Source organism: Falco peregrinus, chromosome 14 (genome assembly GCF_023634155.1).
Source record: "Falco peregrinus isolate bFalPer1 chromosome 14, bFalPer1.pri, whole genome shotgun sequence".
Classification (NCBI taxonomy): domain Eukaryota; kingdom Metazoa; phylum Chordata; class Aves; order Falconiformes; family Falconidae; genus Falco; species Falco peregrinus.
Genome location: NC_073734.1, coordinates 13,582,157 through 13,823,049, shown reverse-complemented (window position 1 = coordinate 13,823,049; position 240,893 = coordinate 13,582,157). Strand labels below are relative to the sequence as shown.

General features: G+C 40.7%; 1 protein-coding gene across 2 annotated transcripts; it reads left to right on the top strand.

Annotated features, from left to right (window-relative positions):
* Window positions 1-53,556: 53,556 nt before the first annotated feature.
* On the top strand, window positions 53,557-239,319 carry CHST8 (carbohydrate sulfotransferase 8). Of its 2 annotated transcripts, none has more exons than XM_055819166.1 (4): window positions 53,557-53,882; window positions 96,142-96,365; window positions 235,457-235,494; window positions 237,920-239,319. In XM_055819166.1, exons 2-4 carry the CDS (start codon window positions 96,257-96,259, stop codon window positions 239,063-239,065), a joined length of 1,293 nt encoding a protein of 430 aa, XP_055675141.1. In that variant the 5' UTR covers window positions 53,557-53,882; window positions 96,142-96,256; the 3' UTR covers window positions 239,066-239,319. The 2 variants fall into 2 exon arrangements, with proteins under 2 accessions (XP_055675141.1, XP_055675139.1); XM_055819164.1 differs by lacking the exon at window positions 53,557-53,882 and adding an exon at window positions 53,931-54,124.
* The last annotated feature ends 1,574 nt before the right edge of the window (window positions 239,320-240,893 follow it).

The following is a 240,893-nucleotide window of genomic DNA, read 5'->3' as shown; positions in this document are numbered from 1 at the left end:
AACATGCTGCTTAAACAGGGAAAAATCAAATCTGCAGAATGAGTCAAAGCAAAACAAAAAAGCACTTGAACACAAGAATCCCCTGGCCTGTTGTGTCCTTGCATTGGAGAGGAAGGAGAAACTGCAGTCCTGCAGTTGTTCTGAATCCAGCCAGTGTCTTTCTGAATTACATCCAGCTGTAGACAGTCCCTGAGGGTCCCTAGGAAAATTTCCTTTCCTTCACCTGTGAGATTCAGCTGTGCATCTCTGCCTAGCTCCTACACAGTTTGTACTCCTGCTCCTTGTAGGACCTTCTGTCTCTCCTCAGACTGTACTAGTTAGCTAAAAGTAACTAAATTGCACAAGAAGCTTTTTTTATTCTTATTATAAAGATTTAAAACAACTCATATTTTCTCACACAGACATTAATTCACCTGGCAGTAAAACACTTTGGAAGGATTTACAGAACAGCTACTGTAACAATTGGTCACTTTACACCCAGATAAGAAACCAGCACTGATAAATTGGAACCAGTACTTTCCTATTGCTGTTTGTCCCTCCATATTTTAAGTGGTTATACTGCTGTCCAGGCAGGATCTTAGAGTTCCGCGCTGTCAGTGAGAGCATTTACAGCTTCTGTTATCCTAGCTGAAAAGCAATAGTTAGGTTAATAAACCTTCCTTTTATTATATGAAAATTACCTGAATACAGGTAAAGATATTTTCAAGATATTTTCCCCTGGTTTCACAGTACAACAGATGAAAATCCAAAGTTAGCAGGAGCAGATGCAGGCCAAATATGAACTGGGGGAAAAGGAAGGGCACTGCAGCTGTGATGGCAGCACGTGCTAGGGGAACATCACCTCTCTTCTGCCCACCAGCCCAGGCTAGGTGTCAAAAGAAGAGCTAAATACTCTCTGACTGCTGCATAGTGCTTGAGCTTCTCTCCTGCTTTGGGAAAATGCAGTTGGTGAGAGACCTGATGATCGGGGGTGGCCATGAGGGGTCATAGAGCCACACCAATAACATGGTACCCCACTAAGAAATCCTGAGCTGCCAGCATCATGACATAAAGTGGGGAACAGGGTCTAATGCTGTGTGACTAGGTTACCATGGGTCCTCCTTAGTAAATCTTACCTGGGTATAGGTTTTTCACTACAAGTTTCAGCTGATTTCCTAAATATCTAGAAAGCTTCCGTATTACACATGCCATCAGAAAACCAGGAAAAACAGGAAATGCTGTTCATCAGCATGTTTATCAGCACAGAAATTTTTCTAAGTTCAGCTTGACCTGTTGTCCTGCTGATTATTCCCCCAAATTTCTGGAAGCTAGAACATTGCTGTCTGAGACGTTCTGTGACCATCTTCACTTGGATGGGAGAGCACTGGCTGGGCAAATAACAAGAGACAGAGTTTGAAGTTATATGAGTGAGAGTATTACACACATTGTAGAATCAGCTGTTACCCCAAAGTAATTATAGTTTCCTATGTTAAAATGCGTTAATGCTGGGGTGGGGGGGGGTGGGGGTGTAATCAGCTGTTAGCCCAAAATAATTATAGTTTCCTATGTTAAAATGCGTTAATACTGGGTGGTGGTGGTGGTGGTGGTGGTGGGGTGTTCATTGAATTACTATATATAGATCCTTAGCTTTTCATCACTGAAAGATATATGTGCAGCCTTTGATACAATGGCCACAAGTCTTTAACTTGGAATTAAGATTACAAGGTCCCTTCAAAGTAACAGATTGAACAAAAGAATCTGCCTTTGGCATTTTCATCATGAAACAATTTTGAGTAAATTTTCCCTCAAGCACTAAATGTATACTGCTGTATTGATCTTTTGGTCTTGAAATAAAAGTGTGATTTTCCCAAAGCCTGTTTGAACTAAATTATTATAAAAGGCAAGAAAGGTAAAGCATTACATTGCTTCATTACTCTCCCCATTGACTTTCACTTCAGAGTAAGAAAATCTAGTACAGCCAGAATGTGCCCATCAAGGATCGGACAGTCTAAGGTAGCTTCTCTAGCTATTGATTGATCTTTACAAATTATTATAATTTTTGGGGGGGTGTGTGGGTTTTTTGCAGTTCCTTAGCATTGACTGTCATCGTTTCAATTAAATCAATCTCCCCATCTGTATTTATAAGTTGCTGCCACAGGAACTATTATCTCATAAAAATGTATTTAAACAGCACTATAGCACTATTAAAACTGCTTGGAAGACTTCTTTTTAGTGGAGGTTTGGGTTTGTTAGTTTTTTTAAAGAATTAGTGGCCAATGTGATGATCTCTGTAATGTTTCTCTAATGTCTCTGGCAGCTTGAAAGAATCAGTTTTTTATATTGCAACATATTGTTTTGCTTCAGCAAAAGGAGACTTCTCAATGATTATCGCTCTGTTTGCTCGTATGTATTGGTTTCTTCGCTAACCCATGGCCATGAAAGCAGTTTACACTTGTCTGTGTGTCCTTTGCATAGCGTCCAGCACCATGACTCCTTTTTTGTTTCTCTAAGAGTTGTGTGCTACCTAAAAAAACAACCATGCTGCATGATGTGAGTGTAGTTCAGTCATGGCTAACTGCCAGGCATAAGAGATAAGCCACTATCTTGTATTTTCTTTTATAACTGTTACTAGTTAGTATGATAGATGGATGCTTTTGTTTATTCTAAGTAAGTTTTATGGAAAATGCTGTAGTGAATTTTTACAACAGTGGGTTTATGACACGAATGCAGTAAGTATCACTTCAGCCTTTACCTGAACAGCATTACCAATGTTACTGTGGGCATATCTGAGAACAAAATTCCTTTGCATTACTCATGATTTATTTCCTCAGCATTTCTCATCTTCAAATGCACAGCCTTTTTCTACACAGAGTGGTGGCACACTGGCTATATTTTGAAGGGCAAAACCAAAGGTGCTTTACACCACGTTCTAGAGCAGAAGCGTGGGAAGAAGCACATGAAGTTCCTGTACCATGTCAGAGAAAATTTTGTCTTGCCTGCATGTATGAACATATGACCCATAGTACAATGACAAAGCATCACTTCACATGCAAGTTCCCTGTGGTACTAGAAATGTGCTTGAACCCTTTCAATATACTGTACTGTTATAATGCAGAACATGTTTACAAATCTTAATTTTTCTTTCATTACTGTCTGCATAATATACTCTCCACGCAGTGCATAACAAATCCCCAAACAAGCTTGTAATATGCTTATGTAAAAATTTTCTCAAAAGATTAATGTCCTCAGGTTTTTGCAGATTATGATTCATACCTCCACACCAATTTAAAATCAGATCTCCACTTTTTTGGTAGGAAAATCCTCTTTAATTATTTACTGTTTATATGGAAAGTGTTTTCCACTCCGAGATCTTGTATTAAAATTTTAAGCCACTGGTTTATCAATATCTGAATTTTGTTGATGATGAAAAGATTGCTTTCTCTTAACACAGACATATTAGAGTTACTTGAAATCAGTTCTTTCAGGGTTTGCATGAGCAACGTTTCCTTTTTCTGCCTGAAACTGCCCTACCCTCCTTGCCAGGAAAGAAAGATCTGCCGCTTCTGATGCTGCCCTCTAATGATAGAAACCACTGCTTCTTCAGCTTTTGCTTTCTTACGCCGCTCTGTTGTGTGGCAACAGTCAGTCTAAGAGGGCCCAGTGACAGCAAGGTTGCCATGGAGCCATGCCTGTCACTGCTGTGAAATCAGTGGTGTGGCTGTGCCTGGCCAAAAGTCATCAATGTTCCTGACCCAAAGTGACTCCCAGGGTTAGCCCTCAGCACCAACTGCAGAAGATGAGATACATAACTTCCTATTTGTACAAACCACTCATCTAATCTCCTTTGCGTCTGACTGGAAATTTAACTCAGCCGGCTCCTGGCTTCGATTTTCAAAGGACAGTGATAAGCAACTGGCCATCAGATTATCTAATTGCAGTTTATGTCCTGTGACTGTAGCACCGTTTCAGTTTGGTCAGGCCACTTACACTACCCAGTGTCCAAAGCCCACCCCCACAAGCAAGCTCCGATCTGGGAGCTTAGGAAGGAACAGAGGGGATTGTGCAATAACATGCTAGAAGAGGACAGAGAAGATAAAAACCAAGAGCTTGTGAATCGGGGAATTCAATTATCTTTTGAACTGTAAAAATTGGCTATTTCACACAACTGCACTCTCCCCTTAAGACAAAATGCAGCCTTTCTCCCAGGTGGTGGAAACTGTGCCAAAATTACAAAGTGCACTAAGGATGTTATACACCTCTTCATCTTTTAATGAATCAAACATTCATTTTTAAAATGGGTCATATTTACAGGTATTTTTGGAAGACTACCAGTTTGATAAGAGCGAGACTCGTTTTATTGCAGAGACACTCAGAGCTCGTTTCCAGAGTGTGTACCTGTCTGCCCTGTGCACAGCTGCCTTGTGCTGGCAGCCCCCCTGCAGAAGTTACGCTGAGCACGGGTTCTGCAGAGTGACTTGGATGCATCCATGAAAATTAGGCACAATGACATTCAACTTGGGCAACAAAAGTAATATCCACGATCACCATCCTCTACTGCCTAGCCTCTAAATTGAAGTATCATTGTCTGTTTTTAGCTTTACAGTCAAGAATGTAGACACTATTTCTAAGAAATTGTTATCTGTCATCTCAAAAAACTGTTTTGCTAAACTACCCTTTGGTTCTGTACAAGTTTAAACTATTGTGAGGACAGCTTCACTTGGTTTCCATCAGCATTAGCAGTGTTAATATAATTCGTGCTAACGAGATACAGAAAAGAACCTCAAAGAACCTGTGTGGTTTAATCTGTGTGTGTGCGTGGTATTTCCAAGCATCCTGTGTTTCAGGTGGCATCTGTCTGCATCCTTGAAAATAAAAAGGCTCATACAATTCCACTAATGTGGTGCTACAGCTGTGCCATTTTTCCCCCTTAAGCCCTGACAGGCGTCTTTGTTTGTTTGTATGCAGGGGCTCTGTTTGAGCTGTTGCCTGGTGTCCTTGCTTTGTATGCTGGCAGGAGAGGCGATTGTTTTGTTTTGTTTTTATTTTCAGAAGATGTGGTAACTTTTTTGCTATTACTGTTGACAGCAACAACTCTTCTAGTCTAGCCTGGCATCACATGACAGCCAGAGATAAAGAATTCAGCTTCAGAAAATAATGTGGGCTCTTACTGAGTTCCAGAACTGGGGAGATGCCAAGCAACAGCAAAGTGCAGGCTTCACCCTGGGATGCCGTCAAGTTGTAGCAGGCAGCCTGCTCTCCTCCAGCCCCAGCTTCCTTTACAATGGAAATATTTAGGGGGTTATACTGAGTATCAGGAGGTATAAAATAGGTATAAACCAGAACAGTTCCAGTATTAAGCATGACACAGCCATGCTCATTTGGACCTGACTTCGTGTGTTGTTTTCCTACTAATTACATGTGCAGCACCCCTTTCGTGATACTGCCCTTCCCCTTTTCCATTGTATGGAGTAGGAGCAGAAAAGCAGTAACATTTGCTGCTTTCCCAAGACTGAAAAGAGGTAATATCCACTTGTTTCCAGAGATACAAAGAACAGAGGAGAAACCTCTTTAGGCTCAAGCTTCTTTCTGAAATCACATCTTCAGGCATTTTGGTACCGTCCACCAGCTCATCAGCGGCTCTGGGCTGCACGCAGCTCCCTCGCAGTGTGAGGTTTTCCCAGTTTCACTTTTCTGCAGTAAGTATGGGAAAGCAAATCTCTGAGTCACACCGCAAAGCGGGCCCGATGACAGGCTGACTAATGGTGCTTTGACAACATCCAATAGATTTTTACAGACATTAAGGTCTCATCAGAAATTTGTCAGCAGTAGTTTAGGAAATACTTACTGATGATTTGCAGAGTTAACAACTCTGTGGGTGTTTGCTGTTTGGCTATCTACATAAACAAACCACTGGCGCAGCTGGAAGAAAATCCACAAAGTTGTTACTAATTTAGACTCTTTGGGCATGTCTCTGCTCCAGGCACAGAAATGACTGTGCTGCAGCATACTGGTACCCCAGCTATTTTTAAAACACCTAGCTTGGTACCAGAGGAAGCCAGCTACAGCAGCATAGAGCTCATCATGGATTCATTTACCCAGCTTTTTGGCTCAAATATTAGTGCCAACAGGATTAGCTAAACCCTTTTAAAATCAGAAAAAGGAGATACAAAGGACTTGATTCAGCAACAGTCTGATTCAAAGAGTAAACTCACAGTTCCTCACACTAGGAGCTGTGACAGGCTACACAGATGAAGACAAGAAGCTTAAATTTGCTGTAGTAGACAACGGGGAGGCAGGGAGCCAGTAAACACAGTGGCTGCTGTGGGGAAGGGTCTGGCCTTCACTGTGAATCCTTTATGTCATTGCAAATGGAAAATGTCACATGGAAAAGAAGGAGACTCCTATTAATAAAGAGTCACTGGGGTAATGTGCAGTAGAAGAGGAGGAGGGATTGTGTCTGGACTTGTTTATCCGCAAAGAGCTTTACATGCTGCGACAGCTCTGACTTATTGCTTCTGGAAGACGTTTCTAACGTCAGTGTCAAAGTTCAGGGACCTTTCCCACATCCCCAGTACTAGCTGGCATAACTACCCCTTTGTAATAATTTCTTATCAACAGTGACTTGCTCTATGCATGTCACTCTGGCTCATTAGGGGCTGGTCGGACAAGAAGGACAGGCAATTGCCCAAGGCAGTAAAATGCTCACTGTGTAATAACTTCTGGCTAAGAGGAAGGACATAGTCCCAGTTACCTAATAACCTATTGACCTATCCCTAATCTTAGATTTATTCTTCTCACTAGCTTGAGAGTCAGTAAAATTAAAAAGTGCAATGAAGAAAAATGTAAAATATAAAATTAAAACACCCAGTAAACTTAAAACCTTCACCACAAGCCGCACCGCTTGCTGAGATCACAATCTGTCAGGACAGGACTTGCTGAGAAAAGCAGTTCCTTGTAGAAGATTGCCTTCTTGTTTAGAATATTTAGTGCCACGGCTAAGGCATGGATTGGGGCGAGGTCCTCAGAAAACTAAAGTGAAGGCTAAAGAGCTGCACATTAAGAAGCCTCCTAAAGCTATGCCAGCCGAGCCCAGAGGGGATGACAGTAGAAAACGTACCCAACTGTTATCTGGAGAGAACAGTCCCTACAGTGCACTGAAGAAAGAGTGAGGAATGTCATTGCTACGGCACAGTGCAAGTCTGCCAGGCTCTAATGAGACAGGCTGAGTAACGGGGGAAGGATGGGAGATGTTCAGCAGGAGCAGGCCTTGACCTTGGAACTGAGCCCAAATTCTGTAGCAGAGAGTAATAATGAGAAAGGCAAGATCAAAGGAGACAGCTCTAACAAAGAGGTGAAAGAGATAGGTAGAGACACACGAGCGCTTACCAAGTACTTGACTTCTCAGTCCTTTGCTTTGGGCTTGACCTCATGTTCTCCCGACTCTCTCCCCCCCATTGTCTTTGTAAGCCTGAGCCCGGTGAGCAGGGACATCCTATAGCTGAGCTGCTGCAGCACGCTGTATACAGTACGTCTGGTTGATACATTCACAGCCATTATGCATGGGTAATTTTTATTACCCAGGGGCATTTCTCTTTTACATATCCCTAGCTACACTTTTACTGAAATAATTTTCTTTTTTATTGGCCTCTTACATTGTTAGAGTGCCCGTGATTTCCCCAAGGTTAGATGATGAATGACAACACATCATATAAAGACAAAATACAGGCATTTGCCAACTATAAAACGGATTTTTTTCATTTGATATGTTTCCTTTTCTTGTGCAACAATGATAAGCAACCTTGATGGGATGAACTGTACAAACAGAAGTTTAACAAGCTTTTGTCTGAATCCAGGATCACACAAGAAATAGATTCAGTAAAGGTACTAGATTTCTACTAACATGATGGACCTTCAGAAAACGTATTTACCATTTTAAAGACTATTTCAAATATAATCAGCTGGGTTAAATCCTTCCATTAGTTGTGCCAGCTGAGTCCTTGAGAGATTCCAGTGACTTCAGGAAAATCTGTGGGAATGTAGAGACACATAATCTTCAATCTCTACACTATCAAATGCAGGCTCAACTCTTCAGTGGCTTAAGCATCTCCTTTCTCCCCTTCCTTCTCCTCAGACCTCTCTCTCTTCGCTTTGTCAGCAAAGACACGCTTCCAGTCACCCACAAGCAGGCGATGTCATCTTTCCTTCCCACCCTCCCCTCTTTTTGTGAGAATTTGATAGCAGCAATAGCTCCCGCCAACCGCATGCAGGAGGCAACTTTTGAACAAACAGTATTTTCTGTTCAAACAGGCATTCCCAGCTGCTCCCGAGGCACAGAACATGAATATCATTGCTTTTCTGGCTGAAGCTACATGATCTTAGCCAAGCTTCAATCTGACCGATAGATCTTTCCTTAAAAAGCCAGGGAAGATGTAGCAAGCCATGTGTGGCTGCCCACAGGCGGGCACCTGGCGTGACAGCGCTGCCGTACCAAGGGATGAAAAGGGCTCAGGGACATTCCACAGAAAGACAGGATTGATCCAAACATGTGAACAGACTTTTCCTCTCAAACACACGTAGACTGTAAGGGCAGCAGTGATTTGGCCTTAAAATAAGAAACTTAAATACAGATTAGAAAAATAAAAGAGGGACAATTGACACTATTTTGATGTGTTGAATACTTCACCAACATCCAGTTATTAAAATCTCCAAATGAACATCGTTAGGCTCACTAGCATGAAGGTCAATATTTTGGAGGCAGAATGGTAGAATATAGGAACACCAAGTGCCCCAAACACTACAGAAACACTTCAAATCAAGTATTACACATCTATACATCTACCTATCCGCACAACACTGGAAGGAACGCAGCTAGCCAATTTTAACTTGTTTTCCTCAGTCCTGGCTTGTTGTCCAAACAGGCATGCCAAAGGTTATGAGCTGCCACCTTAGTTACTTCTGTCCCCCCTTTTCAAGACCTGATCCAAAACTCACCGAAAGACTCCAACTGACCCAAAGCTTCGGTTGACTCTTGTACCCTAATTTCTTCTATTACCAGGATAGAAAAAAAGAGATTTATTCTTAAAAAAAGTTACCAGAAGAGAAAAAAACCAGCATAATAGAATTTCAAAGCATCAAATGGAACTAACAGGGTTTTAAAGAGAAAGACTAAGCAGAAAGTACATATAACATGTAACCCAAAAATGAGCTTAGAAGCAAGCTACACACCTGACCTTTTGAACCCAATCTTTCCACTGTACTATTTATATAAAAATACATGACTGATGGGCTTGAAAGCTACATTTCAAATTTTGCAGATGAGATTAAATTAGAGAAAACATCCAAACCATTTCTAATACAATGGAGGTGTTAGTTTGATTATAATTTTGGATTAACAGATGGTAATTGCAGATACACAAAGACTTTTAAGTCTTCGAGCAAAGAACCTGCGGAAGAAATAGCTATTATTTGGAAAGGCACTGCAGCAATCTACCTCATAAAACAGATAAAACTTACAGTCTAATATTGTTAAGGTTTTCAGCCAATGTACATATGAAATGAAAAATAGAGAATCAGATTGCTTAAGGAATAATGGAGAGATAAAAGGACTGACAGTTTTATTGTGTGAGGCACTGGTTAGATGTCAGAGAGACTTCAATCACCGAAATGGAAAAATATTCTCACTATACCAATAGCGAGCAGAGAAAGAGTAATGTAATTAAGGGTGTACTCAGACATGCAGTGTCAAACCTCTGCTATCACTTGGAAGCACCAACACTAAATCAGGCTGTTCCACACACTGTATTGAGATTAAGGTGTATGACACCCCATGTACAGCCAGCTCAAAGAGCATGCGCAACCAGTCACTGCACAACTCACCAAGGAGTAGTAACTCAGGTGTTTGCATCCACGTTGCAAATACAGGATTCATGGCTATGCATCTTGCAGTGTTCGTTTTCATAAAGACCACACGTGACCACACATGGTATCAGGTAGCACAAAACATACAGCAAAGTATGCAAATACTGTGTAACTTTTGCTAAGTTTTTTTAGAGGAATTGCAAATGGGAATCCCCAGCGTTTCAGCATTACGTGGCAAGTGAAAAGGATCCAAATGCAGTAGCTATAAAATCTCATGATTGGTCTAATGCTTCTGTGCTTGAAATAGGCTTTTATGTCCAAAGTTCTGTCAATCATATATAAATTGCTGACAAAACTACGAAAATCAAAACTAAGCGTTTAAAACTAGAGTTTTTCTTGAGTGATCATAATATTGATAAACAGATGGGCTGGGTGATACAAACGCACAAGCCTCCCCATATCAGGTGCAAGATTTCTGTTCTCGCCTACACATCCATAACCACAGTTGACTCTCTCTCACCCATGTTCCTTACTTAAACTTATTTATTTGGGATTTTATGAAATCTTCATAAAAGCAGCATGTGTGCTGTGGAGAAGTGAAATGATCAAAGTATTTGCAACAGCTACTACCTTGTGTAGTCCTGGGACAATCAACATCGGTCATAGTATGATCCAGTGTTACTGTGACAGACCTACGCTGTGAAAGCTTAAAGAAAGGCAATGTTGGATCAGTTCTCAGAGCCCACAAGAAACAGATGCCACTCACCAGGTATTTTTAATCTACAAAATAGTGTACTTTTGTTCACATACAGCAATGATTAAGAAGTATTAAACCTTGTCTGTCACAAAGATGCTATGTGATTTCCCAAACCCTCCCCAGCCCTGGCATTTGCAAGAGAGGAAATGATCCTGCTCTTCAACAGCTTCCACTTATACTGGGAATCCTCCTGACAAACTGGTAGCACAGTGGTGCAGGAGCACATACCAAGGGCTTGTGTAGAAGTAAGCGCAGCTTCTCTCCCACATACAAACTTCAGGAGTTTGAATTCAAGTATGGTATTTATTTGTTCACGTGTGGACAAACGTGGAACCTGCTAAGAGAAAGCTAACTGGAAAAAAACAGCTTAAAATAAGATCCTAATCTTGCGTGCCTCAGGCAAACCGCTTGAACATGGGAGATGAGGGTTCAAACCCTTTTTGGGATGAAGAAATCCCTTGCCTCCTGGCCAACACCACTTCCTAAGAAGAAAATTCAAGTAGACAGCATTTTCCTGGGGACAACCTGTGGTAGCAGATGAGACCCATGCAGACCTCACCTCCTGCTCTGTGCCTTGCCTATCCCTGCAGTAAGAAACCAGGCCTGAGGGTGAGAAAATCTGCCTGAAAATCCTAAATGCCCGTCTCTCCTGAAATCACTCCAATCTCCTAAAATATTTTAGCAATATCTCAACTGGAAATGATTTATTGTGTTGTTTTCTAAGCACCAAGATGACACACCTGTGTTAAAGACTAAGCTGTAGGCATTCATCAGGGAAACTTTCTGCTAATGTAACCATGTCAAGACTGCCAGATCACACTAACACCACAAATTTCTTCACACTAGCTAACAGAGGCATGTGTACACACAGCATTACTTTATTTATTTCCAAGGTCCAGTAGCTGGAGCTCTGTGAGGCCCTCATCAGAAGAGAGCTCTGGATCACCCCTGTGCAGCTGGCACCACAGAAGCCTCCTGGGGAACACCTAATCCACCCAGTGCTGAGACCACCTCTCGTGACGACGGTCATGACATACCACTCAGGACTATGAAAAAAGCAATCAGAAGACCTCCTGCTTGAAATTAACTGTCTCAATTCACTTTAGGGCCTGAAAACACTTTGGAGATAGAGTTGAAAAAATGTAACTTATTTTTACAAAAACTGCACATTTTTAGTTCCAGCAGATTTACCACCAAGGTCTTATGATAAAAAGCAAAAAAAAACCACCCCCAAAAAATCTTAGATTATTGAAACATGCTTATTTTCAGTCTGTTTTCCTGCTGAGTTTCTGCTTAAATGTAGGCTTAATACAATTTTCCCCTCTAAAACAAACTCACAGTCTGGAAAATAGGGAATCTCCTCATCCTGCTTTATTGCTTAAACCAGACCTTCTGGAGACAGTTCTTTGCAAGAAAAAAACATGTTAACAGTGACAAATAAGACTAAGATCAATGTTTTATTAAGGACAGACTCCTGTTACAACCTGCACAGATTATATTAAATCATGCCTTTGTGTCTAAATTACAATTTTCATTTGAATAGTATTTTTGGATAAAGAAAGGGATTTATTCTCGGTGTCTGGAAACCCTGTCGGGGTAACAAAAATATAGCAAAAGCCCTCAAGAAAGTATGCATTCTTATATTAAAGCTATTATTCTGACCAGAGCTCACATACGTGGCACAGTACATATACTTGTAGCTATCTTTATTTCCATTTAGACATATTCTGTAGCAAAAGCAGCTTTGTCCTTCTAGGCACTGCAGTGGCATTGAAGAACTTTTAAAACAGAAGCAGACATAAAGGATGTAATTATTCTTACCTTGGCTGCACATTCACACATTTCTCTCTTGAGAACACAAAAATTCTGCACAGAGTTGTTGGCAAACTAATGCTTTGATATATTTCTGAGCTAATTTCCTTGCACATTTACAGTAAATTTACAGCCAAACCTAAGTTTGGATGTCTCTGAACAAAGCAGGACATTTGAGACACCTGTATCTGAAATGATAGCAAATATTAGATTGTGTGCACTTAGGCCGTATCAGAGGGCTAGTTGTTACGGGACTCTGCTCAGTAAGAAGCCATTTAAGATAACATTGTACTGAAAAGCTGCGTAGATTTCAGTGTAAAACCAATAGATATTTACACTGTGACTTATTTATAAAATGCATCTAGACTACATCCAAAATATTAAGCATATCTAACTGCTCATACAATTACTAATACGAAGCCTCTGGTATCCTGCCATAGCTGTGGGAGCTGCCTGAATGGGACAGCTGAAGCAGCCCTGCCCACAGATCAGCTCATGATTTATTTTGCGAGCTGGACAAAAAACTGGGCTCTGCAAAAAAATTTATCATCCCTGGGGACAGTTTGCTTCACGTTGTATGTGGTACTGCTGCACAGGCACCAAAACAATGGAAAAGGCACAAATAAGGGAGACAAAATGACCCGTGGGGTTTGGGGATGACTGCTTTGAAGTGAAACTGGGGCGGTTGCTTGGGGCTGTGTAGGGCCATAACCCCTTCCTCGGCTGCAGCAGGACAGCATTGGAGCAGATGACCAACCTGGAGCATCTCCTGCGCTGAACTCCTCCTTCCATCAGTGACACAAGAAGACTTCTGTTCAAAACATGCACAAAACACTAGGGAGCAAAGCTGCGGAGGGCCGCTTTGTCTGTGTGTGGGTGATTCAGCCACACCGTCCTGCTAAACTACCTAGTGCATGCACAGAACTTGACTGGAACTTGGAAGTGCTGAAACACCACTTTGGATTTTAGGACTACAGTTTTAAAAGCCTGGTCGAGAATTCTATCAAAATATGGAAATTACATGCATAAACTTAGCTTATCTGCAAAAGTGACACATGCTCAAAAAGCCTCCTATTGACATGTTTTCTGTGCTGAATTCTCTCTGGAACTTGGAAAAATTAGAGTTCCCAACTACAAGTTTCTGACTTCCATTCTGCTACACATACCGTATTTGTGCAGATTATCATAAAAAAAAAATAACATTTTCATAAACCAGAAAGACTGTATTAAGGTCATGCAATGGATATTTATGGTTATATTACTCTTTAGTCCCTGGTAAATAACACGGTGTAACCACCACCAAAAATAATCACATAATGTGACATTCTCACACTGCTACTAGTTACAGTGTAGAAAGTGAATAACAACATGGTTAAATTTTTTTCTGTGGAAGCTCTGAAGAGGGGCCAGAAGAAGGACAGAGGAGGAGGAGGAGGAGGATGAAACACAGATCTGAAGCACATCCCATCCCGCTGTCTCCCTGCGTGAAGATTAGTGGCCCACCATGCCCCAGCAGAATTGCTTCACAGCTTTATGCTGCACTAGCAGGAAGAGAGCAAAGAAAATTAGGAAAGAAAGTGACATTTCAATTTGTATAGCAGCAAATAACATACCTCAAAAAGTTCATGAATTCAGCCTGTAATTCTGCCTTAGATTATGATCATGTAAATAAACAGTTCCTTCTCGTCTCTCACGGATTTAAGATACCTCCAGTCAGACTCTCAGAGGAATGAGATGCTCGCTGTGGGCAGCGAGGGGGTGTAACCAGCTCTGCTAGTTATATTCTTCATGAGCTGCTGCTTCTTCCTTCCACAGCACCCCCCGCCCCCATTTTCTCTCCTCCTTTGCACATATGCATACAAGACGACAAACTCGCTTCATCCCCCCCTCCACAACACCACATCATTTTGCTACTTATGTGGAAAGACGGAGCCAAGAGGCCAAAAGTTTAGCTTCATTCCATGGCAGAGGTGGGGGGAAATGATAAATTTATGGCAAATCATGAAGCGTTATCCTGCAAACTGAAGAAGGTGCAAAGCAGAGCCATCTGGCAGTCTCTCCTTCCTCCCTCTGAATTGCTGTCACATTTCAAGATCAGCCTGTATTTTCCATCAGAAATTGGGAACCCATAGGCCACAGGCTGGGAAATATCTACAGAGTAGGTGGAAGGGGGGAGGGGGCAGGAAGCTTGAATCTTTACTTGATACTTTATTTTGTGTTGTTTTACTTCCAATCTGCTGCTTCCACTTCTCCTAGGAGAGAGAGAGGAGCCGGCAGTCGGTGGGTAGGCAGTCAGCTGGTCCTTCGGCTACAACTGTGAATCCTGGAGTAGTTCGGAGGCAGGACCAAACCTGGAAATATCCCGAGGGTCCTTCATTTTTCCAAGGTCATGAGACCAATACAGTCGGTCTATTACAGAAGGCCTCTCCTCTGGGGAAAATCACAGAATGATTTGGATTGGAAGGGACCTTAAAGACCATCTAGTTCCAGCCCCCCCACCACGGGCAGGGACACCTTCCACTGGAGCAGGTTCCTCAAAGCCCCATCCAGCCTGGCCTTGGACACTGCCAGGGACGGGGCATCCACAGCTCCTCCGGGCAGCCTCTTCCAGTGTCTCACCACCCTCACAGTGAAGAATTTCTTCCTAATATCTAATCCAAATCTACACTCTTTCAGTTCAAAGCCATTACCCCTTGTCCTAGCGCTACGTGCTCTCGTAAAGTGCCCCTCTCCTGCTTTCTTGTCAGCCCCTTTAGGTGCTGGAAGCTGCTCTAAGGTGCCCCCGGAGCCTTCTCTTCCCCAGGCTGAACAACCCCAACTCTCTCAGCCTGTCTGCACAGGAGAGCTGCTCCAGCCCTCCGGTCATCTTTGTGGCCTCCTCTGGACTCGCTCCAACAGGCCCGTGTCCTTCTGATGTTGGGGGCCCCAGAGCTGAACCCAGCACTGCAGGTGGGGTCTCATGAGAGCAGAGCAGAGGGGGACAATGAATCCCCTCCCTCGACCTGCTGACCACGCTTCTCTTGCTGCAGCCCAGGGTGCTGTTGGCTTTCTGGGCTGCAAATGTACGTTGCTGGGCCATGCTGAGCTTCTCCTCAGCCAGCACCCCCAAGCCTGTCTCCTCAGGGCTGCTCTCAGCCCATTCTCCGCCCAGCCTGTGTTGATGCTGGGGGTTCCCCCAACCCAGGTGCAGGACCTTGCCCTTGGCCTTGTTGAACATCATGAGGTGTGCACAGCCCTGCCTCTCCAGCCTGTCAAGGTCCCTCTGGACGGCATCCCTGCCCTCCAGCATGTCGACTGCACCAGGCAGCTTGGTGCTGTCATCAAACAAGGGTGCGCTTGATCCCACTGTCCATGTCACCAACAAAGGTGGTAAAGGGTGCTAGACCCAATACTGACCCCTGAGGAATGACACCCATCACCACCAGTTTCCATGGGGACATCAAGCTGCAACCATGCAGCCAATTCCTTATCCACTGAGTGGTCCATCCATCAGATCCATGTTTCTCCAATTTAGAGACAAGAATGTCACACAGGACAGCATCACATGCTTTGCACATGTCCAGGTAGACGACGTCAGTTACTTTTCGCTTATCCACCAACACTGTAACCCTGTCACAGAAGGCCACCAAAGCATCCTCCCCCCACCCCCCAAGTTGCAGCTGTGCTCATATCTGGCTCCATATTACTGTGTTTGAGCAAACAAGCTTCTACAGAGAGATGGAGAGAAGCGTGAGCACAAATTCATCTCTTAATGAAAAGAGAATTTTTCTCTGTGTGTGTATGTGGTTGTTTAGGCTCCCTCTGAATGGAGTTCATGGATAAGCACAGGTACCCATGACAACGCAGCGCACAGAGGCCTGGATGTTCTGCATGGGAATGGATGGGTTAGGACATCCACAATGAGGAGGATCTTCCAAATGAGGGATGACAGCAAATCACTTCCATCTATGATGTAAAAGAAAACCTTGCCATTTCACTCTACATACTTGATTCCTCTAAGAACTTTCCCATTTGTCCTATGAATAAATAATAGTTTTACTTTGAGTATACTGTTCTCGCAGGTAAGTGGAAAAGGTTTTTTCCTTACCAAGCCAGAAAAACATGCTGCCTATAGGAATGCCAACAAGGCAGCATTTGTACAGCCCGGCAAACCCTGGGAAAGAAAACAGAAAAATGATACAGAGTGGCTCCAAGTTTACTTTGGTTGCTGTCCTTATTCTGTCTGTTCCTTTCTGTTACAAATCCAACATTCCTGAATCTTTAGGGGTAAAACACTGACGACTAACAAAGAAAAACTACACTATAATCACAGTCCTAATTAATTATTTCACTCTGCTTGGCAACCATTCTCTTCCATAGGTGAGGACTGCAATGTAAAACAGTACTTTGGAGCAAAACACCTACATTAGGACAGCCTACATTATGTCCCCCTCCCTTTTGATTTTTTCCCTTTTCCTGTACATGCAACCACCAGAACTGTCATGATCATCCTTTGGACATGTTATGAGGACACAGTACATGGAACTGTGTACTTCCATGCACTGGCTTACAAGTCTCAGAGGACTTAATTTATATCTTAGTTCCACATCTCTTCCATAGAAGGAAGGACCACTTTTTTTTTTTCTTTTCTTTTTTAAATACGAGCCATAAATTCTTGATCCAAGCACTATGCTTAAGTGGGACTTGCTTTCATGTCGAAGACTGCATCACAACATAAAAAGACAGAATGTGTCCTTTAAATGCTATGGAAATATTGCCCCTTACAAAGATGCACAAAATGCCACAGAATGCAAAATACACTTATATCTCTTTTACTCATGCTTAGATCTTTGAACAGTTTCACTATTACCTTTTATTTGATTGGGGCAGTATTCACTGCAACATATTCATGCTAATTTTCAGGCAACTGCCTCAGTCTGATTTATGATGCAAGCTCTTTCTTTTTTTAAGCCATTCATGCAGGCTTTTCATTAAAGTAGAAGAGAATCTATAATGGATTCAATATGTAATGCAAAGATTAGCTTTGAAAATAGACTTATTTCTGCCTAAGTCATCAAATATTACATGTACATGAGTCTAAGTTCTGAGAAAGCCAAATGAAATGAGAAGTTGCCTCTGAAGATGATACTGTGGGTGCTGGGTATCAGAGAGATTTTTCCAGTTGTTCAAAGTCTCCTTTCTACTTCTGTACTCATATCTTCCCCCAAAATGTATATCCTCCCTTTTCATACCCTGCAGCCTCTCTGCCACCTCTGCTCCCTGACAACTCTTCCTTTTGGTGATCTTGTGTCCTCCATCATGCTTGTCTAAGGCACGGGAGATAAAGTGTATGGCCTTCCAATATTTCTGCAGCATCAAAACTGGTAAATAGCCAAAACCTTCTATCTTTATTCAGCAAAGCTTCTGCTGGAGTTAACAGTTAAGGAGTCAATGAGTGATTTTGCCTGATTTGTTCTTAAATGCTGTATATACTAAAACGGAAAGAAAAGCAAGGAGATGCTGTCAGTTAGCATCCCAGTATTTGGGTACAAAATTAAGAATCAAAGTCTTTTCTCAAATTAGAGCAGTCAGGAACTCTTAAGAATAGGGCAGAACATACCAGCAAAACATACAAATGAGTTCTGAAAAGCTATTTCTAGTAATAACGAGCCATCAGTCCATGTGGACAAGATTTTTAAGGTCTCAGGGACGTTTACAGGCTAATAACTAGATTAAGTTGGGTAACAAGGAGATGAAGGAACAGAAATCTTCAAGGCATCAGCTACAGTAAATGGAAGCAAATGGGAAGATATTCACAGAAATTATTTTTCAGCAAACAGTTTGCTATGAAGGATCTGCCAAGGGCATGAGGTAAAATTGAACACTTCAGGAGTAAATCCAACAATGAGATACATCTGTTTGGATGTCTTGCAATACCTAGCCAAAACGAGCAAACAAATCCATGAAGAATCTGAGCAGCTTAATAATTTGGCCTACAGAATTTCAAGGTCAAGACAACATGCACTGGTGAGCCAAGCTGACACTAATTAAGTGTAGTTCTCTGACACACTATTACAGAGGACCAAAAAATTGTTCAATTCATACTTTACAAGTAGATGATCTGACAACATTTTTTATTTATTTGGAATAAGGTATATAACGATGCACCTTCCTCCTTCCCATCTTTATTTGCAGCTTATAGAGCTGCATAAATGACTAGCAAATGTATTCATCGAACATTTTGTTGGATTGATTTTTCAAAAATGCTTATAGACATCCAATGGTTTCTCCTTTTCGTTTTCTTGCTCATGTAATGCCGCTACACTGAGAGTTACGGATGGCCAGGAGCACAGGAATCAGAGCCTTGGGGAGCCCTCAGTCTTCTTGGTTACAAACAACAGCAGCAAGCACCTCTTTGCCGATACATAGAAGAGGACTTACAACACACCAGTGGCAATCATGGCTCCATCCATCAAGACCATTCCCCTTTTACCCTAGGAATACCCAAGCCACTGCAATAGTCTTATGAACAAAAGAAAGTATATTTGCATACCACCAGAACCTGAAGTATTCCCGTGATTGAAATTTTAGGATGCTTACCACTTTGCATTTATCTTTACTGTTACTCTGTGTAAAATCAGAACCAGTCAAATTCTTACTGTAAAGATATTTCAGTAAAAGCTTTGCTGGTAAAATGAGAAGATGCCTGTTGTTTAATCCCACACATATTTCCTATATTTTCCCTGCTGTTCTTGTTGCATTCAGTTCCTTTGCTACTGGCTTAGTAAAGCAGAACATCATGCTACTAGTTGTTTAAATATATTTTTTGGGGAAAAAAGCAAACCCCCTACAAAACCCTAACTAACAGGACTACTATAAGTCCTGAGGAGCTGCAGAATTGCCTCTGCATGTAGGTGGCCTGAGCAAATGGCAGACACAGCAGAGCACCAGAAATCTAAATACTGCTGCTGAGCTGGGGATCAAACTCAGTTCAAGTGTAAGCGAGTGTGACTACATCCAGATCAGTAACTGCGCCTGCTTTTCCCAGCATGGTTTTCTGCCAAATGCGTGTACCAGCAGCAAGTCCCTGCAGCCAAGGCTGGCCAGACTTCCAGAAGGCCCTGCTGGCCAACAAGGAGGGACAGCGCTGAGAAGCTTGGTTAGCCAAAACCTGCCATTTTACAAACATTATTGTTTAGCAGTACAGTTATTGCTTCTGTTCTATTGTGGGCGAGGAGCTCTGTATGGCTTAGGCAAGGCTCAGAATGGTGAATTCCTATGCAAGTGATATGTTTTCATGGCATGCTTGCATGTCACCTTTCCTCTGCAGGGAGCGAGGCAAGGACCAGATCAGAAGCTGGAACTTCAGTAGTGGGCAAGGTCCCCAAGATTCCCCTCTGAAGCCCTAGCACAGCAGGTACTACACATGGAAGCTTGCAGGATGTGGAAAAATCAAACAGCAGCACAAACCTTATCAAAGTCCAGTTCAAAACTGGTGGAGATCACGCCATGCTCTTTTTTAAAGCCTTCTGTTCTGCATGGTGGAGATTACAGTGACATTGGGTCAAATCCTGAAGCAGATCAAAGCTCTGAGTGACTGTTCTCACACATAGACCCTACTTCAAATAGAGAAATCAGAGAAGGGGAACAAGTGATAAAGCATACTCTAAATGCCAAATTTCATCCCCCAGCTACTGCTGAGCCAGAGGCGCAGATTAACTTGCTAAGACACGCAGGGAGCAACAGCATCACCAGAACAAGCAATCCAACTTCAGCGTTTGATATTGCTTAATCATAATGAAAGATGTTTGGCCTGTCTACCATGTGTCCCCCAATCAGAGATTCTTCATACTTTTACAGCAGGCCTACTCATCTTTCTTCCTAAAACAAATAATCTCTCAGTCTCATTGTAAACCACCAGTGACACTTAGTATTCTGATCACTCCATGCAAGTCCACCTGGTATATAGTGTTTTAAATCCAAGCGCTGTTATGGCTATGCATTTTCACTAGCTCCATGGTACAACACAATAGCTCTATTCAGTAAGAAGTAAATCTAAATTCCAGTTCTCAACTGATGAGGTTTATATAGGTTTCAGTTTTTTTTCCCCAGACTTTTATGCATCTTGAAACCTCATCTGTCAAAACATGTTAACTAAACAATGGGATACTTAAACACTCGCTGCAATATCAAGAAGCTTTTTCTTCCTCTCATTTTACTGGTTACAAACCTTTTTGATCTTAAACAGTGACAAAGGATCATTGAAAAAGTCCCCACTGTCTGGTAATGTCTGGAAAACACTATTTATCCTAGACAGTTTATCAATGTGCCGTTTAGCTCAAGAAGATTATAAAAAGGGATGAAACACACCAGCTCCAGAGGGGCTTTCAGAAATCCTGACAACACCCCCACTTGGCTTGTGGCTTGCTGGCTCCCACATCCCTGCAAAAAAATGATCCCACCAAGATTTCTATTCTGCTGCCACACGGATGGAGCTGTGCAATGCACCCTTTTGCTTGGCAGCAGATGAAATCCCTGACTTCGCTCTCCCTGAGGGTGTGAAGTGTGGTCACAGACCAAGAGGGACCAAGAAGCACATGGTACTTAAATGCCAAAGGGAAGCAAAACACAGGGTCTGCTCCAAGGACCGCTAACATCACCTGGAGTTTCTGCGGGGACCTCAAATCCTTTGTGAACGTTTTTGTTGTTCTTTAAACTGAAGTCATTGACAGAAGTGAAAGGATAGCTGCCAGGTCTAAATGGTGTAATGATAAAACAGTAATAATTTCCTGTAATCCTGGAGGCTCTCCTTACATCTCACTTCTCTCATTTACTATTGTCCAGCTCTCCCGCTCGTAGGTACTGCCCATACTTCCCCATTAGCCTCTATAGCAAAGAGCAAACTTGTGCGTCACAGAACTCCTTGCTGTGATTTATAAAGCTATCTAACTTGTTTTCTTCCTAGCGTATCTCACGTAACCTATTTGTCTTTTTATCACAGCATCTTATCTGCCCCTTATTTGCTGTAGCTATTTATCAAAGACTTACAATAATACCTATTCTTTTAACATTATTGATGTGGATGCCTCCATGGTCAAAACCTAGGCTTCGTCACGGGCTGGCCATACTGCTGCAACGCTGACAAAGTGTGGGCTGCGGAGCGGTGGCACCCGGACCAACAATCCCACAGAGTAACCTCACACGCTTCCCACCTCCACCTTCTCAGTTTGTACACACATGCCTCAGGCAAAATGTCTCTGGTTTGCTCTGTGTAACAGCGAGCACAGGGAGATGCCCCACCACGCTTGTGTACCAGATTAGCAAGGCAACAAGCGCACACCCACCATCAGCCGTGTTCCGCAGCTGATGAGAGTATGCTTTGACTTTTGGAGACTGACTCACACTCTCTACCTTGTTGTCTAGCGTAAATGAGTTATTCTGGTATTTTGCTGCATGACAGAAGATTTACAAGGCTTAGATCATTCAGTATGTAGAGCCTTCTAAAGATGTGTTTAGTTTTATTGCTCTATTGCCAATACTATTGCTGCAATATTGTGGTTATTTCCAATCAAATACCACGTTGTTCTGCATCAGTCAGCAGCAGGTTTTTTGTGATTGGTTTTGGGTCTAATTTGTCAGTTAATCTCATCTTTACAGAGGGAATGAAAAGCAAAATAGTGAGAAAAATAACAATGTTTAATATTCAAAAAAGGTAACAGGAGAAAATGCTTCTTCGGGTGCATGTATATTTATATACGTGCACACATGTGGGGGCAGAGAGATGTTTCAAGGTGTATGGTTGGTAAAGAATCTTCCAGGTAACAGCTCTGCCAGACAGCACGTTGTGGTGTGTGCTGGGAAGACAAAGCACAAACTCCTTCAAAGCCTCATTCTGTGTGTTTAATAGTGAAAGTGGTATAAAATTAAAACCCATCTAGCTGCGTGTTCTCATTAAGAGATCTCTTGAAGCTTCTCTGAAACAGAGATGCCAGTTTTACTGTCCTGAAAAAAGCCAACAAGCACGTCCAGCTAGGCTGCCTAAAATGCCCTATTTCACCAGCCAGGAGATGCTCCACTGAGCGTCTTGCGTGCTGGGAGCTGCTGCAGGCAGAGTGGTGGCCCCCAGGCAGTGCCTGCTACCACACAATGCCCAGCTACGTATTCCATAACAAAACTCTCTCCTGTCAGTGGCTGCTTCATGCCCAAGTGTTTATTTCCAAAGGGACACATGCACTTTTATAAGTATACCTTAAGCATACATCTTAGAAATTTCTTCTATTAAATCTTCCCTAATGGTATGAATTCTCATTAACAATATAAACAACCCCTTTTCCCCAGGAGCATCACTTATACATCGATACCAAAAATAGCGAGTTCCATGCACTCACAATTTAATGTGTTAAAAAATTACTAGTTTTTACACTGTTGTCTTTCAATGCAGTTTAGTATTTCCATGGCCTTTTATTTTTTAAAACAGCAAGTAGGAAGAAATTTGACTTCAAATTCCGATATATACATTAACTCCTACTAGCTTTCTTCAGAACCAGCTAGTCTTGACCTTCTAACCCTGTCTTCACACAGAAACTTATTTAATTATTAGCAATCCAATTCTCATTACCAGATCTATCAAGTGCAGAAAAAAATCTTAAAATGGGCAAGTGACAAGCAGGAGAGGAGTAATAAGAAAGAAAATGAAGTGGAGGGGTTATGAGTAAAGAAAGATACAACAGAGACACAGGGAAAAAAACCACAGGGTCAGAGTAGCAGTGCTTTGTTACTTGTAAAGGTTTTATTGGTTTTTTCCAGCTCGGGTATTGAGTAGCAGAAAGGAGGCAATGAAAGTAAAATAAAACCCAAGATTTGGGAATGGATCCTGGTCAGAAGAGCTGGGAAGTCCAGAGGGGAAGAGAACAATATTTCCTAAAGAGAGGAGAATATATTGTACCCCAGAGAAGGCTCCTGTCCAGCAAGGCAGACTAAGGTCCTACCAAGGACATAGTCACTGCAGGCAAGCACTCCCCGAGGATGCTGCCCTTGGCAAAGGCAACGTTCAAACCACCTCCCCTCTCTTCAGCTCATACATCAAGGGTCACCTGTGGCCTAATGTTGAGCCCTGGTTATCCCATGAAGAGAAGCGCTCCTATATAAGATCATAGAGTCATTTTAAGTTGGAAAAGACCTATAAGATCATCAAGTCCAACTGTTAACCCAGGACCATCAAGTCCATCACTAAACCATGTCCCTAAGCACTGCATCTACACATCTTTTAAAAACCTCGAGGGATGGTGATTCCACTACCTCCCTGGACAGCCTGTTCCAATGCTTGACCACCCCTTCTGTGAAGAAATTTTTCCTACTATCCAATTTAAAGCTCCCCTGATGCAACTTGAGGGCATTTCCTCTCGTCCTATCGCAAGATACCTGGGAGAAGAGACCGACCCCCACCTGCCTGCAGCCCCTTTCAGGCAATTGTAGAGAGCAATAAGGTCCCCCCGAGTCTCCTTTTCTCCAGGCTAAACACCCCCAGTTCCCTCAGCCGCTCCTCATAAGACTTGTGCTCCAGACCCCTCACCAGCCTCGTTGCCCGTCTCTGGACACGCTCCAGCCCCTCAGTGTCCCTCTTGGAGTGAGGGTCCCAAAACCTAACACAGCATTCGAGGTGCAGCCTCACCAGTGCCAAGCACAGGGGGACAATTGCTTCCCTTGTTCTGCCAGCTGCTTGTAGAATGTTTCATCTGTGTCATCATCCTGGCTGGGTGGTCTACAACAGACTCCCACCAGGATACCTGCCTTGCCGGCCCTCCCCCTGATGCCCATAAACACTCAACCCCATCACCACCATCATTCAGCTCTCGACAACCAAATCACTCCCCGACATACAGGGCTACCCCACTGCCGCACCCTCCTTGCCTGCCCCTTCTGAAGGGTTTGTAGCCACCCACTGCAGCGCTCCAGTGGTGCGAGCCTCCCACCGTGTCTCCATGATGGCAACTTTGTCACAGTTTTGCTGCTGCACGATGGCTTCCAGCTCCTCCTGTTTGTTGCCCATGCTACGTGCATCGGTGCAGATGCACTTCACCGGGGCTGTTGATCCCACACCTTTTTGGGAGGAGAAGACCTAATCCCTACACGACCATTCTCGGCTGGTTCCATGCTTTCTAACACATCAATAACCCTTGTATCTTTGCTGCTGCATGGATCTCTGTTCCCTGCCTCCACAAGACCAAAGGACCTTGCTAGCACACCATCCCTCAAATACTGGCGTGCTGCCCCCAGGCTTATCTCTGGTGAGCCTGGTTTTATCCCTTTCCCCTCTCACATTAGTTTAAAGCCCTTTCAGTCAGACCTGCTAACTCCTGTGCAAAGATCCTTTCCCCCCTTTGAGGCAGGTGTACCCCACCTGTCACCAGCAGGCCTGGTGTCATGCAAACCAGCCCATGATCAAAACCCCCAAAATTCAGCTGGTGACACCAGGCTTAGAGCCAGATTGATCTGCTGGCTCCTCTGGTTTCTTCCCTCATCACTTCTTTCAGCTGGAAGGGTAGAGGAGAACGCTGCTTGTGCTCCTGATCCCTTAACCAGTCATCCCAAGGCCCTGATGTTTCTCTCAGTTGTCTTCAGACTTCTTGTTGCAACTTCATCATGAATATACTGAACTTCTGCTGTCAATGCATCTTGACCAAATGGCCTAACACAGGCAGCACATGCAAGCAGAGCTATTCCAGTGCACCCAACAAGGCCCACGGAATTTTGGTACATGTAAGAAGAGTAGTGCAAATAAAAATCCCCCCATTACTTCCCATTCTATGCCTATAACCCCTCATGGGTCACAGGATCATTGCAATCTTGGGATATAAAAGGACTGACTCCTGTGGGAATTTGCTGCAAAGCTGAGGATGACTCAAATATCGTCCAAGCTGAACTTCCCCGAGAAGCAGCAGTCAGCTGGGGAAGCTGGGGACTGGGCCATCATTAGCACGCGTGCCCTCTGGGGAATGCAATTTCCCCACACAGATGGCGAGAGGGCTCTCACGGCAGATTTGCTGGAAGGAAGATGAATCAGACTGAATTGAAACACTGGAAGAAGGCTCCTGCTGCAGTCGTGAAAGGCCAAGGGCTGAAACAAGGAGGGGGGTGTCAGGACCTGAGAGATTGTCTCCTTTAAATCCTCCACAAAGGCCTCCTCATGCACCAGCTGAGCCCACAAAAATGGAAACGTCAGAGATGTGGATGGCAGGGTAAGAGGAGAGGTCAGGCCTGCACAAGGGGAAACAAAAGGCACTATTTTATCTGTGGCAGAAAAGCAGTGGGATGCTTCAGGTATCGAGTGACCTGACTGAATACAAAAAACCCGTTATGATGTCTGCAGGAAGGAGGGAGAATAATTTCTTCTTTTCAAAATCAAATTTAAGTAGAAGCAGCCTTAGAAAAAGCCACTTTATATAAATTAACACAATTCTTCCATATATCACAATGACCGGTTAGGCCAGAGGACTTTCATTGTCTGCAATTTCCTCCCAGCTGCGGTCCTTTGGCTGCACCGCACACAGCCGCGCGCGACACAAACGCAATAGAGTGGCTCGGCGTGAGGACAAGGGCTGTCTGTGATATTTACCAGTTGCCTTCTGCCTCCTAAATGGTAAAATGAGGGCCAGATCATCTAATTAGTTGACACTGACTTAGCATAGACCTAGAACAAGAGATGGAAGCGACTTTAAGGCACGCTTATTTCGGTGTGATTGCTGAGCAGCTCTGGGCGAGCTGGAGGGAAAGGCAGCGCAAACCCTGGCAAGGCCCACCACAGGGTCTTGCTGCTGCTCTCCCTGCCCATCTGCCTGATGTGGCTTTACAAAGTGCCTGACCCTACCAGGGCAGGCATTAACAAATTGCAAAGCAGGCTGGAACAAGGTCAGTAAAATCATAAACCACGGTACAACTAAAAAAATTGATAAGCAACTGAATTATCGGAGGAAAACCAGGAGTGTCACGCTGCCGTGTAGCAGAGGCGAATGCTGATGACTGAGGCTTTCTTTTGAGCAATAACCGCTATTGAAAGGTCAACACCACGTAGATGGTTAACAGTTAAGGCCTAAGATGGAAGTAACTATGACATTCTACATTAAGGGAAATTAAAAAAACAAACAAACAACCTCAACCCAGACTTAGAGATACCTGAATAAGTTAGATTTTTCTGATCACTTCAGCCAATTAGCACCTACCAGTCAGGGACATCATTAGAAGTTCACCTTCCAGATATCATGGAGGTGGCACAGGACAACTGGAAAATAGCAGTGCCCGTGCTGCACACAGGGGAGGATGGCGGAGTGAGGAATGAAAGGGCAGTCAGAATGCTGGAACAAATAAACAAGTGATTTGTAAGGCCATGGAGGACATGAAGGAGATGTACAGCACTGCACATGAATCTGTCACATAAAAATAATGTCAAAACAATATCATTTAATTTTGCAGCAAGGTAGCAGACCTTGTGGTGAAGGGAGAAGGGTAAATGTCATACTTCACCTAGTAAGTCTCTGACACTGTTTCCACATGATATTTTTATATAAGCTATGGACACAGAACGTAGATTAAACTACCATAGGTGGATGCAAGAAAGACATGGTGACTTAAGCCAGGGAGGAGTTATTGATTGTTTACTGTCAAAACGGAAGGATGCACAAAACAAAGGTATTCTTTGGGGATTTTTTCCTGAGCCAGCTCTGTTCAATGCCATAGTATAGTGACCTGGAAGGTAGGGTATAGAGTATTCTCAGTACATTTGCAAGTGACCCTCAGCCAGAAGGGACTGCAAATGTGTGGGAGGACAGGATCAGAATTGCAAATAGTCCCAGCAAGCTGGGGAACTAGCACAAACAATAGGTGCATTTCAATTAGAGCAGGCAAAAATACTCCACTGCAGAAATACAGGAGAGAGGAAAATTGATTAGTTGGAAGTTCTTTAGAAAAGGATCTAGCAATTACAGTAAATTATACTGAGTGGGAATCAAGAACACCACAATTCTGAAAGAAACAAACATGCATGCATAAATAAGGGGATAGTCTGCAGGTTGTGCAGGGTAACAGGGCTTTTGCTGGGAAAGTTTAGCCAGCGTGGGGCATTCCCCCTCAGGAGAGACCTGGACCGCTTGATAAGAGTCTGAAGGAGAGCAGTGGGAAAGGTCAAAGTCCAGGAAATGGGCCTACATGGAAACTGTGAATGAATATTTTTGTTTAGGCTAATGTCCTGGTGCAAAGACACAGGGAATCAAATGCTTTCTTTGTCCACAGCTGACAGAATAGGAAGCAGTGGGAGCCCAGCATCCTCAGCCCACACAGAGAGGCAGCAGAGCTGGTTAATCCAGACACTGCGGAGGGGGGCTTTTCTTACAAGATGAAAGAAAAACAAAACAAAAAAAAACCCCCATGAAACACCAAAAAAAAACCAAACCCACCACTCAGATAATCTGAAGCCAGTTTAGCAGGTGCTCACACAACTACTTCAAACTTGAAATAATCAACCCTGTGATGAGAAAGGCATAGCCAAGATCAGCATACAGTGATCAGGGAGTGTTAACTACTGAGTAGTTGAGTTCAAGGTGTGCCAGTCAATCAAGGAGAAAAATTAATGAAAAACACATCCTACTTCAAGGATTTAAGAAGTGCCATGATTTGTATGTTCAGGTGATTGCAATATTATCAGAGAGGTCATCACACTGAATATTCATAGACTGCCCTAGGCAAGGGCTTAAAGTGGTCAGAGAAGTCTCTGACTGCCCAGCAATATAATTTTATTTGTTCTTAATCAAATTTTAGGATCAGACAAGCTTGTGTAACCACACTTAAAATGCTCCCTTGCTGGATATCTACCCTGTTCAACCTCAGCTCTTATTCTCTAGCCTTGTTTCTTAGGGACTGCTTTTGCATTAGTTGCACAGAGCCTACTCCAAGGGCTACAGAAGACAGCTTCTTAAAATGCAGGCACCAGCAAGGAGCCCTTCATCGCCATCCCCAAACCCTCAAAAGTCCTGCAAACCAACCAAAGGGACAAGCGCTTTGATAGCCGTGGCTCTTTAGCCGAAGCACACCAGCACACTACCACAGCCACCAGGACCCGTCTCCAGATCCAGCAAAGTGCAGCACCCTGGCCCACGGCAGCCTGCTCAGAGCCAGCACAGGCATCACCAGCCTGGTGCTGCATTGAACCGTGTAGACACAACCATAACGAGTCAAACTCGCTTACAGCAACCCCCCGCAGAGCCTGATTCACAGCCACCTTGGTTTTTGCTGCTTATGGCCGTAACGACAATATTCACCCTGAGAAACTCCCACATCTTACTCTGATAGTAATATACAGTAACATTAATGAATTAGCAGTAGGAGAAAACTACTCATTCGGAAGAAGGCTTCTGGAGCAATATAAAGCTGCGGGAAACCTGCCTGATTTGTCTTTTGGCAGGTTCTGCTCCTAGCTTTAAATTAACACCGCAAGCTTCTCAAGTGATTCGCTGTAGGAACTAGTTGAGTTAACCTGAGCACACCAGTTAACATTGCATGTTAAAGTTACAGAGACCTCAGTTTTCTGTCTTAGAACAAATTAGGTTTATTTTTAGGTTTTTTGTCTCCACCTGAATCCAAAACTCCAGCCACAGCATTGTTAAAGGTCAAAATCAGAAGAAGGTTACTGCAGCAGCCATTATGAAGTGAAGCAGGCGTTTCACGGAGCTCTGTTGGTAGCGTTTTGTTCTGCTTCTCTGTTCTTCCACAATTCTCTGTGCAAAGAGACCATTTTGACATTGGCATTGTATTCTGTGTGTATTCTGAGTGCTAGCTAGGAACAACTTGTCACTCACATAAGCTTTTTAAAACTAAGATTATTTTTTTTTTTAGTATGATCTTCATCCCTCCCATGTCAACTTAGCAGTGACCGAGAAAAGCTAATGGGGTTCTTTGCGTTTTCCTTACATGTTGAATGCAACAATGGGTAATTATTTGTTTTGCCAGATTAAGATGATTTAAGAAACTTGTAAAAGCAAACTAAATTTTAAAATTATTACAGCTTCTATATTCTTAGTAACATACGATGAACGTAAGGAAACTTCAAAATGTGGTAAAAGCTTATGGAAATCTGAGAACTTTTAAAACTAAAATTAATAACTCATCCAACATACTTGGTACCATTGCCAAGAGTGACCTCAAAGTCAAAGTTAACAAAAACTCTCACCCCAAGTTATCCATGTCTCACTCTCTGTCAAAACCTCTAAAGTATATCAGATTTTCCAGTCAGCTTTAATTAAAAGTATTTTGGAGACAGAATTTAATTCCTCCTAATCTTGCTCGCACAGAACCTGCATTCTCTTTTAGCTTTTCTTTAGACATCAAACTTTGCCATTTCACCTACCAGATTTACGGTTCCCATTCCCAGGCCCTGCTGTTCTTTATGGTACTCTTCTGGAGGCTGGCATTCGCCAGAGACATTCAGAGCAGCCTCCAAACTGTTTTTACTCCCACTGAGAGACCTACCCAGTGCTAAAGAAGCAGAAAATTGGGCAGCCATGTGGATTGTTTCAGCCGTGTCTCCATTAGCAGGTAATTTGATTCAGCTGGAGTGGGTTCAGGAGACCAAAGCAGCAGGTGCCAAGAACTTTTACATCTCCAGCATGAGTGGATCATGGGTTTAATTTGGATTAGATTTAGCTTGATCACCTAGAACAAATCCTCCCCTTGCTCAGGGGATCAAAGCTTCTGAAGAGAAAAAGCATTAGGTACGCTCTAAAATAATCTTATGGTCCACGGCACAGTTCAGTCCCAGCGTCCCATTAAATACTAGAGACCATCCGATGGCTCACCTCGCAGCACGCCACTGCCCCTATCTACACCACCGTGTTAAATTCCTACATTCCTCACTTCTCCTCTGTCCCAAATCGTTGGTAAGTTTCTTAAGGTAATTAGGTTCATCTTGGGAGGAATGTTGCAGATGCCTTGAAAATGGGGGTATCATGCAAATGTAACAATCTTAGTTATGAAGCGCCTTAATTATGCACCACTGCTCTGCATTACACAGGTCTAATTCACATTGGAAATGCATTCAGCTTCCAGCACAAACATTAGATTCAATTACCATATGATTTTTAAGAAACGGTAATGTTGTTCACTAGCAGAAGTCTACCTGAGCTGGTTCAGCTGGTTTTGATTAAAGCAGTAGTTCATGTTTCCCTTCTCTATGCATTACAAACTTAACCTGGTTCCTCTTAGTTACAAAGTTGAGATCTAAAAAGGCAAACACCCCACAGTTTACATAGAAAACTACCGTGCCTTATAATCTCAAGATATGAAGAAGTAAATTTCAGCATAGCAAGTCACCCACCCAGCTGCAGTTATTATGTGTTAAAACTCCCTGTGCATCAAGCAGAAAATTTGCCCCTAAGCGGTTTGGGTTTTTTATTTTTTTTTTCCCCATCCTGCAAACTGCCAGAATACTAAACAGATTTTTAGGAAATTGCTCTCAGTGGTAAAAATTCACCATCTGATCTCCAAACAGAATTATAAGCCTGAAACATGGGGGCCAGAAACAACCCTCTAATTATCAGTAGGTAGGGTAGGGATTTTCTGGCAAAAACATGTTTTGTCAGAAAACATCAATTAATCACCTTCCTCCCATATCCCTCCCCCTGTGCACAGCCCCCCCCCCCCCAAAAAAAAAAAAAAAGAAAAAAAGAAAAAAAAAAAAAGGAGAATGTATCTATTTCATTGAAACGTTCCCTGAGAAGAACCTGGGTGCCAGCATGGATGAAGCGGGCTCCTGGAATCCTGCCTGACTCCCAGCAGCAATTGGACCAGGAGGTGCTGGGACACCAGGATGGGACCCTCCTGGCCCACAGCCCTCCCAGGCTTATTTAATAATTAACCATTTAGTGGCCCCAAGAGCCTAGGGGGGCAGCCCAGCAGTTCTGCCACTCTTGGGGGAGCAGTAAATTAGAAGGTTGTCTCCCCTCCTGCTCTAATTATAAACCATTGGGACTGGGTGCTTAATACTGGTGTACTGGTATGTGGCTGAGTCCCAATGTTCTCAGTTTGAATTGCTAACTCAGTGACATTATTGTAAGTCACCACAAGCTTTGGCTAAGTACAGAGGGGAACTTTGGACTACGGCAAGTTATTTAAGGATAGTAAATAATACAGATTTGTCATTTCTTCTGCAAAATGTGAGAAAGGCGATCTGCCAATCTCTCCCCTGCTTGCAGCGCTATCAATATCCCACTCTCATGACTAGACTTTGGCCAATACATCACAAACTGATGCTTGTGGTTGAAATTCATTAAAAGAGATATGTCTGGGTTGCTTCTTCTGCAGGAATGAGATTTTCTTCTGCAAACTGAGAGCTGATAAAAATTCCCTTTGTAAATATCAAGGTTGCTTGAATTTTTTTCCTTCTAATTTTCTTTCATGAGTGCACTGGGGAATTTTGGTGAGAAAGGTCCAAGTTGTCTGGGATGTCCGGGTTACAGAACAGGGAACGGCAGAAATGTTTAGGTTTTTTCTTCCTGAACCAGTCTGCTTTTAATGGGAAAGCTGAAAACATTTTTATTTTCTCCAGTTCTGAACTAAAAATATTAATTTCTGCAGCTTCTTAAGGCTTCTATGAGAAATCAAAATTTTTCTTCAAAAAAATAGTAATTCTACCAAAGCAGGCCAGTGTCTCCCAGAGGAATGAATAGCAGCCTGTTACTCACAGCTGCATCTCAGTCACAGCTCAGCCCTGCTCAGCACATTCTGCAAACCAGAAAGACAGAAAGATGTGAAGAGCTATTGATCACTGCTGCTTAAATGCACTGAAATTCTGAATTTAACAAGAGCACAGGCCTGAAACTGGAAACTTCTGTATGTTCCCAAGACAAGCGCATTGTAAGCACGGTGTGTGGAGACTTGGTCAGGGTGCCCCAAGTTTAGTTATTTTCCCCAGAAACAAACCTGCCCTGGTCCTGTTGCAGGTTATAATCAGAGCCATCCAAACAGGCTGTCTATTAATGTTCAGCTTGGAAGATTTTTATTATGTCCATAAAGAATTAGATTGTGGCCACTGCACTTGCACGCTGAATCAAATGGGAATGATATACAGCCAGAGCAAGCCTGAAAGAATGCCTTGCTAGTAACCTAGCCATACTCTTTTAATTCTCTCTAAATCTCTGTGCTCATGGAAGTCCCACAAGAGAAAATCTAAATAAATGAATCATAATTATAAATGCTGTTTATGTAATTGGTAAATGATAGAGATAAGTGAGCGCTGCTTACTCCTACACAAACAGAAATTAAATATGGACACTGCACCGAAGATGCACCCTCCAGTACTCCAAATTTAACAAGGTTCAAAGATTAAAATCACAGCCCACTCCTATGGTTTGCATTTCTGCCATACCAACCCTTCCCACCTAAGCACCCCCATATACCAAGGGTCCCAAACCAGAACTTTGGATCAGGTATTTTTCAAGAAAATATAAGCAGGACATTTTTCACATTTCAAGTAAAAAAGGAAAGGGCAAGATAATCCGTCAGCACACTGACCCCTTATTGGGATCATAGGCAGTCCCATTACTGCTATGACAACTAGCTCAGCTGCAAGCCAAATGCCTGGAAAAGGCCAGCCAAAAATCCATCAGTAAAAACTCATTTATCACTGCTAAAGGAAAAACCAGCGCTGCCATCTGAGGCTGGCATCCGTGGAGCCGGCCAGCCCCCCCCTGCAAAGGCCAGGCACCAGACCACGGCTCCGCGCCACAGAGCGAGCCTTCGGGGCTCGTCAAGGAGCTGCTCCTGATTGGAAACAGCCATGTGTCTATTCAAAACAAAATCTATTAAAGCAGAAATAATAGTGCAGAGCATAGTAATTTGCAAAGCTCAGAGGTTAGCGTGCTGTCGCTGAGTCACTCTGAGCCTGCTACACAGTGAGGACCCGCAGTGCATTGATTCTAAGATTTTACCAAATGAACTTCAGAAATTCGGGAGACGGATTATTTGGTGGAGCAAAGAAGCCTATAAATAGCAGCAAGTGGGTTTTCTGAGCACATCCTAGCTTTTTTTTTTTTTTTTTTTCCCCAACGGTGTACTCCAAGGAAACGCGATGCATCTGTACTTTTCTTTAAAAACATCTTTTTTAGGGACTTCAGTGCTGGTGGAGGCACTGGACTGACAGATTCATTCTGCTGTTTACCCACTGAACAGGCGTAACGCGGGCAGCACAAACTTCGCAGAGCCTGCCCTACCAGCGTGCCTTTGGCACTTATTAAAAAATTTAACACCCTCAAACACATTGTATGCATTGCCAAGGGAAGCCAGCTAGAGCACCCCGTGCCTCAGCTGGCAGCAGCGACCCACTTTATGGCAGCGCTAATCACACACAGACTGACACTGCACGGGCCTCCAACGCCCCAGCGTTTTCACGTGAGCTCGCAGGCAGCGGGAGAGATGCAGATATGCTACTGCTTGGTATTGCTGGTGTGTTCATGCCAACGCACCACCGAGCCCCAGGGAGGGTTCTGGAGCGGCTCTCTGCATCAGACTAAGAGGACTGCAAGCCCCTCTCTCCCCACAGACAAGGCCGGGGCAATATTCCTGCCCCCGGGAGGAGAGGCAATGGCATTTCTTCCCCATTTACCCAGACACAGAGCACCAAGGCGGCAGGGGAGAAGCGGTGGGATGTGGCCTCCCAGGGCTGGGGCCACATCCCTGCCCCTCGTCCCCTTCAGAAATGCAGTGCTGCCCAGACTGCAGCCCTCCTCCCTCCTCGCACTGCTCAGGCTGCTTCCAGGCTGTATCCCAGGGCAGAGCATGACAGAAGGGGCACAAAAGCCACACGACTTCAGAAGTCTTCATTTTCAGCAAGATCCCCATCTAGCCTCTTAAAATTGGTGCCAGGCAATTTGCCTGAGGGACCTCATACACAGCAAATTCTCACATCCACCGTTTCTTATTTCAGCAGAAGACTGGCAGTCATTACAAAAGCAAGACAGTGATGTAGGAGTCGGCAGACAGGAGCAGGAGATGGAAGTCTGCTGTTTAAATATCTTCTGTACACTGTGTAAGCAGATACAAGCTCAGCTTTCTCAAATTGCTTTACTAACCACATTAACCTCCGGGACTCCCCTTTGTTTCCTGGGGTGAGTGAGTAATAACTCAGGGATACAACAGTAATGGCTGAGCTCACTTTCCAGTGAGTATCATACGAGACGACTGGTACAACATGCCCTACATCTGAAGCTGTCGTTTTCAGAAATGATGTATTATTAGCCCTGCATCTGAAATAACCCAGTAATTGCTTAATGTTTTATATTTACATGGGCTGTACATTATGTTTGCTCTGAGAGAGGGAAGGAGAACTAAGCAGGAAAGGAGTTTGCAATAAACCTACAGTAAGCAATAAAGAGCTATAAATGGTAATCCGTCAATAGCATCAGCTTCACTAAGGGCTTGGTTCAGGAAGAGAGGAGCATCCTCAGCTCCCAACAGATCTAAACCAGCCCAAATTGGATGTAGTACCTAGCAGGATTGAGCCTTTCCTGAAGGATGAGCTATTAAATTTAAACATACATAAAACCTTATTTGAAAGATCATATTCATTATTAATAAGAGGAAAGATGATCTTTCAGATAAGGCACTGCTGCGCTGGGACTCTGCAGTGAGCTCCAGCTCTGCCACAAATTCCTTGCTTCATCCTGAGTAACTTCCTCAAGGTCCCTGTTACTCACATCTTTACCCTCGCAATGGGGATAATTCCTTTCCTTCCCTCCCCAGACTAGGCTGTGTTGTCTTTCCATTAGCATGGGCAGTTCCCAAGTAAAAGCAGGCCCTCCAGTTCAGCTGTAAAGTCAATAATGACTGGTAGTAATAATTTTTGAGTATTTCTTCTTCTTTCCATCTCAGTAATTGCTTCCTACAATACCATACATCATAGTAATATTCTCACAGAGGATGGGATTTATGTGGTGGGAGAAAGGGGCAAGGACCCATTTTAGTTCATTTGTGTAGTAAATGAGTAATTCTATGGAGTTCACCATATTCCCGAAGAAACCAAGACTAAATCAGCTCCTTTGCTAGGTCATCATTTTGATCACAAAGATGTTTGGTCTCTTCTGAGTTTGCTGGCTGCATTTAAACTTCTGTCACTGGGAAATGGAGAAGAACAGTCACACACAGTAACTTGCCGTGCTCACCTGCTTTTGAAAACAAGAACTTCTGCAGATTTTAATAGCAAAACTGTCTGCCCTAAGAAATAAAAAACAAAACCTAGTGAGTAAGTAAGCAAGTACGTGTACATGTGAGTGCAGCACAGCGTGAACACAAACTCGAAGTGGCAGTGGGTAACCAACGTTTGCAATCTACTTGTTTTCCAGGTCTTCAGTCTTCAATTTATGTCACGTTGAATGCAAACTGAAACAGCTCTTAGCTGTATAGAATGAAGAACGCCTCTGAAGTCAGCTATAATAGCTAAAAGCTATTAGGTCAGGAATTTTTAATGCATGTGCAGTGTGGGAAATACCCACCGGAGAGAGCACTCTGCACGAACCGGCAGCTGTGGTGGAGAGTGGAAAGGTAGGTAAGATGAGGAGCATTACCCAACCTCCCACCAACTACACACTGCCATATGGTGTATGCATAGAGAAACTGGCAGGTATAAGGGTATAGGGAAACAGGGAGCTATAAAAACTGTGAGGATATTACACAAAGATTACCATGTTATACATATTGTTACTGGGGGGTGGTGGGGTGGTGGGCAAGGGGAGAGAAAGAAAGAAAAAACCCAGCCAAAGCTAATGCCCTTAATTTACATACAGTTGTGTCTTGCAAGTAAAATACAAGGTTCAGCCATTCCCAGCTTCTTGATTCCAAGAGAAAAGCTGCTTGAGTGGTAAAAAGGTTGCACAGGGGTAAGCAGCAACCAGAGCAGGAGAAGCCATGATGAAAAGAGGAGTCTGGGGTAGGAGGGAGCAAAGGGCACTGATTATAAAACCCAGGCAGATCTTGTATTAACATGACAATTGCCTCCGCAAGGGCCTGCTGCCTGTATAAACTGGCTGGGCTCAGCCGCCGGTGCTGGGACGAGAGGGGTCTGTAGCTCACAGCTTCCCCACGCCCACGGGGCCAGTGTGGGCAGCACCCAAAATACATGAGCAATGAGCACAGCGCCAGGGCGCAGTCGTGTAGCTCATGTCTGATTCCTTGGCACTGGCTCACCTACGCAGAGATTCTCTCAAGGTACAAACATCCATGCAAAGTAAGTTATAAAACAAAATCAGTTCGGTTTTGGTCTTTGCAGGGCATCACCCACTGACACGCTCTCCCCTGCTCTCTGCGCCCCACATCCACTGGAGCTGGCTAGCAGGATGGCTGGCAGCCATCTCACACTGCTCCACTGCTGTCCAAGGTTGCCCATGGGGACGAGCCACCAGTGACAGCAGCCCACCAGGCCGTAGCCAGCCCAGCCGTCGTGCACTCAGGCAGTCTCTAGGCTGAAATCCAGCATGAGATACACAGAACTTTGGTAGTACCACATGGGAATCACAGCCCTGACTTCCCTGACATCAGAGGTTGGGATAAAGGTGACAACCTAACTGTGAAGCAGAGCTCTCCCCAGTGCCACCTCAGTGCCATCTCTGCTCTACACCTTTTCAATAATTCACACATATGATGATGTCTACAGAATAGCCAGGGGAGGTGACAGGACCCCCATCTATGCGATCATGCAAAGGGCTTCCACATCAACAGCGCTGCACAGTGCAGAAGTTAAGAAACCCTGTAGGAGATGCCACCATACCTGGTTACTGAGAGCACTTTATCAAAGTTATGGGAAGAAAGAACTAATTAGCAGCAAGTGGTAGGAGCAGATGAACTTTTTAAAAGGGAAGACCTTAGTTTTATGCCTATGGCACCTTAGTAACAAGCAGAAGGGAAAAGAAATATAGAAAGTACGTGAGACTGATGAGAAATCATTTGAAAATTCATAGAGCAGGACTGGGCATTTAGTTACAAGCACTGAACAAGAAATGTGTCAGCCGCTCCATCCTAGGAGTCACTGCACAGAGAGAAGCCTCCTGGGCTCCAGCATGCCTTTGCTGGGGCAGGGATTTCCTGCAGGTCTGCAGACAAAAAAGGGGACGTTTCAATGTGTAGCACCCCAGAGAAGGGTGACTGTACCTCTCCTTACCAAATTGGCAGTAGCTGCAAATACCATCCAATGCTCCAGGCACGAAAGAGAGATTGTATTTGCCTGACCAATTGACCAAAATCAATCTAAGCCCTAATAAAATGTATCCTGTTACAGACTAACCCAACCCGCACTGAACACAAAGCAAAGACCTCACTGATGTCAGTGGGGAAATCGCTGAGTCCCAGGTGGCATTTGCCAGAGGCAAACGGAGGAATATTTGCTCAAAGCACCTATTAGCGGGACAATCAACACTGAAATAGCGATACTGAAAAGCTGCCTTCCCAGTGGGCTTCGGACCCGTTCCTGAGGCTTCCTGCCAGGGGTCTGTCCATGGACAGCACTATAAAGACTGAAGAATCTGGCTTAACAAAGAGAAAAAAAACCTCAAGCCAACCCCACACATAAAAGCCGTGCAACAAGACACTATTAAAATAGCTTGTGGGAAAATCTTCCAGCTGGTCAGCCCAACCCATGGATCTGAGTAGCTTGAAAACTCTGAATATATTTAATTTATTATTATCACCATGGAAACGCTCAACAAAACTGACCTTTTCAGTTTCAATAAAACTGGATTTTCCCGTAGGTCCCCTGTCAGCCACTGCAATAATAAGTGGAAGTGCTAAAACCTGGAGTTATTAAAAAACAAAAAAGAGTAAAATGGCACCCAGCCCTGCCGCTCCTGGGCTACATCCGACCGCGCTTGCTCTGCCAGGAGACGTGTACTCTCCTTCAAACATTTCAGAAAACCCAGTTCCATCTGCAGCTTTGCTGATACAATTCTGGAGCATCTGTTAACTTCCATGAAGTTAATCCTGGCTTGCTGGGTCCCACTCGGAGCAGGATATGGCCACTGCATCTCTGCTGGCACGCTGTAGCTACCTTCATCTAAGGCATGCCATTTATAGGGTACCTTTTGCACTGCTGACTGTTCTGGTGTATTTATCCTTCCCCATCAAGGTCTCAATTTGCCTGTTCCTACACAGAGCACTAATGCACAGTCTGCAGGCACTGGGGAAGACACATCTTTGCTCTCCAAGATGCTGCTTCCCTCTGGCTGACCAGAGCAATGATGGATAAGGGTACAGGTGGGGGAATGGCACAGGATGGGGGAGATGGAGAGGGGCGTGGGCAGACATTCACAGAATTATTTCAACCCCCAAAGTTTCTTGTGTTTTTTTACCAAGGAATTTTGTCATGCCTGTCCCTCAGACTAGAACCAGTCTCAAGAGCCATAGCTGTAAAATACGGCTAGAAAAATATTGAAGATGTTTGTTTAGAAATGTGCTTTGTTAAGTATCTGTCATTTAGCAGCAGTTGAACTCAGAAATTATTTCTCCCTTGTGTTTAACTTCCTTCAGTGGCTGGGCAGCCTGTCTTTGCTCAGGAATATATCCTCAAACCTGACGAAATTCAGGTGTTCACGTCTAAGTCAATGCTCCTGGAACCAGGTGGTTTCGAAGTATCCTAATCTACATTTCACATGTCATGTTTTTAGTAAAATATAGATACGGGTGGACAAAACATAAAACACATCAGCTTTTAATGAAGCTCTCAGATCCTGGGCAACCCCCATTGCTACCAACAGCTACAACCACCTTCCAGCACGTCACCCTCCTCCCGGCACCGCCTGCTATATTAGTGCAAAAGGCTGTACTTTCTCTCGAGACCCAGGTGAGCTGTTAGCACACCAGGTGTACTTGATTCAATTATTTCACGTCGGGCAGAGAACACCTGACTCCAAGCAGGAGCCACCAAACACAAGCCTGTGAGCGGGGCGAGGAGTCACCGCGTGGCCGCGGGTGGCACAGGGAGCCCTGAGGACACGGCCCCACTCTGGCTGGCTCACGGGGTGCTGCACTGCCACTCGCCATCCCTCCCTTCCCCATCCATAACACACGTGAGGCTGCATTGAATCAGGGCTGCATTTTGCTATGCTTTCAGTAAAATACTGCCTGCCTGTGAATGCAGTATAATACAGGGACAAGATACGGCAATTACCGAATATTAGCGATGACAATTCCGTTTGAAATGTGCTTCAAAGCAGGCTTCCATGCACGCTGCCTGGTTGCCTAGAAGAAAGATGCAGAACCAGGCCAAAGCTTTTTTCTCAGCAGCTTTACCATCCCTTTGGACTTTCCAAAATGCAAGATCATGCAAGTATCTGTTCTCACATCATTTTCTTTCCTTTTGCTTTTATAACAGAAGTTTTGGCTCTCCTCGTTCCTGCAGTGGGTTTAATCCCCAGAGGCTCAGCCTCAGCTGAACCTTATTCACTATCTGTTGGCTGGGGCAGCAATAGCAGAACACGCTGCTCCTTAGCAAGGCCACAGCTTTCAATGGTGCCACACTGCTCCCCCTTGTACAGAGGCATGAAAGAAGAAATGCTCACCTTCTGCTCCCAGGTGCCACGGACTAGACTCTGATGGAGCACCACTTCATCCAGGTTCCTCTTGTCTCTTCCCCCTGCCTCCTGATGTCCAGGTATCCCAGCCCTCTTCTGGTCAGGCATCCCCAGCTCCCGGACAAAACCTGGCCGGAGCAGCCAGCCGGTGGAGGCAAGAGCCCCAGCAGGCGCTTGCACGTGGGGAGCCGCTCTTTCAGCTCCTGCTCCACCTGAGTTGTCTTGAGCTCAGCCTCTGCCTCAGTGTGATATTTTTCCCCTGACAGCTTGAGTAAAAATAACTTCCATTGTTCTGAAGACTATCAAAAGCAAAACCCAACAAAAATAAAAACCTTTTCCTATTTCCCACTGTCATTTTTGGAAGATCTTTACAGCAAAATGGCTGAGGTGGTCGGCGTGGGAATAGCTTTCAGTGATACGATTGCCTGAATGACGTTATCATGTCACTTATTGCGGTTACATACTGCACATGCTGCAACATCTCCTAGAGCTGTGTGTAGGGCCCGGGTTATTGGGCAAGACACAGCTCCACGGGATGAGACGGCCCATGCCCTGGAGAACTTACAGCCTAATGGCACCCTTGGGGCTGCTGGGATGTCTTCAGGGAGGTCTGGGTTCAATTTCAGAAGAGTTAATTCAAAGTTTTAGGTTCACCAGAATGAGTAGCTTTACATTCCCAGCCAAGAGCCCCATCTCTGCCAGCCACGTCTGCACTGGAGAGCCGGCAGTGCCTTCAGCAGGGAAGCTATCAGGCTGTGTCAATACAGGGCAAATTACAGAGGTGAGGATTTTAATTATTGATTTCATACCCCCTAAACATAAGGAACGTTACTGAACCCCCACAGCAAAGCCAGCTGAAGAATGAAGGCAATAAAGGGAGCAAGTGCTAGCAAGAGCTAGTCTTGAAGTAGGGACAAGGATGAGCCCATCTGCGAGCTCTGAGTTAGAACATTTTATTTTAGACCTTTTATCTGTTGTTTTGTTCTATTCACTGGAGCTTTAGACCTTTGATCTTACCATTGCATTTGGTAAAGGCAGTACAGATGATTGCACCTGACACATTTCCTCTACCGGTGACATTCAGATGCCTCTTGGCCATACGACCCGCGCAGCTGCAGAGCAGGATGCTGGATGGGAAGTGCATTAGGAGATTGCTCATCTTCTCGGAAAGTCCACCTGGGACAGCTGTGTGTCACTAAACCTCGCGTCAGATGGAGAGACCAGGGCATTTTGCACAAATCAGCAATTTGGTTTAATTGTTGCAGTTCACAGCTTAGGCAGGCAACCCAAGGCATGAGGCTGGTGACTCACACTGACAAGAAACACAAGAAAACCACCCAGAGGTTTTTAAAACAGGCATGACACCCCAGGCAAAGTCCATGGCAGCGAGAGGGAAGATCCCAGCGCATCTACGTCCCAACTCTGTGCCAGGCTGCGTGCACTGCACTCAGAGAAAGGCTCGTCAAACAGCGCCAGCCTCTCCCCCCAGCAGAGGTGTTAGCTCTGAACTACCTACCAGCAATCTGGCAAGTGAGTCAGAGCTAATTTTAAGCCAAGTGCTTGTGAGATGGGGAGGGGGGAGAAGGGAAAACTCTCCACAGTTTATTCTGCAGAAATTAAAGGGCTGACATGGCTCTTCATTTTGGCCCTGCTTGGTAAACACAGCATCTTCAGAAACAGGTTTCTTCACTTACAGGGCCAAAGGCAGTGCTGCTGCCACCCCACCGTCCCTGCTGTATGCAGAATTAGACTTGGCCCCTCTCCCCCTTCGGAAATGTGATGCCCATTGCCTTCCCAAGTCAACTTTATATGAGGCTGGGCTCAAAGGAACTACGCAAAATCAAAGACTGCCTGGGGGAAATTAAGCAAGTCCCTTTTTGCACGTCATTAAAGCCCAGATTTTAAGGAAATAACCTTGTGCATTTCAGACAGTTTGTTTCACTGCTAGTTCTTCAAATGACTTTAAATTACACATGCTCAAATAAAAAAGGATGGCAGTAAATAGGATGCTGTAACTAACATTGTTCCTTAACAGGTAGCTGATGAGATGCCAGCCATACCATACAATGGCACAAAACCTAAACAAATTTTCCTCATATTTCTCCTGCACTTTGATTCAAGAAAAAGAGGGCTTCTATTTGCAGCCTGGCATGGAGAGCTCTGAACACTGCTGGGTTTTTCCTTTGGGTTCCTTGTTATTAATCATATTTTCTAAGCACATTTCTCAAGAATCAGCCATGAACATTTCTAGGTTTTAGTATTTTTACCCGTTTTTCTCAGTCCCAGTATTCCCACAGGAATTAAACCAGCTGAACACAGAATCCTTGCCCTTGTTGATCTTGTTTTGTTTTTGAAGAGACACAGCTCTTAGTGCAGACAAAAACGACAACTCCAGCCATTTGCTCTACACCACAACACATCCTTCTCACTCTGTGTAGTCGTTAGCTCTGCTCATCTGTTACCCACTCCCCGGGTAAGCCTACCACACCGCGTGGCAGCGTGGATACTGGACGACGTGGGCAGGGCAGTCTGGTTCACCTGGGCTAAGAGGAGCCCTAGGTGAGGAAGTCAGAGTCCTCGATAAATCGAATTACAGACACCTGCTGGTGAGAAGACCCACACAAAGAGGCTCTTTGTTAGCGTTACAGTGTACTATGTGTTAGTTTCATGTCTTCTTGCCCGTGCAGGGGCTGCAGGGAGGGTCTTCCCAAAACCCATTGCCGCTGGGAGGACAGCTAACCACGTTCTGGCGTTTCAGTGCCAGCAGCCCCTGTTTCTGCAGGCACGTGATTTCAAACAGATTTCAAAAGTGCCCCTAAATAAATGCTAATAGCTGCTGGGTCTAACTATTTGCTGGCCCAGTGGCCACTGCTTTCCCGTGCCAGACATGTGGGGCTGCCTTCTGCCGCCTTCTCTGCTTTAGCTCGACTCCCTCATTAAGCATGCTGAGGAAAAGATGCTTTCTTTTATAAATTAGGCTATTAGCTCAGATTCACTTTCTCTTTTCACTTAATGAAAAGCAAGTTTCTACAGCATGTCAAATAAATAGCCCATAAGTACAAAGTAGTCAAGTTCTTTTAACGTATTTCTTTGAAAATGGGGAGTTCTTGTGGTAGATCCAGCCTCGCATTTGTATCAGTCACAACCTTCAGCAAAAGAACGATGAGCACCTTTGCACCCCAGCAGAAAGCAGCACCACCTCCCTTTTGATACCAGCTGTACCTGCTTTCAAAAGCACTCTCTTTTCCCCCTTCAATTTCCTTTTAGGCTTTCCTTCTCACTCCTGCCGTTGCTCAGCCCATAAGGCAATGCTCTAGCACCATGTCTTGCTCTGGTTCCCAAAGAGTCTCATTTTTTGGAAGGATGAGTTTTCTCAGCATCCTCAAGCCACTTCATGTTTTCCCTTCCTTTTTCTAACATAGGCTCTATCCCTTTGTTCTTGCTCACCACTCTTACCCTCTTTACTGCTTTTTTCTCATTTTTCTATGGATCCATTTTTCTTTTCTCCCTTTTTCCTTCACCTCTTTGCTTCTCTTTTTTCTTCCTGCCCTACCCCACTGAAGCTTTCTGGCTAGATGTATTACCTACCGTGGCGAGGGGAAGCAGTGCATCTGAATTCAAGTTGTGCTACACCACAAAAGCAATACTATATATACCTACAGAAACAGCAATACGTAATCTTAGTGTTCTCCCCTCCCTGTGCTAAATTCCCAGATCCAGAAGCCTCCCATTATCAAAACAGTTTTAAATAAATCCAAGGAGAAAATTAAATAGAAAATAAATTGGGAATTTATTGCCTGATTCCAGAGCACGCAGCTCCTCTCACTTCAACAGCTCTACCACACACCCTTCACCAGGCTCCGGCTCTGCAGAGGTGTCTCTATTCACCTGCATGTTCCCCATTCTTCCAGAGATGATATGGACACCCTGTATTGCCAGATAAGCAATATTCCACTCTTCCTTGCCTAAGATTAAAATGAGTATGTTAATTTATTTTCTATTACAGGCTACGGCACGAATGAGAGAGGGAGCGGGAGTGGTTCAGCTCTCGGCTTTCTGCTTAGAGCCACGCGTCGCCCCACAGACGGAATGTGCCTTCCTGCACACACCTGGCCGACCGGTCCCTCGCTTTCATGGTAAACCTTAGATACTTCTGCACAAAGTGGGTGTCAGTAAATAGCTACTACTCTGACATCATATGACTTTGTGCTTTTTACACCTCAAGCAAGTGAATCCTAACCTACCTTCTACCCATATCCTTTCAGGACAGACCCTCCCTAGCAGAGTGCATCTGGGTGACATGCAGTCCCATCATAATCAATACAACGTCATCAGTGAAATAAAAGTGCTTTAATTGAAAGCCATGTCAGAAAAATCAAGAGTGATGCCAAGAGATGATTTTTTCAGCCCTAAAGATGATAAGAATAAAAATGTAAAAAGTATTTGTTCAGAGGGTGGAGAACTAGCTAGAAGGAGATAATACTACAAGTTTATACATTCTGTGTTATTTTCTTTCCATTTTACAGAGAATAATTTCTAAAGTGCCTGTCACCCATGTATGAATTATTACATCAGGCTTGGGAGGTTGTAGACACAGAGAGAGACTAAACACACGTATACTGCACCTATACATGCTGACACATAACTCTTTCTTGCACTGCTAAATGGATACAGAGGAAGTAACAAAGAAATGGGCCTCTCACATTTAAATTAAAAGCCAGAAAAGTAAAGTCTTCTTGCCAATGAAAAATAATGGAATATTTATATATGTGTTCATATACGTACATACACATAGCTACACATATACCTGTACACACACTGCAGGAGGGTAGGAGGGAGAATGAGACACGGGAAAAAACATTAAGATCTTCCTGCTGCCTCCAAAACACGGTAGTTAAGAGGAAAAGATCCAGTCCTTGCATACAAGCAAATCTCCCAAGATGCGGTCTAACATGTATCTTTTGCTTTCTACTTAGATGTACTCTCTGACTACTGAATTACAGATTTAAAATATGCAGAATCGGTGCAGGAAACTGTGGGGAAAAGCAGAAATAGATTCCTTCTGAAGACTCAATTGAATTACTCTGAAAAGATTAATTAAAATTGAATTCTCTTTTGACACAAAATCTCCTGTTTGCTAGTTCTTGGTATGTCTATTACCTAGCTTCCATTAGGAGATATTATACTCTGTAATGAAATAAACTTCAAGGACCCTGTGGGATCAAACAAAAAGTTTACTGTATTCTGGCAGCAGCAGCAAGGTTACAACACAAGCTGGCATGCTTAATGAAAAAGGGCTGACATATTATCATGGAGTTCCTATCAGTAATCTCTATCATTGCTTTTTAAGGTACAGAAGGGCAAATAATTGAGTGTTTGGTTGATTAGAAAACAGCTTGATTTGCAGAGTGACAACCTAGAGTCAAGTCTTCATTCGGTCTTTTCAAAAATCTAGGGAGCGGGGAGGGGAAGGAGGGGAGCTTCGTAGCTAGAAAAGGAATTACTAGAAAAGAAAAGCCATCGGCATCTCCAGCATACACATGTGGTTTTGCCATCAGTATTTGGGGAAGCGATCCAGAGGATCACTTGTATTAGGGACCAGTGCGAATGAATTAGATACAAGAGGGAGAGCATTTACATTGCAATTGGTGCTTCAGGTCTGCCACGCCATAAAATATTGCTTTGTGCTTTACCATATCACACTGGGAGGCTAACGAGATGTTTGACATACTAAGAAACCATCCAAAGTGAATGTGAGGGCAGAGTCCGGCCCTAGATGATATTACGGAGAATTTCAATGCAGCACTGAATTAACAGAAGCACAGAGTTGCTGACCACTTTCACTGTACGAGGAAAATCAGCTCGAGAGCACGAGAGCAAACCTTTGTGTCTCTTTTATTTCTGCATGTTCTCCTTTTCTGGAGAGACTTACAAAGACAAAATGAAATCCCCAGTGCCATAAGCCTTTGCCTCGGAAGCTGACACTCATGTGTAAAAGAGTAAAAGTGTAAAAAGGTTGGTTGGGGCACCATAACAGGGCCCACAAAACATGTACTCACCACATCCCAAATCTGTGCTTCCAGCCATGCAGCCAGCAGCCTCGTCATGGAAAGTTAAAATGTAAACACAAGCTGCTGTTTTAGTGCAATCACACAAATGCAGCAGCTTGTGTTCTCTCTTCCTTTATTTCCAGAATGGACAGAATGCTTGAATCAAGCTAAAGGTACTCCTTTTTCTTTTTCCTCCTTTTTTCTTCTCTGTAAGTGCCCAGTCAATTATATCTTGCTCACACAAGTAATTCTTACTCACCTTATTGCTACAGTGACAGTTGACAGCGTTCAGACTAAAGGGTGCCAAAATCTGTCTTTCCCTAGATATTAAAAATACAAACAGAAATCAAAACCAAGCAGACTAATAAAGGATTATAAGAGCTGACAATGCTTTGTGAATTTAAAGGTTACGTTGCTTGGTTCAAAATAAAACTGAAATCCTGATTCCACCCTGAGCTTTTGCCTCCCCTTTTTGCGCTGTGTAAAGGCATCCTTCCCTTTGTCATATGGATAGTTGTTCACAAAGGAGTTCACTGATATCACCTTGCTCATCTAGTCCAGATGGCCCAAAGTGATGAAAATCCAAAGGTATTCCAGGAAGTGACCTTGGAGTTGCTTTTGTGATTCAAAATTCAGGGAAGACTGGAAGCCTGATTCTGGAAGCATCACTGCTTTAGCTCTACAGAAAGCCAGTGCACCTAGGCAGCAGCTGATTTTTAAAGGACAACAGCAGACTTTCCCCAGTTGACATCTGCTACAATACTCCACAATCCCCGATTTACAAAGGAAATAAGAGCTAGTTTGCATCACATGTGTCAATAGCCAGGATTTTTGCCGTCTTACCCTTCAGATTCTGTTACCTCTAATGAGACGAGATGACAATGCCTGTTCAGAAATGAAAACCGAGAGGGAAGAAACAAGAAAAAATCTACAGGCCAAAGATAGTTTACTTTTTTTTTTTTTCTAAACTGATCTGCTAGCTTTCCTCAGAGAAGTTGGCCAAACTAAAAATCACACATCTGTGCTGCCCTCACTTTCTGCGTGTTAAGATAGATAGTACCACTGCCCAAGCCACGCCCGGCTCTGCGAAATAAAAATTAAATCAACAGGGTTTTTGCAACACAAAAGCCACCCTCTCCCTTTTACGGAGTACTATTTGAAATAAAGATGGATCATAATGTGAGTCATTTATCTCTCCTCTCTGATGCATTCACACACACGCCTACCACTGCAGGGGGATTGAGAGAAGTGACCTGAATCTCAAGCACCCTTGGGTTTGCAAACAAACCCCAACCAATGAGGTTATGCAAAGCCAGTCCTAAACCTACGGCATCCCCTTTACCCCATTTTTTTTCTCCTCTCTGTATTTCAGTCAGTGAAAGTACAGGAGAAACAAGATAAAATATCATATAATGAAACCATGTCTAACATAGCAGTTCCAGAGCAAGGCATTCCCATTTCACAGGAGCGATATTTAAGCAAGCAGACTAGGTGAAATCCCAGTTGACTTAAATACATGTACTTAATTTAATTGTTTATTGAAAACAGCATGACAGATGCAAAAGAACAGTAGAAGGAAGAACAAGGAACACCAGCTTTGTCTGCAGGCTCAGCCCCCCTCCGCAAGAACCATGCGCAAAATCTATTCTTTACATTATATGTTGGGGAGGGGGGGAAATGTAGAACTGGTAGTAGTAACATGAGAGGGAAAAGACAGCAGCAGTGAAGGAAAAAAAGACGTGGAAGGGAGATGTGGTCAGAAGTGGTTTTATTTGGGCAATGTGTGTGGGGGATGGACGATGCAGAGGCGTGCGTCCTAGGGTAAAGGAGCAGAAGGCAGGAGAGGCTGAAGGGAGAGGAGGTCCATGGTAGGGGAGCAGGAGCCAGGTCTAACCTGAGGCTAGGAAAAGCGTTGTTTGTTACACTTTGTAGTTATTTTGTTTTGGATGGTCCTCAGAACAGTTCTTCCTCAGGAGCAGGCTTACATGCCTGCACTGTGCTCCCTCTCTGCTGAGTCATACCAGCAACTTACAAAGCACATAAACTCCAGAAGAATGAATGCAAGTGTCAGGAGATCTGCCCCTGTTCCTGGCAGCCTAAAAAGGAACTTGTTTATGTCACCTATGAAAGGGCTATGACACATTTCTTCAGTGATGGAGTGATCCCACCAGGATCAGTTTTGCTGGCCAGCATTAAGCATATTTTTCTCCGATTCATCTTTCCAGTATGATTCATTCCACTCATCCACTTGGAAAAACAGGCTCAGGGTCATCCCAAACGCTGCACAGCGAAGTCCATCTCTATACTGATAGATCAAGGTTCCATTTCTTGCCCAAACCCAGACAATAAGGAGCTGCACAGGAGGTGCATATGAATTCTGTCCCTGAGTTTTACTGTCTCTGGAAATGACAAAGTGAATCCGTCCAGGAAAGCCAAACCATTCCAAGAGAGCCCAAGCCTCAAATGCCAGAACTGGATGGGACCTGAGTACATCTCTAGCGGAGAACCAAAGTTAGCACAGCACATTGTTTTACTCACAACAAATTACATCTTAGAGAGCAACATGACCTGGCAGAACCAAGCCCTCCAAGTTCCATCCTTCAAAGGGCCATGGGCAATCACTCCATCTCAACCACACTCCTCTAGGATGAACAAAACAGGAGCAGTAAAATACTCCAAACATCTGCGCCCTTGTATGTTATGTGGGGAGTATCTCAACATACATCTTGGTATGTCCTACTGAAAGAATCTCTTCCAGCACCTACTCAGTGTAATGAGGACAAAACCAGCTCCTGGTTACTCCAGATTGTCAGCCGGGTTTCCAAAGAGTACTTTCAAGGGCAGTTTTTGGGTTCTGAGCCTGGTAGGTCTTGCTGTTCTCACTTAAGACTAAATCAAACGCTTCTCAGGCTTCCCTGTCTAAACGACATTGTTCCTTCTGGGCCTTTTGGCTATATTTTATGAAATAACTGATGTCCTCTGTCTCTAGGGGACAATTTGCTACTGCTACCAAAGGATGAACCATATGATCTAATACATCTCTTCCAACTCTGTCTTTTGAGGTTTCTATAATTTTTCTGGAGGTTTTTATTTTTCTCCCAAAGAATGGTTTGTGTACCCAACAATTTGTCCCATTGATATTCCTTGGTCTGATAAAGATACTCCTTCTCCATACAAACCTTGCCACTTCTACCTTCCAGATACTACCCACGCAGAAGCATTGCTCCAGGGGCAGGGTGCACGGAATCATTTCGTACTTTCTTATTCTTTGTTAACTCCCAGAAAATTCACTTTTATTCTGCTTTCTTCTATCCCGAGCATTGCCCACCATTGTGCTTTTCCATGACCCTAGCTGACACTGCCCCATTCCCCAGCCTGCTGAGCTCACCCTCTCTGGCTGGCTGCAATGTAAGCAATTTTTAGAAAACCATCTTCAGAGGAAAGCTCTGCTTCCACAGTCAGGTATGGCTATACTAGACTGGTCATAGAAGACATTTAACTCAAGTCCAAGTGTCTACATGGTTCCAGGCAGCTGTCTGAACCATAGTTTTACCAGACATCCTTTACGTACCCAGTTCAGATGGGCATCAAAACGAAAGGAGCTTACAAATGAGCTTGCTTCCCCTTGTAGTTTACATATGGGGCTCAATTCCAGGTGCATTAGCATCCCTTATGAGCTGCTTTTTGATGGAAGGATCCAAAGGGAATGAAGGATTAGAGATCTGGGAGACAATCTGGCCTAGATTTGCTTTAGAATTTCCTATGAGGCTCTTAATTTGCTGCTTTGTTGCACTACTCTGGATGTACCACTCCAGGAGCTTTATTCACAGGGTCTGCCTTTGGGTCTCTGCGGTATTTCAGCAACACTGGAGGGAAGGGGAGGGGAGAAAGGTAGAAGGAAAAAATGAATACTCTGTCCTGAGGTTTTGCCTGATCTCAGGAAATCTACCAGGTTGCAGACAAATGTATACACATACACATCTTTCCCCGCCCCCCCCCCCCCCCCAAACCTCAACTGCTTTTGCTGCTTCTATAGGAGGTTGATTTTGAAATATCCCTTCCAAAGCTGGGATGGATGTTTCCAGTGTTGGGGTTTATTAAGTTCCTATGGCAGCTATTGCCAAGGCTGCTTTGTCATATATTTCTTTGCAAGAGAGTTTAAGAATGGCAGAGAGGCTTTGCAGATAAGGATTTGAATTGCAACCTTTACACTAGAAGTGTAATAGGAACATTGGGGAATTAAATAAAATTATATTTTTCCTAGATGTCTGCTTAAAAAGGAAATTCAGGATTTTATGGATGCCCCAGAGACAAACTATTACATTACATTCCTCGCAGTTCTTATTTGAGTACTGTCTGTTTGAGCACCTCAAATAGCACAGAATCATTCATAAAGAATGGGCAAGAGAGACTGTGTCCCATCAATATTTCAAGCTTGGTTATCAAATCAAGAGAAATACATGAGTTCTGCTCCAGCTCAACGTTTGCAGGTTTGATACTATTGTTTGACAGTTTAGGGGGTTTTCCCTCTGCATTCTCTGTCTTTAATATTTTATATAATCTTCCCGTTTATGCTACTGTGATATTTATTAATTTATTTTTTTACTTGGCTGCACTAACCAGTTTTCTCTTTTCTCTTTCAGCAGGGAGAAATTCACACTCATTTGCTATTTGTGGGGTGATGACATAGTGTGAAGAAGCAGTAATGATGACTGACTGATAGAAGACACCATATGTTCTCTTCATTTTTCTCTGTGCTATTTTCTGAGACATGAATAAAGACGGAATACAAGATGAATTTTCCTATAATATAAAATTTTAAAAATTTTAACTTCTTTTTTTCCTCCAAATAATTGGCAGGATGGGGGAAATAACCTTTTTTCTAAAGGATTCAGATAGCATTGGTATAAATATCAGGCTCCAGATCACTGAGATAAATAACTTCCAGTCCTTTCCACCAGAAATATTTTGCATGTGTCTAAGCACCAAAACCATCTTTACAATTAATTTCGTACTCCCCCAAATGTTTTCCAGCCTTCCATAGCAAACATTCTGCAAAGATGAGTTGCATTTGCTTATGACTAAACAAAGGTAAACAATTCCTTCCAATTTTGAAAGAAGTGAGATTATATCTAGGATTCTAAGTGACAATTTGTAATGTACATAACCAGCAATCCTGATTGCAAGCATGGTACTAGTATCACTAGATCACAACAACAATACTAGATTATAGGCTGGGATATTTCTTTGCACTCTGAGTGTATGAGTCCGTACAACTAATAATGCAAAAGATCCCCCTCAGTAAATATTGCATTTGCTTTAGCATGTTTTAATCTCAACATAATTAGAAATCTCATTTCATACAAATACCCGAATAAAAATTCCTTATTGTTAAAGCATACGCATTTACCAAGTATATTCTTTTCTTATATATATATTTTTTCCCATTCTGTCCTCTTATTTCATTCTACCCTCTCAAAACCAAAGCTTTTTGATTGTTGCTCTTCCTCCTAACTTTGCAATAGTCACTATCTAGCACCAGACTACAGGCAGAGCCATAAGCATATCTGCTCATGTTATTAAGCAGTCAGGAGCAGAAACAAAGAGGTAAACAAAAGGGATTCACATTGCCTTCTGTTCCATTGGAGACAGAGAGGGAAAAAAGTAAAAATAAATCCTCCCAAATACAAAAATAAATCCCAGAAATCATTGTTTTGAAATACCTTATTTTTCAAATTTCCAAGAATGTTTTGCAAGTAATGGAGACGAAATTGAAGAAAAACGTAATTGTGAGTCCTGCAGGGAGGGAGACAGAGAACTCACTGTAACTGGACCTAATGCCAGGGCCCTTATCTGGGCTTTGTTTTCAAGGTCATTCATTGAAAGCATTTTTCATAACACAACCTGAAAAAAGAACACAGAGCCACACTCTGCTCACCCTGCTTGCGAAAGCAGCCACCATGATATAGCAGGAAAGTTTCCTTACGCCGCACGAACAGGAGTTGGCCCTCAGAGGACAGTATTGTCCCCAGTCACCTGCCATAGCAACAGACATCAAGGAATGTTTTACATCTATAGTATGTAACTCAATGCATTTTCCCCAGTTAGACTTATTTATTTTTGCTGTTAAAGCCTATGCACACTGCATCACAAAGAAAATGACAGAAGGCACTCAAGTAAAGCAATGATTGCAGTTTTCATGTAAGGAATGTGTGTTATTCTTCTTTTGAACTCCAAGTGGTATGAATGCATCTCCCCCGGAAAGCTGTACCACATGCACTTTTTTTCCCTGTGACAAAAGAATTATATACAGTCTGATCTCAAAACTCTCAATCAAATATTCCATTCATCAGCAAAGAACTGGCTTGCCTAAAGACCACGGGATTGGGTCCCTAATCAATACTTTAATAAATAACACCTACTTAGTTGCAACAATTGATTGCTAGGGAGCAGACTAAGTATAATGTATTCCTGTTAATCGAGTCAAAGGATAAATGTCATAGTTTATTTATAAGACACACCTGGAACTATTCAGAGGGTTGTAGATACGATCCATCTTGGCACACATTTAATACTGCATGCTCACAATGCCTTATTAAGGATGGATGGAGGGTACACCAACGTAACACGGCTGGCTCTGTCTGCCGGCAAGCCCCGCCGCCGCTCCCTCCGGGCTGCCAGCGCTCAGCTCCACGAGTCCCTGGCAGAATGGGCAGCTCCTGGGACCCACCGCTCTCCAAGCTGAGGAGGGGGTGCAGAGCACAGCGTACCCCCCTTGATACACGGGCTCTGAGGCTACTGTTTTGTCTAGCTCTGATGTTCCTTAATTTCTTCCAGCGGCCACTTCATTACACCTAGCAATAGCCAGGCATGCCACAGAGCCCATTCTTGGGGACCCTTGACATGACCTGGTTTTGCTCTTAGTAGACTGTTTGTTCCACTGCACAGTTGTGCGGGAAAGTCCTCTCGGTATTTTAGGGTGGGAAATAGCCAGCAAAGAGTGCAAGAGGCACCTTCTGTGCAGTTACTCCACAGTTCACATCCCAGGCTCTTGAGAAGGCACCTTGGTCCCCGCTGTGCCCCGGCCACAGCACACCTGCTGTGATTTATTGTTTGAGGGCACCATCACCACTTCAGTTCTCCTCCAACTACTTCTACTGTTCCTCCCCTTGGGGTCTGTGCTCACAACCACCTTCTCTGGGAACTAAGTGCGCGACACCGACCGATCTTCCCAGCTGGTCTCAAAATACACCTCCTTCCCACACCGCTGTTAAATTGCAAACCGGAGGAGGACATGCCCGGCAGGATGCTCGTACCCACACCGAGGGGATGACAGGAACCTCCCTGCCCCGTTCCTCCCCACAGAGCCGGCAGCAGGACCGCAGGGCTTCCCCCAGCGCCCTGCCTGGGACCACCCCGCCGCCGCTGCCCCCCCGGGGGCTGCAATGCCTCGGGCAGGCGCCCAGGCACAAGCTCCCGGCGCCGCTCCCCAGCAGGAGCCGTGTGCGCGCCTGTGCGCTCACACACACGGCGACACACGGCGACACACAGCCACGCTCCTCTCGGCAGCCCCCGTTCCGCACGCCGGCATTTGCCCTTCAGACAATGCATAATTCAGCAGCCTTGAAGGCGGCCGGGGGGGCGGCCGGCGCCGCCACAACGTGTCAAACTTGAGAAGCGAACGGCACCCCTGGAAAGGCGGCAGCGGCTGCACCGGCACCGGCACCGCCACCACCACCGGCACCGGCACCGCCCGCGCTCTCCCCGTGCGGCGGCGAGGGACGATGCGCCGAGGGCGCAGCAGGGCCGGGCCGCGCTCCCCGCCGGAGGCCGCCGCACCTGCTCCCGGAGGTGCGCAGCGGGGCGCGGGGCGGGGGCGCGGAGGCGGCCGGGGCGCGGCGGCGCGGGGGGGCGCGGAGGCGGGGAGGGGGCGGCGGCCTCTGCCTCCTCCGGGCGGGCTGTCCCGCTCCGCTCCCCCCTCCCCGCCGAGGATCGCCGGCGCGGAGCCGCGGCTGCGGCGCGCAGAGCGGCGGCGGGCGGGCGCGGCGCGGAGGATGCGCTGAGCGCGGCGAGGCGGCGCGGCCGCGGCGCAGGTCAGTGGCGAGTCCCCCGTCCCCGGGCCGGGCCGCGCCCCGCCGGTACCCCCCCGCCCCGCCCGGCCGCTCCCCAACTTTTCCCCGCACCACTTCGGGAAAGTGCCCAAACTTGCGGCGGCGCCGCGCTGGGGCCCCTCGTCCCGCGTCCGTCCCCGCGGCGGCGCGACCCCTCCCCGCGGGGCTGCCCCCGGCCGGCGGCGCCGGTACCGGCGGGCTGGAGGGGCAGGTGCGGCGCGGGGGTGCCCGGGGCTGCGGCGCGTCGGGCGGGGCCGGCCCGGCCCCTCGGACACGGGGCTCCGCGGGGCGCCGGTGGCCCGGCTGCGGGTGAGGGACGGAGCCGGCGGCCCGGTGCGGGTGAGGGACGGAGCCGGCGGCCCGGTGCGGGTGAGGGACGGAGCCGGCGGCCCGGTGCGGGTGAGGGATGGAGCCGCGGGTGCGGCTCTGCCCCGGGCTTCGGTAACGCCGGTGCCAGGATCCGAAGCAAACTAGTTGCTAAATGCCGGCACCTCCCCGGGCTGGAAACCCCGTTCCCGGGGGCTCGGGCTGCGCGGTGTTAAGGCACTTTCCCGTGGCTGGAGCCGGTCCGCGGGGCGCCGGGGGCTCGCTGTAGCCTCCGGCCGCGGTAAGCCCCGCACCCCCCGCCCTGCCCGGTGGCACGGCCAGCCCGGACCTCGCACTGCCCCCGCACCTCGGGCCCGAGGAGCGCACGTACCCGGACCGCGGCAACAGACAACGAAGGGCAGCTCCGTACGGGGGTGTCTGCACGGGGTGCTGTGCCCCCCGGCCCGCGCCTGGCTGCCTGGTCGGGTTTTTAAGCTTTCTGAGGGGTTCGGCGAGCCCCTCCTTATCACGGCATCACAGCGCTGCTTTCCCTCTGTAGCCGACTTGCGTTGTGTGCGGGCAAAGAGGTTTAAAAACACCCAGAGTTGCTCTTTTTTTTTTTTTTTTTTTTTTTTTTTTCGCGTTGGACACTTACCCTGAAATGCTTGTCCTTTACTGCAAGATTTAAAAGTTGCAGCTCCTCAGAGAATAGGCTGTATCTACCAGTACCAGCCAGGGAGGATGGATGGTAAACCTGAATGGTCTCCGAAGTGAAAATCATGAATGCAGTCGCTAAGTCCATTTTGTTTATTAATGATGCTCATCATTTGATGAAAAAGCGATCACCAGTTTAGCCCGAGAAGATTTCATTTTGTCAGGTGCCTGGCGTCTCATCAATTCCTTTCATGTCCCCGGGATTTTCTCTTTTCCAGGAGCAGGCCAGAACAGCTCTCTGTGTTGGGGATAACCGTTAAGCTCTCCTTTTGAATTCATGAGCTTCCAAATTAAACTTTTGCTGACACCTGCTACCTAGCCTGGTTGAGCAGAATGACAGTGTCACCCGGGCTGCTGGAGCTCTGCCACCAAGCCAAGTAAACAGCAAACAAAAATGGGTATAAAGTGCCTGGGCTAGGTCACACCGCGATTTGGGGGAGCTCTGGGAAACTGCGTCTACTGGAAATCTAATCAAAGTCTGCTCCTAATGGAGCAAACTTTCCGACAGCAATCACAGGCAGGAATTAAATCCATAGAGTAGATGGCAACGGAGATTAATAATCATCATCCCAATTAGCTGATGGAATCAAACAAAACAAAATGAGAGTAAACAGAAAGCTGCCTCTCCCTCCCCCTCAAATCTTGTCCCACCTTTATTTATCCGGTGTCACGGATCTCTCCTCAGCGTTGGTTTCAAGTGCCAAAAAATTTAGCAGGTGTCATAACATAAGGTCAAGACTTAATTATTTATATGGAGACATCAATCATCGTGTGGGGATGATTTATTTATAAATCACCAGAGCTGTAAAACGAGACAGTGAATTCCGATTTCCTCCTGCTCATTCCTGAATGGGACCAGGAAGGTCCAAGCTGCCGCCGAGCGACCTTTGGAGCCTGCGGAAGTTTCTGCTGGGCCCCACACGGAGGAGAGTTTTCTACACCTTTTAAATCATGTAACCAAAATGTCACCAGGGAAATCTCATGCATATTTGCTACATCTCAGTAATGAACACTTACTGATTATGGATTATCTGGAGAATTTAGCTTTTTAAACATTATTCAAATTTTTATGTTTATGTAAGCTAATAAGACTGAGGAGATTCAGTAACTACTCTTTGCCTTATGGCATTTGAAAAGTATGTCCATTGGGCTTAGCTCAGCATCTTCCAGAATCACTTTTAAAATACTAAAATAGAATTTTTCTGCCTGAAAAAACCCACCCTATCTGTACTCAGTATAATGCTCTTTGCTCACAATTAATGCCAAAAAATCAATTTGCTAACATGCTTTTTATGTTTCTGCTGATCACAAACAGGATGGCACAGTAAAAGCTTTTATTGCCATCTGATTAGTCCACAGTGGTGCTAAGTAAATAGCTTGGGCTAGTACGGCTGCAAGACTCCTGTGCTGAAAGCAGCAGATTCAGAGGAGCGTGGGGTGCTGAGCACCAACCACAATCCTGCTCCAAGTCATTCAAATACATTTGTCAATTGTATGAGCAGAAGCAGGATCATCCCCGATAGCTGGACAAAGTACACTTTAGGGCGTTCATGAACCTCCTCCTCTGGACTTCTGAGGAAGGGTTAACTACAGCCAGAGTTTCTCAGAGATTTGTCCGTTTATTTATCTGTCAATTGAAATGGTGCTGCTGATCTAATTTACATGATTGTGCTTCAGACAGGGAGGTGATTAACACAGACTGAGTGAAACTGGTAAAAAAAAAAGGCAGAATACAGAAAGAGTGAGATGGAAAGTTATGGTGAAAAGGAGCAGAGCTAGGAGGGAAGGTTTCCTTTGCTCTCCTATCATTATCTCGTAAAACTCTGTGTAGCACAAACCCATAAGCTTTAACATTAAAAAGGATGAGTTGAAGCATGAGGAGTATCCAGGGCAGCTTGTGATCCTTCTGAACTTCATGGCAGGACTGTATTTTGGCAAGAGCAAGTCAATAAGCTGTCCTGCACATCCATTACACTGTTCCCACTGATCTTAAAAGAAAACCATTTATCACTGTATTTCAGCGACAGAAACACTAAAATAATATTTCACTGGGTTTGTAAGAGGATGTAAATTATGGTAAAACGATGGATGAGCTGGCAACATCTTCAAGAAACAATTAAGACATTAAGAGTGTGGGAAAATATTTTTAGGCATTAACCAATCAGGGAGAAAATCAGAATTTAGGACCTGATTCAGTTACAAGATGTTCCTTGAACACCCTCTGGATCTTGCCCAGAGCGTGTGAAAAATATGAAAGATTAATAGTATTTCTTGTAGGCAAGACCAGTCAGCTGCTTGTGTATTTTTATGTTATACTGGGTACATTTATAGCATTTAGTAATGCCAGCACTGTTCAATATAAAGAGTAACAGATGAATGTATCATGAAAGAAGGCACTGGCAAGGCAGGTGGGAAATGATTTCCAAAATATTGTAGCAACCAGGCTGGGAGAAACGTAGTGAGATGGTAAACATAATATACTAGACCTAAGTGGCTTTATCGAAAGCTAGGGTTAAAGCCTTAGGCTGAGGGCCACCGATGCAAGACTGAGCCCTACTCACACACCACATAGAGGAGGAAAGCCAGGACTCACTGTGTGCAAACCCCGGCAAAGACGGTTTCCACACCACTCTGTCCCCACTGCATCAGAAGGCAAAAGTGACGATGAAATCCCAGTTGAGTGCAAAGAGGAGAAAGGAGGGGAATGAAATTGTCATGGCTCAACTGCAAGGAACAAATCGCAGATTTCCCTAATCAGACAGATGATGCCTAACTAGGGCACAAAGCGAACCACGAAAGAAGGTGGCAGATTTCACAAATTAGTCATGGCAAAAATGGTGAATTTCACAGCTTGAAGTGAATTCATGTTATAGGATGAAACAGCACAAAGTGATTAAGAGCTCTAACTGATAGAAGTAATAAGCATGTGAGCCTTAGTCATCACGCAGCAGCCGACATTTCTCCTTGACTTCAGCTGAACCACTGGAGCAACACCTTCAGCCGCCTCCTGTTTACGGTGCAGAGTGGGAGTTGGTGGGGACAGCCACAACAAACAAGGTCCCATGGATGTTTCCGGGAGTTTTACGTCTCAGAGAGGTGCAACCACAGCAGTCCAACAGGAACTGGAGCAGCCACTCCACTCCACAGGGAGACGTTCTGCAGGCACGGTCTCTACTCCCAGTGCCACCACTGAAACCCGGAGCTGTGGCTTCAGCGGTGGAGCACATGCTGCGAGAAGAGCAACTCAGGGGATGGCAGGGCCCCCTCCTCACAGCACGAGCCCACGGGTGAAAAGCAGAGCAGGAGGACGCCTGAAAAAGGTTGGAGCAAGGTGGGGACACTGTTGCAGCACACTCCCTGCCATGCTGGGGACAACCTTCCAGGGCTGGCAATACTGCTTTTGGAGCCATTAGGTGCTGGCACGTGCCGCCTCACGGTAACCATGCCACAGCATGCATCCCGAATAGTAACCGAACATTAAGCAGCTCATTCAATGGCTTTCTTCTGAAAGCCACCCAATTTCCATTCTTTCAGGGGATAAAAACCAATGTCACAGCCTCTCTCACAGGTGCTGTTACATGACTCTTGCTGGCAAAACATTTCAATAGCTGTTACAGTGTGTTTTCAAGGAAAGCTGTGTTAATAGATATTGGAACCTTACCCTACCATTTGTACCCCTGCTTAGACAAAGATAAAAATTCTGGAGAAAAATGTCACTATTATGTCTTAATTATTTTGTTTGAATGTATGCTCTTCTATCATAGTTATTGAAAATCCATAGAGCAAAATGGAAGCAAAGTGAGCTAATACCAACCAGGACGAGGCTGCCCGGCAGATTTCCTCCTCCAGCAGCATAAGCCTCCTTCGAACCCTTTCCCCTTCGTGGCAGACTGCTGCCCAGCCTCTGCCAGCCCCCCGGCAGCACGCCCCAGAGCAGCGTGGCTTTGCAGGCTGCCAGGAAGGTTAACAAACCCCGGCACTGGCAGACGGAGCTGAAACTGCGGCGGAGTCATGAACCCTTCAGAGAGCAGAGCCTGCCAGCTTTCCTCTGTTTATTGAGGGTGTTCCAGCATAGCCAGGTCCACTAAGCGCAGCTGTATTAACATCACACAGGGAGAGGGGAAGCTGTTGAAGCTGCCAGGACAGAAGCCATAGAGGAATGTGATGGGGCAGTGCCAGTTCCTTCAGATCCCACCTGGAAGTTATTAGCCATCCGCTGGAGGCGGCGGAGCACCTGCATCCCAGAATATCAACTGCGCATCATTTGCACAGAGCCCAGCTGAACCTCGGCTGGCCACTGCGTGGTCACAGCTCTGCTCCTCTGACCCAGAGTGAGCGGGAGAGGATTTTAAATTGCACACCAAAGAAACACCCTAAGAGGAATTGATCGCTCTTGAATGGGAAAACAAAGTTTGAAAAGAATTAACATTTCTAAAGCATTTCTGAAGGAATGCCCTTAGACTACTAGTAGGGAACTAGAAAGGACTTCAAAAAAGGGAGGGTGGGGAGAGGGGCCCTCTTCTGAATTGATTTTAAAACTTGGCAGATTTAAGAAACCTTCCAGTAACATTTTGCGGATCGATGCTAATTTGATGCATCGGAGCTCAGTGCTGTGCCAATTCACTGTCAAACTGATATTAACTAGGTATTTTTGGAGCATGTTTACAGCTCAAGGTCCATTAAATATGCAGACCTGACAATTATTGCACCTCCCTTAAAATACTTAATTTGAAATGTGTATCATAGCGTCCATAAACCGTCTTTCACTTTTCATCAGAAAGAAGCCTCACTCACTCGGAGGTGCACGTCCTGGCTCCTGGAGAAGGGGCTGGAGGTTGTGCCGGCGCAGAAGGCAGGCAGAGAGGCTGACTTCTGTCTTCAGTGCTGCCAAAGAGCAGCACGACCACGACAAAACCTCCTAGGGCCTGACCTGCCAACCTCCATTCTTACAGTAACCAACCTCATGAAAGTCAGCTCATGTCAGTAAATGACACTCGTTGAGAGAGCAGTAATTACCTATGTTGGGAAAGGTGGCGGGATCAGTTACATCAACTTTCTGAGCGGTTTTTGAACCTGAATGCCTGCAATCTGACATCCACTTATAGCCAGGAGCTAAATGAAAGTCGCTTTGTTTTTTAACAGTTGCCACTTTGAGCCAAAGCCGCAGAAGATCCTGGTTTTTAAATCTGGGTCCCTTTAATACCTGCATAGAAATGGTTTGAGAAATGTTGGTTTCTCATTCTGTTCAGCGTGACCCTCAAATGCAAAAATTACCCCCTTCTGAGCTGGGAGATTCAAAGCAGTAGTTTTGAAGCTGGTGACATGTATACTTAGATGAGTAACTTTAGGCACCTATGTTTGAATATTTGATTTAATATGCTTTCATTTTTGTACCCAGCAACGGGGATACTACTTAGCTCAAAGATCAATTAATTTTTCTGTTGCTTTTAAGTTCTTTAATGAAAGATGTTACATCAGTAATTATTTAATATACTTTAACTTTCTTGCATGAGCTGCTTGATCTGCTTAAAGCATATAAAGCAGTATGAGCTGAATTAGTAAAATAAATTCAGAAATCTAACGGGTGAATCAGAAGTTAGACTAGTGCATAAGAAGGGATAAAAACTATGTTGCTCTTTCACTTGGCAAAAAAACCACACAGATTGTTGCTTTGTGAACCTTTGGATATCTCATTTCTTAGGGATCACAAAATCTCTTTGTGAAAAGATCTATGAAATAAAGGAAGAAATTGTAAAAGTAGCATCCTGGTCGATAAAACATATGAATCTGCAGGCACATACACAGGAGGATGCCGTGAATCTTCTCTTTGTGTTGCAGTTCAGAAAAGCAGTTATTTTCTTCATTTTAGCAGATACCAAAGGCTCAGAGAAAGCAGTACTTACAGAATGCAGCCTGCCCTTTCTTGCAGCAGAAATGTATTTGCCTGGTTTCTCAAGTAAAAGAAGAGATAATCCTGTCCTAATCTGCCCTGACTGAAACTTGTTCATCTGGAGGTTATCACAGCACTGGGGTGTAAGGCGGAGCGTGCCCAACTGTTATTTCATCCTTGCATCTTCCACTCCAGAACCTGGGCTATCCAACACAGACTTCTACACCTGCTAGTTCGAGGGAAAGTTCCTTCCCTGCCATCTCTAAGATTTTAACAAATACTCAAGACATTTTTTTCTAGCTTTCCCTGAAAGTATACTTTATCACATTTGCATCCAAAAAACCCAACTCTACAGCTATGGAAGCCAATTTATTACTTTTCTGACTTTTCTTCACAACAGCTATTCAGATCACAGTGTTAGTGTTTCTTGCTAATAATAGTCCCTTCCCTGGCTGCAAAGCTCTGAGTGTTTTAAAGAATCAGTTATAGAATAACTGATATAGAATAGCAAAAACCTCCTAGTTCTGGCTCTATGGTCCATCTGACGAAGCTGCTGCCCAATAAACTACGACTCTCGTCTGCCTCCCCAAGCCCGCCCCAGACTCTCCAGCATCTCTTCACCACTTTCCATCACCTAGCTTAGTGCCAAGATGGAAGGATGGCAGCTGTCTCAGCACTTAATGCCAGTATTCCTCCTTTGCAGACAAGGGGGGAGGGGATTTGCTTTCAAGCTTCCCCTTTTCCCACCGAGACTGACAATAACATTATCTCACATCTTTAAATATAGGTCTCAGAGTTAACAGTGCAACAGCCAGAGGCAGAGATTTTACGTTTACGATACAAATAATTTACATGGATCATTTCTTTTTTCTATTTTTTCAACATTTAAAATCTAAAGTAACTTTTGCATCCTTAAAATAATTAATTCATCCTTTTCTCATAAAAGCTATATTGTTTTAATGCTTTTGAATAGCACTGCCCATATTGTGTATGCTACAACTTCTGGAGGACTCAGCATATCCCCACAGCATTAGATACTGCATATGCACGTAACATACATGGGGGCCACTGCCCAAGGTGCCTATAGCTCACGTAAAGCTCTTCTAGTTCTGCACCTTACACAGAAGGTCTACAGCACTGATGGCAGTCTGTATGTAGTATCTGCGAGTAATAAATCGTCACACTTACCTGCGCTGTATTGTTCTAACTACATTGCTATTAACCTCCACTGCAGCATTTTTACTTCAGAATACTAGAATCAGCTTGTTGTTTCAACCTTTGGTTTACACTGGGAGAAACTTGAGCTTAGGTTAATGTCAAGAGTTTATCTGAGGTCTCTGCTATAATATCAGCATGTTGCTAGCACAGAAATTCATCTGGTTTTCATAAATATTAGATAGGGCTCTATCATCATCCTCATCGTTATTTTGGGCCGGTTGGAAGAGGATCCCCCCACGATTGCAACCCATTTCTGAGTTGTCATGGAAAGTCAGTTGGTGATATTTCAATCAGTGTTCTTATAACAAATTCCATTCAAATTCTGTCTGAAAAGGGAGTTAAGGTTTCATCCTGCTGCTTAGAGAATGATGTGCTAAATGCAGCTTCCCATGGGCTTGGCTGCAGTCCAGCGCTTCGTAATTTATAGTTCTCCTTCCCTATTCTGGCTGTGACCTTGGGACCTAACTCTGAAGTTCCCCCAGCTACCGGCACTCTGTAAAAATGCCGGCCCGGAGCCCTCGGCACCTTCCCACCCAAGACATGGCAGCAGCAGGGCAGCTCTCGGTAAATCCAGGGCAGCAGATCACCAGCGCTCCGGCACACAGGCAGGTGGGGAGCAGGGAGCCAAGGGGAGTGCTCATTTTCTCACTTTTACTAATAGGACCAAATCACGGAACATTGTTCTTAAATGACAGAAATTATTAGCTAACTTCAAAGCATGAAACGCATTTACAGAAGAGGTTTAAATTATATTAGCCAAAGGCATTTTCTGTAGAGACAGCCACAAAAAGCTCTAATTGGAGATCTCCAAACAGCTGTTGTCCCTATGTATTTATATTGGAAAAATAACTTGAAAGATTATGTTAACATGCAATTAAAAAAAAAAAAAAGTTTTAACATTATTACTGATCTTATTGATAGCATACTGGGGGTGCCTAAGATGCTTTACTGAGAAATGTGTGTCCATAGCAAGAGGAGCTGACAACCCAGATTCTAACATGCCATTTTTAACAGAAAAATTGTGTAATTGAGAGAAGTTATTACCCCTTGAAGATTACATTCATTATAAATTGTAACAGAGATATGTCTTCAGAATGACTGTAGTTCCCTTCAGTTAAAATAGCTATTCAGAAATACGATCATTTGAGCTTATGTATGTAACTGTGGATTGTTTCAACAAAGTTATTGAAGGAAAGCAACTTTGAGGAAGGTACAACAGACCCACGCAGCTCTCTTGTGACTTTATTCTTTCCAGACTTTCCAAGGACGTACCTTCTGGAAATACTTATTTGCATGTACATATCTGGATTTCTTAGGATGGGGAATTCTTTTAAAATAAAGAAGGGTGACTTTTAAAATCATGATTTTAAAAGTCTTTTAGATCTGTTATTTCACCGGTAATTGTCAGGGATTTTCAGTACAGCAAATGATACAGATTTACCTTTAAAACCAAAGAAAACCGAAACTTCATTGGTTTTGATTTTCAGAGTATTGTGTCTGATCTTTTTAGTGATTGGCATTTACCATAAATGAACCTGCTCTGTAACCTGGTCATACCCCTGACTTAACATAGATCTCTTTTGAAAACACTTCTTCTATTATCTGAGAATTATTACATTAAGTAGTTCTTTGTAAACAAGAAACCAACAAAACCAAGAAACTCCCTCTGCAAGATGCTCATCACTAAGATAGCTCTGGTAAAACATTCATCATCTTTCTGGATCAATCTAAAAAGTGGTGGCTCTCAACTGGAGAACTTCAGCAGAGATTCATTAGGCTTTTCTGTTTCACTAACACCACAACTAAAATGAAACTATTTAAATGGTACAAAATTGTTTCAGATACTACCTCCCTACACCAGTGCTTCTTCTGGCCTCGCAGTAAAGATGCAGCAGGCTCACATTTAGTGTAACCCGTCTGCTTTTGTACGATGTGCTGCCGCCTCTTGTTTTCCCCCAGTCCCGCAAGCACGGGTGGCAGCCACCGAGCAGCCGTGCAGTGATGCTCCATGTGTGCTTCATTGTAAAGAAAGCACCAAGACAGGGGTGTCATGCAAAAAGACGTCTCTTCTCTGGCAAGTTAGGGGCAATGCCAAGTGAGATTTGTGGAAAGGCCCTTAGACGGCCACAGTGCTCTGTGTACAGATATCTTTGCTGTGGTTCCCTGACGGGAAAGGGCAACAGGCAGCATTTATGAAAGGTTTCTATATAAGAGGTTTCTGTGCTATACACTGAGTATTTATTCTGGCAGTGGCTCTGTCAGCGTGCCGTAAACCACCCTGGGTACCGGTTGCTGTGTACCTGGGAGTTTGACTAGATGCCAACCAGCGGCCAGCTCTGTGATAACCGTGTATCATCTTGCAGCAGGACCCCACACCCACGGGTAGCAGCAGCCCTCCTGCTTCCTCCCACACTCCTCCGAGTGACAGGACCCCGCCTCCAGGGTGTCTTCTGGACTGTGAACTTGCTGTCATTTATTATTAGCACACCTTACGAAGTGTGCTAGGCACACGTTGGAAACACCTTTCTCTCATGTGTTAGAGAATTAGTATCAGCCTGTCTCAGACCTGGCTGACCCCGTTCCCTTGCATTCTAGGGCAAAAAGAAGTAGCAGGGAGATCTTGGGCAGTGGGGAGCCACCACCAGAGCTCATAGGGTCCTACTCACTCAATTCCTCCAGGAAAAGCCTTGTCTTCAAACAGTCCCACTCAGCCCTGGAAATCTCCTCATTCTTTTAATGGAGACCATCAGAGTTTGCTTGAGGTGCTCCGAGCAGAGGCAGGGGTTTCTTCCAACTTTTCAGTTTTGCAGAGAATTTTTTATATGATTATTGGTGTTGTTCATGCAAACCTCCAGCTCTTCATCCTTAAGTGACTTTGATATTTCCTTCTATAATCCATCATTACCAGCAGCCCTCTTGGCTGGACTTGCCTTAGTTACAACCGCTCCTTCTTCCTGCTGTTCTTCTGACTCCTCTGTCAGCGGGATAGAAAGCCAGACTCAGTAAGAGGGGACAACACGGAATTCATCTGTGTTTGGATAGGAAGCAGGGGGTGCATGATGGATAAAGGAAATATGTAAGAGCAAGCAACAGAGGAAGCAGCTGGGCTAGTTCAAAGAAACAGCTCTGCCTTGTAGTTCATGTAGTGCTAGATGACATTACCTGGAGCACAGCCTGTGAGACCACGAAGTACTCTTTCAATCTGATCTGGCTCTTGCGTGTGTCTGATTAAAGCGTCTCTCTCTTTCTTCCAGTGATGTGCCATCTCACTAGTTGCATAAACCTGGCAGTTATGCTACACTGGGCACTTTCCCTGTCCAGCTATTAAACTGCCCTTTCGCTTTCTTTTGTCAGGGCTTCTTTTCCCCCCTCTTAATATCTCACCTAAACTTTTTCTTTCTTAGCTTCAGGCCATTGCTCCCTGGCCTACAATTTTCTGAGACTGTGAATAATTCCCTCCCTTCATTTCTATTGTTACCTTGAAGGTATTTATAGACTGTGATCATGTTCCCCCTGAGCCATCTCTTTCACTGGACTCTATGAATTTAGCTTTCTCAGCCTCTTCACACGTTATGTTCTCTAATCCAGGTATCATTGCCCTCCTTTGTTTTCATTTTCTTCTTTTGAAGGTTGGTTACCAGAAATACACAGCATCATGGTTTCACATGGCTGTTATTCATATTGATACACATGCGCTTCCCCCAGTCAGCTGTACTTTCTTACCCAGAGGGGCTATTTTTGTTTACATTGGTTTACTTTATGAAATTATCTCTCTCCTCTCCAAATTTAATTTTGCAAATGAAGATATACCACATAACTCTCCCTTTTGCTGCCAAGGTATCAACAGAAGACAAGGCTAAAGAAGACAACTGACCGTAAAGACTCCTAAGGTCAATTTTTGTTTGCTGCAAAAACCTTGCCAGCGTTAGGAGTAGCCTTCTGCACAGGGCAGCTGTGCGCATGGGAGGAAGGGCTGTCCTCAGGATGATGCCTGCACCCTGTGTAAGGACCTCTCTGTCATTCTAAAATCAGGTGTCTGCCCCCAGCCATGCAGTTTCTCCATTTAGCATGGTCTTCTCTGCTTCGAGTCAAACAGTAATTTCTGTCCTACGGAAAATTGTAATTTTGGTTTCTTTTAAGATTAAATAACCTCAATTTTAAAACTTGTAACGAAATACTAAATTCTGGGGAAGGAAATTCAGTTTGGGGGAAGTAGAAGTGCTCCATGTAGATAGTTTTTACCTAACCTAGGTACTGTGATTTGGCTGTACTGACCTATCTCCCCTAGTAAGCTCTCGGCTCAGCTCATCAGCTGCGTGCCCCACAGGCAGTGCAGGTCCCAGCCCACCCTGCCCTGAGCTGTCCTCAGCAAACCCCCCGGCTCAGCCCGCCGCTGGGCTCCACCATGCAGCACTGCCTCTCTTCTGCTTGCTGCTTTTTCTAAAGTTTATAACGAATCTACAAATGACAAATGTAAAAAGCCTCAGGAAAAGGTTGTATCACATCGTGGAAAAGGAGACCATGCCTGGGAGTGAGACCTTTGTAAGAGGGAAGAATTACAGCTCCCCCAGAGCAACAGGAAGGTTGAGATGAAGGGAGAAGTTTGAACCTAAATTTGTAAAAATATGCCATATTAAGCAAAGTCGAAGTACTGGAAGATGGAAAAAACTTCCTACACTGTAGCATGTGTGGCTCTGTGGATGTGCCCAGGATTAGATTTCTGCACATCTCCTGCTCGGTCTGATGCCTGTCTAGAACTGGACACTAATGATGTCCCTTGTAAGACAGAATAATCTATCAAACTAACCAGTACTTCTCCAGCTTCTTCCTTGTGCTTCCCCGTCACTCTGTACCCATCCCTTGTTTTTACTAAGTTCTTTATTGTTTGAAACAACTGTCTCTTCTTGTCCTGGGCTTGTACTGGATTTGCAATTAGGATCTCAGTTCTGAAAAATTATGAGGAAAAAAATTACCTGTAATAATATTACTGTGTTTAAAATAACCAATTCTTAGTTCTACCTCAGTTTATTGAAAAAACCCCAAACCTCCAATAACTAATAATAGCAATGCTTATGAGCACTGCTGTCATAAAGGACATGAAAAACCTCCTAAAAGATCTCCTATTTTCATACTGTATAAATATTTATTCTTAGCAATATCGTCCATCTTACTAGCACTTCACCTCACTCTGTTTTGGCAGAGCCATGACAGGCTTCATATGTCATATATGTCCACAATACAAAGTGGACAACCAACATCTGCAGGTCTCATATCTGTGAGAATTAAACTCTGAATCATTTTTCTGTTCAGAGGTTGAACCAAAATTAGCGGGGGAAGGAACTGCTTCAGGTATGTCCAAAATACAAGTGTTTCATTATTATCACTGAAACAGAAATCTTCAAAATAAAAAATATTTCCAATTGATATATCTTTTTTTGCTTACAAGTATCAAAGTAAAACATTTGTGGTTGGGTTTTTTAAGTTTAGAGTAATTTGAAAGATGTTTAGTCAGTTGCTACCCACATTTTAAAAAAAGAACATGCAGTTCAATTTACAAATACTGTGTAAATAAAAGATCCCAGCAAGGTTTAGGAAGAATTACAAGAAATTATAATCTCCTGCCTTTCAGAGAATCAGTGTTTTTAACGGACACCAAAATGCATGCTGGAAATAGGCTGCTGCTGCTGCTTCTTGTAGTTCATTACTAAATGCAAAATGTTTGAAATATGCATTGTAAGATGACTTTATTTTCATTTTCCCAGCAGAGACATTGACAGGTCCTGGATGATACTGCACTGAACTGTCCTCTTTAATGACATTTTCTTTTTAATAATCATTGATCCACACAAATTTGTCAGTTCGTAAATAGGTGCTCATCACTCACATTGCCTGTGAGAGCTCTGTCAAGGGCTGAGCACGGCACAGAGGATCTCCAGCTATGCAGGTCTGCCACGTAATCATATGATATGTTGGATAAGATTTGGATTCTAATTTTTTGTGGCTGTTCTAAATACAACAGTGTACCAAAATACCATGTTTTTTGTCCCTGTGCGCTGATAGCATTCAGAAAGGGAAGTTAAAATCCTGTGATGAAACATAAGTAAAATAAACAAATTTGGGAAGCAGTATTTCCTGTCTGTCCCCAAGAACAAGAACCTTTTCTCTCTACCTTCACCCTGTTTGGACCAAAATGCCAACTTTTTTCTTAATTTACTGTTTAAAAGATTGGCCAGCCCAGCCCAGTTCTTCATGCAGTAGGAACACAAAGGTCTTTTGACCCTTCAGCGGATGACAGGGCGGGCTTAGTCTGGGCAAGCGGAGCAGAAGCACAGCCTGGACCCCCAGTGTGAAACTTAGTCCCAGACCCAGGGGGCACACTGTGCTCTTTGCTTACGGAGCAGGAGGGGCGAGCTCATGAAAGGCAGGGGGTGAAGGAGGGCGGGGTGAGTCTGAGGAACACACGGTCGGGTCCATGGTAAGACGCTGATCCATTAATTGGTTTTGCTTTCCCTGATCTGTCACTGGACCTTGCTCTCAGCGTAGTCAGTCCTGTATACCCTGCCAGACACCACAATAACTGCCAAAATACACAAAATAAAATCAGGCAATGACAGCACAATGTGCAAATGCTAAAGGCAAGGAAAGAGGGACCTGGGTTGTCCAGAGGTTCTGGTGAGGCAAAGGGGGGAAAAGCATGCAAGAGGAAGGTGTAAATTTGAGAGCAAGAGCTGAGACTTCAATGTAGGTGTGGGAAGGAGCCAGACGAGCTAAAAAGAGACCTGCCATCCATACCCCAAGGGATTCGTGGAGAACAGGAGGCTGCCCAGCCATGACCGTCTCCTTTCAAGGAGACCAAGGAAGATGGGAACAGTTTGCAGCAATTCCCAGTGGCAGGGACGGGGTATTTCATGAGGCTCCTGCAGCCAGGACCCTGGATCGATCAAAGCATAGCAAAGCCTTGCTTTTCCCTCTCACTGCCCTAGGTCTTGTCCTCAAGTCACCTCAAACGTTACAAAAGCAAACACCTGCTGGAAATTAAATCGCAACTTCTGGTATAAAGGCACACATGAAGCCCTGAAAAACCATTGCTGACATCACAAAATCACATCTTAGAGGGTCTGGTGCTAAGGGGCAACTGTACCTTCCAGCTGTTGTACAGAGCCTTGTGGGGCATAATCCTCTTTACAACTTTAGGAAGAAAAGAGATCAACGCTGTAGTATGACTTCTTTCCTGAATCTTACAGGAAAAAGAGATAGGGAAGAAAACAGTCCTTTAGCAGCAAATACCCTTGAATAGGGGAGGAGTCCTTTAGGATTCCCCTAGATACCACTACTGCATTTATTCCTTTTCCAGTCATTCCCAATGACCTTCACAGACTACCACCCCCTTACAACAGCACTGTTCACAGTCACATAATGCTCTGTTCTCTCCTGTTCCTTCCCTCAGCATTTTCCCTGAGCCGGTATCCCTGGACAGGAGGAAGGTTTACAGTTCTTCCTCCCTTTTCATCTTGTAAGCTGTACCCTGATCGCATTCTCTGCTGCTACACAAACAATAAACCAGGCACCCGAGCATGGTTGATCTTAGTAATATTCCACTTCTCTGGCAGAGTTTAGGTCAGGTGGTAATTTTGGGTGAGGTATCATCTGCAAAGACGACAAATGCAAGAAACAATCTTTCCCCCAGCAAAGGATAAACTAGATGACCCAAGTGATTTTCTGTGTCACTACTATCTATGTTTCTATTATGGAATAAACCACTGGACAAGGAGAAGGATTTAACACTTTGACTGTAGTGATGGATACTACCAAAGAGCTCAACTTGGCTTTTATAAGGGGCAGTGTGTGTCCAGCAAAATAGCAGCATTTCTCTTCTGTACAGACAATCTGTAGAGCATAGATAGATACCTGAAGGGTATCGCAGATTGCAAAGATGGCTCAGGTGTTGAATACCTGGATGAGCTTAAGAGGTAAATTACGGCTTTCTTTCCTTAACTTCAGCCTTTCTGAGATGTATTTCAGTCTGGAGCAAATTCTTAGGACTTGTGTACTGTCCATGCAGCTCTAGAAATGCTAAAGTAGGGAGAGGGGAGTTCAGGGGAAATGCATGGGTTACAGCATTGCCCTTCCCTGGAAGCCTGGGGACTGCCTCAAGCCTGAAGCATGTTCCCAGCCTGCCCGTTACCCATCTCAGGACAGGAAGAAAGCTGAACTGGTGCCAGCCAAAAACTCCTCCGCCAAACAGTCTGTTATTAAGATCCTGTTCATGACATGGTAAAGGTCTTACAGGTCAGTCTGTTTTACTTTTTAAATGCGAATACCCTTGTCCAGCTCTTACCAACAGCAAGCTACCAGCTCTCAGCCTCATATATATGCTTTTCTAGGTGTCTGAAGAAAAAAGAAGCCTGAGTGGGTTCAACAAAGGGAACCAAAGATAATTATGTTTATAATTTATAAATATGAAGGTGACTTGTGGATGTTTATACTGCCCAGAAGGAAAAATGTTGTTAAAGGGAACCAGACATCTCAATCCTACAGCATTCTGGTTTTTTCCGTGAAATAAAACTCCATGGTATGAGTGAATAGTTTTTTTCTGCTGTTAGCCCCTCAATTCTATGAAGAATATCTTGAATGTTATTTCCTTGCCTCTTTTTTTTTTGGTTTTTTTTGTTTACCAGACACAAAAAATGCTTCACTTAAAACTCCATTGTAGTCAGTGAGTGTCTCTAGCTGACACTGGATAACATTGTCATTATGATTTAGGGTCTCACTGATCATGCTTTATTATTTTTGTATTTTGCAGAAGGTTTTAACTCTCATTTTGTGTGTTCATTGAATTGTTTACAGTGAAGGGGCTCTCAGTCTCTACTGCCATACTAAAAGGAAATAGAGGAGAGCTTGCTGTTATTACCATGCAAGCTAGACAGTCTGAACAGTGCCTTTTAGTCAGATGTAAATCCACAATTATAAATCACCATGGGAAGGCGAATGGCAATCACTGCATTTTGATATATTGCCACAATACTTTTCATATAAATATACTGACCAGAATAGGGAATTTACGTGTATTTTCTATGTCTTTATGCAGTAAACATATCTCTTCAGAGCACTATTTGTGCTAGAAGTCAAAAAGTATCTCTGAGTAAGAACTACTCACAGAAGAAAGAAGAGATAGTGCCAGGCTTATGCACAGCAGAAGGATAAAAAAAATATGCTGCATGGCATAACAGTGTAGGGCTGTATAATTTCTACAGATTGGGATGTACAGCATGTGTAGTTGTGTTCATGTAGCGCATAAGTAGTTCCCCCCACTTCAAAGAGAAGGGCTGTCCCGGGAGCTATGGGGCAATCCAGAGTTTTAGTTCCTCCTTTTCCATAGACTTCAGTGGTATTTTCTGCAAGTCACTTCATTTCATTGCGCCTAAGTTTCTTCATCTGTAAAATAAATCCTTCAAATACAATTGGATCAGCTTCATACAGCAAATTACATCCGATGCTGAATCATGTCTTTTATCTCTCTATCTGCCTGCTTATTTTTATTGTGAGCTCCTCAGGGCAAAGACTATCTCTTGAAGTCTCATATATAATAAAAGTGTCTTTAGCACCACCGATCCCATTCTCTGGGACTGGAAGCTTACTGTAATAAAAATAAACAAATGCGATCAGCCACTGGAATTAAAATAAAGCATCCAAACCAGAGAAAATCTATAGTTATGACCCTCTTTCATGAATATACTAGCCCCCAAAACAGATACACTGTTTAGGTGCATCCCTGGACAGATGTAAAACACTGGCTGCACTTCAGGCTTTGGCCAATTGGAAGTGTTAAGAAAAAGGAGGTTTCTTGCCACAGCAGAGCCATTGAGGAATAAAATAACAAACATCATAAGCTAGGAAATGGGGTACTCAACAGTTCAATGGTCTTAACAAGAGACTGGAAAGGAACATTAATCTTCCCGAACCCCTGTTTCCAAATGTAGGTACAGGTTGGTGAGTCTAAACATTCCTGAGATGGACAAAAACCTAAGAAGGGATTTTTCTTGTGATACAGACACATTGGGGCAGGGAGGGGGGGAGCGGTATCTGGGAGAGAGCGCCAAGAACACAAACAGGTCTGCCTGTTCCTTGAGCCAGGGCTACCAGCCAGGTTTTGTGGCATGCCCACATAGCATGGAAAGACTCATTAGAAGAGTGTTTTCTTAGAGGACAGAAGCTGAAATCTTGTTCTTCCTGAAAATGTCATCTCCTGATACAGAACAGAGATACAGCCTGAATGGCAGTATGACAGGGATTTGGTCTGCTGAGCAGTTTCAGAGCGTGTTTACCATACTTCACCTGGTCAAAAAACTGAAGAATGGCCAAGATGGAAATATTTTCTTTTTTAACACCTAGATTTGATAGCTCTGAGCATTAATTACAAATAAACACAGAGGAGCTAATAGGCTCATTAGGCTATAGAAACACTTTGAAAACTGTGGGAGGAGGTGCTGGATTGTTGAAGTCGGTCTCTTCAGTTTAAGCATGAGCTTTTTCCTCAGGCAAAACTTAGTGTCTCCCACCAGAGTCTGGTTAAAAGTCCTGAACCCAGGGTTGTGCCTTAATAATAGGTTCATGATACATTGCTCGTTATTTTTCATACATATTAAACTTATTTTGCTCCCAGAAGAGGTCTCTGAGGTCAGCAAACGCATTGTGATGCTCATTCCCTTTAACAGCATTAACACCTTACGTGAGAGTCATTTCTGCATTTTTGCTTCCTGTGCCTACATTTTAAAGGACATTATTTTCTTCCAGCAAAATATTTCAGTTCTTGCAATCAGTGCTTGTTTTTGTAAATTAAAGAATGAATTCTGCCAAATTGTTCTCCTCCTTTTCTGTCTTCCAGGGTTATTTTCAATGTAGCTTATGCTACTGTCTGTATATCTACTGTGTGCTTTACAAGAAAATGAAATCATTACACACAACACAAATTACTAGGCCTCTTTCATAATCACACACTCTTAATTGGCATGTAAGCACTAAGATCACTGTAATACATGCAGTAAAATGTCTCCGACTCATTTTTTTCTCCCAGGTTTAAAGGTCAACAAGAATATTTTTCTTTAATTTGACAGGCACACAAGAAATAATGCAAGACTCATTTATGGTCAGGTAATGCACAAAGAAATCTATAAATCAAGCTAAGGGGAATATTAGATCATGCTCATATCTGAACCCATCTGGCTTAGTTCACAAAAATCAATATGAGGCAGAGAGCTCAGTATTACTCATGATTTATGCTCTCGCATCTAAGGGGAGAAACATTTGCAATTTTTAAGTCACTTCATCTGAAACAAAAGGATATGAAAAAGAAACTACAGTTGGCCATTACAACATAGGCATTAGGTAACTAATCTGATGACAGATTATAGCTGCTGGAGGAAGGGATGATTCTAGTGGTTTCATTCCACTTAATGACTCAGCACCTTTAGTATTTTGATCTTCCTTCCCCCCAAGGTGTATTAGCACAAAGCTATTAAGAATAAAATTAGCTAGATTTCCACGTGTTTGATTTTTGTAGATGAATTGCAATTGATAGTTCTCGGGCACAGTATCATTAGAAAATATAGCGTACTGTAACATACATAACATACAGCTTTTCTTCACTGTCTTCAAATATTACTTTCACCAATAAACCTCACACCTAAAACATATCACGGCCAAATATTAATCCTACCCCATATACCATAACATATTACACATGTAAGCTTTTGATCCTTTTGTGAACATCCAGGATTTACATGAAAGCTTTCTACCTATATAGTACATGTCTCAACTAAATAAAATCTCCAGCTGCCCTTAAGTTCAGCCTCCCCAAGAGGCAGGATGAAAAGTGTCAGACTGCGTTGCAGTACGCTGCACGAATGCACAGAGGAGCGAGGGATTTCACAAAGCAATTAGAGTATGAAAAACAGATATTGCAGTGATGGGTGCCATAAAAGTACCAGGGGAACTGGGGCAAGTAAAACATCCATTTCAGCTACAGTGATCTGGTTTACATACAGTGCTAATATCCTTCACACAAGTACCAAATGCAGCTTAATTTAAACCTAGAAAGGCATTTAGACGGAAGGGGGAGCCTGACATATTTTTCTCCCGGCTAATGTGTACAAGTAGAATCAATAATTTTCCCAGTATATGTTGATAAATTATTACATCAGACATTATTGATCCAGCCAAAGGAGGAGGAGGTCAAAATAATGGAAATCGGATGGTTGTGATTAGAAATGCTTGGGATATTCATTTGGAAAAGGTTGATAACTAAAATGGTCTACAGGCTTTACACTTATTGATTTAATAAATAGAATAAGCCTTGCTGATCCAAAACAAGGTTACTTGTATAGGTATTTCAGGGGGTTGCGCTACTGAAAGCCAGTCTATATGTCTTCTGTTTGTGTTTGAATTATATTTTAGTTCAACACACCAAAGCATTCATTTTGAACATCTGTTCCTTTCAGCCACAATCTTCTACTGCATTTTGCTGCTGAGAACCCTTAGACTTCATTCTGGTAGCAGGCTTAGTACTCTTTCAAGTATTTATTTAAAAGGTTTTCATATGCTTGTGTCATTATTAATAATGAATATGCTCATTAATTTACACATGCTTTACAAACACTGGGCAGGATCCAAGAGCCTCCCATGTGAGGAGCAATGTGTTTGGGCTACGCTATTGATTCTTTCTCGGGTATATCCTTTTAGCAAGAGGATAATACATCGGTGTTGCATCTTTCAGCCCAAAAGATTCCAAAATGTTTTCCAAACCAAAGAGGGCAGTGTGCCTGCTAGCAGAGATCGCATCATCTATCCCAGGAAGGCATGACCTTTGAAGCATTGTATGGCAATAGCCTGGCAACGCAGAGCACTCAGGAGCGGCACAGGCAGGGAGCAGAGACTGTCATATCAGTCATTACACACAACACAGAGAGAAGAAGAAAAAAAAAAAAAAAAAAAAAAAAAAGAGGCAGAATGTGATTTACCCAGGTGGGATGCAGTCAGGATACAAAGTCCACTTTCCCTCCTCTTGCTTTCACACCACTGGAGTATCTTCTGTTCTGCGAGTCCCACTCGTCTCTTTGTTTCTTCCCTCACTAGCTTCGCTATCCAGGCACTACTCCCCTACCTAGGGCTCATTTCCCTTTTGCAATCTCAGCCTTCTACTTCTATCCTTTTGCTGTTAACGTGGTCTCCAGCTGCTCTTCTCCATAACACTCCTGCATCATACATCCACCGGCCAGCAGCCTACTCACCTCACCTTTCCCTTCCCTTCCCTTCCCTTCCCTTCCCATCCCTTCCCTTCCCATCCCATCCCATCCCCCCACCTCCCCTCCCGGATGAACTGGCCCTTTTGTGGTGCCAGACAGTAGCACCAGGCATGTCCTCTTCCCACTCTCCCTGCTGCTGTCTCTGCCTTACAGCCTCAGCAAGCAAGCAAGAGGGACTAGCAACAGAGGAGGCACAGCAAAAAAGCAACTTCACGCTGCTTCTTGCAAAGACTTTGAATGGTCTTGGTAAGAGCGATATCTATATCAGCTGGGGCTTGCGAGGATGGAGTGGGCCAGAATCTGCTTCACCTGTTCTCTCACAGGCAGCATTTTCCCCGGTACCCACAGGAGCAGGCTGGAGCACTGCCTCTGGGAAGGGTAATTTAACTGATAGTATATTGCAATTATTATTACCATAGCCCTGAATTAGAAAAGAGAAGCAGGGCTCCACTACATCTCTGGGAAAGGGTGGGTGGTGTTCACTTCTCATCAGTTTCCAAAGTCCATCTGAAATATGGTAACACAGGAAATGTGTATGTGCAGATATGGCTCATTGAAAGTCAAAAATTCTTATCCCATTTTTTTTCCATGCTTGGGATTTTTCCAAAGTTTCTCTCGATCATGAGAAACCAAATATGCTTTCCTTAAGGTCTTTAGAAATTCCTTGCTCTGGTTCTGGTGTAATGAATACCAACTGACTGTTGAGTTGACAGTAGTTACAAAGCCTGGGCCACATGGGACAGCAGTATAGTGTGAAAAATGAAAACATCCATATGTACTTCTCATTTGCTGTGAGTAGAAGGTGATCCTGAAAATGAATTCTGTATTTCTTCCCCATCATTCTTCACCATGGCCAATGCCTAAAAAGCTGCGTTTTCCTTTGCCAGCAGCACATCTAGCAGTCACAGCAGCTGCATAGGAGTTATATTGCCAGGGTGACAAAAGTCATCTTCCAGACAGGTAGAAAATGATACCAGCTCCATAGCACATGACTGGATCTATCATACCTGCTCAGTGTTATTTAAAGGTACAACAGCAGAGCATAACATGGCATATTGGCTAACTCAGTATAGCAGCACCATAACCTCTATACCAGGCTATAGTTATGAATCTCCTTTGGACAGTACAGTGTGACTGTTCCTTCCAGATAAGACCTACTATATTTGTTACCTGCTGTATAATAAGACACCTGGACCATCATTACCCTACTTTTTCTTTTGAGTATAGATTCTTCCATCCTAAAACTTACCAAAAGGAGCAGAGTTAGGATGAGAAGGGCTGGGCTGGGGTGAAGCGGGACAGAAACACTGGCTCCCTGCTCCTCTATGTGCTGCAAGATGAAGTGGATGCAATTTTGAGTTATAGTGGTGGGATATGGCAAAGTTTTCTGGTCCTTTCTAAACAGCCCAGAGTTCACTGATGTGAGGCTGGGCTGTAAACTATAAGATAGAGGGTACTCAAAGGGCCAGTGCTAAACATTTCCTTCGCTTTCCAGGCACTAAATTCAGCTATGGACGTTTACATGCAATAGTAGTTTAGGATTAGACAAAGAAGTACTTTATGACTGGGATTACACCCAAATTCAGGGAAGTCGTTTCAGATCTCTGAGGAGCAGTCATAGCCTAAAGCAAAAACACAGTTGTCCCGTGCATGGTGAGGTACCGAGCACTTACAAGGCAACAGAGAGGAACTTGGTGTCCCTCAACTGAAATGAGATATGATTTCCCCAGCGGGGAGTCCAGTATTTGTACTATATTCAGGTGACAGTGTTTATGTATCTCTGTTAAAATGGCATATTCTTTCCAATGCTGATATCTTTCTGGCCACAGAGGCTAAACTATTATTTCTTGTTCATACTACTTTTTTCTACTTCAGCCCCCCCGCTCCCCTCCCCCCTTGCTTCCTGTCACTTCTTTAATGTTTTTTATTTAGAAACTTTTTGTTATGTAAATAGAAGCTGTGACCTTTGCCTTTCCAGGGGCTGGTGCTAAGTTAATGTAGAACAGTGCCAAGAGAGACTAGTACCAAACAGGGTTACAGCACATTTTAAAATGCCATTTTTTTTCTTGTAATTTATTCTTCCTACCTCTAGTGTTCCTCTGCAGAGATATTTATAAAAATAGGTGTTCCATGCACTGTATATCACAGGTTTATTTAGGACTGTTGTTGAAGATTTACACTGCTCAAAAGAGCAGTCATAGCAGATAATTCCATTTGCAAGCTTCAACAAAATGTTCCAGGGAAAGTGCTGTTATCACCGTGGAGAATTTTAATGATGGCAGAGTTTACAGACAACTTAGTTGGCAAACAAGGCTGCAGCAACAGACACCTCAGCAGGCTCTTTTGCCAATGGTGGTTTTCTGATTGTTGCTGGTGCCTGTTAAACACACTTTGCGTCTACCTCCCAGCCCGCTCCAGAAACTTCAGAACTGCATTTATCCTGCAGCGCTAACCTTGCTCTTCATGAAACACCTATCAGGAACTCATTTTAAAAAGTTGCTGAGCGCCTCACAGGCCTGACTGGGGAACTTGGTCACTGTTTGTTCTGTTACAGAACTTGTTATGTAAGTTTTGGCTTTTAAGGAAAATTACTAAGAACAAAATGCAATGCAGCGTGACCATGGCCAAAGCTGGGTTAAGGTACTTCCTACTTTCTAGGAGATGCCTCATTAATTCATATCTTGCTAATCACAGGATTCGCTACTGCAATAAATTAATACAGTGCTTCAGTGATCTGTTAGCAGCTGTTGGAGGGGGTGAGGAAAAGAGGAGCTTGGAAGGTGGTAACTCCCTTCATCTTACAGTTGTCACTGAACAGAGACCCTCTCTGCACACATTCAGACCTGCAGGGACACTGCAGAGGGATGACAGTGATATCTTTGCTATATATTGCACATAATACGTAATTATTATGTGCTATATTTGCACAAAATATGTAATAACAATATAATGCTATACATTGCACATATCCAGCTTATCCCTACAGGCAAACTGTTTTGCTGTGCCACAGCCTTGGCAACACCTAAGAACCTGCTCGCTTGCCCACCTCTCAGTCACCACTTGCCCGTGCAGCAGGCTGTACCACTGCTGAAAGAGAAGGACAGACTAAATATACCTGGCTTTCCCTTTACAACTATTCAGTGGTGTCTGGAAAAAGGAATTTCAGCTACTCTTCATATTATTCCTTTTCAGCAAATGCATCAGGTTTTGGTGTTGCCAGTCTGACACCCCTTCATTAGCACTAGAAAAGCTCGTCAGTGTAATCCTGTGTGTATTGCACTGGAAACCTTGCAAGACACCACGCTACTCCCCAGTGATTTCTTCCCTTTCTTTCATTGCTTTTATGTTGTCAGCTAGAACAAAAGGAATTTCTGTTAATTATCTGTATGTTTGCTGAAACGACTAACCTACATCCTAGCTAGTGTGAAACAGTTGCTTAACTGAAGTTCTTGGCAGATTTACACACCTTCTGGTTGTAAGTTTAAAAAAATCTATTCCCGTTTTCAGATTTGCATAGTCAATTTTCCTCTTACATAAAAAAGAAACATTTTACCTTTTTCATTATTCTCCAGTAACTAAGGCAAAGGAGGAGGATTCAGTAGCTGGGATATTAACCTGAGCTGTGGAAGGTCCAAACTCAGCCTCTTCTTGTCCACAGATTCCCCATTTCCCTAAGGCAAGTTCTTCAGATTTCTCTGCCTCAGCGTCTCATCTGTAAAATGCGAGCAACAACGCTGTTTTCACACCTATAGATTGTGAAAATCTCAGCTATTACAGTGACAGGGATGGTGCAGGTGACTAAATAGATAAACTGTACTGCAAGAACAGAACACGGAGGGGTTTAATCTGATTTAGTGCTTTGAAAATATATTTATCTCCACAAATACGACTTTCTTTCAGTGCCATTCTTTCTTGATGGACTGTTTCTCAGTTTCCTCAGTTCACTTCACTACCCAGCCCAAAGACATTATGCCAATGTAATGCAGCAGGCAGGACCAGAGGGCTAGCAGTATTAACTGCTTGAGTGGTACTGCCACCAAACAGCAAATCATGGCCCCGGAGCTTCATGAATCATTTTTTTTGCACAGTAGCACATGACATAGCTGGAACTCAATTAATGTTTCCACCGATTTTGCATAGAGTCGTGACCTTGCATACAATATCCAAACAGATCACATGCAAAGTCACAGCCACCTCACTGACAGATACAAACTGAATGTCACCGTCTATGCACCCACCATGCTGTCCTCACCCTTGACGGCAATTAAATGTGATTTTTCTCCTCCCAGGCAAAAATTGAACAGCTGCAAGATGTGGAGATTTTATCATGGGTGTGGAGGGAGAGGGCTGAGATGTCTCTCTTCTTGTAGATAATTGCTGAGTTTAATGAGGAAGTTTAGCAGAATTTTTAACCATTGCTTCTGTGCCTCATTTAATTTTTTGCATATGGCATCATCAAGTTAAAAAGAGTGTGCATATACAGCACTTCTTCCATTCATGTATTAGACGTTAATGAAAGGAAGCACGAGGATAAGTTTCTCGCTAATGATGATGGAAAATTAGTTTCGAAACCCCAGAGGTATCTTGAAAGACACACCGATGATATACGAAGGTCCAAGGAGAGAAATTCAGCACAAAATACCACCTAGGCCCTTTTGGGCTGTTTCTCCAAGAGCTCCAGTTCCCGTTTAGTTTTGTAGTTATGGGGGAGGCTGGCAAAGAGTAAATACAGAAGGATCTTAGAGACTGCAATACTCACAGCAAGTAAGTGAGGCTGATAAACACAGCGCAGTCTAGGCAACGAATGCCAGCATGGCATATACCGCAAAGGTTACACGCCTGGAGACCTACAGGCAAAGACAGATTCATGGCTTTTTTTTTAAGTCCCAAGCTAGTGAAAAGTTGAGTGTCTGGAGAGGAGCAATGCTTTATGCATTAGTCATAACATTTTGAAGGGGAGCAAATCCACAGTCAGGAGCACAAGGTAGGAGGAAAACAGTTGCTAATTCTTTTCCTCTCTCATTCTGCAAGATGCTGTCTCCAGTAACTCTCAGGCATCTCAGCCAAGCAAAAAGAAGCCATTCAGAAAGGATCATGCACTACTTACACTGTGCTACCGTTTGCTTCAGCACCTCATTTGCTATCTTGAGTATTTCTTCTCTGATAAGATTGATGGAGTCTCACAGTGGTTTTCAGCGTGAAGGGAAGAGGGAGTGCTGAAGGTCAGGACTTACTGTTTTAGTCAGTGGTAAGCAGTCGGTCAAGGGTATCATACAAGCCACAGTATGATAAGGGACAGTAAGGGATCCGTTTGCCCAGCTTTGCCCTTTCCTGCTGCTACATGGGGAAGAGCTGTGGGAGCGAGGGTCAGGTGATGCTGCCGACGTGGCTCAACCATTTCACCACCTCAGACAGGTCTTCACTTTGGGAGTTTGTTTATATTCCCGATTGATAAGTCTCCTAATTCTTCTCTTAAGAACGCCCGAATCCCTCTACAGATAAGTAAGTATGACAATAAGGGTGCTTTTCAGAACAGTTTAGAAATAGCTCGTATACACTCAGCTTGAAAATTCCTCCACCACACAGCTGCTACCCTCTGCCTACCATTGCTGTTTGTCTGCATTGCCTCCCAAGTCCCCTGGGTTATCACTTTAATGTCTTTGACATTAAAACACTTTAACAGAAAGTTGCTCATTACAGATAGGCAGTGTAGGAAAAAAAGGGTGAGGCAAGGGGGAGAGATAGATAAATGGAGGCAGCAAAGAAGCTACTACTAATGATTCAAGTCAAAATAGCTTTTTTTTATGTTTCAGTAGGTCTCTAAAACACAGATACATCACAACCATTAGCATCAGATGCACAGTTTACTTATGTCAGTCTTGATGTTCTTAATTCATACTGTTTTACTGATCTCTAATAATATTTGGAACACAATTATGATATTGCAATTACAATATACTTATGTGGGAAAGAAGCTCTTTAGTGCTTTCTTCACATAGTGTGTGCTGGAAGTGTGTTTAAACCAGAGCTAATGGTCTGAAGAGGTCTCAAATCCCCCCGGTGTGGCAATGCAACATTTAATAATACAGCCATGATGCTACTGAAAAGGGATGCAAAATTAATCTGTAAAAAAAAAGAATGAAAAATGTTAACAATTTAAAAAAAAAAAAAGTAACGGAGGGGGCTGGCTGGAAGCTGGGAAAGTCTGGAATGAAGTCTAAAATGGTGCACTTAACCCCTCCGTTATACCTGGATATTCTGGGGATCTAACACTGTGGTGCAGCGACTCTCAGGCACACACAGCAAGTCAGCGTACAGGCAAAGCTGTAATTCTGACCTTGGTGAATGTACACAAACTCCAGTCATTGTTAGCCCTGAAGAGGGCTGCAAAGCTCAGACATTGCTACCTGGAACCACAGGAGCTCCTCTAATGGCTTTGTTAAACTTTCACAGCAACAAGTGACACCCAGAGCAGCACAGCTACGTTTTGGTTCTAACCACAAACTTATTGCTAGTGGTCAGCCCACACGCTGCTAATTGCGAGTGGGATAGAAATAATGTGCAGCCTGGTTTGACTTTAAGAAAATATATTTTCCTCAAATCCTACACTGTTTTCCCTCTGTTGTGGTCACACAACCATGAGCTATCATCTGATGAGGCAGAAGAACATCCAGGACCAAAAGGTAGATTTCAGGCTCTGAATATTTCTCTTGCTAGGATGAGTAGAGGCATTAGTCTGGAAGGAAAGGCACTAAGGACCCAGAAGCTGCTTTCAGTGAGACTTTTGATACCAGCTTAGGGTGTCAGGCAACATCCCCTAGGAGACACCAAGAATGCTAAAATTCACTACCTAAAACCAGGACAATGAAAGGAATTCCTTGCAAAATCCAACACAGTAAAACTAGGATGTATCGTTATTAGCAGTGCATCCTTCCAGTGCAGCAGAGCCCCACCACCTGACCGCTGGCATGCTCTCTCCAGTTTAACCAGACACGGGGCGGGGAATGCCCAGTAGCTGGTACACTGAACGTGTTGTCAGGCAACGCAGTTAGCTCTGTTGGCCACGGTTGTTGAGATTGGAAAGGCACAAAAGCTGTTATGTATCCAAAATTAGTCTAGCTAAATAATATGTAGTGACTGGGCAGGAGCTGGATCAACCTAAGGAAAAATTAACAGGAAGAATATCCCTCCTTCTTCGAAAACGGACTTCTCTCTGCTGAGAGGGGTTATGGATTGAATTTACTGCACCGAACTGACACCGCTTCAGGTTTTCTCCTGAAGGCTGGAGTCCTTAAGACTATTTTGTATCAAAATGCTATACATCATGCAACATGTACATATTATTAAATTACAGTAAAATTCACAGTATTAGTTTTGGCAATATAGGACACAGAACTTAACTTTGTCAAGGAAAGCACCTCTTATATCACAGAATTATGACCAAAGAATACATTTTCTGAAAGGTAGCGTTTTGTTAAAAAGCCATTTTGGCAAAGAAAATTGACTTGCTGTTATCAAAACCACAATGCTATTACAATGTGAAGTAACAGAGAAGTGACTCTACATTTATGGGCATCTGAGCATAAAATGGTGAAACAAGATTAGGTGTGAAATGAAGGAACACAAGGGCGCTTGCTGTTACTCACCTACTTCTGTACCCATAGAAGGGAGCAACTACACTAGTGAGCACCTGTGTCAGGTAAAGAAAAAAACACGCGTCATTTCATTTTTCAGTTTTAATGATTTCAAGTGTTGAAAATTCTTGAATGATGCTCTCCAAAATGATGAGGTTTAAATATAGTAAATGTCATAAATGCTTTCTGGATTTTATTTCATAATCAAAATAATTACAGTGCTATTCAAGGTTAAGTGCCTTAATATTGTTAATCATTCATTACATGTGATTGAATTAAGGGCCAGCAACATGCAACCCAGTCCTGCAGACGCTCACTAGCTGGGTACCACCCCTTTCTTAGTATAAGTAGCACAACTCAGCCATCTCCAGGGCCTCTAGCAAAACATTAGCTTTTGTAACATGACTGGAAAGTCACCAAATTTGGGTTATTTTCAGTCTATGTAGGAGTAAGTTCCAGAAAAAGAGGCGGTTGGGGAATTCTCCAGCAAAAGGATTTTCAGTGAGAAAATGGCCTTTTCACAGAACCAAAGTTTTCTATGTGGAAAAAGAAAGTTCAGACAAATATACTCTTCCCTGGGAGAATCAAAATGAAGGCTCGCCTGGCTGCTGCCTGCTACGCACTCCTTAGTTCCACTTTCAGCAAAAAGTGAGTTTAACAGCTGCTTTGCAGGCAGGCTGCTGGAAGTGAGCAGTCCCCAGCTAGCTGCCCTCCTGGCACGTGGACGGCGTGAAGGGCGAGGAAGAGGGTGAAGTGGGAAGAATTAGAGCCCCCTGCGTGCCTAGGAGACCCTTGGCAGTTGTCAGGTTTCCTGCACAGCTGTCCGAGCGGTTAGCAGCTAAGCACAATGAAAACGCCACTTAAGGGCCCAATAAATTACATTTTTCTGAAAATCCGTTTCTACAAAAATCTCACTTTGACATTTTGACCTGATTCAATACACCTCTCTTCCCCAGGAGAAAGGGTTTCTGTTTTCCAGACAATTCTGTCCACGTATCGCAGGGCTCTCGGGAGACCCCTTGCTACCCCCCATCGGTGCCATAATTAGGGCACTCCTCTGGAGTGACCCTGCTGGCCACAGCCAGGGAAGGGCTGTCCCTAAGGCAAGGCATCTAGGCAGATGCTGGGGTAACCTGAGTAAGCAATTAACAAACAGGCCTTGAGATTATAGTTGAGATCAGAAGAAAAGCTCCAAACCCTTTACCGACAGAGCTATGAAATGTTTGTTCCAGCCGCAGCATAGACACATGGGTTTAACGGCACTTAAATAAATTGGTGTCTTAGAGCATTCTAGGACATGAATATATTCGTCTCTTTGCTTAGTCGCAGGAAATTGCAGTGATGGATTGACATCATTTCATAATTGCACGCGATGCACAACCAAAACAGAGGGCTCAGGCAACGAGCTGCATTCTAACTAAATTCTGAATATTTGTTAATAACAGAAGTTCAGCTAGCATGATATAAGAACTGCACGTATAGGATGAAATGTTAATTTACTATGCTTCAGTTGAGATTTTTAAGGTAGTCTTATTTTCCTTGAATGCATGGATTTATCATTATCAGCCTGAACACAACTAGCACTCTTCAAGGTTTCTTGCTGAAAAGAAATTGAGCGTGCAAATACTCTTTCATCATAATCACACTGGCTGTGCAGGGTAATTCATAAAAGAGCCAGAAATATATTGAAATTCAATCTTGTTTTAGTCCAAATCAATATTAATAATTGTTTGAATTTTTAAAGTGCAATTTACAATTGAAAAATGTACAGAGATCAACACATAGTTGCTAACGCATCAAATTTTCCTATTAAACTTAAAGGCACAGTAATTTTACTTAAAAATGTTTCTTATAAAGCAGAAGGCATTGATCTGTGAAAACAACTATCTATTATTTATATGCACAACATTAGAATGGGTTTTAATTATAAATGAGCTAAAAGGTCAGTAACTATTTTATTTTTAAGGTCTTGATTTTAAATTTGTATAGCTTAATACAAATATTTACGCACCGTGGGCTTAGCAATTTTTGTCAATGGTGGGACGGCTCACAGTGGGATTAGACGCACACAATACTATCTACAGTCAAAACCCAGTGCTGTTGCACCTTTTACAGAGCCATTAAGTGTGAGGGACTTCAGATAACGAAAAATAATTTCTCCAAGCTTCAATCACGTTCTTTGCATGCAAATGCCTCAATTTCAGTAACGAATGCAAATATTCATGTTTGAGGTAACAGCCTCCAAGCCCTCAGCCAGAACTTGATTGGTGTCAACCCACAGGAGAGACGGCACAGGCACAGGGATGCGATGGCACAGGCACTGGGATGAGATGATAATGCCAGCCCTGAGAGCCAGCCCCAGCGTCCAAATAACCCTGCATGGTACAGGGCTAAACACACCAGGCAGGAAAAGATCCCTGGTTTATATTATCTTCACTGTTCAGTTACCCAAGCGTTAACTCAGCAGTACCAACGTGCTGGGAAGCATCTCAGCAGTCCATTGGTGCTGGGGAGAAGAATACCAGAACACCCTTTTTCTTCCCCAGAAGGATTCCGCTGTGTCACAAATACTTTGACAATTTTCCACCTCCAGGAGCAGGCATCATTATGCCTGTCCATATTACAGCAAGAAGAGGGAGGAAAGGACAGAAGTTTTCAGGCTGCACCTACTCTCCCCTCAACAAATGCAGAAGCTGAGAAGGGATGGAGTTACAAACTGAGTCTGATGTCAAACGCAGCGAGTCAATAGAGTATATCCCTTCCTATAGAGTATCAATGTAACAACAGGAACTTTCTCAGTGACATTTAATGATCTCCGATACTTAGAGCACACACGCACACCTAGCAGCTATTTGCCTTATCTGTTCTTATTACAAATCTGACAAAAGGTGCTTAAAAATAGAGTAACAGCAAACCAAATAGTAATACTTCCCACTGTACCAGCATTACAGAACAGATTTTAAAGACAGTTCATGCCTATTCAGGATTCTCATTACAGCTCAACATTGAAAATCACCTTCTGTTTAAAAGGCTGAGTAGTTGCTTTGAAATCTACACGTTTCCGGAGCATCAGAAATTCTGGTGCATGCCAGCATACAGATAAGGAAGAACTAGAAGTGCATCGCATGTAGGCACCTCAGTTCCTTATACAGTGACCATCATATTGGCGTCCCTGCTCCCCCATGGAAATGGGGACCTACCTAGGGTCATTTGCCAGACAGCCTTGCACCTCCTTTCTCACCCAGTCTTACAGTTACTGCAACCACCACCTAACGAAACAGACACATTGCTGAACACAGACGATGTCTGTCTCCTCCATGGCTCTCTGCTGGCAGCTGTGCACACCTGTCTTTCAAAGTATGACTCTGCTGAAGCTGCAGGTGGTGTTGTACCCCTTCCCCAAAGCTGACCTTGCCAAAATGCAAAACTTTCAGAAGCCAAGGAATGCAAGGGTAGGGCCAATGTTCACTACCCTGTGTAAGCAATGCCCTGGTATAATGCTGATAAACATACCCTCATGCTGCCTTTGAACAGGCACCACCTACCCCAGATGCTAGGCTGGCATCCCCAGGAAACTCCCGAGACATCACAGCTCTGCCTCTCTGCAACTCCACCAGCTTCCACAGGTATTTCCCCTCATACACAGAACCGTTTCACTCCTCTTTAAGTGATGGCAAAGCCCCCAGATATTTCTCTTCCCTAATACACACCTAGGAGATCCCTCAGCTTGCAGATGATCTTCTTCCCCTTGGTCCCACATGGCTCGTGAGCTGCAGGGGCTCAGTCCCTGCTTCAGGCCTGCCAGCCTATGCCGGCGGTGGAATGTCACTGCTACGCCTCTGCACAACCAGCCAACTAATCCTTCAGCACTCCGTGCAGCTTCCTTTTATACACTGCAGTAACATGATAACTGAATTAAAAATAAAAATTCTATTTCCTTTTGTTTAGCAGTTACATTTCAACATAAAATGCAAATATTTGTTTCAGTTTGCTTTGCAATATATCCTGGGGGAAAATTTTCATCTGGAAAGAAAATTTAAGAGGCATTTTAGAGAAGGAAAAAAAAAGTTTTCCAAACAGATCTACTTATAGAATATCTCCTTTCAATTAGTTGCTGTGTTTCAACTGCTGAAATCAAGAACAAGATGAGATAACTTAGCTCTGACATACAGGCATAGTCTAAGTAAAAAAAGTACCTTGACTAAGCAGATGGTGATCTTTCATTAGGGAGAAAGCATTTGTAAAATTTCAATAAGAAACAAATTAGTCACCATGGCTAGAAGGATTAAGAGTTGGTATTAGGTGAAAACAGTCAGATGTACATCATTACAAAAGTTGCCTCAGTCAATAAAGGAACCCTCTCCACTACCACCGCCAAGTGTTCCATTTCAAGGTTACAAGGGCTATTACCTTCTTCCTGAAGTAACCATAGTAGCATCAACAGGGAACTAGACACAGTGGGAGCCAGGAGTTTGTTTCCTTTCTGCTGTAGCAGAAATGTTGCTGTTTTGTTTCCTCAAGTGCAGAATTAAAACCACCCTCACTTGTTGACAAAGATTTCTAATACCTAGCTTACAGGGACCATTTCACAGTTTTCCTAGTTTTCTTGCTTGCTTATGACTCCCAGGCAAAGAATCTCCACTTCAGATACTTTATCTTTTAGGAAAAAGAAATAACATTGAGGAATTGTGAATCTCTGCACTGTACTACATGAACCATGTTACATACGGCACAAAGTTAAGCTGTAATGTTGGAGGACAGGGCCCCACACATACATAAAGCCACTCAAAATTGTTGTTCTAAAAACTATTTAAAATCTCATGATGTCAAGAGGTTTGGCATGTGAATAAAACTTTTACCCAATGGCTAGGAACATATTGTTTAAGTTTATATATATATACACACACACAAAATAATATATATATATATATATATAAAAGCAGCTTATAAAATCTTTAGCTTCTGTCATCTTTTTTCGCCTTACCACAACACATCTAGAACTGCAGAGAAAAACTAAGTTATAAAAGAAAACTCCAGCATACATTTGCTTCATAATGACGTTAAGGAGGGAGTATGTCTGGAGTAATTACTTGCTTGGTACCTCTGGAAATCCAGCTTATTCCAGATGTGTAGTATCTTCTGAAAAAAGGTGGTTTTATTCAGAATAGCCAGGAAACTTGTGGAAGAGCCAAATGAAGCACCTCCAGGACAACTAAAGAAGAGTTATTTCAGGGGTATGCAACCACCACTGTCATGTGATGGTGCAATCACCTAAAAATCCCTTTGAAAATGTGATAGTTACTTTCAATAGAAAAGAGACTGAAAAAGTGGAGGGAGGGGGAAGCATTTCAAACAAGGCTGTAACTAGAACCAAGTAGGCACCTGAAAAACTAAGAACCTTTCTGCTGTATTTTACGAGAGAGTTCATTGCCTTCAGCACTGTTTTCTGTATGAAATATTGTAGGCGGGGCAATATCCCTACAAATCCTGCTGCCAGGCAGAGCCTGGGAGGGCTAGGCAGCCTGCGTGTGAGATCTGCCGTGCAAATTCTGTGCCTTCTGCTGTGGTGCGGAAGAGAGCTGGAGAAGTTCATTATTGACATTCACCATTTTTACACTGTCACTGTACAGCTCCTGTGAGATGTTAATTTGAAACAAAGTAAAGAAAACTTTTTTTCATTTCAAATGCAAACTGCTTTAGAGATTATATTTTAGCTTAGGAATAGTATTATAACCCCTGAGGATCTTGGAGAGGTGTGTGTATTAACTTGCTAAGGACCTGCTGCAGTACTGAAGAGATTACTAACACATGACTCCTGCTACAATTTGCACCCAGAAAGATAGGAAAGAAATCTTCTCAACTTTGAAAGGATTATTTTGGTTGTTTACTGAGTGCTGTCCCTTTTGGTCTTAAATTCTAGATGAAAGTGGAAACCAGAAGTGCCCGCTTGCTATTGCAACATGTGATGGAAATGAGAGAAGCAGCTTTAGAAGCTTTGCCAGGGGCTTTGGAATAGGAAAAGGGGTCATACGTTATCACTCTGACTTCAGCCACATAAAACAATATCATAGCTTTTTGCAGTTATGCCAAAATTCAGGTTTTGGCATATTAAATGGGTTAATATACCTTCTAGCAGTGTGCAGATCCAAAGGACAAAACTGGTATACATAACAGAGTAGACTGGACCCACTGATACCTGACAAAAACAAGTTTCCACCGGAATAAGAGAAAGCCTCTAAGCCCCCTTTTCCCCACTCTTTGTGGTATATGGAATCGTGTATATGTGAACAAAAGAGGCTCCTGTAATTTTCACGATTCTTTTCATGACGAGAAATCCCCATTTTGCATAATTGGAGGAGATGCTGAAAGCCAAGGCACATACTGACATCAGTGACTGGAGAACAGAGCTGTTAAAAGGCAGTAAGTTCTGCTTATTCCTGCAACAGCGACGGTGTGCACTGGATGCACTGGTGATCAGCTCAGCACGTTCATTCAGGATCGCTGGGACACAGAAGAGACTAGTTAAGTTGCAGGGAAGATGAAGTGCCAGCTTATCAGGCAGGTCAGTAGGTCCCATTCACCCAAGCACCAATTCCTGCCTCTGCAAGTGGTTCTTAGGAAAACTGAGAGCTTCAAAGCAGTGCTGCATAAAATCACACAAGGCAGGTATGCCTGCTCTTCTTGAATTCAATCTGCCAAACTGGTCTGTGCATCCGCAGCACAGGGCGTACGCACTGGAGCTACCTGGTGGCAAGGGTTCAACATCCTTCAGACATAGGCTGGTATTACAGAGAGGTGGGAAGGCTGAGCCACCTCCCTCCCCTCAGGTACTTCACTTCTGATTTACAAGGATTTGTCGAGAGTCAGAGGAACCTTTAACTTCACTGGTGATTTCATCAAAGCAGGTTTAGTCCTTTCCCCACACGAAGGAAATATAGAAATCCAGATATTTTCAGAAAGAATTTGGGGGAGATTTCAGGGGCGAGGCATTTTGAACAGATCCAACTTAAAATTTCTTATTTCGCTCTTCTTCAAAACAGTTTTTTATTAAATAAAATATCATAATTACATATGAAGTTGAAGGAAGCCAGACAAAATATTCTGATATGAAATACCAGCTGGAAACAAATTGCACTTTCCAAATCTCAGGGAAAATCAAAGTTTTTGTTTTATTGATACACAAGCAAGAATATACTGACAGAAAATCCAGCTCCCAAAGATGAATGTTTGGTGAATGGAAGCAACTACAGGATTAACAGTTTCCTACTTCTTTCTATGCTAAAGAAGCTAGAGGATTTGGGGCATAATACTTGGGATTCATTTGCATTTCCCATTTCCAAGAAGTGCTGACAGCTACAGAATAATATGACTTTTAATATCTCCACCTCTAGTAGAGTGCCTGCCTTTGTAAAACTGCTATAAAAATATAGTTTTGCTGGTGAATATGAATAACGTTTATAAATCCTTTTTTCTTCTGTAAATGTCAGGACAAGCCTGATCTAGAAGTCAGGGGTAAAGCAGAGAGTGGACACTTGAGTGATGGGAAAAGCTAGTGCCCTGTGTTTGAAGGCCTTTTGTCTCTTCGAGTGCTTTGAAGCAAGGAAATGCATGCTTGGCTCAGCTTCAGAGATGAGAAGCAGCCTGTTCAGACAACTCACAGGAACACAGCTACTGTATCTAGAAGTGATCTTTTCAGTAATAATAGCAAATCTTTTCCTTATATTATTGTAGTAATAGTATTATTTTTTTTTTCTATTCAGCTAATTGCCCGCTGCCACTATGCCAGTCTCTATATTACACAATCTAACTAAAATTACCTTAATAACACATAAAGTAAGTGCTCCGTTATGGCACCCTTTCAGAATGCACTAAACAAAACCAGTAGAAGACAAAAAAACATCACAGCTCCCAGCGGCCAACAGTTCAAAAGTTTCCCCAGATCAGCTACAGGAGTGCTGAAATTTGACGTGTAGTTTTCATTTCTATCAGGTAAAGACTGACTCAAAAATACTTCTCATTTATAAACATCTCTCTCTGAACTGGCAATGCTACCAATCAATGCATGCTGTTAACTGGGGACAGTTTATCAAAGATAAAAGACACCACTGAGGCTGTGCCCATGCAGTGCCACGTTTCTCGGTACAGAGAGCCCGGCCAGCGCTGCACGGACCCCTGCCTCCACAGGGAGCTCCACAGCACCATGCAGACATCCCAGTTTGCGTCCCAAGAATGGCTTAGCCCCCGTGCCCAAGCTAATCTCTGCTGCTTAGTACTTGGTTATGCAACAGCACACAAAGCGCCTGGTGGAAATGCATCAATCTCTGCTTTCAAAAGGCAGATACCTACATACCGCTGCCCTCCTTTGAATAAACAGTGGGCTTTGACTCCGCTCTGAACCTGCAGCCTGCTATCAACTAAAGCTCGCACAGCACAGCGTGAGAAATGAAGCTTACCAAATACATGTGAACTAGGCATTTACATTCATTCATAGGTGATTTGTAATTGTCCAATTTAGCAATCAGTGGATGTTTGCAAAGAACTTGTGTGTTTTGTTGACTTGCTGATGTCTATGGTAATGTAAACCTGACGCTAGCAATAGTTTGTGTTCCTTCGTTCACTGGGAGCTGCATCAGCCCCTTGCAGGGAAGCCCCAAGAAGTGAGAGTACAAAGGTGCTCCACAGTGGGCAGGAGCCTTACAGGGTCTCTGGCCCTCCTTGGTCCTTCCTCTCCTCTGGCTCCATAGGAAAAGAGCCTCTTCTGTTCTCATCTTGGCACAATTCCTTTCCTCTTCAGGCTAATTTAGCTGGGCTGGTCACCAGCTACCCAGGAGAGTGAAAACACACCAGCACCCAGTTGCACAGAGGGTCAGGTTGTTTGGGCTCTGCAGGGTCTGTGAGCAGCCAACAGAGAGAAACAAGAGGCTGTAGCTATTGTGCCCCCATCCCTCTGGTTCTCTGCGAGTGACCAAGCTCTCGAAAAGCAACTGTTGGTAGTGCTGTGAAAGCTGCACACCCTGGCACCGTGTCTTCCTGAGGCAGCCAGTCTCAGATACACTACCCACATAAGAAGAAAGTGAACTCAACTAAAGATCAACAGACCTTTTCCTGGGGCCAAGTTACCCTACTGCCTTGCTCTGCAAGCTTGTCTTTTACTTTCCTTTGAAGCATCAACGTGGCTACTATTAGGTAAAGATCCAGTTCTAGATAGACCAAAGGCAATGCCCTGAGTTTCTACCCAAGAATTACATCGTGCCCTTAGATTGTTCTTATCAGTGCCATTGTTCACACAGGCTTGTTAGCAGACAAGGGGGAGAATGTCAGGTCCTCAAAACTCATGAATGAACAAGCAGCCACGTGCTATCAGATACAACCCTGAGTGCAGCCTGGCTGACCCATCTCAGATGAGGAATCAAACAGAGATGTTGGTAGAAAACTGTCTCTCTGTCTTTCTTGGACTGGTCTATTATCATAATGTCAAATTGCTCACAGTAAAAATATTCAGTCATCAGGCTTCCAGGCGGTGATTGCAGACCTACAAAGCACTACTTTCAGTGCCACTCTTGTTAAAAGATTTAAATAAATCTTTCCCATCATATTGGTTCGCAGTGTCTTTCAGTACTGCTTGGGAGCAGGGGAAATTAGTCCTGTTTCTGTGTTTGTAAATAAAAGATTTGGCACCTGAAAATGTTGCTATAATATTCTAATATTTTCCTCAAACATATTTGGATGGGTTTTACCTAAAACTGTACACTTTTTTCCTTAAAGGGCTTGTTTTAATGATGCAACACCTATTCTCCTATCCAATGCTAATACTTCCTCACCTCAGCCTCATAGGGGTACTATGGTGATTAATGAATGTCTTTGAACTGGAAAGTGCTATCTGAGTGCTAATTACTATCTGTGTATGCACATACTTCTGCTGCTTTCAAGGGCAGAGCATTCACATAACATGGTAATGGGAAAGCTTAGAAAAACATATTTTTGTATGTTTTTTAGGAGTTTTATCCACCACAGGAATGTATAAAGGAAGAATAAATTAAAAGTTAGATGTTTCATTTCATTATTGCACATTCTAGTGAACCGCTTTCCATCTGTTTAGTAAGTTCAGGGCAGTTGAAAATGGAGTTTAGATTGGAAGCTGCTTGCAGCCTTATCTTCTTGCACTCTTAGTAATACTAATAAGAATTATAAAAATATATTCTTGCCCATTGTAGGAGCACAGTTAAAGTATGCAACCATAAATCCAAAGTGTAAGTTGACGGCTATGGGTTCATCCAAATTCTGCCTCCCAGCTTCTGGGGCTCGCCATGGATCAATCCAAAGCTCCCAGATACAGCATCCCTCTCCACACACCTGAGGAAGCAGTGCCTGAAGAAACTCTTAGCTGATGCTCCACTACAATTTTTTGTAGCTATTTTATCTCAGCCATCTTTAAAATGACATGATTTGAGTGTAAACAATTTTCAAATGTTTCCTTAATGAGGATACTTGGTTCATGTTTATCAGGCTTTCAGAGTTGCTCTGCTCCTGTAACTCAACGACCAGCCTGGGAGGGCTCAGGAAGCACATGCTCAGCATGTATAAAACAGCCATTCCCATTCACCAGCTTTGTTCTCCTAGGACACGTTAATTAAAGTCAACTGATTGAAAAAATAATTACAGGAGAATAGGGAGGGAAAAAGCCTAGACCCATAATTTAAAGATCTGTGAAGTTTGTGTTTTGTTGAGAGGTAATAATTTTGCTGAGAAGAAAGGTTCTCTTTCTTTTTCCTTCTCGGACTCCCTCTGCATTCACTGCTTGTAAAACGTGTATCGGCAACAGGCAATGAGCAGCATTCTTTAGAGTTATACAAGTACACGTGGCCTTTTCTTCTTTCAATACATGCTTTCATCTAGCTTTCATTACTGTTGCATCTTGAGGTGTCCCGAAGACACTGTAATGTCTACCTTAAAAGGTTATGTGATCCTGAACACAGTTGTCCTATAGGATGTGGAATAATGCAAACATTGTAACTGTTAAAAACTGCTACTGTAGCATTTCTCACACTAATTAAAAACTAGCTAGGGATCTTCTTTCTTGATGCTGCCTCTACTTCAAACAAAAACATTGCAACAAATCAAACCCAGGGAAAATGGTTTAGCATTTTAAGCTAATAATAATTGTTTTAGAAACGCATTATGTGCTCAAGAGTATAATTCATGCAAAAAATGACCTTAAAACTCAGCATTAAGCAAATATAAAACCTTTGTTATTTGGGAGCGGATGTTTTTAAGCTGCTTTCTCTCAAATTATGATTACACATTTCTTGCCAGCTCTCTATCCCACCAGCTGCCAGGGCATTCCCAGCAGAGAAGGGCAGCGCCACTGACGCCAGCCTAGGGGCTGGGAGACCCTTCAGCTCTGCTGCGTCACAGTTTTTCTGTGCAATCTTGGGCAAGGCACTTGCCTCACACCTGTCCTGTAAGACTGGGGCAGAGGCATCCTCCTCCCCATGAGCATGCAGAGAGCGTAAATAGGTTACAAAAAGGAAAATGCTTATATTAGGTAATCAAATGCAATTCTTAGAAAGCTCTGACTGGACAGTTTTACAAAACAATGCTGTGATTTTGGTGTTGTACCAGCCTTACCACAGGTGGATTTGGTTAAAGTACCCATTTCTTCAAACCACTGACTATGTAGTGCAAACAAATTCTGTAGTGAACCAGAGAGAGGGTGGTTCATATTCCCTAATTGTTTGCTTATAACAGCAGTGTTTCAAACTATAACACAGTTGCTTTGAAGGCTAATAGTCCTTCCTTAATCTGACTCACCTAGGGCTTTAGAGTTAGTATTTGAACCTTAAAGAAAATATAAATAAATATATGTGCAAAAAGTCCATCCATACTACATACACATGCACACAACAGGCACAGATGGACTTGTGCAAAGACCCATAAGGATTTGGCTTTTCTAGCGTTGAAAAACTTTGTGACGTTTTCTTTTAGTTTTACTTTTAAATGAGTGAGAAATGTTTAAGGTGAAAAAATAATAAAAATACACAGTTAATACTTGCCACAATTTTAACAGAAAATAAACCCAGCATTGGTTCCAGGGCGACTATTCATGGGCTTAAAGTGAAGTATTTGCCTCAGGGCTGTGCTCAGCAAGAGGTTTAGAATGACATACAGTGTGCCCAACTGGGACTAGGGCTGCTGCCCTTCCATGGGACTGCATATGATGGCAAGTGTTAGAGTGAGCGGTGAGAATTCACAGAACCGACCCCAGAAACTCGCTGGGAGATCCCAGGGATGGAGAGGCAGCCGTGCCCATCATTCCTGCAGAGATAGCCGGCTTGCTGCCCACGTTCTCTTTCCTCATGTTTTCTGCAAGCCAGTAGCGGGAGGTCCAAGCAGTGTGACCAGGATTTGCCTTGGAAATCAATGCACCTGCAGAGATTTTCCAGTGGGCAGCATGACGACCAGTGGTGCACAGTTTTAGTTCGACTGTTTTTATCAAGGGTGAAGCAGGCAGCTGCCAGTTGTTCATTCTTCTCCCCATGTTTGACATGCAAGGTGCAGCTCTTGAGATCATTTCCCCCGCATTATCTCACTTTATGGTTTTCATATTGTTTAACCGGTGAAAAATAAAGTGACACATGCTTCACTTGAAGCAAGCAAAGTATTAAGAAGGGTTTCTGTGCAAATTGCAGCTGTGGCATGACCATTTTTCCCAAACTGCGCTTTTTAACGATATTCTACATTGTCTTTTTCAACATGTTAAACACAGTGACATATAATTAAAGACAAAGTGATGGGGCAGAAATTGACTGCATGCCTGCAATTAACTGTAAATTAGTTATTTGGTCTAATCAAGGACTTAAACCTACTAATCTGCATTGAAAAAAATAAATGCTCTGTATGTTAAGTTTTAGAGGTTTGGTTTTTTACCTCTTGTAGATGTATTACGCCAGACTTCCAGATGAGAGGGTGAGACTATGAGTGAAGAGCATCCCGAAGATTGTGTGCAGTTCTTTTCCTGGGTCAGAATCGGATTGATCTGAGAACAATAATTATGAGGCTGACATGTATGTTCTCCTTCATCTTGCTGTTTGGAGCAGCTGGGCTCGTTGTCTTCATTCACCTGCAGGATCCAGAAGAAATAGTTCATCAGCAGACACCAGGTTAGCACTCCTATTTGACTCACTTGCTCTTTCATGTTCAACATTTTATACTTATACCCTTAACATGTTTTACATCTTCAAGAGGTTGTCTCAACAAAGGCATGTGATTTTTTTAATGAAGGCTATTTTAAAATCAATTATCAATTTCTTAAAAAAAAAAAAAAAGGAAGAAAAAAGGAAAAAAGAAAGAAAGAAAGAAAGAAAGAGGAGCTTGCTTAAAAAACAGTTCCAAGAACCCATTAACTGATTATGCAGGGATCTTTGCCAAGGTGCACAGGGTCCAGGTGCATGGAATTAATTCTCTGCTAAAGTTGAGACCAACTTCTGCTAGCAGATATACCACTATAAATATGAAAATAAGAACTCTCCCCAAAAGTTCAGTTTCTGCAAATATATGCCTCTGAATCTACCTTTGCCCGTATATTGTATTCAACGTGTCATGGAGATGCAAAATAAGGGATGCATAAATGAGTCATGCGAGAAACATAAAATACTTTGGGATGCATTCCTTTAACATACTTAACTTCCATGCAACTTTTCATAACTTTCTTTCACACACATGCCGTCTTCCTGCGCTACTAACTTTAAACTGTGAAGAGCCACAAAGACCACATCAGTGTGACAACTAGAAAACTGTGGGCTGTAACAGTAGTTTCCTTTTAAAGGGGGAGCACACAAGAAGTATGAGAAAGCATGATATCTCTTGATTTACTTACAGTCACTTTTTCTTTGACTAAGGCTGTAATGAAGGCTGGTTTACAGCCTGGACAAATGCCAGTGCAGACACTCCAGCTCGTAATAATGCCCTTGTGCGCCAAGGTTTGGTCACTATGTTTGCTCTTACAGGCACTGAAATTCTCCTTTGACTAAATACATGCTTCATAAAAAGTCTATTTGATTGACATCGTCACTGTACAATGAACACAATTGTGTATACTTTCAAGTATTACTAACATTTTTAAAGGAGCTGAACCCTAACACAAAGACCTCTTAAATAATTACATTAAGTGCTAATTTCTGTGTCCAGGTTTATTAAGTGCTTATTTCCATGTCACTAATCAATCTGTATTTTATTATTTAGTCCAACTGCACACCAATTTTGAAAACAGCCACTCAGCTGAAACTAGAGAAATAATGAATCATCAGTGTTGTGCAAAGCAGAGAATTAACCAGTCTATTCAGTGCTTTTGCAATTTATTTTTGTATACTTGGATGCAAAAGAGCTTACAGATTGAAACTGGCAGTACTGGTCACATTCAACTGAAATTGGCCAGTAGATTGGGCATGAGGGGAAAGACATATGGACAGCAAATGCAGGCAGTACTCTAATACATCTACGAATGTGTACCTTTACATTGAAAAGTTAATTCTTTGCTCCTGAAAGAGAAGGAATTTCTAGTGGTGTCTCAAAAAAAGTGCCATTTCTTCTCCATTTTTTCATTATTGGTCCCTCTTCTTGATCGGTTGTACCTCTGTTCTCTCTGCCACAAACCTTTTGAACACCAGCTGCTGATTGTAGTGCACTGTGAAGTGATTTTTGAGACGGATGCAACTGTAGAAGGGGATGCCCAAGCACATTTAAATGAAAGTGAGTGAGTTTGAACTGAGCTCCTACCCCCAGCAGAAAAACTCACTCCATAACACAGTCGATTGCTGTGGGTAGGGTTCTGCATAGCTCAAACACGAACAACACTGTTACTGCCAAAGCTGTGTAATCAATTGCTCGATTCTCACATTCAATTACTATTTATGTTAATAGGAACCAGACTGTACACTTGAGTAAAAGGTGCTCAATACAATTACTCTTATTTCTGTTTGGCTGATTTTTCATGTGCGTTAAGTGCTTTCAACTCTCAGTGGACTCAGAAACTCCTCACATCCACTGCTTCCGAAAATGATACCAGTTATCACTAAAACATATTAGGCAGCTTAAAGGACACAGGAAAAAATATCCATTTGTTTCATTAAAAAGAGAGGTAGGCATGTCTCATCTCTAGACAGTCTCCTGTGAAAATCTGTCAATCACAAGCGACATTTCTGGCATGCTGAGAAGGATCCTTCCCTTCGTCTGTCCAGTGTTCCTCCTTAAAAAATCCTGTTTCTAATGGAGAGCAGAAATTGCTGTAATTTGCTTGTCTGATTGCCCCCTCAATAGAATTGAACAAATGCATGTATCATTAAGCTACTTAGGACAACAGACTCTGCATGTCAAGGTTTTATTGGATTAGCCTTTGCTTTTGTATTTCTTGTGTAGTTACTATGTAGTAAAACATATTTGCCAGATGCTGGAATCTCATCAGAAAGGCTGGAGAAAAGTTGGTAATGTTTATTTTCCACTGAAAAGCAGCGTAGGAGAATTTTGCATTGTCCAAAAGGCCATTTTTCATTGTTAGTATGTCCAGTCATCTTTAATTTAAGACAGTACAACTTATGAAACAAGATTAATAAAACTACTTTGGTACTTTAGTTTTATCTGTCTGTTCCGGAAATTGTTCTTGATTGTTTTAGTCCTAGCAAGCATGATGGTGAGACCTTGATGTACTACTTAAACCAGTATAAAATCCACAGCCATAAAACTTTAAGTAATGCTTACATTACTTTCACTGAGCAAAGTACTCCTGACAGTAGCTGTTTGTGTTGATTTGTTACTATTCATTTATTCTTTCCCTATGCTTCACATTGCTACCTAATTGTGATGCTGTACTGAGAAAGCAATATCAAAGTAATTTTCCACAACATTAGTTACAATTTTCTTCTGATCTTTCAAGTGAAAAAATCCCATCCTGTTGGCTTCTGTGAGCATATAAACCTTGATTACATTTATCTGTTGGAAACCAATGCTTACAAAGTATATGTGCCCGGGATAGCAGGTGTAGAGCCTTTTTTGCTGATTGACAAACACGCTGTCTGTGTAGTTTTATTTATATAACACACATCACACTGAGCAGATATATTTAAGACAGACAGCCATTTAGGGTGGGCAAAACAGATTTCCCAAGCCAATATATTCAATACAGTAGATATTCCTGTGGTCATTAAAGAGACAATAACTTCACTTACGACAGTCGTTTTCTCAGCACCTATGAAGAGTGCTATTACCATGGAGAATGCAGGATAAAGCAGGGGTGTGGGTTGAGAAGTGGTATGAATGATAGTTATAAGCCATATAGAAACACAATGCTCTTCTAGTCATTCTCCCTGTATAATTAGAAATACCTTATATATATAATTATAGATATGTATACACAACCTTGCACATGGGTTGGGGCAGTTCCAACCATCAACACAGGCTGGGCGGAGAATGGGCTGAGAGCAGCCCTGAGGAGACAGGCTTGGGGGTGCTGGCTGAGGAGAAGCTCAGCATGGCCCAGCAACGTACATTTGCAGCCCAGAAAGCCAACAGCACCCTGGGCTGCAGCAAGAGAAGCGTGGTCAGCAGGTCGAGGGAGGGGATTCATTGTCCCCCTCTGCTCTGCTCTGCTCTCATGAGACCCCACCTGCAGTGCTGGGTTCAGCTCTGGGGCCCCCAACATCAGAAGGACACGGGCCTGTTGGAGCGAGTCCAGAGGAGGCCACAAAGATGACCGGAGGGCTGGAGCAGCTCTCCTGTGCAGACAGGCTGAGAGAGTTGGGGTTGTTCAGCCTGGGGAAGAGAAGGCTCCGGGGGCACCTTAGAGCAGCTTCCAGCACCTAAAGGGGCTGACAAGAAAGCAGGAGAGGGGCACTTTACGAGAGCACGTAGCGCTAGGACAAGGGGGAATGGCTTTGAACTGAAAGAGTGTAGATTTGGATTAGATATTAGGAAGAAATTCTTCACTGTGAGGGTGGTGAGACACTGGAAGAGGCTGCCCGGAGGAGCTGTGGATGCCCCGTCCCTGGCAGTGTCCAAGGCCAGGCTGGATGGGGCTTTGAGCAACCTGCTCCAGTGGAAGGTGTCCCTGCCCGTGGGGGGGGGGCTGGAACTAGATGGTCTTTAAGGTCCCTTCCAACCCAAACCATTCTGTGATTCTATGATACAAATCTTGGCTTCTGCAGTAACCACACCATTATTCTTAAACAGACACAGTAAAGGATTTGTTTTGGATAAGTGAAGCACATTTACACATGGTGCACAAGAAGAATTTAATACACATATGCCCATCCTATTGCTAATGACTCTTTAATGTATAAATCTCCTGTCTGTGATAGAATATTCAACATGCAAAAACTTTACAGTAACTAAATGTGCAGGCACTCCACTGCTGTGTTTGTCCTGGTACCATAAAAGCAGCTGGGAAGGGGTCTGTCCAGCCCAGTGGTTAGCAAGAGGTTTCTTCAGCATAATGGCACGTGCCCTCTCGCTCGGTTTTTACAGTGGAAGAGGTGACAGGGCTAACGAGCACCCTTACAGCCCTGGCCAGGGCCAATCCCATTTATGAGATCACTGGCAGCATGGAGAACTTGGATTTGTGAGAGCTGCATCTGGGTGGTACAAGAGGGAGCAACATGGACAAACATCAGCAAGTGATGTCCTGACAGCTCTCAGGTGGATTTCAAATGCCACACAAAATTCTGGGCTGCAGACCAGCCAGCCCCTGGGCTGCAGACAGGACTGTGGTCATGAACAGCAAGCAGGTGGTCAGGTGAGGTCATGAATACCAGGACCACTGTGTCCAAGCTGCACCAGGGGCATAGTATCTGCAGCTGTACCACTCTGCCTATAGCTGTACTGACTATGGACTTTAGTCAGAGCAGAAAGGATATTCTAAATTGGTATCTACTTTTCTAATAGGAGATTTTGCCACATAAAAACTAAGGGAATTATTAATATTCCTCTACATCTACCTATATTCATGTAGCAAATTCCTCTCTATACGGTGAATGAGTCCATGAAGAAAAAATTATTGGGGTTTTGCCATATGGTTACTGAATTCACAAATCATTAAGAGTTTTCAGTTAGAACTTTTAAGATCAATATATATGGACACACGCTCCTCTGGGAACTGGGAAAAGGTGGAAAATACATCTCAAAGGATGCATGTTGTGAAAGCTCCAAATGGGTAAAAACAGGGAGTGGAATAGAACCGGCTTTGCACTCTGACTGTATCAGAATTCAAAAGTCAAGAATGACTATAACCAAGGCTGAAACTCATCTGACTGAGATTCTGCAGTTATTGCTGTCCTTACCTCATCTACCAGTTCCTAACATAATACTGTCATCTTCTTTATTTTCTGCTTTGCTAAGGGTGTGATGGGGAGGAGAGGGAGGAAGGAGAGACAGCAGTCTGAAGGGCTGGCATGCCAACGCTATTGCAAACCTGATGGCACAAGGCAGCCACAGTGCAGAGACCTTACTGTATATTGCAGGAGCCTTAGAGCAAATACCAATATTATAGCCGTACTGAAATTTTCTTAATTACTTATTCAGAGCACATACACCTTGTTACTCACAAATTACAGTCCTATGCACATCTCCGTGTTTGCTGTACATTTCCATAATACTGTCCTAGTGCACAACGTTCCACTTGTTTGTCGCACTAGAAACTTCTTATAAATACGACCGAAAATGAACTAGCATTGTTATATAATTTCAGAAGTAATTTTCCTACAATTTGCAACTTACTTCTCTTTATAAACTGGAAGCCATTTAATCTGCTTCTCAACTGACAGCATCAGCAGAAATCACGAACAAAGGATCTGGTGACTGTAGCAGAGGCAAGCGGGCTTGCTGACGCTCTCCAAGCAGAATCGGCATACTGTTATATGTGTGTAGGGGTAGCTTCCACCAACCGACTCGAGAGCGGCTGAACCTTCTGCAGTCACATCCTCTGAGTCTTCTTTAGCTGAACTTCTCCCAGCAAAGAACTTCCCTGTGTGCAGACAAGTTCCCAATGGTCTGCAGTTACTGGGATGAAAAGAAAAAGATCTATTCCCTTGTCTGCTGAGGCAAGGCACTTATAAGGGAAATGTGGTCTTACGAGTATGATATTCTCTTTTCTGTTGCTTGAAATGGGTGTAGTTTAGACTGACCATGAATGTGAACCTGGTTGTTTTTCACATTGGAAAGAAGCACCGGCAATGACTTCATCAGTCTACTGCTATAGGGGGATCAAACGCTGCACAGATGGTTACAAAGGAAACCCTACAGCACACTGCCAGTGCAAACCTGTTCAAAAGAAATGCAGTCTACTGCTCAAAGCAATCATGTATAAGCTTTTTATCACAAGTAATATATAGAGATGGTCTCATGCGACGCTTTTTCCCTGCTTTCATGACTTTGCCATATCCTTGCCAGTCACGAAAAATGCAGCATTTATTTACAAAATAGTATTGAGAGCAGGCCATTTTTTTTTCCTTTTTATATCATTTCTTAGCCTAAAGCCCATTAAAGCAAATACAACTCTCAAGCTATAGCATCGCAGGCCAGCATTTATAGGACCAGTATTTCCTGTCAGCCATCAGCAAGTGCTCCACAGGAGTCGGAGCACTTTGGTGTTAGACTGCAGAACTGGGATCCACAACTGCTGTGGTTTGCTCCTGTCCTACTCACAGATTGTGCTGTATTGTGTTAAATCAGGCAATTCACCTGCTAAATGTCTCCATTTCCTATTATAAAGGGGTTCTCTGCAGGGGATTCAAGGTACCTAAGGACTGCTAGATCCTACAACAAAAATCCAAGACCAAACCATATTAACTGAAATTATCACAAAATCCAATGCATGACTAGCAGCGGTTATAATCCCACTGCAGTGGTGCGCACACCCACCCACCAGATGACTGTACCAGAGCCACTGTCCATTCATTTGATGGTAAAAAGTTCATGTCGCCTAACCCCAAATCTATTTATCCACACAAAAACACAGTGATGTAGTTCTAAATCACTCATATAGCGCAGCTTCCACTTCCACAGATTTCCCTATCCTCTCTTTTTCTGTAAGCATTCTCAGATACTGACTGGTTAAAAAAAAAAAAAAAAAAAAAAAAAAAGCTTTGATATTTCTTTTAATGCCTACTTTTAAAAACTGTCAGAGGTTGACACTTCTTTGTTGTGTCTGGGAAAATAAGAAGTGACCTGCCATCTCAGAGCTGCATTTGTTTATGGTGCTTGGCAACATATCAGAGGCAAAACTGAATCGCACTGTGATATGTCAGAAGACTCTCAGAGTGGCAGCTTTATGAAAGTATATTCCTAGGGAACAAACCTGGATGCTTCTCAGATTCCCCTGGAAATTTGCAGAGGCATTACAGAAATGTGCAAAAGTTGATCAGCATGCTTTCATTTCACCTCAAAACATTTATTCTAATTATAAGGCTATACTGAATTTTTCACAGAAAAGTCTCAATACTAGAAAGCCTTCTTCCTTATGTCAGCTATCATCCAGTTTGCTTGATTTTTAAAACTTGATACCACGTTGAGGAGCTTAGGTAATTTTAAAATGCTTTCTGGATTTTCTAAAGTTTATGTCATTTTAAACATGTTTTGTAATACATGTTTCCATTTCTCAAAGTTATTAACCTTGCCCTAAAAGCTTAACCAAAACTTCCTCTCTCCAGCAATATTATCCTTTTTCATTTAGTAAACATTAATTTTCCTTTCATGATTCTATTGGAGCTTGAAATTAAAAGTGGCTTTCTTCTCTATTACGGCTTGCTTTGTGTATCAGCATCAAAACTGCCAGTTTACTGCTTTAGCACCAGTCAAGAGAGCATAAAAAGCCAAATAACTGATCTCGTATAGGCCCTACACAACAGCAACTTCTTGTGGACATCTTTATCATTTTCTTCAAATGAATAATCTATATATTTTTGAAAGTAAGTGACTGGTTTGGGATGTGTCACCACTTGACATATGCGGGTGATTAACTGATTTTAATCTTATTCTGTAGAGGCCTTATCCTGCAAGATGCTAGCTCATTGCATCAGTGCAGAAATGCACTTCAATACCAACTAGAGTGGCTCAGCTGTTAGCTCTGCTCCCATGCCTGACGTGCTCTGCTGCCTGAGGGTCAGAATATTCTGCATCTTGTAAAAATTAAGTCCCATCTTTGTCCCTTCTTGGTTTCAGCCACTTTAGGAGACCTATGTGGTGATTAAGGGAGGAAATGCTCCAGCCAGGCCCTTCCTTTGTTGCCACTTCTGCACATCAGTGCAATTGTTCTTTCCCTCTTTTTCAGAATCACTATGCGCTGGCTGTTCATACCTACAGAAATAGAATCTTCTGGGGCTTCTGTTCCTGCTTTTTAGTTGGAAACCACACATTTTCTCATAAAACTCTTTGCAGGGATTGGATGTCTGATGTTTTGCTCTTTGTAGTGCATTAGCCAAGAGACCGGTGTTTAACAGTCTTCGGCTATCCCTGGACGGTGAAAGTGAAACATGCTGTGCCACTGAGTACGTATGGGCGTACACAGGGACAGTTACATGGGCTGGGAGGAAATCAGGGGACATCAAATCCCGTTACAGAGCAGTTGGAACTCAACAGCCTCAGGAAGGGAAAAAGAGCTGGCTGTGAATGAAACTCCTCATCCTTCAAGAAGGTGCCTGTGCTCCAATGCCCTGTTCCTTCCCTGTTCTAATTCATTTACCTTTCTCCTTCCATTTGGCACAGTGATTGGCAGTGCTGAGCTTTCTGTAATGACAGCGCAGCTAATGCTTGGAACAAACAAAGGTATATTTGGCTTTAGAACTGTTTTAGGCTTGAATTCACAGGAGTCTTCAGCTGGCCTGCATCTGCTGCAGAGTGGCTGACACAGAAGCAGAGGAGACACACAAATACTTACTCTTGTGGCCAGGAGGAGAGAAAGCACAAGCCTAAACAGAGGAAACTGGTCATTTGCCCAGTGGCTACCTGAGAGGGGTGGGAGGGGAGACTCTTTTTCTCAAGCTGTTGCATTTATTTTTTTTCACTTGTTTGACTTGAGTTTATTTGTTAATAAACTTCTGCACAGCTTAATGCCCATAAGTCAGACCACAGGAGAAATTACAGACAGCAATCACTGCCTCTCTGTGTGAACTGAATGCAGCTTTAATTGGGTCCTTCTAATTGTGCATGCAGCTGCTAGGAAAAACATGATGATGCTTATCTCGTACAAGAAAACAAATTCCTCTCACTACTCCACTGTAAACAAATGAGAAGACACGTATTCAAATAGTCACAAAAGTAAATGTATAAACCTGCAGGTAGATACCATGAATTTTATGCCACAGCAAAGCAATTCTGAAGTCATTGAGACTTTAATGTAGTTCACTATAATTCTTTAAAACTCGTCCTGAAGACTTTAGTGAGAACTTAAGGAGGGCTGGGATACCATTCATTTGCCCAAAACAAACATCAGCACCTCAGCCACCAAGTTCACAAACACTGTGAACAGCCAAAATTAATACTGGAAACCAATCAACTGTTTTTTTATAAGCTGTTAAATTGAAACCTGCCCCTCCATTCATTTAGCTCAAGAGATGTTATTACCTTGTAAACCTGAGGCATCCTTAAGTCACTACCTAATTAAAATTCCAATTATTCTGCATTTATGAGGTGCTCATTCTCATGCTATTGAAGGGAATTAAGTTACTCAAGAATGTACAAAGTCAGGTATTGTTTAACACCTATATATTGATGATGTGTTCAGTGCTGCATGTTAAACCAGCCATGTCACTGCCTGTTCCAGTAGCATATTTCACCGCTACCTGCAGAACGCTTCTTGGGATGATTTATACTTTGCTGGAGAAAATCAAAACGAACAAACCTTAAACCATTATAACAGGAAAGAAAAGCATGTGAATGGGAGAGAAACAGAAATTTAAAAAAATATATATATATGTGTGTGCAGCACACAAAGAAGAATGGTAGGAAAGGAGGTCTAAGAAATAAAAGTTGAGATAACGTCCTTTTCTGTTCTTCACATTCGAAGAGCTTTGCAGGGCTTTTGTAGAAAAACATCCAGAGACTACTTGTGCTAGATACTTTAAACATTTTTAAAAAGGATTTTTTTAAAAAAAATATTCAAACTAAAATTTTTAATTAAATTAGAATGTAACAGAAAATTTACTGCACTTTTATAAAACATGTTAATAGACAATGGGCTCAGAATCAGTATGACTGAAGTTCCCAGGGGTGTTAAAATGAAGATATCCATAAAAGGGAAGCAGTAAGGAAGATCAGTATTTACTACAGTAAATTTACAATAGTTAAAGAACTTAGAACACCTTACATTTTCAAAAGCACTAAATACTCCTAATAAATAATGATGTAATTATATTATACTTCCATATACAAATCTTTGAGACTGAACATGTTCTTAAAGTCTACACTTTTGCACACCATATTTTTCCTCTTGCTTGTTACCAGAGATCAAATTACATATTCAATATATTCTGATTGTTCTCTGCCTTTTCCTCTAAAGGCACTGGCTTCACTTCTTAATTGAGACTCAGTGGAGACAAGTTCACCACAACATAATTTAATGAACTACGGAAGAGTTACCTTTTACTGCATGAAGTACCAAGCTGCATGACAGAGAAAGAGTATCTCCTAGGTGATGTTTCAGTAGATAATAATTAACTAAGACATATCCTAAAATAATACCACCCACACACAAATGCAGCTCTTCCCCACCCCCCGAAATTGGACAACACATAAAGACATAAAGCTTGTTAATAAGCCAAGGACACAGTTCCTAAAAGGAATCCAATGACACATTTTCTTTCCTCCATGAAATCACAGATTAGAAATTGGAGACCTGCAGCACAGATGGGTACATTTTACTCTTTTTTCCCCTTCAACTTCAAAGGCTGAATTGTACTTGATTTACCCTTCACATTAGTCTTGCATGTGCCATCACCACAGCCCCTTCCAAGTGCAAAAATTTTCCTTTTTGCCCTGAATGATTTTGAGCAGATAGCAACGGTACTCTCACCGCACACAGCTGTCATCTTGGCACCTCCTGCCCCCTCTGCTTCGGGGCTTTGGGGAGAAACTTCTGCAGCATCAGCCTCGCTGTTCTGTTTGGTTATTTACTTATATTGTTGAGAAGGGGGAAAAAAATCTCCCACTTTTAAAGGTCTTGCATGCCACAGCCTGGGGAGCAGGACTGAGCTGCCTGCAGACTGCCTCTCAGGGACACGGCAGACAGCACACTGCCATCCTTCTTCACCTCCCTCATCCAAGCATGCTGCTTCCAGCCCTGTCCCTACCCTGAGTAGCAAAGGCATCTTTCTGTCCCTCGATCTTTATATAGTTTTGTTGCCATTTAATGATAATTAGATTTCAAATTACTCAAATTAGGGAGTGAGTCAAACACCGGCTCCTATTGAGTTCAGAAGGGTGCGTGTATTTATCGGCATTTTTACAGCATTTAGCCACTTTGATCAGAGCCCTCCATGCCACCACAAACAGATAGTCATTTGATTATAATGAAAGATGTTTCAGAAATGCTGCCGAGACAGCATTTCAAGAATTCCGTATATTTTAATATTCATCAATTACACGTTTCTGAGTTACTGTCCTTTTAGCAACCAACCACTGATGCTGTAAAAACATTCAAGTGAAGGGCAAATTGTTAATATTCAAAAAGAAGCCTATTTGCTACAAGAGCAGCTCTAATTAGCAAGACAAACCACCTTCTTGTAGTCATTTACAGGAATCAGAAGCAAGCACAGCAACACTGGTCTTGAGAGTGGCAAAATATTTACCATCTCCTGCCTCAGCGGAGAAGGTGCCCAGAGTTAGAGGCTTACCTTCGGAAAAGGCAGCTCTGTTTCCTAGCTTTGACTTTGCTCCTGAAACACAGCACTCATTAGGTCTGCTGCGTGTAACTACTGCCTTTTCTTAGCTTAGTTGCATGAATCTGTCTCTTGTTTCTTTTATCTAGCAAGCTGAAATGTTCTTGGGCAGGAATCAAAGATTTCCTGAATGCATAGCTGCGTTTGGGTTGCTGTGTCCATCTCCTCCACAGCTAGGGCTCAGCTGCAGGGCACTGTAAAATGGGGAAACGGGAACCCAGGTGTGGGTGGCCACGCAGGTTTTTTAGACTAGGAAAGGGACAATCCACGAGACATTTCTCTGATAATGTTCCTGTCACAAGGAAAAGAAAAAATGGTATTCAGCGCAGCGTTGCCATTGCCAGGACATTTTGCCCCGGGCAGCACACACTGTGGCTCCGAGCCACTGAGAGGGAGTGACCAGGTCAGACAGACAATGCGTGCAAAATGTATGGAAACAGTTCCAGACTACATTTTCAAGCTTTGTTATCTCTCCATGCTATTCTAATTTATGGAGCTGAAATGTCCCCTCTCCTCTACCAGCAGGCCTAGGTGCTACCTAATAAGTTCACTGAAGAAAGCCGATTGATTTAGCTGGTTCCTTTTCTCTGCAACAGGTCTAATAATTGCACACTTCTCTGGGCAAGATCAGGTCCTAAAGATGATAGGGGTTTTATCCCTCAGTGTAAAAGCAGCAATAAAAGCAGGCTGGCAGTGTCTCCACCCTCACAGTGGGCCACCGTGGCGTCAGTGTCAAACATAACTTGATGAGACCAGCCGATAGCAGAAGGATTCTCAGAGGAGGTGAAGGTAGCACAAGATGTTTCTTCAAATCAAATCTATCTTGTAGGTTATTCCTACTAAGGGGAAAAAGCGCTTCTCTAGTTTTACTCTTTGCATTTCCTGGACTTAATACCCTGCAGTTTGTTGGGTTTTTTTAAATGAATGCACAAAAGCTAATGAAACATTTTGCCATTAGCATGTTACCCAGCGAGGCTGTATCATGATTGGTGTCTGCAAACGCCAAATAGCTTGTGTCACTGGCCGACCCAGATAAATCAGAGTTTAAAACAAATACCATTCAAGCTTATCTACAGGTACTACTACTTATATTCAGTCAATACCCTGGGCCAGTGCCATCTGATAATGCTCTTCATAGTCCAGGGGAAGCTTTCCCAAGGTTTCCACCAGACATCCAGCGAATGCTCTCTATTCTTCAAATCGGTAACTTGGAAAGTGTGATTTCAACCAAAAATTATCTTTCTAAATGAATATATCTGAAATGTAAATTTTACAAAATTTAATTTCTTGGGAAAAAAAAAGAAAAAGAAAAAAAGAGTAAAGGTTAAAACACATCCCAAACCAGAATGAAAATTTCTGGATTAAACAAAATGACCCACACTGAAAGGTAAGCAACATCGCAGCAGAAAAAAAAATAAAATCTCAGTTTATTCTTTTCCCTATTTTTTTTTTTTTTAGTTTAGCTACCAATTCAAAATGTTGACATTGTCTGCTTAAGCAGCATTTCAAAGGCAACATAATATTTATAAAGTAAACCACTGCCCTCCTCTAGACTGGGCATTAAATAGAACTTGCCCTCCTGCTGTGTTGAGCTCTCAGCTCTGCTTTCGTTCAAAAGAAATGAATGTGTCTTTTGGGGATCTACCTGATATGAAATGTGAGATGTAAAAAATGTGACTTAGTTTTAGTTAGAGGATTTTATCAAGTTAAAGATATAATCCCTCAAGCATTCTAGTCCTAATTACAGAATAATTACTGCCAAAGAATGTCTTTTTTTCATAAAACATGTATACCAAAAAACCACCCAAGCCCAACAACAAACTGTGTTGTAGGATAACCTCCCAACCACCGCAGCACCCTCCTTGAGGAACCACCTTTCCATTGGTGTCTATTTTCAAAAGCCAAAAGCAAATCACTGCATACCTGCATATAGGAAAACTAATGACCTCCAACAAACAACTCCAAAATGTTTATCCAAAGCTTTATAGAGAAGCTGATAGTTTTTTAAGTGCCACACAAATTTCTTGAACTGAAGAGAGTATTAACATGACATGCTAATGAAACTTGCATTTGATAAGATATATAGCCATTCAAATTCTCTGTACCTTTCTGACAACCCAGCATATTGCAAAAATGAACCATCAAGACTGCAGTTTAATCTGCTATAAAATCAAATGATCCATGTTAACAAGACAATTACATAACCCTCAGAAACTAAAGCAAAATTTTTCAGAAGTTCACCAGATATAAACTGGTTTTGAAAAATGTGAAAGCAATATTACACAGTACGCAAACTGAAAGTTGTTACTGTGATTAAAATAATATGGGTGGTAAATTAAATACCAATTTTACTACGAAAAGAGTCTAGCTCAGGTGCTTCAAAAAAGAAAGCAAACCTGCAAATTACATGCTGTTTATGTTGGCCTATTTAAAATCACTGAAGAATGCATTACAAGAAAATTAGCATTTGGAAAGCTTATTTGAAGGCAGTAAAATTAAAAATCATGACAGCTGCTTTTCTAGCTGCTTTTCTGCCGGACGTGGCAAATAAAATGATACACCATATATGTTACATAGAGGTTTGTTAGATACTGTTTCCCATAACAAAACGTTACCATACAGTGGGTACAAACCACAGGAATCAAACCTTACACTTAAAATTCAACAGCTTCTAGCTAGTAATATTGTATACCTACAGTCTGAAGATGCAACGCAGGGATTTCTCCCCAGCAAAATTTTATTCTAGAGGCAATGCATAAACAGTCTTGTACATCTCCCTCACAGACACATTCATCAACTCTACTTTTGCAAAAACAGCCCAGATGCTGGACGCTCGGAAACACTGTGGAGCTGATCTGTGAGCACAGCTCTGGCATCCCTATTTCTGCCTCTTCACAATCACTTCAGTGCAGTAGCTGTCAATAAGTCAGTGAGGTCTGTGAACCCCTGGAAGTCCATGGATTGCTTTTAAGCTAACTAAAAGGTCCAAAAAAAGGTATAAGTAAAAAAAGGAAGCTTACACTTAGCAGACCTCAATATAAGGAGGTTCATATGTCCACAGAATAATTTTAGAGGCTCACAGACTTAACAAAAGGTTGAAACTACTGTTTTAAGGGCATAATTATCAGTAATGCACCTAAAGCTATGCATTTGGTTTGAACTACGAATCCGAAATAATCTCTCCAAAAGGAGATTGAAGTAAAACACAGTCCTTCCTGGGTATGTAATATCAGGAGTGCTACACACCAGACAGAAATAACCACACAGCTGAAAAGTTGCCTTAGCTCACTGGGCCAGCGCAGAAGCAGGGTCAATAGCAAATGCACCTGCACTTTATGGCCCTTTTTGCAGCCTCACTCAGCTAGAAGGGGAAAAAACATCCAGCAGCATGTCTTTGGAAACCACACATTTGTTTCGTCTTTATTTGGGGAACTTTTAAGGATGACTCTTCATGTAGCTCTTCTCTTCCCCCACTGTGGTTACCCATCCTGCTTATCCCTCACACCAGGAGTGGGTAGTGCTGTGTACAATTCTACAGGGGCCAGACACAGAGAAGCAGCACATTAGATATAGCCCAGCTGTTCATGGCTACCACATTTAACCCTCCTTGCAAACATACATCTTTCAGATATCTTCTTCTAACTAACATTTATTTATTTATCTGAAACAACAGAAAGGGAAATATATATCTGGGGAAATATCCAAAGCTTTAGAATCATCTTTGGTTTAAAATTCAGCTTCCCCCAAGAAGGATGCAGAAGTAATTCACAAAGCCTCTGCTACAGCTGATGGCAACCTCATCCTTTAAGCTGCAGTTCGGCTCAGCCACTGTCCCTCTGCCCAGACACCGTGTGCAAGCCCTTCTGGAAGTGAGCGTGACTGGACAGGGGCAGTATATAGCCATCCTACAGGCAAGTTAGAGCCTTCCCACTTCAACACCCAAAAGCATCAGTGGTCAGTCTCAGTGGGTTCCAATGACACCTCTGCTTTCAACCTCTTGGCACATTGGGCTCACGGATCTTTGTAGGATTGCTTTATCCACTCACACACATAAATAGCTAATTTGCTCAATGGTTATGTTAGCTTCTAATGCAGGTGAAGACTCACGTACTTAATGCTTTGAAAATAGCTTTAGAAAACCTGATTCAAAGACCACTGAAGTCACTAGGAACTTTTCCATTGACTTGCTTTGGATTTTGCCCCAAGTATTTATCAGTTTCTTCAGCACCTGTACTTCAATAGACTTGAACTCAGCTTACTAAAGATGAGACTATGCTTTTTTCTTAGTAGACGTTACAATTTGTATTCACAGTGCAGCACTTTGAATCAGAGGTTTTCCCCAGATGCTTCTGATACTTATCCTCCTTTGTTAAAGAGAATGCTACTCCATATAACAGAGCTGGTAGCCTCTATTCAAAATCTACCATGCTGCAAAGAATGATGTTGTCAGACAGACTGATCTTTCTCCAATAGCTTTCGCAGCGCTTTTGCTATGAAGATGTTAAAGATAACACGGAAGAGAAAAGGAACAGATTTAGAGTCTTGGGAAACAAAATACAAAACATGACAAAGAATAATAATACTGATACTTGTAATTGAAAGAGCTGCTGAGAAAGTGTATCCTGGGCCTTCGGGATGAATAAGAGAAATAAGTAATGTAGGCTGCTACAAAAAAAAATAGATTTTTGTGAAAAAGGATAACACTCATTTTTTAAGGATTGTTAATTGTTTTGTTTCATTGTAACTGAGATTTAATTGTGGTAACTGGAAAGAGCATCAGTCCAAGAGAGCACACCTTTAGGAATCTGAACCCCCAACTCATAATTAAGTTAATCCAGTGAAATATTAAGTACAATAAAAGACCAGAAATAGCATGTATATCATGGGAGGTTCGCAGCAGTTATTCTAGCTCTGTGCAATAGAAATTATAATGAACAATTTTTAAAATGCATTGATATTGAGAATTCTTAGTAACATTACACTAACTCAACATTATGGTGCAGCCTTTAAAGCCAAATTCTGCTTGCATGGTCAGGGTTTATATGTAGACTGTTAGGTGGCATTTTCCAAAGCAACAACAACAAAAGTGATCTCAATCTCCCACCATTAAACTTCAACTGGTAACTCTACAGGTAGCAGATTTGTGTTAGTGCTAAATACTTTGAAAACTTCAAACACTGAAGAGTAGAAAGCCATATAAAGAAGAGCTAATTAAATATACAGGGGAGCCAAGAACAAGATTTATTTTACAAACTACATGTGGCCAAAGACAGCTGATGCAAGAGTGGAAGGGATTCTTCTAATATAGATCATCATCCTTCATGGAAATTGTTCTGTGCTCCAACTAAACTGAAAGTACAGGTTGCCCTTATCTTACTTTGGTTAGATTTCATATTTCTTGAAGTTAGGCCTTTTCCTATTAGAAAAATAGACAATTAGAAAAACAAAAAAATAAGACAAAAAACAGTACCTAGCGTTAAATAAAACCAGGACTTCTTCATTGCCAAGTGACTTCCACACTCTTCAGCGTGCACCGAGCTTGGAGCACGGTGGCGGACTGTTTAATGGCTGAATGCACTTCAGAGTGCAACCAGGGTCTCTTGCAATTGCTCCTGCAATGTTTCTCTCTCTTTGCTACACCTAATGAACAAGTTTAAAAGGATCAAACCACCGAGTGGATAATGTATCTGGTGGGCTCTCTCCAAGTGTCTTTTTGTTGCTTTCCACCTTTGTAAACAAGTTAAAAATGCAGCAGAGAGGAAAATTGGTAGTGACACTTCAGACCTTGCCACCTTTCCTACATTACCACAAGTTGTAAAAAGTCACTCTGAGCAGCACAGAAAAGTAGTTATACCAATTAAAAGGGTTGGAGTAATAATTTTGAAGTAGCAGGTGTCTAACCTGTCACTTTTAAGTGAGATCTTATAACACAATTTCTGTATTTTGTGGATGTTTTTGCACAAAATATTCTAGCCTGCAGAAGCCTTTTAATTAAACAGCTATCATAGTGAATAGCATGTACCAGAGTTGAGGATTAGGTGATCTTATTCCTGTAATAGGACTTGCCTGCTAATTGTCACTGAAATGACAGCAGCCTCTGTTAAGAGGAGAATAGGAACTGCCGTGGTGGCTCAGATCAGCAGCCCATCTAACCATGAAAATACCTTGTCTTTAGCAATGGACAGTGTAATATGATGTAGAGGAAAACTCAAGGTAGTCTGCTATGGAATAAATTGCTATCAGGTATAGTTTCTTCAATATTCTCATTAGTAAAAGACAGGTTATTCCCTAACCCAGGACCACTTGTATTTCTTACAAAGCTCCTTTTACTTTGGCAAAGCAGCCCAATCTTTTTACTTTCTCTTCATAAAAATCTCTTTCTGTGACACCCAAACAAACTCATGATTCAGAAGACATACAGCATGATGCCCCTCCTTGTTCTTCATCTGCATTTGTTTGTGGCATCACGGTCATGCCCAGAGCAGCTCATGATGGTTGCATGGTTAGAACTTCAGGGAGGACACAGACCAGAAACCGATGGGTGCAAACAGAACAGAAATGAGTGACATGGTGGTGCAAAAAGTAAGGTGTGTAGAGAAGACTCTTCCCTACAGTGGGTCTCTGAAATCACCATCTGGGATCAGTCCAAGCAATCTTGGAATTCACACGACAACAGCAACGGTAGTGGAAATTACAATTGAATTCAGTGGCAACTCTTACTGACTTTAGGAGAACAAGCTCAAGTCTTTAGGCAGGGCTGTCAAGAAAGATGTGAGCTACAGCAGCTTCCCTGGGCAGCTTCCCAGTAACAAGGGATCCAGAAGGAACAAAGAACCATCTCTGCTGCATCAGCATGGTCCTGCCCTGTCACCCTATATATATAATGTGCAAGGAAAGAGGATACTGAGCAGGGAGAGCAATGGAGGCAGGTGATGCGAGAAGAGCAGTTCTCTGAATATTTGTCTCATCAAGGCTCAAAATAATGTCTGCCCATGGGCTACGACACAGATCAGTCAGTTCCTGACTTCGCTTGTAAGCTGCAATCGTTTAATGATTTGGGATTCTTGTTGCTTTATACTCACAAAACCAAGTGACCGTTCAAGAAAACTTACACCATGACTTTTGCATTATTGTTTCTACTGCAAGGATAAGACAAAAACAGGCTCTGGAATGCTGCAATATTAGGTTATTATATCGCAATACACTCAAGCTTTTTCAAATAATTAGTTAGTCAAACATCTGCTACAAATTAATATTGAGCCAAACTTGTCTCCTGGGTAATTCAATGGACTTCAGTACCATTAGGCAAGGGATGATCTGTTCCAGCACATTTACTGTCTGTGGATAATTTGCTCTGGTTTAGAGCTTCTCCCTTGCATTGCTCTAGCTTGAAATCCTCTTGCAGTGCAGTTGCTATTTACTAGCTTCTGCTGATGCATCCACTTTTTTTTTGGCTTAACTCAAGAAAATTCAAAATCCACATGCTGCCAAGGAAATGAATTTATTCAATAAGCCCTGCAATGTCATCTCTTACTAATTCTGTAATGCTGGAATAAACAAAATAAGAAATTACACTTGGCTTTCTAGCCATCAATAAAACCTTATAAATCTGTAAGGACTCATAAATTTCACTATACAGAACCTGATATTAAGGCAACTCCTAAATTGGAAAATTCAAATTGCATTTTAACCAAACAGCAAATGAAGCTAATATGTATTGACTGCATTAACAATTCATAAATGCACAGAAAAGAAATAAACAGCATTTATAGTGTTGCCATGTCTTTGAGGCATTGATTAAACTCCGTAGGTGCTGGTCTGTCACTCTAGCAGCTATTCGGTAAGTCCAGTGTTTGTCCATCAATGTCTCTGTCATTGGTCTGACTGTCCTGCTCAGGTTGGCAGCTATTTCAAAAAATGAACTGTCACCATGGGATAATCAATTAATCAAGCATTAATTGCTTGACCGAATCTTCTAATGAATGTTAAAATGTAAACACTTGTCAGACACTTTGCAGACCAGAGGGTTTGTGTGGTTATATTTGTGTCTGGAAGCTGACTGGCAGCAAAGCCTGTAAGCACAGACCTATCTCACTGTGTTAATAATGCACATTGCTTACAAGTATTTCTTTAAAATAGATTAGCTACAACCATAATGATTTTATTGATTTTACAATCTTTTCCCCTTCTATGGAAATTGAGGTGAATCTTTGCAGAAAGAAGTTGGTACCCTACAGGAGTGAGGCAAGTACACATCGTCTCATGCCCTGGTGTGAAAGGTTAATGCATTTTCATGAGCCATTACCTCCTCTCACACACAAGAGCAATTTATATCCCAACCCTATAATTACAATGCTGTTTAGCAACACCCAAAAAATTCTATTGCTGTTTCAGTAATAAGCTTCATTCTTACTGATTACGTTTGTCAAATTGATACTGAAACTATGCAACGGTTCTCTGTGAAGATGTACATTGTAATTATTTTGTATAAATACAGTGGCTTAAATTACTGTGGCTGTTATTAGCAGAAGAGTGAAGGGTAACTATTTCAGTTAGCAGTATTGTCTGCTGAGCTATACAGGATCCTGAGGCACACTGAAGTACCAATTTCGTTCCGTAAACTTATTCTTGAACATTTAAATAAACCATTTTATTCTCTAAACCAGTGGTTAAAAACTTTTTTGGACAAACAAAAGCATTTCATTTCTAAGGTAACTGGATTTCAACAACCAAATACTAGATTTTGTTCCTCAGAAGTTTTGCTACTTTTTTTTTTCCCCCACTGAAACCTCCAACAAAACCCACAACAAAAAATTCAATACAACATTATTTTTCTACATACAAATACCATAGTTTCATACATAAATACACACCTTTTTGGAGTACTTCCCCTCCTGAACAATCCCCACTGAACAAAACCGCTTTTTTAAACACACACTTATTTAGGTGAAGGATTATGGATTTAGGAGTCCAACTATAGTCCATCTGGTTGTAAATTTCAGAGCCTTTAGTCATATATTTAAATTTATGAGCTTCACTGTGCCAGTTCATAAGCAGAACTCCCCTCTGGTTAACATGGAGAGGTGTGCTGGAGACTGGCTGGATGACACGGCCAAGCAGCAGTAATACTTTGCACATAAGATTTTACAGTATGTCTTTTCTTTTTAAGGGCAAAATCACAATTTATGGACAGGAACTATCTTATAATTTTTTTTAAAAAAATACTGCCTCTGCTCTGAGCATGTTTTTTAAAATGCGTGAAGCTGATTTAAACATGCAAAATATCATTACGTACCTCTATGCCACATGTCTGTGTGTGCGTGTCGCAGGAAAGGGCACCCATTATGTATAGGAACATGCAGGATGGATTCCCTTCTGGTACTGGCACACACAAGTGAAGCATATGGGAATGTGTGGAACCCACAGCATGCACATTAATTTGGAAGATCTGACATTTATGAACTTGGATTAAACTACTTCTCATGATTACAGATCCATGTTTCTGGATGACTTTACCAGGAGTGTCTTGGATGGAACCCTATGGGACTTTTTCACGAGGCACCAGAAGGGTAACAGCATGCCTAGTATGGTTAGCCTCAGATTTCTCTGAATTTAAGTAAATTACACACAGCAATCGTTCTAGGAAAATGCCATTTTAATACTAATAATTCTCATTTAGCAAATTCCATGTATGCCAATGGCATACAGTACTGTGGAATCATGCGCGTAGGGCTGTTTCAAGTATTAAGGACTTAGGTAATACTGCATGGGTATAAAAGCAAAGCTGCTTACAGATACGGACATTCACAACTTAATTTAATAACTCTGAAGAACTCTAACTATAGAAATGCCATAGAGGAAAGTTTACATATCCATGTGTTTGAAAAATTGGAGGGGGAATGTGTATGTACCCAACTACAATTTAAAAAATAAGAAAAAGTTTTAGAAATCTTTGTTCCTACATCGTAATTCTAAGATTGCTTGTTAGTGACCAAATATTTTCAATGTACTTCTGTGAAAATAATGTATTTTGCAAGAATAGATCTGAGGCCAAGACTGGAGTTCATCTTAGGAAGTTAATCCCAATGAGATCCACGCTTCTGCCTCTCTACCAGGGATCACTGTTCCCACATTTTGGCTGGCCAAAAAAATTTAATTAATTCTCATTTTCAATGCAGTCAGACAGTTGTTTACAGAACAGTTACAAATGAAAAATAACTTTTTTCCCCTGAGTTATAACAAGTCCAATCCAGTTCCTCCAGCTGCTTCACCCTCCTAGATATGCAACTTTTTCACCAAGGTTAGCTGCTGGAACCAGCCCAGTTCCTGGCTGCAAAAGAATCATGCAACAAAACTAAGGCGATGGCAGTCTGGACTCAGCCCAGCCGTGCCTAGGGGTTAGTTTAGACTTGCCTTAACTTAAACCACCAGTAAAGGTGCTTTGAGCCAAGATTACCGATTTAACATGGAAATGCCTGACACAATCAAACAAAACAAAATGGATAAAGGGTAGCAGCATCTTAAAATGCCATAGTCTCTACTACTTATTATCTGGCAACTCACTTTCCAGAGGTTTTAGAGATAAACCACTGCATTGACTACATGGATTATTCTGTTCTGAAATGAAGCTGTATGTTCTCTTATACCTCCCAAATTACACAGCTTTATTAATCTAATAGAAAAAGCATCAAAAAATGAAAATGGCATCTGAGACAGTACATATCATGCTATATACATGCTTTTTATAAAGCTTATGCTTTAAAAGCTTTTAAAAACTTTACTTTTTACAAGCATAAGTTTAGCACTGAAAATATGCTTCCAGTTGTTTTAATCCTAGTTACCTCATTTATTTCTCTTTTGGTACATTATAATAGAATATTTACTTAAAAATACATTATTTTGTTCATTGCAAACACCTGACATCAAGTTTCCAGAAAGAGATTAAACTTACAAACACTGGGCTTTATCAGCTTTCAGGTTTCCAAAGCTTGAAGTTACATCAGCCAATGTACAGCTATTTTGTTTTAATCAACATTGATTTTTTAATATTATTGCCACTTCTCTTGATTTTCTGGAACCACATGAGCGACAGGGCAGAGCAGCAGCTTTCGTTCCTTAGATTACAGTTTGTAATGTAAGTGCTGTTTCTGAATATCCATGAAATTAAAATGTATGTGAAGTAGTAGTTATTTTCTCAAGGAAGAGAAATGCCTTTGGAGGAGAGGCAAGCAAGAAAATCCCACCTAGGTTGCATAAAATGCTCTCTACCTGTGCCCTCTTCAGTGTGTTCTTCAGAATAAAAAGAAAAGAGAACAGAGGCGTTCAAGCATAACAAAACCATATCAGTTAACACAGCTATCAAGTGTAGTTTGCTTAACGTCATGGAGTCTGATTTTCGTTTATGCTTTTCCACTGTAATTTGTACCCTGGGAAAGTCCATGTAAATTGCTAGAAAGTATAGAGGGGCGTTAACGTAACCAAAAATAAGGCTCACATAATGTCATTTTTTCTCATAAACAGCTTGGAATCTTCACACACTACTTACAGGTTTTATTTAAGGAATTTATTTTTGCTACTTTCCTGGATTTAACAAAGTCAGTAGAAGGGATACATAAATGTGAAGGATAGAAAAGCCATTCCCTACATTTATGAAGCCTGGGATCTCCTCACATGGGATTCTCAGTCCTTTCAAATTCCACGATGGCATTTCTGGATTGATAATAACTATTCTACGATATTCTTCAGGTTTTGTTCCCAAGCCCATTTACGTTTGTAATATCTATACAGCTAAACAAACGAAAAATTATAACAGAAAGGAAAATTGTAGCAAATACGTTAAAACCGTGACTCCAGTGGGACCACACTGTTGTACCTTAGCACATAATTTAGTCCGCTGCCTCTCCCAGACGCTCTAACCAGCCATCACTGCACATGATTTCCTGTCCCATCAAAGGTTTCCTCATTTCCAAGCAGCCCACAGCCTGAACAGATGTATTCCGCAAACCCAGTTCAGCACTAGGTTTTAATGAAAGATGGCCAGATTAAATGTGCATGAAAACTACATTGCACTGATACCAGAGAGCACCATCTATTTTCAGCAGCACTCACTTTCATTTACAGAAGAGCAATGTAGTTTCTGACACATGCTCTGTTACTGTCATAACATTTTTTTCTTAACCTTTTGCCAAAAGCACCTGGGGCTGGGAGCTCCTCACTAGCTACCGCTGACAAGTCTGCTGCATATACTCTAGATGAGCGATTCCAACATCACCCTTAAAGCATCAGCCCACCAGGAGCTGCCTGGGAGGTTATTGCCTGTCAGCCTCCTGCATTTTCCTATCCAACAAAGGCCTGACTTCGGGGAATCCATGAGGTGTATTTCATATGGTTTAAAAATCCACTTCCATACCTTCTAAAATGCTTTATCCACAGCACATCTATGTTTATCTAACACCAGATTGCAGGGGTCTTTTTGAAAGACTTTGCCTGAAGCATTGATTTTGCAAACACAGTCATACATGCTAAACCTTAGTCACGTGCCTACTCCCGTGCAAATCAGTGACACAATGTGAATATTTGCTTTATACTTAATATACTAGAGAGTGATATAACAAGGACAGAAAAGCATCTCTGTGTAAACAGACTAAGGACTGTGAGAAACTGAAGCAAAGAAACAAAACTTACACTTCTCCCTTCCTCCCTCACTGTGAAAGTTTCTTCCCTCTCTCTTGTGGTATTGCTGTATATTTCAGCTTCTACTCTTCCAAAGCTCTTTTTAATTCAGTGTTTTCATTTAAAAATGCTGGCTGAAGATATAAAAAAACCTATAGCATCCACATTTTGAAGGCTATTGGAACTCACAGTATCAATTTACAAGATTTTAAAATTCTTTTTATTTATTTTGTTAATCTTACACAGTAGAGAGTTTTTTTCTATAGTCATCTATAATATTTTTCTGCTAATATGACGGCGGAACACTTATTTAATGAAAAATAAAATGAGAACTACTCACGTAATCACCTGAATGCAGGAGCAAGGGATTTGAAAAAACCTCATGCTTTTAAGCCAATTTTAAAAATCATGTTTAAAATATGACAGTTAGGATGGTGATGATGATTATCATCATCATTGTTATTATTAAAACCACCTTCCCCTGAGGCCAATTTGAGCTCTATCACGGAGCACAGCTCGCTCAGGCCTTGAGCACAGATAAAAGTGCCGGGCACTTCACAGGGCAGTGGGCTGGCAAGCGAGAACGTCAGAATTAGTGGCCACCCCAGGGAAGGGGCAGCACAGATGCTGGAAGGATGCACAGACTGAACCAGTCCTTATGGATTTGAGATTCTCCTGTTGCTGCCTAAAAAGCTTGGTTTGTCAAGGCACAAGGATTGGACTTCAAGGGCAAGTGGGAACCCAGCTTGTCAGGGGGCCAACTGCAACAATGCCAGCAGCACCTGCGGTGAAATACTGTGCCTCCAGCTACAGCCCAGTGGCTCACAATGACTTAGGCAGCCAGCAATATCCTCAGACTCCAGTAGTACACCAGACTTCAATGTCAACTTTCTACTACCGCTCTTTGAGATAAACACAGCATGCTCCTTAATCCTACCAGTGGCTTAGCTGTGCTTTTTCACTACCTACAGCTTACAGGATCAAGCCCAGAGTTGTTAAACAATCCAAGAGAAACACGTTTCAGGACTTTCCTATCTTCAAGCTTTGTGAAAAAGCTATTGGTGAAAGAGACAGTGAATAATCATGTTTGTTCTGCTATTAAATGGCCAAATAACAAATAAAACATCTGAAGCAGATCAATTCAAAATGTTTATGCTGCTACTGAATACCACCTGAATATAGCTGGGTAGATCAGCTGGAAGATGGAATTCATCTGAAGTTCAGAATTGGAAGTACAGGCTGCTAAATGCACAGGCAAAAGGACAGTCTGAAACCCCTCAGCAGCACAGTAGTGCCGACTCAGGTCTGAAGTTGTACTGCTGATGCTTGTCTCTAACAGGAATTATTTACTTTTCACTGGGAGGGCACATCATAGGAAGCAATGGATTGAACAAAATTGTCATTAAGAAATGCAAGACTCCTGCCCAGCTGGTGAGGCACACAGCGCTGCAGCTACCGCTCTCCTCGCAGAAGTTCATCCCCACCCTCATCCAGCCACACACCCTGTCAGTCAGTTGCCTGTTTCATACAGCTGTTCACACAAGAACATATTTTGGGCTGCTTTTTAGCGCCACAGACATTCCCATTGAACATACTTTGGAAGAATTAGTTTAAAATTTACCTGACATAGTACAGATAGTAAGATCAGATCTTCAACCACTGTAAATCTGTTAAAGTCCTTGCTGGAAGCTGAGGAGCTAGCTACCTACTTGATTGCTTTGGCTAATTAAGTCTTCTACTCAAAATATTGTTTTGCAGACAGCATTGCACACATGCTGGAAGAGTGATAAACTAGTAGAGCTGTTTATATTAAATGTTTGTACTGCTTGTACTCTGTTAAAGAAAGTGTAAATTATTTAGAAGAGGAATCATTGCTATCATACAGGAAATTAGCTCAAAGATAGCTTGTTTGTCAACTAAATATATACTTCTCTCCCACCCACCCCCAGATGAAAATAGGATGAAAACAATCCTCTTTGTGGGTTTTATTTGTTCTTGCTCTAAGTTAACACGCCTGTGCCTGTCTACAGAGTTCACACCTGGCAGAGTTCAGGAGCTGGTTTGAGCTGGTACCATGAACCTCAAGGATGCTGTAAGCTTTTTCACTGCAGAAGTGCAATCCTTGATACCCGAACCTCTTGATCAACGAGCGATCCCAAATGCAACACAGACTATAATACCAACCGATTTATTTTCTTGTTTTGTTTCAGCAGTTAAATCTTTGCACATACGCAATTTGAAGCACTAGACAAGCTCAGCTGTTTCCTGGTCTATGTGCTCAAGGCCAAAGGAAGAACTCCCTCACACTTTTTATCCCATGACAGCAATGTCACTCTGACTTAAGACTTTGGGTAGAAGATGTAACTACCAGTAATGCAGCAGGTCTGTTAGTACCATTAGGAGACCTTCTAAAAACCTAGAATTAATTTAACTAGGGACACTGATTTTCATAAATTTCACAAGTGGTATAAAAGAAAGGCTTTCTGCTATATTTAACAAACAGCACATGTAGGCATGCTGCCAGCCTTCACATGGGCCAAGAGACACACAGTAAATTCTTACAGCTTTAGTGTTTACTTCATGGCTCCTTTGAAAACAACAGTGGCTAACTATGCTGATGGAAGTCTTGCCTGAGGTCCCTGAACAGTCATTAAACTCTTACCCTTCTGTTCAATATAGAATGACATGCTCGTTCTGCATTTCTTTCACTGAGCAGCTATGGAAGAGCCATGATTCCATTGCTATGCCTGGCTCAAGCCCCAAAATGATTGCTTTGCACTTTCCTGTAGCAGGCTGTCAGTTCACATTCAGAAAGCCATACAGGATGCAATTGTCTGGACACTGAAAATAGCTTCAGTGTGTATTTGAGCTATTTCCACGTGGCAATATAAGAATTAATTCTCCCTTCTCCTTCTGGAAATTTATCATTTACAAGGCAGTGCTGTTCAGTGTACACGGAATCATCGCACCCCACAACATATTAATATTTTAGTTTGTTATCTCAAGTTATTTTTAGCAGCCAGCTGTCCTTGCGTGAAGCTCAAAACTGCAGCAAGATGCTTAGACATGTTCTGTGCATGGTCAAGGACGTATCGACATACATCTGCTCAGCAGGCTGCAGCCTTGTCTATTATTAAAGTAATCTCTGAATTGCTACTGTAACACATGTAATCATCAGGCGCAGGATGTCTTTTCCCACCTGCTCTCTATTTATTACCCTGTTATCCTACAAGTTTTAACAGTAACTTGCATTTCAGCTGATGAACACCTAGAACTGAGACATAACAAAGCACTGAGTATTTGGTGATAAATTTTTTGTTGTTGTTGTTGTTGCTACTAGACCACATTTTCAGCTTTTTAGTATGCATTTCTATTCTTACCATTAGGACAGAGAAATTTATAATGATCAAACATCATTAAATATCAATATTCTGGATTTATGGGTATCACGTTTAATAAACCAAGTGGGTATTAGATTCTATTGCTTTGTCCTAGCTTTTGAAAACGCACGGGCTTTGTTTAGGAACTGAAGTATTAGAATAGCAGTTTGGAAATGGATTTATGACAAATTTTATATGCTCGAAAGATCATTGGTCCCCAACCAAAACCTTTGCTGTTTTTTCATGATATAATAAAGGGCTCAGGAAGATCTATAATGTGTTAGCTGCATATACTCCCCTGCCAACATATCAACTATCTAATTTTCCTACTCCTTGAGAAAAGAACTTCTGCATTTTGGCAAATTTAGCAGAGTGCATGTAGGTATTAAGGTATAAATTAATTTTATTATTTTCCGCCTTCCTGTTCAATACAGACTGAGAATACGAGTAGGTGAAACCATCAGCAAGCATTAATGTTACAGCTTTTGAATTTACTAGACATTCTCTCAGAAAACAAGGGAAATAACAATGTCACTGGAGGTGCCTTGCAGACTCTCAACCTCCCAGGCTTCACCTTCAGGCACCAACCTTTCTGAAATTATGGCTTGATTCATTTAGCTAGCTTGCCCTCCCCAACTAACTGCATTACACTCATGCCATTCTCTGCACACACACACACACAAAAAAAAAAAAAAAAAAGGAGAAGATTCCAATTTTCTCAGAATACAGAAGGCAAATTCTCATACTCACCTTCTAAACTGAAACAAAAGAATGGTGGAGAGCTGTTTCATGATTTTGCTAACATAATTTCTGCCCAGCCCTACTGTTCTCCAGTTGCCATCACTGAGAAGAGGAAACCTTCCAGAAAGGGCAAACACCAAGCCAGAGCCAACCCCTCCCGTTCGCCAACAGCACTAGCGCAGGACACCTCCTCCTTGCTTCTCCCCTTCACCGAAGCATCCAGACTGTGCATCCCTGCCCACAAGCAGGGCTGTGGGGACACTACATCACCTCCATCTTCCCTTCCCTCCTGTCATTTCATCCCTGGCTCCTACAGCCCCTGGTGTCGAAACATCCAATCTTGAGAAACCAGCCAAAGCAATATAGATGGAATTTTTGTCCTTTGGCAGGGGGTCAGGGCCAGCTGATAGCCCTCCCCAGTGACAACCGACTGCTAGAATAGTGAAACAAGAAATACTTGCACCAGCTACTCTCTGCTTCATACAGAGCAGATTTGCATCACCACTAAACCAGAGACTACTGTGCATATTTCAATTGATTGTGTTTACATGGTACTAAAGGACAAGGGATGAGAAAACAAGATTCAGAAAATAAATAATTTCCAATTCATGTATTTCACAAAACTGTTTTATTTCACTGGAGGAAAACCAAAGTGGTGGATCCTACAGGTGTTATATATTGTAGAGATTGTTATATACAGTAGAGGTTAGGTAAATATTTTACAGAAATGCTAATGAAGTATTGCTTCTTCAGCTTTTGCAATTTGTTCCCAGCCAATTTCAGCAGGTTTTTATTTTTCTTTCTTCAGTCTCTGCTTATAGATACATACTCATGTTCACCATCTCACATGGTATATGATGCCTAAAGTTTTGAAATTAATGTATTTTAGCAGAAAAAATAAATAAATGTCTTGCGTCTGTAGTCATTATGTGATGCAACAAATACTACAAAACAGGTATAAACGGAATTAAAAATCTTAATTCATACTATGCAAATCAAATAATATGAAAGCTCTTCCTGAGCAAATCATATTCTCAAGGAAAGAGACATAGATCTGTACTACTCCCTAATAATAATTTGATAATCATTCTATAATTCTATAGTAGATTACAAAAATTCTGAGGCTTGGTATCAAACTGTCTATTCAGAATCAGGAAGCATATTACCAAGTATTTAAACAAATGACTTAGCACAGTAGTTTTCAGGGAGGGTATGAAAAACATAATTAGGTGGCTCATAATTTATTAATAAAAAAGTAAGGAGTTGGAAGGGGTGGCTTTGTTTAAAACACCTAGAATTCACTGTGTAACCACATGTTAAAACCTCAGCAGGAGTGCTTGTAAGAGGAAAGGGGATAAAATCACATAATTAATTAACTCATAATTTATTCATAAAACAGGAGTTGGAGGAGACAGCCTTGTTTAAAAACATCTAGACTCCATTGCTACCCAATATTACAATCTCAGTAAGACAATCAAGTGCTTCATTCTACCCAATGTGTAAACCACAGGCTGTGCCAATTACTGTTGGTATCACCTGGATGGGGTGTATGCATGCACGGGCTCTTTACAAAGAAGAAATTATAACCAATAGTCTTGCCTGCGTTTAAATGACAAAAAAAGATAGCACTGCCTAGAAAACGAAGAATGTGCTGCAGCACAAGTACGCCCAGACTGTCCCCTCCGTCTGCTGAAATTCCCAGGCTGTGAAAAACTTGTTATGGATACTTGGTCAGTTAAGGTATGAATATATAAACTGTCCCAGGAGCCTTTGGGCTGAAAAAACTGGGATGAGTGTTTAAACCTAGATAAAAAAAGTATAGCATTTAGTAATTAAAATTGATAATGTCTGACTGCAGGTCTGAATCTAGCAAAGCGCTTCCATGCATGCTAAGTTTGAAGTAATTAGTTTTGCTTATGCGCTTAAAAAAGAGTTAGGTGAATGACTTCTGTAAGTCTGTAAGGCAAACTAAGCTGCGGTTTACTTTGAAAAGATAAGATTTCTAAAAGCAACCAGCAGTTTTGTTTCCCACCTTTTCTGCATCCCCATTCCAACCTCATTGTTAGGTCTTACACGACACTACATCCGAACACACCCATTCACTGTTTAAAGTCATTGCATGTCCTAAACAACCTAATAAGCAAAATGTTTCAGGTGTTCAGCAACACTTTTCAGGATAAGGCTTGTAATGAGAAGGAACTACTTGTGCGGTGTGCTTGCTCGGTAATGAACAATAAAAGATGAGGACTCTTGCTCATACTTATATAGAGTAAAAATACTCTCAGCTGCAATTCAGCTAATTGCAAAAATCAGGTTCCATTGTTGTGAACGGGTAAGAAAGCATCTGAGCCCTGTCTGAGAGAAGAGGTCTTTGTCATTTCTTACCACTCTTTCTTCTGACAACAGTGGAAGTAGGACACAGCCGAGTACTGTATTACACACCTAGAGAATTCAATCAGTTTGAGCTCTTGTTTCAGTACGTTTTTGGGAGCAGCTATACAAGACACAGAAAATGTCCTGTGAAAAAAGGGCAGTATTTAACATGGCTTCAGTGGCTCATGAGCAATGGAATCAAGGCTGATGAGCACCATTTCAAACAAGTGTCACCTGCACCTTCCCACACACATATCCACATGCCATGTATTGCCCATAGAAGTGTTTAATACATATTGAAATAGATTTGTCCTGTAAACACATATTAACGGAAACAGCATTTATTAACAAGGGCAGTCCCATCCATGGCTTTTAGTAGTGAGCAAAGTGGTTCTGTGCTTTTCTGTGCTGTACAGATGGATCTCATCGCACACGTCAAAGCCTGTGCTCACATTCAGTGTTGGTAGATAAAATACACTGAGGCCTGTTTTCATATCCAACTGCAAAGGCAAATGCCACAGTTAACACATGTCCCAGTGCAGGAAAATCCAAAAGAGCTAACAAAATCTCTGGGTATGATCTCCAAAGAGCTTTTCTGAATTTCAATGTCACAGCCTTAACAGAGTATCTATAATAAATTAAATATTTAAATTAGATTTATATAGAGGCAATCCAAGACACCGGGTCCAAGATAGGTGGGTGATCCATTGAAAATGACTAATCACAACCATGGTGAAATGGTTGTAGACCAAAGCAGTTACCTTAGCACACCTGTGCCTGACCAGAACCATGGCCCCACAGCCTCTGAGCAGGGGGACAGCACCTTTCAAAAGACTTGGAAAAAAGATACCCAGGAACTCTGGCTGGGCTAACTGGAAGGAACTGCACTAGTTTCATTCACACATTGCAGTTATTTTACATTCTGTCTTCAATGTAGTTTAAACCACACTTCACAGCCCTAACTAAAAACTTACTGAAATCTGGCATCCTTCTAGTGTAATTGGTGAGGCATATACATTTGTGATGGAGCAGTTTTATATCAGGTTTGACTTTAATTTCCACAATCTTTTATTTCCCATTCACTGTAACAATTCACAGTAACAACACCTCATGGTAACATATGATAAACTTGCAGAATTTTGCAGCAGGAGCTAAATGAAACAGTGTCACCAATGCATGTTCGTGCAGCGCAATTAGTACTGACTCGTGTTAAACAAACGGATATTAAAGTTCTTCTCATCTAAATAACTGTGAGACAAACTCTTCTACTGCATAAAACACATTGGTACCAAGGGGTCGACATGCAGATAGATGTTGTATTAGGAACTAAATCTCAAAACAGCCACGTTAAAACCAGTATCAAAAGAGATCCTTACTGTTTAGAAAACACAACTATCTGGCAATAGTATCTGTTAAAATAATAAATTTCTGTTAAAAGGATCAAGCAGAAAACTAAAAGGAAATATAGTTTTTAAAAAATGTAAATATTTGCATATTTGCTACTTTAAAGGAAAAGGAGCTGCCCAACAAAAGGATTTGGGTTGCCTAAGAAATGGAGCATTCAGGAGAATAATGTAAAGCTCTTCCCTGCTATATGCTACTTGTGGTAACAAGGGAATTGGGCCCCAGTTTAATTTCCCCAGATGGCTGTGAGGATCCAAAGTCAGGGACACTGCTTTAAGGAGTGCTACATAACACATACGGGGTAGTTTGCTAAACTAAATCCCTCTACTGTTTTCCACAGCAACCAAATCCTTCCCTTTGGTTATTTATTAAAGCATAACCCGGGTAGTGAGCCAAAAAAGGGTTAAAAAGAAAATCTGGTCTTCATACTTTTTTGATTTTGTGAGCATGAATCTCTTTCACGGAACAGCTGTCAAGTCAGCCAACGAAACAGGTCTGCTTAGGTCTCCTGATAATACCAACTGCTGTTGTTCATGTATCCTCAGTGACAGCAGCAAGATGAAAATCGAAATGAATAGCTCTACAAATGAGACACTTTTCTGCTTTGACTTTCCAAATGTGACAGTGTTGTTTGTTTTCTCAGTCAGCAACATTTAGAGATGGTAGAAGGCTCTGGTGTCAGAAAGTCGCTCAGGGGGCAGTTTCAAAAAGGAAAAAAAAAAAAAAAAAGCAAGAAATCTGCGTAAATTCCTTGCACAAATATGTTTACATTTCTGCCCATTAGCAGTACTTCCACCAAATTGAACTGCAAAATATTCCCAGCAATACAAACTACAAAGCAGACTTTGAGCAGCAACTGTTAACATTTCATATCTCTCTACGAAGTATTTATTCAATATCCTTACTGCGCTACAGATGCAAAATGTTGGTTCTCATCACACAAGCTACCGATCAGCCTCAGCTCCCACTGATGGGCTGCAACAGCACAGATGCATTACCTTCTGTCTGTCTGCTTAGGAGAAAGGTGTTTTTCAACAGATCACAAATTACAGAGAAAAAAGATTTTTGGAAGTGTTCTTTCTTCCATATGATTTCAAAATATTAATATTTGCCCTTCTATTCAAAAAGCTTTAAAAACTCTCCAAAAATAAATGAATTAAGCTTCTACAATATATGTGAAATAAATACTTCTCTCCAGCTTGCACAGGAAGAACCTAAGGCACATGGTACCTGCCGGAACTCATCAGTTACTCTCATTTACTGAAATATGTAGCTAGAAACAAAAACTAAAGTTGAAAAAGACTGATTTTTTCAAATTTAACAATTGCATTAAAACTCATGAGCCATATTGAAACACTGAATTATATTCTTATACATCCAAATGAAACCCTCCTTTTAAAAATGTATCTCCATTACATAATTTTCCTCCTTATGTAACACCAACACAACAATACCTAATACAAGAAGCACAACCCACGTTCAGATTTCCCCACATTTTTGAGAGTAGAAAAACTCGAACACTTCTCTGTAAAAAAAAAAAAAATAATCTACAAAAAGGAGTAGGCTTTTTAAAAATGCATTATGTATTTAAGTTCATTTGGCTTCAAAGAAATACAGATCTTACAGATTTGTCTACATGATGGTTACAGACATGCCTGTTACAACAAATCAGCTCAGGTCAGTACTGCACTAACACAAAGGAAAACATCTCCGACATGAGTACGGTTTTGCAGTATACTCAGGGATTTAATGTGTATCAACCCCAGTTACGCAGTGATATCTCGAATCTCTAGAATCTTTTGGAAGTTTTATTCTACATCCACTAAGCCAAAATCTGTTCTCAGTCCATGAACACATCTCTGAAGGCCATCCTTGCCAAATAACCAATTTTAATACTTCCTGTCCTGTCAAGCAAGCTTTATTTGAGGGGCTAGCCATCCAAAATCCCTGGGTTTGCAGGTGCCAGCTGTGAGACATCCACAGAACCCAAGTATGATTTAATAATTAATATCAGTACTATGTATTAACAGCACTTTCAATCTAAGTGTCTCAAAGCACTTTGCAAATATGAATTAAGCCTCCAAACATGCTGTGAGTGTCCCCATGTTACCAATGAAGGAAGCGATACTCAAGTCATTTGGTCACTACGTACAGAAAATCTGTGGGAAAAAAAAAATAGGATCAAGAACCCCACAATCCTAGTTTTATACCACTACCACAAAGCCATCTTTTTCTTTCCCTTTTTTTATTTTTTTTGCTTTAAAGTTTTTTTTAAAAAACTATTTTCTGATTATACTGAGACAAATTTTTCTTGAACCATATGTGTAGATAAAGCAACTAGGTTCACAAATTCTCCATCTGGAACCAGTTATTTATGATAAGATTATTTTGCATGAAGATAACTTTTGGCACCTGGTCTTCTCTGAAACTGAGGAATAAGTGAAGATGAGCAGCATGTCATTGCAGTTACCCAGCACTCCCTTTTAAGGTCTTGTACTTTAGCTGCTAAACTTAGAACCTATTCTTTAAAATTTTCCATGCCAGGAACGTCTACCTGGACTGATTTTTTTATATTTTTTTTCCCCCCAAAAAATAAATGATCCAGCAGATTTTAAAAATTAGCGGGGGGGGGGGGGGGTGGGGGTGGGGTGGGGTGCGGGGAAGAGGCAATTTTGCCAAGTGAACATCTCCTTTTTTGGTGTCTTTTTAAACAGCTGAAATCAGGTGTATATTCTGCTGAACAAGTGGCATTGTTGCTAGTAAAGGAATAGTGCTGGTGTTAGAGATTTGCCTTTTGTTGTCCTTGTTAAAAGCTATTCACATAAAAAAAAATATAGACTCTGCTTCCACCAAAGACAATTTCTTTGCATTTCTAAGTTGAAGACCTGAGAGTCAGTCCAAGCTTAGGACACAGATCAGACAACTCACAGGATAGTCAATTATATAAAATCCTTATCCAATGACTGATGATACTGCTGAGAGCATGTTTTGTCTTCTTGATTTTAGTCCTAATGCATGTGCATCACAAACCTCCCTCAGTCCATCTGTGGAGGATGCCAAAGCAGAACTATTAAGTATTTTGTTTAGGCACTCTGGATTCATGTATAAACATGCATGAGGTAGCTCAATTAACAGGACCAAGCTCCCAAAAATGCGAGACACAGAATAAAGTAATGAGCAATCCTGAAGTGTACACAAATGCTTTCAGTGCTGATTGATCATTCCACATCCCTTCCCAAAGAAAACAGAGCCACCTGGCACAGTGCCAGCACTCCCAACTGTCACCAAAATAATTACCTCACCTGTAGATACCCCAGCCCAGACGCTGCAGGGAAAGCTGGCAGCACAACACAGGCGCTGCCCACTGCCAGCGCGGCCAGGGAGGCTCCACCAGCGCCCAACCTCCCTCCCGTAGCGACAGGCTGGAGCGCTGGGCTCACCCTGGGCACGGCCACTCTCCTGGTGACTTCCACAAGCTACCCTGCAGGCAGCATGCGAGATTTAAATAAGAAGCCAGTTGATAGGTAATGCAACGGAGTTTAATTCTGAGATTTTTGGCATCACTGAGCTAAAAACAAACAAACAAAAAAAAGCAGGAGCTTCCTTGGCTGGTAGGAACAGAATGCTGCTTTTCTCCATGGCAAGCCCTGACACAGGGACGCACACGTCAAATGAGCATGTAAGCCACCAAAGATTTCAACCTATTGATACCAGGCCATTGCTTCCCCCCTTCAGGTAATTTCTATGTGCCTTCCTCTCCTTCCCAGAGCTTCCATGGCAATAGCCTCTTTTTTAAACCTCCAGTATTCCCCTTAGTGCATAAGGGGAATCTGACCTCCCCACCTGAAAAGCAATCCCAGCCTTGGGATACCTCTGCATTCCCCCCACCAGCTACAGCAGCAGGACCAGCAACTGCAAATTACTCTATTGTGTCCCAAAACTGGCAGCCCCAGCTGCCTTCTGATGTGTCGGTCTACAAGAGAATACCCCTGTCCTGGCTGTCCATGTGCCGGTCTGGAGCAGAGGTAAAAGAGCAAGCCTGGCCAAAGGCTGTCCTTTACTAGGCTCAGTGCAGGCATGCCAAACCGATCGCTCTGAGGACATCAGGTTTGCCAGCCTGCACTATTCTAAGATGTCATGGCTTTTTCCTAGCATTTAAAATGTATAAAGAAGTCGCTGCTGCAGAACTGAGTTGGGTTTGGGGCTGCAAAAAGGAGGAAATTTTCACATCTGTCAGGTTAATTTAAATAAGATTGGTTAGTCAGAGCAGTTCAGTGGTTTGGAAAGTCAAAATAAGTCCTTAAGAGATGAGTGGGGCCTCAGGGAAATTGACAATAAACATACTTTCTGGCGGGCTACGCAATTTACTATAACATATTATACACATGACCGTGAAAGCCATGTGTGTCTCTGCAATTTGCATGTGCACACACGCATTCACAAATCAAACTTTAAAGAAAGAGTGAGGGGTCCTTTGTCTCCTAACATATTACAGCTGAATGGCTTTAATCAGCAGGTTGATAAATGATATGCCTGCCTAATTTACTCAATTGCCAGGGCATAGATTTTGTGCAGCATGTGGCAGTTCTCTGGACAATGGATGAATGGCAGACCCACAGCCATGGAAATGGCACGCCGGGTCCTATCCACAAGCAGCTAACAGGCATGCACTGTTTTTTTTTTTGCTGCCCTGAATTCCCCGCTGTGTGGTCCTCTGTTCCTTGCAGGACGCCTCCTTGCCACAGTGTAGCCTCTAATTCCTGCCTTAACTGTTTTCACACCATTTTAATGTCTTGAACTAGGTATATGTTTGAAGAATCCATATCCTAAATACAATCTTATCTTTTATGTTATGTTTCGATATTATATTTGAACTACAAGAGAAAGATGTAACACTGGCTTTTCCCCAGCATTTTACAGTATGCTTCAGAAGCCCAGGAAACCCGGGGTGATCTCCTTTTCTTTCTACCTGAGCAATTCTTTTTCAGTCCAAGTGCTGGTTTGGCTGGCTTTTCTGTATGTAAAACTATAAAGAAGCAAGCCTTTCCAGGATTATAAAGTGGGTATATCTCAGGGTTCAAGCATCAGCTATTGATCTTGGCTCTTATACTTTGTTATAGTATTACTGCAGCCCCTAAATAACACACAACGGAATTGCTAGACTATAAATACACCTTTTGTACAGATTCTCTGCGACAAAAATAGTAGGACCCAAATTACTGGGTAATTCAGCTTCTCCTAATACTGCATAGCATAGATCAAACCACCAGAACGTGATCTCTTTCAGACCAATATAAATAACTAGATATAAACTGTTGTAACAGAGATCAGAATCTGATCCATTGAGTACACACAGCTATCCTTGTTCATTTTTTCTGCACCAAGGGTAATGCAAGGTCCTCTGAAGCAGCATGTGTACCAGGTAGGGAAATGTGCTAGTTAAGTTCTCATTCTAGTCACCAGCCTGGCTATAAAACAACTTCTAATGGCGCTTTTTTCAGATTATCAGAGAGTCTCTGACAAGGGCTACAATTGCCCCCAGATAAATAAATAAATTTCAAAGGCTTAGGGATTGTGGCTGTAAATTTTATACATTACAGAAAATCAAACAACGTACAGAATAGGTGAATCCTGCATTATTCAGATGTAAAACTCATAAGAACATCAGACTGGACAGCATATGGTGACAGCCACGTTCCCTTAACCCAGCAGTACACTCTGATGTACAATGCCTACCTCTGTGTTAGTGCAGGTAGAAACTTGCTTCACAGGAAAGAAACTCCTACTATCTTTGTTAAAGATACATGAAATAATTCACTAAATTCAAGTAACTTATTTCAGATACTTTGGTCCCATGATATATTTTAGGTATGATTTAATTTACAAAATGCAGGCATTAATTATAGAGACAATATATATGGTGCAAAAAAGTTTCTGACAATTTAAGAAGCAGTGATTTGAGTATATAGAAGATCAGGAGTCATTACTTTTATTGTTATTTTCCTGATTTGATTTTCTTATTGTCTTTTACTTTGCTTTTGACATATACCATGTAAGCTGAGTTGTAGTAAAAAGTAATAAATAAGCTACTGCCTCTGAAGCATGCTACAATACATCATGCTCCCAGTCCCTACCTCCTTCACACAGGAGATATTTCTGGGAAGCTTTGTTTCTCCTGCTTGCTGCTTCACTATTCTGTTGTTGCTACAAAGTAGTTGTTCGGGAAGTTGCTCTGATAGGAAGCTGACTTTGTTAGTATACTGCATGCAACATTTTTCACACAGTAAATTTAAGAGAAGGTAACCTCATTATGCAATCATCCTTGTGAACATTAGGAAAGCTATTAAAATTTGATGTGATCGTTTATCACAAGCGTAGTTATTACAAATACTAATACAACAGATGTGATTATAGTTTACAAGTCAGTGCTGCAAGACAGGATGAGATGTTGGCAATTGTTGTTTGTCACACTTGGCTTAGAATTAATTCATATTAAATAATATTTTAAATGTGTTTTGTTTTTTCCACTGTGCTCCCAGATGGATGTTTGTCTTCTAATAGCTCAACTCTTTAAATTCCATAAATAGAACTTCTAATATTAAAATGGATAAATTACCAAATTATGCCAAATATTACTGCTCCACTTGTCAAACACAGTTTGATACAAAGAAATGATTGTGCATTTTTCAGGGTGCAGGGCACATTGTGTAAGCTAACCAGCTTTACAAGGAAACGTTCCTCCTGGCCTGATACTAGAAAATATTTGTTCTAAAAGGGTTTTATTTATTTATTTATAACAAAAAAAAAACCAACCAAACACAATCCTACCATACGGTTTCCTTTCAGATATGCAACGTCAGTCAAGCACACTCTGTTAGCCAAGAACATTTGCCTGACTTATGGTATCTATAGAAGCCTTTGTATTCTGTGTTTTAATTTTGGACAGCTTCTTTTAGACATACATATTTGCTAATAATAAAATGCTAAATAAATCAATAATTATGTCAGATTCTGTGCAAACAGTAAGAGAAGATTGGGTGTCCCAGCATGAACCAAGTCACATGATTAATATTTCCTACCTAATGATCTACAGATTAGTTTATTCTTGCTTTCATCTAAATAGCAGAATTTATGCAGATAGCATCAGAAATACCTCTCCTACATTGTCACTTATAGTGGCTCTTGCACTCATCTGATCCAATAGCCTCATTCAACAGATGCTATCAAAAATATGCAGCTAAATAAGAGCACTTCAAGAATTACCAGAACTAGTTTCTAAAGGCCCTGTTACCTTTAATTAATTGTAGGAGCAGAAACATGATCACTGTCAAATATAGGCAAAACCATAAAATCTAGCTTTTAAAATCCTTGGTGGTACCCATAATCGGAGCAGTTTCCTATCCTACATGTTTGATCTGGTTTCCAAGAACTGTTGCAATGTGTAAAAATGGAGGTTCTTGAATGCTGTCCTTAAAAACCATGATGAGAATTAGTCTGAACACCAGGCAGATGGAAAATGAAGTTCAAGGTTGTACTAGAATACCCCAGTCTTTGAGCTGCTGGAATAAAATAGAACAGATACCTCTCAGTATGAGGCTCTCTTTGATAGCAGCTGTACTCACTGCAATCTCACTGCTTAATCCAAAGAGAGGGAAAACAGGCAGACCAATTTATCAGAAGCATAAAACTTCATCCTGCTGCTCTTCACTCATACAGAAAAACCACGAGTTGTTTAGAGGAACCACAGATACAATACACTCAGGATTTCCAGGGACAGGCACAAAACTGGACTGTGCCCTCCACACCTCCACCAGCACCTGCGGCCCATCATACCAGCGCTCCCATCGCTCAGGTCCTTCCCTTAGGCTCCCTGCAGTGCCAGCCCTCCCCGCCAGCTCCTGCCTGCCTTCCCTCTGATGGCTCCCTTCGCACGCTCCAGAGCTTGCAAGCTCTGCACAGAAATAAAAGCACGGTAAATGTTAACACGCTTAAACCCATAATGATTTATGAAGCAAATGAAGAGGTAAAGATAGGCTTCCTAAAAGTTTTCAGTGAAGATAAATCAGTTACAAGGTTTTATATCATACATCAATGTTAAGGTTTTGGCCAAGTTTTCTTCTAATCTCTGTGACCACAGGAGTTAGTAGGTCAGCTGCTGTTTTAACTTCTGACAGACAAACACTGGAAAAAACACTTGTTTTGTTCCACCCCAAATGACAAATCTAGGAGAAAACAAGGCTGAAAAGACTATGGCTTGACAGGTGTGCCATTCGCTTTAGATACAGGTGACCTAAAATCCTGTCCTCACACCAAATTAAACACAACAGGAGGTTCAGACTGAATTTTGCACATCCCTGTCAGCCACATGCTTTCTGACTCACAGGTATTTAATTCTTTCCTCAAAAGGGGGACTGTTGCAGCAGATGAGTTTGAGAGCAGAAGCCTGCAGTCAATGGACCTTGGAAGTCATATTAGGCCTGAATATTCACACACGTTAAAAACCAGACAGCAGTAAACTTGAGAAGCCGTGCTTTTGAGCGACCAATCTCTTACCAAGGTATCATCCATTACCACAGACATTAAAACAGGTTTTGTCAACTAAGGGCAGAGCACACGGTGCACTTCCACAGAAAAAGCCACAAACACTATACACAAATAATATTGCACTCTTTTCCAAATCTGCCTGTTCTGCAGCCGGTTGCTCCCTTACGTGTGCAGCTCAAGTTGACCATTTTGGCTGCTGCCCACACCTACCCATTCCGGCACCTACCCACTCTCCCTTCCTTCTCCCAGTTGCATTACCTGCAGAGTGGCTTCACAGACGCCCCAGCAGACAGCCTGGCTTGCAGGCAGCAGGGCTGGCTGCCGTTGCCCTCACTGAACACCCTCCCCTCTGTCTCAGCTAACCGCGGAGAAAGATTTCTTCTCTCATCTGCCTTTGGTATGGCTAACAGTGTCTGCTTGCTTTGCAAGGCATGGGTTTGGAGGCAGGATGAAGGGCACGCTTCAGTTTTATGGAAATGTTAATAAAAGCCTTTTCAAAAGTTGCTTCTGTGGTAAAAAAAAAAAAAAAAAGAAAGAGGAGCTGAGCTTTGCTAACAAAACAAAAACCCTTGAGACATATTTTATTTGCTAAGCAATGTACACAAAAACCTGATTAATTTAAAGTTACATTCATATATTTTAAACAGTCTTAAATTATTCATTTCCATTTTAAAAATATATCCAAGCACAGTTGCTTCAGTAATAAATTTTTAAGATGGTGGGACATTTTACATCACACTGCTCTCCAGAGACTTTTTTTTTGCATCTTGGTTTGTTCATTAAGCCAGGAATAGCAGAATAGGAAGGACTAGACAATACTGAGCAAAACATTTCTGGATCTGGACTTACTGGGCACAGACATTGGAAGAGGTTGAAGAGGAAAGAGGGAATCGAAGGCCCCATGCGTTGTTGAGCTGGCACACACTTCAAGAACGAGGGCCAGTGCTGTTAAGTGCTATACCACAGGGATGCCTGCAGCATGTTTACTACTACAGGCAGCTGCTGCAGTGACTCTCCATGTAGAGTGCAGTAGCTCAACACAAAGTTTATTGCCAAAAGCAGAGAATTTAAATTCTTCTGCTGCTGCTCTTCTGCTGTGACCCTTGAGTGAGCCTTCCAACACTAGGGCTCGAGCGTGCTCTCCTCCCTGCCAGCCTGCCAACTGAGATGATGTCCCCACTCCAGCTTCCCTAAGAAACTGTTTATACTATACTGACGCTGAAAACAACTCCCCCGCTTAAGCTAAGAGGCACCTCATATATAAAGATTTCCTACCATTTTTGTGGACAAATCAAGCCACCCTGTCACAAGACAGCATCTCTTGCGTTTTAAAATTGTCCAAAGCAAGTATTATAATAGACCAGCAACCATTATAATAGACCAGCAAGTTACAAATCTGCACAGGATTTTTAATATAATGATGCAAGACTGCTTTACTTTTCTAGTTGCAAATGCAGTGAAGTTTTACACACAGATGACACACAGAAAATTTTCATAGGCTGCGATTTAGGTCAACAAGTTCTTGCAATCTGTTTTCAAAGACAGGGGACAATGAAAAGCATCTAACCAGCCTCTCCCCAACTCCACAGAGTGCGCAGAATGCACAATGAAGCACTATCTGAATTGGTATTTGACATGGAGTACGGCTACCAAAGCTGAAGCTTTTGAGCTTTTGACAATTAAAGCTCTACCCTGCCATCCTTATTCAGTGAAGCTGATGGGAGTGTTGCCTGAAATTGGTTCTGTGAAGCCAGCAATGTGAGACTGCCATGAATATTTTAAAGTAAAGGAGTTGGAATACTCTAATGATCTTATGTAAATCTAGTCTAAGAATTTCATTGGAAAAAATTTTTGAATGGGTCATTAAGCAGGGGAGAAAAGGTTGGAAATCAGCCTGAAAAGGAGAACATTTTCAAAAGCCAAAACACTCCCTGCATTCTTCAGAGCCATCCAATTAGCCTAGCTCAGGAAAGCCAAAGAAGAACAAAGTGACAGAGCATCAAGCATATGAGTAACTATAGACAGACCCTCCAGTTTGTCAGGAAATGGCAAAAAGTCAGTAATACGTCGTTAGCATGCTTAAAGGCTAAATCTGAACCTTAAGATGCATTTAAAAATACCTAAGAATTAACACTTTTCTCATTATCGTTACTGCTACAAACAGAAGCCTTGCAAAAATTCAAGATTAAGAAACACTAAGTAGAGTGGTGGTGATCCCCCTGGTCAGAGTGCAAGCGCCTCATGGTTCCCTTCAGGCCATGGTCCCTGGCTGACCTGAAGCATTCACTGACACACAGGCTGGGGCAGGAGACCTGTTTGATTACGCCTTCAACTAACTCTTCTTTTGTTGTGAAGCAGCACAAGTATTTCTTAAGGAACTGCTTTAAAAAGATTTAAAAAACTGTCCTTGGCAGCTGAAGGGCTCTTCATGCCTGATTTCCTTAGTCTTTATGTGAATACATACTATTTATTTGTAATGTGGGAAAAGAATATTTATGAATATTTTTGGTGAAGAAGTCATTAGGATAAAACTATATATGCATAGTAGGCAAACAGTTTTACAGTATGCATCTGGCACAGCTCACTCATTAAATCTCATCTTTTTTCTGTTGACTTTTCTCTTGAAGATTTATTCCAGAAGCAGTACTATGTCAGCAGCATCTATGCTGCATAAGCAATTACTTATATGTATTTGGATTGTTGCAATAAGTAAATACTTATTCAGTACATGCCTGGGTAAAGAACCTTTCTTCAATGTAAGGTCTTATTTAACTGTACTCGGAACCTTAAATGCTGTCCAGCCCCGTCCCTCTCCCCCACAGATGCTATAGCACATTTACTCTCAGATTCAAGAGTTTCAAGCTAAGGACTGATGGCGCCTTGCGCCCAGTTTTTATTTTGATCACCACCATTGCTTGTTCAGGGAGGCAGAAGGCATTACTAAGTGGAATACATTAAGGACATCTTCCCACATATGGATATAAAAGAATATTTTTCCCTAATTCCTGCTGGAAAGTTCGCTTCCTATCTGATCCTCATCACCGCAGCACAATGACCAAGTTCCTCACAAGCCCCCAGATACCACCTTTACCTCTATGAGGTAAAAAAGAGCCATTATTCTCATTTGGTAGCGGGCAACTGAGGTTCTGCAAGGTTACCTGCCCCCACCAAATCCGCAGTGACAGCGGTGTGCTACTGCACATCCAGCCCACGTTTGGCTGGTCAAGCAGCAGTCACAGAACCATAGTAAAAGAGGCTGCAGAACAGTAGCCGTGCACAGATTCAGGAGGCCTCCCTTTGTATTTCTAGGGATCAGCAATTCTTTCTACAAAACAGTCATTTCAAAGACTTGGATCGTTAGAACAGATCAGCTATTACACATGCTGAATACCTGAACTAGCTTCAAAGTGGTATGTCTTTGAAACAACAATGGTAGTATATATACACCAAATGATTTTTTTTTACAAGGAAAAAATAACGTTTTTGTGGGTTTACCTAGAGGTACCGCTGATGCCAGCAATTCTGGGAAAAGGCAAGTTTGAGTTTATGTGACAAGCAAATCTTCACAAATTACACAGGCTGCTTTGTCAGAAAATGATGACCCGCTGAAATTATTCATGCAACATACAGATAAGATCTGGGACCATTCCAGTTATTTAATAAGACAAGGACAATGCCAAGTACAAACAGAAGTAAAGTTTGGAAAAAACATAGCAGTTGAGCCTCCTGCAAATAGCTAATCCAGATGATTAAACCAGAAATCCATTTAGATAGATATCTTCCCCGGTAACATACATAAGAGACTTCACAAAGAACTCAAAATACACGGAAGGTGGCATTTATGCGTGCTAGAGAGAATTAATATTCGAAGATGTGCTCATGTTAGACAAAAGCATTTAGACTGTTTTCAGTGAGAATTAGGGGATCTGGACAACCAAGTGACACTCAGAAGCGTGAGCAGAAAAGCAGTTTCAGTGACATGTGGGGAAGAGTAACAAAATGGGTCGGAGGAAGTTTACCTAAACCACCAGTTACAGACCAGATACTTGGGAACATCATTCACTGTGCTTCTGATCAAGGAACCCTAATTCCCCTCTGCTTCTTTTCCTGATAGCAAGTGTCTGCTTTGGCCTCTAACAAAATACTCTCCTAAATGAGGCCCATAAAGCAAAATAACACTTCCCAGCCACACATATAAAAGTAAATGTGTAATGGGAGATGGCAGCTGAATACAAAATGACTTACTGTAAAGACATCTAATACATTTCCCACATAAATACTATGCTTGAAAAGACCACACTGATTAGGAAGTTCATAGTTTTACATGCCATTAAGCATCAGAAGCTTTTCTTTCATTTTTGTTAGGAATTAGGGAGTAGAAAATAATTCTCTATGCTATTGATAGGGATGGAAACCGTTGCCTGTATTTAGACGTTACAAAAACCTCCCTTTCGCAATCCTTTAAATAGGTCAAGCACATGTACTGGATATTTATAAACTGGTTCATTAGCTGATTGCTTCTCCTTCCTTCCCATATCAAGTTACGCAAAGAATGAAGAGCTGAAAAACTCACCTAAGGCCAAGGTATTATTGACCGTAATCATAACAGAATAATGCCAGCTCCTTATGTTTACTACTGTACTAAATATTAATGCGAGTTACCGCAAAGTTATTGGCATTATTACAGAAAAAACTGGATATTATATTTCTGTGCAAATTCCACCTTTTCATCCTGCAAATATCAGTGCATGTTAAATATTTGAATTTTCACTGCATTAAAGGTTCTAAAGTTCAACAGTAATTAGTGCAATCAGGTGCCAAATGATTCAGTTCCCAGGACAGCAGTATTATAGAAGGAACTATGGCAAAATTCCAGGGACTGAATCTATAGTATAATTAGTATAAAACTCACATTTTTAGCATAATGTAATAATTACATAATTTGTTCCATGGACTTTGCAAAGCACTACCTATAAAATAATTTTTAAAGGACCTTAATTTGACAAAAATAAGAGTTAAATCATCTTATAATGCTAATGTTAACATTTGAGGGAGAATGCAAAGTACCTTCGGAAAAAGCCTGGTTAGTTGGGGTAGTTGTTACTGCAGCACAATTCAGAAATCAAAATTATGTGAATGTAAGTGCTGTATAATTTTCCTTAATATTTACTCCAACTCTCATTTTCCTCCCACCAGACTCATTTATGTATCACGTCTGATAACGAACAGGCTATCAGCCTATAAACCAAAGGAAAATAAACTGTATGCAATAATTAGCAGCCACCAATTAAAAATATAATTTTAGATCCTTGATTCTGGAAAGCCTGATAAATAGTTGTGACGTTACTCACGTGACAGCACTAAGGCATCATTAAGACAACAGAGTTAAGACCTTGCATATTCGCAATGATATCTTTCTGGACACCATTTGATTCCAAAGGTAAATTCAAAGATCCCTAGTGCTTATCTCTTATTTAAAAAAAAAAAAAAATCTCTGAAGAGAATATTTTCATTAAAGCAATACAATTGCCTTGAATACACAATAGGTGCTTCTATCAGTCTCTCGGTAGTGGTCCATTCAGATTGGCCTTCAACAACAGAGATCATATAAAAAGCAGTTTTGTAAGCACCAGGGTTAGAGAAACCCTCATTTCCTAGATTTGTGTGTCAACCTAAAAACTGAGCTGCTCAGCTGGGGCATTTATTAAGCCATTTTGCTTTGCAAATTTTTGCACACTATCTGGCATGAGAGATCACACAACCACCTTCCCTTAGTGGGGGCATTTACAGAGCTTTTTTACTCACTTGCCCACCACTTCCATGAAGCTGGTGGGACTGAGACTGCTAAAATCCCTTCTGCTCCTTTCACTTGATGCTGGCTAGTGAGTTCAACAGGTATTAGAGGCAGGAAAACACAGAGAGACACATAGTATGCTTATGTAAGTCTTTTCTCCACATAAAACTAAGTTTTTAAAACAATGGACCTGCACGAGGTATGGACCATGCTTACAGCCACAGGAGCAGGGAAAGCCTGCATAGCGTACTCTGTCTGATTTGGTGGGTGTAAATATTGTACAGCTGCTTGCTGTCAGCGCTGTCACTGGAAACACACAGCTAACAGCTTCCTTCTACCCTACTCCTATCTTTCTCATTAGATAGATTATCAATAGAAGGATACTATTACTCCGTATCCTTCAACCTGGTTAGGGCTGTTCCCTGTGGGAATCGATGTGGCACCTTTGAATCCTACTCACTCCAAAATATGTTACATTTCAGCCATTCCCCCCAAGTAGCCTCAAATGGGAAAATCATTCCAAGTTTGATAAATGAAGCACTGATAAAGCTTGCCTTCATTCTATATTGCTGGGACCCATTCTTCTAATGTTTCTCAGAAGAAATTTTCATCGTGGTAAGTTAAATAATCACCTAATCTAAATGAAACTGCAACATGCACATACTGAGTGTACCACTGAAGAGGTCTTCCCCAGTTAAGAAAGTTGATAGGGTATGCACTGTGCAAGGCTGATTAATACTTAAAACAAACTAACCTGAACATATTAGGTCTGTCAAGAGCTGGGGTTTTTTTTATGAGCAAGTTTCACAAAACATTCATAAAATATGGTACCTAAACTGCAATTTGTTTAATTGATAATTTAATATCTTTTAGGATCTTTTTATTTTTCCTCCCCTCCTGTAAAAGGTTCACCAGTCCAAATGAAGTATGCTGTGGTTTTAATCAAATGTCAGGTTTGAACATCTCAGCTCAAGTCCTTTGGTGGAATGCATTTGGCAATTCAGGGCATGTCAAATTGAATAGAGCCATAACAATCTAGCAGAAGAAGAGAGCTCCCAAATATGTTCTCCTGCTTCAAGGTTATCTTTTAGATTGCAGATTAGAAGTTCATTTGCCTTGGCTTATGTCAGGGAATGCTGTCCTAGACTTTGAGAACGACTTCTGCTCCCTCAAAGCGCAGACTATGCTATATTTAAGGCTGAAAGCTTAAACAAAACTAGGCAACTTGGGGGAGAAAGGTATGAACTAGCCAGTGTTTTCTCCTCACATTCAGATACTTTCCTACCACTGCACACTGTCAGATGAGTCTCAGTAGAAATCTCTCATCCTCCTCCCAGAGAAGGTTTATGTAAATCTTAACTACTGCATCAGTTTCAATATTTACTGACACGCTGTAAATCCACTGTATACAAAGCAGACTAGGATCCAATAATACAGAGGCACTGTTTAATTATATGTTTATTAGAGCAGTAAAACTAATAATCCCCAGTAAAATCTTTGAAAATTATCCAGTCATGATAGAGTAATCACTCTCATTTCAGCGCAGGATAAAAGCACAGCAAACAGACATTGCTGTATCACAAAGCTGTATCGGGCACAGTTACACGGCCTCCAAGCCCAATTCATACCACCAGCCTCCCATAATCAACATATTTCAAAACATGCATTAGAAAAGCAACTGAATAATTCAAGTTTTGGTGCCTATATCAATTATTTCATTTCAACGGTCCTCACTCACAGGATTCTAGAAGCTCATTTCATACACACAGCTCTGATTCAAAGCCAGCAACAGTTAGGGGTGTCTTCCCTTTGTATCAGCTTCTGTGGCTGAGGCCAATCCTGATAAGCCCTCTCTGTGGCAATTCATCAGGTTTCTGGGAAGATTTTTTTCATATGTACAGAACACGTTCCTGTTCAGACAGATAACATTAGGGCATTTTGCTTTTTGCAGGTATACTGTGTGCATGTCCTCTTGGTTACAGTGTCCCATAGCACATGGAAGAATGCAAGCCAGTCACGTAAAAGAGAAAATGTCTATTTATCACAGGCTTTCCCTATAAATTATTTCTAACGGGGAGGAGAACACTTAATACAATGTGCATGTATTTTTCCATGTGGAGACAAAGCATCAATGTCTCTTTATCCGCTTGTGAGTTAAGAAGCTGTTCTTTAGCTTGTGGGATGTGGCTGTTGCTAAGACAACTGCAGTGCAGCCACTTACAATGTCCGTGATCATGCACCACAAGCTGTAATTTACCCACAGGTTCCTCGTTTATTAGAGCAAAGAAACAGCAGGATGGTTGCTGCACCGTGTCCCACATGATGCAGCATGGTATGAATGGCTGTCACTACCTGCTCTAGGTCTAAACTTATGCTGCATTTGAAAGGAAACCAAATACCGCAGTAGATGCTTTGTCAATGCAAAGTGTAACCTCTGAGTCTGGGAAGGGAAATGAAAGTGTCTTACTGCTTTGCAATTGCTTCTGATAAAATACAACTTTCCACATTACAGACTTTTGAAGAACTTACTAGATTTTGGTGCACACCTGTAATGAGATCTAAATGTAAGAGTCCTTTGGACCCTGGGGAAAGAAGCAAAAATCAGCATAGTCTGGGGCTTTACATTTGGTCACTCCACTGCATAGCAAGGATTAGGGTAGCGATTAGGATTCTCATGCAGAGCAAACAGTACCTCATGTAATGTGTTTTACCCACTTAGGTGAATGAGCTAACATCATAGAACAGGTTGGGTTGGCAGGGACCTTAAAGATCATCTAGTTCCAAGCCCCTGCCATGAGCAGGGACATCTTCCACTAGAGCAGGTTGCTCAGAACTTCTTTGCTCTGTGGATGGTCTGGACTGCGCTGTTCACTTTCTGAGAACACCTTCAGGATCAGTCACCAATGTTACAATATCCAAACTTGTAATGGAGAACACTCCTACAGTAAATCCTTACCTACTGATAGAAGGTTTCTACAAAGCACACAGTTAATTTGGCCAATGTAGTCTTACATTCCTGTTCTGGCTAGGATATAAAAATCATTTTTGGGAAATTTCTGAGGCTTGTGTGTTATAATCCTATGTCCACACAAAAGTGAACAGTAAGTCACTATTACTGAATGTTCTTAAGATCAGAGGATGAGGAGAGACTTATACACTACATACAGGTTGGACTGAGCCATCACCTACTTTCACAAAGACATGACTGGAAGAAATACTGGGCCTGAGGCTGGAAAGAAAGGCAACGCAAGAGGCTAACCAAGTAAGAGAAACAGAAGAGTACATGAACACAGAGATTACTGTCCACTGAAGGAGCTATTAGGGAGTAGCACCTGCCATCTGAATTCAGTAAAGCACCTTGACATAGCTGAATTTCAGCTTTAAAAACTTCACAGTACTTGCAGTGCACAATGGTGTCATATTGTCACTGCAATGACACCAAGACATGCAGAAAAAGCTTCTTGTCTTGTTTTGTATATCCCGTCTTAATAGACATGCACCTTGTGTTCAGTAGCATGTCAGCGCTGAGCAGTCATGTCTGCATTACTACTGATAACAAGCATCAGTAAGGAAAGAATGGAAAGACAACTACAGAAGATAAATTTGAAATGCATATCAAATATTCATTTTCTTGTAACCCAGTCCTTCCATTTCTTCTCTTAAAAGTCCCACATCATCAAGATATTTGTAAGTACAGGTTCCTACTCAGATTCTCATGTGGACAACAACTAAGCAGTCATACTGTCTGAACAACAGTTCACGCTCTACGATATGTAGGTCTTTATGATTCTTCTTCTACCTCCTTGTTTTGTCATGTATTTATTCAGTGCATAACTATTTTAGTTTACTGCAATAAAATCCATTCTCCTTAAGGCACATTCTCTAATGAACAAATAAAAAATGTTATTTTGTTCGCCATGTGTTATGAACAGCTTAGTATCAATTTTAAAGAAGTGTGACTAGCTTCTTAATGGCTTCTTATTTCAGTTATTTCTAGTTGCAACTAAGCCAGAAAAATGCTTTAAAATCAGTCTTATTAAAGCATTTTGAGAGGTTTTTAGCAATGTTTAGATGTGCCATCAGTATCACATTTTAAATAACACACCTAAAAATAGAACTGTTTCTAGAGATCATACAGGAAACATGCCGTAAGGGAAATATGCTTATGATTAAAAAAAATAAAAAAAGAATTCCTATACATATTCTAAGCTTCATAAAGCCACTCAAGAATCCCAGCTTAGAGACAGGAAAGTCATGTACCTTAATCCTTATTTATGTTGCTTTAAAATCAAACTGATCTTCCAAGATGCTCATGTTTGAATGCTCCACTTAAGTCCACGGTTGTTGCTAAAGGTTCAATGCTTTGGTAAAATTCCTGTCCTGAATTTCAGATTTAGCTTTTGAGTATTATTTTCCATGCTTGGAGCCACAGTGGAATCCAGTATATCTGAACTCAAGTAACTAGCCCAAATTTCCTGCAGCAATTCACATCTCCTAGGCTTCAACATATACTTTGATCAATCTTCTTATTCCCCGATTTCAGCTTCATAATGGAGTTCCCCAAACTCCACTGAACTCTGTGGGGTTGCTAAGCATGAAAGCAATGACAAGGCAGCAGGTGAGGTACACATGTATGTCCCACTGAAAGCTTTCCTCTTGATGCTCCTTCCTTCATTACTTGCCTTTTTCCCAAGAAACAAAGAACATCCAGTAGCTTGAACAGGTATGTGTTAAGAGCAATACATTACTGAGAACTAAATTAATCATATTTTGACTCCATTTGTTTCAAACGTACTTCGGTTACAATCAGCTCTTAAAATGATACAAATGTGCAAATGCAAGGAGTGTTTCCTATTGTTCTCTATTTTCCCTTCAAATAGAGTTAGTACACAACCATTCATTTACCCACTCTTACATTTCCCTACCACCACTGTAGCTGAGCAACTTCTACGGAAAACAGACAGGCAAGCCTCTCGAGCTCCACAGATTACCTGGTTCTGATTTTTCATATTATGACAGAACCCAGTTCAAGAGAGAGAAAAACTTTAATTTTAGGTAGAGGAGAGTGGATGTTTGACACTCTTCAAAGTCTTGTGGTCTACCCAGCTGGAAATGCCTCCTTCAGTGATGCCTATCAGTCAATAAAGACTCAAGCATATCCCCACAATTTGTTCCTTACATTCCCCCAAGAGCTTGTAAGATGATACATCATGATGTCTGAGTATACCAAACATTGTCCAGAAGATTTGAAAACACAATCATTACAACAGAATTTGCAACTGTTCAAGGGCACAGACAAGCTCTCCTTGAAATACAATGGAAAAGTGAAGATTATATCAAGCACAAGTAGTAGGTCCTTCATTTTCATCATAGCAGTACCTATAAATAAGTGATAGTCAGCTCAAGGTCTGTCATAATTAAAAAAAAAAAAAAAAATTACTTGTAACCAGTACAAAGGAACTATAGAATGTCCTATGTGTCCCTTAACTGTAGGAACCATTCTTAGAAAGACTGACTGCTTCTTCTTCCACATGGTTGGACAGCTGTTGATGACAAATTTTGGCATGGACGGTATTAATGATACTCTATTTCGGTAAAAAGACAAAAGCTGAGTATTGCCTGCACTTATCGTTTGAGATTACACTATAGATTGCTGTCTTTTTCCTGAAGGAAGTAAAAAACCACTACCCTAAATTCACTTAATGTGTGTATTCAGCTTTCTATACATCACTATTTTTATTTTTTTAATTTTAAGCACAGTATGTCGTTTTTATTTACCAACAACTTGACGTCCCTTCTAAGGTATTAAATTCTAAAATCCATTCAAGAGTATGATATGTAATTCAGTTTGACAAAACATGATGCATTAAGGTATTCCATTAAATCCTTACAAGTACCTTGCCTGTCAGTAAAAAGTACTGAGCATTATGCTGGTGCACCCTGACTTCTGATCTTCTTCTACTCAGTCAGGAAGGAAAGTTAATTCCAGTGCAGAAGAGCAAGGTCCACTAATTTCATTCTTTTCTTATTGACCCATTCTTTGGTTTAAATCAGTTTAAAGAGCAGGTGCTTAATTTCAGGAATTGAATCATAGTTTCTCTTTGGAAAGGCAACCCTGTCAATCTTATACATATGAAAGGAGTCATGAAAATTCATATCTGCTTAGATCCCTATAGGGTGATATTTATCTGTGTTGGGTCAACTGAAAAAGTATTCAATACAAATAAAAGGCTATTATAAATGTCAGTGAAGGCTGGACCAGGAGTGGTTAGAAATAAAATGAGATTAAATGGAGTAGACAGCCCCAAAATGTCCAAGATTTCTTTTTTAAATTATACAGCTAAGTTATATATGTACAAATTTGTATTTGAAGGGATGTATGCATAAGTATTAAGTCAATACCTCAAGGAGGAGAGAGGTAGAAGCAAATAGTAACTCAGAAGATCAGAGACAGCAGAGACTGAAAGATCTGTTGGGCTGCAATTTTTGACTGATGGACATTTTTCAGGGAGGAAAAAAGGCAGAGGTCATAAAAAGAATTGAGTTTGTAAACTCATCTAAAACAACAAAGGCTTTTCACTTCTCTAGAGTGTGGCTTAATGGTACAAAACCCATTATTATTATTAGGTGGGATTGAGAGCGTCCATTCTCCTCGCCCTCACGTCTTGCTTCCCATTGCCTACTCCCAGCAGGCTTCATTCCTTCCTCATAGCACCTTAGCGTGGAGCCCCTCTGACAAAGAACCACCCTGACAACAGCAAGAGAAGAAGGGAAAGAGAAATAAAAGAATTTAGAGAAAAAGAGAAATTTGACATGCGTATTACCCAAGAAAGAAGTTTTGTGGTGGTTTGGCTTTGGGGTTTTTTTTGTAATATTAGACAAAATCATGTTTAGTTATCATAGTGATATGACATGGCAACCAGCAAAAGCAGGCCAAAAGAAAAGGATAGACAGGAGCTGCTAAAAGGGAGTTCAGGCAAGGAAAACTCATCTCCCAAGACTACAGCTCCAACTTCCAAAGGCATGCAAATTTCCAAAATTAGGTACCTATATTTGTTTCAGTCTCCTGTGAAAATACAAAACCTATTTACTGACAGAAAGGACTCTTTAAATGTAGCTGTCATGATAAGTTAATTATTCACATTATTTAAAAAAAAGACAACATTAGGGTTTTCCCCATTGGCAACACTAGTGCACCTTGGTGGAAGAAAGGAAAGAATAAATGACTAAGAGTTTTAACGTAGACACTTAGATGGAAAAAGATCTTCAATCACTGACAAAATCCAAATGATCAAAGAGCTTGCTACGAGTCTGAAATGTCCCAAATAAAAACAGTTGTTAAATTGCAAATACCTGAATGGAGTTGAGGGTCTTCATAGTTCAGTAAATTACTCCACTAATGAAGGAAATATAACAAAACTGGCCTAAATAACTTTTCAGTAACTGTCACCAGTAAACTTTCACAAGGAACTAATTTTAAAAATGTCTTAATTAAGAAAACAAATATAAAATATTCCTACAGAGCAATAGTAGGCTTTTTCATATCTGACATGCCTTCACTAATAAGGAAAGATAATGGAGTTAATTTTTATGAAAGTTCTTGTCATCTAATGTTATTAAATTGGACTGGCTTTCAAGGGGCTCATAAGCAATTTATTGAAACGGAATTAAAAGGTTCATGTACTGAATTATAAGTAGTATACCATTTTGGAACACAGGCACACAAAACATTTCTGGCTCCTGTCATTATTTACTACACATAATATGTACCTTGTGTTATTCATTTTTATATCAGCAAGTTATACTTGGAAGAATATTGATTCCCACATAATAAATGAAATGGCAGCAAAAATGCAAGAATTGAAGAAATCTGTTTTATGTGTTCTTAAGAAGGACATATAGGTTAGAGTCTGGTACTCGAGGAATATTTACAAGTCTGTGCTTCTAAGATTAAAAAAAAGGTTACTTCTTCCATTTAGCAAGCCACAAAATACTAGGTATTTGTTCAAATAAAGGACAATATTTTTAGTAGTTATATTTTTTTATTATTTTTTTTTTACATTTATCATCACTAGTACGGGAACTTGCTAGTATGCTGAAATAAAAGCAGCATTCCTGGATTTAGTTACAAAATACTGATAAGTTAAATGCAAATAGATATTCTTGGCGCAGACTGCACAGTAAAGATTTAGACATATAAAGAAGTGGTCATACGGTATGAGAACCATTTCTGAAATTGTTATTCTCTCCTGTTCCTGAAGTTTATGAGTAATCGATGAAAAGGTTTAACTTGCTTAACCTTACCAAAGGTGAGGTGTCCTTTTGTTATCTCAACAGCTGGGTAAGCATTTTAACCATAGCATATTGCCGTTTCTTTCAGGGGGAATCACATTAGAAAATAACAGCAGCTGACATACAGCATATGAGCATCATTCATTAGCATACAGAAAAGGAAAATCCAGCAGTTGAGCTGCAATTTTGATTATTACAGACTCAACAGATTTCTGTTTTATTCACAAGGATTCAGTGAGCAGTTTTGGTATTAGTCAAATTCTCTCCTCTCCTGCCCCCAAAAGTAGCTGATGCAAACAGGCTTGCCTTGTTTCATTCTTCTCCAAAACTGTCTAGCTTCTCTACCATGATCTGGCCCACACAGAATTTACATTTCAACCGATCAAGTTTGGGAATACTACAAAAAGCTATAATCAGTTTTGTACAAAATTCGTTTTTGCTATTAAAGCTTTGTGCAGTTGTAAGAGCATAAAGACATCATAACGTACATACAGCTTTGTATTTTTTTAACTGTTTTAAAAACCGCTATTTTTCCTTAGTTGTGCATTGCCATGTTATCCTGCTCTTATTTTGCATATAATTTGGTGACCTTTTTGTAACTTTGATGTAACTTGTGCCCTTGATGAGTATTTTCCTGTGTTCCCCCTATCCTACTCTTCCCCCCAATAAAGTGGGCAGCTTAGTTTATTGAAAGCATAAAAACCAAAGCAAAACAAAACACAACAACAGCAACAACAAAAAACCCCAAACAAAAACCCAGAATAGAATCCTGAGGTTTGGGTTGGTTTTTTTTTTTTCAGGAGGGTCAGATATTAAGCCTTACCAGCCTTGACATTGTCACTTTAACTTAAGACCTATAAGCAAAGTTGTTGCCTTGCAAGCAGCACATATGGACCATTTTAAACAAAAATTGACACGGTCAGCAAACACATCCAGCTGGAATGAAAACAGTCTCTGAAAAGCACTAGTTATGGAAAGAGCAATTTCAGACAGCAGGAGCCAGAAGAAAGAGTGCTGTGAAGGTACCTGTAAAAAAAGGGGATCTACTTAGTAAAGCCCAGTACCCCACTGCTCCTGAACTAAAAAATTTAGACACTTAAAGTAGAGGCCTGGCACGCCAGCCACTTCCAGAAATGAAAACAGCAATTTTAAAAAAAAAAATATTAAAAAGCGAAGCTAGCTTTTCGCATTAAATAGCTTGATGTTAAGCGTCTTACACTTTACTGCAAAGTGTATGAACAGCAACACTGCCCAGTATACAAACTACAACACCATATACACAAATATCTGAGGGTACCAGTTTGGTAAAGACCTTGGAGAGGAGAGCTATGATCAGACGGTGATTAAACCATTTCTAATGACTTGATAGGCCATAAAAATGGTGCAGGAGAGACAGAGAACTGATTAAATAAAAAGGGGTCAGATCCAGCACTGAGGGTATGAGAGAACAAGGAATTTAAGCATTTGGCTAAGCATTTAACTCTCTCCCCTCACACACTTCTCTATCAAAACAGTCTGCAGCATGACTCCCCACAATTTAGCCTACAGATCAACCTCAGAGCAAATTGGCTCACTGTGCTCTAAAAAGAAATGGAAATTACTTTCTTCCCTACATTGGAAGCGATAAAATTTACCTGTAATATGAATCATTTGACTGATTTCAATCTCCTAGCCAGACATTTTTACCATTAGGATAAGGATAAAGATAAATGTTTCTACTGAAGGAATTATTTTATGACCTGTTATCAAATTTATATATATATATATATTTTAAAGCAAGCAAACAGCACTCTGAAAGAGAGAAATATTTTTTACCAGTTGATCAAACACGATGCTTTGTTAAGGTAGGAGAAAAGAAGCAGTGAGAGTGCTGGGAGGGTGAACTGAAGAGCGTTAGCTACTAGCAGTGACAGCCTGGCACAGGTGAGTGATGAGCCTTGGGAGAAGCTCCTGTGCTTCCACAGCTCCCTCTCCCCCGGCGTTACAGACCTGCTAACACACACCTGAACGGGCGCAACTGCAGAACTACAGAAAGGCAGGGGGAAAAGCCTCTTTGATACCACAGAAAATGAAAGGAACTACACTCCAGACAGAAAACTCTGGGCAGTCACCAGCCCTGCTTTGCTCTGATTTTACTGCAAGACAACCCTCAGCTGGAATCAATATGCTAAAATAAGCATAAACCCAAGAGTGACACACCATACAGTCGCTGGGTTCACCTGGAAAACTCCGTTTGTACAATCTGTTTACCAACTCAAATGTGATTTAGAACCCAAGTATATGTGGTTTTCCAATATAATACGTTCAGGATGTCTCATTCTTTCTCTTACAAAAGGAAGAAGAGAGTAAAGAGAGCAGGGTCCCTGGGGCTGCAGGGTGGTGTCTGTTTGTGCTGGCTGTTGCACAGACACAGAGCACATGAGAATTCACAAACTAAACCAGCAAGGCAGCCAAACAGTGTGTCCAAGGAGCTGAATTTGCCCTGATTTTACATAGGGGAACTGGGCCACAGGAAAATGAAACAACTTTTTGTTCTTCAACCAAGCAGTGTGCTCAGAGCCATGAAATCCAATCTACTGAATCCTACCACTTCAGACTTTACCTGCAGAAGTTTCCAAATCCCCTGGATGGTACAGGTATTTTTCCCTACATTACTTCATTTTCTTCACACTAGAGAATTTCCAATCAACTAAACCTAGCATCTTCATATTTTGTTAATGAGCCAGTGAAGTATTTTCTAGGGCATTATGCAAAAGCCTGGCACCAGCATTGCCGATGGCTCTCGCCCAGGGCACTCCCAACAACCCTCTCCAGCCACCGACACTTCACAGTGCAGGGAAAACTCTGAAGAGCCACAAGAAAGACGAAAACAAGCAGCCTTTAGAAAGGATTTTGGAAGCTAGAAAAACAGGGCAAAAGTTGTTACTGTTCTGAACACAAGACCCCTCTGAACCGTGCCCAAATGCCTGGCCCTACAGAACCAGGCACAAACACTGATGCCTGCTCTCCTTACGGCTGCACAGCTCAAAGCAGTGGAAGAATTAGACAACAAGTATAGCTCCTGACCCTTGACACAAAATAAAAGGTAGATGTGAAAACAAACAAAAATGCATTTTCCATACTGACAATGCCAATCGGTGTGCGTTTAATCTAAATGCAGACAACATACTGCTAAAGAGGAATTGGGGGAATGGGGTTAAAGGGCCATAGATGTGAGGCTTTTCCACTACACTCCCAAAAAGCTGAGTCGATTTTGAAAGCACACCACGTAGACTTTCTGTAGTATTTCCAAAATCTTTTTCCTTCTTTCCCAAGATGCTACATGGTCATAGACAGGCCAACTTTTGAAAATTACTCTGAAAAAATGCCTTGAATCTGCACTGGCTATGTTTACAAAGAAGAATCTTAAACCTGCCAAGATCTGTAACACTGCAAGATGAGAAACTCCTGGGTATTTTAAAAAATAAAACACAAGTAAGTGGCTGTATACTTGACACCCCAAAAACGTTCAGCTTCTACTGCAAAGCAAATTGAAGCCACAAAGACTTCTGTTAGCTTTCGTGGGGTTTATTGCCAGCTTTTCTAGTCTGCAGCATTTGGTGCCAAATAATAGATGGGCTAGAAATCATTACCCAGTGTTACATAATTTTATTGGTTATATTTCGTGTTTTACTTTAATTTTAACATGGTCTCTGGCGTTTTATTTCCAATTTAAGGGTAATGTATTTCTACCTTTCCTCCACAGTTCATTCCAATGAGCATTCAACAATTTGTTACATTACTGCCACTGATTTTACCAATTCAGACTGCTTTTATGAAAGGCTTGCTTTTAATTTCAAGTAGAATGCAAATTAGGATAGCTATTAGGCTACAGCAAACTCAAAAGCTTTCATGACAACAGTCACAAAAGGTGCCAGGTTGCCAAAACTGGAACCAATATTCAGTATTTATCTGCATAAAAGATGCAGCTGAGAAAATAAACTTCAACATCTTCCATGCCTCACCTGCCATTCAAACCAGCCACTCCAGAGGTTAGAGAAGGTGAGCAGCTCAAGTCTCTTCTGCTCTATCAGAACTGCACCCCAGCTGCAATGACTATGCTTTGTTAGCAAAACTTGCTAACACTCAAATATGTAAGTAAAAATCAGAATATTAAATTTAGACTTCCATCTTCTAGCATTTTAAGTTGGTGCCCATCCAGAAACACTTTGAGAAACAATGAAAAAGCAGCTGGGATACACATCTTCCAGACCTATCTGCATAATGAAAAGATCTTTATTTGGGCACACACAGTCAATTTTTGATGCCATATGATCCGTTTTTACTATAGTATCGACACAAATTACATCAGAGGCTTTACAGATTTCATTTGGGGAGCAATTAATTTACACCTTTTGAAGCAATTTATGTTGCTCAGTTTTTATGTAAGCGAAAACTACACAAACACATTCTCCAAATGAGGAAACCTGATCTCTCTCATACAACCGAACCTGCATATCGCTAAGAGGGCATTTCAGACTACAGCAGGTACCCTTAGCAGATGGTAAGCTGCTGACAGCTTTAGATGTTCTAAATTAAATGAATCAAGATACCACTTGTTCCAAGTGAGTGGGTGGTTAATCACATTCACCCTTTGTATTGTTGACATATAATGTTGATTTTGGTAATAAGAAAACTGTGAATTTTGCAGAAGATGGAAATGTGTTTTAAATTCAGAACAAAAGGTCAATTTTCCACTCATAATCAACACTCCCATTCTCCTATCAAAACACATTAGAAATAATAAGAAAGTGGGTTAGAAAGTAATAAAAACCTGGGGGTTTCCACAGTGAAGGTGAGGAAAGTTGTTAAAAGGTTGTGTGCAACTGATTCTTTCTGTTACTCAGAACTACAGCAGAGATTATAATCTTTGATTTCAAACTTTTAGGCATGCCAATTCATGTGTCAAAATTCACATGAAAAAGTAAATATTTTCCACATTCAATTACCGTATAGCACTCATTTGTACACATCTATTTAATTACTCTCATATTAGTTACAGGTATTTGAATATCAATCCTTCGTATTTTAGCTTGCACTATAGGTCTTCGTATGTGGAACATGAACCCAAAGTCTGAATGAACAGCTATGAGGTTTCAATAAAAATAAATTAAAAAAACATTTTGTTTTTCATATGTGTTCACATACATGAAAAATGAAGCTATTTTCATAGAAATCTTTGGCCTGATTTAGGGCCTTGAACAGTCATCAAAGGGACATGTTGCATGATCAATAGCATTAGGAGTGCAGCAGACTACTCACTGCTATTTGGAATTCTCTTAATTGGGTTTTCCTCAAGGAAAGCAATTCTGTTTCATTATACTAACTGACAATAGCTGCTGCTTGAGCATGACAGCGTTATCAAATATTCTGCTTAATGGCGACATTTGGTCAGTACTGAGAAGCGAAGTGGTGTTTTACCAGGTGTTGATTAGGCATGAAATGTTGTTCATTTCTAATCTTTTATCAAATAAGCTGCCCTAAAAAGGCTAAAAAATCAAAACAAAAAATGAAATGCAGTGAATATTTTATGAATTTACTTTAATTGATATTGTATTTTGCCTATCAACTGCCCATGAATTCTTCCTACCACATGCAAACACGCTATATTCAAAGCTCTACAGAACAAATTACTTTCCCTTTAAGGGAGATAATGGGGTCCACTGTGGTGTCTCAAAGAGAATTCTCGCATACTAATTTTATGCTTTATAATTAAGGCTCAATTATGGCTCTAGGAGGCTGGCCTGGACTTGGATTAAATAGCAAAGAATCTGAACCGCCAAGGCTGGAGACATTCAGCCTTCTAGGTCATAAGCAGCCTTAACATCTCCCCGATGCACAGTTGCCAGCAGCAGTTATGCTGCAGGTAGGGCAGATGTAGTACAGATGTACAGCACACTCTCCTGAGACAGTCCTGAGCCGCCTGCCAAACTTACTCACACCGTCTTCACTCACTATGAAGACTGAACCCAGCTCCAGCAACACTGTGACAACCAGTCCTTTCTGACAGACAGAAACCCTGGGCACCTGGTGTAAAAGCAGGACTCTCAGCCCTTTGAGATGGGGTCTAGAGGGAGGGGTGATAACCCCCTACACGGACCCAGCACTTGGGGCACAGCAAACTCACACTTTCCCAGCGATATCATTCTAGCAACGAATCATTCTGCGGCAAAAGACTACAAACAAATGCAGCATACTCAGGAAAAAGAGAAAAACCAAGTAATCCATTTGCTGTCGCTTCAGTATAACGGTCTTAACACTTCATACGTTGCTGAAGGACTGCCCAAAATAATACATCTGCTTTGTGTTAAGAATAGTAACAGGTATTTATTATATGACTATACAGGAGACAAGGACACACACTGAAGTAAACCTTCCAAGGGCTTCACTGATTTGGAAATGTGTCCCAGGGCCCCAGATAACCGAAGCTGACAATGACCTTGGCAGCAACAGAAGGCTAATGTTTTCACAAGGATGAACTAACCGTCCCTGAACAAACTCTCCAATGTATTAAGGCACAAATAGGCACCGATTCAAAGTCAGCCATGTATGTCTTCAGCTCCCAACTATTCTCCCCAAGTTGGGCAGATTTATGGGGGCCTATACAGAATGTCACTGACCGCTTACATTTGGGTGCTCCTTGTTCTTTGAGCAGCGCAGAATATTATTGCTGGAGAACACGTGCACGCATATATTGAGCCCATATAGATATATACACAACCATATGCATTTGCCACATTTGGTATTAGTGAGCCACAGAACAAAGCATCCACATTCACAGGTCTGTTAATCTTTCCAGCACCACTGAATGCAGTTACTCATCTATGTGATGCTAAGGAGAGCCCTCAGAGATGGCAGCACATATTTCTGCAGTGCTCTCCACATCCACAGCTCTCCATGTGCCTCTGCAACTGCCACAAGTGTCATCATTCCTGAATGTCTGACTGGCCTGTTCCCACAAAACTCATTACCTCCTCTGGATAATCATTTCAGCAAAGAGCAGAAAACACTACAGGACTAGAAAAAGAAAAAACGAAAGCTGGTAGGATTATGAAGATTAGATGGGTTCGTTAGACTGGGAACAAAATCAGGTTTCCTGTTAGGAAAGAGAATGAAGAGGCATGTTTCCAATCTTAACTTTAGCCCCTTCTGGAAAGGCTATAATGGGTTTGGAGGAAAATGCCTTCCCTCAATGAGTTTTCTACTGATTCCACCAGGTAATCCGGAAGTATGCTAGAGAAACCTGACACATTAATTTTTATTTTATGTTATAAATAAATAATATTATGAAAGAGAGAAAAATGCAAACCAAAATGTCTGTGTTTACAATGCATGTATAAGAATTCCGGGGCAGAAATGGAGAAGCCATCAAAGCATTGCAACGCAGGTGCACTTTCTTGCTGTGACACCTTTCTTCATTTTTCAAGTGTGATAGCAGGGAAGGAAAAGCAGCACAGGGAGAGAAAACACACTAGTTACTCCAGCTACAGTTCCAATAAGAATTAAATACAATAAAAAGTTAAGCATCCAGGAAAAGTAAATGTCTTTTGTCTCCATGTCAGTATAACATGAAATGAGTACAAATTCTATCATCATCATGTAATCATAAACCTTGTATCCGCTGCAACAGATTCAAAGGATAGCTTGCCTTCTAACACTCTCATTGCCCAGGAATATGTTTTTGTTAGCCCTGACTAAGCCTCTACTCGGGAGAAAAAAACCCCACAGAGCTATGTAATTCCACTACTAAAAGATGGCCCATGACTATAGTTTTTCGCTCCGGTGTTTTGCTGTGAATACAAAAGGAAGGTATTCATACCTTCTAATATGCCTGCTCTTTTTTCCTTGAACACACAGAAGGCCTAGTTTCCTAATGAGAATACCTAAATTGGCTGCCTGAAGACAGACAAAATAAGCCCTCACAAAAAAAAAATAAATTTTAAAAAAATCATAACTCAAGAGTTCTATTGGTAACTTACATCTTTGAGAGTAGTACAGCAAGCACATAAATAACCAAAGGCAAAAAAAGCAATATGACTCCTGTCTATGAATAAACAATATAGATTTTCCCCAAAATCTCCATGCCTGTGCCGAAACTTTTGTGGTCTAGATATTAAGTTTTTCTTTTCAGATTTTAAACCTGCTGGAATGGACCTTTCCTTGGTGCCCCAAGGGACTTCTAAAGGCATGACCTCCAGTGATTCTAATGCAAGAAGATCCAGCTGAAGGTTAGGATGTAATCTGGTGCGAGCAGTCAGTTACTGCAGTTTTTGCTTGCCTTTGCTGCAGAAGATGTACATGTTAAAAAATAACTGACTATGGACTGGATTCTCAGAAAGCTCTTATTGACTTTCAAGTCAATGGTACTTGTGGTCTTAAACTACTTAAGTGCTTTCAGAAATCCAACAAAAGTCTATAAATCAGATTTGTTCTGTCCAGTCTGCCCAAGAGGCAGCACTTTCAAGTTTTCTCCCAAGTCCCAGAATCAGTATGCACCACAACTAGTTTCTTTATTCTTAAATACTCCTGGGTCACATACAGAAAATGAAAACTGTCAGAGTCAACAAACCTGTAATACTCAAAACTTCTGGAACTTACGCTTCAAGTGTAACATATGACTACTTTATACGTTCTTACTAAAAACAAAAATTAAAAACAATTCTTCATGAAATAAAGAAGATTAAATTGGTACATTTCAGTTCAAAATATTAGCCTTCCCTTGCTAGGAGGAAAACCATCACTAACTGGGAGAGACAGTAATATTCCCATCCTTGCTATGAATTGGAATTTCATGTATTATCTGCTGCTTTAGCAGACTGCATCTGCTTGCTTGAGCAAATAGTTCAGAAAATACATTGTTGGAGCATGGTGGGTCTGGGTTTTTCGAAACTTTACCATGTATTTCCATGTAATTTTTAAACATCTGATCTGGCCTTTCTTTTCTGCTGTTCCAATGAGCTACCTGTGCCAAACTCCAGCAAAAGTAGAGCCACGCAGAGAAACTGTTCTGTTCATATGTGACTACATTGCTGGAGGTAGCAACGCCTGCACTGCCAGAGCAGAGGTGATGTACGACGAGAGCTGCCAGAACTGCTGTGGGAGCATGGCAATGCTCCCTTCTTGTCCCTTACTGGTGGCATGCCACCCCAGCAACTAGTGCTCCCCCAGCATCCAGCATGGCTTTAGCAATACATGACATGATTCCAATGATGAAAAAACATTCATTCAGCTTTAGTCGGTATCACCCTTTTCACCTCAGAAGGATTCTGAGCAATGCATGGGCAGCTGGTTGCATTACTCCAAAGACCCTAGTTGCACATCGCCCTGTAGACAAATAACAATATTTTTATCTGCTGTTACACTTGTTTCATCCAGTGCACCTGCACTTCCACCATCATATTTTTCTTGATCTGGGCCAAAATACTTAGTTTTGTGCACTTCTAAAATGGCAATATCATCAGACAGTGGGTGAGCCAGCTTTTAGAGCTCTTTCATTCATTCGCACCTCTCTATTTGGCTTTGCAACTAACACATTTACAGCTATTTTTTTCCTACTGGAAACATACTTTTTCTGACTTCAGGTTGCCTTTGCCTCAAGACTTAACTTTCCCAGGAGTTTCAATATTTACTTTCTCTAGAGAATTTCTCACAGCGTATAATGACCACTGTGCCAAGAATAGCGTGATGCAGGCAACCTACACACAGGCAGTCCCCATCTGCTGAAAAAGCCCTGTTGGTCTCCAGACACTAGAAGCAAAACTGCTCTTCCTCATCTCAGAGGTCAGGAATCTACACAAGCTGTGCAAGAAGCACATCAAATTTCAATCTCTGTGTTAAAACAATGCAATATTTTCCATGAACTTCTGAGGAATAAAAAAGTATAGTGAGAACTCATTCAATGCTTTGAACTTTTATAGTGTTTTATAGTGTCAAAAGTAATGGAGAAGTAAAGCAAAGATTTGCAATTCTTACCAGCTTCAGTCAGTCAGAAATACTGGACATTAAATGCAATTGGCAGGATGAGAGAATTTCAGACAAGTTCAGAGATTGCCAAGAAAAACAACTAAATAAGTGCCAAATAAATGCCTACTGCATTGCTGCCTTACCCTCTATTCCCAGAGTGTTTCCTGAGAGTTCCTCTTGCACACAACTCTTACCCAAGTATTATCACATGCAGCTATTTGGAAACATAGGTGCAAAATCCATTATGAGAATCAGGCTTCAAAATGCCCCTTTAAAACTGAGCCAAAGCATGTAAGATTAAATCTTCCATCAGAATTCCAACTGCTCCTTTCAAACAAAACAGGTATTACATTCACTAAGTGAATTACTGGATTATAAATGGAAACTGGTAACTGCAATTATATATGGCAGAAAACGAGCTTGAAAATGCATAGGTGTGTTATATGAGGCTTTCTTTTTATTTCCTTCCCTCCTTTTCCTTGTAATGAAGAAGCTGTTACTGGCAGATGGAATTAAGCACGAGCTGCTCTGAATGCTTTTAGTCTGTCACTTGGCCTTACGCTCAAGAGCTGACACTGAACATAACTCCCTTCTAATAACTCTGCAACATATTTCCTGAGTACTCTGTGCTCTAATCAAAAACCACGGGCACTTTCCAAATGAAGTCTGACAGACCTTAGCATTGCACTGACACTTTAAACACCAGCTGAACAAAGTCTGTCTATCGGCATGTGAACTTTAGGGAGGCACAAACTTCTGTTTTCTTCAGTAATAATTGGTGAACGTCTAAAATCAAGTCCACAGTGTTAGGGTAGCTGCTAGCACTATTACTACTAGCTTCTTGCATTTGTGCATTGAAGTAGTTTCTATTGATACAGTTCAAAGCCCTTGGAAAACATTGATGGGGTAGGAGCCCAGCTGCCTCTCTGGCTGCATTGGTCCCCAAGAGAAAACAAGCAGAACAACCTCTGAATGCCTTTGAAAGCATCTACTGGTTTCTGTTAACCACATACAGAGCCTTGGCATGGACTCTGGAAAACTGCTGCACTGGCTACCTAAAATTCACAAAAATATTAGGTGATACCTATGCTAAGGCAGGCAACACTTCCACAGTATTGCACCTCATCTTTTCAAGGAGGTTAACAGAAGTGAACACTTAACTGCATCACACAGGAAATTCCTGGAAAAGGTAGGAAGAGATCCTGGGAGTTGAGACTCTTGAAATCAACCAAGCTGTCCTCCTTTTATGTTATTTGCATTCAATTCCCATTCAATCATTTAAGATGGTATAACTAATTAAGCCGCATGGTGTTGGGAGTTATGCAAATATTAAGGAGAGCATGAGATATTCTTGTGGTAGACCTAGATCCCGTGCATGACAACTTCCACATACAACCTGAATCCGCAATGGGAGACTCTCTGTTACTGTAATGAACTCACTTCCAAGTAAACTGATAAACCAGGCAAGATCCTGGAGCCACCCAGCCCTAAGGCTGACACCGCAATATTCAGCGGCTGTCATTGGTACAAAACTTTGTTCACTTTGTTATGAGACTGTTGCTTTAAAACGTGTTACAATTTCTATTTGAAATAAGCCAACAGTGTAATCGTGCATTGTTTCACTAGAGGGACAGACTTGCCATGTATGCCTGCCTGTGGATGTCATCAAAATACCATGGCTCACATGATGGCATTCCCTCCTACACTGACCGCTCTACACCAAAAGCTTCATGCTCTCATAGAAAACACACAAAACTTCCGTTCATCGTATATCCTCAAACACTAGCTTGTAAGTATTATGCTAGGGAAACGCTCTCACGTCTGAAGTTATTCAAGGATGGATACTGCGTAGACTCTTTCTGACAACAACCAATAAAATGTTCATGGCTATGGCGGCAGAAATAAATATCCACAACAGGTACAGCAGCTGCTAAATGAAGAGCATCCTGTGTTGGCCACAAACTGCTTGAGGAAAGGGAGGCTGGCTGGGGTAAGCCAGTTAAGGATATAGCAGTGATACAACCATAACCGCATACAAACCAGCTCCAACCCATAACTTTGCCACAACCCTACTGGGCTCCCTTCCTTTGCATATCTGACAAGGTCCCTCTCCGAGCACATACAAGGAAATATCAATTATATTTAACCTCAAAAAAAATTAGAAAATATCATGTGCCAAGCCTGCAGCAAAGAGATGAGATCACCTGAAAATTCCTCAGTAGAAAATGACATTTCTGGAGGTAACAAAGTGCAGCATCCACATATTTCAAGCACCATGGTACAGAATATAAAAGTCAGTTATTATGGTAACCAAATAAGATTGTAAAGGGGTTTAGCCCTTTACAGATCTATGAATCTATAAACTGTTATCCTATGTTTTTTAGGCAGAAAGTATTCAGCAAATACATTCAAATTATATTCTGTCCTTTAAAACAAACAAAAAATAATCAACAAGTAGTTCCCTATGCAGGAAAACTAATGTAAGGTGTGGAGTCTCTGGTGGCTGACTGGGTGCAAATGCTAATTGAAGGTTTTCTTGTGGCATTCATAACATCTTGTCAGAGTACTCGTGGATCCAAAGCAGCTGAAAAAAATGTTGCTCCAAAGTTGGCTCCCAAAATCCAAAATATAACGAAATCTCCCATTTTATATATCTTTAGGAATAGTCTATTTCTTTTGGGGCTTTACCAAAGCAAACCTCTTGAGAGTTGTCTCCAGGCAGATGCCACGCTACACTAGTCTTTGAAGACTTTCACTTTCTTAGGAGACAAGCAAGCAATGCTGGGTGCAAACAGAATTTTCCCAGAAATAATCTTGCAAAAAACAGAATCTCACATTTCTCCTTTCCTCCTTTGCATCCTCCTAGTCACATTATAGATGGCAATGCCCTTAATGCACCAGCTACCATGCTATGGGGAAGCCCATTAAATCTAGCTGGAGTGTTCAGCAAGTCAAATGTTGTTCTAAAGTGAGGGCATTGGATCTTTGTTACTTGTGAAGAAGCTAAACTGAGCTCAGAAGACACTAACTGCAATTTTTTAGTTTCTTCCAGTTTTGAGACTAAAGAATGCCATGCTCCCCCACCACCCGATTTTAGCAAAGAGCCATTAGATTTGTTGGAATGCATATACCATATGTGGGTACAAAAGCCTTATTTGAGAAAGGCATCTACAATGCATCTCATTTCATCAGACCTATTTTTCAGTCTATGTATTTGAACACATTAATAAAATATGTGCGGCAGACATTGTCAAATTCATCAGCTTCAGGAAAATAAATAAGATTTGCTGTTGTATTTAATTTCAATTTGACTATTTTGCGCACTTTTCACCTTGTATATTCATCAACCGTTTAGCAGCTGCAGGGATCTACAGGGTCTAGAAATGGTTCAGATGGTACCAAAGCTGCAGTTTACACAACAGTCTTTTAACACTCTGACCTCTGCCTGTAGAAACTTACGTGCATCCACAGTTACGGAAATATTGGAGGTGTCAACATGAACATGAAGCTGAAAGAGGTTTATTTGTTTTCACTTACACCTTTTTTTCCTCTGAAATTTCACATTCACAATCCAGAGACCTTCCTGTTAATCATTCATTTTTTGATAAATTTTATTGCCAGAGAACAAGTCTGGAGATTTTCAGACTTGTTAGAAGCCTGCACCTAAGCAGGTGAAGCCTGGCATGCAGCATAAACCTGAACTACTGGCTCTAAAAGTGGGTTTTCTTTTGCTGCCCAGAAGCCGATTCGGTGACCAGTAATATAAAAGCATAGTCTATCACATCAGTTAATGAAATTTCGCAACATCAAAGATGTCTTGAAATTCAAGAAAGATAAGACCTGTAAGGTTATCTAAGCTATCATCCTCAAAACACCGGGCTGTTCTTGGCAGCATTTTTTGGAAAAGCAAGTTTTAAAAGAGCAAAGTGATGATTTTTTTCAGCGCTTCCCTTGCAGCAGAGACCAGAAGTCTGTATCATCCTTGACAAAGGGCACAGAAATAGCCAGAGTCCTTCTCACTGCTTAGATCCAGAGAGCAGAGACAGGCCTGTCGGCAGCACTCACACCAGGGACGCCCCTGCAATACAGTGGCAGCGGATGGCTCAAGCTGCCACCACAGGAGCCTAATTAATACTTTTCATGGCATCAGTGAAATTTTAACCAATGGAAATCCAAATATGCTGTGTTAATTGCCATTCCATTAGGGTTTTTAATAGCTTCTGAGTGGAAGAAAAGGACAGAAGAGAAAAATATTCATATAATGGGAAATTAACTCCAGAAAATCTTATAACATGGTAATGGTTAACCAAGTCACCATGTACTACCTACTTTCTGAGATATTTTTTTCAACCACACACAAAGCTAACAAGAATACCACACTTCTTAGAGACTTTCTGTTATACCATAGGTACCCTAAGGTAACAGTATAAAATTAATTGATTAGAATTTTCAGCCACTTGAGGCTGAAAGGAAAAAGAAGGAATTACAGATGCAGGTGCATTTCCGACGACAGTGCCCAATTCCATCATTTTAACTTTAGCACCTTTCAGATCAAGCCTTTACTATTTTCTTAAAGGTGTGGTAGGTGGCCACTTTGATCGCTAACTCGCTTGTGACATTCCTTTGTGCATTCACACTATTGTTCTCTAATACAAATACAGAGGAAATTGTAGCTTAAAAATAAATGAATATTGTGCAGCATGGGGAGCTGATGTCAAAGTAGACTGAATAGGTTTTTATCTAATACTGAAGTCTGTGCTTCCTAAAGCTCCTAGCTCAAGGCATAGTAATTCAATGGCAAATTAACATAAAGTAGACTCAGAACAGACTTTGAAAATGAGCATTATACGCCTTCTACCACACAGACAAAAGAAATATCTTGCTGTAATATGTGAGATTTTCCAGCTCTGATACCCTGGTGAGAAATAAAAAAATCCTCACTTTCACACCCACCGAGGAGTATCATAGCTTAGCCGCAGCACACATGAGCATAGAAGAAACAAATACCTTTGGCAGGGGGTGAGCTTTAGAAGAAAAAGGAACAGGATTGACTCAGAGCTGAAAAATGTGGAGCACTGTTTCAACAAGTAGGAAATGTATTGGTAATTCAGCAATGTAAACCCACAAAGAGGAGTGTTGCACGGGTACAGCCACCTGATGAAGGCATCCAAGCTCAGGAAAGTGTTTAATGGATGCCCTGGTTGAAAGACACAGAGAGCCGTGGAGCTCAAAACACTTAAACAACTAATTTAGCAGGAGAAAAATCAAAATTACCAGTCAAGGGAAATCTTCCAGCTCTGTAGATTATCAACATGAGTTCTGCAGTATGGTACTAATATAGTTTACACTACTGCAAACAAACTGCAATTCGGTCTCCTTTCAAATCCCGTTTATATCTATCTATCTATCTAACTATATGCTCACATAAACCAAGGACTCCTACCAAGCCCTTGGGTTTTGATCTCAAAGAAAACTCCTCATTTGGAATATCGTCTTTTCCATAGCTCCCTCTTCAAAACAATTTTTCCCCTTCCACCATGACTGTCCCATTTGGAAGTCAGGCCAGTTCATCTTATGCTGGTGTTACACAGGACCCAGCTGGGCATTGCCAGAGCCACACCTGCCCATCTCACACTGCAGCCCGCTGCCACTTCCAGCCGTCCCCCAGCCCACCAGACCTCTTCCTCTTCCAACACTTCCAAAAGTTTTATGCTCATAGCACACAGTTATGTTTGACCCCTAAAAGGGCAGAAATAAGAAGATTTGTGCTATTAATTTTGTACATGATTTTGCAGTCTCCAGTGTTTGCAGCACCTCACTCCACTCATGCCATCCACAAGTTTCAGTACATGTCTGCTTCTTCCACACACATCATTAATCAATACAATGAGCAGGTTTAAGCCAGGACTGATCTCTGAAGAACATCATTAGTAATTGCCATGTGATAATATCCCTTTTAATAGGATCTGTTGCAATCTTCTCTTTAGTTAGCTCCCCACATCCATTACAATCCTTGCATTGATTGTTTTGTGTCTTCAAAAAGGAGAAAACGCATGCGTAGGTATCACACTATCACCAAACAGCTGCTTATCTCTCATTCTAGTTTTATTTATAAACTGGCAGGCAGGCTTTTTAGCTACCCATAAAATTACAGGAAATTTAAAAAAAAAAAATTCTACTCCTTATTTGTTTTTCAAACTCTACAAAATAATGTTTTTGCCCGTAATTTTGAAGGTGGCTGCTGTTGACAGTGCTTCCACCAACTTTGCCAACTTTATTTCTAATTTAAAGTTATTCTGGAATCTCTAATCCCATATTTGAAATTCCTATTACTGGGGGCTTTAATCACAATTGGCTTGGCAAGAGACATGTTTACACAGCTCCACTCTGTTAGTGCCAACCTAGTCAACATATCCCATTAAAAACAACCGCCTTCAGGTCAGGAGCTACCTTTACACATGCATGGATGTGCACTCACCCACAGTCAAACAATTATTAGTTACAGTGTCCCTTGAACAAGTAGCTTTTTTCTGCCAACATTATAAAAAAATGAGATTTCTTGGAAGTTATAAGACATTCATGGGAAAGTCAAAAACGTTAAACCATTACTTTCTTGTTCTTCTTTTTACCCTGGACAGAATCTCTTTACAGATTCTTTTTGATGAGTAAAAGCTAAAATAAATAGGAGATCTCTAATATGCCATATGAATCAAACAGTTTTAACTTCATCCTTCCAAAGCTGAACCACCACTATATAACTGCATATGATGTGATTTAGCCACTCCTTAAAGTATCTCCTGAAGGTATATATCTCACTTTTTTCCCTTTCTTCACACATCCAGAGCTTCCACTCAGACTGTTCATGCATTCATTACCTCTCTCCCTCCAGTATCACAGCCTCAGCTGAATACAAAAGATATTACCTCTTTTCCAAACTGCTCCTTGCATTTCATTTTTAAAACTGTTGATTAATCTCAACTCTTAAGCTGGAAAAAAATTGAAAACATCCTTCCTGAACAAGACAACAAATACCTAAGTTACAACAAACTAATTCGTCACTAATTTCATGCTTGCCCTTTCCATGAAGCTCATTAAGCTACCATACAGCACCTCAGCTTTTCTTGAATTTACTGATCACATCCACACTGCTCTGGGTAAAGGTCATTTTACAGGTTTGTGTCAGTCTTTGTTTAAAGGAGCTTTTGCTCACAGCTGCTCCACTTTACTCTTAAAATCCAAAATGCACAGCTTTGATGTTGTTCCTTTGTGCTGATTCTCTTTCCCTCTTTGGCATAATTTTCAAAGCATTTCACGGCAGAACTTCATGTCAGAACCACTTTTAGCATCTGTAGGGGTTCTCCAGGAGGCAGCAGTAGGGTCAAGTCTTTTAATCCTGACATCAATACCCTCACCACCAGACATCTGAAATATAAAATATTCACGTGTATAGGTAACAACGTTAAAGTGTTTATTGCAAATGTTACATCTATCTCAAACATGCCTTCTTCTACAATGACACAGGCGATCGATAGTTGGCTTAATGATCAGATACAAATTCTATACCAGCCTATCGGTATGATGATGATTTCTTTCTGCCAGGACATTCAGCCCCGCAGGTACCTGTACAGTATACACCGAAAATTCTCCTTCAGCCTGTGTCATATTTAACAAATGCCTTAAAGCAAAATCTTAGGAATATCCTGTCCTTTAACACATGGCTTGCATGACAAATGCCATCCTGATTTAAAAAGGCTCTCTATGAAGAGCTAAATATTTACTCTTTGGGCTACATACTGATCCATCTAAGGTAATGGAGTAATTTTTGCCCTGAAGAATGAGTATTTATACATTTAGTATGTCATTTTATTCAGCAGATAGTGTTAACAGAAAATGTCATAACACAATCAGAGTGGACTTAAAATTTTAGTCCATGCACATGTTCATTACAATGCACATGCTTCTGCACCTACATGAAAAACTTTTATTGGATTACTGAAAGTTGGGGGGGGGGGGGAGGGGGGCGGGGAAGCATGAGGAGGAACACAAACTAAAACCAAACACATCTTAGTTCAACCAAGCATCCTTTTTCACAGTGACCAGAGAAGGATATATTTGAACAGACTGCAAACTGAGTCCCACATCAGATGAGTTTTTTTAGTTAAGTATGCTTTCACATAATAGATCTACTATATTATGTACTTAGAGTCTTCATAATACAGCATACTAGCTATATATTATTATAACAACCATGCTGAACTGCCTAACTCTGTACATAAAAAAAGGAAAAGAAAGATGCTAGGGAATCTGTTTTCCTGTTTAAACAAAACATTCGTTCATACCAAAAGAGAGCTATATCATATGGCAAACATACATAAGCAATTCATTTTCTAAGATTTATACTTAACATCTAAATATATTACTAGATAGGGAGCAGAGAAGAAAGGTCATCATTTATTAAGTAAAATGCAGGAAGGAGAATTCATCTGATTAAAACATTAGCATATAAATATGATACAAATCCTGAACCTCAATGCTTTCCAAAAAAAACAACTACAAGTTCTTAGGGGTACAAGTCATCCCTGGCAGACATAATATAGCAGCAATCAAAATGGCACAGATTCACTAGTGGTAAGGAGGTAACACCGACTTCAGGATAAAGGATAGCTTTAACCTATGCCTTTTCCAAAATTTTGTGATACACCACTGTGATGCATCGTAAATTCCAGAGGCTGTTAAATATATTACTTGGGAAGAGAAGTGTACAAATACACGACTAAAGTGCAATTGAAATAGAAAAGCTTTATAAGTTACTGCTTTTCATCTCTGTCACTGCAACTGACTGTGCAGACTTTTTGCCTGCTCTAGTGCACTGTAAACCTCAATAAGGATTCTTTCAGCAAATAAATTTCAATTCACCATTGCCATGACATGGAGTGTGTCCAAAGGCAGTGACAGCAGCTCAGCTGAAAATGGGAACATAGGAAAACACTGCTACCTTGCAACTGCCAGCCCACTTCCTGAAGGGGACTTTGCTATGAAGCAGAGGGAAATATATTTCAAAATCCTCCCGATACTAGATGGAACTTTAAAGGAAAATATCTTCCCTTACCCAACCCATCTTCTGCTTTATATCTAGTTGGTGACAACAGACTTAGCTGAAAACAGAATATATAATTGGTATATACAAATCTCTGATAAGAAAATCTTGGTATTATATTATCTCAATATTACTTTGTTTCACAATGGTAAATTTACTATTGCTAAAGGAGGCTGGATGTAAACCATAACGTTTTCACAAAGTTCAGAAAAAAAATCAGTCTCAACCTTTATTATCTTACATTTCTGCAACGAGCAAACTCATCCATAGACTTCCAAATCCTGCTTCTGAGAAGAGATCAGGCATCCTAATGATCCTCACACGCAGCAATAAAGTGTTTTAATTTCTTTATCCACAGTTCTCCAGCTTTCAGAATCATCCAACAAAACAAACAAACAAGAATTCCATCTGATATAACGAAACCTCTCCATAAATCCACCCCCACAATTACCTTAATTTAGAGATAAAGGAATAACTGCATTGCACTTTATGATCACAGATCCAGAGATTAAAATGAACTCAATAAACAAACAAACTGTGGTTTGCTACACACTGCAAGCCAGATTCCTCTGCTGCTTAAGGTATTCCCAGAGATATCATCTATCATAAACTAAAGATACATTAACAGGAAAGGGGAAGTAGTAACTCTTAGAATTTACAGAAAAAGAAACCAGTAACAGAAACATGCTGCCTTGGCTGTCACTGGTTAAGGACACTGCCAATATAATAAAGCAAATTAGAGAAACTGGGCTGATGCTACTGCAAATAAAGCAGCAGTGCTAGGAGAGCAATGAGCAAGAACACAGAATCACAAATCCAACGTAACTACTCAGACAGCAACCCTAAAACTCAAAATTAAACCAGGTAGCTGAAAAATTTAAAGGTACTATTCACTTAATTTTGTTATTGTTAAAATAAAGCTCTATTCACTTGGTTCCTGGTCCCAATTCAGTGCTCATTCTGTTTCTGCAAAAAGAATTCTCAGATGAGCAAAGCCAAGGAAATACTACTGCACAGCTTTGCACAAGAACAGAAAGGCCATGCAGGAATCCTCCATATGCACTGTAAAAATCAAGGTTTGTTTTAAGACTATATGACAGAAGAGGCTGATCAATAGAAACCCAACTCATAATTTCCTGGATTCACTGGGAACAAAAAAAGTGAGATTAATCCAATGACAGCTGTACATCCAGCCTAAAAATTCAACAACAAGGTTTTGCCACTGACTGGGACTTCACTCTTATTCAGGCACAGCCTTACACAAGACATTGTCTTCTCTGTTTATCATTTCAACATGGATAGGAAGCTTGAGAAAATAGAAAGATCACCACTGCAGAAAACTGGCTCTACTTCAGAGTGTGCTCAGAGGGACAGAAACCTTTACTGCTGACTCAGCACGTCATCCATATCAGAGGTCTGTGCCTGGAACTAGACGCAGCTTTATCCCCACTCATTCGTGCACTACTTCAAAGCAGATCTTACAGATTGAAATATTGCACAATATCGTGGCAAATTTCCTTCCTGCATAAAAGATAGGGTATATTTCAATTTCCTCTCCTTTATATAATTGGTAACATTTTTCTTCAGCAATTAAATTTATATTTGAAATAATTTCTTCAGAAATTAGAAGCTGGATAGCCTCTGCAAGCTAGAGATTTTTATTTAAAATATTTACTAGAACTGGGACAACGCCAGAAAAAGATGTTTCCTCTAACTTTCGGGGCTTCAAGTCAAAGGTCTTCAAAAGCTTCTCTATTTTTTTCACATTTATCATTTATGAGACATCTTTCAAAACCACAGTCATGCTGACACTTCAGGATTCTGAAAACTACACTTCCAGCATAACATTACAACTATGGCCAAGCGTAAAGACGAAGCCAAATCTTGCCTTTGGTTTGGGAATGACATTGGTTCTAGAAAACAGTAATCCCAAGTGACCTTATTACCATACTGACTTTCCACCTTATCTGGTGGGATTTTACAGCTGTAACAGTCTGCCCCATTACATAATGTGATTCTCTTCAAGTAAATCATTATATCCATAATTTAAAAATTATGTCAGAGTACAAAGAATAGTTCGGTCACTTGGGAATTACAGCAAACCATCATCACTAAAGATGATTAATATCCTAAATGCAAAAAATGGAATGCTCTTTATACAGCCTCAGTGTTAATAAAAAGATTGTCAGTCAAAATGTGGGCCATAACAATTACAAAAAATGTTTTAAAATATTTATTTCAGCATTTGTTGATATATAACTATTCAGAGGAATAATAACTACAAGAGCAGAGAAGGAACCTGCTATCATTGTTGAAAATTTAATCATTTAAGAATCACCAACTTCATAAATTACTGATCACTTAGAACATCTACATACCATATGGGACATAGAGCCTACCACTGGCACTTGAACGTTGTGGAGAGCAGAAAAAAGCTGTGAGAGAAAACGCAAATGTTTTCTAACTGATCCTGCACATAAACATACTTTTGGGGAATTTCCTTTGTTCCTCAACACCATTCTTGTACTCATCTTATTTCATTTGCTCCCTCTGAACATTTTATAAAACAGAGAGAATGAACTTGGAAAAAAACATAAGGGGGGGGGTGTTCACGGTAAGGTATTGTTTTAAAGATCAGTTATAAAAGTGAAGATCGTCCTAATTCAGGATTTTTTATGTTTAGCTAAGGAAGTTTTCAACAGTGGCTATAAGGAGATCATATGTTCACAGATCTGACCAAACACACAACACTCATAAGACTCTTGTTTTAGTCACTAATTGCCAGGAACAGGCATCATAAAGATCTGGAGTCTGAAGAGAAATTAATCTGTTTGACTTCTAGTACACCCTGTCAGAGCAAACGGATCAGAACAGGGGGTTTCAAGCAAATTAGTAAGAATGCTAAAAAATGCTTTGGAAAAAATAGAGGAAAATTCAAAGATCCAATGCTTTTTCTTCCCCCACCATGTGTAAAAGAGAGGATCAGAAGAGGACATGAGATCAATTGTTTTAATGTAAAAGGCTCTTAGTGAGAGGGAGTTTGATGAATTATTCTCTGTATCTGCTGGGAGAGGACAAGCCATAATTGGCTTAATTCTCAGTGAAAAGGACTTCTATTGAGAAAATCTCTATACATCAAAAGGTAATCATAATGGAATAGGCGGCTAAGAGAGGTTATGGAAACCCTATCATTCTTTATAGGCACAGGTTAGGCAGACATCTGTCAGGCGTTGTGGAGGTATACCTCATCCTCTCAAGAACTGCTGTTCCTAAACTTTTTAAGCCTAGGAAAACTTTTTATACATACTAGGTTTCATCTTGCCCCTGTGCCTGCCATGTGACCCTTTATAAAACATTTTGAAATTAAGGCAGCATCAAAGAGACCTCGTGGACCTCCTCACTGAGCACTGCAGGCCCCTTTTTGCAATGTGTATGTATGGGGGGGAGGGGGGGGAAGAACAAAAAGTAAGATCCTGCAGCTTTAAAAATAGTGTCCGATTAATTCTGCTGATGTCTTTGGCTTCCTCATCCTTTATCCATAGTCTGGGGGGTTGTGCCTGTGTCTGGTGGGTGGATCACAGCCTCCTCCAGTTCTGCCCAGCTCTCTGCAAGTGAGGGCTGTGGAAGGGCTCCAGGGTCTCTAGCTTCAAACTGCACACTTCCAGCAGAGGAAACCTAACGTGTAAGATAGTCAATTTCAACTGGCTGGCTGTTCTTCAAAACCTTAACTCCTAACATTCCCTCTTCACCAAATACCACAGAAATAATGATGAAGCTGTAACTCCCTCGCATCACCAGGTGTCCCAATATCAGACTACATAGGGCCAATGATGAGTCACAGCACAACAAAAATTTGTATTGCTAGCATATAACTAGTGGAATTTAAAAAATAGCTTGAGACTGGATGAAGTACACGAGATATATGGTACTGAACAACCTGGCAATGTACAGAAGCAGCCTTGCCAGGTACACCAGTCAGTCCAAACTGGTAGAAAAGGAGAGGTTTAATTTCCTTGGCATTCATAGATTTAAAAAAACAAAACAAAATAAAAACAAAACAAAACAAAAACCCCAAACAAAACATACAACACCACACCCTGAAGCTCCCATCCAACTAGGAATTAAAAATCAAAGCAACAATTTAATTTGATATTCAAGGGTAGGTATGAAAAAAAGCATTTAATTAACAGCCCAGGGAGTAATGATATACATGGGACTGTAACGTGATGAGACACAGTGATGATAAAATGAAAAAATAAAGTCATATTTTTTGATTTAGTTGTGACAATCCACATATACTGGTAAAACTATAAAAAAAGGATTGTAGTTTTTCATCCTTAGATAAAAATGACTAAAATCTACTTTACTGATTATCCATTGTCTGAAGGAGGCCATGCTTATGATGCACAGATAAGAAAGCTCATTTAGAGCTATTTGTAAGAACTGGGATTTGCACTTGTGTCTTTGGTAATAATTATGGCCACACACTTACCCTGCCACACATAATCTATCATCTGATTATTACTGTCCACCCACTGAATTTTAGCGATGCATCTCATTACCAAGGATGCTGGAATGAGAAGGCACTGTAAAAGCATAAGACAGCACTATCATAAACAGTATCAACAGCAGCAGGTTATTTGAAAGCTCTTGCTTCCCAACCCCAGCATCTCTTGTGAATTGCTTTAAGTAACTCAGAAACTTGAAGTTACTAAGAAATTTTTAACTGTCAAATTGGACTTTCTGACAGAACAGCTTTGGTACATGAGCACTACAGCACCTAGAGAGTAAGCCAGAGGAGGAAGGAGCGTGATGCTCTCCAGATGCCCGTCAGTCACCCGCTGCACTGAAGATCAGTGGAACATGAAAACTTTTACTCTCCTCTTCTCCACAAGGAGCCTTGCAAATCAGCCCTCACCCCAAGCGGTGTTCACGTTCTCCCGTCTTGTTTTCATTGACTTGTCAAGCGTGCAGGAAGTGGGAACACTTTACAAAAATTGCCTGCACTGCACTCATTAAGGAAAAAGCAGTTTTCAACCAGTGAGAGAATAAATGTTTTGCCTGTACTCTGCTGAAGGAACTACTTAGGAACAGCAATATAGGGATTATGTTTTCACAAATCTGAGCAAGCCCCACAGAATCAACTTGCTCTGTGTCAGTAACCACTGTTTTTTGTCTCTTCTCACTATGCTGTAGGGTCTGGTCACCAGTGTCTGAAAAAAAGCTGAGGTCTTTAGCTCGAATGCAGTCTCTAAGCCCAGCTCTTCTGACAGTGGACAACTGAGGTCCACACAAGATCTTCTGGAGATTTAACTGACTGCCAGGGAGCTGTCACAAATATGCCATGTAGCATGCCAGTCAGTGGGGAACAAGGTTTCTGAGCTCCACCACCATTACCAGGCTTCTAAATGCTCTTCAGCTCTAAGATAAAGCATAAGTAGAAATTTATTAGAAATCAATTAGAAAACACAAGCTAAGGCCATACTGAATTCTGGTGGTCAGGGCTTCTTTTCCCTTATTTTATCAGACTTCTCCCTCATCTTGCACCGGTAATTTGGCTTCCCTGCCTCCATCCCTCCTTATTATGAATTCTCCTGATCTGATCCAACAGGCAATCACAGATCCCTAATTCTTTCCCTGATGCTCAGCACTCTTCCCTTGTTAAACCAAGGTACAACCTTACATACTGAAGTACTCTTAAGTAAACCAGTCTTTAATGCTGCTGGATCTTTGAGATACCAGTCCAGAACTGGGGTGAAAAAAGAACAGAATAAGAGAACACAAGGATACTGCATATTCAAAATAAGAGTGCACAGACGGAGAGATCCACAAAAGTTACCTCAGTATCAAATAGTATCCGTGAGCTGTGCATTTCCTAAAGCACTACTACCATCCTCTCTCTGATCTCTGAAAGGGAAAAATTAACAAATATACTCAGAACAGTTCTTGTAAAACAAGTCTATTTTAAGTATATTTAGCATAGCTATAACAAATAGAACATACAGGTGCATAAGAAATTATGCTGTCCTTATTCACAAAAAGTAATTTTACGCATCTAATCACTTACAGCTGAACACAACACACAACAGGAATAGGAACCAAACACTCATAGAAGATGGCCTTTGTGGGGGTTCTCGTACCTCAGCAACATGAGAGAAATCCCCTAGGTCCTCCTCCAATTCAGAGGTTCTTGAAAAAACAAGGCATAGCCCAGACACCCTTTCTGAATACAGACACTGAAGGAAGATGACGACAGTTCTTTCTTACCCCATTTTACCAAATGATTATTAGCATTAACTGTGCTCCTGAAGCTATTTTTTAGTTCAGCAGGAGTCAGCCCACACCTACTCAGTATAGCAGTAAGGGTCAAACGTATGGAACAGAACTGCTGCTGAGGAAATTGTAGTAGGAGCTATCTGCACATTTTGATATAATTTATTAAAACCCCTTTTTTGTTACTTTTTGTTACTATATTAAACATACCACAAGCGCCAATCTAGGGAAATAAGTGATGATCTAGGAACGTTTCATTGCATTTGCTTCTAAATATCTAGAAAAACGTGGGGTATAGGAAAACAAATCTGCCAGTGTGCTCCTGCAGGTGACTCAGCCTTCACCTCTTGGACACATGAGTCTGTATTCTCCTGAATTAGAAATCTGTTGCTGAATTAATCTTTCTTAGCTTTATCTGGGTTGCTTCTTAGTAAAATCACTATTTCTCCTACTATCTACTAAATCCAATGGAATAATTTATTTCTTGTCTGTACCAGTGGTGTTGTGTTGCTTGTGTCAAACCTTTAGGTTACGGTTCAGCATTTACTGCACTCCTAGAGAATTCTTTACTGTCATCTTCAGTGACAAGTGGGTACAGTTTTCATAATCACAAGCAAAAACTGCAGCTGAGAAAATAGATGTGTGACTTCAAACCTACAGAAGGAACATCTTGACATTTAAATCCAATTACCCTTTCTCCTTCCTGATGAAAATATGATACCAGCTTGTGGGAAATTCTACTAGACAAATATATCATATTCTCCAGCTCCTATGAACTTTTCAGCACCTCTTTTGGTATTACACACTGCATTCTTTATCAGTCATTTTTTAAAAATAAAGGGTTACACCTGTGTAGTAAATGACAGGTGATACCAAGAAGTTCGTAAAATTTTTGTTTGGAAAGTCTTCCTGGAATTACGATCTTCTCCCCAGTTGAAATCATTAATTGCAAAACTGGAATGAACTCCAAGGTAAGACAGACTACTGCTCTTTATGATAAATTACACTGTCAATCACTCCAAGCACCCTTAATATCATACTATTTCCCCAAGCTCTTAAATTATGGGCTGAACTTCATTTATCAGACTGCTGTATGTGAAAAAGGATTAATTAAACTCATTCCAGTATTACAATAAGGCTCTATTTCTCTTAGTACTAAAGAATAATCGACTCCAAATGAATTGGAAAGTGGGTAAGTAATTGTAGTTATTATTCTGATGTAAATATTAGTTCTTTCTTTTGACATTTCAAAAGATTCAGTAGAGGCACTTTAGTGATAAGACAGATCATTACCCTGGCTAGAAAGAAGAGATATCATAGGGAAAGTGAAATTACAGTAATGAGTTTATATACCTAAAAATACTCCTTTTTTTAAAAAAAATGTTATGTACCTTACAGTACAATTTCATTAACTGTTGCTCCTGATTTATTGTGTTATGCATACTGCAGTAAAGTCTATGCAATTCGGAGGTAATAGGAGTTCTCATACTGGAAGAGGAATTAGTGGGAAGTTTGTCTCAGAGAGACAGCCACGACACTGCCGGTGCTATAAAATTCAAATCAACTGATTGCCATTGTGAATGACTGATTGTGATGAAAAAAATTATACCAACAGACACATTGAACAGCAAGAAATCACCTTTTAATTGGACAATCAGACTAGCTCAGACAAGAAACTGCAACACCTTCAGAATAAACAAAAGGTTTAGGCGTTAAGAACTATGGGTAACGTGAGATCACCAAAGACATTTTCTAAATATAGCATCTCCTAACATGACTCTAGAGATCAGGAACACACATTCAAAATCAGCAGCCCAAAATTTAGCTTCTAAGTCTGTGTTTTCATTTTGGGATAGTTAGACTGGTTTCAGCAATTCTTTGACCACTGAAGACTATTTTTTAAAACATTCTTGTAAAGCAAAACCTGAAAAAAACCCACCTGAACTCAAAGCCTATGAACTTATTTTTTTCAGGTATTGCTTCTTTTCCTTAACTTCTCTGCAGTTTTGATTCTCAATCTCTCAACAGAACATCAAGAGAGAACTTCAAAGCAGTTTTAGCAATCCAGCCTCTTGAACAGTGATTGAAATCTAGCATTTTGTTCCCCCAGATGACCTAGGACCTGGCTGTTTTGACTGAATTGTCAGCATAAGTTCTGCACTTTTCTGGTTATTAGCATGAAGCAGAGGTTTAGACAGACTTTGCTCATTATTGTTTATTTTCTGCTATTCTTTTTCCAGGCTAAAATAGGCTGCTTACCTCACAGAACTCTGAATACATGTTTCTTCCCCAAGTGCACAACATGCAAACCTGCCAAGGAATGTAAAGTGCTCCTGATAGTATTTAATTTCTCTGAGAACATATCTGTTCTTTAAAGACACCCTCTTTTCTTTCTTTTTTTTTTTTCCCTCCATTAATTGAAGAGAACTCTTCAGCAGTTTGGACTAACAATTCTACATGAACATCATAAAACAGACACAGTTTAACATTTGGTACTGACAGGCTTTCCTGTAGATAGCGTATAATATGAAAAGGTAGATAAATTCAAGGTAGCTTTGATTTATCATAAGGATACCTGAGGGTACGTAGAACCAGAAATCCATTTAAATCAATTAATTCAGAAAAGTCAACTAGCAGAGAAGACTGCAAAAGGAGGATCTTGTACAATCAGTAGTAAAGGAACTTCAGCAACAATCACATCCTTCTTCACCAAAATCTAAATATGAATGAAATCTTTATCAATAGCTCAAAATAGTCAAGACATTACTAAGAATAAATATATGAACAATTAGTATATTGAGGTAAATACTTTATTTCAAGCTATACTCTAAAGACCATTAACATCAGGAAGTTAAGTGTCTCCTCCTCACAGGTTTAAGTACTGCATTTTCTAGATACTGAAACATTTTGCAACTAGATAATTAAGTTTGTTCATATTTTGTTGCACATTAAGGTAGCAGATGAATGTGACCATTGAAGCAAAGTGATTCTTTAAATTAAAAACAAACGTGTCTGCAATTTGGGTTTTGCCACCACCCTCCCTGCCTGACTTGTCACCAATTAATTGTTTCAAACAGGCACTCAGATACAGTGGTCATGAGACAATTTGAAAATCTGACTGGAGACAATTAAAATAACTCTGTCTTCATTATTTAGTTAATTCCCCCACAATACAGTAGGCTAAAGGAAAAATAAAAATAGATGACAAAGAAAAAGTGATCAGGTTATTGATAAAACTGCTGTAAGACAAATAAGCCACAACGTTAAGGAATGATCATTTACCCTCCATGAAAGTTCAATCCCTTAATTAAGCCTTTCAAAGGGTCATTTAAAACGCCACAAAACTCCTGTTACTTAGCAAAGGATAAGTATCTATCTGAAAGTACAAACCAGAGGATCAGATTAATTTCACAAACTTGCACATACTATCATGAGTTTTATATAAATCTGTAGCACTCTGTTAGAAGTTAGGCATAATTCTTACAAGGAAGAATAAGGGGAGAAAAAAATGCATAGCAAACTCTGAGAAAAATATACCAAAGATAGCCTGAAAAATAACATTAGCCAAATAAAGCTGCACTCATCATGCTGACATGCAAAGATTACTGTGAAGGGCAACACTTCAGATAAACCAGTCATCACTTAATCAAAATCTCAGTGAAAGATGATGAAGGATATTATTTTAAAATAAGTAGTTCAATTTCTAGGTGTCAAAATTTGAAAGATAAAATAAAAATAAGGAGCTTCAGTATTTTGCCTGAATAATATTTACTGGCAGATGGGATAGTAGGAAATATGGGGCAAACTGTGTGATCAGTTTGTCTCAGAACAATCACCTACTTTGCAGGCAGAAAGCCTCTGCATCACAAGATCTGCATAACTTTCACAGCCTCATGTTTTTTTTCTAACACACTAGTTGGTAGCATCATGCAGCTCCATGAAGTCGTAACACCCTGCTGCAGAAACCATGCAAAATAAAAATCACAGCTTTTAACCAGATTTTGAGATACATTTCTAGTGAAATAATTCAATCCAGTAAGAACCGGCTTGTTTTATAGAGTATGTAAGACTTAAGACCCAAGTTTCTCGAACATCTGAGGTATATTGGCTAACAAATGGAATTATGGCAATAAAATGGTAAAATAAGACTGGAATAGGACTGCCTAGGAGGTATATTGCAGAAGTGGGGGACAGGACTGTCAGGTTCTCCCACTGGCTAAGCATAGTTACAAATTGGTGATTTCAGGTAAAGCCCATATATTTACACTTCAGTTTTCCAACCATATCATTTGGGGAAGATCCCTCCGCTAAGACACTGAGATTTCTCAAATGGTGATGTGTAACACAAGAGTGTGTTAGCATCTTCCCAGAGCTTACTGTATTATAATACAGTAAATAAAATATAATGCAATAAATTTACCCTGGTATTTACCAGGGTAAACACATGAAAGTAGACACAAAAATAAGCGGTTTTCATTCGAAGCAACAGTTAAGAATTGTTGAAAATAGCCATCGAGGAAATGCTTTGAGGAATTCCATGTGTAGTAACTTCAGGCAAATATCCAGAATTAAATAAAGTATGCAAGATTCTTACTGACCCAGAATGGCTCAGGCATTTATTGAATGGAAGCAGGTACAAAAGCATTCTGTTTTTTTAAATAAGTTATCATAAAATTAAAGCAGTATTTGTATCCAATGCTGATTCAAATTGAATCAGTAGAAAAGCACTCATTAACTTCAGTAGAATTAATAATGGCCCATTTGGTTAAATTCTATGGATAGTTACGGTCTTGATTATGTATAACATAGTAGTACTATTGATGCTTAAATTGTACATAAAGTTTGAATTGTGAACTATTCAAAGCTTCTCAGTTTTAATAATCTCAAATTTTAGCATAACAGGTAACAACTAGAATCTGTATCTATTCACTCCTATTCCTTTGTGTCGTTTAAGTTATGAACGCTTCTCTAGCAGGAGTCTCTTGTGCTCTTGTGTGTACAAGCTGGTACCCAGTTGATTGAAGTGCATCTTTTTGCCTACTATTATGCACCCTAATCAATTACAAATACCAGATTAACAGAGAGGGTGCAACCGAGACTGCACAGCATGTTTCAAATCCAGTGTTATATTAATGACATAGTTAAGGTTAATCACATTGTTTAAAATTTTCATTGCATAAAGGATTCAGGAGAATCTTCAGACTGCAGTCAAAAGCAAAGGTTTAACAATGCCTGGCAGGCTTGCTTCTTTTGTAGTTACATTTTGTGATCTTCACTCCACTGACACCTCATTACCCAAACAGGCAGTGCTGCCAACTTTAAATTTCATCAAGCTCATGCTTATCGTGGTCTTTGATCTAATTGTTGCATACGTGCGCAGGAGAGAGGAGCGCTCTTTTGTATTCAGCTTTCAGTTTTTCCTCTTATCTCCCGCCTTGTGCCACAGTCGACTGACACACTCTTGCCTCTGCCTCCAAAGTAGCCCATCACACCCTTCTCATTTAATATTATACTCTCCTCCTACCATCTTTAATAACATAGCAATATTATAAATTCTGTTTAGTCCCAACCAAAAAAAGCACTCTTCTTGCTTTTGCCTTCAAAAAGATGCAAGTCAAACCAATTACTAGGACAACGACTCAATTAGATACTGACTTCGAAGTACCATTTTGTACGTGCCTTTTAAAAACTGGATGCCACGATCCTGCCAGGAACTGAAGGGCATCATTCCCTAGGGTTCTGGAAGGCCGATCTGCCTTTACAAAAATCATTTCATCATTCCTCAGCACATATCTGAACTGGTCAAGTCAGGATTTCAAATGAGTTTCTAGCTCAGCATGCATTGCTCACTTCAGAAGACCTGCTTTCAGGAAATGTATAGGCAAAGGCATCTAATCACAGTTTAGCTGTTCATAGGGTCACAGGCACTACAAAAAACATTCCCAGTACAAAACAGTCTGCCTAGTTGTATGCTAAAATATATTGCTCTGTATACTAAGAAAGCCCATATTGAGTTCATTCAAATCACATTCCCTTCTCTTTTTCCTTTTTATAAGCTTCTTAACACTTTGATGTTGCATCATATTCAAAGGAAGCCTGATACTGTCTGAAGCAGGAGGAAAACACATGAACACAGCATGTGAACTGGTTTTGCTATTCCACCAATAAATGAGGAATATTTTACTGAGTGTCTTTTCACCTGTGGTCCTATATATATCCTATAATATTTCTTCCTATGTTTCCAATTGTGCACCAGTCCAAATATTGAACTAATACCCTAACTATGGTTCTGTTGCTGGATACTATGTTAAATTATGATCACAATAAAATCCTGCTGTATTGCCTATTCTGACACACAAAACCAAATTTATTTTCTCAGAACTTCAAGCACCACAATGCATGCAAGTCATTTACACACACAAAAGATGCGTTGATTGAAGTGCTTTCTAGTTATTCTTAGAAAGAACTGTAAATTAAAGTGGTGCATGCCTAATTGCTATGAAAAAAAATTCTTTCAAGGACTGCCAGAAGGCAACATATAAAGTTCTTGTATGTGACCAGGAATTTACTTGGAAACAGGAAGTAAATAAAAATCAAATTCATCTTAAAAGTGTGTTTTGCAGACTCACACTTAAAAGATCTGGAATTCTACTACTGATGAAACCAGGTTCCAAAACTTCTTATCTGAAAAAAATTCCTACATTAGTTAGAATTAACAGTTCTAATAAGAATGGAACATCACGTAGTAAAGTACTTGCAACCTCCAAGTGGTCCCTAGGAAGTACACATTTTAAGCCTCGGTGTGTTCTTGTGCATGTACCTGGTGCATAGGCCCTCTGGAGCCACAGCATTGAACCCCAGCAAGATTAACATATAGTTCAGATTTCACATAATCTTTTCAGCTATATATGGACATCATGGAACTGACTTTTTAAACTTAGCCTACATTTGCTGAGAAGAAATTTGCAAGAAGAGGCACCAAATGCAAGTACAAAACCCAGCTATATACCTCATGATTTAGAGGTTTGAGCAAATCTGTTACGAAGACATCTAACTCCTTTTCGCCCCCTCTCACAATATATGGTACACAAGAACCAGATATTCAGCAACTGTTCATACAAAATCAGACCCTACAAAACCACCAGTATTTTTGGAAAGTGCAAAGCTAAATCCTGCTCCTTGGAAGCCAACAGGAGTCTTGTCATTAAGTTTATTTTGTTGCATTACTATTGGCCAAGTATTGCCTCCCCCCAGCACAGCTGAGACATACCTAGTGAGCTCTTTGGGCTCTGCAGACTGAGGAGATGAAGTTTGTGGTTACTTTTCAGATTTGGGGAGATGAAGGCATGTTTCACAGTGTCGTTTCAGCACTTTTAAAAATTTAATTCAACATTTTGACTGCTAATATACATACATGAAATCCGATAATCTAGATAGCAAAAATTCTTCTTAATATACAGGATCAAAATGGGTGGGGCTTTTTTGTGGGGTTTTGGTTTTTTAACTCCACTTGAAAACACCACCTTCTTTCATAGGTTTAACATGAACTAAAAATGTGTAGATCTCCGTACTGACTGCAGTATGCTACATGATCCTTTTTTCCTCAGTATGTAACTCCCTGATGTCCTTTGAGTCCATTTAGAGTCTACTACTCTAAGGGAAGGAAATGTATCACTTTGGTAATTATTCTGTTTACACTCAACCACAAAGCCTTAACCACAAGAAGGATAAAGATTATTTCCCAGGTGAAAAAGGTTTACAATTATTGCAAAAAACCCCCGCATGACAAAGTTACAAAATGCCTTTAGATGAATTGTGTGCAGGCCTGCTGCTGTAAATCAGGAATTACACTACCGAACATACACCAGAAAAACACTGATAAATGTTACGAGTAACATCCACATATGATGTCTCCCTTACTGAAATTAGTGTCATTCATTACTGGTTTTCATGAGGCCCAAGAGAAAAATTGGCTCCTGTGACTTATTTTGATTGTGAATGAACCTTCTTAAAAATCACAATCACAATCGGAAACAGGGCTTTTGTGCTTGCCTACACTGTTTGTATTTTAAACTGTGAGTTAAAGCAATGCAAACAGTGAAGATATTAATCTGTTTTAACTAGCCATCTTTTTGTTAAGGGACAAATTCAGTTAAGGTTCAAAAAGAGGATTTAGCTGTACAGGACATTAAAAGACCACTGGGGATCTTTCTTCAGGACTTCTCTGTTTTATGATCTCTTTGTAGTAAATTATAGGAGAACTTGCCCATCCTCTCCAGACCGATGATAAAAATTGCAGAAAGTGTTGGAAGACTATCAGCACTAAAGCATTATCCTGCCAGCACTAACCTGAAGGCTCATTTGTTAAAATTCTGCCAACTTGCATGTAAACTTGAGGTTACTTCTTTTTTCTTTCACGGAGCCAAATACTTCAGACACATTAAGTCTTCCATGAGTAAAGCAAAGGCTTTTTAAAGGAAAATTCTTATCAAAATATTGTTAGTTGCGTGGTTCAGTTTCTTAATATTGTTACTGCTTTGAAGATTTCCCCTGTGAGGCTGTCTGTGGTGTTTAAGGAAATGCTAGCGGGTACGCCGTTCATTTCTCATCTCTAACCATGCTGGCAATAGATGACACGGCTCGTTATTACCCCAAAGAGCTTGTTTGAAAGTGGCACAAAAGCAGCACCACTGTACCTTATCTAGGGATAATGTCTGCAGCACTGCTGCCAGTTAAGTTATGCCAGTGACTTCTGTGGGTGATCGGGCCTATATACTGCTACAGACTGAGCGCATGGAAAGGGAATTCTATTACGTGAACTATTTCACCAGTGAAGCTTCTTCAAATGGCAGAGGAAATAGAACAAAATTAATTGGGTAGAAGAGAAGCTACACTGAAATATGCATGTCACAGAGAGATGAAAGAGGACAGAGTGATACAAAAATTAAATAGTGAACAAAATAGGGGAGGCGCGCTGATAACAGTGTCAGAAACTGTGTGAAGAAGGGCACGAAGACCAGAGGGTAAAAAGCTGATTAGCTGTTAATATACAAGTAGATCTGAAATGATGAGGTAATTGTTTTAGGAAGCAAGAGAGACATAAAACAGACACACAATAATGATACCGAGTACAGAAAATCCTTTGAAAAAAAATTTTTTTTCTCTCTTTTAAAAGAGACTTTATACAATAAGAAGAACTAAAAGGGGAATGAGGCTGTGATGGGAAAAAGAATTCAGAAATTGCAAAAGGCATCTGAGCAAAGGGAAAGCCACAGGAAAAGATCCAAACGTGCAATGCATTTAACATCAGCTGCCCAGCATATCTGCAATGTCACAGTATTGATGTTTGGTGTCCTGAAGCTTTCCCTTTAAACTGAAGGGGAAAAATCAATTGAACCTCAAATAGCAAAATTTTGGCTCTGCAGAACATGGCTTTAGGCACCACTTACAGGCAAAATTCTTGCAGAAAAGAAACAGCAGACAGGTAATTTAAATCATGATCACACTGAAATGAGTAAGGAAGCACAGCTTCAGAGCAATCACCTCTTAAGTACTAGGATTCAACTTACATTTTTCTTCAGAACACTCTCCTGTATTCACCTGCTCCTACCAAGACCCACCAACTCCCTAAGCCCAGCCGTGTCTCACAGCTCTGTTCAAAAATACTCATAAATAGAATTCATACAATCTGTTTCTAATTCTTTTGGGAATCACTGAAAGTGCAACAGAGACCTTAATGCTTCCAAAGGAAAGGAAAGTTTCTTACATGTGGAGCTGCGAAAGGTAGCATTAACCAGTACAAAATATGAACACAGTAGAAATGTGATGACCTGCTAAAATGCAAGAGTGTCACAGAATCACAGAAAAATTCAGGTTGTAGGGCACCTCTGGAGGTCTCCAGTGCAACCTCTTGCCCAAAGTAGAGCAGGCTGCAAGTTAAATGAGGTTGCCCTGGCCTATAGTACCTTCATTAGAGATTACCACAAAAATTAAGGATAAGCAGAAATTTCTAGAAATCCATTTTCTTCATTGTCTCTGTCAAATCAGAAACAATGGTCTCTGAATTCTGCAAAGCAGGCTCACACATCAGAGAAAAATCAGACTTCACTGTTAGCGGGGCAAATGCATTCATTCTGAGTAGATACTTCATACGGATGAAGCAAGAGCCTTGATCTGGTCAATGGCATATGTCTCTTGGATGAAAAACAGTGTGGGCTGCAACAACAGTGAATGGAGGCTATTATAGCACTTCCTGCTATGAACTCATTCAGAGCTATGCACCAGTTCAAGAGAACTGAAAATTGCATTGTATTGACATTTCTGTTTGGAAGAAGAAAGTGAAGTGCTTCTGACCTCAACAGTTATATTTTGTAGAAACTGATTCTCTGCCAGATAATGGATTCATTTCTGTTGCATAAAGCAATATCCTCATAACTAACATGATTTCAGGGGAGGAACAGAGGGGAAGGAAAGGAAGCTTCGGCCCCAGTACCATCAAAATCCCAGCAATGTTAATGGGCTACACAAACCACAACTAAGACTGCCCTTGGTACCTGAATGTACTAGCGAGCCGTACCAACACACTGCGAAGCAACATTTCAGCCCAGCACCAGACTCACAGAAACAGCACAGACAGCTGTTACCATACCTGAAGGAGGGAAGGAAGGAAGGAGCATGGTGGCTTTGCTAAACACCCTAGCTCCCCATACTAAATAGTCACTGTGCTCCACTGAAGAAAAACAAACAATAAAGTATAACATTTGCAAAACAGTCCCTAGTTCCTTGAGAAAGATGTTAAAAATAAGTCTTATTGAACACAGTAAAAGCTGTAAGAGATCTTTTGCCTCCAGTTTTACAAAGACTTCCATTAAACGATGCTGTCATGCAATTATTGCACTGTTAAATACCAGGCTACCGCTGTGCTTTGTCTAAAGGCCACTAATGCATATACTGGCAAATAGGCACTAGATCATTGTCAATGTTGAGGAAGGCAAAGAGAAAACTACAGTCTTAGTCAAAACTGTATTAAACTTCTATTTATCATTGTCTTCATAAGCAATAAAAGTCAGAAATGGAAGTACAGTCTTCTACCTCATAGTCAGAATATATGACAGTCCAAAGTGGTATTTTATGAGTAAGTCTGAAGAATTAGGGTTTAAGGGTTGCTAAGAGGAACCCCGAAATTTCTCTGAATTTGTTTCACATCAAGGGATTAGCACTGTTTAATAGAGAAGTACAAACCCATCTCAAACTTGCAACGACGTTTTTACACAGATTGGTCCCTCTGCCATTAGAGTTCGTTGTTCTAGTCCCAGTCCTCTGACCTGTGTCTTTGTGCCTTAACCCAGGAGTTAGCACAGCCTCTCTGCAATATCTATCAAGGCCAGTACAACTGAGCCACCCAATTGCCTTAGCCTGTGATAAGAAGTAATTTCTCACTTCCACCAGCTCAGATCAGCTCAATCTGGCTTCCACAGTAAACTCTGGCTTAGGGAGGAAGCTGACAGCTCTGTGCTCAGATACACAGTAATTGAACATGCAGGTTGTGACAACCTCACAAGGGGTTCCTCTCATCAGTCAAAGACACTAACGCAAAATTGTGAAGGAGAAGTACACTGGGAGCCTGAGGAAAGAGAACAGCTAAAGCAAGGAGGTTTAGAGATGCGCATTCCTTGCAACCAAAGAGAGCAGAGTGGGTCTGTCAGAGGCCCTGCTAAAAGATCCACATAATTCCTAATTGCAGTTGTTCATCAGGAAGTACATATCCCAGTGTCTGCCATGCATAGCTTATCCTGCAGGTACCATCATCCATCTTGCTGTCTGCGATGAGGCAGACGCCAACAAACAGCCACTAGAGAAGACTTCTGCACTGACAGGGAAGAGACTAAACAAGCAGTACTCTTCCCAGGCCACTGTACTGTATTAGTTCTCTCAAATTTAAAATGTTTTTGATCAGATAAAGCAGTACTACGAGGAACTGTTGCTCACTCATCAATGCCTCTGAAAGAAGACATCACAAATGAGTACAATTCTGGCTGTCAGAACTGTCACTTTCCTACATGTTTTATTTAATGTAGATTTATTAATCCACATTAACAGTGAAGTGAGAACCTTTTGTTATCATGAGAAAAAGGAAAGAGATACTGGAAATCTATCAAGCTCTAAAGAGGCTACTAAACATAGGACACTATTATGAAACCACTTATTTCACAATCCCTAAAAAGAATTAAGCTGCTTCTAATGTGAAACACATTAAACCCATTATTTAAAATTAAATGTGAAAGAAATATCTGCCTAAGGCAAAATTTTATAAACAAAGACACTTAAAAATATTTGAACATGAATCCATGGCTCTCTTTACAGAAATATTTGCATAATGGACCCATTCTTGTTTCCTGCACAGAGCCTGAGGAAGCTGGCTGTGGGCTGGGGTGTTCCCCCAGGCTGTGGAGCTGGACAGCAGAGTCCTCTGCTGATGTTCAGCATCTGCCACCTCCCCTCCTTGGCTCCTGTATTTCCATTCTACAGCTCTGCAAGAGGCTGACCAGCACTGGAGTACCAAACGGCTGCCTGTCTCTCACCTTTCCTTCAGAAACATCACAAACATACAGAAACCCTTTAGAGCAGCAAAGGTGTGACACTGGGATTTTTTAGCACCTGTGATTTGCAGACCTCCTAGGTGCACACTACTGAGTCCTGCTCCCACAATGACTGCGTCAAAACTGCACCAATCTGACTGTCTGCAGGGTGCAATTTGTCCCTATCAAGCTTCATTGTCAAAGCATCATTCTCGACTTAGATTTAAGGCTTGGACTACTTTAACTTGGGCAAAACTACCCTGATAAGTTACAGTGTAACAGAAAAGCAAGAATTGCTTTGTTAGGCTCACAAACACGGACAAACACTAAATTTCACTCAACTCTATCATGATCCCTAAGAGTCACTGAAATCTTCACAAACACATCACCATCTTCAATCACACCCATGCAATGAGACACTCCACCTTTTTTATAATTCTCCCGTTGACTGACAGAGGCTGAATTAATTCCTTGTGTTTTTGGAGCTACAGAATAAGCTTCTCATGGCAGCCAAATACTGTGAGAACCTGACCCTCCTCATCTTCCTCACAAACACACACATTCAATTTGCTGAACTGTAGCAAATAATAATCTGGAAAATCATAGTGCTGCATGCACACAGGTAACCCTCACAGTTCCATATTTTAACTGAAAAGCAAATCCACTGGAAGTGAGGGTGTCTACTCTCCTGCACTTTAGGATTCCTTTCTAGTAGATCTAAAAACACCACCACCTTGCTCTGAGAGCATCACGTGTGTCTCTGCACAGGCATCATTATCATGCAAAGCAGAAATAAAGGGGAATCAAGCCCAGAAAACTGCTGCTCAAATTGTCATTTGACATAAGACTTAGCAAACGCCAAGTGCTCTTTTTAGAGCAAACCAAGACCTTTAACTGTTCAGAAGACATGGAAGATGGAAAGCCTACTATGTGAGTTGTTGAAGCTTTAGTTTCACTTTGCCCTTCTTTTCCTGATCTCAGTGCAGTCTATGAGCCTGTATTACTGAACAAACAAGCAAAGGGAACTGTCATAAGGTTGTCCAAAGTTAAGTCAAGAATCCTTTAGCAAAGACAGGAATAAAAACCCAATGGTGGATAAGCCTCCTGTCTTAACCTCACACTTGGAAGTCAAAGGCATGATGTTCTTCTGAACCTCAGTCCTATGAACTCCCATCCATTGTACTTTTTGTGAACAGCCTTTGTAGCTTGAAAATAACTGAAGTTTTGAGTCCTTTTTTCCAATAAAGTACAGAACATAAAACATATTACAAGTCTACATTTACTAACCTTCTTGAAATGACACACAAATCAAAATAATTCAGTTACAAGAACTGGGTTTACTTCTGTCTTCAGCAGTTGCAAGATGTAGCTATATTGCAGAATACATTCCTTAATTTATTTTTGGAGTTTAATTGTGATCTATCATTCCTCATTTGGATACTACTTTGTTTTTTGTAATATTAATAACATCATAATCTTCATTAGTATGCAAATCTATACCATCTGACAAGCTCCTGTTCTATGAGCTCCTTTGTTGTTGCAGCCTCATGAATTTCATTATGAGACTAGATTACTATCAAAGAGTAGGGGGTGGGTAATAGAGAGAATGACGTGGAAATTATAATCTCTTATTTTAATAATGAATCCAGTTTCATATTCTAGTTCATTTTTGCACCAGATGCTTCTGAGAGAAAAGTGAGCAGAAGGGAGGAAATTCTTACAAAACTGCTTCTGTACAGTAACCTTTCCAGCAGATGCCACTGGAGGGGTGGACTGGAGGGAGACGTTCCCCAGCCCTCTATCTCATATACATTTCAGATAACAGCCATAATTCTACCCATATGTTTCTGCGATTCATAGTTTTACGGACAGCAAAAGAAACTACATGCATTCCTGCCATTCAAAAGCTAGTGGCCATTTCCTCTCCAATTAAACTGGTATCAAACAATTATCAGTCTTAGTACACAATCAAAAACTATAATTATTCTTGGAGCAGCCTGTGGCTGTAAAATAAGTACAATTTGACAGAATAGCAAAAAGCTTATAGCGGTGCAAACATTCCCTCCTGCCTGAAAACACCAGTGCCCCACCTCCTCAGCAGGGCAACAATTTCTGAATTCATTGCTGCAGAGCAGCCAAGCTTTGCCCCCCAGTTCCTCTTGCTGCCCCGTCATTGCCAGCTCCACCTTGGTGCCCTTTCTTGTCTCATCCAACATCTGTGTACTTTTAGGCTAAATTTAAGAAATTTAGGGGAAAGACACAACAGGAATAGTGATATTAAGCTGGGAAAGCCCGCTGCACCTCCCAGGGTTACCCTGTTACCCTTCCTGGCTGTCTGCAGGCACAGGCAGATGTTCTGGCAATGGCTCAAGCCCAAGACACCCACCAGCACACAGCAGCCACCTCTGGCAGAGGTGCAACTCCCCACGAAGGTATGGGAGACATTGCAGCAGGGTAACTATGCTGCTATTATCACACCAGAAAGGCATCTGCAATTTTCTTCGTAGCAGAAGGATTCACTCCTCCTAAGTTTTACAGAACCCAGCAATTTCTGAAAACGAATACGATTCCTTAGAAAATAAATGGGACTCACTAAGTCGCTTTAAGATCCAATATTAAAAACAGATTTCTACCCCTCCTGTACATTTTCATATTTTACCTGACTTACTGCTTAGATGTTAAGACCAAATTAATCTCTCCTATTAAAACCAACAATGCTCTCTGCAAAGAACCACACGTAGAACATTCTTTTGAGGTTTAGTCAACTGCAGAAAATCTGATCACCATTAAGTATAGGATTATCTTCTCCTTTGCTATTAGGTATTATCACACATCAGTTAACTTGACCACATGAATTTAAGTAGCACTAACTGCTGTTATTTACTAATCGGTATGTTAGAGGTCTCCCCTTCTAGTTTTAGCATTAGAGCAAGTTCTCTCCAAAAACTCCTTGACTTGTATAATTATTCTAAGCTATTTATCACTCACAAAATTCACAGAAGATTACTAAACAAGAATGCCCAATTTTAAAAGATACTTGGTATTACTTATCAAAAAAAAAGTGTGAATTAAGACACTATGTGACCTGCAGTGTAAAATATCTTTGGCTTTTTTTCTACTTAAAACATATTTTCAAATGCTAATATAAAGAAGTTTATGTTTCAAAATGCAAACTAGCTATTCATAGTTACACATTAACTAAACCACTTCCAGTTTTCCTATTTTCCTAGTGCAGGCTGTCAAAAGTCAGAACTTTTGTCATACTGAAGTCACACCAACATGCACAGAGTTGTTCCTTTGTTCTCCTCCTCATTAAGGAAAAACCTGTCATTAAGAGGATCTATTTAAAGCAAGCAAGGAAATGTTTTTTCTTGGATTATGGCAATTAAAAAAACCCTGCTATTCAAAGATGGTGCTTTTTTATTATTTAAATAACATTTCGCATTCTTCTAAGACATTTTACTAAGAAGATTGTTAAATTAGGTGATAAAAGGTTACTTTTGTCTTTGAAGCTGAAATATGTAACTTTTATTTCTTATCTGCCTGGAATTAGAAAAGCTTCAATATCATATATGTAAAAGGATTCATTATCAGAATTCACCAGACTTCATAAAATGAACAAACGCTTCACTTCCTGCCTTTGTTTAATGCTAGCTAGACAATTTCTTCTTCTTTTTCAAAAGGAGAATTTCTCTCAACATTTGACAGAGCAGTATCTTTTATTTCCAAATTGACAGAGTATGGTTGGAAAGTCATGACCACCTTTTTTTCAATCAATGAGAAATGGGACAGTTGTCAAGGATATATTTTAAGAGAAAGGCCTGGAATAGGGTAGGTAAAGAAAAACAATGTGATTTTATTTTTTTTTTTAAAGACAGAACAGGACTAACATGCAACTGAAACTGGCCAGGTAGGTCAGATCACAAAGGAAGGAAGTACCATGACACAAAATCTTGATTCTCTTTACCTCCTATACATTTGAATGGTGGCAAATTATTCATACCACACACACTCACAAAATTCTACTGGCAATATACAGAGCTGAAAAACTCGATGATGAATTACATTTTTGCATACTTTCAAAGCTTTGACAACTAATCCATCCTGCTGAAATTACATCACTTCTGATCTCTAAGCAGACTTGCAAAGTACTGTCAGTTTTTAGATAACCCAACATTAATTTTTCCATCACTGACCTTCAAAATCTGTATTTCCCACTAAAATCCAAATGATGTTGGTCTAATGATGTCAGAATGCTGCTTATTCACTCCTGGACAGATTAAGTAGGTGGAGTTATTTATAATGCAGTTTTGATTAGAAGTAAAAGCACAAAATCCTTGCCCAACATAGAATGAAAGATGACAAAGTAACAGCGTGAAGGATAAAAAATTATACATGTACCTCAAATATACGTACATCTTATTTTTCCAAACAAATGTGGAAACAGTTACACAAAATAAATTTACATGAGCTATCTCATCACTGCTGAACTTCAGCTCCTGAATTTGCCACCCACTGTTTATGTAAAAGGCGGTGGCTGTCTACTGCGGAATAATAAAAATGTTATAAAAACACATATTAGATTTCCTTCACAGCCCTACAGCCATCATTGAGATGCTTGCTGGTCTCCTGTCAGTGCCAAGGAAGTGATAGTTTCAAGAAAGAGCACGTCTGTATTTGATGCTGCCCAAGTCCATGCGAATCTAGAGAGCTGGCAGCAATATCCTTAATAGAAAATACTTACAGAGATCAAAGGTTCTGCTTCTGCCCTGCACCCAACAGCACCCTCCTTGCATACTCTGACCTGGTCCCTTGCCCTCCTCCCTGGCAGGGCCATGGACGGGAAGGGCAGGCAGCACTGCCGGTGGACACTGCCACCTGCTCGACACCACAGGCTCCAGCTACCTCAGGTCAGCACTACAAAAGAAATGCCCCAGTACAGACTGGGTTCACTGCTGCATCCCCCAGGGACAATTACAATAACAAGGCCCTAGCAAGGGGAAAGCTGCCACAGTGATATGCTGCCTTTAATTTACAGGCGTTTAGAACCCCCAGTAATACCAGCGTACGCAACTACCAATGCCAATAGCATCACACCAGTCAAAACTACTCAGCAGTATCTAGCTGACAATTATGCCTTTATCTAGCAGGCTTAATTTCAAAAATAACTTTATTAATTCTCCTCCCTTTGCCTTTTATCTTCCCAAGATATTCCATTGTCTTCTTCCAGAACTAATTATTCCCAGTCAAGTTCACTGATAAGCTAGTCCAGCACTAACACTTTGCCTATGCTGTTTTAGCATCTAACAAGTCTGAAGATTCAGTCATGAAACCATACAAATCAAGAGATACAAACGTAAAATAGAAGTCTCCAAATCCAGCTGCTGGCCTGTATTCTAACTGCATTAATGGACTTTGAATCTTACGTGACCCATAGCACATTAAAATTCCCAACATTTCTGCAAGATTAACTACAGGGACAGGGGCCTAAGTGTCAGAAAAGCAAGAACTAGCACACAGTCTCAGAAGAGATACTCAAAAGTTTAAATTTGTATGATTTTCTGACATTCGTTTCAGAAGTGGTATTTTCAGCCTCCCAAGGATCACCCAGTTATAGCTTTACTAATAAAAAAGAGAATAAGCTAAACTATTTTTTCAATGATAATGCATATTAATGAGGAACTGCAAAACACATCATCCCATTCTACCTTTCAAACTTCACACATTTAAAAAGTATAAACCATTTGGCATTGCACTTCAGAGACAGTGATTTTTAACAAGCTCTCTTCTGCAACCTTGAATAAATAGGATTCTTTTCATTTCTTGTTGACTCCAAAACCAGAACATGTCAACTATGATGAGTATTTTTCTAAATACTAGCAAAATACTTTTTCCTCTGTGCTTTAATTAAAGGACGTCTACCCTTGTAATAGATATTTAATAGCAGGCTTTTTTTTTTTTTTTTTTTGGAGACCTAATATGCTAGGGTTGTCTTGCAGTGACTATATGTTAATAGACAGTAAAGATTACAGTGCTCTGGTGAATAGGAAAATTATAAATGACTTAATGTCAAAGAACTATGGAAAATTCCTTGAAAGGAATAACTTGGGAAGAGAGAACAGAAATACTGCTTTACAGTTATCAAAACTAAAAAGTTTTTAAATTCAAAAAAACAGAGCCTATCTTCAAGAGTTGTCTCAACATAGGAAACCCAAGACTCAGCAGTCACAACAAGCACCATGCATGGCAACTGCACAGAAAGTCCCACTATTTTTGACTTTTGACTACTTGAACTTTTATGCAGCTCAGCATGCTTGTTGGTAGATGGTACTGACACAGCCCTACAAATTCAAAAACTTACAAAAGGTAAGAAAATAGTAGAAAACTAGAGCCAATTAGAAGTTAACAGCTTAAATGAATTGCTGAATCTGCACTTTGTTTTTATACACTGAATTTGTCTGGGTATAGCCTTATCCGATAGGGGGTTAAATATAACCTCTGAACTAAAGTTCTTAGCAGCTTCAATGGAAGGCATCAATTGAAGTTCATGTCTAAGTTGCTCCACCTAAAAATCTAACAAAAGTTAGAGCAGGTATGCAGCAGCCAGCCCATTAACATGATCCCATGCAGTTATACAGTCTGCTATACTATGGGCAAAGAAAGGTAGTAAAAGATAAATCTTATGCAAAGCTATTTTGCACTGTGAATAGTTATTAGAAGCACTTGCACATCTGCTACAAGGTTAAGAAAACCTTTCATCTGCTCTGAAATCTCTACAACAGGCTACACATTTATAGGTAAAACATATAGTGTTTTAGCTATGAAAAGTAATTTGCAATTTAGTAATCGTTAATATTACCCATAACTCTGAACGCTGCAAGTCAGCAGTGACTGAACAGTAAATACTGATGGCTTGTGAGACGCTTAACAGAGCTGAGGTCGTAAGCTGTGTAACGAATTGAACAGCTAATGCTGACATTTTAGTTTATTTTAATGTTAAGACACTGAGGTATATAGTTTGTATTTTAATTCTTTTTTTAAAAAAAAAGAAAAGATAAAGGCAAAGTGATTTTTGTTTTTAATCAGTTTAATTAAGTGTGAATGTGGTGCCTACAGCACAATGTATTTACAACTAGCAGAAGCAGGGGAATGAAACTTAAATGATATTTCATCAATTATTCCGCCACAATTACTGTCACTACTACAGAGACTGGCCATACAAACTTTTTCTAGCTCATCCCCCCTATTTCAATATGAATTATTCACTAAAGCATTGGAAAAATAATACCTAGTGAAAAATCACATGCTTTGCAAAATTGCTACTGTTTTGCCAGAAAATTTTCAGATAAAATCAGTACACCTCAAAATGTTTTTCTCTGCCTTAAACAAAACATTCTGATTCTCCCCAATAAAAATAATTATTCTTTTCAAAAACCTGAAATGATGAATTGTACAAAAGTTTAAGGAAGGAAACATTCTGAGTTTACAACAATATCTTGCTTATACCAATACAATATTTACATAATTTTGTAAAAATGACAGACTCGCTGAGAACGAAGGCCTCTCTTCAGCTCTAATTATTTCAAACATCCAGAAGCATCCAAATTTTGCACTTGAATTTTGTGACTTTGTAATCCTTGTTCTTGTAATTTTTCCTAAACCAGGGAAATACAGCATTTGTTTAAAGAAAGATAAGGCATACCAATAATCATACTTTATTTAGTAAAACCAATTGTTATTACTCAAATTATTAAAAAAACGCTATCTAATCCCTAAGAAAATCTTATGTTAAATTGGATTAATTAAAACTAGTATTGTTACTTTTACAAAAGGCATTTTATCCCATTTTTACATCCAGCACATTTTAATTCATAATTAGAAAAGATGCAATGAACTCCTCAAATGAAAATAATCTAATACTTGAACCTGAAAAAAATGTTTACTTTTTCCTACTAATAAATGAACCCAACAAGAGTATAGGTAGTCAGTAACATGTGACCTGTGACCAGACATCCACAGTTTTTTAATTCTCAAAAACAGAAGCATTTCAGTCTTATCATCTCTGCTTTCTGAAAACGTATTGTGTAATTTTGACAGCTGCAGGATGTGTTACACTTCAAAGGAAACAGGAAAACAGCTTGGGACGTCTTTTTTGATTCCACCCCATTGTGACCTCTCGCTATACAGATAGCTATCCATGAAACTGGACTGACAACGTATTTGCAAGCTGACTGTTCCTATTTCACAGAATATTTCTGGAGATGTTACGGTAGAAGACAACGAAAAATATAAGCCTTAAACAAAATAATGTAAGCTTTGGAAACACTGTCAAGCTTTATCATGTATTAATTTCTCTTTTAGTTTGGGAACAAAAAGTAATACAGTGAATGTTTTCCAGACTTTTGTTGTTTCCATTGTCTCCAAGTTTCCTCTTGGAGAGTAAGATCTGAAAGAATGGCTCCTCCCATTCTGATTGGGTCTTGAAGTCCTAGTACTCTAGAAATATCAATAACTGACAGTGTTTAAAGGAATTGCTTACGTCAAAACAAGTATAACAAAGTTCTGTACAACAGCTCACCTCTTCAAACGCCAGAAATAACAAAGCACATCTGCAGCTATATCCAATAGGTCTTTAAAACAGCCACCTGAAGAACTACTACTAAGAACTATGGGAACGAAAGGACTCAGTATCAGACTTGAGACAAATTGCTAGGAAATCCTTACGTCTGCTCAAAGATGAGCATCAGCATGTCTGAAAGACAGAACAAGCTGGTTTTGGAGGCTATATTCTTTCCAGTCAAACCAGGAAGAGTTTACTTTGGGAATTTAAATCTGAAACGTAGCTTGGGATTTTTGACTAAACATTCACACATTTCTAATAAAAAAAATAAGTATCTTTCAGCAGTATTTAAATGTATTTCAATAAATCAACTCTTAAAATATTGTTTCAAGCATTTCTCCCCTTCAAAAGAGCACTCTGTTTAATAAGCAAGATATCAGTGAAAAATAAAACAAATTAAATTTCAAATCCAAGGTGATACATACTTTAAAGAGAAAAATTACTTCCTTAGACGTGCTTATAAGCTCAACACCATTATCCAACAGCTCTCCTTTAAACATTAATCATACTACAGTGCTTGTTTACTTTCAGATTTTTTGTCTCATCTTGGCTTTGTTCCCTTTTCTCTGTTACTTGCAGAAAATACAACACAGAGACTCATAGCTACATATCAATAAAGTAATTCTCCATTAAGAATAACTGCCTAATTACACTTATACAAAATCTTCAGGTACCTTTTCCTTCTGTTTAAGGATGATGTAAATTATCCGTTTTTTTAAACAATGGGCCATTTTATCAAGAGAATGTGAAATTTGGAGGAAAAACTTAGTTAACAGAAATCACCTTGAGATGCACAAAACTTAATCAACAATTCAAAGATATTGCTGCTTCTTACTTCATCACATGTAACAACAGCAAATGAAAATGTTTTTCATTGTATAATACTGACTCTTCCTCTAAACAGACTTTAGAAAGCTTTTATGTCCATTTATTTTCCTACGTTTCTCAGGAAGGCAGAATTTTCTGAGTCATTACTACTTCAGGTACAGCCAACAAGACCACCTGTAAAGCTAATAAATATGATACATCTGAAAAAAATATATACCAGAAGATGTCCATTTTCCAAAGTGTGTTACACTATTCCACTCTCTCAGGTGGCACTTAAGCAGCTTCCTCTTAATCTGTTGCAACTCTGTGGATTTCTTGTGATACTCATGTGCCTCAGGAAAAATAATCTGGCAATTAGGGTTAGCTAATGAATACTTCAGAACTTTTCTTCCTATTGCAAAGCTTCATACACATCCTCCAGGTTACCGTCCCACTGATGTATTTTGTAAAATGATGTACCTTTACAATTGCATTATTATTGATTGCCATCCACTTTCTGCAATGCACAGGGCTTCCTGCTGCCTCACAATCCTTCCTATTCCAATTCAGAAAAACTAGTTTTTAATATCTTTCTTCGTCCTCATCTCAATTTAATAGGCAATAAAAAAAAAAAAAGGCAGGAAAAAAGAGGAGGGAGAAGAAGAAAATACTTTTTTTTTTTTGTCAAGCTGAACTCCCAAGACTACCTTTAACATGCCTTTCAGATTTTTTATATTGTGTACTCTTGCTGGTTTTTATATCTATAATTCATTTCATCAGACTTTCTTTCATGTATCCATAAAAGTGATTCAAACAACAGAAATGGCCTGAGTAAATACAGAGTTGGTTTTCATTTTATGCCTGGAACAACTAGGCTTGCAGATATGAAATTTCAGTTATTACATTTAACATAGGGAACTTTCAAACATATGAAGTTATATTAATCTCCAACAAATGTGACTTTGGCTTTCACTCCGGGTAAATCATTATGCAGCGCTACTTCCATAATAGCTTTAATTAAATCTGTTCTCTTTTTGGTCCGGTTGGAGTCCACAGAAGGGTACATTTGGCTGTCTGAGCCTTTTGGCTACCACAATACTAATGGTCAAAGCCTCGCACAAGCCAGTGTCAGTTTTTAATATGCCTTTCTAAGGTCATTTCTACCCACAGTACAGTAGCAAGAGGCAAAAAGAAACATAATTAAGGGTAACACGTAATCATAGCTGGCCAGTGAAAAGTGAATTTTGTTGATGCACCTCTGGAGAAATAGCAGTTCTGGATTGCTCTGCCAAGTGTGAAAAACATCTTTTGTCTTAAAACACGGCTAACAGAGCTACCACCAGTGGGTAGACAGTGAGTCTTCCACTGAGGGCTTATCTCTGTAGAGTTTTCTATGTACTCAAATACTCAAAATGGATCATTCTCTATTCATTAATGAGTCGTATTCCATGGGCTCAGATGCAGCTGTGGCTTGAATAGAAACAAAAATGGTGTCAACGAACTGGATTTGGTCCAGCTCCATGATAGTCCTCCCAACTAGAATCCAGTTCAAGACTCAGTGTGGTAGGTACGGGTCAAACAGCTCAAAAAACCATCTCTGGCCCAAAGATTTTCCACCTGAGGCAGAAAAAGAGCCAAACAGGAAAAGAATCATTATTCCCATTTGCAGGGAGGAATGACTTACACAACATCCCACAGGAGATCTGGAATAGAACTAAAACAAAGCTGATAAGCCCAGCTTATCCATCATCTGCCTGCAAAAGGTGGTGCAGACATGATGTTACTGTTTAAGATTCTCCGAAATTATAAGGATTTTGACCCCACATGGAGCCATAGGTATTCAGTATCCATGAAAAATAAGAACTACATAATAAGAACTAAGCAAGATAGAAAGGAAATGCATATGCTTTTTATGGGAGGTTGCTGAAATAGATTTTCCTTTTTTAACTGTGCTGTGGATCCCAGTAGGAAAGCTGATTTATCCTGTGAGTGCACAGCAGTTGCTCCCTGCTACAACTGCTGTTTAAGTTTAATTGGAATACAGGCTACTTTTGTTACATTTATATCACAGAGAACATTTAAGAAAAGCCAAAAGACCCTTTCAGTTCGACACACTTAATTCTGTTGTGATCCTGATCACTGAACCCAAGTGGAAATATGAGCCACCGAATGATTCCTTTGCTGCCTGTTTCAGTCAGGAACTCCAGAGGCAGAAGTGGCTGCTTGCAGAAGGGAAGAAAAACGGGCCAAGACTGGTTAACTCAGGGGACTGGAAATAGGAAACGGAGCCTTTCATCTACAGGTCACTGCTCCAAATCCAGCACAGGGTTGTAGCAACCAAGAAGTTATTACCGCCAAATGGAGGTTCAGTGGCCTAAAAGAAATCATTTAAATGGCTTCAGATTCATACAGGCACTCACAGCAGAAAAAGTATTGTTGCAATTAGCAGAGCTGCACAGTCATCCGTGATGTGGTAGCTTTTGGCATTTTTCTACATTCCCAGAAACAAAATGGAGTCACTGAAATAAGTACTGTAATGCTTATTTTACCAAGAAAATTTATCATAAACTTGAAGACTTGGGTTTTTTTCCATTTTTATCATTATTTTAGTTTTATTTAGCCTCTTATGATAGTTTTCTTTGCCTTTCCCCATGCTGCAGATCAGAACATCGAAGTCTTCTAAAACTGACTTTTCTTGAAAAGTAATTTACACTAATACTGCGAGGTGCAACATTGCAGCATCTTCAAAGGCCAGGGAAGGAGAAAATTCTTCTGAGGAAATCCGCAACAATTTTCAGGGAAACAAAACCATAAAACAAGTGTATCTAAATAAAGCTACAAATCCCAGTCGCAAGTGCAGCTGTGATACCTAACCAGAGCCAAACCTCAGACATCTCACACACTTCCCCCCACGATTCCATAGCAGCTCAGACTGTATCTGCCATCCTGCTGTCTCCAGCCATCGCAGTGTGTCCAGGTACAAAAATTAACAGTGTGACGCATCCAAACCACAGCCTTCCACTGTTCATGTACATTGCATTTGGCTCAAACATTAAACACAAAGTATTTTTAACTAAAACCTTCACATTTTCCAGAGAACTGGGGTGGGTGGGTGGAATCTATAAAATTTCAAGAGAAATTTTAGCAAATGCTACTACAGAGCGACTTTAACATCAGAACATAGAGACCACCGCTAGTGATTAGATTTGTGTCTACAACATACCTGAAAGAGACTTTCTATATACCTGCCTGCTCATACTGAACAGTCAGGAACTGTGATAACTGGATGGCTCTTCAGGACCTATGTGACTTGCTGCAATGTTCACATTGCCTGTCTCAGGCTTAGATGTTTTTGTTTTTCACAGACTGGCTTGGGTTGGAAGGGCCCTTTAAAGGCCATCTAGTCTAACACCCCTGCAATGAGCAGGGGCATCTTCAGCTAGGTCAGGTTGCTCAGAGCCCCATCCGAACTGACCTTGAATGTTTCCAGGGATGAGGCATCTACCACTTCTCTGGGCAACTTGTTCCAGTGTTTCACCACCCTCACCATAAAAAAAAAATAAAAATCTTCCTTCTATCTGAAGAAAGTCTGTCTAGGCTGAATCTACCCCCTTTAAAGCCATTACCCCTTGTTCTATTGCTACAGGCCCTACTAAAAAGTCTGTCCTCATTTCCTTATAAGCCACTTCCCTTCAAGTATTGAAAGGCTGCTATAAGGTCTTCCTGCAGCCTTCTCTTCTCCAGGCTGAACCACCCCAACTCCCTCCACCTTTCCTCATAGGAGAGGTGTTTCATCCCTCCAGTCACTTTTGTGGCCCTCTCTGGACCGAATCCAACAGGTCCGCATCTTTCCTGCACTGGGTACTCCAGGTGGGGTCTCATCAGAGCAGGCAGGCAGAATCACCTCGCATTTATTGGAACTGTAACCATCTTTGCTTATAGATACACAAATTGCTTCATGCATATAGATAACCCAGAGAAGTCTCTTGGAAGCTTCCTCTTGGAAGCTGAGGCCAATTTTGCATCCTCTGCTGCCCGGTTATTTTATTCCTAATGAATACTCCCCCCTGCCAAGCCTTCCTCCTTTCAAGAAGCCACATGCCCCATAAGGATCTGGCTGAGCTCAGGGACCCACAGACCTAAAGCGACTCCTCAGTCTTACAAGGCAGCAGCCAAATCCCAGGGCACTGCCCCAATTTACTTTATTTATTCCATATCTAAAGATTATCTGAACCATACAAAGATGAGACGTTCATCCCGCCTGAGCATCTGACTGCTGCTGGATTGTCATCTTGTTTGGGGTGCTGCAGCTATCATCTGCATCTCCATGCGGGCATCAACCGCAGGCAGCTGGAAAATCCCATGCCCCCCTTCCCCAGGGGCAAAACAAACCCAGCCACCACCAGAAATACCACCTGGAAAATATTTGGAAAATATATTTGTCTGCTAGGACACATGCCTGCCCCATCTGTGGAGCAGGCAAAGGCTTCAATTCTCCATCCTCTAAGCAGCACAACACTGCTTGACCCTCTGCCTTCATTCAGGGCACCATATGACAAAAAAACAATTAAAAGTCTCCCTGACAATATAACATAAGAAGTTCCAAAAATAGGGGTGCTTTTTCTTCCCCTTGCCATTCTGAACAAAACATCACAGAAAGGATTACTCCGCTGTAGCCATTTCGTAAGAACTTTATCAACCCTTTCTACAACTAACAGTAAGCCCAAAGTGACTCAACTGTGGCTTACACCCGAGACAGCCGCCTTCTCCAGGATCCCTGTACAGCATTAACATACCCTTCTTCACTGAGAAGCAACTAACTGCATTCTGCCACCAAAGCATTCATGAAAGCTGAAGCCAAGACCGGATTCAGGCAGAGACATCACTCTTGTATTTTGCATTCGGGTTAATATTCCCGAGTTTATCAATCACATTATGTAGGTGCAAATGTTACAGAGGTCACACGTTTATTCAGAGTTTAATAGTTAAAGAGATACTTGTGCCAAATAAATTTGTGCAGTTCCATTGTGAAAATTCTGCATTCAATAGGTCTCATCAAATCTTGTTGCCTGGTATGCCTGGATTGGTTTAATAACATGTTCAGCTGTAGAATAAAACACACAAGGGCAACAGTTCAAAAGTCTTGATCAGTCCTTTTCTACTCTGCAGGTACATGTAATGTTTCTGCAGTTAGAAAACTCACATCTATACATGCCCACTGGATTTCTTTACTGACAAAAAAATGTTTCTGCATATTTATGCTAACAGCTCTACAAAGTACTCTTGAGCTTTATGCAATTTAAAGCCTTATAAGCATCCAAATGTAAGATTATTTTTTAAACAAAAATTACTGTGAATAAGTATTTACAAGATGCAAAGAGACTGTTGAACAGCTAGTAGTATATGACAACAAAAATGCAATATTCACTGTGAAACTTCACATGCTTCACACTACATGGTGTTACACAACAACATGAAAGATATGTAACATAGGTAGCTAGAATTTAGTTTAGGGGTATGATAGATAACAGAGTCCTTAACAGTCAATCCAGGAAGCACCCATTTAAGCACATCCAGGATTTATTTGCTAATAATGCCTTTCCTATTTCACATATAAGAAGAGCCAACCTCTAGTGAAGTGTATGAATGGAAATCCCAAGGTTTCTTTCTAGAAGATGTAGAATTACTAAAGCAAGCTGGGATTTTGTAAACGTTAGGCTTCACGATTCTGCATTTTGATCATCTTGCGATAAATGGCCCATTTATTTGAACTTTTTGGTTTCTTTTCCACTTATTAGTTAGGTGCACGATGTAGTTTGACCTGTAATTCTCAGCTCAGCAACAAGGCGTACCTCATATAGTCAGTCTTCTTCACATTTAGTTATGTCAGTAGAACAATAGCCAGTTCTATTACATCAGCCAGTTTTAAACATTACATATAAAAATCTGGTCCCAATGAAGTAAGCATCATGGCTTCAGTAAAACAAATATTATACCCTATATTTTGGAATTGTATTCCTGTAGTAAGAAACTAAAAGTATCTCAATGAAGAATAAAAGCAATTAATTGCTATCCTATCAAGTTTTAAGGGAATGCTATCCTTTCCCAAACCCGCTTGTAGGTTTCTACAGCAAAGGTTATTTTTCTGTATCAGCTTCATAGGATGACTGTAAAAACCTACAGGAAATCACTGACTTGGATACAGAAGAGAGACTGAGGACCATGACTGAAATAGTAACTTTTCTTTATTAAATTAACATCTGCACTCATTTACACAACTATCCAACATATCACATAAGTTGTGCTTTTACCTTCCAGTAGTGAGGGGCTACCACAGCGAAAGGATGGGAAAAGATCAACCTCAATAATGACAAAGGAAAAAAGCCACAGCAACCCACCATGAGTCCCTTGAGTCCTAACGGTAGAGCTGAAAAGCATCTCAGCTTGATAACCCCTTGCCCTACAAGACAAAAGCACTGTGTTAGATGGTGTTTGACCATCCAGTCAAGGAAGCAGAGGCTAAACTCCCTCTGCCAACTTGGAAGTCTCCTACAGACACCTGCTACACTATGCAAAAGAACAGCCTGCCTCCAAAAAGATGTTGCAGAGCAGTAACTAAGAAGCCCCACCATTGCCAGTGTCACCCCAGGGTAGGATTCAAATCTGCAGTGCAGATCAATTGAGCCTGGAGAATGCTCTTGCAGAAGTATATAGGCAGGAATGACAGGAGAGTGACAAACAGTGGTAGGTGGTGGTTTGTTTGCCTTTTTTTTTTCTCATAATGGAATTTAAATAACCTAGGAGTCAAAGGAGATCTTTAGTAAGGTAAAACATAGTTGAAGGGGAGCAACTGCTTTGTCATGTTTCTAGCAGTAACAACAAGGAAGCAGTATAGGAAAAGCAGGGGAAAGTAATCTCTTGGGATGGTTATGGGTGGCCAATCCCACGCATGCATTTCTGTCCCCAAAATTGGATCTAGCTAAAAATTCTCCACAGTCACCACAACTGTAACATGCCCTTAAGTTCCCCAGGCCTCAGCAAACCTCCTCAGAGAATTTCCACTTCTGCCACATTCTCCACATCTGTATACCTATACACCCATATTCCTCATTCTTGTGCCAGAAGACACATCTCAGCCTTTCCTACTGCAAGGTCCCCCAGGCATCTACAGGCAGCCAACACTCGTTGCCACTCCATCATCTATCAGGGAAACCATTTGAGTTTGTTGCTTGGAAAATTACTCCTCACTGACTCAAAAAGAATCTTGCCTCCTGCCACTGCAGGGCTTTCAGAAACATGTACAGACACCACAGTAATTCAGAATTCAGTTGATAGACTTGGCAGGTAAAAAAAGGAGTGCAGTGATCCAGTCTCCAACATATATCTTGCATATGTCTATAACAATGGTACACCATAAGCTTTTGAAAAGAGATGACATTAAAGCCTTTCTCCTATGAGAAGTTATGTTAAAATGATGTTAAACACTTTCTCTGACTCATTCTGCTGAGCTTGGTACCTCCCAATTCCTTTAATCACAAAAAATCCAACTGCCTCATACACAGCCTCTTCTATTTCTCTCCCATTCCATCCAGTCTGTAGTGTTTGCACTCAGAACCCTTTGATTCTTGTTTCTCCGTGTGCATCATCCACTAAATATTCTTCTTCTGGATATCTGTGGTATCTACTGAATCAAGTAGCTTATATTAATAGGAATACCCAGTATGTTTAATGTAATAAACATTCTCTAGACCAATACATGGTGGACAACTGGCACTTTCAGTATATTGGAAGGTAATGATTTTGCAGGCATTGCCTCTAGAGTAGGTTGCCCATTAGCTCACACATATATATATGTTTGTCTATTAATCGTTAGCATAATGAAATGATAATATGATCGTTATATTCCTCCCTAATGCTGCCAGAAGCCATGCAGCTGATGTATGATGTTAGCCACGTGGCTAGAAAATTATTTAACACCCATAAGTTTTGGAGGCTTAAGAGAAATGTGACTTGAAATCCTTAATCTTTTGTTAATCAAACACTGAAAGGAACAGTAACAAGGGATGAGATGTTTATAAGGAATTAATGATACATAAAATGGCATCTTTTTGCTCTCTGAGTGATCCTGCAAATGAGGGATATCAAACAAAGGTCAGAAAAGTAACACTTCAAAAACTACAAAAATAGAGCAGTTAGGGAAAACAAAACAATCATAAAAATGTCACTATCATATCTAGTAAAACCCCACACCTAAATATCTAATCACAAGTGTAACACCTGAGCACCTGTCTCCCTAGATGTAGTTTGCTATCTGGAGCTGAGCAAGCCGTTAACATTACTCAAGTTCTTTTCATGCCAACCTTAAAAGCAAGAGAGCTGTGCATATTGATTACAAATTCCTCAGGTGTTGTAGTATTTCCCACTTCATACCCACCAGGCACGCATTTCACACACAGCAAATGCATCAGAACAGTGTATCTACATCCAAAAATTGTTCATACATTTCATCCTCTGGGCAAAACCCAACATTTTCTGATGTACGGAAACCTAATTTTATAGGGCAAAAGGCAGTCCATGTATGTGGTCTAACCTTGGCACTCCATGTCTGCATGCAACAAGCACGGTCCTGAATCACAGGGCTTCCCTGTCTGTCATGAGGGAATACTTGCCAGCCTGCTAGTCTGCCAAATTCCTGAAACAGTGAAGAATTTACCACGTATAACCTCTCTCATCATGTCAGCATAATCTTAAAATTTTCCCTCAGGTTGCTTCAGAGTACTTGTGAGAGAGAAAAATACTTGACACCATAGTTGCCTCAGCACTGTTTATCAGCTCTATGGACTGCAAGGCAAAGTGTGAGCTGGGAGCACAACGTATGGCTACACAGCGTGTAGGGCTCTACCAGATATTAAGGAGAGTTAGGACAATATTGGTAGCCTTACTACCTCGTTCTCTGTGGAATTCTACTGGGTAAAGCTGAGAAAGATGGGGGGTGGGGTGTGTGTGTGGAGGTGGGAGGATGACACAAAAAAAAAAAAAAAAAAAAAAAAGAGGAAAGGGAGCAAGACCCTGCTTCGAGTGAATTCATTATTTCCATTTTCAAGCAAGCATCTCGCTGCATTCTCCAGGGCACCAGAGAGCAAACAAACAATAGCTAATGCTGAATTTCTCATAAAAGCACAATCAATAATTGAGCTATAACTGCGGTATGGTTTGTACGCTGTTTGAGTTTCAAACTTGGTAATCATTTTAGATCACCCATCAACCATTGCTCACCATTTACAAGTTCTCTTCTACTGTCAACACAGAAGGATCCCTTCCTCTTAAAAAAATAAGCTTTTCTAAAAAACATTTGGTCAGCCTTACATTATGCCTTAATTTTATCGTATAGTAATAGAAAGAAAAAGAATTGGCTATAGATCAGATGCAGTACAGTCAGGCACCCTGAACTTTCCCCTGCTATATATGCTTAACGTAAGAAACTATATACAGCAGCTGTACCTAGAGTCACTTGCTAATAAGAAGATGAAATCATAAATACTTCATTGCCAGTTTTATACTGCATACTGAAGGAGGCAAAGATGTATTGTTTGGAAAAATAAAATGTCTCTTTACAAGATCTGCATAGCCATCTGAAATACTGTTTATTTACCTCCAGTTCTGTGTAATATGTATTTGGGACTATAACGTATCATTTAAATGCTGTCTCTCAAGTGTAATACTCTTCTCCCTTTTAATTGTGGAAAACATAGATTTTTGCACAGTATCAGAAAATGAAAGAAGGTCATGACATTCTAGTGGGCTTTTTTATGGTTTATGAAACCTTCATTAAACTTTTAGAAGACACGGCCTTCAGTGGCATGGGAAAAAGCAAAAACCTCAGAGTGCTTCTGGGGAACATCACCTGTAATTTATTCACTTTGAATGCTTTTTATGGCACAGCTCAAGACAGATGCATGACATGATTCCAACATCCACAAACCCGAGGCATAAAGTAATTGAATCCATAACCAGAAGCTGGTAAATGGGTAGTCTTATGAGTTATTCTAGAAGTGTTACATGGAGAACAGCTTGCTTCACAATCATTATTTTGCTGTAGTGCAGAAATCACGTAATGAGGACTTCATGCTGTTAGGATCCTAACCCTTGATTGTTAGAAAGTTTCAGTCATATTAAAAAAATGACATATTGCAAGCAGATAGGGAGAAAAATAGTAATTGGAAGCTCAGCAGTGGGTTGAAGCCACAATTTATTTACCATTTCCCTCACATTAGATGAAACATTAACAGGATTATTAATAAGGATTCTGTATTGGATTTGTCACATAGCAATAACATATCAAACTATTCTGCTGCCAAAAGCACATTTAGTATACTTTTCTTAAGGCTACAGAGAAATCTTATCTATCCTAAGATTACTGAAAAAATGTTAATTTTTATAGTTGCTTGAATCAGGTTGTGACCTTTAAAGTAGAGAGACAAAAAACAATACATCCATCCAATAATATTGATTTCTCAGTTACACAAGGTGAATGCATTAAGGAAATTGAATTACAAATTAAAATTCAGCACTGATTTATTAAAAATAAGGTGCTGATGAAAAGTGATTCTCTTTACAAGATGCTTTTCTAATTTCCATTGCAATTGCTATCACCACTGCAGTCATTAGATCCCAGAAAAGCTGGTTCTATTTTTGGTCACACAGTTATAATTCAGAATTGTTTCAGGCTTCTTTAATGGTACTTTCCCATTTAATTTAGCTTGATCTTTTGGTCTATGACACTAAAAAAAACCCATCCTCCTTTACCAGTTGCTCAGATGCCCAGAGCAATTTCAGAAATGGGAAGGGGGGAAAGGGGATAGAGGGATAGCCTTTGACCTCTCTGCAAATGTGAGCCTATTTTTTGTGGTAACATAACACCTCTTAACTCACTTTCACATTGTTTGCCACTTGGACTTCAAAGAACATTCACTGTTTCAGGACAAAAAAAACCCAACGGAAATATCCCTCTTAAAAATATCTCAAGTGAAATCAGTCAAATTGGTTGAAGCCTGTGCTGTGGCAACTTCTCAAGATAGACACTGCACGGCCTTTATTTGAAAATTCCTGAGATGAAGTCACTATAGAAAGTATTCATTTTAGTATGTCATAGATTGCTGAAAGACAATTTCATAAAATAATTTGTGCATATGACATAAGTATAAAAAAAACCTCCCACAGTTTTTAGGTATTCCCAGTTCATTTACTCAAAGGAGAAATGTACTTTGGGACAGATTTTAATTTGCTAGTTTTATTTATATATATATACACACACACATATAAGTACACACACACACTTTTTATTTTAAATAATACACTTTAGGTCAGTCTTAGAACACTAACTTTTAAACATGAACCCAGCTGCTGCAGATAATGGTTAGATGAGAAGTCACAAAACAATAAACAGGAAGACTTCTGATCTCAGGTTAGGGATGAGAAGGAAGCAGATTGCTTTGAAATAATTATTTTACTGCAGAGCAGAAATGGCATAATAAGAACATCACACTGCCAGAAGCTGTAACCCTTGATTGCTGGAATACAGCTGTCACATTAAAAATGACACATTGCCAGTAGATTGGCATAGCTACAGTAATCATAGGCCTCACATCTGTGCTACACTTGCCCAATTAAGGAGATTCTTAGTGCAAGTCTAAAGCCAAGGTTAATGAAATTATCTAATATGCGTTATTGCAGCAGTGTTGTTCAAAGAAATAAATGGAAAAGTACATTAAAACTTATTATTGATTAACAATAGGAAAAATCCAAAAAGCCAGAACACATTGCTCTAACAAACAGTCTTTAAGAAACCATTGCACAGAGCCAGTAGTTCAACCAAATTGTTCAGTTATAGCTATAAATTTTAAAGATAGATGCTTAAACCAAACCAAACAAAACTGTTTTCATTATGACACCGATTCGGGAAAACAATCTTCAATGCAGATCACATTTCTACAAGAAATTTTACATTTCTATAGGAAATCCTATTCCTGTGAGCATGAGCCTGGCACCCTTCATTGTATCTCAGCTCTTTATTATACACCTCCAAATACAGCGAACATAAGTGATACTTGTAAGCCTAGAACTGCAAACAGGATTGTAGCTGCCAAGAGGAAGGACAATTCACCTAAGACTGAATTATACTGGTTCAAGACAAAACAAAAATGAGCCCCTTCATTGCTGGTATCATCTACTCAACAAATTACCTCCTTGCACAGAAACTTGCTTGTAAACTTCCACATTTCAGGAAGAGGGGAATAACTACTGAAGTTTCACCAACCAGTATTTCCTTACTGTGAATATCTTTATTATCGTGACTGTAAATTTTAAATTTGACACGCTTCTCTATACTGAGGGTGCAACAACCTTTAGCTATGGAAATAAATACCTTAGAGCCCAGTCAGAATCTATTTGAAAAGTCCTTTCTCATCCCTCTGAAGATCAGGAAGTCAGTAAACTGAAACTTCACTGAAGTGGTTTAAACCCCAGCCAGTGATATTAAGCACCATGCATCCGCTCGATTGCTCACTCCCCCCCGTCAGGATGGGAGAAAGAATCAGAAGAGTAAAAGGCAGAAATCTCACAGGTTGAGATAAAGACACTTTAACAGGTAAAGCAAAAGCCACACACTCAAGCAAAGCCAAACAAGGAATTCATTCACTACCTCCCCAACATCGGCAGGCAGAGAGGTGCTCGGCCATCTCCAGCAAAGCAGGGCTCCATCACACCTTAACAGTTACTTGGTGAGACAAGGTTCCATCACTCCAAATGTTCCCCCCTGCCGCCTCCTTCCCCCAGCTTCATATGCTGAGCAGCACAATGTCATACGGTGTGGGACACCCCTTGGGTCAGCTGGGGCCAGCCGTCCCAGCTGTGTCCCCTCCCAGCTTCTCATGCACCCCCAGCCCACTCGCTGGTGGGGGAGGGGGTGAGGAGCAGAAAAGGCCTTGGCTCTGCATAAGCACTGCTCAGCAATCACGACGACATCTCTATATTATCAGCACAAATCCAAAACACAGCCCCTTACCAGCCACTGCAGAGAAAATTACCTCTATCCCAGCCAAAACTAGCACATTCACTAATTAACATCTGGTGACAAGAGAAAGGGAAGAGTTATTACCTACCTTCTGGCTGAGCTCAGCAGAGATGAGGTCACAAGTAAACAGCAATAAGAACAGGGAAAATAAGGAATGTCACAGGTCAAAGAGCAATCCACATCATTGTGGGCCTGTGGTTTTGTAACTGGACAAGAACACAAGGAAAAGAAATCTAACTGGGTACTCCAGTAGGCCGTACGTTACTGGAGCTATGAGTTGCCTGTTCCTTTTTGTTTGTGGTTTGGCTTTTGGTTTGAAGGTTTTTTGTTTTGTTTTTCTGACTTTGTATAAAATATTTGAAATGGGTAAGGAAGACATGGTAGCCTCCCCAGAGCCAGCATTTTGGTTCTGTCATGACCCCTGACTAGAGGCAATGCATGACTGTAGTGCACTGGCACAGACCTGAGCCTGCTAGACTTGATGTTGAGGCAGGGGGAAGAAAAAGAGGGAAAAAAAAAATATATATATAAAAAAAGAGGAATGCTATATGTCCTATATTGACAAGCTTGAGCAATTAAACATCATGAATCAGGCCCAAAAGTACCATTAGTTTTAGCTTAATAAATTAGAGACCTGAAGTATCAAACCTAAAAACCTGATTAATTTTAGTTTGCTATGTTTTCAGAGGGTATTTAGGTCCTGTTTTCCTGGCAACTGACTTCATTACTGACAGTGACAGCAACATAAGAACAGAGGAAAATCACCTCATAAAAGCATGACTACCCTTCCCAACAACCTGCAATATTTTGCGTTCCCCTGTTCTGGAACACATCAGATTATGACTTGGCCCTACACCATTATTAGCATGAAATCTTATTATAAGAAAGTTACAAGAGCAGCAGCATCCAAGCCAGACTGCACTTAGCTCCGGTACCAATTTCCACCCCCGACACCTGCAAAAAGAAAGTACTAGGTTTCACAGAAGTAAGAAGAGAAATGTAATTGACCTTGCAGTTAGATAGGTGTCTTGCAAAAAGAGCTAATATTTCAAATACCAAATATCTTTTTGAGGCAAAAGATCATTTACTGAATGTCCTGCTGCAAGATGCAACTGGAGAATTTGAATAGGTCCGTGATTTCAAACCTTGCAGTCCACAGGAGTTCACTGGATTCACGAGCACTAGGTTGGACCTGTGCACCTGGGGGAACATAGTTCAGGAACAGATGCCCTAAAATTGCCTGATGAAACGCAGATTCTTTTTGCCCTATGTCATTTGTTTGTCCAGATTGAACAGTTAATTGAGCAAACAGGCAATAGATACAATTTTGGTAGGTATGACTAGATCTAGAAGATAGCTTTTTCACTCAAAAATTTTCTTTTGAATGGCAGCAGGCATCAGAAAGTTTATTAGTCTACTGTTTGGAAAAAACTCACATTTACAATGAAGTCTTCAAATTATCGAGCCATATATTTTTCTTTCTGTGTATATACTTATGTAGAGTGAGTTGGTACTATGTGCAAATCATTTCATGTCCCCTCATCGTTATTTCATTGCTCTGTCTCACTACAATTTGGCAGTAATTGAGATAACCACTAAATAAACAACACCTATCAAGATGAATGAAGAATTTCTCTAGTACTCGTACTGTTACAAAGTGAGCATCCTACCATACAGTGAATAATGATAATAATAAAAAACAGCTGCAGCATAACTGGGTTTAACTACATTAATTTTCAAATAATTTGGGCTTGAACCATTAGCTGGTACTCAAAAAAAAATAAGGAAATTCATCACAACTGTGAATCTAGTCATTATTATTTTAATGGATATGAAACCATTCCTACCAGTACAGACAGCTCACCGAGCAGTTTCATATTTGCATGCTCCATTAAATACACACACTTACAATTTCCAATTGCAGGGTAAACTGAGCTATTTAGAAAAGGAAACAGTAAAAATATCTCAACCTAGAGCATCAAGTTGTGTCATGCATTCGCAAGTAAAAAATAGCGTTATCAGTCTTTATTTGAGATTCCTGCTGCTATTTATGGGGCAGGCTGTCAACCATAAGAATTAGTTTAAAAAAAATGCTTTAAAATGTGACAAGGAGGATCAATGTTAAAATCCATGTAGGAGACATTGTTTTCTACAACTTCTGTTCCTATTACTTTATTTTTCCTATATTAAGAGTAGAGAAGGCTGTCTGGGCAACAAGGATTAACAAAGATAGAGAAAAAAATAAAGATGTATTTCCAATGTTTTGTTATTAGGCCTTACCAAAGAATTTAGTAAGTTGAATTTTCCTATTAATGCAATTGAAAATTTAACGAGCTTCTTAATTTATGACTTCACTAGGCTTGAATTATAAAACAATAACACAAGCTGCACCCTAATTGCCTGAGTGCGTCTGAAGATGACAGCATGTTTAGGCTTTCACTTTAGCATCTAATCTAAATATATTAACAAGTAGCACAAAAATCCTCGCGGTTGTTCAAAAAGACAGGACAGAATTAATTATTTCTTGTGACAAACAAAACCATGCAATTAAAGCATTATCCTTATTGTTACATTCCACATAGTGATGGAGAATCCAAGCTCTTTCTTAACAAGCTCTCAAGGGTGCCCCAAAACTTTATTAATATTAAGCAAAGATTATTCCCACTAAACCAATAACAGGAAACGAGATTGAGCTGGCAGTATCATGAAAATATAGGGTCTGAGCCAGGTCTTAGAAGGTACTGAATGTACTTAACTTTTTTCAATGTGCCAGGAGCTGTAGACATGGATCTCTTCAGAAGACTGAGCCTGTTCTTTGCCCTGTTCTGGGATACTGCAGCCGTTTGCCTGAGCAACTTTCTCATTCATTTCAAAACTTACGGGGTTAACATAACCCCCAGGTTAACTTGGGGTTATACAGCTACCAAAAAGGTCACTGTGCTGGTCTACTACAGGTCAGCAGAAGCGTTAACAGCTGGGAGTCCCTGCAGCCTCTAGCACAGGACAGTTTGATGCAATGTCTTAAGCTCCACCAGTTGTACTACACAGCAAGCAAGCGCGCAACCCAACAGCTGTGTTCAGCTTGCTCAGGCCAGAAAACCTTACCAGTACAGATCCTCACTAGTCACAAAGCATATTTTCCATATGAAACTCAGGGTTTGAAATGTATCTCCCATTATCCCAAACAAAAGTTTTCCTATCAGATAAATATTTTTTAAAACAGTTTTACACTGTTTCATGACCGCTTAATAGTAGCGTTAACTACAAAGTTGTTATATTACATACAAGCTGACGTGTACAGTTAACTTCATTTCTTAAAATTTTCTGTACTGTTTTCTTCAAAACAGAAAATACACAAAGAAAATTAAAGCACCTCATATCGCATCAGTAGATTGGGGTGGGTGGGACCTGGTTGGTTTGGGATTTTTTAAACATATTACGCATTAATACTTCTGATAGTCATAAAATTTGTATTTCAGGAAATCCCATTACAAGAGAAACTGAATGTTCCCCAAAACGAAAGCTTCCTAAATTAATCTGGTTTCTTCATTTCACTAGAAGTTATATTCTAACCTTGAGTCAAAATCCTTTTTTTCACCTTGATCTTAACTGGAAAAAGCAGTACAGAAAGTTTTTTTTAATTTGTCCTTGGGAAGACAGGGTTATTGCTTAATTACATCTATCTTCACACTTTGACACCTGGAATAACACTATTCATAAATCTGAGCTGTTACTGTACCTGTCTGCGAGTCTTCCCATCAGGTGGTGCTAAAGTTGGGGCAGATCCAAAGGTTTCAGAGTTCAAGTTCATTCTAGTCCAACACAAATCAGCTATTTATGTGACATCTCACTTGTGGTAGGACAATAGTTCTCTCTTCAGTAGGACAATCAGTAGCTTTTTTTGCCACAGAGGTCTAGAAACTTTAAAAAGGAGCATATTTTTGGACTTTCTGGTTACTGTAACAAAGTGTGCGTCACTTTTTCAATCATACTGGCTACCAGACAAATTATTGCAGAAATACTATAAACTTGTTGCAAGTGATCTCAATGACATAAGGTAGTTCCTACCTGAGGAAACAACCTACTTCACATGTTTATATGCATAATTGTTGGAACTAAATGATCTGGAAGGCTGTGGATCTCTAAGTGATCATCTAACATTACTTAATTTACTACCAAGACAACCAAATAGTTTATATCAGTCCAGTTAAAAATAAAAACAGTAAAAAAAAAAAATAGTAAGAGGGCAGCTTCTAGTTTTTGCAGACAGGCTCAGAGTTTGAGGAACAGGAGAAAAAGAAAGAAAAGTCGGATGCCATTTATAGGCATTAGTATTCCAACAGTCTTTCCCAGCCTGTCCCTTTCCCCTCTTCCTCCCTCTAAAGAAAACACACTGGGGAAGAACATGAACAGAAGTAGTTGCAGGGTCTAACAATGCCATTTGTCACTGCCAAGATTCATCAGTGATACAGGATTACAAGAGGGAACAAATGAAAGGTTAAGGATTTATCTAGAACATCTGAAATGGATATTAAACTGAGATTTATAGCAAAGTGCTTAATGAAAATTAATGTTTACTGTCTTAGCTATTCTAAGACTGGAAATGGAAAGAAACTTGTTCCTTTCCCAGGAGCTACCAGTGACCTCTTCTACTAGCTAGCAACACCTAACAAGTAAATAAGTTTAACACTTTGTATTTTGACTTCACTGGGCAGAAACTTCAAGAAGTAGTATGTTCACAATGGTGGAGCACTGTAAGGGCAGGGGTGAAGGCTTCTGGAGATGCCTGTGAGAAATAGATTTTAAACATCTAAATGTGGTTCACTGCCTGCGGAGACTAAGACCCTATGAGCAATAACTACTTTTATAAAAGCTAATAAAGGTAGCTTTATTGGCTTTGTAGAGCCATCATCAGCATTCTCTTTTCAATATCTATCTAATGACATGCTTTTTAGAAGAGTTATAGGCTTGAAAAAGTATAGAAAGTATATAAAAGACATGTAGACGTGGCATTTATGCAGACGGTTTAGTGGTGGACTTGACATTGCTGTGTTAACAGGTCTTAAAGGTCTTTTCCAACCTAAAAGATTCTGCAATTCTTGTAAAGATCAATGGAAAAATAACGGACCATGAGCAGAAATAATACAAGCCTGACATCTTCATGCCCATGCTGTTATGCAGTTTCACCTTAATCTGATGAGAGATGGTGGTACTACTGTACAACCTTACTTTTAGGAAGTGAGCCACATAAAACAGAAGTTTTTAGCTTTCACTACATAGCAAAAACAAAGGCTTTCATGTACACTACAAATAGCAGCTTTGGCTATTAAAAAAAAAAAAGAAGAAAATCATTACAGATTTCCTACATTCTGCTTTTTGCAGTAGGTATACCTTATCTATTTTTTTCACCAAATTTGGACAATGAAAATCAACTAGAAATATTTTCTGATCTTATTAAATTGTGTTTAACAAGATTTGCATTCTTAGCGCTGTAACTTACTGTCTAAAACACCACAATTATTTTTATTTAAAATAACTTTTACTTCAAATGAAAACAGCAATATTCTTATAAAAATATAACATATGATGTGTTCATTACTATCTGTCTCAATTTCAATAGGAGTGATGCATAGAAGAAGGGAATTGGTACTCAATAGTTTTGAGCTAGTAGCAGTATTTTACATGTCACAAATAGCTGGACATTCATTTGTGTTGAAGGAAACATTAAATACAGATAAATATAATCAAATCCCATTGAAACAAATGAGATTCTTCACTTGACTCTGGGTTCCTGTATTAATTTAGTATTCAGTAATTCTCTAATTCAATAGCAAGTGAATTAGGGTTCCTCAGTCTCCATGTAGTTTTAAGGCAAGAGAAATCCCTGTATGGATTTCTAATTATTTGCAAGTTTATTGCTTAAACAAAGCCACATGCAGATAAGGGAAGGCAGAAAAACGTTCAAAACATTAGAAATCCTAATAGACACTTCTTCTCTCAAGATGTTTGCGTATACTCATTTTGGTTATTGTGATGCCTTTAGGGTGTTGAAAGAGAAGAAAGAGAACAAGGAGGCGGCACAGTTCTATGGGGAAAATTGGTGTACAGCAATAAAACAGACTAATTCCTTTTGGAGGACTCACAGAGGAGTATGGTTTAAGCAAAGATAACATAGCTAGTTTTAGATCTCTGTAGCCTTTAACATAACAGGGAAGACTTTATTTGCATTACTTTATTGACAAAGGTGAAATCATCCCTAAAAATTAACAGAACAGGCTTATTTTAAACAGTATTAAACAGATTTTCAGAATGTGACCAGAAAGTAGTATTTAAAAAAACCTAAACATTAAAACCTTTTGATTTAATAGCTACGTATCTTATCTACATCTGAATTGGTTTGAAACATTCTATAGAACAAAATAAAGTTTACAAGCTCCCACAATAAAAATCACACAAGTGGTTCATTTATACACAAATAGCTTTTGTAAGGGATATTTCTATTCTCTATACCAGTTAGTCCACTGTCACAATTTATGCGAGACAGGATGTGAGGCCAAGCAACTGGATAATGAACGGTATTTGAAAATCTATCCCATCAAAGGAGCACACATGGTAAGAGCATTAGGAAAATGTCTGCATCAACAGTGATTATGTCCATCAACATTAACATGTAAACACAGATCGAACTTGGAAGAAATTCGAAGACAAAGAAGGTAGCATAGAATAGGACAAGGAAACCTTTTGGGCAGAAGTTTAAAAACAAAGTGTCAGTCTTTGTTGAAAAGCACTGCTTGTGATCAGCAATATAATCCTTAATTAGAGGAGATCACCATTATAAAGTTTGCAGAGCACCAACTGCTTGTATTTGGTCAGTTAATATGCAATGCACTCCTCTTGAGGAAGGCACATTCTTCCTATCTTACAGCTGTGGAGACCGAGGCAGAGAAGTTTAGTGATGAATCCAAGCCTACAGACCAAGTCAAACATGCTAAACTCATAATTTTATGTAACCTCAGCTTTGAAACCTACCATCTTGCAAACTGTTGAAAATTGAGCCCGTTTAAAACGTCATCAGCAAAACACAAAATTAGTATTGTGTATATTAAGTAACTGTAGTGGTTTAACCCCAGCCAGTGATATTAAGCACCATGCATCCGCTCGCTTGCTCACTCCCCCCCGTCAGGATGGGAGAAAGAATCAGAAGAGTAAAAGGCAGAAATCTCACAGGTTGAGATAAAGACACTTTAACAGGTAAAGCAAAAGCCACACACTCAAGCAAAGCCAAACAAGGAATTCATTCACTACCGCCCCAACATCGGCAGGCAGAGAGGTGCTCGGCCATCTCCAGCAAAGCAGGGCTCCATCACACCTTAACAGTTACTTGGTGAGACAAGGTTCCATCACTCCAAATGTTCCCCCCTGCCGCCTCCTTCCCCCAGCTTCATATGCTGAGCAGCACAATGTCATACGGTGTGGGACACCCCTTGGGTCAGCTGGGGCCAGCCGTCCCAGCTGTGTCCCCTCCCAGCTTCTCATGCACCCCCAGCCCACTCGCTGGTGGGGGAGGGGGTGAGGAGCAGAAAAGGCCTTGGCTCTGCGTAAGCACTGCTCAGCAATCACGACGACATCTCTATATTATCAGCACAAATCCAAAACACAGCCCCTTACCAGCCACTGCAGAGAAAATTACCTCTATCCCAGCCAAAACTAGCACAGCAACAAACTCTGAAAATGCCTGACCTGTACTTAGCTTATTTACTCATAGCAGATTACTTAACAATTTTTGTTCTATTAATTCTCTTCAAGACAGTATCTATTTTCTTTTTAAGAAACACAGCATTATGAAATACAAAAATCAGTCACTGCAGAAAAGATCTCTTGAGGACACAGTGTTGCAAAAATATGTTCAGACTTTATACTGGAGGTTCTGCATCTAAACTTTAAGGATATTGTTGCTTCTCTGTAAAAATAAAGATTGCAATGAATCACTTAGTCTTTCAGTGAGTTCCCCAAGCTAATATGCCAGTATGGAGCTGGAAAGGCTGGTAGCTCATTTCAGTATATCGGCAAGAAACAAGCTCGCTAAAGACCACATTGCCTATCTTTCCCACAGTGTACTTCTGTTATTACGAATGTAATTTGAAAGCCTTGTCTGAAAGAGTTTGACAGTCACCAAGGAAATCACTCACATTGCTTCTTCTAGGACTTGCTGTCAACAGCTCAGTAATTACCACCTTCCTTAATGGGGGGGAAGGACAGTTATGTCAGCTGATAGTCTGGAGTCTTATTTGTTTACAAGCAAAATAGAACTATGGATTCAAATTTAAGAGGTATTAAACTGCAATCAGATCAAGCCTCCTATAATTTTAATGATTTTTTATTAGTGTAAAATATTCTCTTCTTTTATAAGATTATCAGCCCTGCACCACATACAAACACATACAAATGAAAAAGCAGGTTTGTCAAGTTCCTCTGCATACTGGGCATGGCAGATTCTCCAAGGAATATACACTGAAGAACTGCACTTTTGTGCAAACAAACCAAATGCACAAGCAGTTATGGGAAGGGACTCAAGGCCATGCTACTATGCATTTTCTCAAAATAAACAGAATCTTTATGTCCTGTAAAGCAGAAGGTCTAGAAAAGCTATCTGAAATTGCATGTGCTGTGCCTTTGCAAGTCTCGGTTCATTTCAGCTCCACCAAAGAAAGTTTAGAGCATCTGTGAAAACAGAATCTGAGATTGCATGAAAAGCATAAAACCGATTCCTGCCAGAAGGACTTAGATACTTTAAGATGAAAAAGAAAATATAAAAGCAGTAAAAAAACCAACAACCCACAAACGAACAGAAAAAAAATCCACTACACCACAAAAGGCAAAGCTAGATTTGCATCAGGAAACATAGATAAGACATTTAAATCCATTCTAAATGATGCTGCAAAATTTTATTTCTGACTTAGTCCTTATGTGTTACCATTTCTGACATCTTCACTTTTTGGATAATTAAAACTTCTCCTACAAGACATTATGACAATTTTAAAAATTCTGTCCCTTCTTATGCAAGGAGAAAAGGTTGGAAAACAGCGAGTGTGTGAAATACTGATGTTCTTTTCTATACATCTTCCTGGTGGTTTTCATTTTTTTTGAGGCACGCTAACAATGAGATGAAAAATGTGACCAAAACTTTGTGAGTATATTTAAACATTTATTCGCCTACATTAAAGTTCTTGTGGAATCCAAAAATGTCACTGGCAATTTTATCCAATATTTTTTTCTTTAACAAAATTTAACAGGAAGAAACTTGGGTTTTTGCAAGCTCACTGTAGTTTTCCAAAATACATGGTTTCAGTGGAAAAGCACTAACTTCCCAATTCTTCTTAGGAACCAAGAACAGCAAGAAGACACAATATGAGTACAAAGATTAGGAGAGTGGTTTACAGTCACATGCAAAAAAAAAAAAAAAAAATCAATAATGCATTACTACTCACTCACTGAGAAACTCATCCTGTACCTACTGAAGTAAATGCCAAATTTTTCATAGTTGAAAAGACAGTGCTATACAGTCATAAGTAACTATTGCTTAAACAGGAGCTGTTATAACAAAGTTGGGTTTGTGGGTTTGTTTTTTTTTTAAACCCACGCTTCCAATTCAGATTCTCTGATTAGCAAATCTTCAGACAGTGGAGTTCAGAGGTTTTAGGTGTTTCATTTCTGAACAATGAGCAATAAAGTTGTAGAGAACTAAGCCACTGGAGTAAAAATAGAAATTATTTTATTTCCCCCCCCCCCCAACAGATTGACTGTAAGACATTGAGAAGACCACCAAATCAGATTTGTAAATAGTAAAAGGCTGTTTCTGATGGACACTGTTCATTTTAAATGTAAGAATCACCAGCAGTTACAATGAAATCACAACTCTGAATGTGTTTAACATAACATCAAAAGTGGAAATAAGGACTGAAAGGAAATGACTTGTCAAAGGTAAAAATACTTATTAATAAAAAACTGAGGTAACACACAAAAGATTGAGACTTAGAGGCTACCTAGCAGAGTTGCATATACTACTCCAAGATTCAAAAGTAGGTCTTACCTAAGTGTTCCCACACAAGAGTACAACCCACATGCATACTCAACAACAACTCAACAAGATATTCAGTAGCTCCGTAAAACGTCTCCATCTGAAGTGGAAGAGTTGCATTTCAGATGAAACAAATAGCCAGATAAAGTCCTGTATGTGTATAATTTCCTGCTATAATCCTGGGGTTTAATCAGCACTAGAGCAGATCATCAAAAAAGTGTTACGTGTAAGCCACACAACCAGTCAGTCATGTGTTTCATTGTCAGAAAATAGTTCCATATGCAAGATAATTGTCTCAGAAGACTGAATTCAGAGTGGCAGATTACTTCAGAGATCCTTTAGCCAATGCATAATGGAAAGAATGAATTGTATATAATTGTATGCAATGCACTGAGTGAACCACGAATATGTATTGAAATGCTCTGAACAATGATCATCGTAGAAAAACTTTCAATGAAAGTCAGACACATTCACACACTTTTCATCAGCTAAGAGTCACAATCTTGGCTAACCATATTCAGCAACCAATTTCCTATTCACTGTATGCACTGACTTACAAAATCAGATTATTCAATTGTCATAGCAACGGTATCCCAAATTTGGGTTGTCAAGGTAGATGCAAACAATTCAGTCTCTCAGTTCATATGGCCCCTTCTTGGGCTGATGCACCATTCTACATTAGGATACTAGAAAGTATTATGCATGAATGAAAAATGCAGATGTGGCCATAAAATAGCAGTGGCAGAGGGGTTCTTCAGGTACCACTGATGGATCAGAGTGTCAGCGGCAGGCAAATATGTTAAGAGTACTTTCTGTTCTTGCAGCCCAGGCAGTGGGCTGCACAGCAAGTAGTAGTACCTGTAGGAAACAGGGAAGAGTGACCAGAGAACGCCTGCCTTTTCCCCCTGCCATAGCAGAAATGACTCCTTTAGAAGACCAGTGTAGCTTATCCAGGTGTGCAGATGAAGAGAACATTCACCAGTTCCTACAGAAAGCTACTTCTCTCATTCACATACCTGAGGAATACCACCACACCACTGCTGCAGCTTCTCTTTTACTTCTGTGTCAGCTCCCATGTTTCTAAGTTGTGCAGGGGAGAGGAAAGAAAATGCAGGGACCTGGCAGAGGCAGTGACTACTAAAGTTAACACAAGAGCCACGTGGATAGGGGAAAGCCATTTACCTCAGCAGCAGCTCTCTGTGCATCCCATCTAAATCATTTGCAGTCAACTTTGGGTAGACAAATAATGCTAGAATGGAAATGTAGAGTCCTTCTGGGAAATGTGTAGGGAGAGAAGCACCAAAGGCCTCCCTCCAATGCCAATACCAAGCTGTAAATAAATGGATCAGATCCTGAGATACCCACTTCCTAATGTTAAGAGTTGTGAGCAGTAGTTAACAGAGCAAATGTCCTCCAAATCTCACTCCTGCTGAACTGCCATATAATGCCCACATGATACAATGCTTCACCAAAGCTTAACCATGTTCTATAAGCACCTGAACCTGCAAGACACACATCATGTGAAGCATTAGTTCCCTCAGCAATGCATGTCCATTTCAGCACAGTCTTGCACAAAACAGTTTAGACCTACTGCAACTTAAAAGAACCACCAGTCCTTATCTAATACACAAGCACGTTTATGTGGAGTTCTTCCCATTTCCATCCTGAATAGGTTTCTCTGTTCATTTCAAATCTCCCTGGGAGAAGTCTAACACCTTTCAGTCTCTTTTCCTGTTTAGTACTCTTTTGTCAAGTTACTATGAATTTCTTCTCCTGTTGCCTAGGGTTAATGAGTCAGATTTCTCAGGCAGCAAGAAACATCACTCTACCTTAACAAAGTTTCTTCATAACAAAGTTTCTTCATCCCTTCAACTGGAACAAAAGAACTTCTCTCCCATTTTAAAAAACCCTGTTGTCCTCAAGCAGTGTGCCTTCCACTACGGTAAGGAGATATTTGACAACTTGTACAGACATTAAGTCCAGCTTTCCAGGTGTCTTACTACTACTTTTCATGGCCATTTACATAGCCAAGGAGAAAACACAAGCACCAAACTGCCACTTTATTGATGGAGGTTGCCTATTGACCTGGTGGCCTCCATGGACAATCTGACTGCCTCTTTGACCTGCTGGCATTGTCTTGTCAGGCATAGGCACCTCTCTCCCTGTGTCTGATTGTTGATGTAGTTTCATGTCATCTGCCACCATAGCCTTGAAGTGCTTTGACACGTCAGTATGTTGGTTTTTTACAAACTGGAGTTGAGAACAATTCACTTAATTTGTGACTTGGCTTGGTTACCTTTTATTTCTTAAGTTTCCTGAGACAACATTATAACATCTGGAGACCCCACAGTATTAAAACTAGAGACCTCTGGATGAGGTAAGTCTGCTTCACTCCCCTCTGTTTTAAGTACATTTTAGAGCCATCTTGGAGCATGTCTCCAATTTCTTGGAGAAAGCACTTGCGGTGGGTTGACCTCTGCTGGATGCCAAGTGCCCAACCATGCCACTCTATTACTCCCCCCCTCAGCAGAACAGGGGAGGAAAAAATAAGATGGGGGAAAAAAACCCACTTCTGGGTCAAGGTAAAAGCAGTTTAATGAAGCAATAGCAAATCAGGCACATGGAAGTGAAGGAAAACAAAAGATGTTATTATCTACTTCCCATCAGCAGGCAATGTTCAGCCACTTCCTGGGAAGCAGGGCTTCAGTACACATAGCGGTTACTCCTGAAGACAATCATCATAAACAATAAATGCCCCCCTCTTCCTTTCTTATAGTTTTTATATCTAAGCAGATGTTGCATGGTATGGAATACGCCTTTGGTCACTCTGGGTCAGCTGTCCTGGCTGTGTCCCCTCCCAAGATCTTGCCCACCCCCAGCCTGCAGGTGAGGGGGGGTTGGCGAGACGGCCTTGGTGCCGTGCGGGCAGTGCTCAGCAGTAGCCACAACACTGGTGTGTTATCACCCCCTGCCTAGCTACCAATGTGAGCACAGCACTGCGAGCGCTGCTGGGGAGCTTGGCCAGACCCAATACAGCACAGTTACTATTTTCAAGGATCTAAAGGTGAGCAGCTGCCATACAACACACTTGCTGCAACACACTGCTAAAGACAAAACCCTCAATATGGGGTCCAAAGTAGAAAAATACAGTAGTAGCTTGGTGGAGGGAAATTAAAACCTTTCTGCCTGGAAAAGGAGAAGTGCACTATTTTGGAACACTCGTTACATGCAAGCCATGCAAAGTATGACGTGAGTACAGCAGAACTCCCAAACCAAATACCACTGAAGACTGTCTTCCCCTTACTTTTGATTGCAAGTCCACCCCTAAAAATATCTGTATCCCCACTGACTATACAGCAACTGGGAAGAACCAAGATAAAGACTGTTATCAAGTTCAGTGTTCACTTGGAAAGACAGACAAAGGTCTGGATCACTAAATAAGGTAACACAGCATGATCTCTTGAGAGTGCAGATATCTGTACTACTCCCAGGCCATTTCAGGATATATAACTTCCTTGCCACTTTCAACTTCACGGCTATTTCTTGAATTAACAGTGATTATTCCATCATTTATCTTCCTGGCTAGCATCTTAGGTTCACTGTATTTAGTCAAGTAGGACAGTTCTCCAAAAAACGTCATAAATTTAAAAAACATAATGGCCATTTTTTTTAGCTTTACATGGATTTTTCCTAGCTTTACACAAAAGTTAACTCGTGACTTCCAAAAGTTTCAGAATATCTTAAAATGGCCTGCAATTACCCTTAAAAAGTTTCAGTCTTGCTAGAACTCAAGACTAGCACCTTGACTCTTCCCACCTGGGTTTCCAGCTCAGGACAAATCCTGGGTACCACACTGTGTTACATGGCTAGCAGAAACAGTTATCACTAGGTTTCCCTGAGAAGAATAATTTCCCCCTCATTCTTACTGATACAAAAGTAAATAATCCAAGACGCTATTCTTATGCAAGCAAATTGTTCTACCAAATAGTCGCTAAAATCTGGCTGGCGGAAGAGAGTAAGTGAGCTCCTTAACAAGAAATAGGAAGTCCTCCACGAAGGACAAGAACAAGACCAGTGAGAAACAGCTAACAGAAAATCACCACTGTCCTTCAGTTGCTCATTAGTCAGGAATAAAAGGCCTGGCAAAGAGCTCAACTCCTCACACCTTTCCCAGAACTGCCATCTCCTGCTTGTTTCTTACAGGTCATGAATCAAAGTTTGTCCAATTATCACCCTTTTTGCACTATGTTTTTGTAGCCAAGTTGCAGGTGTTAACTTTTTTTTCTAATGCTACATATTTCTCTTATACGAGGAAGACCTGTCAGTAATTAACTATGAGAACTATCAGTTCCAGCCAATTGTAACATTATAATGTACAGCACTTGGATGCACATCTGTGGCATTTGATACATGGTCAATCTATCACATCATTGAACTTTATCACTCAGAGGCATGTCTCCGTAGATCCGCCTTTCAAGTTTTGCCTGCAGCCTTCTCTCTTTCCATTTGTGCTTCCTCTCCCAAAGAAATACCACTACAGAGTGATACAAAAGCAGTCCAGAATTCCACCTGTATTACTTTGTCCTCGCTTCAACAGAAAGACCATTGAAGCTTTAGTGTCCCACTTCCACAATTTCTTGAAACATTCTGGAGTTCTAGGTGAGCTATTCTGCCTAGCTATCCCATGCTCCACTACAGCCACAAGTTACATCAAGTGCTTGCCCGAGATTCATTCAAACTCTTCTGGTTACCCGAACAGTTCTCCAGGCTACTAAATATAAATGCAGTGCTATATTTTAAACCTTAACTTTTACTTTTTAATAATCTTGAATAAAGTGTAATGTCTTTGTCAAAGTCATGCTATGAAGGCAATATGCAAATATTAAATATAAGAATGGAGAATAACTGAGGGTAATAGGTAGAAATTGCAAGTAACTGCTGACAGTGCCTGAAAGCTGATGAAGTTAATTAACAATATTCCTAGGGATACATCCACAAAAAGAATAGTGAATGCAATAGCACAAGCTTGACTTTTCTGCTTTCCTCATAGAATTCTTATTGAATACAAATTAAGACAGAAAACGGCACTCTCTAATTAACATGGCTAAATACCAAAGAGAAGACAAAACAAACAAGTAGTGATACCTTCCTCATAAATTCATAAACAGCTTCTTGTATTCATTTAATTCAGCTTGCAAGATAAAGGTACCATGCATTTCACTTTCCTTTATTAGCTATCAAGGAAACAGACCAAGTGTAAGTTACATGATTATGTATGTAGTCAAGGAGATTGATTTGGTATATTTTGGAACATAAGAACATATGAAAAAACACTGTAGTATGTGATCTTTCTTTAAAGGTTCATATACCTGTTCTATTAGCATGTTGCAATTCAGGGAAGTATCAGCGTTTCCAGATTCCAAATAATACAAGAATCTTCTCTTCAAACAACTTATGATCTCAACAATGGAGTAGAAGACAGATGAAAGAAAGCCTCATTACAAAGTCTGAATGTAAATTAACAACTTTCTGGACAAGACTAACACCACAGTTTTGAACAATACTCAGCAAACAAAGTCACTGCAGATACGCAGGTGGTGGGACTTACCAGGAAGTCACAGCAACACTTTAATTGGGTTTTGATTCAAAAGAAAATTATTCCCCTAAAATGCTACTATTTCTGTTTCTGCTTCTCTCTTGCTTTGACCCCAATGAATTAAAGAATTTGCAAAGCAAACCATATAAAACCAATTATTTCTCACATGAAGTTGCATTTCAGATAATGGAAAATAAATGAAATTTTCAAGAGCTAGTATTTCTTACTAGCACACAACACACAAATACACACACGAAAACAGATGTAAGGCAAGTTGTCCAAGAGGCATAAAGCTTTTGTGGAGGGGAAACAACAGCAGGAGAATAGCCTGGGTATTCTGTCTGAGAAACACTGTGTAGACATGAACACTGTACTCAGGTGGCACCCACGTCTAGAAACGGTAGGTACCGGCTCCAATCTGTGATCTTTTATTCCAAGAATCCCTTACCCAAAAAAGCAGAGAAAGCTGTGCATGAAGGATGGCCTAAGTTAAAATGTTAGGAGGGACATTATGTCAAGAGTATTGGATACAAGGCAGTTAATCAGGAAATCAAGAAGGAAGCAATGACAACACAGCAGCAGCCACAATTTAGCAAGTGCTGTGATTCTGAATGATGACTTTTTGCAGTTTTGCTCGATTTAGATGTACAGTATTGGCTACCAATACCACAAACAGACCAGGAACACCAAGTTCTTTGACAGTATTAAAGTCCTCAAGGGGCAAAAATTACAAGTCACTTAACGTGTGTACTGATCTCTACTTCAGTTCCCCCATTTTAATTTTTTTTTTTTGTTCTTGTTCAAACTGATGGACGAACCTAATGGTTTTAATTATTTCCAGGGTATGCCCTTCAGAACTGCATTGCTTTCCCCATATACAATACTTCTGTCCAGAGACTCCCTTGCTTCATTAAGATGGAAAGTCATTTCAGCCACAAAAAGCCAGAGTAATAGTGTTTTAATCAACTGAAGAGCACACAGGCAGCCCCATTGTAAGTACCCCATGACACAAATCCAGCACAGTACTGCATTGCCTATAGGATGGGGAAACTGCAGATTTGCCTGGTTTAGAAATATGAAGCTAATGGTTGCACTAAGACTCAATGTCTACCTCTCTGAAACTGACTCGGATTGAAAAGCTCAAGAGCAATACAAAGTAATTCACTTTGTGCACAATACTAGCACAGGAGAGGGGAAAAGGAGAGTGAATGGCTGTCTTTTGGCTAGTGTTCTACTTCACCACAACTCCTTAAGAATAAGCCGCAAGTCAGAGTTCAAAGTTCTCGAATAGATTACATTTAAACTATTAAGAACTGCATGCTTGGCAATGGTAGGATTGAAACAAAAAACCTAAACACTCAGGAATAAAAAAAAATAATAAAAAAATCAGAGTTATCTGATTTACAAAAGAACTCACACATGAAAGGCAGCTCAAAGAGATTTTAAAAACCCTAACCCTTGGTAGCTGGCAAACTTCTTATGCCTTCTCAAAATAGGGGAAAGAGAAGCTCTTTGCTCAGAGCCATACTTAACTACTTGGAGCTCCAAAGGGCTGCTCTGGAGACTGTGAAATAGCCACAGAAACATTCCATCCATCCCCCTCTGTTCAAAGGAAACAACCATCAAAACTGTCTGTTAAGTTTCCATCTCCTTTAAATCAGCAAGATGGACTTCAGAATCATTTTCTTTGTGACAAAGAGTAATAGGAGATCGATGCTGGATACCAGAACCATGGAAGGCATGAGAACATAAGAAGGTTTAATGTTCACACAGCAAATAAATAAACATCATTTTATTTAACTGCACTCAAAAGAGGAAATACATAATTTTTTTTCTATAAATCTTGCTTTAAATGCAGTATATTTTTATTAGAATAAAAATGCAATCCTGTCAGATGATGTTGTTAATGAACATCCCTCTGAAGGGTATGAAATATCCCAGCTAGATTTTCCCTATGAGAGTTTTGTGGTTTGTTTTTTTCAGCATCAACATTGCTGGCAAGACAACAGTAAAGCAATAGAATACAAGTAAGTTTCAAATTGAGAAGGATCAATTAAAATGGAGTTAATCAAATGCAGACATTCTTGTTTCTGGAAATATTACAAGCTTAACTTTTGTTACACCCTCAGAAGTGCTGGATCACAGTGTCAGAGCAGAGCCTGAGAATTCTTTATACAGGGAAAGAAAAGTGAAGGGAAAGAAGTTATTGGAAAGAGCAAAGCATGAATATTAAGAGCAGGAAAAGCACAAAAGAAAAAGGCTGTAAGTGTTAGCCAAAAATAGAGATTGTAGAAAGCACTGAAGAGGAGCCAATAATTGCATCTGGAGAAATACTAACATAGCACCATAGAAGAACTACTCTCAAGTTAACAGTCCTTATTCTCCATCATAGCTATAAAAATCAGGATTCCCCTGGAACACACACCACCTACGAGGGGCAAAATTATGTCACTCTCACAGTGAGGTTCTTCAAGGAGTTGCAGCTTTATTGCATGCAGCCCATGTGCCCTACAATGAAGCCTGCTGGAGGATCCTTCTCTTAGCAGCTCAGCCCCCAGGCTCTGCTGGGACAGCTTCACACCAGCTGGAAGTGTTTCTACAGCCCACAGTCCACTGACACATGGTGTGTTAAGGATACACACATACAACTACCTAGATAGCATGTAAGTGAGAATCCGATACACCCAGAGATGTACAGCAGAATCTGGGCCATAGAACCTTAGTCTTCAGTGGATAAACCACATCTCACTACTTGAGCGATCTGGTGAACTGAACATCACAATTAGAAATTGGATACATACATTCTAATCTAGATGTTACTAAAGACTCACTGTATGAGTCTGGATTTAATTTTTTCACACGACGAGGGGTAACATTGGCATTTCAGACAATCAATATTTGAGTTTGTAATTCAACACGTGACAACCTAAAAAACAGGTCAGTTTGGCAAATGCAGTTATCAGCCTCTGCTTCTGACATGCAAAAAGCTGGAATAGTAACAAATAACATGCTACACTTTGCCATGTAAAGTGGAAAAATGTACCCACTACATGGTACATACTGTAGCAATAGAGATGAGAATAAAATATTTACAGTAACACCTATTTATTTTTTTTCCAGAAAAGCTGCATTACAAATGAGTTCCCCAATAATTCACTCTTAAAATTCATACATAAATTTATTTTTGTCATTATATATATAATTATTCTGCCACAAAAGTGAGAAATGCTATGGAAGCTGCGTTTGACTGCTTTCATTTCAAGAGTGACAGACAAGTTCTTTGGTCAAATTGCAAGAGGCTATAGTTTGCCTGCATGCAACCCCTCATTCACAGAGAACAGAGTAAAAACTGTTTGTGCTGTCTTTACCACTGCAACAATTAGCGTGAAACAGATGTGAAAATAGACATTCTGTATCTCAGAAATATATGACTTCACAAGTCTGTAAAACACTACGATGCGTGTCCTGTCACTGAGCATTTAGCTTTGACAAGGGCTCAGCAGTGTATCATTTAACCAAGAAATTCACTGTAAAAGTTTACTCATCTGTGAGATATGACACTGCATACTTGCAGCTTCACCAGGGACTCAAAGAGGTTCGGTTATGTAGTCACTGTATAGGTTTGCTTCTTTCCTGAAGCACAATTTAAGATGTGCTACAGTCTTGCTAAGGCTTCTTTATTCTGCCTCATTAATTTCATCCGTACTAAAATGAGGTAGGTGGGGACTTCTGAGGGGGGGGGGGGGGTCCATAATAAAATAAGCTATATATTTTAGATACAAGCAGCATATACACATAGCATACAATAAGCATACAGACATAAAAAGCTTAATCCATTAATTAGGCCTCAATTTCAAAATAAAAGCACATTCTAAGAAAAGGTTTATACACTACATTTTTTATATGCGTAAAAAAATTATTTACAATGGTATGGTAGCAATCTTAAAAACATTTCTTTAATGAGTAATATAATTCAAATACATAAACAATTAGACACCAGAGTAAGTTGATCAGAAATGGGCAGTTCTTCGTTTAAATGATAAAAAACCCCCCACCAGAAAAAGACCGTTAACCCCAGTACAGTGGGGAAAATCCTTTTCAAACTGAAAATGTTTAATGCTAACCAGAATTCTGATTACTAGTCTATTATTCATTCTCTATTAAGTACATGTTGTTGTCATCGAGTAAAGACCTAAGACTGGAGCACGTACAAATAGGACACTTGACACAGATGTTCACGCAATAAAAGCGACAGCCCTTCCAGAGTATATTTCACAAATCAGTTAGGGTGATGCAAACAAGTATACACCGTTCAGAAAAACCCATTAAAGGGTGGAGTCACAGATGCAGACTTGAAGTTATCATTTCTATTTTAAAATATTCAGCTGTAGTGTAGTCTCAGAACAGAGGAAAACACCAGAGGCAAACCAAATAGGTCTTGAAGCAGAGACAGAGGAGAAGGCAGGGGCAAAGCTAGATAGCATTACACAGAGAAGATTATGGTCATTTTATTGTGTTGCTAGTAGCACTTAAAAAAAAAGCTCACAATGGGTTTAAGTATATGGTGGGACTAGATGAAGCATAAGGCTAGTATTTCATGAAAGACAACAAAAGCAGACCTAAAACACAGGCCAAGCTCAGGTCTGGAAAAATCACGGTTGTACAAGGGGAAGAGAAAAGAACACGAAAACTGACATAATGTACAATTGATAGAATGATTCTGTCGTGCAGCTATTCTCTCTGTTTGAACTGTAGTGAGATGTTGGTCATCATTGTGTCTGGCACCAAATGTTTAATGATCACTAAGTTCACCTGGGTGCAGCAGACACTAGTGGTTTATTTATGGGGGAAAAAAATTACTTTTTGGCAATAACATCTGAGAACTGGTAAGTAACACTGATAGTAAAGATGTAGCATGACATTACAATTAGATTTTGATTAGTATAGTAGATCTGTGCAATACAACTTTGCTGAGTTAATTGCACTTAAGAGGGGTTTGTTTTTATGTAGCTTTAAATCTCAAGTGACAGACTGTATCATGAGAAAGACAGCTAAAAAGCCAACTTTAGAAATCACAAATTCAGAAAACATTGAAGAGATTGGCAAGCACTTCACCAAACATTTACATTAAACATGAATTGTTGTTCTGATTACATCTTAAAGCCAGTAAATTAAGAATAATTTTTAAACAGTTACTCATCTCCTACTAGCATTTATTTTAAATCTTTTTTTAAAGCACAGCATATCAGTGCAAAGTATTAATCTCTAAAGTAAGTTACCTTTATGAAACACTACTGCAAAAACATGATTAGTCATAATTAACCACAAGACAGGTTTCATAGCTGCTTTTTGCAATTTTGTGGGTTTTTTTAATAATTATTGCTCCTGGCAGAAACATAGCAACTTAAACAGGTAATTACACAAAGAGTGTGTTTTTGCTACAAGCTATCACTGCTCCCATCGAAGTCAGGACAAGAGACCACAGCTAAAAAAAGAAAATTAACCCTAAGTTTTACATTCTAATTTGGACACAGCAAATGCCTATTTGCATCCGATTCTGTCCAAAATACTTGCTCAGTTTTCCAATAGGTGACCAAGTCTTTTCTCACCTATTTATGTTTTCAATTGTGGAAAGCTCAAAATGCTTTCACAGAAAGGCAGCAGATTTGTCAACATTACATGATATCTTTTGGGGAGGACTGCACAACCATTCTCCTATGTTACACTGGTAGGCATAACTAGCTCACAGTAGGAGCAATACTCAAATACATAAATTCTCACCTATCCATGTTGATAGTATCGACAGCCAAAGTAAGCCTGCAAGATCTGTGACAGAGGATGAAGTGTGACTTGAACTGCTCAATTTAAAGTTTAAAGACAATTTAAAGCCTGACCAAAAATAAAATACTCTAGAATAATAAATAGGTACTGAACAGAATAGTGGCTATGTCTGTAATAACATTATTACAAGAATTAAGTGCATTGCATTACATATACACAAGAACCAAAAGTTATCCATATAAAATGAGCAGAATTGACCAACCCACAATACCAGACTAAATTTCTTAACAGTGTTAACTTCTCAAAGCTGTACCTGACACACATGATTTCTGCCTGTAAGAAAGAAGAGTATAACAATATTCTGAATTTATAAGGAAAATAACATTCAATTTCAAGCTTTGCTACAAGAAAGCCTAAAGTGAAAGTTAAGCAACTACTCCAACTCGCTGTATTAACGATGCCTTTGAGCAAAGGCCAAGCAGCCAATACAAATCTAGCTCAAGTGGCTTAGAGTTATACCTTTAGGGTTAGCAAAAAAGAAGGTTACGTCTGCTGACAAACAGAACATTTTCATGGTTTAAACAGATCACCCATGCTCTAGTACCAATTCTTTCAAAGCACTGGTGCTCAGTTTTTGCTGTTCTTTATGGACAGCAGTTTCCATACATTCATTGGTCTGTAACATATTACATAGCCGTAGAATAAATGTGGTTCTTTAACTGATCCCACCAAGAACTGCACAACAGCTCAATTAACATCTCCTAAAGCCTGGTGCAACAGTATCAGTTTTAATCCTCCAGAACTCACAGAAGGATGCTATAGATTAGCTCCATTTCTCTTTAGAATACACCTTCTGAGTTTATTTTACAGCTAAACATTTTTGAGAAGCTGCTAGGAAAAGGCTGAAGAGTCCTTCCGTGAGATGTCTGGAACTTACTTCTGATGAAGTAAAAATAATATGCCCTTTGCTTTTAATAGGCACAGAATCACAATATCCCTATCCAACTTAACTCAAGTTTGTTTATTGCTTACAAATTGCTGCAGTGGAATTAAAGCTCAAACATGAGCCAAAAGAGTAATGAGCACTGCTAGATGAGCTCTAACAGCATAGAAATAACCATAGCAATTTTACCTAGATTCGACTATAAACACCAGTTTGTAGATCCGATTTAAAAAAAACACAACAAAACATGATTGATCTTGTAAGTCTACTTTAACTGCAATAAAGTACAATGTGAACTATGTGCACACAGTACTTCTGAGAGCTTTCATAGCACCATGAAAATTAGTCTGATGGGACTGAGCTATCCCAGCGATGCTTTCACTTATAATGCTTTGCAATACCTTTATCTGTAATTGTCCTTGTCAAAAAGGCTGTGGATTTGTAATGCAATGCAGACTTATTAAACTGAAGTCTTAGGCAACTGAAGTTTTCAAGCAACAGTGACAGTGATGACAGATAGCAGTTTTATAAGTTGAAAAGCCCCAAACTAATTTCATCATTAGGAAGTGTTTTCCATTATACATTCCTCTATTATTAACTTATACTCAGCGGAGGTTAGAAACAGTAATGAGATCCTACACATGTGCTAAAGCTGCCTTCTAGGATTTTCACATCTTTATTATTATGTTTTCAAGCAGAAATCACTGTAGAAGTCAGAAGATCTGACAAAACACAGTTCTGTGCTGTCTTTCTATAACTCTGCAAACTGTACCTCACTTACATGCAACTCCACTGTGTGTTGCTGTGATTTTACAGCAGTACTCAATGCAAGCTATTACTACAATTAAGTACCATACTATCCACAGTTGCAGGGGGGAGGAATGACACAGCTTTTGGTAAGTACACAAAGAACAGCTTTTTTTGAGAGCTCTAACCTAGGATCACTAATTCCAGCCGCTTCTTATTCTGCTACTGGCCTTTTGGCCGAGGTTAAGCAATCACTTTTCTCCATCACAGTTTTCCCATCTGTAAAAGGAATGTAGAGACATTCACACCATTCTACAACTGCTATGACATCTATAAATTAAACAAAGCCTTTCTAGGATATTGTTAACTATGAAATATACATGAATTATGTATGATTCATCATTGGTCTACTTGTTGCATTAACTGAACTTGTTCCTCTTTTCTTTTTAGTTACCGAGAGGACATACTGTTAACCAGTCCAGCAAAAATTAATGTTTTTATTTTTTCTAAATAATTACTTTAATTTCTTTCTTTGTTTAGGGATAAAATATAACATGGGATTCCAGCAATCAAAAAAAGTAAGTTTCAGCAGTACATAAAGAAAACGTACCAAATCCTGAGTATGCAGTATGGATAGAGATGGCTCAGATAAGGCCACTAGACTGGAAATGAAGCACTGAAAAGGAAAGATGCATCAAAGCTTTGCCATGAAGTACAAATTTTCCTTTTAAAATATGAATTTGATAAGCTATGCAACTTTAGTTTTATGAGTTTTTTCCTAGACTGGATATTGCTAAAAGATACTGTAAACTTTGCATATATTAATATTCTGTATGCAATCATACCGATCAAACAAATGTCTTCGGTGGTACTTAAAAATGGGCTAAAAGAAAAATACTGGTGAAATTCCTCCATCTAGTGGCTGTTAGCACACTCAAAATAGCAGTGCTTTCATAGTTAAAGGACAAGTGCAAGATACACAAAGGAACAACTGTGCAGCTGACAGCTGTTACCCAAATGCCATTGCCTGGTGAAATCAGTGCGATGTAATTGACATCACTCCATCTCTACAGCTCCAGCTTGACCTTCTGGATGAAGAGTTAGACTGACAGAAGACATTGAAATCATGGCATTTGAGTTTCCCAAAAACTATAGGTTCATTATCATCGTTATCACTAAATGTGTGCATATCTAGGAAGTTTGAATTTGATAACCTTGAAATGTCAGCCACATCATGAGTCTAGTTACTCTTATTCAATTGAATTTCAGCCACTCTGTAAAGGGTAATATAGGTAAGTATTTCTAGTATTTTACATAGACAAAAACTTTAATACACCTTCGACTACTGGAAACAACCTCTTTAGGTAAGGGCAGAGTACAACAATCACTCCCAGCAACTTAATACACGCTGTCTCGTATGACAAATTATCAGTTGTTTTCCCAGTCTGCACATCACATACCACCTCCACTACCACCATAGCGAACAAAACATTTTAGAAGCCTAAAGTTCTGCAACAACTTGCATAGTACTCTAAAAATCCTACTTAATACTGATCTGTTCGGACTTTTGTATAGAAGTTAACAATTTAAGCAAGTCAACTACAAAATAATACAATTTGGTTTTTTTCTTCTTTTATCACCAATGCTTTTCATAATGACTACTGAGTCTCTTAAAGACTTTTTAAGTCTCTCACCCTTAAAAGGATGTAGCAAGATATAACCTCCATAACAGTACAAGTTACTTAGAGCATCACTTTTTTCAGCCAACAGACACTTTTAAAATCACCATTACAATTAAGATTTGATTTGCCACCTTGAAAGAGCATGACCCTACTAATCCTCATACTGTACACCTTAAAATTCATCCACTATCTTATTTTTAAATAAGTTTTAAATACTAGTAAGGAGCAAATTAAGACTGAAAAATCAGAAACTCACAATTTGTAAAACCTCTAAACAAACATTAAATATTTTGGGTAAGCAATAAACACACTGCATCTACATCTGCCTCCTCTGTTGAAATACTCCCTTGTGGTTCATATGGCACTTGGCTCCCAGGTGAGTTCCCAAAACAGGGATGACCTGTAGTTAAACAGTGTTCAAAACCTAATTGTAGTCCTCCAAGAGGCACAGACATGTGGACTGGGATTTAATTCAGCAGGAAGTAATGGAGCACATCGGGGCTGTGTGCCAGAAGTATTAACCAGTGAGATCTGCCTAATGAAAAAGAGCAGGTCCCAGACACCCCTTACCCATAGACCCACCTTTCTTACTCTGTTTTCACTTGCCTAACCCCTGCCACTGCTTCACTCCCACCCCTTACTGCTTCCCATCAAGTCCCAGTTACTTTGGTCCCAGGCTCACCTCACTCAAGCCTCCCTTTGGAGTCTCCATTCACACAGCCCTCACCAAACCCACTTCTCTGCAAAGCCTCCATTTTCTCACTGCAGTCCTTTCTGCTTCCCTCTTTCCACTCTTGCTCCCTCTACACCCTCACTCCACTTTGCAAACATTATAACCTTCCCTTCCCTGCCAGCCTTCACTCTCCACACAACTACCCTCATTGCAAAGATAAAGTTACTGGGGGGTGGGGGTGGCAAACTGATTCATGTGACAACAAGCAGCCTGGAATAATTGAAGTCCTCAAAATACTCAGATACATTTTAGGGAAATTTCAAAGACAACATATCTCAGACAAAGTTATTCTATCAAAGTCTGGGTACAGTCACCACCTAAAATACAGTTAAAACCAAATCTGAACAGGAATTTACCAGTTCAGGCTCATCTCAGCCTTTGAATTTCATGTAAGCACAGAACCAGATGACAAGAGAAAAGTCCATACCACAACATAGGCACAGTGCTGAGGACCTGGAGCAATGCATTTTGCTGTACAAATCTGCTGAACTCAGAGCGTATGAAAGATCCCCACTAAATTGTACAAGCTGTTAAGATTGACACTCTCTCATTTACTAACACCTTTAATCTATTTTTTCCCCCCATCAGGACTGTGTTTCCAGCAATAACCAGGATAGAAGATTAAGAAAAAATACTGCAGACAGAGTAGCAACAGTAAAGCAGAGCGATTCATTACACCTATCTGAAAGTGTGCCCACTAAGCTTCAAAGCACAGACAAAAAGCAAAGCAGCATAACATTTGCAATGAAAGATCAACAGAAAGGTGAAGAAATTAATTCTATTGGGCTCCATAAACGGAGGAGGAGATTTATAATTAAAAAGAGCCCAATCCTGATCTCCATAAACAGCTCCATTCTCAACCTGCCCACGCTTAAATCTGAGGATAGAAGCAACAAGTGGAAGAGTCTCTATCAGATCCAAAGAGAAAGAAAGAGGATTATGAGGGAAACATGTTCTAAATACAAGAGTAATAATAGAAGAATAATCACTCCTTATCATGTTTCTAGAATATTTGTAGAAGACAAATACAGAGTTTTATACTGTGAAGTACCAAAAGCTGGCTGCTCTAACTGGAAACGGGTGCTTATGGTTCTTAACGGGCTGGCTTCTTCCACAAAAGATATACAGCACAATACAGTGCACTACGGAAACTATTTAAAAAGACTGGATGGGTTTGATCACAAAGGAATTTACCATAGGCTCAACACTTACACAAAGATGCTTTTTATTCGTGAACCCTTTGAAAAGCTGGTATCTGCATTTCGGGACAAGTTTGAACATCCAAATAACTACTACCACCCGGTTTTTGGAAAAGCCATCATTTCCAGATACCGTGTCAATGCCACCAAAGAAGCATTAAGGACAGGCTCTGGAGTCAAATTTAAAGAGTTCATTCAGTATCTCCTGGATGTACATAGGCCAGTGGGTATGGATATCCACTGGGATCATGTCAATAGGCTTTGCAGCCCATGTTTAATAGACTACGACTTTGTTGGGAAATTTGAAAGTATGGAAGAAGATGCAAACTTTTTCTTGCACTTAATTGGTGCACCACAAAATTTAACTTTCCCCAAGTTTAAAGATAGACACTCCAATGAAGAAAGAACTACCACTAAAATTACACAACAGTATTTTGCACAGCTTTCTCCTTCTCAACGGCAACGAAGCTATGACTTTTACTATATGGATTACTTGATGTTTAACTACTCAAAACCTTTTGAAGATTTATATTGATTTGAGAGCTGTGACATTTCCACGGTCATATCAGTTGACTTGCCTAAGAAATCCAGGTGGCTTCTGTTTATAAATACTCATCTGTTAGTAAACAATTGGTCAAAGAGCAGGAAAAAACCCAAAACAGAACATAAATGGCTAGTGATGTTTACACCTTCACCTTAATTGCCTCCTTTTTCAAAGCATATTTTTTTCTATAGTTTCTCCATATGAAATGTATGTACATATATGTATAATATGTCAGGGCTCCCAAATAAATCACATAATTTTCCATGCTGGTGTGGCCTGTGTTTGCACTGAGAGAACAGTTTGAAACTGGGGACATTCTACAGTGGAGCCAGTATTTCAAGCTCAGTCCTGCTTAGAAAATAAATCTGAAAGTGACAAAGTAGCAAGAAAAAAAAGAATACACTGAGTAATATTTACAGTTCATTGAAATCTGCAATGCATGAAGCCATACACTAAACAGGCACTATATATTTGAAGTTGGTCATAGATGGCTATACCCCGAGAGTCTTAAAATAGTTAGGGAGAAAAAGTCTATCATACACTGTTCAAAACCACACTGATGAAAACAACTAATAGTGACCATGTGAGTGGAGTATTAAACCAGATGTTGCAATTCAGAGTGAGGATGTGTTCTCCCCCCTCAATATTTCCCTTATGGCACATTCATCTGAAAAAAGATAAAATGCAGGCGAACATTTGCATCTTTATAAATGTTGTTAAGATTCTTTTAATCCTTTGCATTAACATAAATCTCTGGTTTAATCTTCATAGTCACCAGGAATATAAAAAAAAAAAATCTTTCCTTCATAATAACAAGGAATAATAAATGCAACTTCCTGCCCAACAGGATAGTTCTTTTCCTTGCTGCAGACAATTTGCACTTGTTTATTTCAGTAGCAATTACATCTGACCTAACACACAAATAACATTCCAGGTGTTTTACTTCAGTTGTTCATTTTCTGTACTTAAAGAGAAGGCTTTCTTTCATCTCTAGCAGAAATCTCTTGTGAGAATCCAATACTCATCCTTCCACTGGTTTTGTAAATCTTCACGCTAATTCCATATACAGTATCCTTGTTCACATGCCATTTAACCCCTTGAAACAATGACATTTAAATTGGCCATATTGGAACAAGTCTGAAACTCTACCACACTACCAAATTTTAACTCCCCAGTATTTCCAGAGTTTGTATTTTGCAACCAAGAATTCCACCACAACTGGCACTGTACAAACACCTAAGAAGAAACATTTGTTTCAAACAGTTTCACATTTACAGGTTCAGATCCTCATCCAGATAGTTTCATGCATCACAAGTATTGGCAGCACTGTTTCCCCAGAAACATCCAACATCTTTCTTGGTATTTTTTTTTTTACATTTTAATAGGGAAAAAAAAATGTTTTACAGTACCTTGCATTGAAAGCTTTACTGAAATACTTCACACATGTCTGACATCAGACTTTCATATTCTGTTCAGAGAAAAATTGTTTGCATTAGGAAGTTGGACACAATTTGGTTTACAGCTTATCTTCATGGTGATTGAAGTAGTTTTTAGAAATTTTAAAACACAGGTACTGAATTATAGCGGTCCCATTCTACTTGCCCTCCCAGCTCCATTTGAGCTACTTACTGAGAAAGTCCAGTCTTTGGGTCATCAAACAGGTTTGGGGTTTTTTTGAGAGAGATGGATATCCACAGAGTAGCAGCAATACATATACAAGAATCGTATGTACTATACGGCACATTAATCCTCAGTTCCTTTGTGCTCTTTCTCCCATTTGGGTAACACCATTGCTGACAGTAAAGAGCACACCTATCAC

Bases quoted from the DNA above. Each gene is read 5' to 3' on its own strand.
- CHST8 (XM_055819166.1), top strand. From the start codon at position 96,257: ATGAGGCTGACATGTATGTTCTCCTTCATCTTGCTGTTTGGAGCAGCT. The intron at 96,366-235,456 runs GTTAGCACTCCT...TTCTTTGTTTAG, and splicing joins AGTTCATCAGCAGACACCAG to GGATAAAATATAACATGGGA. The intron at 235,495-237,919 runs GTAAGTTTCAGC...TCCCCCCATCAG, and splicing joins GATTCCAGCAATCAAAAAAA to GACTGTGTTTCCAGCAATAA.